At 49.2% G+C, this 215,952-nt stretch overlaps 1 protein-coding gene across 1 annotated transcript; it reads left to right on the top strand.

Annotated features, from left to right (window-relative positions):
- Positions 1-22,938: 22,938 nt before the first annotated feature.
- dvl3b (dishevelled segment polarity protein 3b) lies at positions 22,939-210,296 on the top strand. Its single transcript, XM_085989689.1, has 16 exons — positions 22,939-23,745; positions 77,295-77,364; positions 92,419-92,540; positions 111,144-111,250; positions 166,084-166,219; positions 172,806-172,899; positions 173,786-173,855; positions 177,361-177,500; positions 182,227-182,303; positions 183,570-183,637; positions 191,087-191,236; positions 194,198-194,329; positions 201,801-201,968; positions 204,462-204,680; positions 208,571-208,993; positions 209,487-210,296. The coding sequence occupies exons 1-16, from the start codon at positions 23,585-23,587 to the stop codon at positions 209,516-209,518; spliced, it is 2,169 nt and encodes a 722-aa protein (XP_085845815.1). The 5' UTR covers positions 22,939-23,584; the 3' UTR covers positions 209,519-210,296.
- The last annotated feature ends 5,656 nt before the right edge of the window (positions 210,297-215,952 follow it).

Below are 215,952 nucleotides of genomic sequence, written 5' to 3'. Positions count from 1 at the left end.
TCACCACTTACCTTGTTAAAAGCAGGCCTTGCGCCTCTCCAGCGCACACGTTCCACCTCTGAACCCCTTCTTTCAAGGGAACGGAAGTTCCGATTTCCCGCGCATACGCAGTGCATGCACGAAACCGGCACTTTCATTGGGCCTACGCGTGAGTACTCAGCGTGTGGGGACCCGAATTATCTCAGCCAGGGCACCAATGATCCCTTTAAGCTGCGCGATTGCGCAATGCTCCAGGGGTCTGGCGTGCCCGGTGAGCAGGCTTTTAAATTGACAAAAACACGCATGCGCAGACTTTTAAAGGGGCCACACAGCCCCAAAAAAATTACGGGGAACATTGGCACCTGTGTTGAGAGAGAAAATTCCATGATCAGTTCTCTCTCCTGATTGTTACCTTGGAACCCCGAGTTGGAATTGTCCTTATGTAACCATTGGTTGAGGTCAGTATTGCTCTGTGTGAACAAATCACAGATTAGTACAGCCAGAAGGAGATCATTCAGCCCATCGAGTCTGCGCCAGCTCTTTCGAAGAGCAATCCAGTTCGTCCCACTCCCCCGCTCTTTCCCCACAGCCCTGCAATATTTTCTCTTTCAAGTATTTATACAATTCCCTTTTGAAGGCTACTATTGAATCTGTATCCACCGCCCTATCAGGCAGCGCGTTCCAAATCCTAACCACTTGTTCCATAAAAAACGTTTTTCCTCATGTCGCCTCTGGTTCTTTTGCCAATCACCTTGAATCTGTGCCCTCTGGTTATCGACCCTTCAGCCATTGGAAACAGTGTCTCTTTATTTACTCTATCTAAATCCTTCATGATCTGTTAACATTTACTGTTTAGACTCATACATGAAGGGGAGGACATTGGAATGGAGGCGATCAATGTTTATGGGGGTGGAGGTAGGCGGTCTTTGTGATGGAGAGGATTATGGAGTCGGGAACTCAGCTCGGGGTCAAACAGAATGCTGAGGTTCAGCCTGAGGTATTGGTCAGTGAGGGGAATGGGGTTGGTGACGATAGTAAGATACGGAATTTGTGGCAGGGGCTTTGGTCTTTCCAGTGTTTCTGCTGGAGGAAGTTACAGTCAGGACTGGATATTGGACAAGCAGTCTGATAGCAGAGGCAGTGGAGGGGTCGAGCGAGCTGGTGGATCGGCATACACGTGGAAGCTGACCCCATGACTGCGGATAGTGCCACCAAGGTAGATGAAAGAAAGAAAGAAAGACTTGCATTTATATAGCGCCTTTCATGACCACCGGACGTCTCAAAGTGCTTTACATCCAATTAAGTACTTGTGAAGTGTAGTCACTGTTGTAATGTGGGAAACGCAGCAGCCAATTTGCACACAGCAAAACTCCCACAAACAGCAATGTGATAATGACCAGATAATCTGTTTTTGTTATGTTGGTTGAGGGATAAATATTGGCCCAGGACACCAGGAATAACTCCCCTGCTCTTCTTCGAAATAGTGCCATGGAATCTTTTACGTCCACCTGAGAGAGCAGACGGGGCTTCGGTTTAATGTCTCATCCGAAAGACGGCACCTCCGACAGTACAGCACTCCCTCAGCACTGCACTGGGAGTGTCAGCCTAGCTTTATGTGCTCAAGTCCCTGGAGTGGGACTTGAACCCACAACCTTCCTGACTCAGAAAGCGAGTGTGCTACCCACTGAGCCACAGCTGAAAAGGAGGAGGGCAAGGATGGATTCTTAGAGAACTTCCAAGGTGATGGTGTATGGGTCGAGATGCTTGGGAACATAGGAAGATAGGGTTTGAGTACAGGAACAAGGATGTCTTGCTGCAGTTGTACAGGGCCTTGGTGAGACCACATCTTGAGTATTGTGTGCAGTTTCGGTCGCCTTATCTGAGGAAGGATGTTCTTGCCATGGAAGGAGTTCAGCGAAGATTCACCAGACTGATACCTGGGATGGCAGGAATGACGTATGAGGAGAGATTGGGCTTATACTCACTGGAGTTTAGAAGAATGAGAGGGGATCACATTGAAACTTATAAAATTCTGACAGGACTGGACAGACTAGATGCAGGGAGGATGTTCCCAATGGTCGGGGAGTCCAGAACCAGGGGTCACAGTCTAAGGATAAGGGGTAAGCCATTTAGGACAGAGATGAGCAGGAATTTCTTCACCCAGAGAGTGGTGAACCTGTGGAATTCTCTACCACAGAAGGCAGTGGAGGCCAATTCATTAAATATATTCAAGAAGGAGTTGGATATATTTCTTAAGGCTAAAGGGATCAAGGGAAATGGGGACCGGGTACTGAACTTGGATGATCAGCCATGATCGCATTGAATGGCGGAGCAGGCTCGAGGGGCCGAATGGCCTACTCCTGCTCCTATCTTCTATGTTTCTATGTTAGGAACAAGAATAGGCCATTCAATCGAATCATGGCTGATCTTTACCTCAACTCCATTTACCCACCTTTGCTCCACATCCTTTGATACTCTTATCCAACAAAAATCTACCCACCTCAGTCTTGAAAGTTTTCAATTGACCCCCTAGCATTCACTAGTTTCCACTACCCTTTGTGGAAAAAGTGCTTTCTGAATTCACTCCTAAATGGCTTGGTTCTACTTTTAAGGTTCTGCCCCCTTGTTCTGGGTTTCGTCCACCAGACGAAATCGTTTCTCTTTATCTACCCTGTTGAATCCCTTTATCATTTTAAACACTTCGATTCGATCATCCATCAACCTTCCAAACTCAAAGGAACGCAAGCCAAGTTTATGCATTTGTGTACGCCAGCCCCCTTGATGTAAAGGCCAGCGTGCCATTAGCATTTTTGATTACTCTTTGTACCTGTGCACTAGCTTTTAGTGATGTGTGTGCATGGACGCCTAAATCCCTGTACTCCCCCACAGCTCCGAGTCTCTCAACATAAAGAAAATATTCCGATTTTTGTTTCTTGGATCCGAAGTGGAGGATCTCACACTTTCCCCACATTAAACTCCATCTGCCATAGTTTTGCCCGTTCACTTAGTTTATGTCCCTTTGTAACATCCTGCTTCTATCTACACAACTTACTGTAAACTTGGATACAGAACTCTTTATCCTGGCATACAAATCATTAATAATTACGGTGAAAAGCTGAGGTCCCTGTACAGATCCCTAGGGAACACCACTTGTCATATCACGCCAATCAAAGAACATTCCCTTCAACCCTACTCTCTGTCTCGCACATCCCAACCAATTCCCAACCCATGTCACAAGGTTACCTCCAATTCTGTGTCCTTAATCTCTTGTGTGGAACCTTATCAAATGCATCTGGAAGTCCATATAGACACTCCCTTATCATGTTAGTGACCTCCTCAAAAAATGTAACTAGATTAGTCAGACATGACCTACCCTTCACAAATCCATGCTGACAGTCTGATCAGCTCCTACTTGTCCAAGTGCTCAGTCACTCTCTCTCTCTGATGATAGGCTCCAGTAACTACCTCACAACTGATGTTAAACCCAAGGGTCTGCAGTTACCGTGTTTCTCCCTTCTAATGTTACCAAACAAAACGAATGACTACCAGCATTTATTGCCCATTCCAAATTGCCCTTGAGAAGGTGGTAGGCCTTCTACTTGAACCGCTGCAGTCCGTGAGGTGAAGGTACTCCCATAGTACTGTTAGGTAGGGAGTTCCAGGACTTTGACCCAGCGACAATGAAGGGTCGGTGATATATTTCCAAGTCAGGATGGTGTGTGACTTGGAGGGGAACTTGCAGGTGATGGTGTTCCCAGGCGCCTGCTGTCCTTGTCCTTCTAGGTGGTACAGATCGTGGGTTTGGGAGGTGCTGTCAAAAAAGCCTTGGCGAGTTGCTGCAGTGCATCTTGTAGAGGGTACACACTGCAGCCACGGTACACCGATAGTGGAGGGAGTGAATGTTTAAGGTGGCGACCAAGTGGGCTGCTTTGCCCTGGATGATGTCCAAGGCTTTATGAATATAGAAGCCAAAGCTCAACAAATATCAAGTGATCCTGGCTGATGCTGGAGTACAGTTCCAGGGGTGTTAGCCACTCTCTGATACTTTGCCAATGTGTGAGCTTAGACAGCAAGGGCAACAGTCTATTTGACCATGGCAGGGGACGTGGGCAATCACAGCTGAAACCCATCCTGTTCTCGTGTGTTTCCCACACACCCACTTTCCAGAAGAGATCACTGAAATGAGAACTTTGCCTATGATTCTTCTCTTCCCCCCCCCTTTCCAACCTCGTTGCAATTGTTCCAGTCCCATCACAAGCCCTAGCTGAGAGCGGTGAACTCAGCACAGAACAGGGACAAAATGTGGGAACCTCTGGGTCTATGAGTCACTTCCACACTGGGCTGTGCACATAACAACCAAATCATCAGGGGACCACAAAGTGAGGACGCAGGTGGTGACAGGTAGATTCGCAGCAATGTGATTCCCTGAGAGGAAATGATCCTCTGATGCAATTTGCGCACCTGAACATTGGATGTGGTGTGAGTACTAGCAACGGCCAAAACTGCTGTCATTTATACATCCCCAAGGCATTTACAATGGGGGAAAAAAAATAAAACACAGAGAAGGAAGTAGGAGAGAAGTTCCTGGGCTTTATGGGTGGAGGCGCGGAGTGCAAAAGCCAGGAAGCTGTGCTGAGCCTGTGCGGAGCACTGGTTCGGCCCGAGCTGGAGTGTTGTGTTCAATTCTGGGCACCACACTTTTGGGTGGTGGGGCGGGGTACGTGGGGGCTTTGGAGAGAATACAGAAGAGATTTACTGGAGTGGTTCCAGGGGTGAGGGATTGCAGTTACCTGGAAAGACTAGAGAAGCTGGGGTTGTTCTCCTTGGAGCAGAGAAGGCTAAGAGATTTGATGGAGGTGTTTAAAGTCATGAAGGATTTAGAGAGAGTAAATAAAGAGAAACTGTTTCCAGTGGCTGAAGGGTCGATAACCAGAGGGCCCAGATTTAAGGTGATTGGCAAAAGAACCAGAGGCGACATGAGGAATAACTTTTTTTATGCAACGAATGGTTAGGATCTGGAATGCACTGCCTGATAGGATGGTGGATACAGATTCAATGGTGGCCTTCAGAAGGGAATTTGATGGATGCTTAGGGGAGAAGGGGTTGCAGGGATGGGGGCAAAGAGCGGGGAAGGTGGGACTGGCTGGATTGTTCTTCAGGGGAGCCGGCACGGACTCGATAGGCCAAATGACCTCCTTCTGCACTGTGCTGTTCTGTGATTCCAGGTGACCAGAGGCACGGCAAATGTGGTTGTTTCTCAAGGAAAGGAGAGAGGTGGCAGAGGTTCCAGAGTGCAGAGGCATTGTGGTGGGTTGAAGGAAGGAAGGGTGGGGGCGCGGGGGGGGGGGTGTGCGATGCAACGTACATCAGCATTGGAAGAAGCGGTGAGATTTAGGGTCTCGGGCTGGATAGGGTGGCCATGGAGGGATTCGAAGATAGGGACGAGGCCTTAAAGTTGATGAGTTGGAGAAACAGAGCCCTGGCTGAAGATCAAACAGCATCACAGGGATCCTCAGCAGAGCTCGAAGCGCTGAGCCTGCAAAGATAAAACAATATCAAGCAGAGCAAAACCTTCAAAGAAACATCTGATCACATGAAACGGCAGGCTCAGATTGGTCAGACATGGTTAAAACAAGATGCAAATCCATCCTGGGTGTTGCTCACTGTATAAAAATGGTTACATTTTTCTGGTCTTTTCACACGCTTGGGCGCTCTCCAAGTAACCTTCCTGCCAGAGCTGGAATAACATGCTGTGACAGCTGCTACATGAACCCTAATGACCTGAGTTACATACCCGGAGCAATAATGGTTGCAAATACCTCAAGCTAACCAGAACATCTCACTCCGTGGCTCAGTGGGTAGCACTCTTGCCTCTGGGTCAGAAGGTTGTGCGTTCAAGTCCCAGTCCAGAGACGTGAGCACAAAAATCTTAGCTGACACTCCCAGTGCGGTGCTGAGGGAGTGCTGCACTGTCGGAGGTGCCGTCTTTCAGATGAGACGTTAAACCGAGGCCCCGTCTGCTCTCAGGTGGGTGTAAAAGATCCCATGGCACTATTTCGAAGAAGAGCAGGGGAGTTCTCCCCGGTGTCCTGGGGCCAATATTTGTCCCTCAACCAACATCACTAAAACAGATTATCTGGTCATTATCACCTTGCTGTTTGTGGGATCTTGCTGTGTGCAACTTGGCTGCCGCATTTCCTACATTACAACAGTGACTACACTTCAAAAAGTACATAATTGGCTGTGGGATGTCCGGTGGTCATGAAAGGCGCAAGTCGTTCTTTCTAGAAGGCTGCAGACACAACCCTGCCACCAGTGACCAAACTCTCCTCAATCAGCATCTTGAACGTGGAATTCTTTCCGTGAATCTGTGACACCTACAAGAAGCAGAAGAAACCCTGGCACAGCTTGGCTGGTCCACTCAAGAGCCACTAAACGGAGGGGCTGAAGGGAGCCATGTCACAAGCCCTGCATGTATGTGTTCATTATGGACTCGGCAGTGCTCCGTTCCACAGATGTCAGGAACATGTTTTCATGAGCAAGGATGTCTTATGTTCATTAATAAATAGACATTCTTATTATGAACACAGCTAGCTTTTGCTAGACACTTTTATTGAGCACATGTGGACTAGGTACAGTATCTGTAGAGGCTTCCATTTTGACTGTTGCCTTGTGGGTAGCCTAGTGCCTCATGGGTAATGTAGTCTTAATATACATACAGCTGGGTAGTGTAGTCTTATACATACAGCTATATACAGCTCTACGGCTCCACCTAGTGTCCATTATAGAATGACATGTTATTGATCATTACAGGATGGCCACCAGAATCTCTAAGTCCTCCAATTCAATCTCCCGTACAGGAGGCATGGATGGGAGGAAATCATAGAATCAAAGAAATTTACAGCACAGAAGGAGACCATTTGGCCCATCTTGTCTGTGCCGGCTGAAAAAGAGCTCTCCAGCCTAATCCCACTTTCCAGCTCTTGGTCCGTAGCCCTGTAGGTTACGGCACTTCAAGTGCATATCCAAGTACTGTTTAAATGCGATGAGGGTTTCTGCCTCTCCCACCCTTTCAGGCAGTGAGTTCCAGACCCCCACCACCCTCTGGGTGAAAAAAGTTCTCCTCAACTCCCCTCTAATCCTTCTACCAATTACTTTAAATCTATGCCCCCTGGTTATTGACCTCTCTGCAAAGGGAAATAGGTCCTTCCTATCCACTCTATCTAGGCCCCTCATAATTTTATACACCTCAATTAAATCTCCCGTCAGCATCCTCTGTTCCAAAGAAAACCCCGAATCTTTCCTCATAGCTAAAATTCTCCAGTCCTGGCAACATCCTCGTAAATCTCCTCTGTACCCTCTCTAGTGCAATCGCTTCTTTCCTGTAATGTGGTGACCAGAACTGTACACAGTATTCTAGCTGTGGCCTAACTAGTGTTTCATACAGTTCTAGCATAACCTCCCTGCTCCTATATATTATACCTCAGCTAATAAAGGAAAGTATCCCGTATGCCTTCTTAACTACCCTATCTACCTGTCCTGCTAGAGTCAGGGATCAGTGGACATGCACTCCAAGGTCTCTCTGTTCCTCTACACTTCTCAGTATCCTACCATTTATTGTGTATTCATTGCCTCGTTAGCCTCCCCCCCCCCATCAGCCATGATCGCATTGAATGGTGGAGCAGGCTCGAGGGGCCGAATGGCCTACTCCTGCTCCTATCTTCTATGTTTCTATGTTTCAAATGCATTACCTCACACTCCTGCGGATTGAATTCCATTTGCCACTTTTCTGCCCACCTGACCAGTCCATTGGTATCTTCCTGCAACCTACAGCTTTCTTCCTCACTGTAGTGGCGCTTCGTAATTTCCAAACATGCAGCCACTGAGCTTTGAGGCTTTTAACAACGAGTAGACGCGTGTCGAAATAAAACGTTCCAAAACGTAACATAGAAACATAGAAACTAGGAGCAGGAGTAGGCCATTCGGCCCTTCGAGCCTGCTCCGCCATTCAACGAGATCATGGCTGATCATCCAAACCCTAGCACCCGGTCCCTACACCGACAGCCATCCCACCCAAGCCCCATCCCCATAACCCCACATATTTAATCCCCCCTAACACTAAGGGCCAATTTTTATCATGGCCAATCAACCTAACCCGCACATCTTTGGACTTTGTCTTTAAACTGTTTACTGTAACACCTTACAAACAGAATTACAAAGCAAAACACGTTTAAACGAACACGGTCAAAAACTGTATTGCTTCAGCCCTCAAAAGCCTTTACCTTCTCTCCAGCCTCGTGCAGCTTGAGCTGTAAAATGGCTGGATACCATGTGACAAGCTCAAGGACTGTACCATTGTAGCAAGAATAAAGGGGGTATCTCAGACTATACTACTGGAACAAGAAAATAGGGGGTTTCTCAATACAATAAGTCAGTCAGGTAAATTAACTGTATTATACTATTTAATCAATATTTTAAAGTATTTTCTTTCTTAAACTTTCATGACTCTTACATTCCGGCCTCTAATTGACTAGGCACATGAAGCATATCAATTACTCAAACATTCTTAAGAGTCATAAACTAATGAGTTCAACATATTTACAATATAAATGTCCACTTTTTTTGTTCAGGAACCTTTCACGCTGCTTCTTGTAGCAGGCAGAGCTTTGTGATCGGTCTTTCCAGGGTACTGGTCTTGGTTTGCAAACAAACGCGACGAACAACGCCTCTGGAGTCTGGCATGGTCTTAATTATCTTTCCCATCAACCAAGAATTTCTTGGGGCTGAATCATCCACGATTAAGACGATGTCTCCGACAATGAAGTTCCTCTTTATTTTGGACCATTTTTAATGCTCCTGTAGCAGAGGTAAGTATTCTCTTGTCCATCTGGTCCAGAAAAGGTCTGACATATACTGAACTTGCCTCCACTTCCGACGGGCATACAGATCTTCCTTTTTGAAGACTCCCGGGGGCATGACTGGCTGTGTTTTCAACAACAACAGGTGGTTCGGAGTCAGGGCTTCGAGGTCATTGGGATCATCTGATGTCTTAGTTATCGGTCGGTCATTAATGATGGCTTCAACCTCACACAGAACGGTTTGAAGTCCCTCGTCGTCAAGCACTTGCAGCTTCAGTACAGAACTGAGTAGTTTTCTTACGGTGCGTATCTGTCTTTCCCAGACTCCTCCATGGTGGGATGCAGCCGGTGGATTGAAGATCCACTTAATTCCTGTTTGCATCATGGCTTCCTGTATTTTAAGCTGATTCCAACCTTCAATAGCTTCCCGTAGTTCTCTCTCCGCTCCGACAAAATTAGTGCCATTATCAGAACGCATAATGGACACCTGACCTCTTCTACAGACAAAGCGCCGTGGGGTGTTAATACAGGAATCAGTGTCAAGCGTGTGTGCCACCTCAATATGAACTGCTCTGATGGTCAAACAAGTGAAAAGCACACCATATCTCTTGACAAGGCTCCGTCCTCGCTTTACCTCGAAAGGCCCGAAATAGTCCACCCCTACGTTTGTAAATGGGGGCTTGTCTGGTAACAAACGGTCTTCAGGCAGGTCTGCCATTTTCTGCTCCCCAGCTCTAGCGTGTAACCGTCTGCAAACAATGCATTCAGAGAGTATTTTTCTTATTACAGAATTAGCTCCTGGAATCCAGTATCTTTGTCTTAGCTTCGCAAGCACGTGATTCCTCCCACTGTGTCCAATACTCTGGTGTATATGCTGAAGAATGAGAGTAGCAACCCGGAGGTCCTTAGAAAGGATAGCAGGATGCTTGGCCTCCTCTGGCATAGCAGATTTGTTTAGTCGCCCTCCCACCCTCAGTACTCCATCTTGCAGTGTAGGGTCCAGCTTGTAGATATGACTACCTTTCTTGATTGGAGTATTTCGCTGTAAAGCTTCGATTTCTTCTGGATATCTTTGTCTTTGACTGAAGCAAACTACCTCCATCTCAGCCTTGGCCAAATCCTCCACGGTCAATGAATTCTTACCCAATGTGGTCTTGTGCTGGTGCATATATTGCTGTAGAAGCATTCTCTGCTTATCAGGGTTACTTTCAGACTGATGGATAGTGGCTCGGTACTCTTTTCTCTTACCGCTCAGGTGTAGCAGCAACTTTTTCAACCTTAGAAACCATGCAACTGCTTTCCTCAACTGGTGCCATCCTGAGAAATGGTTAACAAGCTTGTTCACTGTGTCAAAGTTCTCTTTCGTAGTTATGAAATTTGCTGTGACTGATCTCTTGACTTCGACGTCGTCTTCAGCAATCTGACTTGGCATATCTGGTCATTCTGGCCATGATCTCTCTGTTTCCAGCAGATAACTTGGGCCTTGTATCCAAGTTTCACTCCTCATGAAGTTTTCAGCCTTCAATCCCCGTGAGGCTTGATCTGCTGGGTTTAATGAGGTGTTTACATACCTCCATTGAGATGGTTGTGTAGCTTCTCTAATGGATGAGATTCTGTTTGCTACGAAGGTCTTGAAGCGTATCTTCTCATTCTCTATATACTTCAGCACCGTCGTGCTGTCCGTCCAGAGGACAGATTCTTCTAATGGGAGCTGTAACTCTTTCCGCATCACCTGGTCAACTTTAACTGCAACAACCGCTGCCGTCAACTCCAGTCTCGGGATGGTGACCTGCTTCAGCGGAGCCACCCTGGATTTCCCCATGAGGAAGGCACAATGTTTCTGGCCCTGTTGATTTGTCAGCAAGAGGTAAGTAGCCGTGCCATAGCCGTCCTCACTGGCGTCCGAGAAATGATGTAGTTGAGCCGTCTTTGTAACTCCAAAACTCACAGGCTTGATGCATCTACTGACGTTGAAGCTAGAAAGTTGTTGCAAATCTGTCAACCATCTGAGCCATCTCTGAGCTTGACCTTCTGGGATATCTTCATCCCATCCTCTCTTGTCTCTACACAGCTCTCGTAGGATCAGCTTCACCGGCAGAATGAGTGGTGCCAGGAATCCAAGAGGGTCGTAGATGGAACTGACCACAGAGAGAATCCCTCATCTTGTGGATGGTCTTTCGTTCACCATTATTCTGAAGTTGAACGTGTCTGACTCAATGCACCATTGTACACCAAGAGCTCTCTCAATAGGAAGGACGTCGTGACTCAGGTCCAGATCTTTGACTTCGGTGGCTCTTTCCTTTTCTGGGATAGAAGCTAGAACTGCTCTGCTGTTGCTTATCCACTTAGTCAGATGGAATCCTCCATTCGAACACAGAGTCCCAAGGTCTCTTGACAGTGCAATGGCATCGTCTTCTGTTGACACGGACTTCAGACAGTCATCGACATAAAAGTTTCTGAAGATTGTCTCCACAGCCTCTGATAGTGCTTTGCCTTTGCCATCTTCTGCAGTTTTTCTGAGAGCATAGCTTGCACATCTGGGAGATGATGTGGCTCCGAACAAGTGTACAGCCATTCTACATTCCACCATCGCTTGACTAACGTCGCCATCTGGCCACCAAAGGAAACGCAGAAGATCAGCATCTTCATCAGGGATTCTGACTTGGTAGAACATTGATTCTATGTCTGCCATCATGGCAATGAGCTCTTGTCTAAACCTAGTCAAGACGCCAATGAGGGTATTAGTAAGATCAGGACCTTGAAGCAGCTGGTCATTCGGTGAAGTTCCTCTGAATGAGGCGGCGCAGTCAAACACTACACGGATCTTTTTCTTCTTTGGGTGATACACACCGTGATGAGGAATGTACCAGACCCTTCCATCGTCTCTGTTCAACTGTTCCTCGGGCACTTTTACAGCATAGCCTTTCGCTATGATGTTTCTCATGAAGCCTTTGTAGTCTTCGTGAAAGTCGGGGTTCTTGTTCAGCTTTCTCTTTAGACTGATGGCGCGCTGCTCTGCTATGCAGTGATTATTCGGCATCTTCGCAGTCTGTCTTCTCAGTGGCAAACCAATGTGATAGTGGCCATCAATGAACTGTGTAGACCTTGTCATCAAATCCATGAACTGATGGTCTTCTTGTGACATCTCTGTCTTTTCCTCACAGCTGCGTTCTGATAAGTCTGCGTTGAACTGCTGTATCAACAGCTCTTCAATGCTTGCGATAGAGATACAATTAACTGTTACATTTTGTCGTTGCTCCTTGTTCGACTTGTTGCCATCATCTCTCCTTACCGGTCCATTGACTACCCATCCAAGGGCTGTCCTGACTGCGTAGGGTCCGTCATCCTTGCTGTTTATCACCTGCCATGGCTCCATAGTTTTGTAGGCATTGGTTCCAATTAATAGGCCAATTTCTGCTTCAATATATGGGAGACGCACCTTTTCCAGGTAAGGCCATCTCTCCACATCCTTCTGCAGGGCTAAGTTTCCTATTTTAACAGGAATCTCCCTCTGTGTGAAAACATTAGGCAGGTCTATGAAGTCCTTCTCTTCAAGTCCACACATTTCTAAGTCTGACAGGATATAACTTTGCATTGACTTCTCATGACCCATGGTGCGTAATAGGATTTCTGTTCTTCTGCCTCTAACGTTCAGCTGTCGCATGAGTGATTCTGTGCAGAACGTTGCTGAACTACCTGGATCCATGAAGGCGTAAGTCTCCACAAACTTCTCACTCCTCTTAGACTTGATCTTTACAGGTACGATGGCAAGAATACAATCACTGTCACCGGCCCCAGTGAATCCACAAGTCTCTGGTTCTAGCGACACCAGAGCACTTGAAACAACCTTCTCGTCGGTATTGTTTTCTTCACTCTTCTTAGAGACTTGTTCTTCTTTGTGGAAATACAGCAGACTGGGATGTTTCTGAGTGCACTCTCTGCATGTTGTTCTTTGCTTACAGTTTCTACTCAGGTGCCCCTGAGAGAGACATCCAAAACATAGGCCATTGTACTTCAGAAATTCGATTCTGTCCTTATGTGGCTGTGCTTTGATGTCACTGCAGAAATCCAATGTATGATTCTTCTGGCAGAATAAACATGGCTTCTGGAAGGCATTAGCAGGCGTCACTGTGCTGCTTTTTTTGGGAGATGAGTTCTGAGACCTTTCTTCCCCAGCCTGAGTGACGATAGTTGCAAAGCTGCTTCCCCTGGAACCACCTTTCCTGAGAGTCTTTGATTCAGCAGGCTTGGCTTTCACTCTTCCATCAGTAGTCGGGCTGACATCCTGGATGTTTCCAAACAATGGGTCCCTAGCAATTTTAGCCTGTTTGTCTATGAAATTCACTAAGTCTACAAACCTGGCTCTACTTTTCCATCTCTCCATTATCTCAAAGGCTGTTCTTCTGCATTGTTCTCTCATCCTGTAAGGAAGCTTAGAGGTGATGATTCTCATAGTCGTAGGATTGTCCATCTCTTCCATGAATTCAACATCCTCCATGGTATTGCGACATCCTATGAGAAAAAGAACATATGTGTTCAATGCCTCCCCGTCCTCCGATCTGATCTGTGGCCACTTGGTAGCCTTTTCAATATATGCAGTGGCTATCTTCAGCTCGTTACCATAGTGCTCCTGCAGCAACTTCCTGGCTTCTATGTATCCCCGGTCCGGTCTCATGTGTTCACAGCTTCTGACCAGGTCTTGTGGTTTACCACTGGTGTACTGTCCCAGGTAGTACAACTTATCACTGCTGCTCTCTGTTTTGGAGTCAATGGCTTGTTCGAAGGATCTGATGAAGGGCTTATACTTGAGTGGGTCACCTTGGAACACTGGTATGTCTCTTTGAGGGAGTCGAAACAGATTCTGTTGTTTTACAAGCATCTCTGTAATTTCGTTCTGACGTTGCATCACTCGGTATAGGCTTCTCCCTGTGTCTTCAGGCCTCTGGTGGTCATCAGCAGGGTCTAGTCTAGACCGTCTGACACCTGGGGTAGCATCACGTGCTCCTGTTAGTGGAAAGGCCTCTCTTCCACGCTGTAATGCCAGGAGATGGCCTTCAGACTCTCTTTTAACTCTTGAAGGTGCCCTGGATCCAACTCTGTGTGACAACATTGACTGGCAGTATTCGTTCATGCCATCCTGTGAGCCTTCATAATCTTCATACACACTCAACCTGGCATCTGAGACCGCAATAGCTGTTTTTATCTCCAGCTGTTCTTTTTTTGCCTGCACTTGGGCCTGTTGGGCCTGCAGTTGGGCCTGTTGGGCCTGCAGTTGGGCCTCTTGGGCCTGCAGTTGGGCCTCTTCCCATTCAAGAGCTTGCTTCTCCACTAAAGATGCTGCACGCGCCATCAACGCTGCCCGTTCAACCTCCTCTCTCATGCGTCGTGACGAGCGTGTGGTAGAAGCGACTGACCTGTGTCCAGAAACAGAGCTACCTACTTTTCGATTTTTGCTCAGTCTGGCTGAAGTCTCTGAAATGCTTTCATCTGGTCCGACTTCATCGTCATCTTTATCTTTCTCTGCTGTATCAGCATCTTGACGAATCTTTAACATCCACTGTTCTGTGGTCTTGACATAGTCCTTAATGCTGGATGATTTAAGATCAAACCAGTTGTGCTGATCAGCATTTCCCTCTTCTTCAGACAGAAGTGCTAATACATCTTCATTGAGTACATTAAATTCTTCATGCAACTTGGAGAAATCATAATGCATTATGTCTTCAGCTTTCTTAATATTAGCATTATCTTCCATGAGACAATCAATTATCTTCATTTTTCCAGTTATCTGAGCGAATTTAGCCCTCCTTGCACCTATTCTTCTATGTAACTTCTCTTCCATTGCCTTTGGGGTGAGCTTTACTTCCCTCTTTTGGCCAACAATCCTTCTGGCTGGGGGAAGCTCCTCACGGCTCCGTAAGGCCTCGGCCATTTTACCCGCAGCTCTTATTTAGCTTCTCAATAGAATGAACAAGGCAAGTAACAGTCACTGTACCTTCGCTTTCTTATATTGTCGTCTGGCTCCGTGACCATTCATGTATACGTTCGCCGACAATTCCGTCCTTTCCTTCTTAGGGAGCTAGTTTTTGACTAATGTAGTGGCACTTCGTAATTTTCAAACATGCAGCCACTGAGCTTTGAGGCTTTTAACAACGAGTAGACGCGTGTCGAAATAAAACGTTCCGAAACGTAACTTTGTCTTTAAACTGTTTACTGTAACACCTTACAAACAGAATTACAAAGCAAAACACGTTTAAACGAACACGGTCAAAAACTGTATTGCTTCAGCCCTCAAAAGCCTTTACCTTCTCTCCAGCCTCGTGCAGCTTGAGCTGTAAAATGGCTGGATACCATGTGACAAGCTCAGGGACTGTACCATTGTAGCAAGAATAAAGGGGGTATCTCAGACTATACTACTGGAACAAGAAAATAGGGGGTTTCTCAATACAATAAGTCAGTCAGGTAAACTGTATTATACTATTTAACCAATATTTTAAAGTATTTTCTTTCTTAAACTTTCATGACTCTTACACTCACTATCAACCACCCGGCCAATTTTTGTATCATCTGCAAACTTCTTAAACATGCCCCCTACATTGAAGTCTAAATCATTGATATATACCACAAACAGCAAGGGACCTAGTACTGAGCCCTGCAGAACCCCACTGGAAACAGCCTTCCAGTGACAAAAACACCCGTCGATCATTACCTTTTGCTTCCTGCCACTGAGCCAATTTTGGATCCAACTTGCCACTTTCCCTTGGATCCCATGGGCTTTTACTTTTCTGACCAGTCTGCCATGTGGGACCTTGTCAAAACCCTTGCTAAAATCCAGGTAGACTACATCAAATATGCTACCCTCATTGACCCTCCTTGTTACCTCCTCAAAAATTCATTCAAGTTAGTCAAACGTGACCTCCCTTAATAAATCCATGCTGACTGTCCCTGATTAATCCGTGCCTTTCTAAACGGAGATTTATCCTGACCCTCAGATTTTTTTCCATAATTTTCCCACCACCGAGGTTAGGCTGACTGGCCTGTAATTACTCGGTCTATCCTTTTCTCCCTTTTTAAACAATGGTACAACGTTAGCAGTCCTCCAGTCCTCTGGCACTGTGCCTGTAGCCAGGGAGGATTGGAAAATGATGGCCAGAGCCTCCGCTATTTCCTCCCTTGCTTTTAACAGCCTGGGATTCATTTCATCTGGGCCTGATGATTTATCATAGAATCATAGAATGGTTACAGCACAGAAGGAGGCCATTCTGCCCATCGAGCCCATGCCGGCTCTCTGCAGGAGCACTTCAGCTAGTCCCACTCCTCCGCCTTTTCCCCGTAGCCCTGCAATTTTTTTTCCTTCAGGTACTTATCCAATTCCCTTTTGAAAGCCACGATTGACTCTGCAAGATGCTAAACCCCTTAATACTTCCTCTCTCGCTATGTTTATCCCATCTAATATTTCACACGCTTCCTCCTTAACTACAATATCTGCATCGTCCCTCTCTTTTGTGAAGACAGACGCAAAGTATTCATTAAGAAGCCTTTTCGGCATGTCTCCCCGATGTCTCAGCTGGTTAAGGTGCGAGTAGCAGTGACATACAGATAAACACTGTCCCACTTTCAATGTGATTAGCTTCAGTGTTTCTGGGTTTGAGAAAGGAAAATTGATCAGGGTTCCTTGCTCCTGACCACCATCCAGCAACCCATTGATAGGAGTGCACTTGAGTGAATATTGGGTGAAAATGGGATCAAGCTTGACTGTGTTGCCTCTCCCGATAGGGTCACACACGAAGGATAACTGCTTGTGAATGTAGAGTGGAGACCCATAGCTGTGGAAGCATTCCCCCACAATGACTTCATCTCTTCAAGAGACAAGGCGGGGAGAAAAAATGACTTCTCCACCTAGAATGGTAGCAGGGATGAGGGACTTCAGTTACGCGGAGAGACTAGAGAAGCTGGCATTGTTCTCCTTACAGCATAAAATGTTACGGTGAGATTTAGTAGAGGTTTTCAAAATTATGAAAGAGTAGATAGGGAGAAACTGTCTCCACTGGCCGGAGGGTCGGTAGCCAGTGGACACAGATTGAAGATCATTGGAAAAAGAACCAGAGGGGAGATGAGGAGAATTTTTCTTTACACAGCGAGTTGTTGTGATCTGGAATGCGCTGCCTGAAAGGGTATTGGTGGCAGAATCAATAGTAACTTTCAAAGGGAGTTGGATAAATACTTGAAAAGGAGATATTTGCATGGCTATGGGGAAAGGGCAGGGGAGTGGGACTAACTGGAGAGCTCTTTCAAAGAGCCGGCACAGGCACGATGGGCTGAATGGCCTCCTTCTGTGCTGTAAGATTCTATAGGAGACTGAGGCACTGTCCAGCATACAACTGTCCTAGCTCCTGCAGACTATGTTCTGGAAGATCTAAGAGTGCATTCACACCTCCCAAGCCTGCAACCTCCACCACCTAGAAGGACAAGGGCAGCAGGTGCATGGGAACACCACCACCTCCAAGTCACACAACATCCCGACTTGGACATATAGCGCCGATCCTTCATTGTCGCTGGGTCAAAATCCTGGAACTCCCTCCCTAACAGCACTGTGGGAGCACCTGCACCACACGGACTGCAGCGGTTCAAGAAGGCGGCTCACCACCACCTTCTCAAGGGGCAATTAGGGATGGGCAATAAATGCTGGCCTTGCCAGCGACGCCCACATCCCGAGAATGAATTAAATAAAACACAGCTGTAGCGGTGATGTGTCATGATTGTGCCCTGCACCAACGCGAGTTATAACGTAAATGCAGCCCATATATGGAGTGGGAGCCTAACCTGATACTGGAGTGAAAAAGGGTGAGATGTGAGAGTTTCCAGAGTCTGGTCAGATCTGAATTCTAGGCTTACACTGTACAAATTTAAACACACCCTTAATTGTCTCTAGATGTGGTCCAATTGAAGCTAATCCCTCCGCCAGGCATCTGCAGTGACAATCTGTGAGATATTCCGCAGAAGGTCCAGTGAGATTCTGGCCGTGTATTTTCATTGAGTGTGGACTACATAAGAACATAAGAATTAGGGACCCTCGAGCCTGCTCCACCATTAAATAAGATCATGGCTGATCATCGACTTCAACTCCACTTTCCCGCCCGATCCCCATATCCCTTGATTCCCCTAGAGTCCAAAAATCTATTGATCTCAGCCTTGAATATACTCAATGATTCAGCATCCACAGTCCTCTGGGGCAGAGAATTCCGAAGATTCATAACCCTCTGAGTGAAGAAATTCTTCCTCATCTCAGTCCTAAATGGCCGACCCCTTATCCTGAGACTATGCCCCTTGGTTCTAGACACTCCAGCCAGGGGGAAACAACCTCTCAGCATCTACCCTGTCAATCCCCCTCAGAATCTTGTATGTTTCAATGAGATCACCTCTCATTCTTCTAAACTCCAGAGAGTATCGGCCCATTCTACACAATCTCTCCTCATAGGACAGCCCTCTCATCCCAGGAATCAATCTAGTGAACCTTTGTTGCACCGCCTCCAAGGCAAGTATATCCTTCCTTAGATAAGGAGACCAAAACTGTGCACAGTACTCCGGGTGTGGTCTCACCAAGGCCCTGTACAATTGTAGCAAGACTTCCTTACTCTTATACTCCAACCCCCTTGCAATAAAGGCCAACATATCATTTGCCTTCCTAATTGCTTGCTGTACCTGCATGCTAGCTTTCTGTGTTTCCTGTACGAGGACACCTAAATCTCTCTTAAACACCAACATTTAATCATTTCTCACCATTTAAAAAATATTCTGTTTTTCTATTCTTCCTACCAAAGTAAATAACCTCACATTTCCCCACATTAAACTCCATCTGCCACCTTATTGCCCTCTCGCTTAGTCTATCTATATCTCTTTGCAGGCTCTTTGTGTCCTGCTCACAGCTTACTTTCCCAGCTAGCTTTGTATCATCAGCAAACTTGGATACATTACACTCGGTCCCTTTATCTAAGTTATTAATATAGATTGTAAATAGCTGAGGCCCAAGCACTGATCCTTGCGGCACCCCACTAGTTACAGCCTGACAACCCGAAAATAACCCGTTTATCCCTACTCTCTGTTTTCTGTCCGTTAACCAATCCTCTATCCATGCTAATACCCCAACCCCATGAGCCCTTACCTTGCGCAGCAACCTTTTAGCTGGCACCTTATCGAATGCCTTTTGGAAATCTAAATACACTTGATCCACAAAGGTTGGACTCGTCCCTCCTTGCTTGTTTATGGTCTTGGTCTTGCTCCAGATCTGTCATTGACTTGTAGCCACATTGCTTGTAGGTTTGGTGTGCTCTATATACCATGACATGTTGGGTCCACCTCAACTTGGGTTCATGTTCTCTGGAGATTGGCATTCTGTTCTATGAGGGAAGCAGTTACTGGCAGAGAGACAACAAAACAATCTCGCAGCTGCAAGCTGCCTAGCATGTTTCTTCCTCAAGACTGGTGCAGCGGCAGTGCCTCAGGGACTGCTGGTTGGGAACATGTGGATAAAATGGCCTCAATAAGGATCTTGCACCTGGTACCACAAAGAAAGAAAGACTTGCATTTCTATAGCACCTTTCACAACCTCAGTCCCAAAGCGCTTTACAGCCAATGAAATACTTTTTGAAGTGTAGTCACTGTTGTAATATAGGAAATGCAGCAGCCAATTTGCGCACAGCAAGCTCCCGCAAACAGCAATGTGATAATGGCCAGATAATCGGTGTTGGTGATGTTGGTTGAGGACAAACACCAAGGAGAACTCCCCTGCTCTTCTTCAAAATAGTGTCATGAGATCTTTTACGTCCACCTGAGAGAGCAGACAGGGCCTCGGTTTAACGTCTCATCTGAAAGACGGCATCTCCGACAGGGCAGCGCTCCCTCGGTACTGCACTGGGAGTGTCAGCTTAGATTATATGCTCAGGTCTTTGGAGTGGGACTTGAACCCACAACCTTCTGACTCATGGACGAGAGGGCTAACACTAAGCCACCGCTGACACACAATTTGTTAATAAGTTCCTCAGGAGCCCTTTCTTCCCGGTATACTAACGACCTACTGCTGTTGGGTGTTAGAGTGCAGATTCACCAGAATGAGACCGGTGCTTAAAGGGTTAAATTATGAGGACTGGTTGCAGAAACTTAGTTTGCATTCCCCTGTGTTTAGAAAGTTGAGGGGGTGATCTAATCGAGGTATTAAAATGATTAAAGGATTCGATAGGGTAGATACCGGAAACTATTTCCTCTGGTGAAGGAAAACCAGAACAAGAGGGCATAATCTTACAATTAGAGGTAGTCCATTAAGAAGTGAAATCAGGAAGCATTTGTACACACAAAGGTATCTACTGAAATCTAAAGATATTCTGGTTCAACTTCCTTCTCGTGGCATAGGAATAGGAGTGGGCCATTCACCCCTCTCGTCTGCTCTGTCCTTCAGTCAGATCATGGCTGATCTGTACCATAACCCCTGCCTTTGATCCATACCCTTTGATACCCATAGCGATCAAAAATCTATCGATGTCAGTCTTGAAAGTTTCAACTGCTCCCCAGCATCCACAGCCATTTGGGAGACAGAGATCCAGATTTCCATTCTCCTTTTAGTTAACAAGTGCTTCCTTCCATAGATTCCTATGGTTCCCCCATTACAGTATGTAACTGCATCTTCAGATACACCAGATTATTTTGCATCCATCCTTCACTGCAATTTTCCTATTAGAGTTTTAACATTCTTTGGCAGCACCTCCCAAACCCGTGGCTGCTACCGCCTAGAAGGACAAGGGCAGCGGGCGCATGGGATCACCGCCACCTCCAAGCTCCCCTCCGAGTCACACACCATCCCGACTTGGAAATATATCGGCCCTTCTTTCATTGTCGCTGGGTCAAAATCCTGGAACTCCCTCCCTAACAGCACTGTGGGAGCAGCTTCACCACACGGACTGCAGCGATTCAAGAAGGTGGCTCACCACCACCTTCTCAAGGGGCAATTAGGAATGGGCAATAAATGCCAGCGACGCCCATATACTGTGAATGAATAAAAGAAATTCATACGAACAGGCAGACGGGACCTTGGTCCTATTTGGCTTTGATTGAGCATAAGAACATAAGAATTCGGAGCAGGAGTCGGCCATACGGCCCCTTGAGCCTGCTCTGCCATTCAATAAGATCAGGGCTGATCATCGACCTCATCTTCACTTTCCTGCACTATCCCCATATCCCTTGATTCCTCTAGAGTCCAAAACTCTATCGATCTCAGCCTTGAATATACTCAAAGATTCAGCATCCACAGCCCTCTGGGGCAGAGAATTCCAAAGATTCACAACCCTCTGAGTGAAGAAATTTCTCCTCTACTCAGTCCTAAATGGCCGACCCCTTATCCTGAGACTATGCCCCCTGGTTCTAGACACTCCAGCCAGGGGGAAACAACCTCTCAGCATCTACCCTGTCAATCCCCCTCAGAATCTTGTATGTTTCAATGAGATCACCTCTCATTCTTCTCAACTGCAGAGAGTATCAGCCCATTCTACACAATCTCTCCTCATAGTACAAACTTCTCATCCCAGGAATCAATCTAATTGGAATAGGGTGTTTGGGAACACCAAAGATTTTTTTTCATGAATATAATGAGAATATTTTCCCCCAGCTTTGCTTCAGCCTCAGGATGTGGTGGTTTCAGTTATTGAGGCGTCCAGTCACCAGAAACTAAGCAAATATCACAGTGCAATCCTTGAGTAAGCAAAGCATCGGTTTGGCTCTATGGCTGGGGATTGAGTTTGGTTCTGTGGGTGGGGATTGACTTTATGACCTTGGTATGGCTCTGGCTCTAACCCTTATAAAATGAAAACACAGGTGTCATCAGTCGAAATCAAATTAACAAAAGTGCCCCCCTTTGTAAAGGGGCACAAACAATAACCTCCAAATTATAAGTAAAAGAAAAGGAAACTTATCAAATTAAATCCTAATGTGGTTCCTGGTGTCGATTATGCACTCCAGTCCCTCGGGTGCTCACTGGTCGCGGAAGGCCTCAGGCAAACCAGCGGGCACTGCGTGCTCCCTTGCCAGGGACACCCCAGCTGCAGAAGAGAGGCAGGCAGTCGCGCCGGACGAGCCCCCTTGACCGCCCGCTGCCTGGACCTGTTGAAGGCCACCTTGGCCAGGCCCAGGAGCAGTCCCGAGAGGAAGTCCCCTGACTTGCCCCCTGCCCCTCTTCCGTACCGGGTGGCCAAAGATCAGGAACCTGCAGCCAGAAATTGTGGAGGAGCCATTTCAAATAGCGTAAGTGGGGCTGCAACCTCTCACACTCCATGTACACGTGAAACACGGACTCATCCAAGCTGCAAAAATCACAGGCACCCTGGAGGGGTTTCCGTGAATCTGTTTAAAGATCTATTTGATAGAATTGCTCCGTGCAACACTTTCCACGCCAGGTCCCTAATGGTGGCTCTGGCTCGATGGCTTGGGATTGAGTTTGGTTCTTTGGGTGGGGATAGACTTTATGGTCTTGGCTATGGTTGTATGGCTAGAGGTTATCTCTACGGATGGACTCTGGGTCTGTGGTGTGTTGGCACGGTGTGGCAACTTGTGCATTTCTACACTTAGTGTGCCAAGTGCATTTGCTGCCTGAATACTGTAATCTTGCCCCTAGTTGCCGTGCCAGTTTTTGAGCGGGTCCAACAAATCATTTGGACAGGGGCCTTGCCCCATGAAAGAAAGACTTGCATTTCGATAGTGCCTTTCATGACCACTGGACGTCCCAAAGCGCTTTACAATCAATGAAGTACTTTTTGAAGCATAGTCACTGTTGCAATGTAGGAAATACGGCAGCCAATTTGCGCACAGCAAGCTCCCATAAACAGCAATGTGATAATGACCAGATAATCTGTTTTTAGTGATGTTGATTGAGGGATCATTATTGGCCAGGTCACCGGGGAGAACTCCCCTGCTGTTTTACGAAATAGTGGCCGTGGGATCTTTTACATCCACCTGGGAGGGCAGGCGGGGCCTCGGTTTAACATCTCACCCGAAAGACGGCACCTCTGACAGTGCAGCACTCCCTCAGTACTGCACTGGGAGTGTCAGCCTGGAATTTTGTGCTCAAGTCTCTGGAGTGGGGACTTGAACCCACGACCTTCTGACTCAGAGGCGAGAGTGTAGCCCGCTCAGTCACAGGCTGACAGCTGAGCCCCCCGCCACCCCCTCACCCCCCTGGCACCGAGTCCCAGCCGGAGCTCCCAGGGAAACAATCGGTGCCAGCTGTCAGCCAGCCTGCGGGGGCAGCCCTGGGCCGGCCCGGGGACTGACAGCGCGGTGACGGGCGGCCGCTCCCCTCCCCTCCTCTCCCCGTCTGATTGGGGCTGTGTGTCCGCGGCCAGTGCTGGGCGGGCCGGTGCGAAGCCAAGCCAAGCTAAGCTAAGCTCAGGCTCCCCTGCTCCGGGCTTTGGGGGGATCTGGGCCGGGGGACGGGATACAAAGTATCACCGGGAGAAGGGAACAATCGGCCGGGCGGATACAAAGTATCACCGGGAGAAGGGAACAATCGGCTGGGCGGATACAAAGTATCACCGGGAGAAGGGAACAATCGGCTGGGCGGATACAAAGTATCACCGGGAGAAGGAGACAAAGTATCGGCCGGGACTCGGACCGAGCGGATCTGCGGCCAGAGGCGGAGTGCGGGCCGGGGAAGGGAGCCGAGGTGGCGGCCAGCCCCGGGGGTGGGAGCCGCAGCTCCGCCGCCGGCCATGGGGGAGACCAAGATCATTTACCACATCGACGAGCAGGAGACGCCGTACCTGGTGAAGCTGGCGCTGCCGGCCGAGCGGGTCACCCTGGCCCACTTCAAGCAGCTGCTCAACAAACCCAACTACAAGTTCTTCTTCAAATCCATGGACCAGGACTTCGGGTGAGAGCCGGGCCGGACCGGGGGCTGGGGGTGGCATCGACACTGGCATCAGCCCCATGGCCCGGGGGTGGTTGCTGTGCCCAGCGATTGGGCTCGACCCTTGGGCTGGGCACTGGGTCAGTGGCCGGGGAATGGGCTGGTTGCCATGGCCGGGGATTGTCACTATAGCCGGGGACTGGGCTACAATGTTTTTCTGGCCGGGGTTTGGGTCTGTGGCCGGGGATTAGGGTCTCTCTCTCTGGCCGGGGGTTGTCCCTATGGCCGGGGACTGGGCTTGTTTTTCTGGCCGGGGTTTGGGTCTGTGGCCGGGGATTAGGGTCTCTCTCTGGCCGGGGACTGGGTTGTCCCTGTGGCCGGACCTTTGGTCAATGGCCCTGATTGGGGTTGATCCGAAGGCCAGGGTTTGGGTTCTGTCTCTGGCCGCGGATTATGTTTGTTGCCATTGCCGGAGATTGGGTCTGTGGCCGGGGATTGGAGGTTGTGGTTGTCTCTGTCCCTATAGCCGGGGTTTGGGCTTGTTTTTCTGGCCGGGGATTGTCCCTGTGACCGGGGATTTAGATTCTCTCTCTGGCCCGCTGTGTGGCCGGGGATTGGGCTTGTTTTTCTGGCCGGGGTTTGTCCCTGTGCCCGAAGCCCGGGCCTCTCTTTCTCCTCCAACCCGCCCTGAATCCCACCTCGGGGGAAGCCGCCTGGGCTTGGCATCAGCAGCGGCCCCGGCTCCTGCCGACAGTCCCCCCCCGCCCCCGATTCTCTGTCCGGGGACTCATTCCCCGGGACCCGGACCCCGCTCTCCCCCGGCTGCTGGGGGTGAGGCTCGGCCCCTTGGCCTCAGTCCGGCGGTGAAACTCTGGCCCCGGGGCCTCTCCCCAGCCCCCCAGCAGGCCTGGAAAATGGCGGAGCCTCTTTGTGTTGGGCTGTTTTGTTGGAAGTTTAATATATTTTTAATGGCCCGGAATATTCCCCGCGGCTGAAGCCTGGCATTCCCGGGAGAGGAGGTGTTTCCAGGGACTGAGAATCCCATTCCTGCTGCCAGGAGTCTGGCTCAGACCTGCCCCAGCAGCTGGGGCCTGCAGCAGCATCTCAGTCTGACAACTCCAGGCCTTGAGAGCTGCTCAAATCTCAGATTGTCACTCCACTCTCTGCAACACACTAGCAGCTGCACTTTTACCAACATCCAGATTGGAAAAATGCAACACCTTGCATTTATACAGCGCCTTCAACAAAGTAGAACGTCCGGCGTAACTTCGCAGGAGCGCTAGCAAACAAAATTTGACTCCGAGCCACGTAAGGAGAAATTAGGACAAGCAAGGAAGCTTTCAAGGAGCGTCTTAAAGGAGGAGCAAGAGAGGGAGGCGGAGAGGTTTAGGGAGGGAATTCGAGAGCACAGGGCCCAGGCAGCTGAAGGCACGGCCGCCAAAGGTGGAGCGATTAAAATCAGCGATGCAAGAATTGCGGTAGCGCAGAGATCTCGCAGGGTTACAGGCCTGGAGGAGGTTACAGGGATAGGGAGGGGGGGCGAGGAGATGCAGCAAGCTGTTAACGATCTGGGATCAAAGAAAAACAACTTGCACTGGTACACCACCTTTTAATACAGAAAGAAAAACTTCCCCAAGGTACTTTATGCAGGCGGGACGGAATGAAGGGAAAGGAGAGGTTAATAGCCCAGCAAGAGCCCCTCCTCACCACGTGTATCGAAGGGGCTGCACCTCAGGCACTGACACAGCCACTCTCCATTTGTAGCATTTTCTGTTTCTATGATGAGTCATTTTATGTATAGGGGCCTCGCACCTCTGTGTAGCTTCAGTGGTAATTCTGGTAAAAGGGAGAATTTCACAGACTTGGGGGATGTCACTAGGTTTGCACTGACAGGTAAGCGTGAGTGTGTGAAGTTTTCTTTTTCTTACCCTCTCGGACCACAGGAGAGTCATAGAGTCATAATGGCAGAGAAGGAGGCCATTTGGCCCATCAAGATGATGCCGGCTCTCTGTAGAACAATCCAGGCAGTCCCATTCCCCCACTGTAGTGGGGGTGTGAAATTTTCACAGTGCTCACTCACCTACTCCACAATACAATTATACAAACGAGCCTTCCAAACTTAGTTGCGGGAAGAGCAATAGGGTTTTGCTCTATATAACACTGGGGTACAGTACTGGTGGGTACAGGTCTGTCACTGTATAACACTGGTACAGTACTGGTGGGTACAGGTCTGTCACTGTATAACACTGGTGTACAGTACTGGTGGGTACACGTCTGTCACTGTATAACACTGGGTCATAGTACTGGTGGGTACAGGTCTGTCACTGTATAACACTGGGGTACAGTACTGGTGGGTACAAGTCTGTCACTGTATAACACTGGTGTACAGTACTAGTGGGTACAGGTCTGTCACTGTAACACTGGGGTACAGTACTGGTGGGTACAGGTCTGTCACTGTATAACACTGGGGTACAGTACTGGTGGGTACAAGTCTGTCACTGTATAACACTGGTGTACAGTACTGGTGGGTACAAGTCTGTCACTGTATAACACGGGTACAGTACTGGTGGGTACAAGTCTGTCACTATAACATGGGTACAGTACTGGTGGGTACAGGTCTGTCACTAGAACACTGGGGTACAGTACTGGTGGGTACAGGTCTGTCACTATAACTGGGGTACAGTACTGGTGGGTACAGGTCTGTCACTGTATAACACGGGTACAGTACTGGTGGGAACAGGTCTGTCACTGTATAACACTGGGGTACAGTACAGGTGGGTACAGGTCTGTCACTATAACACGAGTACAGTACTGGTGGGTACAGGTCTGTCACTGTATAACACGGGTACAGTACGGGAGGGTACAGGTCTGTCACTGTATAACACTGGGGTACAGAACTGGTGGGTACAGGTCTGTCACTGTATAACACTGGGGTACAGTACTGGTGGGTACAGGTCTGTCACTGTATAACACTGGGGTACAGTACTGGTGGGTACAGGTCTGTCACTGTATAACACTAGGCTACAGTACTGGTGGGTACAGGTCTGTCATTGTATAACACGGGTACAGTACTGGTGGGTACAGGTCTGTCATTGTATAACACTAGGCTACAGTACTGGTGGGTACAGGTCTGTCACTGTATAACACTAGGATACAGTACTGGTGGGTACAGGTCTGTCATTGTATAACACTGGGGTACTGTACTGGTGGGTACAGATCTGTCACTGTATAACACTGGGGTACAGTACTGGTGGGTACAGGTCTGTCGCTGTATAACACTGGGGTACAGTACTGGTGGGTACGGGTCTGTCACTGTATAACACTGGGGTACAGTACTGGTGGGTACAGGTCTGTCACTGTATATAACGGGGGTACAGTACTGGTGGGTACAGGTCTGTCACTGTATAACACTGGTACAGTACTGGTGGGTACAGGTCTGTCACTATAACACGGGTACAGTACTGGTGGGTACAGGTATGTCACTGTATAACACTGGGATACAGTACTGGTGGGTACAGGTCTGTCACTATAACACTGGGGTACAGTACTGGTGGGTACAGGTCAGTCACTGCATAACACTGGGGTATAGTATTGGTGGGTACAGGTCAGTCACTGCATAACACTGGGATACAGTACTGGTGGGTACAGGTCTGTCACTGTATATCACTGGGGTACAGTACTGGTGGGTACAGGTCTGTCACTGTATAACACTGGGGTACAGTACTGGTGGGTACAGGTCTGTCACTGTATAACACTGGGGTACAGTACTGGTGGGTACAGGTCTGTCAATACAATACAATACAAATCGCTTTATTGGCATGATAAGGTACATCTTATGTTGCCAAAGCATCAAAATACATTTATGGTTGAACACATAAACGCGGTTCCATTCATACAGTGTATAAACAGGTATATCCCTGAGTTTATAAATATACATTCGCCTTGTTTATATATACTCTTGTCTTAGTTTACTGGTTGTCCCTCTGTTCATGGCAAGCTGTAACATAGTGTGCCGCCAGTGTTACACAGCTTCTCTCCTCCCCCAGTAGGAATGGGAGTTTTTGGTTGTCAGTCAGATTTCTGAATTCAGGGCATATTTGTGAGAATTTTTGGTAGAAATTCTCTCTGATGCCCTGATATTTTCCACAGGCTGTGAGGAAGTGCATCTCTGTCTCAACTACTCCCTGACTGCAGTGAGAGCACATCCTGTCTTCTCTTGGCAGCCTGGCCTGCCTGTGTCTGCCTTTTTCGATCGCTAGGGTACAGTACTGGTGGGTACAGGTCTGTCCCTGTATATCACTGGGGTACAGTACTGGTGGGTACAGGTCTGTCATTGTATAACACTGGGGTACAGTACTGGTGGGTACAGGTCTGTCACTGTATAACACTGGGGTACAGTACTGGTGGGTACAGGTCTGTCCCTGTATATCACTGGGGTACAGTACTGGTGGGTACAGGTCTGTCATTGTATAACACTGGGGTACAGTACTGGTGGGTACAGGTCTGTCCCTGTATATCACTGGGGTACAGTACTGGTGGGTACAGGTCTGTCCCTGTATATCACTGAGGTACAGTACTGGTGGGTACAGGTCTGTCACTGTATAACACTGGGGTACAGTACTGGTGGGTACAGGTCTGTCCCTGTATAACACTGGGGTACAGTACTGGTGGGTACAGGTCTGTCGCTGTATAACACTGGGGTACAGTACTGGTGGGTACAGGTCTGTCACTGTATAACACTGGGGTACAGTACTGGTGGGTACAGGTCTGTCACTGTATAACACTGGGGTACAGTACTGGTGGGTACAGGTCTGTCGCTGTATAACACTGGGGTACAGTACTGGTGGGTACAGGTCTGTCACTGTATAACACTGGGTACAGTACTGGTGGGTACAGGTCTGTCACTGTATAACACGGGGTACAGTACTGGTGGGTACAGGTCCGTCACTGTATAACACTGGGGTACAGTACTGGTGGGTACAGGTCTGTCACTGTATAACACTGGGGTACAGTACTGGTGGGTATAGGTCTGTCGCTGTATAACACTGGGGTACAGTACTGGTGGGTACAGGTCTGTCACTGTATAACACTGGGGTACAGTACTGGTGGGTACAGGTCTGTCACTGTATAACACTGGGGTACAGTACTGGTGGGTACAGGTCTGTCCCTGTATAACACTGGGGTACAGTACTGGTGGGTACAGGTCTGTCACTGTATAACACTGGGGTACAGTACTGGTGGGTACAGGTCTGTCACTGTGTAACACTGGGGTACAGTACTGGTGGGTACAGGTCTGTCACTGTATAACACTGGGGTACAGTACTGGTGGGTACAGGTCTGTCGCTGTATAACACTGGGGTACAGTACTGGTGGGTACAGGTCTGTCGCTGTATAACACTGGGGTACAGTACTGGTGGGTACAGGTCTGTCCCTGTATATCACTGGGGTACACTACTGGTGGGTACAGGTCTGTCACTGTATAACACTGGGGTACAGTACTGGTGGGTACAGGTCTGTCACTGTATAACACTGGGGTACAGTACTGGTGGGTACAGGTCTGTCCCTGTATATCACTGGGGTACAGTACAGGCGGGTACAGGTCTGTCGCTGTATAACACTGGGGTACAGTACTGGTGGGTACAGGTCTGTCACTGTATAACACTGGGGTACAGTACTGGCGGGTACAGGTCTGTCACTGTATAACACTGGGGTACAGTACTGGTGGGTACAGGTCTGTCACTGTATAACACTGGGGTACAGTACTGGTGGGCACAGGTCTGTCACTGTATAACACTGGGGTACAGTACTGGTGGGGACAGGTCTGTCACTGTATAACACTGGGGTACAGTACTGGTGGGGACAGGTCTGTCACTGTATAACACTGGGGTACAGTACTGGTGGGTACAGGTCTGTCACTGTATAACACTGGGGTACAGTACTGGTGGGTACAGGTCTGTCACTGTATAACACTGGGGTACAGTACTGGTGGGGACAGGTCTGTCACCGTATAACACTGGGGCACAGTACTGGTGGGTACAGGTCTGTCACCGTATAACACTGGGGCACAGTACTGGTGGGTACAGGTCTGTCACTATAACACTGGGGTACAGTACTGGTGGGTACAGGTCTGTCACTGTATAACACGGGGTACAGTACTGGTGGGTACAGGTCTGTCACTGTATAACACTGGGGTACAGTACTGGTGGGCACAGGTCTGTCACTGTATAACACTGGGGTACAGTACTGGTGGGTATAGGTCTGTCACTGTATATCACTGGGGTACAGTACTGGTGGGTATAGGTCTGTCACTGTATAACACTGGGGTACAGTACTGGTGGGTACAGGTCTGTCCCTGTATATCACTGGGGTACAGTACTGGTGGGTACAGGTCTGTCACTGTATAATAATAGAGTTCGTGCAGCGGGATCAGTTTGGGAGGCTATAACTACAACCACTTGCATTTATGCAGCACCTTTAACAGAGTAAACCATTTCAAGGCGCTTCACAGGAGCGATTATCTGACAGCATTTGATATCGAGCCACATAAGGAGATATTGGACAAGTGATCAAAATCATCGTCAAAGATGTAGGTTTTAAGGAGTTTCTTAAAGCAGGAGTGAGAGGTGGAGAGCCAGAGAGGTTTAGCGGGTAAATTGCAAAATTTCGGGCCTCGGCAGCTGAAGGAATTGCTGCTATTGTTGGAGTGATTAAAATCGGGGATGTGCAAAGGCCACAATTGGAGGAGCGCAGAGATCTCGGAGGGTTGCAGGGATGGAGGAGATTACAGAGATAGGGAGGGGCGAGGCCATGGAGGGATTTGAAAAGAAGGATGAGAATTTAAAAATCGAGGTGTTGCTGGACCGGGAGCCAGTGTAGGTCAGCGAGCACATGGGTGATGGGTGAATGAAACTTGGTGCGAGTTAGGACACGGGGCAGCAGAGTTTTGGATGATCTCAAGTTTACGGACAGCGGTAGTTTGAAAAGACAACACTCTCTCTAACCCTTGCTGTACCTGTCCTGGGAGTGTTTGATGGGGACAGTGTAGAGGGAGCTTTACGCTGTATCTAACCCGTGCTGTACCTGCCCCGGGAGTGTTTGATGGGACAGTGCAGAGGGAGCTTTACGCTGTATCTAACCCATGCTGTACCTGCCCCGGGAGTGTTTGATGGGGCAGTGTAGAGGGAGCTTTACTCTGTATCTAACCCGTGCTGTACCTGCCCCGGGAGTGTTTGATGGGGCAGTGTAGAGGGAGCTTTACTCTGTATCTAACCCGTGCTGTACCTGCCCTGGGAGTGTTTGATGGGACAGTGTAGAGGGAGCTTTACTCTGTATCTAACCCGTGCTGTACCTGCCCTGGGAGTGTTTGATGGGACAGTGTAGAGGGAGCTTTACCCTGTATCTAACCTGTGCTGTACCTGCCCTGGGAGTGTTTGATGGGACAGTGTAGAGGGAGCTTTACTCTGTATCTAACCCATGCTGTACTTGATGGGGCAGTGTAGAGGGAGCTTTACTCTGTATCTAACCCGTACAGTACCTGCCCTGGGAGTGTTTGATGGGACAGTGTAGAGGGAGCTTTACTCTGTATCTAACCCGTACTGTACCTGCCCTGGGAGTGTTTGATGGGACAGTGTAGAGGGAGCTTTACTCTGTATCTAACCCGTGCTGTACCTGCCCTGGGAGTGTAATGCCTGCAATGAGAGGATGCTCCAATTCTTGGTACGAACATCTCTGACCTTGATGAGAAAGAAATTGCATTGATTTAGCCCCTTCATCATCCTCAGGATGAGCAGAAAACTCACAAAGAAACAAATGAGGTTTGAGTGAATCTGACACCCCTGAAATCAGATGTCCGTTGTCCGTAGGACGCGTGCAGCAGGAATGGTTTTGGCCGATTGAGTTGGGGAGTTCTGGCCAGGAATTGCTGTCTGGAAAATGTGCGGTGCTGAGCTGGCCGGAGACATATGACAGGCAGCTTCTGGAATCTACTGGTCTCTGGCACTGAATCAAAAACCCTGCCGTTTTAATGTGCAGTTCTGTGTGTGTGTGGAGGAGTGCAGGCCGCAGCCTGGGCCTGATGAGGGCCGTCTCCTGCATTCCTGGCCTGTTTGCGCTGTGCAATTTATAAAGTGGGCACAGCTCGCAGTGGCAACAACAACAGCTTTTATTTATACAGCACCTTTAACATAGTGAAACGTTCCAAGGCGCTTCACGGGAGCGATTATAAAACAAAACTTGACACCGAGCCACGTATAGAGATATTAGGGCAGATGACCAAAAGCTTGGTCCAAGAGGTTGGTTTTAAGGATCGTCTTGAAGGAGGGAGAGGCTTAGGCAGGGAATTCCAGAGCTTAGGGCCCAGGCAGCTGAAGGCACGGCCGCCAATGTTGAACGATTATAATCAGGGATGCTCAAGAGGCCAGAATTGGAGGAGCGCAGAGATCTTGGGGGTGGCGAAGGAGATTACAGAGATAGGAAGGGGACGAGGCCATGGAGGGATTTGAAAACCTGGATGATAATTTAATAATCGAGGCGCTGCTTAACCGGGATCCAATGTAGGTCAGCGAGCCCAGGGGGTGATGGGTGAACGGGACTTGGTGCGAGTTAGGACACGGGGCAGCGGAGTTTTGAATGAGCTCAAGTTTAGGGAGGGTGGGAGGTGGGAGGCCGGCTCAGAGTGTGTTGGAGTTGGCACTGAATGATGAGGGGGTGTAGTGCTGTGCCTCCAGTATCCTCCTACATTACAACACCGACCACACTTCAAAAAGTACTTTGTTGGCCGTAAAGCGCTTTGGGACGTCCCGAGCTGTAGAAATGCAAGTTATTTCTTTCTTTCTACGCAGACCCAGAGCCTCCATAAGCTTTAGAAAGTAGCCAGTGCTAACCCTATCTTAGTTACGGCATGCTCGTGTTGTGCTGTTGCTGGTCTTGCGACCCGCAGGTCGAGAGTTCAAATCCCGACACGGCAAATTGTGAAATTGAATTCGATAAGTCTGACTTTGATTTGTGAGCTGGCACCAGGAATAAAACGGCGTGAAAGCTGTCGGATTGTCACTCGTAAAAAATCTCTTCGCCGGGAGCAAGCGGAAGCCAAGCGCAGGCAGCGCAAGGAGCGCACGTCAACCCAAGCACCCCACCCACCCACCCCTTCAACCACCGTCTGCCCCACCTGTGACAGAGATTGTAGGTCCCGCATTGGACTCATCAGTCACCTGAGAACTCATTTTTAATGTGGAAGCAAGTCATCCTCGGCTCCGAGGGACTGCCTAAGAAGAAGTAAAAAATATAACCGGTTCAGTAACGCCCTTCAACAAAGAGGTCATGCCAGCCCAAGCTATCCAGTCTGGCCTACACCTGATTCCAGTCCCATGCTACGCGGTTGACTCTAATTTTGCTTTTGAGTGGCCTAGCAAGTCTTATAAAAAAAACTCCCTATGAAGCACCATTGGTGGGAACACCAGGATTGCAGCAGTTATAGAAGGAGGCAAACCACCACCTTCTGAGGGCAGCTAGTAACGGGCAATCCTTGTCCTTGTCCCCACATCCCCAGAACACTCGGGAAAGTGAGTCACCTGCAGGCTCCGCGGAGGCCACCTGGCCGAGCTGCTCCCCATTGCCTCATACAGCTGTAGAGCCGTTGGGACATGTCACTCTGATACCCTAAAGTAGACAAACCGCACGCCACACACTCACTCTGCTACCCTAGAACATGTACCATACTCCCACACACACCAGGCACACACATGCACGCACCAAACGTGCACCAGACAAACAGACATTGAACCGCTGTGGTCCTTGTGGTGATGGTGAACCCACAATGGTGTTAGGTACAGAATTCCAGGATATTGATGGAGGAACAGTGATGTGATGTATGTCCAAGTCAGGACCCTGTGTGACTTGGAGGGGACGGGATGCCCACAACATTGTTCCTCTTGTCCTTCTCCGTGGCAGAGATCACAAGGCAGGGAGGTGCTGTCTCAATTGACCTTGGAGGACGTATAGCGCAGATTCACCAGAATGATACCGGGGCTTAAAGTTTTAAATTATGAAAAGGTGCATAAACCTGACATATTTCCTTGAATGTAGACGGCTGAGGGGGGATCTACGTGTGGGGTTTAAAATGGCGACGGTGATTTGATACAATAGATACAGAGAAACTATTTCCTCTGGTGGCAAACTACAGATCACCTTAAAATTACAGTGTTTAGGAGTGAAGTCAGGAAATACTTCTTCACACAAAAGGGTCGTGGAAATCTGGAACTCACTTCTTCACAGGGCTGTGGATTGAAATTTCAAGACAGCGATCAATATATTTCTGTTAGGCAAGGATATCAAGGGATATGAGCTAAGGAGCATAAGTGGAGTTGATCAACCATGATCTCATTGAATGCCGGAACAGGCTCGAGGGGGTGAATGGATTGGAGGAGATTACAGAGGGAGGGGGGGGGGGGGGGGCCATGGAAGGATTTGAAAATAAAGATGAGAATTTTAAATTTGTGGCGTTGCCAGCCAATGAGGGTCAACGAGCACAGGGGTGATGGGTGAACGGGACTTGGTGTGAGTTAGGATACGGGCAGCAGAGCTGATGTTGATGGCGGTGGACTTGGCAGTGGTGATGCCGTTGAAGGTCCTGGGAGATGGCTGGGCTTCCCTTTCTTCAGATGGTCATTGCCCGGCACTTTCATGGTACAAATGATTCCGACCACTTGTCACTTCAAGCCTGGATGTTATCTATTATATATTAATGACCTGGACGAGGGAACTAGATGTAATATCTCCAAGTTTGCAGACGACACAAAGCTGGGTGGGTGTGTGTGCTGTAAGGAGGATGCCGAGAAACTCCAGGATGATTTGGACAGGTTGGGTGATTGGGCAGAAGCATGGCAGATGCAATATAACGTGGATAAATGCAAGGTATCCACTTTGGTGTCAAAAACAAGAAGGCAGATTATTATCTGAATGGCAATAGATTGAGAGAAGGGGAAGTGCAACGAGACCTAGGCATCCTTGTGCACCAGTCGCTGAAGGTAAGCATGCAGGTGCAGCAGGCGGTTAAGAAGGCAAATGGTATGTTGGCCTTCGTAGCGAGAGGGTTCAAGTACAGGAACAAGGATGTCTTGCTGCAGTTGTACAGGGCCTGGGTGAGACCACATCTTTAGTATTGTGTGCAGTGTTGGTCACCTTATCTGAGGAAGGATGTTCTTGCCACGGAACGAGTGCAGCAAAGATTCACCAGACTGATACCTGGGATGGCAGGAATGACGTATGAGGAGAGAGCGGGTCGATTGGGCTTGTACTCGCTGGAGTTTAGAAGAATGAGAGGGGACCTCATTGAAACTTATAAAATTCTAACAGGACCAGACAGACTAGATGCAGGAAGGATGTTCCTGATGGTCGGGAGTCCAGAACCAGGGGTCACAGTCTAAGGATAAGGGGTAAGCCATTTAGGACTGAGATGAGGAGGAATTTCTTCACCCAGAGAGTGGTGAACCTGTGGAATTCTCTACCACAGAAGGCAGTAGAGGCCAATTCATTAAATATATTCAAGAAGGAGTTGGATATATTTCTTAAGGCTAAAGGGATCAAGGGGTATGGGGAGAAAGCAGGGACAGGGTACTGAATTTGAATGATCAGCCATGATTGCATTGAATGGCGGAGCAGGCTCGAGGGGCCGAATGGCCTACTCCTGCTCCTATCTTCTATGTTTCTATCTCGGTACCTGCTGTAGGCTGCTTCACTATCGAAGGAACTGTGAATGTAGCTGAACAAGGTGGAACCGTGAACGTGAACAGCCCCACTCCTGACCTTATGCTGGAGGGAAGGTTATCGATGGAGCAGGTGAAGATGGTTGTGGCCAAGGACACTAGCCTGAGGAACTTTTACTGTGGTGATGTGGGGCTGTGGCGATTGGCCTCCCGCAACCACGGCCATCTTCCTTTTGTGTCGGGCATGGTTGACCATCTGAGGTTTGAATTCACGTGAAGTGAACTCTGTACCAGCCAATGAGGCGAAATTAAACAGACTGGCTGCAACTCTAGATCTTCGAGGCTTGAAATGCTTGGATTTATTACCAGGCTTCGTTGCTTGGGAATGCCTTGCAGCACTTCACAGGCAAGCAGTCACCACAGCTAATGACCACCTTCCTCCTCTGGTAAGGTGCCAAAACCAAAGAAAGGGGAAAAAAAAATCCTTGAACTGGTCATTGCTGGTTACTGGCGATGTCGTCTGATAGCAACGATAGCATCCATCTCGGAGTCAGAAGGTCGTGGGTTCAAGTCCCACTCGGGAGACTTGAACACATAATCCAGGCTGACACTCCCAGCACAGTACTGAGGGAGTGCTGCACTGTCGGAGGTGCCGACTTTCAGATGAGACGTTAAACTGAGGGCCCCGTCTGCTCTCTCGGGTGGATGTAAAAGATCCCGTGGCACTATTCTAAAAAAGGGCAGGGGAGTTCTCACCAGTGTCCTGGCCAATATTTATCCCTCAACCAACATTACTAAAAAAACCAGATCAGCTGGTCATTATTATATTTTGGGAGCTTGCTGTGTGCAAATTGGCTGGCTGCCGCGTTTACTACATTACAAGAGCGACTACATTTCAAAAAGTACTTCATTGGCTGTAAAGCGCTTTGGGACGTCCTGAGGCCGTGAAAGGCGCTGGAGAAATGGGAGTCTTTATTGGTGATGGGTCCTTTTACTGACTATGACACCTGTCATCGGTGATGGTATCTGTTAGCAATGATGAAACATTATAGTGTTGGCTGTAGATGACTCCTGGCTAGTTATGGCTTGTAATTCAGTCGATGGTCACTTCACCCTGAGGTTGATTTACTGATTGGGGACTGTTTGTCATATCTTCTGCAACAAGCATAGTAAATGATTTATATGTTGAGTGCGGTGACATGGGAAAAGAAGCGATTAAGGTCGGGCTACAAGAGCTGAACAAGGCTGGTCCATCAGCAGAGTTATTTCTATCCGAGTGAACTGTGAAACACAGCTTTGTATCTGAGGCTCTGTGTACATTACTCCTGTGCTCCATGTATGATTCCACCTCTAATACTCCTGGACAATGTATATGATGCGCTGTGTGCAATACCCCTGGACAATGTATATGATGCGCTGTGTGCAATACCCCTGGACAATGTATATGATGCGCTGTGTGCAATACCCCTGGACAATATATATGATGCGCTGTGTGCAATACCCCTGGACAATATATATGATGCGCTGTGTGCAATACCCCTGGACAATGTTTATGATGCGCTGTGTGCAATACCCCTGGACAATGTATATGATGCGCTGTGTGCAATACCCCTGGACAATGTATATGATGCGCTGTGTGCAATACCCCTGGACAATATATATGATGCGCTGTGTGCAATACCCCTGGACAATGTATATGATGCGCTGTGTGCAATACTCCTGGACAATGTTTATGATGCGCTGTGTGCAATACCCCTGGACAATGTATATGATGCGCTGTGTGCAATACCCCTGGACAATGTATATGATGCGCTGTGTGCAATACCCCTGGACAATGTATATGATGCGCTGTGTGCAATACCCCTGGACAATGTTTATGATGCGCTGTGTGCAATACCCCTGGACAATGTATATGATGCGCTGTGTGCAATACCCCTGGACAATATATATGATGCGCTGTGTGCAATACCCCTGGACAATGTATATGATGCGCTGTGTGCAATACCCCTGGACAATGTATATGATGCGCTGTGTGCAATACCCCTGGACAATGTTTATGATGCGCTGTGTGCAATACCCCTGGACAATGTATATGATGCGCTGTGTGCAATACCCCTGGACAATGTATATGATGCGCTGTGTGCAATACCCCTGGACAATGTATATGATGCGCTGTGTGCAATACCCCTGGACAATGTTTATGATGCGCTGTGTGCAATACCCCTGGACAATGTATATGATGCGCTGTGTGCAATACCCCTGGACAATGTATATGATGCGCTGTGTGCAATACCCCTGGACAATGTATATGATGCGCTGTGTGCAATACCCCTGGACAATATATATGATGCGCTGTGTGCAATACCCCTGGACAATATATATGATGCGCTGTGTGCAATACCCCTGGACAATGTATATGATGCGCTGTGTGCAATACCCCTGGACAATGTATATGATGCGGTGTGTGCAATACCCCTGGACAATGTATATGATGCGCTGTGTGCAATACCCCTGGACAATGTATATGATGCGCTGTGTGCAATACCCCTGGACAATGTATATGATGCGCTGTGTGCAATACTTCAGCCCTTTGTATAATACTCCCGGGTTCCGTATATCAGGTGCTTTAATACTCCTGGGCTATGTATACGTTGTCCTGTGTATAATACTCTAGGTTTCTGTTGCTCTGGGTATAATATTCCCAGGCTCTGAGCAGGAGAGTGGGATTAGACAGGGTGGGATATTAAAGGGTATGGGGAATGAGGGGAGAGTGGGATTAGACTGGGTGGGATATTAAAGGGTGCGGGGAGTGGGATTAGACTGGGTGGGATATTAAAGGGTACGGGGAGTGAGGGGGAGAGTGGGATTAGACTGGGTGGGATATTAAAGGGTATGGGGAGTGAGGGAGAGAGTGGGATTAGACTGGGTGGGATATTAAAGGGTACGGGGAGTGAGGGGGAGAGTGGGATTAGACTGGGTGGGATATTAAAGGGTACAGGGAGTGAGGGGGAGAGTGGAATTAGACTGGGTGGGATATTAAAGGGTATGGGGAGTGAGGGGGAGAGTGGGATTAGACTGGGTGGGATATTAAAGGGTACGGGGAGTGAGCAGGAGAGTGGGATTAGACTGGGTGGGATATTAAAGGGTACGGGGAGTGAGCAGGAGAGTGGGATTAGACTGGGTGGGATATTAAAGGGTATGGGGAGTGAGGGGGAGAGTGGGATTAGACTGGGTGGGCTATTAAAGGGTACGGGGAGTGAGCAGGAGAGTGGGATTAGACTGGGTGGGATATTAAAGGGTACGGGGAGTGAGGGGGAGAATGGGATTAGACTGGGTGGGATATTAAAGCGTACGGGGAGTGAGGGGGAGAGTGGGATTAGACTGGGTGGGTTATTAAAGGGTGCGGGGAGTGAGGGGGAGAGTGGGATTAGACTGGGTGGGCTATTAAAGGGTATGGGGAGTGAGGGGGAGAGTGGGATTAGACTGGGTGGGATATTAAAGGGTGTGGGGAGTGAGGGGGAGAGTGGGATTAGACTGGGTGAGATATTAAAGGGTGCGGGGAGAGTGGGATTAGACTGGGTGGGATATTAAAGGGTGCGGGGAGTGAGGGGGAGAGTGGGATTAGACTGGGTGGGATATTCAAGGGTGCGGGGAGTGAGGGGGATTAGACTGGGTGGGATATTAAAGGGTACGGGGAGTGAGTGGGATTAGACTGGGTGGGATATTAAAGGGTATGGGGAGTGAGGGGCAGAGTGGGATTAGATTGGGTGGGATAATAAAGGGTACTGGGAGAGTGGGATTAGATTGGGTGGGATATTAAAGTGTATGGGGAGTGAGCAGGAGCGTGGGATTAGACTGGGTGGGATATTAAAGGGTATGGGGAGTGAGGGGCAGAGTGGGATTAGATTGGGTGGGATATTAAAGGGTACGGGGAGTGAGGGGGAGAGTGGGATTAGACTGGGTGGGATATTAAAGGGTACGGGGAGTGAGGGGGAGTGAGTGGGATTAGATTGGGTGGGATATTAAAGGGTATGGGGAGTGAGCAGGAGAGTGGGATTAGACTGGGTGGGATATTAAAGGGTACGGGGAGTGAGGGGGAGTGTGGGATTAGACTGGGTGGGATATTAAAGGGTGCGGGGAGTGAGGGGGAGAGTGGGATTAGACTGGGTGGGATATTAAAGGGTGCGGGGAGTGAGGGGGAGTGTGGGATTAGACTGGGTGGGATATTAAAGGTTGTGGGGAGTGAGCGGGAGAGTGGGATTAGACTGGGTGGGATATTAAAGGGTACGGGGAGTGAGGGGGAGAGTGGGATTAGACTGGGTGGGATATTAAAGGTTGTGGGGAGTGAGCGGGAGAGTGGGATTAGACTGGGTGGGATATTAAAGGGTACGGGGAGTGAGGGGGAGAGTGGGATTAGATTGGGTGGGATATTAAAGGTTGTGGGGAGTGAGGGGGAGAGTGGGATTAGACTGGGTGGGATATTAAAGGTTGTGGGGAGTGAGCGGGAGAGTGGAATTAGACTGGGTTGGCTATTAAAGGGTACGGGGAGTGAGGGGGAGAGTGGAATTAGACTGGGTTGGCTATTAAAGGGTACAGGGAGTGAGGGGGAGAGTGGGATTAGACTGGGTGGGATATTAAAGGGTACGGGGAGTGAGGGGGAGAGTGGGATTAGATTGGGTGGGATATTAAAGGGTACGGGGAGTGAGGGGGAGTGTGGGATTAGACTGGGTGGGATATTAAAGGGTACGGGGAGTGAGCGGGAGAGTGGGATTGGACTGGGTGGGATATTAAAGGGTACGGGGAGTGAGGGGGGGCGATGGATTACATTAGGGACCCCATGGAGAATAACACCAGCACAGACTTGATGGGCTTGATTATGTGCTGGAACGTTCTATGGTTCCAGTAACCTTTTGTCAATAAGACCACGACGGCACAAGGGACCCATAACCAATAGTTGTGACATGAGGACCAGTCCTGGCCCTGAGCTGTAAATGCCCACCGTACACAGGAAGCTCTCACTTTCCTATTTAAGCCTTGTTTACTTTTGTAATTGCTCCATTGCTCTGGTTTTGTGTCTGCGTCTCTCTCTCTAATTGATTTAGACATCTGCTTAGTGACAGGCTGGGACCCGTCGTGTTCTCGCTGTGTGCTCTCTCACCCTTTGAGGACTGGAAGCGCGGATATTGTAGATTGGTTTCCAGTTCATTTCAACTCATTGGCTTTAATTCAGTGTGTCGATCGACGCCTGGATATTATCGGAGAATTTAAGCTGAAAGTTTTAACCCTGAAACATTAGCAAAATACTGCGGATGCTGTAAATCTGAATTATAAACAGAAAAATGCTGGAAATACTCAGCAGGTCAGTCTGCATCTGTGGAGAGAGAGAAACAGAGCTAACGTTTCGTCATCATAATAACATAAGAACTAGGAGCAGGAATAGACCACTTGGTCCCTCGAGCCTGCTCCGCCATTCAATAAGATCATGGCTGATCTTGGGCTCAAAGCCACTTCCCCGCCCACTCCCCATAACCCTTCACTCCCTTATCTTGTAAAAATCTGTCTATCTCCACCTTAAATATATTTAATGACCCAGCCTCCACGGCTCTCTGGGGCAGAGAATTCCACAGATTTACGACCCTCTGAGAGAAGAAATTCCTCCTCGTCTCGGTTCTAAAAGGGCGACCCTTTATTCTGAAACTACGCCCCCGTGTTCTAGATTTCCCCACGAGGGGAAACATCCTCTCTGCATCTACCCTGTCGAGCCCCCTCAGTATCTTATATGTTTCAATAAGGTCACCTCTCATTCTTCTAAATTCCAATGAGTATAGGCCCAACCTGCTCAACCTTTCCTCATAAGTCAACCCCCTCATCTCTGGAATTAACCGAGTGAATCGTCTCTGAACTGCCTCCAATGCAAGTATATCCTTCCTTAAATAAGGAGACCAACACTGTACGCAGTACTCCAGGTGTGGTCTCACCAACGCCCTGTACAGTTGTAGCAGGACTTCCCTGCTTTTATACTCCAACCCCCTTGCAATAAAGGCCAACATTCCATTTGCACGGCAGCACGGTGGCATAGTGGTTAGCACTGTTGCCTCACAGCGCCAGGGATCCGGGTTCAAATCTGGCCTCGGGTGACTGTCTGTGTGGAGTTTGCACATTCTCCCCGTGTTTGCGTGGGTTTCCTCCGGGCGCTCCGGTTTCCTTCCACAGTCCAAAGATGTGCGGGTTAGGTTGATTGGCCATGATAAAAATTGGCCCTTAGTGTTAGGGGGGATTAAATACGTGGGGTTACGGGGATAGGGCTTGGGTGGGATGGCTGTTGGTATAGGGACCGGGTGCTAGGGTTTGGATGATCAGCCATGATCTCGTTGAATGGCGGAGCAGGCTCGAAGGGCCGAATGGCCTACTCCTGCTCCTATCTTCTATGTTTCTATGTTTCTATTACTTGCTGTACGACCTGGGACGTCGGCTCTGTTTCTCTCTCCACAAAGTTTTAACCCTCCCCTGTCGTGGGTGCTTGACGGTGTCCGTGTCACACGCAGTCAGGGGTAGACCATTCAACCCTCTCGTCCACTCACCCAGCTTTCCGCAAGATCATCTCGATACATTTCTAAATCGGTAGTAAGCAGCTTTGAGGCAGGAGCAGTTTCTTATTTCATCAACAACAACTTGCATTTATATAGCGCCTTTAACGTAGTAAAACGTTCCAAGGAGCTTCACTGGAGCGATTATCAGGCAAAATTTGACACCGAGCCACATAAGGAGATATTAGGACAGGTGGCCAAAAGCTTGGTCAAAGAGGTAGGTTTTAAGGAGCGTCTGAAAGGAGGAGAGAGAGGCGGAGAGGTTTAGGGAGGGAATTCTAGAGCTCGGGGCCCAGGCAGCTGAAGGCACGGCCGCTAATCATAGGGTGAAAGAAGATGGGAATGCGCAAGAGGCCAGAATTGTAGGAACGCAGAGATCTCAGAGGGTTGGAAGGCTGGCGGGGGTTACAGAGATGTGGAGGGATTTGAAAACAAGGATGAGAATTTTAAAATAGATGCGTTGCCGGACTGGGAGCCAATGTAGGTCAGCGAGCACAGGGAGTGATGAGTTGGTTGCGCCTCCTGATAGCGCCTTAAGAGGGCATCAAGTGGGGCGCAAAACAACTAGCGCCCGGGCGCGGCGATATCTGCACCTCTTGTGAAATTGACCGGACATTTTGTGGCGGCGCTAAACACTACCGCCACGATCTCCTGCGCCGGCAGATCGTGACGTCAGTCGAGTGCGCAACGCCCTGGTAGCGCCCCGGACCGGATATTGAGTGGCGCCCCCTGCCTTACCGCCTGCCGCTAGCAACGACAGGTTGAGGGGAGCGTTATGCTGTCAGAAAGGGACTAGGGGAGCGCTATTTAAAGGCGACCGCTTCCTGCCTTTTTTTGTTGGTGACATTTTTGCACCACGCATTCTGAGAGAGAGAGAGAGAGACTTCTGGAGAGATTCAACGCTGTGTGAAGGAGTTTTGAGTACTGAGCAGCACTTTGCAGGTTCATTTTGATTTGCCCTTGTATCGATTTAGAAGAGACTGTGGGGGCTGCACTCTGAGCTCTTTCCCTGGGCCTCTCCATTGTTCTTTCCAGCAGATTTGATGTACAGGTCTCTCCAGGCCGAGATTCAAGGCTGCAATGAGCAGGGTGTGGATGGAGAGCAAGATCGACCCTCCCCTTTAAGAACTGGCCAGCGCCATTGTGTCATCACATGAGCTTCGCCCGCGCCCTGAGGTAGCGCCTCGCTCCTCAGCGTTAGTGCATTAAGAGAGGCGTGTAGCGCCTGATTTAGTGCTCCAATCACCTCCAGGGGCAATAAAAGCCAAGTTTGCTGTTGGAGGCGATAATTAGTGCCAGGCGCTAAACTTTGCGCATGGCCAATAATGGCGCTCCAAACGGGGCGATACCAAATTTTTCCCCCATAGAGTTACACAGCACAGAAAGAGGCCCTTCGGCCCATCGTGTCCGCGCCGGCCATCATGCCCTATCTATTCTAATCCCATATTCCAGCACTTGGTCCGTAGCCTTGTATGCTATGGCGTTTCAAGTGCTGATCTAAATGCTTCTTGAATGTTGTGAGGGTTCCTGCCTCTACCACCCTTTCAGGCAGAGAGTTCCAGATTCCAACCACCCTCTGGGTGAAAAAGTTTTTCCTCAAATCCCCTCTAAACCTTCTGCCCCTTACCTTGAAACTATGCCCCCTGGTTATTGACCCCTCTACTAAGGGGAAAAGTTCCTTTCCATCTACCCTATCTATGCCCCTCATAATTTTGTACACCTCAATCAGGTCCCCCCTCAGCCTTCTCTGCTCTAAGGAAAACAACCTCAGCCTGTCCAGTCTCTCTTCATAGCTGAAGTGCTCCAGCCCAGGTAACATCCTGGTGAATCTCCCCTGCACCCTCTCCAATGCAATCACATCCTTCCTATAGTGTGGTGACCAGAACTGCACACAGTATTCCAGCTGTGGCCGAACTAGCGTTTTGTACAGCTCCATCATAACCTCCCTGCTCTTATATTCTATGCCTCGGCTAATGAAGGCAAGTATCCCATATGCCTTCTTAACCACCTTATCTACCTGTCCTGCTGCCTTCGGGGATCTATGTACATGCACACCAAGGTCCCTCTGACCCTCTGTCCTTCCTAGGGTCCTACCATTCATTGTGTATTCCCTTGCCTTGTTAGTCCACCCAAAATGCATCACCTCACACTTTTCAGGGTTAAATTCCATTTGCCACATTCTGCCCATCTGACCAACCCATCTATATCATCCTGTAGTCTGAGACTTCCCTCCTCGCTATTTACCACTCCACCAATTTTCGTGTCATCTGCGAACTTACTGATCATACCTCCTACATTCATATCTAAATCATTAATGTACACTACAAACAGCAAAGGACCCAGCACCGATCCCTGTGGTACACCACTGGACACAGGCTTCCAGTCACAAAAACAAGCTGTAGCGTAACTGAGAGAACTGGAGAGGAGGCAGGAGTGAGGGAGAGAAAGAGAAGGGGGGGGAAATGGTGGAGAGCTGGAGAGGAGTGTGACAGGACAGTGGGCTGAAATGATTTGTACTGCTGTATGTTAGCAATACAGATCTGCTGCTGTGTAAACATTAGACCTGTCGGCTATTACACTGTGCAGAAATCCAGCGACAAAACCGCAGCTCCCAGCAAGTGTTTCCAACATTTACCATTCTTTCGATTTATTTTACTCCACAAACGCTCTCCTCAATGTGTCTTTCTCTGATTTTTGTTTCGCTCTCTTGCTGTCACTTATGCTCTCACTCTCTTTCCCTCTGTTCTTTTCTCTGTCTGTCATTGTCTCTCTCTGCCTATTCTTGTCTCTTCTACTCTGCCTCTTGAGTTTCTCGCACTCTATCTCTTTCCCTCAAACTCCCAGTCTCTTGCTCTGTCTGTTTTGCCTTCACACTCTTGTCTCTCCCTCTCTCTTTCTCGCTCTCTGTCTCTTTCTGTCTCTCACAGTCTAGTCGCTTTCTCTCACTCTTCCCTGTCTGTCTCACTGTCTCTTACTTTGTCCATTGAATCCATCACTTCCTTCCTCTGGCCCCTGACTCAGTGACTCTCTTGTGAATTACCCACAGAGCAGTGTTGGATGTAGAGAAGAGTAGATTCCAGATCCTACCCAAAGGTACCAAGGTGCTTGGGTTGGGAGAGATTCTCTGTATTTATATGTGCGTTACGAGGGGTTGTCTGCATTGTGAGCAGACACTCTGCCTGTGTAGAAACAATAGACGGGCAGATGGACAGATGTAGCAGACTTGAGTACTTTACATACATGACTACGTGTGCTCAATGGAAAGTGGCAGCTTCCAGACATCACTGGTCTCCGTCACAGACGGCCCTCTGCAGTGATTTAAATAACATGCACTGCTTGGGGTGGGGTGACATTTTCACGTGAAAAACAACCAGCAAGATACTTATACATTCTGCGCAAACAATCTTGTATAATGTAGAGTGAGCATTAACATCTGTAAATACTGGGTACTGGTGGGTACAGGTCTGTCACTGTATAACACTGGGGTACAGAACTGGTGGGTATAGGTCTGTCACTGTATAACACGGGTACAGTACTGGTGGGTGCAGGTCTGTCACTGTATAACACTGGGGTACAGTACTGGTGGGCACAGGTCTGTTACTGTTTTACACTAGGGTACAGTACTGGTGGATACAGTTCTGTCACTATAACACGGGTACAGTACTGGTGGGTACAGGTCTGTCACTGTATAACACTGGGGTACAGTACTGGTGGGTACAGGTCTGTCACTGTATAACACTGGGGTACAGTACTGGTGGGCACAGGTCTGTCAATATAACACTAGGGTACAGTACTGGTGGATACAGTTCTGTCACTATAACACGGGTACAGTACTGGTGGGTACAGGTCTGTCACTGTATAACATGGGTACAGTACTGGTGGGTACAGGTCTGTCACTGTATAACACTGGGGTACAGTACTGGTGGGTACAGGTCTGTCAATATAACACTAGGGTACAGTACTAGTGGATACAGGTCTGTCACTGTATAACACGGGTACACTACTGGTGGGTACAGGTCTGTTACTATCACACTGGGGTACAGTACTTGTGGGCACAGGTCTGTCAATGTATAACACTTGGGTACAGTACTGGTGGGTACAGGTCTGTCACTAGAACACTGGGGTACAGTACGGGTGGGTACAGGTCTGTTACTATCAAACTGGGGTACAACACTGGTGGGTACAGCTCTGTCACTAACACTTGGGTACAGTACTGGTGGGTACAGGTCTGTCACTGTATAACACTGCGGTGCAGTACTGGTGGGGACAGGTCTTTCACTGTATAACAGCTACAGTACTGGTGGGTACAGGTCAGTCACTGTATAACACTGCGGTGCAGTACTGGTGGGGACAGGTCTGTCACTGTATAACACTAGGGTACAGTACTGGTGGATACAGGTCTGTCCCTGTATAACACGGGTACGGTACTGGTGCGCACAGGTCTGTCACTGTATAACACTGGGGTACAGTACTGGTGGGTGCAGGCTGCTACTATCACATTGGGGTACAGTACTGGTGGGCACAGGTCTGTCACTGTATAACATGGATACAGTACTGGTGGGTACAGGTCTGTCACTGTATAACACGGGTATAGTATTGGTGGATACAGGTCTGTCACTATAACACTGGGGTACAGTGCTGGTGGGTACAGGTCTGTCACTGTATAATACTGGGGTACAGTACTGGTGGGTACAGGTCTCACTGTATAAAACTGGGGTACAGTACTGGTGGGTACAGGTCTGTCACTGTATAACACTGGGGTACAGTACTGGTGGGTACAGGTCTGTCACTGTATAACACTGGGGTACAGTACTGGTGGGTATAGGTCTGTCACTGTATAACACGGGTACAATACTGGTGGGTACAGGTCTGTCACTGTATAACACTGGTGTACATTACTGGTGGGTACAGGTCTGTCATTGTATAACACTAGGGTACAGTACTGGTGGGTACAGGTCTGTCACTGTATAACACGGGTACAGTACTGCTGGGTACAGGTCTGTCACTGTATAACACGGGTACAGTACTGGTGGGTACAGGTCTGTCACTGTATAACACTAGGGTACAGTACTGGTGGCTACAGGTCTGTCACTATAACACTGGGGTACAGTACTGCTGGGTACAGGTCTGTCACTGTATAACACTGGGTTACAGTACTGGTGGGTGCGGGTCTGTCACTGTATAACACTGGGGTACAGTACTGCTGGGTACAGGTCTGTCACTATAACACTGGGGTACAGTACTGGTGGGTACAGGTCTGTCACTATAACACTGGGGTACAGTACAGGTGGGAACAGGTCTGTCACTGTATAACACTGGGGTACAGTACAGGTGGATACAGTTCTGTCACTATAACACGGGTACAGTACTGGTGGATACAGGTCTGTCACTGTATAACACGGGTACAGTACTGGTGGGTACAGGTCTGTTACGATCACACTGGGGTACAGTACTGGTGGGTACAGCTCTGTCACTGTATAACACCAGGGTACAGTACTAGTGGATACAGGTCTGTCACTGTATAACACTGGGGTACAGTACTGGTGGGTACAGGTTGCTACTATCACATTGGGGTACAGTACTGCTGGGTACAGGTCTGTCACTGTATAACACTGGGGTACAGTACTGGTGGGTACAGGTCTGTCACTGTATAACACTAGGGTACAGTACTGGTGGGTGCGGGTCTGTCACTGTATAACACTGGGGTACAGTACTGCTGGGTACAGGTCTGTCACTATAACACTGGGGTACAGTACTGGTGGGTACAGGTCTGTCACTATAACACTGGGGTACAGTACAGGTGGGAACAGGTCTGTCACTGTATAACACTGGGGTACAGTACAGGTGGATACAGTTCTGTCACTATAACACTGGGGTACAGTACTGGTGGGTACAGGTCTTCACTATAACACTGGGGTACAGTACAGGTGGGAACAGGTCTGTCACTGTATAACACTGGGGTACAGTACTGGTGGGTACAGGTCTGTCACTGTATAACACTGGGGTACTGTACTGGTGGGTACAGGTCTGTCACTATAACACTAGGGTACAGTACTGGTGGGTACAGGTCTCTCACTGTATAACACTGGGGTACAGTACTGGTGGGTACAGGTCTGTTACTATCACACTGGGGTACAGTACTGGTGGGTACAGGTCTGTCACTGTATCACACTAGGGTACAGTACTGGTGGGTACAGGTCTGTCACTATAACACGGGTACAGTACTGGTGGGTACAGGTCTCTCACTGTATAACACGGGTACAGTACTGGTGGGTACAGGTCTGTTACTATCACACTGGGGTACAGTACTGGTGGGTACAGGTCTGTCACTGTATTACACTTGGGTACAGTACTGGTGGGTACAGGTCTGTTACTATCACACTGGGGTACAGTACAGGTGGGAGTAGGTCTGTCACTGTATAACACTGGGGTACAGTAAAGTTGGGAAAGGTCTGTCACTTTATAACACTGGGGTACAGTACAGGTGGATACAGTTCTGTCACTGTATAACACGGGTACAGTACTGGTTGGTACAGGTCTGTCACTATAACACGGGTACAGTACTGGTGGGTACAGGTCTGTCACTGTATAACATACGTACAGTACTGGTGGGTACAGGTCTGTCACTGTACAACTCTGGGGTACAGTACTAGTGGGTACAGGTCTGTCACTATAACACTAGGGTACAGTACTGGTGGATACAGGTCTGTCACTGTATAACACGGGTACAGGACTGGTGGGTACAGGTCTGTCACTGTATAACACGGGTACAGTACTGGTGGGTACAGGTCTGTCACTGTATAACATACGTACAGTACTGGTGGGTACAGGTCTGTCACTGTACAACTCTGGGGTACAGTACTAGTGGGTACAGGTCTGTCACTAACACTAGGGTACAGTACTGGTGGATACAGGTCTGTCACTGTATAACACGGGTACAGGACTGGTGGGTACAGGTCTGTAACTATAACACTCGGGTACAGTACTGGTGGATACAGGTCTGTCACTATAATACGGGTACAGTGCTGGTGGGTACAGGTCTGTCACTATAATACGGGTACAGTACTGGTGGGTACAGGTCTGTTACTATCACACTGGGGTACAGTACTGGTGGGCACAGGTCTGTCACTGTATAACACGAGTACAGTACTGGTGGTTACAGGTCTGTCACTTTCTAACACTGGTAGAGTACTGGTGGGTACAGGTCTGTTACTATCACACGGGTACAGTACTGGTGGGCACAGGTCTGTCACTGTATAACATGGGTACAGTACTGGTGGGTACAGGTCTGTCACTGTATAACGGGTATAATATTTGTGGGTACAGGTCTGTCACTATAACACGGGTACAGTGCTGGTGGGTACAGGTCTGTCACTGTATAACAGTGGGGTACAGTACTGGTGGGTACAGGTCTGTCACTGTATAACACGGGTACAGTACTGGTGGGTAGAGGTCTGTCACTGTATAACACTGGGGTACAGTACTGGTGGGTACAGGTCTGTCACTGTATAACACTGGGGTACAGTACTGGTGGGTACAGGTCTGTCACTATAACATGGGTACAGTACTGGTGGGTACAGGTCTGTCACTGTATAGCACTGGGGTACAGTACTGGTGGGCACAGGTCTGTCACTATATCACTAGGGTACAGTACTGGTGGATACAGGTCTGTCACTGTATAACACGGGTACAGTACTGGTGGGTGCAGGTCTGTCACTGTGTAACACTGGGGTACAGTACTGGTGGGTACAGGTCTGTTACAATCACACTGGGGTACAGTACTGGTGGGTACAGGTCTGTCACTGTATAACACCAGGGTACAGTACTGGTGGGTACAGGTCTGTCAATTCAATTCAAATCGCTTTATTGGCATGATAAGGTACATCTTATGTTGACAAAGCATCGAAAAACATTTATGGTTGAACAGATAAACGCAGATCTATCCATACAGTGTACAAACAGACATATCCCTGAGTGTATAAATATACATTCGTATAATTTGTATATATTCTTTCCTTAGGTATAATGGTTGTCCCTCTGTTTATGGCAAGCTGTAACATAGTGTGCCGCTAAGGTTACACAATTTCTCTGTTCCCCCAGTAGGTATGTGAGTTTTTGGTCGTCATTCAAATTTCTGAATTCAGGGCATATTTTTGTGAATTTTGGGTAGAAATTCTCACTGATGCCCTGATATTTTCCACAAGCTGTGAGGAAGTGCAACTCTGTCTCCACCACTCCCTGACTGCAGTGAGAGCATATCCTGTCTTCTCTTGGCAGCTGGGTCTGTCTGTCTCTGCCTTTTTCGATGGCCAGGCTATGTTCACTAAGTCTGTACCTTGTCAAGGTTTTTCTCAGTTTGCTGTCCTTTACCATAATCAGGTATTCAGCCATGTTGTATTATCTGTTTAGGGCCAAGTAGCAAATGAGTTTGTTTAACTCTATAACACTGTATAACACAGGTACAGTACTGGTGGGTACAGGTCTATCACTGTATAACACTGCGGTACGGTACTGGTGAGTACGGGTCTGTCACTGTATAACACTGGGGTACAGTACTGGTGGGTACAGGTCTGTCACTGCATAACACTGGGGTACAGTACTGGTGGGTACAGGTCTGTCACTGTATAACACGGGTACAGTACTGGTGGGTACAGGTCTATCACTGTATAACACTGGGGTACAGTACTGGTGGGTACGGGTCTGTCACTGTATAACACTGGGGTACAGTACTGGTGGATACAGGTCTGTCACTGTATAACACTGGGGTACAGTACTGGTGGGTACAGGTCTGTCACTGTATAACACGGGTACAGTACTGGTGGGTACAGGTCTGTCACAAACACTAGCGTACAGTACTGGTGGGTACAGGTCTGTCACTGTATAACACGGGTACAGTACTGGTGGGTACAGGTCTGTCACTGTATCAAACTGGGGGACAGTACTGGTGGGTACAGGTCTGTCACTGTATAACACTGGGGTCCAGTACTGGTGGGTGCAGGTCTGTCACTGTATAACACGGGTACAGTACTGTTGGGTACAGGTCTGTCACTGTATAACACTGGGGTACAGTACTGGTGGGTACAGGTCTATCACTGTATAACACTAGGGTACAGTACTGGTGGATACAGGTCTGTCACTGTATAACACTGGGGTACAGTACTGGTGGGTACAGGTCTATCACTGTATAACACTAGGGTACAGTACTGGTGGATACAGGTCTGTCACTGTATAACACGGGTATAGTACTGGTGGGTACAGATCTGTTACTGTAACACGGGTACAGTACTGGTGGGTACAGGTCTATCTCTATAACACTGGGTACAGTGTTGGTGGGTACAGGTCTGTCACTATAACACTGGGGTACAGTACTGGTGGATACAGGTCTGTCACTGTATAACACAGGTACAGTACTGTTGGGTACAGGTCTGTCACTGTATAACACTAGGGTACAGTACTGGTGGATACAGGTCTGTCACTGTATAACACAGGTACAGTACTGTTGGGTACAGGTCTGTCACTGTATAACACTAGGGTACAGTACTAGTGGATACAGGTCTGTCACTATAACACAGGTACAGTACTGTTGGGTACAGGTCTGTCACTGTATAACACTAGGGTACAGTACTGGTGGGCAAAGGTCTGTCACTGTATAACACAGGTACAGTACTGTTGGGTACAGGTCTGTCACTGTATAACACTAGGGTACAGTACTGGTGGGCAAAGGTCTGTCACTGTATAACACAGGTACAGTACTGTTGGGTACAGGTCTGTCACTGTATAACACTAGGGTACAGTACTGGTGGATACAGGTCTGTCACTGTATAACACGGGTACAGTACTGGAGGGTACAGGTCTGTTACTATCACACTGGGGTACAGTACTGCTGGGTACAGGTCTGTCACTGTAACACGGGTATCACAGAATCACAGAATCACAGAAACCCCACAGTGCAGATAGAGGCCATTTCGGCCCATCGAGCCTGCACCGACACATATCCCACCCGATCCCTGTAACCCCTGCACCAACACATATCCCACCCTATCCCCGTAACCCCACGGATTTAATCCCCCTAACACTAAGGGTCAATTTATCATAGCCAATCAACCTAACCCGCACATCTTTGGACTGTGGGAGGAAACCGGAGCACCTGGAGAAAACCCACGCAAACACGGGGAGAATGTGCAAACTCCACACAGACAGTCACCCGAGGCCGGATTCGAACCCGGGTCCCTGGCGCTGTGAGGCAACAGTGCTAACCACTATGCCACCGTGCCGGGTATAGTACTGGTGGGTATAGGTCTGTCACTGTATAACACTGGGGACAGTACTGGTGGGTACAGGTCTATCTCTGTATAACACTGGGGTACAGTACTGGTGGGTACAGGTCTGTCACTGTATAACACTGGGGAACAGTACTGGTGGGTACAGGTCTATCACTGTATAACACTGGGGTACAGTACTGGTGGGTACAGGTCTGTCACTGTATAACACTGGGGTACAGTACTGGTGGGTACAGGTCTATCACTGTATGACACTGGGGTACAGCACTGGTGGGTACAGGTCTATCACTGTATAACACTGGGGTACAGCACTGGTAGGTACAGGTCTGTCACTGTATAACACGGGTACAGTACTGGTGGGTACAGGCCTGTCACTGTATAACACTGGGGTACAGTACTGGTGGGTACAGGTCTGTCTCTATAACACGGGTACAGTGCTAGTGGGTACAGGTCTGCCACTATAACACTGGGGTACAGTACTGGTGGGTACAGGTCTGTCACTGTGTAAAGCTGGGTTACAGTACTGGTGGGTACAGGTCTGTCACTGTGTAATACTGGGGTACAGTACTGGTGGGTACAGGTCTGTCACTGTAACACTGGGGTACAGTACTGGTGGGCACAGGTTTGTCACTATAAAACTGGGGTACAGTACTGGTGGGCACAGGTCTGTCACTGTATAACACAGGTACAGTACTGTTGGGTACAGGTCTGTCACTGTATAACACTAGGGTACAGTACTGGAGGGTACAGGTCTGTTACTATCACACTGGGGTACAATACTGCTGGGTACAGGTCTGTCACTGTAACACGGGTATAGTACTGGTGGGTATAGGTCTGTCACTGTATAGCACTGGGGACAGTACTGGTGGGTACAGGTCTATCTCTGTATAACACTGGGGTACAGTACTGGTGGGTACAGGTCTGTCACTAACACTGAGGTACAGTACTTGTGGGTACAGGTCTGCCACTGTGTAACACTGGGGTACAGTACTGGTGGGTACAGGTCTGTCACTGTATAACACTGGGGTACAGTACTGGTGGGTACAGGTCTATCACTGTATAACACTGGGTACAGTACTGGTGGGTACAGGTCTATCACTGTATAACACTGGGGTACAGTACTGGTGGGTACAGGTCTATCACTGTATAACACGGGTACAGTACTGGTGGGTACAGGTCTATCACTGTATAACACGGGTACAGTACTGGTGGGTACAGGTCTATCACTGTATAACACTGGGGTACAGTACTGGTGGGTACAGGTCTGTCTCTATAACACGGGTACAGTGCTGGTGGGTACAGGTCTGCCACTATATCACTGGGGTACAGTACTGGCGGGTAAAGGTCTGTCACTATAACACTGCGGAACAGTACTGGTGGGCACAGGTCTGTCACTGTATAACACTGGGGTACAGTACTGGTGGGTACAGGTCTGTCACTGTATAACACGGGTACAGTACTGGTGGGTACAGGTCTGTCACTGTATAACACTGGGGTACAGTACTGGTGGGTACAGGTCTGTCACTGTATAACGGGTACAGTACTGGTGGGTATAGGTCTGTCACTGTATAACACTGGTGTACAGTACTGGTGGGTACAGGCCGCTCACTGTATAACACTGGGGTACAGTACTGGTGGGTACAGGTCTGTCACTGTATAACACTGGGGTACAATACTGGTGGGTACAGGTCTGTCACTATAACACTAGGGTACAGTACTGGTGGGTACAGGTCTGTCACTAACACTGGGGTACAGTACTGGTGGGTACAGGTCTGTCACTGTGTAACACTGGGGTACAGTACTGGTGGGTACAGGTCTGTCACTGTATAACACTGGCGTACAGTACTGGTGGGTACAGGTCTGTCACTGTATAACACTGGGGTACTGTACTGGTGGGTACCAGTCTGTCCCTGTATAACACTGGGGTACAGTACTGGTGGGTACAGGTCTGTCACTAACACTGGGGTACAGTACTGGTGGGTACAGGTCTGTCACTGTATAACACTGGGGTACAGTACAGGTGGGAACAGGTCTGTCACTGTATAACACTGGGCTACAGTACAGGTGGGAACAGGTCTGTCAGTGTATAACACTGGGTTACAGTACTGGTGGGTACAGGTCTGTCACTGTTTAACACTGGGGTACAGTACTGGTGGGTATACGTCTGTCAGTGTATAACACTGGGGTACAGTACTGGTGGGTACAGGTCTGTCACTGTATAATACTGGGTACAGTACTGGTGGGTACAGGTCTGTCACTAACACTGGGGTACAGTACTGGTGGGGACAGGTTTGTCACTGTATAACACTGGGATACAGTACTGGTGGGTACAGGTCTATCACTGTATAACGGGTACAGTACTGGTGGGTACAGGTCTATCACTATAACACTGGGGTACAGTACTGGTGGGTACAGGTCTGTCACTGTATAACACTGGGATACAGTACTGGTGGGTACAGGTCTATCACTGTAAACACTGGGGTACAGTACTGGTGGGTACAGGTCTATCACTGTATAACACTGGGGTACAGTACTGGTGGGTACAGGTCTGTCACTGTATAACACTGGGGTACAGTACTGGTGGGTACAGGTCTATCACTGTATAACACTGGGGTACAGTACTGGTGGGTACAGGTCTATCACTGTATAACACTGGGGTACAGTACTGTTGGGTACAGGTCTGTCACTGTATAACACTGGGGTACAGTACTGGTGGGCACAGGTCTGTCACTGTATAACACTGGGGTACAGTACTGGTGGGTACAGGTCTCTCACTGTATAACACTGGGGTACAGTACTGGTGGGGACAGATTTGTCACTATAACACTGGGGTACAGTACTGTTGGGTACAGGTCTGTCACTGTATAGCACTAGGGTACAGTACTGGTGGATACAGGTCTGTCACTGTATAACACTGGGGTACAGTACTGGAGGGTACAGGTCTGTTACTATCACACTGGGGCACAGGTCTGTCACTGTATAACATGGGTACAGTACTGGTGGGTACAGGTCTGGCACTGTAACATGGGTATAGTACTGGTGGGTATAGGTCTGTCACTGTATAACACTGGGGACAGTACTGGTGGGTACAGGTCTATCTCTGTATAACACTGGGGTACAGTACTTGTGGGTACAGGTCTGTCACTGTAATACTGGGGTACAGTACTGGTGGGGGACAGGTCTGTCACTGTATAACACTGGGGTACAGTACTGGTGGGTACAGGTCTATCACTGTATAACACGGGTACAGTACTGGTGGGTACAGGTCTATCACTATAACACTGGGGTACAGTACTGGTGGGTACAGGTCTATCACTATAACACTGGGGTACAGTACCGGTGGGTACAGGTCTATCACTATTACACTGGGGTACAGTACTGGTGGGTACAGGTCTATCACTATAACACGGGTACAGTACTGGTGGGTACAGGTCTATCACTGTACAACACTGGTGTACAGTACTGGTGGGTACAGGTCTATCACTGTAAACACTGGGGTACAGTACTGGTGGTGTAGTGTATGTACCCGTCTACCCTTAAGGAAATTATTGTATGTAACCGTTCACCTTTAAGGGAACTCCTTTAAGTGTGGCACTACTTGTTTGGCTTCTGTATACTGTAATACCGACAGTGACCACACCAGTATATAAGTGTTGTGACAGGATAACTGGGGCAGATTCGCCCGGACCTTCGAATAGTAAAGACCTGTTTTGTTTGTTACTTCTGAAGTCTGTGTATTTATTAACTGCACAACCCACAGACTTTACAGTGGCGACGAGTCCGATCGTACCTTGCGGCAAGATTACCAAAGCAAGAAGAGCGTCGAAGAGAGGCAACCGCCCTCGTCGTGCTGCTGGAAGAAAACACGAGGCTGCAGCAGGAGAAAGGTGGAAGACTTTAGCAACAAAAGCTTCCGTCTGCAACAGGCACTGACTACCCTTCTACCACGGTACAGAGTGAGCCGATCAGCAGGCAACAAGGCGGCCGAAGAGACTGTGAGTAGGGGAAGGGGTAGAGAATATCCGGAGGATAAGGGCAGAGCACTCGACCTCGGTCGAGGGGGAGCTGAGCCGGTCAAAAGTCGGGTCCAACGGCGTCTGGTGACAGCCGGACCGCGATCGGCGGGAAAAATCCGGGCAGCGACCGCAGCCACGAAGCGCTGAGCCTGCGAGTAGGCGTGGGAGGAGAAACCCAGCCGCAGCCGGGGAGGGAAACACCGGTCTGCGAGAGGGCTGGGGAGGCGAACGGGAACCGTGCGGGTGAGAGCCGGGTGCGGAGTGAGAGACTGCGAGGAGCCAGTCCAGCGGCTGAGCTGTTCTCCACCAACGGGGTGTACCCAGAGCCGGTAGAACCGAACGTGCGGGAGAGGGAGAGACAGAGCAGAGCACGGGGAGAGAGAGACTGCGCGAGAGCCAGTCCAGCGGCTGAACTGTCCTCCGTTAACGGGGTGTACCCAGCGCCGGTAGAGCCGTGCGGGCGGGAGGAGAAGACAGAGCCGAGTAGGGGGAGCTGTGCGAGAGCCAGCCCAGCGGCTGAACCTGTCCGCTGCGGGGAAAGCGTACCCCTTCCACCAGGAAGAAACGCGGGAAGCCGCCATTAGGCGGAGGAGCCGACAGAAGCGGGAAACCGCCATTGAAGTGGGCGGGGAGAGAAAGGAAGAGCGGGAAACCGCCAAATTCGCGGGAAAAGCCGCCATCTTAAAAAAAAAAAAAAATACATAAGAATTTAAAGAAATATTTGTGTTGTACCCAAAGAAAGGAAGATGCCTAAGCGTGGGGACAGCAACGATTTTAACTCCGAAATAGAAGACTGGCCCACGTACGTGGAACGTATTGAGATACATTGTAAGGCTAACAAAATAGCTAAGGAGGAAAAAGCTGTAACCTTACTTAACATGATGGGTGCGAAAACATTCGGGTTGTTGAAACACCTTCTCTCTCCAGCTAAACCGGCGGATCAGACTTTCGAGGATATAGTAGCGGTGCTGAAGGATCACTTGAACCCCACACCGTTGAAGCTGGCTGAACGATTCAGATTCTATGCGAGAACGCAGAAGAAAGACGAAAGCAACGCGGAATACTTGGTCGAACTGCGGAGGCTAGCGAAACACTGCCAGTTCGGAGGGAATCTGACAGAGGCACTGCGAGACAAGTTCATATGTGGATTGTCCAAAGAAGGGACACAAAAGCGACTACTGGAAGAGAACAACCTCACACTTGACAGGGCTGTCCTTATAGCCGCATCATACGAAGCCGCAGCAAAAGGAACGGCGGTAATGCAGCGGAAGACGGTGGCACTAGGGGTGGACCACATCACCTCGAGGACTACGAAATGCTATCGTTGTGGGAAGACAACACACGACCAGAAGCGTTGCTGGGGTAAAAACCAAGAATGCCGGAAATGTGGCAAGATCGGGCACATAGCTAAAGTGTGCCGGTCAGGAACGACGTACAACAATGACGAGTCCTCACAAAAATGGTACAGAAAGGTACAAGAGGCGACTAGGAAGAGTCTGAAGGAACAGAAGTCGGACTCACACTCCAAACACAAAGGACTGGACAGTCTGAGAATCCACAACGTGAGCAATGAAGCCGACCGACAAACTATTTGGATAACGTTACAGATTGAGAAGGTCCAAGTAAAAATGGAAGTAGACACCGGATCGGCGTTGACTGTCATGAATAAGCATGACTATAAAAAGTTTTTCAAGCATATTCCACTACGGAATACGGATCTAGTGCTGCAGACATACACCGGGCACAAAGTATTCCCCATCGGAAAACTAGAGGTTAAGGTGAGATACCAGGATAAAGTTCACCACCGGTTAGATCTGTAGGTGTTGCCTGAGGGAGGTCCACCACTTCTGGGACGAGAGTGGATCCGAAAAATAAAGATGGACTGGCATGCACTAAACACCATGACGGTGGAGTCCGAAAAAGAGGATGTCAAACCTGAACGGTTGTCCAGAATATTAGACGAAGCTAAAGAGGTATTCCAGCAAGGACTGGGAACGCTGCGAGGTATTAAAGCAAAGGTCAAGATTGCAGAACATGCAAGCCCAAAGTTTTTTAAGGCCAGATCGGTACCGTACGCAATACGACCAGCAGTAGAGGCAGAACTAGAAGAACTTGAACGATCAGGGGTTCTGTCAAAAGTAGACTGGAGTGAGTGGGCCACGCCCATTGTTCCCGTCATGAAATCCTCACCAAGTAATAAGCCAGGGGGACCGGGGAAGGTCCGTATCTGCGGAGATTTCAAGATCACAGTGAATCCGGTACTTCACACGGTACAATACCCGCTTCCGCGGATTGAAGATATTTTGGCTTCATTGGCTGGAGGGAAGCACTTCACGAAGATAGACTTGGCTCAGGCATATTTACAGATGGAGGTTGAGGAAGAGTCACGCCAATACCTCACCATCAACACTCACAGAGGCTTGTATCGCTATAATAGACTGGTCTTTGGAGTAGCTTCGGCGCCAGCAATTTGGCAGAGGGCCATGGAACAGGTGTTACAAGGAATTCCAAGCACGCAGTGCTACTTAGATGATATTCTAATCACGGGAAAAGATGAGGAAGAACACCTCACGAATTTGAAACTGGTACTCACCAGGTTGAAGGAGTATGGCCTTCGGGTTAATCGCAAGAAGTGTGAGTTTTTCCAAAAACGGATCTCATACTGCGGTCATGTCATTGACCGAGAGGGACTACATAAGTCACCGGAAAAGATAGAAGGTCGTGAAGGCCCCCGCTCCAGGAAACGTGTCACAGCTAAGGTCATTCTTGGGGTTGATTAATTATTATCACAAGTTTCTGCCAAATTTATCTACGGTGCTGCATCCGCTAAATGAGCTGTTGCGGAAAGAAACACCATGGAGGTGGAGTGGAGAATGCAAAAAGGCTTTTCGCAGGAGCAAGGAGTTGATTACCTCTGAAGAAGTGTTGGCTCATTTCAACCCAGCATTACCCCTTCGGCTAGCTTGTGATGCTTCCCCGTACGGAATTGGGGCAGTACTTTCGCACAGACTACCAAATGGCTCGGAAAGGCCGGTGGCATTCGCGTCCCGATCATTGACACCAGCGGAACGAAATTACGCCCAGATAGATAGGGAGGCCCTCAGTCTTGTGTGGGGCGTGAAGAAATTCAACCATTACCTGCAGTGTAAGAGGTTCACATTGCTGACGGACCACCAGCCGTCGGTGTCCATATTCAACCCAAACAAGGCCGTTTCTACCATGACGGCACAAAGGTTACAAAGATGGTCAGTTTTACTTTGGGCACACCAGTATGATATTGAATACAAACGGTCCAAACAGCATGGAAACGCTGATGGGCTATCACGCTTGCCATTGCCGATGGTAGAAGAAGCGAGGACAGTGGACCCAGTAGAGTTGTTCCACTCATCAAAAGTGGAGTGTCTGCCGATAACAAACTCAATGATTGAGAATGAGACAAGGAATGACCCGACTCTTTCACGAGTCTATGATTTAACGGTGGAGGGATGGCCAGCACAGTGCGAACCAACACTGCAAGCATTCTCACAGAGGAAAGAACAACTGTCAGTGTGTCGAGGAACACTGATGTGTGGGTCTAGAGTGGTGATTCCACCCAAACTCCAAAAGAGGGTACTCAAGGAGCTGCACGAAGGACACCTGGGTGGCGTAAAGATGAAGAATCTAGCAAGGGCGTTTGTGTGGTGGCCAGGCATCGATGGGGACATAGAGGAGATCACGAAGAATTGCCTAGGATGTCAGCGGGTTCAGAATGCGCCACCACAGGCTCCTCTGCACCCATGGGAGTGGCCCTCATCTCCCTGGCAAAGAGTACACATCGACTTTGCTGGTCCATTTATGGACTCGATGTTCCTAATAGCGGTAGATGCCCACTCCAAGTGGCCAGAAGTAATTAAGATGACCACCACCACGACGGAAAAAACCATCACGGTGTTAAGGACTATGTTTGCTCGGAATGGCCTGCCAGAACAGATCTGTTCTGACAATGGACCGCAATTTGTATCTGAGGAATTTAAGAAATTCTTAAAGAGCAATGGAGTTAAACATTACACGTCAGCCCCATACCATCCCGCCTCCAATGGATTGGCTGAAAGGTTTGTCCAGACCTTCAAGAAGGCCGTAAAGGCCATGAGTAATGAAGACATAAGTTTACAGCATAAGGTGGATAGTTTTTTGTTGGCATACCGAAATGCAACCCATGCGGTCACAAATCAAACTCCCGCGATGATGTTTTGTAATAGACGCCTACGATGTCGGCTGGATTTACTCAAACCAAACGTCAGAAGGGACGTAGAGAACCGGCAATTCCAGGGCATGAACGAAAGGGCCACTAGATCCTTCCAGACCGGTCAACGAGTTTTGGCCCGGGACTATCGTACTGAGAAATGGCAGCCTGGAACGATTGGAAAAAGGCTAGGCCCGTTGATGTACACTGTGGACATTGGAGACAATATAATAAGGCGCCATGTTGACCAGATCATAGGGTCCGCCACAAATGGGCCCCCGACTTCACCACCTTACCCGGATAAGGTTGAGACTGAGTTACCCAGAACACCTACGTCCGATCTGGTAGTTCTGGAGTCAGAGGAACCTGACACTGTGCTTCGAGCCGATTCAACTTTACCAGAAACACCTACTAGCCCGCTTGGAATGACGACACCACTGCGGCGTTACCCGGACAGAATCCGGAAACCTCCCGAAAGACTGAATCTATGAACTGTTAAATAAATCTGTATATATATATGTGATAATGTATGTCCACTATGGACTCAGTATGTTGAAAGCTAAAAAGGGAGGATTGTAGTGTATGTACCCGTCTACCCTTAAGGAAATTATTGTATGTAACCGTTCACCTTTAAGGGAACTACTTTAAGTGTGGCACTACTTGTTTGGCTTCTGTATACTGTAATACCGACAGTGACCACACCAGTATATAAGTGTTGTGACAGGATAACTGGGGCAGATTCGCCCGGACCTTCGAATAGTAAAGACCTGATTTGTTTGTTACTTCTGAAGTCTGTGTATTTATTAACTGCACAACCCACAGACTTTACAGGTGGGTACAGGTCTATCACTGTATAACACTGGGGTACAGTACTGGTGGGTACAGGTCTGTCACTGTATAACACTGGGGTACAGTACTGGTGGGTACAGGTCTATCACTGTATAACACTGGGGTACAGTACTGGTGGGTACAGGTCTATCACTGTATAACACTGGGGTACAGTACTGGTGGGCACAGGTCTGTCACTGTATAACACTGGGGTACAGTACTGGTGGGTACAGGTCTGTCACTGTATAACACTGGGGTACAGTACTGGTGGGTACGGGCCTGATATTGTATAACTCTGGTGTACAGTACTGGTGGGTACAGGTCTGTCACTGTATAACACTGGGGTACAGTACTGGTGGGTACAGGTCTGTCGCTGTATAACACTGGGGTACAGTACTGGTGGGTACAGGTCTGTCGCTGTATAACACTGGGGTACAGTACTGGTGGGTACAGGTCTGTCATAGTATAACACTGGGGTACAGTACTGTTGGGTACAGATCTATCACTGTATAACACTGGGGTACAGTCCTGGCATTGTAGTCCACACACTTGGTGATGGAGCGCAGAAAGCAAAACTGTGATTGTATATCAAGCAGTAAAAGTGAGTTAAATATGATGAGCCTCTGTGGCAAATTTCCCCACAATTTTGTCACAGTTGCTCACATTCTAATCACATCGTCTTGAAGTTGGGATGTGGGTAGAAAGCAGTGTAGCCGAGCCTGACCCCATCCTCACCTGACCCCTACACAGGAGTCGCTGGAGTGGGATCCGGAGTGGGAACCCCGGCTGTTCGCTTTTTTGTCTCTCCTTCAGAGACCAGCGGCAGTGTCGGAGTTGCCATCTTTCTGATGAGGCGATAAACCGAGGCCCCGTCCGCTCCCTCGGGTGGACGTAAAATATTCCGCAGCACTATTTAGTAGAAGAGCGGGGGAATTCTCCCCGGCGTCCTGGGGCCAATAGTTATCCCTCAACCAACACCACTTAAAAACAGATTATCTGGTCATTTATCTCATTGCTGTTTGTGGGAGCTTGCTGTGCGCAAATTGGCTGCTGAGTTTCCTATATTACAACAGTGACTACACTTCAAAAGTAATTAATAGCATTGGGACGCCCTGAATGGCACTATATAAATGCAAGTCAGTCTTAAAAACAGAAAATGTCGGACGCACTCCGCAGGTCAGGCAGTATCTGTGGAGAGAGAAACAGAGTTAACATTTCAGGTCGATGACCTTTCGTCAGAACTGGAAGATGTTCGAGATGTCACAGGTTTCCCTGCCTCTGCACTTGCTTAAAACCTGCTGTTTCCATCTTGAAAGCTGCACTTGTTCCCCAGCATGCACAGCCTTTTAAGGAGAGAGAATTCTGGATAACTAATTCGCAGCACTGCCTGAAATAAAAACAGAGCATGTCGGAAATACAAATAATCCCCCCCCCCCAGGTCCATCAGTTATCTGGTGAGGGAAAGGGAGTGCTTGGGTTGACGTTTATGGTCTGGACGCTTCTGTAGAACTGGTTGGAGCAGCTCCAGATTAGCAGTCTGCTGCGGTGATGAAACGTTTCCAGGGAGACCCTTCATAGCGACATTCCCCACTCTTCTCTCTTCACCCCCTCCACCCCCACCCCGAGCGATGACTTCAATGGCCGGGAGCTGTCGGACAGCTGCGGTGTAGCACAGTTGACCCAGGAGAGTGACGCGGGCTGAAGTGTGTGTCGGGGTGGGGAGTGATTTTCTTTGGCTCTGAGGCTCTCCATTGATACACTTGACAGAACTGTAATGATTTAACTGACTTATGTTGCCAGATGGTATGGGGACACTACAGTGCTCCGCACACTGACAATCGAATGCTGCTCCACAGGAGGCGATGGCCGCCCCTGCTCTCGTTAAGCACGGTGACTGAGAAGGGTTGTGTTCATCAGCAGAGCACCACGTCTGTACAGGCTGGGCCCCGCCCTGTGAATTAATAAGAATATAAGAATTAGGAGCAGGAGTCGGCCATTCGGCCCCTCGAGCCTGCTCCACCATTCAATAAGATCCTGGCTGGTCCTCGACCTCAACTCCACTTTCCTGCACTATCCCTTCTTCCCTTGATTCCAAAAATCTATCGATCTCTGTCTTGAATATACTCAAAGACTCAGCCTCCACAGCCCTCTGGGGTAGAGAATTCCAAAGATTCACAACCCGCAGTGAAGAAATTCCTCCTCATCTTAGTCTTAAATGGCCGACCCCTTTATCCTGAGACTATGCCCCCTAGTTCTAGACTCTCCAGCCAGGGGGAAACTACCTCTTAGCATCTACCCTGTCAATCCCTCTAAGAGTTTTATATGTTTCAATGAGATCACCTCATTCTTCTAAACGCCAGAGAGTGTCGGTCCATACTATTCAATCTCTCCTCATAAGACAACCCTCTAATCCCAGGAATCAATCTGGTGAACCTTCGTTGTACCCCCTCCAAGGCAAGTATATCCTTCCTTAGGTAAGGAAACCAAAACTGTGCACAGTACTCCAGGTGTGGTCTCACAGCAAGACTTGCTTACTCTTGCTCTCCAACCCCCTTGCAATAAAGGCTAACATACCATTTGCCTTCCTACTTACTTACTGCACCTGCATGTTAACTTTCTGTGATTCGTGTACGAGGACACCCAAATCCCTCTTTGTGGGAGCTTGCTGTGTGCAAATTATCTGCTGTGTTTCCTACATTACAACAGTGACTATACTTCAAAAGTACTTGGCTGTAAAGCGCTTTGGGACGTCGTGAAAGGCGCTATAGAAATGCAAGTCTTTTTCTTTCTTAGAATCTTGAAGACCTCAGTAAGAATTTCCCCCGAGCTTTCTGTTATCCAGTTTAAGTTAGATGGCGCAATAGCTGACATTTTATCTTTATCCTGAAGAGGACTCTGGACTTATTCAAATCAGACCTTATGATCCAGATAAGAGGTGCTGACTATTGTTCTTTCTTTGCTGACGGGTTCAAGTCTCTGGAGTGGAGCTCAAACCCACACAACCTACTGACCCAGAGGTGAGCGTACGATTAAAAAGAAAGACTTGCATTTCTATTGCCCCTTTCACGAACACTGGACGTCCCAAAGCACTTTACAGCCAATGAAGTACTTTAGAAGTGTAGTCACTGTTGTAATATAGGAAACGTGACAGCCAATTTGCGCACAGCAAGCTCCCACAAACAGCGATGTGATAATGACCAGATAATCTGTTTTAGTGATGTTGACTGAGTGATAAATATTGGCCCCAGGACACCGGGGATTACTCCCCTGCTCTGCTTCGAAATAGTGCACCTGAGAGAGCAGACGGAGCCTCGGTTTAACGTCTCATCCAAAAGACAGTGCGGCACTCGCTCAGCACTGCAGTGGGGGTGTCAGCCAAGACTTTCGTGCTCAAGTCTCTGGAGTGGGACGAGAACCCACAACCTTCTGACTCGGAGGCAACCAGCTTAGCTGAGCTGACACAGCCTAGGTGTTTGGGTACACAGTTCAGTTGGGTGTGGCGCAGCCAGCACTCAGTGCTGCCCTTTATCTACGCTGCACAGGTAGAGCTGCAGTGAGCTCATTTGGTGGGCGCTGGACACACGGGGGGAAAATTGAGTCGCGCCCCCTTTGGGACGTTAACTTTGCCGAAGAAATTAGCGCCCCTGCGGCCGAAATTCATCGGTAGCGCCCCAAGAGGGAAGCGGGGCGCTACTGGAAGTGCCCCGCCTCCCTCTTGGGGCGCTGCGAGTGAATATCGCGGCACTACGCAGGCCTTCCTCCCGTCAGTAAAGGGAGGGGCCTGGTGCAGCACGACCCGGGGCCCAGCTGGGCCACCAGGGATCAGAGTGCCGGCAAAAGAGCCCGGCACTCGAGAGAAGTGCCAGGCTCACGGAGCGCAGCCGGCACTCTGCAGGGGGGCTGCTCAGGAGGCCGGGGATGGCAACAGGGGCAGGTGCTGGCAGGAGGCCAGCAACAAAAATGGCCGCCCGGCACCTCACCTTTAATTAGCGCCGCCCTGGCCGCAGGTAGGCCCCTCTGACCCCGTCGGACATAGCGTCTGGCGGTAAGTCAGGGGGCGCTACCGAAGATCGGCACGAGCGGTACGCTGCGCACGGCGATGACATCATCACTGGCGCACAGCGCCGCGGGGCGCTAACGGTTACTGCAGCCGCTAACATCCTGCTAAATTTCGTGGTCTTAGGGCGTGAATGGGAGGCGCAAAGCAACCGAATTTTTAGGCCACAGAGGGTTAGGTTTTCCAATCAGCATTAATTTAGGACCGACACTAACCCATTAGGAATGAATTGCATAACACCAATCAGTAAATGCAGCCTAGCCTGTTTACCTCTTCCTCTATTTTACATAAGATAAGAAATAGGAGCAGGAGTCGGCCATTCGGCCCTTCGAGCCTGCTCCGCCATTCAATGAGATCATGGCTGATCTTCTGCCTCAACTCCATTCACCGGCCCTATCGCCATATCCCTTGATGCCCTTACTAGTCAGAAATCTATCGACTTCTGTTTTGAATATACCCAATGACTGAGCCTCCACAGCCCTCTGGGGTAGAGAATTCCAAAGATTCACCACCCTCTGTGTGAAGAAATTTCTTCTCATCTCAGTCCTGAATGACCTACCCTTTATCCTGAGGCTGTGGCCCCGGGTTCTAGACTCCCCAGTCAAGGGAAACATTCTCCCAGCATCCACCCTATCAAGCCCTGTAATAATTTTGTATGCTTCAATGAGATCCCCTCTCATTCTTCTGAATTCAAAAGAAATACAGGCCTAGTTTACTCAATCTCTTCTCATACGACAGTCCCCCATCTCAGGAACCAGTCTGGTGAACCTTCGTTGCACTCCCTCTATGGCAAGTATATCCTTCCTTAGGTAAGGAGACCAAAATTGTACACAGTACTCCAGGTGTGGTCTCACCAAGGCCCTATATAATTGGAATAAGACTTCTTCACTCCTGTACTCAAATCCTTGACGCAGTCCTCCACACTATTTGGTATACCTCAGAATTTGGTATCATCTGCAAACTTTATCATATTTCTAATTTCTGAGTCCAAATCATTTATGAACAAGTGGTCCCAGCACTGATCCCTGTGGGACACCACTTCCCACCAGTCCAAGAAACTTCCCTTAACTCCTACCCTCTGTTTTCTGTTTTGTAGCTGTCTTTCAATCCATTCTGTTGCCTCAACCCTGACTCCACACACCCTGACTGTTGTCACAAGTCTTTTATGTGACACCTTATCGAAGACCTTCTGAATGTCTTGGATGAGCAGAAATTTCTTCCGTTTAAATATTGGGAAGACTGAAGCCATTATCTTCAGTTCCCACCACAAACTCCGTTCCCTAGCCACCGGCTCCATCCCTCTCCCTGGCCACCGACAGAGGCCGAACCAGACTGTTGGCAACCTTGGCGTCCTATTTGACGTTGAGCCGAGCTTCCGACCCCATATTCTCTCCATCACCAAGACCGCCTACTTCCACCTCCGTAACATCACCCAACTCCGCCCCTGTCTCAGCACAACTGCTGCTGAATCCCTCATCCATGCCTTTGTTACATCCAAACTCGACTATTCCAAAGCTCTCCTGGTGGACCTCCAATCTTGCACCCCCCATAACCTTGAGCTCATCCAAAACTCTCCTGCCTATATACTAACTCGCACCAAGTCCCATTCACCCATCACCCCTGTGCTCGCTGACCTCCATTGGCTCCTGGTCCTGCAACGCTTCGATTTAAAAATCCTCATCCTTGTTTCAAATCCCTCCATGGCTTTGCCCATCCCCATCTCTGTAACCTCCTCCAGCCCTACAAGCCTCCAAGATCTCTGCGCTCCTCCAATTCTGAACTCTTGCACATCCCCAATTTTAAGCACAACATCATTGGCGGCTGTGCCTTCAGCTGCCTGGGCCCTAAGCTCTTGAAATCCTTCCCTAAACCTCTCTACCTCTCTCCTTCTTTAAGATTGCTTAAAACCTACCTCTTCAACCAAGCTTTTGGTCAAAGAGGTAGGTTTTAATATCTCCTTATGTGGCCCAGTGACAAGTTTTTTATGGTAAAGCTCCTATGAAGCACCTTGGGACATTTTACTATTTTAAAAGCGCTATATAAATGTAAGCTGTTGTTGTTATTGTCTATGAGTACCATATCTACTACACTGCCCTTGTCTATTCCTTCTGTTACTTCTTCAAAGAAGGTTGGTTAAACACGACCTTTTAGAAATCCAGGCAGATTATTTTCATTGTATTCTCCATCTGCAGATGTTTTGGTATCTGATGTCTAGTATCTTTCCTACGTCTATCGTTCCCCAGGTTAGCTCTATCCCCCTATTTGAAGATAGGAATTACATTTGCCATTTGCCAGTCTTGATCCGATGCTGAGAGGGGTGGGACGCCAGGTCAGGATTTCTGCACATCTCCGATTTAAGAAGAGAAAAAAATAAGTCTCCCTCATTAAATCTAATGCAAAAATGGAAGAGGGAAGTGATAGGGGAAACACGATAGCAAAATACTGCGGATGCTGGAAATCCGAAATAACAACAGAAAACGCTGGAAAAACTCAGCAGGCCAGGCAACATCCGTGGAGAGAGAAATAGAGTCAACGTTTCAGGTCGAAGTAGAGTTTTGACCTGAAACGTTAACTCTGTTTCTCTCTCCACGGATGTTGCCTGGCCTGCTGAGTTTCTCCAGCGTTTTCTGTTGATAGGGGAAACACCCGTGTGTCACAGTTTAAATGTCCTGACCCCCACCTCACGCTCTGGACTGTCAGTCAAGCATCAGCCGAAGCCAACAGATGCACAGCACTGGCTGTGTTATTCAGATAAAGACCGTCTTGCAGGAAGGGGAAAAAACCCTCCTCAGATTGCCTAGCAACATACAGGAGACAGGAAGTGGTAGAGGCTGAGATGCCAAGGCAGGAAACTGTGGTTAAAAATCACAGGCCTAATCAAGGCCTCACCACAGACCACAGCTCGCTGTAATCTGACACCCTCTGACTTTGAACGGGTTGTTAGAGACCAAACATTTGTTTGCAGCGTTTTATTTTCATCTTTAGCCCGAGAATTTAACCCCTCTTTCGCACATGATCTGGGCCAACACTCAGTACTGAGGGGAGCGCTGCACTGTCGGGGGGTGCCGTCTATAGAAACATAGAAACATAGAAGATAGGAGCAGGAGTAGGCCATTCGGCCCTTCGAGCCTGCTCCGCCATTTAATGAGATCATGGCTGATCATCCAAATTCAGTACCCTGTCCCTGCTTTCTCCCCATACCCCTTGATCCTTTTAGCCTCAAGAAATATATCCAACTCTTTCTTGAATATATTTAATGAATTGGCCTCTACTGCCTTCTGTGGCAGAGAATTCCACAGGTTCACCACTCTCTGGGTGAAGAAATTCCTCCTCATTTCAGTCCTAAATGGCTTACCCTTATCCTTAGACTATGACCCCTGGTTCTGGACTCCCGGCCATCAGAAACATCCTTCCTGCATCTAGTCTGTCCAGACCTGACAGAATTTTATAGGTTTCGATGAGATCCCCTCTCAATCTTCTAAACTCCAGTGAGTATAAGCCCAATCGACACAATCTCTCCTCGTACGTCATTCCTGCCATCCCAGGTATCAGCCTGGTGAATCTTCGCTGCACTCCCTCCATGGCAAGAACGTCCTTCCTCAGGTAAGGTGACCAAAACTGCACACAATACTCAAGGTGCGGTCTCACCAAGGCCCTGTACAACTGCAGCAAGACATCCTTGTTCTTGTACTCTTGCTACGAAGGCCAACATACCATTTGCCACCTTAACCGCCTGCTGCACCTGCATGCTTACCTTCAGCGACTGGTGCACAAGAACACCCAGGTCTCTTTGCACTCCCCTTCTCCCAATCTATTGCCATTCAAATAATAATCTGCCTTCCTGTTTTTGCCACCAAAGTGGATAACCTCTCATTTATCCACATTATAGTGCATTTGCCATGTTTCTGCCCAATCACCCAACCTGTCCGAATCGTACTGGAGTTTCACGACATCCTCCTCACAGCATACCCTCCCACCCAGCTTTGTGTCGTCTGCAAATTTGGAGATATTACATCCAATTCCCTCGTCCAGATCATTAATATATATTGTGAACAGCTGGGGTCCTAGGACCGATCCTTGCGGTACCCCACTAGTCACTGCCTGCCACTCGGAAAACGACCCATTTATTCCAACTCTTTGCTTTCTGTCCGCCAACCAGTTCTCTATCCAAGTCAATACCTTGCCCCCAATCCCATGTGCCTTAATTTTGCACGCTAACCTCTTATGCGGGACCTTATCGAAAGCCTTCTGAAAGTCCAAATACACCACATCCACTGGTTCTCCCTTATCTATTTTACCAGTTACATCCTCAAAAAATTCCAGTAGATTAGTCAAGCATGATTTACCTTTTGTAAATCCATGTTGACTTTGTCTGATCCTGTCACTGCTTTCCAAGTGCTCTGCTATTACATCTGAGGCAACGTTAAACCCAGGCCCCACCTGCCCCCTCAGGTGGATGTAAACAGTCCCTTGCTACTGTTAAAGGAGGAGCAGGGGAGATCTCCAGGTTTCCTGACCAACATTTATCCTTCAACCAACATCACCAAAAACAGATCAGCTGGTCATTTATCTCGTTGACTGATGCGTGGGACCCTCTTGGGCACAAATTAGCTTCACACTTGCCTACAATACAACACAGGCTGTATTTTAAAATGAATTTATTGGTCGTGAAGTGCTTTGAATGCCTTGAACACATGAAAGGTGAAAGAAGTCTTGCATTTATACAGCGCCTTTCATGACCTCAGGATGTCCCAAGGCACTTTACAGCTAATGAAGTGTTTGACAAATCTGTTCGAGGTTTTTGAGGTTATAACTAACAGAATAGATAAGGGGGAACCAGTGGATGTGGTCTACTTAGATTTTCAGAAGGCATTCGATAAGGTGCCACACAAGAGGTTATTAAACAAAATTAGGGCTCATGGGATTGGGGGTAATATACTAGCATGGATTGAGGATGGTTTGACAGACAGAAAAGAGAGTGGGAATAAGCGGGTCATTTTCGGGTTGGCAGGCTGTAACTAGTGGGGTACCGCAAGAATCAGTGCTTGGGCCTCAGCTATTCACAATCTATATCAATGATTTGGATGAGGGGACCAAATGTAATATAACCAAGTCTGCTGCTGACACAAGGCTGGGTGGGAATGTAAGTTGTGAGGAGGATGCAAGGAGGCTTCAAGGGGATATAGACAGGCTAAGTGAGTGGGCAAGAACATGGCAAATGGAATATAATGTGGAGAAATGTGAAGTTATCCACTTTGGTAGGAAAAAGAGAAAAGCAAAGTATTTTTTAAATGGTGAGAGATTGAGAAATGTTGGTGTTCAGAGGGACCTGGGTGTCCTTGTACACGAATCACTGAAAGTTAACATGCAGGTACAGCAAGCAATTAAGAAAGCAAATGGTATGTTGGCCTTTATTAAAAGAGGATGAGAATATAAGAGCAAAGACATCTTATTGCAATTATATAGGGCCCTGGTGAGACCACACCTGGTCTCCTTACCTAATAAAGGATATACTTGCCAAAGAGGGAGTGCAACGAAGGTTCACCAGACTGGTTCCTGGGATGGGGGAATTGTCCTATGAGGAGAGATTGAGTAGATTGGGCCTATATTCTCTAGAGTTTAGAAACATAGAAGATAGGAGCAGGAGTAGGCCATTCGGCCCCTCGAGCCTGTTCCGCCATTCAACAAGATCATGGCTGATCATCCAAATTCAGTATCCTGTCCCTGCTTTCTCTCCATATCCCTTGATCTCTTTAGCCTCAAGAAATATATCTAACTCCTTCTTGAATATATTTAATGAATTGACGTCAACTGCCTTCTGTGGTAGAGAATTCCACAGGTTCACCATTCCTCTGGGTGAAGAAATTCCTCCTCATCTCTGTCCTAAATGGCTTACCCCTTATCCTTAGACTGTGACCCCTGGTTCTGGACTCCCCCGCCATCGGGAACATCCTTCCTGCATCTAGTCTGTCTAGTCCTGTTAGAATTTTATAAGTTTCAATGAGATCCCCTCTCATTCTTCTAAACTCTAGTGAATACAAGCCCAATCGACCCAATCTCTCCTCATACATCATTCCTGCCATCCCAGGTATCAGTCTGGTGAATCTTCACTGCACTCTTTCCATGGCAAGAACATCCTACCTCAGATAAGGTGACCAAAACTGCACACAATACTCAAGGTGTGGTCTCACCAAGGACCTGTACAACTACAGCAAGACATCTTTGCTCCTGTACTCGAATCCTCTCGCTGTGAAGCCCAACATACCATTTGCCTTCTTAACCGCCTGCTGCACCTGCATGCTTACTTTCAGCGACTGGTGCACAAGGACACCCAGGTCTCGTTGCACTTCCCCTTTTCCCAACCTATTGCCATTCAGATAATAATCTGCCTTCCTGTTTTTGCCACCAAAGTGGATAACCTCACATTTATCCACATTGGGCAGATGCATGGCAGATGCAGTATAATCACCCAACCTGTCCAAATCATACTGGAGTTTCTCTGCATCCTCCTCACAGCACACACGCCCACCCAGCTTTGTGTCGTCTGCAAACTTGGAGATATTACATCTAGTTCCCTTGTCTAGATCATTAATATATAATGTGAATAACTGGGGTCCTAGCACCGATCCCTGCGGTACCCCACTAGTCACTGCCTGCCACTTGGAAAAAGACCATTTATTCCAACTCTTTGCTTCCTGTCTGCCAACCAGTTCTCTATCCAAGTCAGTACCTTACCCCCAATCCCATGTGTTTTAACTTTACAAGCTAATCTCTTATGCGGGACCTTATCGAAAGCCTTCTTAAAGTCCAAATACACCACATCCACTGGTTCTCCCTTATTTATTCTACCAGTTACATCCTCAAAAAATTCCAGTAGATTAGTCAAGTATGATTTACCTTTTGTAAATCCATGCTGACTTTGTCTGATCCTGTCACTGTTTTCCAAGTGCTCTGCTATTACATCTTTTATAATGGACTCTTGCATTTTCTCCACTACCGATGTCCGGCTTACTGGTCAATAATTCCCCGTTTTCTCTCTACCACCTTTTTTAAATAGTGGGGTAACATTAGCTACCCTCCAATCCATGGGAACTGTTCCAGAGTCTATAGAATTTTGGAAGATGACCAGCAATGCATCTACTATTTCTAGGGCCATTTCCTTAAGTACCCTAGGGTGTAGATTATCAGGCCCTGGGGATTTATCGGCCTTCAATCCCGTCAATTTTCCTAACACTATTTCCCTACAAATACTGATTTCATTCAGTTCCTCCCTCTCATTAGACCCTATGTTCCCCGACATCTCTGGGAGGTTATTTGTGTCCTCCTTTGTGAAGACAGAACCAAAGTATGTATTCAGTTGGTCAGCCATTTCTTTGTTCCCCAATTGAAGTTCCCCTGGTCTGACTGCAAGGGACCTATGCTTGACTTCACCAATCTTTTTCTCTTCACATATCTATAGAAGCTTTTATAGTCCGTTTTTATGTTCCCTGCAAGCTTACTCTCATACTCTATTTTCCCCCTCTTAATTAATCCCTTTGTCCTCCTTTGCTGAATCCTAAACTGCTCCCAATCCTCAGGTTTGCTGCTTTTTCTGGCCAATTTATATGTCCTCTCCTTGGATCTTATGCTGTCCCTAATTTCCCTTGTTAGCCACGGTTGAGTCACCTTTTTTGTTTTATTTTTATGCCAAACAGGGATGAACAAATTCTGTAGTTCATCCATGCGACCTTTAAATGTTTGCCATTGCCTATCCACCGTCAACCCTTGAAGTAACATTCCCCAATCCATCCTAGCCAAATTGCGCCTCATCCCATCGTAGTTTCCTTTATTTAAATTAAGGACCCTTGTCTCTGAGTCAACTACTTCACTCTCCATCTCAGTGAAGAATTCGATCATACTATGATCGCTCCACCCCAAGGGGCCTCGCACAACAAGATTGTTAATTAATCCTTTCTCATTACATAATACCCAGTCTAAGATGGCCTGATCTCTAGTTGGTTCCTCGACATATTGGAAACATCCCGTATACACTCTAGGAATTCCTCCTCCACAGTATTGTTACTAATTTGGTTAGCCCAATCTATATGTAGATTAAAGTCACCCATGATAACTGCTGTGCCCTTATTGCACGCATCTCTAATTTTCCGTTTAATGCCATCCCCAACCTCAGCATTACTGTTTGGGGGTCTGTATACACCTCCCACCAACGTTTTCTGCCCCATGGTATTTCTCAGCTCTACCCATACAGATTCCACATCATCAGCGCTAATATCCTTCCTTACTATTGTGTTAATCTCCCCCTTAACCAGCAATGCTACCCCACCTCCTTTTCTTTTTTGCCTGTCTTTCCTGAATATTGAATACCCCTGGATGTTGGATTCCCAGCCTTGGTCACCCTGGAGCCATGTCTCCGTAATCCCAATTATATCATATCCATTTACATCTATTTGTGCAGCTAATTCATCCACCTTATTACGAATGCTCCTCGCATTAAGACACAAAACATTCAGGCTTGTTTTTTAACACTCTTAGACCTTTTTGAATTATTATTTACTGTGGCCATGTTTGATTTACACCCTTGATTTCTCTGACTGCCACTTTTGCTTTTCTCCTTCCTGTCTTTTGCTTCTATCCTTGCTTTCCTTTCCTCTGTCTCCCTGCACAGGTTCCCAACCCCCTGCCATTTTAGTTTAAACCCTCCCTAACAGTACTAGCAAACTCTCCCCCTAGGACATCGGTCCCGGTCCTGCCCAGATGCAAACCATCCAGTTTGTACTGGTCCTACCTCCCCCAGAACTGGTTGCATTGTCCCAGGAATTTGAATCCCTCCCCCTTGCACCATTCCTCTAGCCACGTATTCATCTGAAAGATCCTTCTATTTCTACTCTGACTAGCACGTGGCACTGGTAGCAATCCTGAGATTACTACCTTTGAGGTCCTATTTTTTAATTTACCTCCTAACTCCCTATATTCAGCTTTTAGGACCTCATCCCGCTTTTTACCTATATTGTTGGTACCTATATGTACCACGACAATTTAGAAGAATGAGAGGTGATCTCATTGAAACATACAAAATTCTTACAGGGCTTGACAGGGTAGATGCAGGGAGGATGTTTCCCCTGGCTGGTGAGTCAAGAACCAGGGGTCACAGTCTCAGAATAAGGGGTCGGCCATTTAAGACTGAGATGAGGAGCAATTTTTTCACTCAGTGGGTGATGAATCTTTGGAATTCTCTACCCCAGAGGGCTGTGGATGCTCAGTCGTTGAGTATATTCAAGACAGAGATCGATAGGTTTTTGGATATTAAGGGAATCAAGGGATATGGGGATTGGGCAGGAAGGTGGAGTTGAGGTAGAAGATCAGCCCTGATCTTATTGAATGGCGGAGCCATGTAACGAGATGTTGGAACAGATGACCAAAAGTTTGGTCAAAGAGGTAGGTTTTAAGGAGCGCCTTAAAAGAGGAGAGAGAAGTAGAGAGGTGGCGAGGTTTAGGAAGGGAATTCCAGAGCTTAGGACCTAGACAGCTGAAGGCACGACCACCAATGGTGAAGCATTTAGAATTGGGGATGGTCAAAAGGCCAGACTAGGCGGATAGCAGAGGTCTAGGAGGGATTATAGGGCTGGAGGAGATTTCAGAGATAATGCTCGGATTGCTCTGCTGGTCTCTGCACAGAAAAAGAGTTGTTCGAGTCGGTGTGCAGAGGGATGAGAGAGAGTGAGGATGAGTGTGTGAGACGGAGAAAACCACCGATATAGGAGCACCAAAGCATGCAGAGAGAAAGACGGTATTAATGCTGTTAGACCATGATGCAGATGGATTTTTGTGACTCAAAACTCTACCCATTCTATCCCAACCCGGCTCCATCTATTCTAATCCATACCCCTCACCCTGCATCCATTCTAACTTTCCTGCCCCTAGTCTGATTGAAAGGACACGTCAAGTATCAAGACAGCTTGGTGAGAGTTCAGGTAATCCCAAAACTCATCCTATTACATAGAATTTACAACACTGAAACAGACTATTCAGCCCAACAGGTCTATGCAGGGTTTATGCTCCACATGAGCCTCCTCCCACCCCTCTTGATCTCACCCTATCCGCATATCCTGCCATTCCTTTCTCCCTCATATGCTTATCTAGCTTCCAACAACAACAACTTGTATTTATATAGCTCCTTTAATGTAGTAAAACGTCCCAAGGCGCTGCACAGGACAATTTTAAGACAAAAATTTGACACCGATCCACATAAGGATAAATTAGGGCAGGTGACCAAAAGCTTGGTCAATGAGGTATGTTTTAAGGAGAGTCTTAAAAGGAGGAAAGAGAGGTAGCGAGGCGGAGAGGTTTAGGCAGGGAATTCCAGAGCTTAGGGCCCAGGCAACAGAAGGCACGGCCACCAAAGGTTGAGTGATTATAATCAGGGATCTTCAAGAGGGCAGAATTAGAGGAACGCAGATATCTCGGGGGTGGGGGGGGCGGGCATTGTGGGGCTGAAGGAGATTCCCCTTAAAAGATATCTACGTTATTCGCCTCAACCACTCCATGTTGTAGCAAGTTCCACATTCCGAGTAGAATGGGTCTAAATTCCCTGGCATTTAGAAGACTGAGGGCTGATCTCATTGAAACATATAAAATTCTTAGCGGGCTTGACAGGGTAGATGCTGAGAGATTGTTTCCCCTGGCTGGAGAGTCTAGAACCAGGGGTCACAGTCTCAGAATAAGGGGTCGGCCATTTAAGACTGAGATGAGGAGGAATTTCTTTACTCAGAGGGTTGTGAATCTTTGGAATTCTCTACCGTGACTGTGAATGCTGAGTCGTTGAGTGTTTGCAAGGCTGAGATCGATAGATTTTTGGACTCTAGGGGAATCAAGGGATATGGAGATCGGGCGGGAAAGTGGAGTTGAGGTCGATGATCAGCCGTGATCCTATTGAATGGTGGAGCAGGCTCGAGGGGGTGTATGGCCGACTCCTGCTCCTATTTCTTATGCTCTTAAACAGCAATGTGATAATGACCAGATAATCTGTTTTTAGAATTTGGTTGAAAAAGAAAGAAGAAAGACTTGCATTTCTCCAGCGCCTTTCATGACCACCGGACGTCCCAAAGCGCTTTACAGCCAATGAAGTACTTTTGAAGTGTAGTCACTGTTGTAATGTAGGAAACACAGCAGCCAATTTGCGCACAGCAAGCTCCCACAAACAGCAACGTGGTAATGACCAGATAATCTGTTTCAGTGATGTCGGTCGAGGGATAAATGTTGACCAGGACACCAGGGATAACTCCCCTGTTCTTCTTCGAAATAGTTCCACGGGATCTTTTACGCCCACCTGAGAGGGTTGACGGGGCCTCGGTTTAATGTCTCATCTGAAAGACAGCCCCTCCGACATTGTAGCTCTCCCTCAGCACTGCACTGGGAGTATCGGCCTGTATTATGTGCTTAATGCCCTGGAGTAGGACTTGAACCCACGACCTTCTGATTCAGAGGTGGGAGTGTTACCCACTGAGCCATGGCTGACATGCAATTGAACAGTAGACCAGGGTGACATCCCGGAGTATCCCACTCTGTGGGGTGGGGGTGGGGGGGGTGGGTTGGGGGGGGGGGTGGGGGTGGGGGGGGTGGGGGAATCCCTTTCCTGCTGCCATGGACAAGATAGGGAATTGACCTGGCAGGGAATGATAAGAGCAGACACAGCGTAGACATTTGGTGTTGGGTTTTCCAGGGATAACACTCCCTTTGGTATTCCTGATCAGGTGTTCCAGTGGGAGTGTCTAATACTGTGCTGCTAACTGCTTGTGATGCATCTTGCAAACCCTTCTGCTTCCGATAAGATGATTGTGGTGGGTGATTCAGTAAAACTAAATCTGTCTTCTTGTCTCTGTAGGGTTGTAAAGGAAGAGATATCAGATGACAATGCCAAGTTGCCCTGCTTCAACGGTCGAGTGGTATCATGGGTGAGTAGTTCTTATTTTTCAGTTGAGTTGGCTTGCGATCTCGACAACAACGTACATAGAATGGCACAGAAACAGGCCATTCAGTCCAACTGGTCTATGCTGGTGTTTACGCTCCACGCGAGCCTCCTCCCGCCTTATTTCATCGCACCCAATCAACATATCCTTCTGTTCCTTTTACCCTCATGTACTTGTATAAAAACAGAAAATGCTGGAAACACTCAGCAGGTCAGGAGAGAGAAACGGAGTTAACGCTGCAGGCCGATGACCTTTCGTCAGAACTGTCATCGACAGTACGTTATACGTACATAATGGGCCAGAAATTCGGGTCGGGGGCTTCCCGCGGGTGTAAGCCCCCAACCTGCACTTACCTAGCGTGCCGGCCGTTGAGCTGTGGGCCCCCGTGGGATTCCGATCCTGGGCCTCCTCGAACTGCCGGCGCGCAGTGCTCGAGTATCCCAGGGACGCAGTTAGTTCGAAGCGTCCCCTGGGATCACGTGGGCCATGGAGAGCCAATGGTAGCAGGGAATGCCCATTCATAAATTTGACAGGAAGAGCTGTCAAAACTATAAATACTATAAGCCCCAAAACATCACTAAAACTTCAAATAAATAAAAAAAAAATCACATTTTTAAAATAACTATAAATTACATGAAATAACTATTTTAAACAATAATTTAAATTTTTGAAAAATTAATTACATTTTCTAACGGGGCTAAAAATAAACTTACCTTTCTTTAAAGTATTTTTAAAAAATAAACCTGTGGGGAAAAAAAGGTTTTAATTTTAATTAATTCACCACTTACCTTGTTAAAAGCGGGCCTTGCGTCTGCTTTTTAAAAATGTAACTGCTGGAGACTTAACCTCCCGGAGAAACCTGCAAAAAAAAACGTAAGTTCGATGCGCACACGCCGCCGCTCCGGCGCACGCGTTCCACCTGTCAACCCCCTTCTTTCAAGGGAACGGAAGTTCCAGTTTCCCGCGCACGCGCAGTGCTTGCACGAAACCGGCACTTTCGTTGGGCCTACGCGTGAGTACCCAGCGCGTACTCACCCGTGGGGACCCGAATTTCTGGGCCATTAAGTACATTATCCCTCATGTACTTATCCAGCTTCTCCTTAAATGCATCTCTGCTATTCGCCTCACTGACTCCCTGTGGCAGCGAGTTCCACATTCTCACCACTCTCTGGGTAAAGAGGTTTCTCCTGAATCCCTTATTGGATTTATTAGTGACTCTCTTGGATTAATGACCCCTAGTTTTAGATTCCCCCACAAGTGGAATCAACTTCTCTATTTGATTTAAACAGCGCCGTTAACATAGAAAGACAGCCCAAGGAGCTTGGACAGGAGCGTAGTTAGACAAAAGTGGACGCTGGGGCAAGGAGGGACGACCAAAAGCTTTGCCTAAGAGGTGGGGTGACGTAAGAAAACTACTAGGCACTTGGTCTAAGCGTTAAACAAAGCTTTAATCAACTGTTTTACAACATGGAGGTCTAGTTGTGTCCTTCACTAGTTCCTGTTAAGAATGTCCTGCACAAGCTGGGCCCATGCCCGAGTATTTATACTCTCCCTGGACAGCGCCACCCGCAGGCTGCTCAGTATTATTTCATAAGTCTTTCTTTCATGAATGACTGATTCATGTCATGGGGTTTTAAGGAGGCTGTTTAAAGGAGGAGACTGAGGTGGAGAGGGTTAGCAACAGAATTGCAGACAAATTGGGGCCGAAATGGCTGATGGCACAGCCGCCAATATTAGGTGTTCAGGTCCATCGTACAGGGTGTGCTTTTTCTTTGCATTTTTGTTCTGCTTTGATATTGACTGTTTGCAACCTTGGTGTCATATTTGACCTTGAACTGAGCTTCTGACCACATATCCACGCCATCACCAAGCCCGCCTATTTCCACCTCCGTAACATCACTCACCTCTAACACCGCCTGCCTCAGCTCATCTGCTGCTGAAACCCTCATCCATGCCTTTGTTACCTCTAAACTTGACTAATCCAACACACTCCTGGCTGGCCTCCCATATTCTACACTCCGTAAACTTGAGGTCATCCAAAACTCAGCTGCCCGTGTCCTAACTCGCATCAAGTTCCGTTCACCCATCACCCCTGTGCTCGCTGACCTACACTGGCTCCCGGTTAAGCAACGCTTCGATTTAAAAAATCTCATCCTAGTTTCCAAATCCCTCCATGGCCTTGCCCCTCCCTATCTCTGTAATCTTCTCCAGCCTCACAACCCTCCGAGATCTCTGCGCTCCTCGAATTCTGCCCTCTTGAGCATTCCTGATTTTAATTGCTCCACAATTGGCGGCCGTGCCTTCAGCTATCAAAGCCCCTAAGCTCTGGAATTCCCTCCCTAAACCTCTCTCCTTCTTTACTGCTCCCTCCTCCTTTAAGACGCTCCTTAAAACCTACCTCTTTGATCAAGCTCTTGGCCATCTGCCCTAATATCTCCTTACGTGGCTCGGTGTCAAATTTTGTCTGATAACACTTCAGTGAAGCGCCTTGGGATGTTTTACTACATTAAAGGTGCTATATAAATACAAGTTGTTGCTGTTGCCTTGGTACAGAGACACTTCTCTCTATAACCAGGTGCGTGACCTGGACTGTAGCCACACATAGCAGGCACTGCACTTTAAAGTAATTCATTGTGTGACGTTTTTGTTGGGCAAGGTTATTGCGGGTTACGGAACCAAGGCAGGCAGATCGAGTTAAGCTACAGATCAGCCATGATCTAATTGAATGGCGGAATAGACTCGAGGGGCTGAATGGCCTCCTCTTCCTGTGTAAGCATTTGACCATACAATCATACAGTGCAGAAAGAGCTACCCAATTAGTCCCACTCCCCTGGCTCTTTCCTCCATAGCCCTATAATTTTTTCCTTTTCAAGTATTTATCCAATTCCCTTTTGAAAGTTACTGAATCTGCTTCTGCCGCCCTTTCAGGCAGCGCATTCCAGATCACAACAACTCACTGTGTAAAAAAAATTCTCTACATCTCCCCCCTCTACTTATTTTGCCAATTATTCTAAATCTGTGTCCTCTGCTCACCGACCCTCCTGCCAGTGGAACCAGTTTTTCCTTTTTTACTGATTCAAACCCATACATAATTTTCAACATCTCTATTATCCTGACCATGCTGCGTTATTTAAGCGTTACCTGTCTGAGTTGAGGTCGATGATCAGCCATGATCTTATTGATTGGCGGAGCAGGCTCGAGGGGCCGAATGGCCGACTCCTGCTCCTATTTCTTATGTTCTCAACAGGCGCAGAGGCAGGGAAAGGGGGAGGGGAGGAAAGAACAAAAGGGAAGGTCTGTGATAGGGTGGAAGGCAGGAGAGATTGAATGACACAAGGGATGATGGTGCGAGGCAAAAGGAGATAGTAATGGGACAAGTAAAGAAACAAAAGATGGGTCTAGAGGAGGTGTAAATGGGAATAGCAAAATCAGCAGCAGCTGCCATTGGAAAAAATGGGAGCAGAGGTTATGATCTGAAATTATTGAAGTCAGTGTTGAGTCCAGAGGGCTGTAAGGTGCCAAATCGAAAGATGAGGTGCTGTTCCTCGAGCTTACGTTGAGCTTCATTGGAACAGTGCAAGAGGCCGAGGACAGAGAGAGCAGAGTGGGAGTGGAGCGGAGAATTAAAGTGACAGGCGACCAGAAGCTAGGTGTTCCGCAAAGTGGTCACCCAATCTGCGTTTAGTCTCCCCAATGTAGAGGAGACCGCATTCGTGAGCAGCGTGTACAGTATACTAAATTGCAAGAAGTACAAGTAAATCGCTGTTTCACTTGGAAGGGGTGTTTGGGGCCCTGGACAGTGGGAAGGGAGGAGGTAAAAGGGCAGGTGTTGCATCTGCTGCACTTGCACAGGAAGGTGCCGTGGGAAAGATTGGGGGTGATTGAGGAGTGGACCAGGGTGTCTCGGAAGGAACAGTCCCTTCGAAATGCTGAAAGGGGAGGGGAAGATGTGTTTGGTGGTGGGAACACGCTGGAGGTGGCGGAAATGGCAGAGGATGATCCGTTGAATGTGGAGGCTGGTGGGGTGAAAGGTGAGGAGAAGGGGAACCCTATTGGGGTTCTGGGAGGGAGGGGAAGGGGTGAGAGCAGAAGTGCGGGAAATGGAACAGACACGGTCGAGTGCCATGCCAACCACGGTGGAGGGGAATCCTTGGTTGAGGAAAAAGGAAGATATATTGGAAGATGGCGTTCTCAGAATAGATGCGACAAAGAAACTGGGAGAATGGAATAGAGTCCTTGCAGGAAGCGGGGTGGGAGGAAGTGTAGTCCAGGTAGCTGTGGGAGTCAGTGGGCTTATAGTGAATGTTTGTCAATAGCTTATCCCCAGAAATGGAGACAGAGATGTCGAGGAAGGGAAGGGAAGAGTTGGAGATGGACCATGTGAAGGTGAGGGAAGGGTGGAAATTGGAAGCAAGGTGAATTCAATTTTCTAGTTCAGGGCAAGAGCAGGAAACGGCACCGATACAGTCATCAATGTACCGGAAAAAGAGGTGAGGGAGGGGACCTGAGTAGGACTGGAACCAAGAATGTTCCACATATCCCACGAAAAGGTAGGCATAGCTAGGGCCCATGTGGGTACCCATAGCAACACTTTTAATTTGGAGGAAACATAGAAACATAGAAACATGGAAGATAGGAGTAGGCCATTCGGCCCTTCGAGCCTGCTCCGCCATTCAATGAGATCATGGCTGATCATCCAAATTCAGTACCCTGTCCCTGCCTTCTCCCCATATTACTTGATCCCTTTAGCCTTAAGAAATATATCCAACTCTTTCTGGAATATACTTAATGAACTGGCCTCCACCGCCCTCTGTGGCAGAGAATTCCACAGGTTCACCACTCTCTGGGTGAAGAAATTCCTCCTCATTTTAGTCCTAAATGGCTTACCCCTTATCCTTAGACTGTGACCCCTGGTTCTGGACTCCCGGCCATCAGAGACATCCTTCCTGCATCTAGTCTGTCCAGTCCTGACAGAATTTTATAGGTTTCGATGAGATCCCCTCTCAATCTTCTAAACTCCAGTGAGTATAAGCCCAATTGACACAATCTCTCCTCATACGTCATTCCTGCCATCCCAGGTATCAGCCTGGTGAATCTTCGCTGCACTCCTTCCATGGCAAGAACATCCTTCCTCAGGTAAGGCGACCAAAACTGCACACAATACTCAAGGTGTGGTCTCACCAAGGCCCTGTACAACTGTAGCAAGACATCCTTGTTCTTGTACTCGAACCCTCTTGCTACGAAGGCCAACACACCATTTGCCTTCTTAACTGCCTGCTGCACCTGCATGCTTACCTTCAGCGACTGGTGCACAAGAACACCCAGGTCACTTTGCACTTCCCCTTCTCCCAATCTATTGCCATTCAAATAATAATCTGCCTTCCTGTTTTTGCCACCAAAGTGGATAACCTCACATTTATCCACATTATAGTGCATTTGCCATGTTTCTGCCCAATCACCCAACCTGTCCAAATCGTACTGGAGTTTCACGACATCCTCCTCACAGCATACCCTCCCACCCAGCTTTGTGTCGTCTGCAGATTTGGAGATATTACATCCAATTCCCTCGTCCAGATCATTAATATATATTGTGAACAGCTGGGGTCCTAGGACCGATCCTTGCGGTACCCCACTAGTCACTGCCTGCCACTTGGAAAACGACCCGTTTATTCCAACTCTTTGCTTTCTGTCCGCCAACCAGTTCTCTATCCAAGTCAATACCTTGCCCCCATCCCATGTGCCTTAATTTTGCACGCTAATCTTTTATGCGGGACCTTATCGAAAGCCTTCTGAAAGTCCAAATACACCACATCCACTGGTTCTCCCTTATCTATTTTACCAGTTACATCCTCAAAAAATTCCAGTAGATTAGTCAAGCATGATTTACCTTTTGTAAATCCATGTTGACTTTGTCCGATCCAGTCACTGCTTTCCAAGTGCTCTGCTATTACATCTTTTATAATGGACTCTAGCATTTTCCCCACTACCGATGTCAAGCTTATCGGTCTATAATTCCCCGCCTTTTCTCTACCACCTTTTTTGAATAGTGGGGTAACATTAGCTACCCGCCAATCCATGGGTACCGTTCCAGAGTCTATCGAGTTCTGGAAGATGACCAGCAATGCATCTACTATTTCTAGGGCCACTTCCTTAAGTACCCTGGGATGTAGATTATCAGGCCCTAGGGATTTATCGGCCTTCAGTCCCATCAATTTTCCTAACACCATTTCCCTACAAATACTGATTTCTTTCAGTTCCACCCTTTCATCAGACCCTATGTTCCCCGGCATCTCTGGGAGGTTATTTGTGTCCTCCTTTGTGAAGACAGAACCAAAATATGTATTTAGTTGGTCTGCCATTTCTTTGTTCCCCATTATAAATTCCCCCGATTCTGACTGCAAGGGACCTATGCTTGACTTCACCAATCTTTTTCTCTTCACATATCTATAAAAGCTTTTACAGTCAGTTTTTATGTTCCCTGCAGGCTTACTCTCATATTCTATTTTCCCTTTCTTAATTATTCCCTTTGTCCTCCTTTGTTGAATCCTAAACTGCTCCCAATCCTCAGGATTATTGCTTTTTCTGGCCAATTTATATGCCCTCTCCTTGGACCTTATGCTATCCCTAATTTCCCTTGTTAGCCACGGTTGAGTCACCTTTTTTGTTTTATTTTTATGCCAAACTGGGATGAACAAATTCTGTAGTTCATCCATTCGGTCTTTGAATGTTTGCCATTGCCTATCCACCGTCAACCCTTTGAGTGCCATTCCCCAATCAATCCTACCCAACTCGCTCCTCAGACCATCGTAGTTTCCTTTATTTAAATTGAGGACCCTAGTCTCCGAGTCAACTACTTCATTCTCCATCTTAATGAAGAATTCGATCATATTATGATCGCTCCGACCCAAGGGGCCTCGTACAACAAGATTGCTAATTAATCCTTTCTCGTTACATAATACCCAGTCTAAGATGGCCTGATCTCTGGTTGGTTCCTCGACATATTGGTCCAGGAAACCATCCCGTAAACACTCCAGGAATTCCTCCTCCACAGTATTGTTACTAATTTGGTTGGCCCAATCTATGTGTAGATTAAAGTCACCCATGATGACTGCTGTGCCCTTATTGCACGCTTCTTTAATTTCCCTTTTAATGCCATCCCCAACCTCCGCCTTACTGTTTGGAGGTCGATAAACCACTCCCACTAACGTTTTTTTCCCCTTAGTATTTCTCAATTCTACCCATACAGATTCCACCTCATCAGAGCTAATATCCTTCATTACAATTGTGTTAATCCCTTCTTTAACCAGTAATGCTACCCCACCTCCCTTTCCTTTTTGCCTATCTTTCCTGAATATCGAATACCCCTGGATGTTGAGTTCCCAGTCCTGGCCTTCCTTGAGCCACGTTTCCGTAATGCCAACCAAATCGTATTTGTTTACTTCTATTTGCGCAGCCAATTCATCCACCTTATTACAAATGCTCCTCGCATTAAGACACAAAGCCTTCAGGCTTGTTTTTTTAACGCTCTTAGACCTATTAGAATTATTATTTACTGTGGCCATGTTTGATTTAAACCGTTGATTTCTCTGACTGCCACTTTTGTTTTTCTCCTTCCTATCTTTTGCTTTTATCCTTGTTTCCCTTTCCTCTGTCTCCCTGCTCAGGTTCCCAACCCCCTGCCATTTTAGTTTAAACCCTCCCCCACAGCACTAGCAAACACTCCCCCTAGGACATCGGTTCCAGCCCTGCCCAGGTTTGAACTGGTCCCACCTCCCCCAGAACCGGTTCCAATGTCCCAGGAACTTGAATCCCTCCCCCTGGCACCATTCCTCTAGCCACGTATTCATCTGAAGTATCCTTCTATTTCTACTCTGACTAGCACGTGGCGTCAAACGAGTGGAGTCAAATGCACTGTGGGAGTACCTTCACCACACGGACTGCAGCGGTTCAAGAAGGTGGCTCACCACCACCACCTTCCCAGTGGTAATTAGAGATGGGCAATAAATGCTGGTCTTGCCAGCGACACCCACACCCCCAGAATTAATTTTTTTCAAAGTTCATCCCACGTGGCACTGGGAGGCGTGGGGACTGGGAGAGAGTTTGCAGGTTGATGTGAATTGCACAGCGGGGAGTCACGGTGGCAAAGGTTACGATCGACCTTTTCACCTTGTGAGACTCGTGGAGCCAAAGGTTACGACCTTTTCACCACTCAAGACTTCACTTTGTTTAGAGTTGGTTGCAGTGTGTGTGTGCGAGAGAGAGAGAGAGAGAGAGTGCGCGAGGAGAGCGGGTCAGACAAACAGTGGTGCAGTGTCCCGAGCAGCTCGTTAATTATCCTCGGTCAATTTGACCAGTTTTTCGAGGTGGGCTGAGGGGAACTGTTTAAACAGGCAGCAAAGGGCTAGCAGATTCCTGGTGTCAGGTCAAAGTTTGCTCAGCGTGACCGACCACAGCTCGTGACCGACTGTTAAAATCTGGAACAAACAACACTCTTCCATTGCACTTTGCCCACAGCCGATTTTTAATTTTTACCCAAAGAGAGAGTTTGCACAACAAACAGCGACTTCGCAGACGAGACAGCCTGTGAATCATGAGGTTAGACAGGCTGAAGTCTCCCTATCTCTGTAATCTCCTCCAGCCCCGCAACCCTTGGAGATCTCTGCGCTCTTCCAATTCTGGCCTCTTGAAAATCCCTGATTTTAATCACTCAACAATTGGCGGCCGTGTCTTCAGCTGCCAAGGCCCTAAGATCTGGAATTCCCTCCCTAAACCGCTCCGCCTCTCTACCTACCTCCTCCTTTAAGACGCTCCTTAAAACCTACCTGTTTGATTTGTCCTAATATCTCGGTGTCAAATTTTGCCTGATAATCGCTCCTGTGCAGCGCCTTGGGACGTTTTACTACGTTAAGGGCGCTATATAAATACAAGTTGTTGTTGTACCAGTGGAACAAATATCCTCTTTTTATCCCGGGAGGGCATGAGTGATCCACGGGCAACTTCCGAGATTTTAAAAACGCCAGGTATCCGAAACAAAAAGAGGATGAGTGAAGACCCATCATCCGCTATTTAAAAATGGTGAGCAAGGGATAGCAGGGAATTATAGACCAGTTAGCCTAACATCTGTTGTCAGGAAATTGCTAGAGTCTATAACTAAGGATAGGGTGACTGAACACCTCAAAAATCTTCAGTTGATCAGAGAGAGCCAGCACGGATTTGTGAAAGGCAGGTCATGCCTGACAAAGCTGATTGAATTTTTTGAAGAGGTGATTAAAGTAGTGGACAGGGGAATGTCTATGGATGTTATTTATATGGACTTCTAGCAGGCATTTGATAAAGTCCCACATAAGGTAAAAGCCCATGGAAATGAGCGCAAATTAATGACCTGGTTAGGAAATTGGCTGAGCGGCAGGAGACAGGCAGTAGGGATAATGGGTAGGTATTCAAATAGGCATCAGGTGAATAGTGGTGTCCCGCAGGGATCTGTGTTGGGGTCTCAACTATTCACAGTATTTATTAACGACTTAAATGATGGGATAGAAAGTCATATAGCCAAATTTGCCGATGACACAAAGATATTGCATTGTAGGCAGTGTAGATGAAAGCACAAAATTACAAAGGGATATCGATAGTTTAAGTGAATGGACAAAACTGTGGCAAATGGATTTCAGTGTAGGCAAATGTGAGGTCATCCACTTTGGACCTAAAAAGGATAGAACAGGGTACTTTCTAAATGGTGAAAGGCTAAAAACAGTGGAGGTCCAAAGAGACTTGGGGGTCCAGGTACATAGATCATTAAAATGTCATGAACAGATACAGAAAATAATCAAAAAGGCTAATGGAATGCTGGCCTTTATATCTAGAGGACTAGAGTACAAGGGGGTAGAAGTTATGCTGCAGCTGTACAAAACCCTGGTTAGACCACACCTGGAGCACTGGGAGCAGTTCTGGGCACCACACCTTAGGAAGGTTATATTGGCCTTGGAGCGAGTGCAGCGTAGGTTTACCAGAATGATACCCAGACTTCAAGGGTTAAATTACGAGGAGAGATTACACAAATTGGGGTTGTATTCCCTAGAATTTGGAAGGCTAAGGGGTGATCTGATCAAAGATTTCAAAATATTAAGGGGAACAGCGGGTAGAGAGAAACTATTTCCGCTGGTTGGGGAATCTAGGACTAGGGGACATAGTCTAAAAATTAGAGCCAGACCTTTCAGGAGTGAAATTAGGAAACACTTCTACACACAAAGGGTGGTAGAAGTTTGGAACTCTCTTCTGCAAATGGCAATTGATGCTCGATCAATTGTTAATTTTAAATCCAAGATTGATAGCTTTGTGTTAACCAAAGGTATTAAGGGATATGGGCCAAAGGCGGGTATATGGAGTTAGGTCGCAGACCAGCCATGATCTCGTTGAGTGGCAGAACAGGCTCGAGCGGCTGAATGGCCTCCTCCTGTTCCGATGTTCCTATCCGTTCCGATGTTCCTATCCATTCCAATGTGAAATGGTCACTTTTTTTCCTCAGATGCTGGAGTGTTTCTTGTTTTTTTTTTAAAAACCTTTAAAAATCATTGGTTGGGCCTCAGCTGGAGTATTGTGTCCAATTCTGGGCACCGCACTTTAGGAAGGATGTCACGGCCTTGGAGAGGGTGCGGAGGAGATTTACTAGAATGGTACCAGGAATGAGGGACTTCAGTTATGTGGAGAGACTGGAGAAGCTGAGATTGTTCTCCTTAGAGCAGAGCAGGTTAAGGGGAGATTAGTTAGAGGTGTTCAAAATCATGAAGGGTTTTAATAGAGTAAATAAGGAGAAACTGTTTCCACTGGCAGAAGGGTCAGTAACCAGAGGACACAGATTTAAGGTTAATAGCAAAAGAATCGAGGGGGAGGTGAGGAGAATTTTTTTTTACACAGCGAGCTGTTGTGATCTGGAATGATCTGCCTGAAGGGGCGGTGGAAACAGATTCAATAGTAACTTTCAAAAGGGAATTAATTATAAACTTGAACAGGAAAAAATTGCAGGGCTATGGGGAAAAACATAAGAAATAGGAGCAGGAGTAGGCCAATCGGCCCCTCGAGCCTGCTCCACCATTCAATAAGATCATGGCTGATCTGATCCTAACCTCAAATCTTCTATCACTCTGCATCCACCCGAACCCATGTGATCTCCCGGGAGAGGCGAAAAACCAGATAAAGACCCAATGGCCAATTTGGGAGAAAGAAATCTGGGAAATTCCTCTCCGACCCATCTAGGCGATCGAAATTCTTCCAGGAGATCACTCTGTCCCTATATTTTCTACAGTACTTACCTTCTCTAAAGGCGATCTCCACCCCAGCCAGGAACAGGAATAAACCCATCTCCTGAAATCTAACACAGAATTAGAACACAGTAGGAGCAGAACCAGGCTACACAGCCCCTGGGCCCACTCCACTACCCACAGGGCCATGACCATTCCGAACCTAGACTCATGTCCAATTTCCTGCCCGCTCCCCGTAACCCTTAATTCCCTTTACTTCTAGGAAACTATCTATTTCTGTTTTAAATTTATTTAATGATGTAGCTTCCACAGCTTTCTGGGGCAGCAAATTCCACAAACCTACCACCCTCTGAGTGAAGAAGTTTCTCCTCATCTCAGTTTTGAAAGAGCAGCCCCTTATTTTAAGATTATGCCCCCTAGTTCTAGTTTCACCCATCATTGGGAACATCCTCACCGCATCCACCCGATCAAGCCCCTTCACAATCTTATATGTTTCAATAAGATCGCCTCATTCTTCTGAACTCCAATGAGTAGAGTCCCAATCTACTCAACCTCTCCTCATATGACCACCCCCTCATCCCCGGGATTAACCGAGTGAACCTTCTTTGTACTGACTCGAGAGCAAGTATGTCTTTTCTTAAGTATGGACACCAAAACGGTATGCAATATTCCAGGTGCGGTCTCACCAATACCTTGTACAACTGCAGCAATACCTCCCTGTTTTTATATTCCATCCCCCTAGCAATAAAAGCCAACATTCCATTGGCCTTCTTGATCACTTGCTGCACCTGCATACTAACTTTTTGAGTTTCGTGCACCAGGACCCCCAGATCCCTTTGTACTACAGTACTTTCCAGTTTCTTGCCATTAAGATAATAACTTGCTCTAAGATTTTTCCTGCCAAAGTGCATAACCTCACACTTTCCAGTATTGTATTCCATCTGCCAAATCTCTGCCCACTTACTTAGCCTGTCTATGTCCCTTTGCAGGTTTTTTATGTCCTCCTCACTCACTACTTTCCATCCCATCTTTGTATCATCTGCAAACTTTGATATGTTACACTCGGTCCCCTCCTCCAAATCGTTAATATAGATTGTAAAGAGTTGGGGACCCAGCACTGACCCCTGCGTCACCACTAGTTACTGGTTGCCAATCTGAGAACGAACCATTTATCCCAACTCTCTGCTTTCTGTTAGAGAGCCAATCCTCCACCCACGCCAGAATATTACCCCCAATCCTGTGATTTTTTATCTTGAGCAATAATCTTTTGTGTGGCACCTTGTCAAATGCCTTTTGGAAGTCTAAATACACTACGTCCACTGGTTCCCCTTTATCCACCCTATATGTTACTTCCTCAAAAAACTCAGCAAATTTGTCAAACATGACTTCCCCTTCATGAAACCATGCTGAGTTTGTCCTATTAAATTATGTTTATCCAAATGTCCCGTTACTGTCTCCTTAATAATGGACTCTAACATTTTACCAACCACAGATGTTAGGCTAACAGGTCTATAGTTTCCAGCCTTCTGCCTACTACCCTTTTTAAATAAGGGTGTTACATTAGCAGTTTTCCAATCTGCCGGGACCTTTGCTGAGTCCAGTGAGTTTTGGAAAATTATTACCAATGCATCCACAATCCCTACTGCTACTTCCCTCAAGACCCTAGGATGCAAGCCATCAGGTCCAGGGGATTTATCCGCCTTGAGTCCCATTATTTTACCAAGTACCACTTCCTTAGTGATTTTAATCGTATTTAGTTCCTTCACCCCTAGAGCCCCCTGTTTGTCCAGTGTTGGGATATTCTTAGTGTCCTCTACTGTAAAGACTGATACAAAATAATTGTTCAGTGTTTTTGCCATCTCCATGTTTCCCACCATTAATTTCCCGGTCTCATCCTCTAAGGGACCAACATTTACTTTAGCCACCCTTTTTCTTTTTATATAACTATAGAAATGTTTACTGTCTGTTTTTATATTTTTTGCTAATTTACTTTCATAATCTATCTTCCCTTTCTTAATCAATCTTTTAGTTATTTTTTGCTGTCTTTTAAAGACTTCCCAATCTTCCATCCTCCCACTAGATTTGGCTACCTTATAGGCCCTTGTTTTTAGTCGGATACTATCCTTAATTACTTTACTTAGCCACGGATGGCTATCTTTTCTTTTACACCCTTTTTTCCTCAGTGGAATATATTTTTTTGGGAAGTTGTAAAATAACTCCTTAAATGTACACCACTGATCATGTACCGTCTTACCCTTTAATCTATTTTCCCAGTCCACTCTAATTAATTCCGCTCTCATACCTTCATAGTCTCCTTTATTCAAGCTCAGCACGCTTGTTTGAGATCCAACCTTCTCACCCTCTAATTGAATATGGAACTCAACCATGTTATGGTCACTCATTCCAAGGGGATCCTTTACTAGGACATTTTTAATTAATCCTGTCTCATTACACAGGACCAAATCTAAGGTTGCTTGCCCCCGGTCGGTTCAGTTACATACTGCTCAAGAAACCCATCCCTAATACACTCAATGAACACATCCTCAAGGCTGCTCTGCCCAATTTGATTTGTCCAGTTAATATGATAATTAAAATCCCCCATAATTATAGCTGTTCCCTTATTACAAGCCTCAACTATTTCCTGATTAATACTCCGTCCAACAGAGTTGCAACTGTTCGGAGGCCTATAGACTACACCCACTAGTGTTTTTTTCCCCTTATTATTCCTTATCTCCACCCAAACTGTTTCACTATCCTGCTCCTTTGACCCAATATCATTTCTCTGTATTATAGTGATTCCTTCCTTTATTAACAGAAAGAGCAGAGGAGTGGGACTAATTGGTGAGCTCTTTCAGAGAGCCGGCACAGGCATGATGGGCTGATTGGCCACTTTCTGTGCTGTGAGATTCTATGATTTATAATGTTGCTGCTTTCTGCCGAACATCTGCTGATAACTTGTTCCTGTTCAAATGTGCTCGCTGGCCTACATTGGCTCCCGGCCCAGCAACACCTCAAATTTAAAATTCTCATCCTTGCTTTCAAATCCCTCTATTGCCTTGCCCCTTCCTATCTCTGTAACCTCCTCCAGCCCCACAACCCTCCGAGATCTCTGCGCTCCTCCACATCTGGCCTCTTGTGCATCCCCGATTTCAATCGTTCCACCGTTGGCGGCCGTGCCTTCAGCTGCCTGGGCCCTAAGCTCTGGAATTCCCTCCCTAAACCTCTCCGCCTCTCTCTCCTCCTTTCAGACGCTCTTTAAAACCGACCTCTTTGACCAAGCTTTTGGTCACCTGCCCTAATATCTCCTTACGTGGCTCGGTGTCAAAGTTTGTCTGATGATGCCTCTGTGAAGCACCTTGGGACGTTTTATTATGTTAAAGAAAGACTTGCATTTATATAGCGCCTTTCAGGAGCATTGGACGCCCCAAAGTGCTTTACAGCCAATCAAGTACTTTTTGAAATAAAAACAGAAAATGCTGGAAACACTCAGCAGGTCAGGCAGCATCTGTGGAGAGAGAAACAGAGTTAACGTTTCAGGTCAAAGACCCAAAGTACTTTTTGATGTATAGTCACTGTTGTAATGCAGGAAAAGGCGCTATATAAATGCAAGTCATTTATTTGCTTCCTTTCCTAACTCTTTCTATGCAGCTGTGTGTTCACCTCTGTTCTATGAAGCACCTCGGGGTGGTTACCGTGTTAAAGGAGCTGCGCGAAAGTGCAAGCCGCTGCTGTTTTAAGCTGCTGCGCTCCGTGGTTTAATGCCGATTGTCTTCCTCTGTTCCAGCTGGTCTCCGCGGAGGGTTCCCACTCGGACACTGGATCCACGTGCGCGGACAGCCAGTCGGATCTGCCTCCCCCCATCGAGCGGACGGGAGGGATCGGAGACTCGCGGCCGCCCTCCTTCCAGTAAGTATTTGCGGGCGGGCCTGCATTAAGAACCCGGACTCCACCGCTGCTTAAGTTTCCCTTCAGGAAGCGTCCAGAGTGTTGTGTGCGGGCGGAGCTGTGCCCCTGTTTGGGGACGCGGTGGGCGGGGATTAGAATCATAGAATCTTACAGCACGGAAGGAGGCAATTCGGCCCGCTGCGCACGTCCAGCTTTTTGAAAGAGCTGTCCAATTCGTCCCATTCCCCAGCTTTCTCCCCATAACTGCAAATTAGTTTTCTTCAACTACATGTCCAATTGCCTTTTGAAAGTTCCTATGGAATCTGATCCCACCACACTTTCAGTTAGTGTGTTTCAGATCCTAACAACCCTCCGTGTGAAGAAATTTCTCCTCATTTCCCTTCTAGTTCTTTTGCCAATTATATTAAATCTGTGACCTCTGGTTACCGACCCACTTGCCAGAGGAAATAGTTTTTCCTTATTTACTTTATCATAACCCCTCATAATTTTGAACGCCTCTATTAAATCTCCCCTTAACCTTCTCTGCTCTAAGGAGAACAGTCCCAGCTTCTCCACAGAGCTGAAGGCCCTTATCCCTGGCATCATCCTGGCAAACCTCCTCTGTCTGCACCCTCTCCCAGGCCTTGACATCCTTCCTAAAGTGTGGTGCCCAGAATTGGACACAATACTCCAGCTGAGACCTAACCAGTGATTTGTAAAGGTTTAGCATGACTTTGCATTTGTGCTCACTGCCCCTATTTACAAAGCCAAGTATCCCATATGCTTTCTTATCCGCCTTATCAACTTGCCCTGATACCTTCAAAGATTTGTGAATATGCCCCCTGATGTAAGAAAACTACTAGGCACTTGGTCTAAGCGTTAAACAAAGCTTTAATCATGGAGGTCCATTTGTGTCCTTCACTAATTCCTGTTAAGAATGTCCTGCGCAAGCTGGGCCCGTGCCCGAGTATTTATACTCTCCCTGGACAGCGCCACCCGCAGGCTGTGCAGTATTATTTCATAAATCTTTCTTTCATGAATGACTGATTCATGTCACCCCCCAGGTCCATCTGCTCTTGCACTCCCTCAAAACAGTACCATTTAGATTCTACTGCCTCTCCATCTTGTTTCTCCCAAAGTGCATCACTTCACATTTAACCGCATTAAATTGCATCTGCCATGTGTCTGCCCATTTCACCAGTCTGTCTACCTCCTCCTGAAGCCTGCTACAATCATGCTCACCCTTTACTACTTTGCCAAGTTTTGTATCATCCCCTATACTCAAGTCCAGACCATTTATATGTAACAAGAAAAGCAATGGTCCTAATACCGACCCTGGGGACCCCACTGCATACTTCTCTCCAGTCAGAAAAACATCCGTTCACCACCACTCTCTGCCTCCCATCCCTTAGCCAACGGCGTCCCCAAGTTACCACCGACTCTTTGATGCCACGTGTTTCTATTTTCTGAGTAAGTCTGTTATGTGTTTTTTTTTTAATCAAATACCTTTTGGAAGTCCATATATTACATAGGATATACGGCACAGAAACAGGCCATTCGGCCCAACCAGTCTATGCCAGCGTTTATGCTCCACTCGAGCCTCCTCCTGTCTTTTCTCATCTAAATCTATCAGCATAACCCTCTATTCCCTTCTCCCTCATATATTTATCCAGCCTCCCCTTAAATGCATCGATACTATTCGCTTCAACCACTCCCTGTGGTAGCGAGTTCCACATTCTCACCACTCTCTGGGTAAAGAAGTTTCTCCTGAATTCCCTGTTGGATTACTTGGTGACTGTCTTATATTGATGGTCTCTAGTTATCCTCCTCCCCACGAGTGGAAACATTCTCTCTGTATCCACTCTTATCAAAACCTTTCATAATTTTAAAGACCTCTATTTCGTCACCCCTCAGCCTTTTTTCAAGAGAAAAGAGACCCAGCCTGTTCATCCTTTCCTGATATGTATACCCTCGCATTTCTGGTATCATCCTTGTAACTCTTCTCTGCACCCTCTCCAGTGCCTCTATATCCTTTTTATAATATGGCGACCAGAACTGTACGCAGTACTCCAGGTGTGGTCTAACCAAGGTTCGATACAGATTTAGCATAACTTCCCTACTTTTCAATTCTATCCCTCTAGAAATAAACCCTAGTGCCTGGTTTGCATTTTTTATGGCCTTGCTAACCTGTGTCGCAACTTTTAGTGATTTGTGTATTTGTTCTCCGAGATCCCTTTGTTCCTCTACCCCACCCAGACTCGCACCCTCCAAGTGATAAGTGACCTCCCTATTCTTTCTACCAAAATGTAATACCTCACATTTGTCTGTGTTGAACTTTATTTGCCCATTCTTCAAGTTTATTAATGTCCTCCTGTAATTTGTTGCAGTCCTCCTCGGTATTGACTATCCCCCCAATTTGGTATCGTATATACAACATCTACTGCACTATCTTCATCAACCCTCCCTGTTACTTCATCAAAGAACTCAATCAGGTTAGTCAGACACAATTTGTCTTGAACAAATCTGTGCTGGATGTCCCTTATTAACCCATACATCTCCAAGTGAGAATCAATTTTGGCCTTGACAGTGGTCTCTAGTAGTTTTCCCACCACTGACGTTAGGCTGATTGACCTGCAGTTACCAGGCTTATCCCTCTCCCCTTTTTTGAACAGAGGTGTAACATTTGCACTCCTCCAGTCCTCTGGCACCACTCCCATGTCCAAGGAGGATTGAAAGATTGTGGTCAGAGCTTTTGCTATCTCCACTCTAGCTTCCCTCAGCAACCTAGGATGCATCCCATCTGGGCCAACGAGCCTCTAAGCAGCTGTCTGAACCGGCTTTACCAATGTTAAATTTCGCGCATGCGGCGTAACTGTGAATGGGCCGTGGACCCAATAAAGATTAGGGGGAACATTGATCTGGACCGGGTGACTTGTTAACTGTGAGTGATGCCAACCTATTTAGCACCTCCGTTCATTCCATTTTTATCCTATCCAATATCTCTACTCCCCCTCCTCTACTGCAACACTAACTTCATGCTCTTCTTTTGTGAAGACAGAAACAAATTACTCACTCAGTACAGGAAACTCTCGTTTAAACGGCACCTAAATATCCGGAATTCTCTATTGACCGGCAAAATTCATACTCCGAAAACAACACCTCAATAACCAGCAATGTTGCCGAGTCCGAGTCTCCCGCGGTGGCCGAGTTAGTCAGTGGGGGGTAGTTCTCCAAACTGCCACTACTCGGCTTCTTGGCGCTGTCGGCAGTCGGAACACCTCAATACCCCTGCAACAGGAGTCTGATTCTCCCGCGTTGCCGGTAGTCTCTTCTGATCCGCCATTTTACAGGGGTACTGTGTGTCTCCCACGCTGCTGGTAGTCATTGCATTGCATTACCCTCAACTGGCAGTACTGTACTTAATCAAGCACCTTCCACCATCCATTTAACACAACATTCTGTAGGCGAGTACCCAATTACTGTATACTGCACATTTCTTGATTTTTTAAATTTTCTTTGTTAAAAATAGCCTCGGTCGATAACCTTCTCCGTCATCTGGAATTTTTGATCAACCGGCAACACGCCGGTCCCGTCGGTGCCGGATACCAAAGAGTTTCCTGCACCTCAGTTATGCCCTCTGCGTCCACAAGAAGATTTCCTCCTTTACCCTGAATGGGCTCCACCCTTCCTTTAACTATTACTCTCGACCAATGCTCCCACTAATTTATTTTGGGTGCGCGTCCCCTTTAACAGGCTGTGCGGCCCACTCACAATTCCGCACATACGTGGTTTTTTCCCACTGGAAACTCGTTGAGCGGCCTGCACGGGACCACTTGGAGCCCTGTGCGGCCGCGCAACTTTGCTCTCGACCCGTTGTGAGTTGGGCGACTTGGCTGGGTGCAGTGGCGATTCAGTCCGTCCCCCCGTGGAGTCAGAATTCAGTTAGAAAATATCAGCTAAACGCACAGATTGAAACAATCTCAACGACGGAGATAAATGACCGCGGACTCTGAAACCTGCACACACTGTGAGGCCCTGATCCCAACCTCCTGACACCGACCAAGTCACTGCGACCACCTGCGGTATATCTCCCTGACCCTCCCTCCATCTCAGTTTTCTACTCATTGTAATTTGCCAGCGGACATCAGCGCGTGAATTGATTATTACACAGGTCCCGGAGTAACACCACAGTTAAATAGCTTGTGGGCGACGACAAGCTGTAACGTAGATGCAACCTAGTCACGCACGTACCGTGGAGTCAGTCATGCCTGCTGCATAACTCTGGTATCGGGGCCTGCGTGGTGTACCCTCCATAGCTCCTCTCTTACACCGCCACCCCCAGATCTGTACAGTTATTTGGGTTTTGTTGCGCCACTTCCCTCCCCCCTGCATGATGTACACTATTGCTGGGGTTCACCTTCCGATACCTCCTGAACTTGCCGATGTGTGACTCTGGCTGTTGAACTGTGGAGGGCATCACACACAAACTCACTCCTGCCCTCACCTGACATTCACCTGCAAGGTACGGTAGCGTAACGGTTATGGAACATCAGTATTTGTAATCTCGCCTCGTAATTTGACCCTTGAAGCCTGGGTAGCATTCTGGTAAACCGACACGGCACAAGGTCAGTAGATCCTTCCTAAGGTGTGGTGCCCAGAACTGCTCACAGTACTCCAGGTGTGGCCTAACCAGGGATTTGTATACATAGAAACATAGAAGATAGGAGCAGGAGTAGGCCATTCGGCCCCTCGAGCCTGTTCCGCCATTTAATGAGATCATGGCTGATCATCCAAACTCAGTACCCTGTCCCTGCTTTCTCCCCATATCCCTTGATCCCTTTAGCCTTAAGAAATATATCTAACTCCTTCTTGAATATATTTAATGAATTGGCCTCAACTGCATTCTGTGGTAGAGAATTCCATAGGTTCACCACTCTCTGGGTGAAGAAATTCCCCCTCATCTCTGTCCTAAATGGCTTGCCCCTTATCCTTAGACTGTGACCCCTGGTTCTGGACTCCCCCACCATCGGGAACATCCTTCCTGCATCTAGTCTGTCTAGTCCTGTTAGAATTTTATAAGTTTCAATGAGATCCCCTCTCATTCTTCTAAACTCCAGCGACTATAAGCCCAATCGACCCAATCTCTCTTCATACGTCATTCCTGCCATCCCAGGTATCAGTCTGGTGAATCTTTGCTGCACTCCCTCCATGGCAAGAACATCCTTCCTCAGCTAAGGTGACCAAAACTGCACACAATACTCAAGATGTGGTCTCACCAAGGCCCTGTGCAACTGCAGCAAGACATCCTTGCTCCTGTACTCGAATCCTCTCGCTATGAAGGCCAACATACCATTTGCCTTCTTAACTGCCTGCTGCACCTGCATGCTTACCTTCAGCGACTGGTGCACAAGGACACCCAGGTCTCATTGCACTTCCCCTTTTCCCAATCTGCTGCCGTTCAGATAATAATCTGCCTTCCTGTTTTTGCCACCAAAGTGGATAACCTCGCATTTATCCACATTATACTGCATCTGCCATGCTTCTGCCCAATCACCCAACCTGTCCAAATCATACTGGAGTTTCTCGGCATCCTCCTCACAGCACACACGCCCACCCAGCTTTGTGTCGTCTGCAAACTTGGAGATGTTACATCTAGTTCCCTTGTCTAGATCACTAATATATATTGTGAATAGCTGGGGTCCTAGGACCGATCCCTGCGGTACCCCACTAGTCACTGCCACTCGGAAAAAGAGCCGTTTATTCCAACTCTTTGCTTTCTGTCTGCCAGCCAGTTCTCTATCCAAGTCAATACCTTGCCCCCAATCCCATGTGTCTTAACTTTACACGCTAATCTCTTATGCAAGCTGCAGCATGACTTGTGCTGATAACTGCCAATTACTGTTTGCACCACACAAGTGCCAGGCAATGACCATCTCCAACAAGCGAAAGTCTAACCATCTCCCCTTGACATTCAATGGATTCACCATCGCCGAATCCCCCACCATCAACATCCTGGGGGGTCACCATTGACCAGAAACTTAACTGGACCAGCCACATAAATGACGTGGCTACAAGAGCAGGTCAGAGGCTGGGTATTCTGTGGCAAGTGTCTCACCTCTTGACTCCCCAAAGCCTTTCCACCATCTACAAGGCACAAGTCAGGAGTGTGAGGGAATACTCTCCACTTGCCTGGGTGAGTGCAGCTCCAACAACACTCAAGAAGCTCGACACCATTCAGGATAAAGCAGCCCGCTTGATTGGCACCCCATCAACCACCTTAAACATTCACTCCCTCCACCACCGGCGCACTGTGGCTGCAGTGTGTACCATCTACAAGATGCACTGCAGCAACTCGCCAAGGCTTCTTCAGCAGCACCTCCCAAACCCGCGACCTCTTCCACCTAAAAGGACAAGGGCAGCAGGCGCATGGGAACACCACCACCTCCAAGTTCCCCTCCAAGTCACACACCGTCCTGACTTGGAAGTATATTGGCCGATCCTTCATCCTCGCTGGGTCAAAATCCTGGAACTCCCTCCCTAACAGCACTGCGGGAGTACCTTCATCACACGGACTGCAGCGGTTCAAGAAGGTGGCTCACCTCCACCTTCTCAAGGGCAATTAGGGATGGGCAATAAATTCTGGCCTTGCCAGTGACGCCCACATCCCAGGAACTAATAAAACAAAAGAGGAGAGTTGAAAGGTGCGAGGGCTTGACAGGGTAGATGCTGAGAGGTTGTTTCCCCTGGCTGGGGAGTCTAGAACCAGGGGTCACAGTCTCAGAATAAGGGGTCGGCCATTTAGGACTGAGATGAGGAGAAATTTCTTCACTCAGAGGGTGGTGAATGTTTGGAATTCTCTACCCCAGAGGGCTGTGGATGCTGAGTAATTGAGTATATTCAAGACTGAGATCGATAGGTTTTTGGACTCTCGGGGAATCGAGGGATATGGGGATCAGGCGGGAAAGTGGAGTTGAGGTCGAAGATCAGCCATGATCTTATTGAATGGCGGAGCAGGCTCGAGGGGCCGTATGGCCGACTCCTGCTCCTAATTCTTATGTTCCTAACCCTCCGAGATCTCTGCGCTCCTCCAATTCTGGCCTCTTGAGCATCCCCGATTTTAATCGCTCCACCATTGGCGGCCGTGCCTTCAGCTGCCGAGGCCCTAAGCTCTGGAATTCCCTCCCTAAACCTCCCCGCCTCTCTCTCCTCCTTTAAGACACTCCTTAAAAAACAACCTATTTTGGTCACCTGCCCTAATTTATCCTTATGTGGCTCGGTGTCAATTTTTGTCTGATAATCGCTCCTCCTGTTCCTGTGTGATCTGAAGCTTGCGTGAGAGGGGCAGCGATCGCACCGACACTCAGTCAAACTGGGACGAGTCAAATCCGACCCGTCCTGGCATTGTTCGCAAGGCTTTGCTTTTGGTGCACGATCAATGATACAGCATCACTTTTTTATAAATAAGGGATAGGAACTTTCAAATGGGAATTGGATAACTACTTGAAGGAGAAGAAATTACAGGGCTTTGGTGAAAGAGCAGGGGCGAGTGGGACTAATTGGATCGCACTTTCAAAGAGCCGGCACAGGCACGATGGGCCGAATGGTCTCCTTCTGTGCGGTATGATTCAGTGACCTGTGCACTTTCCCGTGACCCGGCATTGCGAGGCGCAGCGAGATGCGAACCCACTGCCACCCGGATTTCCCCGACGCGGCCCCCAGCTCCTCCCCCGAGCGTGTGGGGTGAGTTTACCTGGAGTTGGCGGGATGGGATCCCCTGAAGCGATTGGGGGAAAGGTCAGCGAGCCCAGGCCTGCCGTTACGTGACTCTGGACCGCGGAGTTGGCGAGCAGCCTAGGGACGAATCCAGCGGCTTAATAATTTGTACAAAAAAAATGCAATAAAAAAAATTGGGAATGCAGCCTTTTACTCTTGTTTGTGTTGCTATGGTAACTCCTACCCCCTTCCCCCTGCCTCTGCTGTAATTATGGGCTGAGCTCGAGCAATTCCTTGCCCTGTTGCCTGGCCCGTTTATACCAGTCATTATCAGATTAGGGAGTTTACAGTTTTACTGCGGAAGATGCATTGTGCCTGAGTTTCAAACCCTACATTTATCTTATTACATTACTGACGGAACTGCCTCACTTGACTGTTGGGGGATGGTAAGTTTTGACTTTAAGAAAGTAACTCCTAAGTCAGAGACAGGACATAAGAACATAAGAAATAGGAGCTGGAGTCGACCATTTGGCCTCTTGAGCCTTCTCCGCCATTCAGTAAGATCATGGCTGATCTTCTACCTCATCTCCTCTTTCCTTCACTATCCCCATATCCCCTTGATTCCCTTAATATCCAAAAACCTATCGATCTCTGTCTTGAATATACTCAATGACTGAGCCTTCACAGCCCTCTGGGGTAGAGAATTCCTAAGATTCACCACCCTCTGAGTGAAGAAATTTCTCCTCATCTTAGTTTTAAATGGCTGACCCCTTATTCTCAGACTATGACCCCTGGTTCATCAAGGGTTGCTGCTCCCGAACGTTGACCTGTGGAACCTGCTGGAACCTACGGTCCTATGGATCACAGGATGAGGACAGGGTTTGATTTGACTGAGGTGCCTCACATGGTTAAGTAGCCTGGAGGTTACCCTCTAGTTCAGCTGAACCATCAAACACTCCCAGGGCAGGTACAGCATGGGTTAGATACAGAGTAAAGCTCCCTCTGCACTGTCCCATCAAACACTTCCAGGGCAGGTACAGCACGGGTTAGATACAGAGTAAAGCTCCCTCTACACTGTCCCATCAAACACTCCCAGGGCAGGCACAGCACGGGGTTAGATACAGAGTAAAGCTCCCTCTACACTGTCCCATCAATCACTCCCAGGGCAGGTACAGCACAGGTTAGATACAGAGTAAAGCTCCCTCTACACTGTCCCATCAATCACTCCCAGGGCAGGTACAGCACGGGTTAGATACAGCGTAAATCTCCCTCTACACTGTCCCAATTTGTTTTGACATACGGCAGTAATGTTACTGAAATGTTGGCTGCTTCCACAAGGGGGCAGTGAGCTGACACAGTTAAAGAATGAAGAGACTTCTTTGTGATGGTTACCAGGGCTATAGTATCGTGGCTTTGGTTGAAACCAGTCAGTGTTTATTTTGTTTGCCCTTAAAAACACAGGTTTTGCATCAACCGGACCTGATTCAACAGACAAATGTTCCTACACTTTCAACAGTTGCTTCAAAATGAGTCCAGGCATTGTGGGTTCGGATTAAACTTTCAGGGGAAGAGAGTTTCAGATTTCCTCTGCCCTTTGTGTAAAAAAAATGCTTCCTGATTTTGCCCCTGAACAGCCTAGCTTTAATTGAACGGGTCATCGCACCTGGCAGCTCCCCATGTGCTTCACTACCAGAGCATAGGTTAACCGTCTAATGCCATTCGCTGAGCTCGTGGGTCTGAGCTGGAGCAGTGGTCAGGGTATTAGACTTGGTCCCAGTGCTCTCGACTCGGGAGAGGGGGAATCAGCCTGAGAATCGGATCTGGTGACCGCGACTTGAACCTGTGTGAATGCCAGGTGCGGGCAGGAACTGGTTTGGCTGTGATGCTTTCACAGTTGCATAGCCTGTTGATCTTTGCTCACTCGCGAGGAATGGCCATTTGGACAAGGTAGCAGAGGTCTCATGACGCCTGAGAAACGCATTGTTTTGTGCACTCCATCACGGACTGCCATCCCAGAGCAGTATAGGAAGCAATCCGTGCTCGCACGCAACATGACCTGGATAACATTCAGGCTTGGGCTGATAACTGCACCACACAAGTGCCAGGCAATGACCATCTCCAACAAGTGAAAGTCTAACCATCTCCCCTTGACATTCAATGGATTCACCATCGCCGACTCCCCCACCATCAACATCCTGGGGGTCACCATTGACCAGAAACTTAACTGGACCAGCCACATAAATGACGTGGCTACAAGAGCAGGTCAGAGGCTGGGTATTCTGCGGTGAGTGTCTCACCTCCTGACTCCCCAAAGCCTTTCCACCATCTACAAGGCACAAGTCAGGAGTGTGATGGAATACTCTCCGCTTGCCTGGATGAGTGCAGCTCCAACAATACTCGAGAAGCTCAACACCATCCAGGACAAAGCAGCACGTTTGATTGGCACCCCATCCACCACCTTAAACATTAACTCCCTCCACCACTGGCGTGCCGTGGATGCAGTGTGTACCATCGACGGGATGCACTGCAGCACCTCCCAAACCCACATCTCCACCACCTAGAAGGACAAGTGCAGCAGGTGCATGGGAACACCACCACCTCCAAGTTCGCCTCCAAGTCACATCACCGTCCTGACTTGGAAATATATCGCCGATCCTTCACCGTCGCTGGGTCAAAATCCTGGAACTAACAGCACTGTGGGAGCACCTTCACCACACGGACTGCAGCAGTTCAAGAAGGCAGCTCACCACCACCTTCTCAAGGAAAACTAGTGATGGGTAATAAATGCTGGCCTTCCCAGCAACGCCCAGATTCCGAGAATGAATTTTAAAACATAATTTAGTCTGACTAGGTCCCTTTGTAGCTTCCTGCTCCCATCTACACACTCACTGTGCCTCCTAACGCAGTGCCATCTGCAACCGTGGCTATAAAGCTCTTTATTCCTACTGAGGGAGCGCTACACTGTCTGAGGTGCCGTCGTTCGGGTGAGATGTTAAACCGAGGCCCCATCTGCTCTCTCAGGCGGACGTAATAGATCCCATGGCACTATTTCTAAGAGCAGGAGAGTTGTCCTGGGGCCAATATTTATCCCTCAATCAACATCACTAAAACAGATTATCTGGTCCTTCTCTCATTGCTGGTAGTGGGAGCTTGCTGTGTGCAAATTGTCTGCTGCGTTTCCTGCATTACACTTCAAAAGTACTTCGTTGGCTGTAAAGCGCTGTGAGATGTCCAGTGGTCGTGAAAGGCACTATAGAAATGCAATCCTTTTTTTCTTTCTTTCTTGCTTTCTTCCTTCTAAGTCATTTCTTCCAAAATTGATAGACTCTGGAACAGTTCCCATGGATTGGCAGGTAGCTAATGTTACCCCACTGTTCAAAAAGGGTGGTAGAGAGAAAATGGGGAATTACAGACCGGTAAGCCTGACATCGGTAGTGGGGAAAATGCTAGAGTCCATTATAAAGGATGTAATAGCAGAGCACTTGGGAAAAAAGTGACCGGATCGGACAAAGTCAACATGGCTTTACAAAAGGTAAATCATGCTTGACTAATCTACTGGAATTTTTTGAGGATGTAACTGGTAAAATAGCTAAGGGAGAACCAGTGGATGTGGTGTACTTGGATTTTCAAAAGGCTTTCGATAAGGTCCTGCATAAGAGATTAGCGTGTAAAGTTAAGGCACATGGGATTGCGGGCAAGGTATTGACTTGGATAGAGAACTGGTTGGCAGACAGAAAGCAAAGAGTTGGAATAAACAGCTCTTTTTCCAAGTGGCAGGCAGTGACTAGTGGGGTACCGCAGGGATCGGTCCTTGGACCCCAGCTATTCACAATATATAATGGGCCAGAAATTCGTGAGCAAATGCGTGAGTACGGTCTGGGTACTCACGCATCTGGCCGTTGGAAATGCCGGCGTTCAGCATGCACAGCGCATGCGGGGAACGCCGGCATTTCCAGACCTCGGAACGAAGGGGTTCATAGGCACAGCGCGTGCGACTGCACAGGCAGCGCTTGCGCAGTGAACTTCGTCGATTTCATTCATGGATTCAGTGAGGGTAAGTCCTTACAAGTTACACTTGAAAAAAGCATGTGTAAAGTTGTTCCAAGGCTGTGGAGGAAGATATATTTTATCGTGGAGCTTCTGAAAGGCAATATTTTTGTTTGGGAAAGGGAGGGAAGTTATTTTAAGAAATTTTAAGTAAGTTTTAAAGTTTAAATTTTTTTTTTTAAACAGGTTTTCAGAACGGTAGGTAGAAGGAGCAATTGTGGCTGTGTGAATTGAATGTGAAAATGAGTGTTCTAAAATGAGTAATGTAACATTTCCAGCACTTTTAAGAAAGAAACTTTTCATCAGTAATAAGTAATTATGTATGTATGTCCGCATATATTCCTTTACGTATATGTATGTATGTTTTATATTCCTTTACTTATGTGTATGAATGTATGTTTTTAATTATGATTTTCCAATAAGTTACTTTCTCTGAAAGTCATAATTAAATAATACATTCATACACATAAGTAAAGGAATATATACATAACACGCAAAGGAATATATACAGACATACATACTTTCAGAAGCTCCACGATAAGAAATATCTTCCTCCGCAGCCTCTGGAGCAACTGTACCCATGCTTTTTTCATGTGTAAGTTGTAAGGACTTGACCTCACTGAAAGCATGAATGAAAGCGGCGAATTTTACTGCGCACGCGCTGCCTGTGCAGTCGCACGCGTTCTGCCTCTGAACCCCTTCGTTCAGAGGACAGGAAATGCCGGTTTTCCCCACATGCACTGTGCATGCTGAAAACCGGCATTTCCTCCGGCCAGACGCGTAAGTACCCCGACCGTACTCGCGCATTTGGAAGGGAATTACTGGGCCAACATTTTACATGTCAATAAAATGAAAAATTTAACAATTGCACGATTTGCCCCCTCGCATCTGCGACTGAGGGTCCAAGGAGGTGCATTGCGCAAGAGGTCATTGTCGTACGTATCCTCACACTGTTCCCTTTCGGGAACTGTATGAAGTGGTGGAAGGATTTATGGCCGTGATTAACGCTCATTCCGTGACCGTAACCATCTTTGAACCAGCCATTAGGGTGGTTAGTCCTATGGCGTGAGGGTTTTATGGGCTCCCACAACCCATCTGAGTGGGGGGGGGGCCACCCACACCCACGGACGCAAGTATCCCGCTGGATGTCCACCCAGAATTTATAGTTGGAGCTCCGACTCCACTTGCCGGGACTGTCTGGAGCGGGGTTCGAAACCCTACTCCTTCTGGCCCAGCGGCGGGGATGCTTACTGCTACGCAAAAGGCCCACTCCGCACAAAAGGTGACACCCATACGTTTCCTGCGCCTTTTCCCTCCCCGTGACTGGAGCCCTATGCTGCCACTTGAAAGACCAAGCTATCATCTGCCCTTTTTGCGGCGCCTTTGACTTCTCATTACCAATGATGAGCAGGCGCTGCGCCTCCATCTCCTTGAGGAGATTGCTGAGGTCATCATCAGTTCAATTGTGAGTTCTTTTAATGCCGTGAATTGTGCTCATTCCAGCCATTTCATGTTGCTAATCGGATTGGGCCTTTGGCATAGCGGTAGGATCCCCGCCGCTGGGCCAGATCAGGGTAGGGTTTCGAACCCCGCTCCAGACAGTCCCGGCAAGTGGAGTCGGAGCTCCGGCTCTAAATTCTGGGTTGACATCCAGTGGGATATTTGCGTCCGTGGGTGTGGGTGGCCCCCCCTCCTTGTATAGCTTGTGGGAGCCCGTAAAACCCTCTCGCCATAGGACTCACCGCCCTAATGGCTGGTTCAAAGATGGTTACGGTCACGGAATGAGCGTTAATCATGGCCATAAATCCTTCCACCACTTCATACAGTTCCCCAAAGGGAACAGTGTGAAGACACGTATGACGACAACATTGCTAAATAAATAAATGGAATTAAAAAAAATCTTTTAGGGCTTTTAAAAGTCTTTAAATTGCTTTAATTCTGTTTAAAACTACTTCAGATTCTTCAAAATAATGTAAACGTTTTTAAAAGTTTATAAAAGTTACCAAAATCTTCAAAAAACTTCCAAAAACCTATTTAAACTGCTGCTTTGCATGTAAAAATGCTTAGCAGCTTGGCAGAAACATTGGGGGCGTGTCCTGTTAAACTGAGACCTCAAGGGGCGTGTCTCAGTTGCACAGCGCGCTCCAGGCTTCGCGCTGGCTGCACTCCTGGGTGGCGTGACGTCAAACGCTGCCCGGGATTCTTCAGATTCAAAATGGAATTCCAGGCGTCCCTGGAGGTGATCGGCAGGCGCGTCGGGTAAGTGCAAATCGGGACCTTGCACGCGCGGCAAGCCCCGTTCACGAATTTCTGGCCCATTAATGATCTGGACGAGGGAACTAGATGTAATATCTCCAAGTTTGCAGACGACACAAAGCTGGGTGGGCGTGTGCGCTGTGAGGAGGATGCCAAGAAACTCCAGTATGATTGGGACAGGTTGGGTGATTGGGCAGAAGCATGGCAGATGCAATATAATGTGGACAAATGTGAGGTTATCCACTTTGGTGTCAAAAACAGGAAGGCAGATTATTATCTGAATGGCAATAGATTGGGAGAAGGGGAAGTGCAATGAGATCTGGGCGTCCTTGTGCACCAGTCGCTGAAAGTAAGCATGCAGGTGCAGCAAGCGGTTAAGAAGGCAAATGGTATGTTGGCCTTCGTAGCGAGAGAGTTTGAGTACAGGAACAAGGATGTCTTGCTGCAGTTGTACAGGGCCTTGGTGAGGCCACATCTTGAGTATTGTGTGCAGTTTTGGTCGCCTTATCTGAGGAAGGATGTTCTTGCCATGGAAGGAGTGCAGCGAAGATCCACCAGACTGATACCTGGGATGGCAGGAATGACATATGAGGAGAGATTGGGTCGATTAGGCTTGTACTCGCTGGAGTTTAGAAGAATGAGAGGGGATCTCATCGAAACTTATAAAATTCTAACAAGACTAGACAGACTAGATGCTGGAAGGATGTTCCCGATGGTTGGGGAGTCCAGAACCAGGGGTCACAGTCTAAGGATAAGGGGTAAGCCATTTAGGACAGAGATGAGGAGGAATTTCTTCACCCAGAGAGTGGTGAACCTGTGGAATTCTCTACCACAGAAGGCAGTAGAGGCCAATTCATTAAATATATTCAAGAAGGAGTTGGATATATTTCTTAAGGCTAAAGGTATCAAGGGATATGGGGAGAAAGCAGGGACCGGGTACTGAATTTGGATGATCAGCCATGATCTCATTGAATGGCAGAGCAGGCTCGAGGGACCGAATGGCCTACTCCTGCTCCTATCTTCTATGTTTCTATGTTTATATTAATATATATGGTATAAAGCCCAGTACAGATCCCTGGGGAACACCACTCGTCACATCCTGCCAATATACAGGGCTACAGTAATGTTGCTGGACTAACAATCCAGGGAACACAGGATTCTTTGGTATGGTGGTTTGAGAATTTGAATTCAGTTAAAAAAAATCTGGATCTAAAAAGCTGGTATTTGTGTTTGGGGATGAAGGAATGAGGAAGATTCCCTGATTACCTTCAGTTGGGTCTGCCTCATTCCGCACATTGCGGAGATCCCCTGAGATGCATAAAACAAGCACTGAATAGGAGGGCAAAATCTCTTTGTCCTTCCCAAATCAGACCTCGTTCCTTCCAATACAATTGGAGGACATCCCATAAAGTTAAATGTCTCGCCCCAGGTAACTATCGTCAGGTTTCATTGAGTCTGACCTATCTGTCAGGAACATAGGAGCAGGAGGTGGCCATTCAGCCTCTGGAGCCTGTTCCGCCATTCAATCAGATCAACATAAGAGACTGTTAACTAAGGTAGAAGCCCACGGAACTGAGGGCAAATTATTGACCTGGTTAGGAGACTGGCTGAGCAGCAGGAGACAGAGAGTAGGGATAATGGGCAGGTACTCTAATTGGCAGGATGTGACGAGTGGTGTCCCACAGGGATCTGTGTGGGAACCTCAACTATTCACAATATTTATTAACGAGTTAGATGATGGCATAGAAAGTCATATATCCAAATTTGCCGATGACGCAAAGATAGGCGGCATTGTAGGCAGTGTAGATGAAAGCACAACATTACAAAGAGATATCGACAGATTAAGTGAATGGGCAAAACTGTGGCAAATGGATATCAATGTCGGCAAATGTGAGGTCATCCACTTTGGACCTAAAAAAGATAGAACAGGGAACTTTCTAAATGGTGAATAGCTAAAAACAGTGGAGGTCCAAAGAGACTCGGGGGGGTTCAGGTACATCGATCATCAAAATGTCATGAACAGGTACAGAAAATAATCAAAAGGGCTAATGGAATGCTGGCCTTTATATCTAGAGGACTAGAATACAAGGGGGTAGAAGTTATGCTGTAGCTGTACAAAACCCTGGTTAGACCACACCTGGAGCACTGGGAGCAGTTCTGGGCACCACACCTTAGGAAGGATATATTGGCCTTGGAGGGAGTGCAGCGTAGGTTTACCAGAATGAGACCCGGACTCCAAGGGTTAAGTTACGAGGAGAGATTACGCACACTAGGATTGTATTCCCTGGAACTTAGAAGGTTAAGGGGTGATTTGAGCAAAGTTTTCCGGATATTAAAAGGAACAGATAGGGTAGAGAGAGAGAAACTATTACCGCTAGTTGGGGATTCTAGGACTAGGGGGCAGAGTCTAAAAGTTAGAGCCAGACCTTTCAGGAGTGAAATTAGGAAACACTTCTACACACAAAGGGTGGTAGAAGTTTGGAATTCTCTTCTGCAAATGGCAATTAATGCTAGATCAATTGTTAATTTTAAATCCGAGATTGTTAGATTTTTGTTAACCAAAGGTATTAAGGTATATGGGCCAAAGGCGGGTATATGGAGTTAGGTCGAATGGTGGAACAGGCTCGAGGGGCTAAATGGTCTACTCCTGTTCCTATGTTCCTATAACTGATTTGTACCTCAACTCCATTTACCTGCTGTTGATGCTGTTACCTTTATCCTCGGTGTAGAATCATACAGCACAGGAGGAGGCCATTCGGCCCATCACGCCTGTGCCGGCTCTTTGAAAGAACTATCCAATTAGTCCCACTCCCCTGCTCTTTCCTTCATATCCCTGCTAAATATTTATTTTTGAATTATATGTCGAATTCTGCGCTGTATGATCCTGACTTCATCTGACAGTACAGTTGCTTTGCTGGCGTGTAACGGGTGTTACGGGTCACGCCGTGACTCAGTTGCTGATACCCTGAGCTTTACGCGATGCATTGTGACGATCTGCGATCTCTGACTCCCGGTTAAGCAACACCTCGATTTCAAAATTCTCATCCTTGTTTTCAAATCCCTCCCTATCTCTGTAACCTCATCCAGCTCTACAACCCTCCGCGATCTCTGCGCTCCTCCAATTCTGCCCATTTGAGCATCCCCGATTTTAATCGCTCCACCATTGGCGGCCGTGCCTTCAGCTGCCTGGGCCCCGAGCTCTGGGATTCCCTCCCTAAACCTCTCCACCTCTCCCTCTTCATTTAAGACGCTCCTTAAAACCGACCTCTTTGACCCAGCTTTTGGTCACCTGTCCTAATGGCCCAGAAATTCGGGTCGGAGGCTTCCCGCGGGTACAAGCCTTCGACCTGCACTTACCTAGCGCGCCGGCCGTTGTGCTGTGGGCCCGCGTGGGATTCCGATCCTGGGCCTCCACCAGTTGCCGGCGCGCAGTGCTTGCGTATCCCAGGGACGCAGTTAGTTCGGAGCGTCCCCTGGGATCACGTGGGCCATGGGGAGCCAATCGTAGCAGGGAATCTCCATTCATAAATTTGACAGGAAGACCTGTATGAATAGATATCGGCCCCAAAACCTAACTAAAACTTCAAATAAGTTTTTTTTTAAATCACATTTTTAAAATAACTATATAAATTACATAAATTAACTATTTTAAACAAAAATTTAAATTTTTGAAAAAATTCATTACAGTTTTTAACGGGGCTAAAAATAAACTTACGTTTCTTTAAAGTATTTTAAAATGATAAACCTGTGGAAAAAAGTTTAAATTTTGCTTAATTAACCTCTTATCTTGTTAAAAGCAGGCCTTGCGCCTGCTTTTTTCATGCGCAGCTGCTGGAGACTTACCCGCCTGGAGAAACCTGTTTAAAAAAAAAAAAAAAAAAAAAAAATCGGAAGTTCCAGGCGTACGCGCTGCCTCTCCGGCGCACACGTTCGACCTCCGAACTCCTTCCTTCAAGGGAATGCAAGTTCCGGTTTCCCGCGCGTGCGCAGTGCATGCACGAAACCAGCACTTTCGTTGGGCCTACGTGTGAGTACCCAGCGCGTACTCATAGAAACATAGAAGATAGGAGCAGGAGTAGGCCATTCGGCCCCTCGAGCCTGCTCCGCCATTCAACGAGATCATGGCTGAGCATCCAAACCCTAGCACCCGGTCCCTACACCGACAGCCATCCCACCCAAGCCCTATCCCCGTAACCCCACGTATTTAATCCCCCCTAACACTAAGGGTCAATTTTTTTATCATGGCCAATCAACCTAACCCGCACATCTTTTGGACTGTGGGAGGAAACCGGAGCACCCGGAGGAAACCCACGCAAACACGGGGAGAATGTGCAAACTCCACACAGACAGTCACCCGAGGCCAGATTTGAACCCGGGTCCCTGGCGCTGTGAGGCAACAGTGCTAACCACTATGCCACCGTGCTGCCCCTGCGTGGGGACCCGAAGTTCTGGCCTGATTTCTCCTTCTGTAGCTCGGTGTCTAATTTTGTTTGAAAGCCGCTGCTGTGGAGCGTCTTGGGACGTTTTATTATGTTAAAGGCGCTGTATAAATGCAAGTTGTTGATGTTGTTGTCCTGTGGTGTTTATTTTTTTATTTTTTTGGTGCAGCGCGAACGCAGCCGGCAGTCAGGACAACCTGGACAACGAGACGGAGAGCGAGTCAGCGGTCCCCTCGCGAAAGGAGCGGCAACGGCGGAAAGAAGGTCACGAGCAGGGTGAGTGGTCCCGATCGAGCCCGCAACGCGTGACGAAGAGAAGGGAAGGAGGACCTCCCCCCTCCGCCCCCCCCCCCCCCACCGCCACCCGGAGATGCCCGTGAGGTACATCGTATCTACAGCACAGAAACAGGCCGTTCGGCCCAACAGGTCCCGTGCCGGTGTTTGTGTTCCACACCAGCCTCCTCCCACCCCCTCTTCATCTCACCCCATCAACATATCTCATAACATAATGGAGGTCTTTAAAATTACAAAAAGTAGTAAACACAGACTGGGGGCAAAATTCGGTTGCTTTGCGCCTCCCGTTAGCGCCCAGGCGCGGTGCCGCTGACGCCTCCCGCGAAATTCAGCGGGAGGTTAGTGGCAGAGGTAGCCTGTAACGCCCCGCGGCACTGCACTTCCGGCAATGACATCATCGCCACGTGCAGCGCCCCGGCCGCAAACTTGGGTCGCGCCCCCTGACCTACCACCAGACGTCCGACAGGGTCGGGGTGGGGGGGGGCTATATTTAAAGAGCAGGTGCTGGGTGGCCATTTTTTTTTTTGTGGGCCGCCTGCCGGCACCTGCCCCCTCTGCCGTCCCCCCCGTGAGGTGCCGGCCGCGACCCGTCAGCCCAGCACTCCTCTTGAGTGCCGGCCTCTCTTGCCGGCACCCCCGCTCCCTGGTGGCCCAGCGGGGCCCCGGTGCGCACTGGGGAGGGAGGCCTGCAGTACCGCGGCGCTACATGCCGGCCCGCGTGGCGCTGTTGCACGTAGCGCCGCAATATTGGGCTGGAGCGCGCCAAGAGGGAGGGGGAGCGCTTCCAGTAGCTTGGGGCACTTCCATTCAATTTTGGCCGCGGGGATGATAACTTTTCTGGGGTGCTAAAAGTAGCGCCCCGGCGAAGTTAGTGGCCCAAAGGCGGGTGCGAGCCAATTTTTGCCCCAGAGTTTTTCCACTTGGGGGAAAGAGCAAAACTAGAGGCCATCAATATAAGAAATCAAATACGGAATTCAGAAGAAACTTCTCTGGTGAGAATGTGGACCTCGCTACCACAGGGAGTGGTTGAAGTGAATAGTATAGATGCATTTAAGGGGAGACTAGAGAAACATATGAGGGAGAAGGGAATAGAGGGTTACGCTGATAGATTTAGATGAGGAAAGACGGGAGGAGGCTCGAGTGGAGCATAAACGCCGGCATGGACTGGTTGGGCCGAGTGGCCTGTTTCTGTGCCGGATATTCTATATAATCTTCCTCTATTCCTTTCTCCCTCATGTGTTTATCTAGTTTCCCCTTAACTGCATCAATGCTATTTGCCTCAACCACTCCCTGTGGTAGCGAGTTCCACATTCTATGACATGGCATCACACCCGGCCATTTGTTGCTACCGTGATGACTCGAGACCTGAGGAAGCGTCCCCTAGTCGGGGCTGCCCTCACCCTAAGGTCCCACTCACAGGGGTAAAGCCGGGTAGAGACCAGGAGAAGGAACCATAGCCCACACCAGCTGAGCCAATGAGACCAACTGAGCCAATGAGACCAACTCCTGCTCCAGTTCACATAGCTACCTCCGCACAGACTGGGAACCAGAATGATAGCGGGGCTAAAAGGGTTAAATTACAAGGACAGTTTGCATAGACGAGACTTTTATTCGCTTGAGTATAGAAGATTAAGGGGTGATCTAATTGAGGTGTTTAAGCTGTAAAGGAGTTGGCAGGGTCGAGAGAGAGAGAAACGATTTCCTCTGGTGGGGGGAGTCCAGAACAAGGGGGCGTAACCTTAAAATTAGAGCCAGGCCGTTCAGGGGTGATGTCAGGAAGCACTTCTTCACACAAAGGGTGGTGGAAATCTGGAACTCTCTCCCCCAAAAGACTGTTGGGGCTGGGGGTCAATTGAAAATTTCAAACCTGAGATTGATAGATCTTTGTTAGGCAAGGGTGTTAAGGGATACAGAACCAAGGAGGGTGGATAGAGTTAAGATACAGGTCAGCCGTGATCTAATTGAATGACAGAACAGGGGCGAGGGGCTGAATGGCCTCCTCCTGTTCCTATGATCTGACTTGCCAGTTTGCTGTGGGAGCTTGCTGTGCGCAAATTGGCTGCCGCGTTTCCTACATTACAACAGTGACCACACTTCAAAAGTACTTCAGTGGTTGTGAAGCGCTTTGGGACGTCCTGAGGTCATGAAGGGTGCTGTATAAAGGCAAGTCTTTCTTTCAGTTTATAACTAGGGAATTCAGGAGAATGTTCTTTACCCAGAGACTGGCTGTGATTTGGAACCTGCTACCACAGGTAGCTGATGTGAACTGGAGCAGGAGTTGGTCTCATTGGCTCAGTTTAGAAGAATGAGAGGGGATCTCATTGAAACTTATAAAATTCTAACAGGACTAGACAGACTAGATGCTGGAAGGATGTTCCCGGTGGTCGGGGAGTCCAGAACCAGGGGTCACAGCCTAAGGATAAGGGGTAAGCCATTTAGGACTGAGATGAGGAATTTCTTCACCCAGAGAGTGGTGAACCTGTGGAATTCTCTACCACACAAGGCAGTTGAGGCCAATTCATTAAATATATTCAAGAAGGAGTTAGATATATTTCTTGAGGCTAAAGGGATCAAGGGATATGGGGAGAAGGCAGGGACAGGGTACTGAATTTGGATGATCAGCCATGATCTCATTAAATGGCAGAGCGGGCTCGAGGGGCTGAATGGCCTACTCCTGCTCCTATCTTCTATGTTGAGGCGAATAGCAAAGATGAATTGAATGGGAAGCTAGATAGACACGTGAGGGTTAAAGGAATAGAAGTATATGTTGATGGGGTGAGATGCAGAAGGGTGGGAGGAGGCTCGTGTGGAGCATAAACCCCGGCATTAATCTGTTGGGCCGAATGGCCTGTTTCTGTGCTGTACACTCTGTGTAATGAAGGGAGGTTGATGACAGGTTCTAACTACATACTGTGCGCGGGTGCAGCGGTTTTCAAAGTAGTCAGGTGGCGGAATCCACTGCCAGTATCACAGCATTCTCGTGAGATTCCAAATTAGTTACGGATGAGAGAGGTCACACTTGGGTCAACCATCCAGCGGGAGCTGACAGTTTCCCCTACCTCGCCACATTGCAGCTTCCAATTGGTTCTGAAATGAACATTACACCAGTGACCAGACGTCAAAAGTACTTCATTGGCTCGGTGAAGCGCTTTGGGACGGCCTGAGGTTGTGAAAGGCGCTATATAAATACAAGTCCTTTCTGACTTTCTAATCCAGGGGCACTGAGAACTCTCAAAGCTTTCCAAGTGCTGTCATAGCTGAGATAGAATCATAGAATAGAACAGCACAGGAGGAGGCCATTCGGCCCATCGAGTCTGCGCCGGCTCTTTCGAAGAGCAATCCAGTCAGTCCCACTCCCCTGCTCTTTCCCCATATCCCTGCAATTTTTCTCCTTCAAGTATTTATCCAACTCCCTTTTGAAGGCGACTATTGAGTCTGTATCCACCGCCCTATCAGGCTTCGCATTCCAAATCCTTGCTACGTAAAAAGTTTTTCCTCATGTTCCCTCTGCTTCTTTTGCCAATCGCCTTAAATCTGTGCCCTCTGGTTATCGACCCTTCGGCCATTGGAAACAGTTTCTCTTTATTTACTCTATTTAAACCCTTCATCAAATCTCTTCAGCACAAACTGAGGATATTTCTTGATCTGTCTGGTACCTCCTGGCCTGTACAGCACTGCTGCTCGCTGAGTTTGTGTGGATCAAGTTAATAATACTGACAGCGAATCGCACAAACACTGACCCCCCCCCCCCCCGCTCCAATGTATTCCAGTCTGTAACAAGGCAGATGACCTCTCCCATGTACCTTGTTTTCCATTCTCTGGTGTTTGTGCAGTTGCCGGGGAGGGAGCTGAGTCTATGTGACATGTTTATTGGCCCTGATTGCTGTTCTGTGACCTCCGCTGGCTTGTGTGAGCACAGCACCAGAGAAGGGGTCAATGTCGCTGGCTCCACTTACACCTCAGAGCAAAGAGACTTGTTCTCAGGTTAATAACTGAGGGGGAGGAGGGCCAGCTCCAGCCTCTCGTCTCTCACTAACATGGTTTCACAATAGATGTAACGAGTTAGTTCTTCGCCCCTCGCTTAACCCCTTTAACCCTCTTGCTTATCCTCTTTACCCCCTCGCTTATCTCGTGCACCACTTTGCTTATCCCCTTTCCACGGTGCGCCACTAAATAGTGATCAGGAGCAGGAACCCTGGCTCTTTTGTACCCCCCCCTGAGGTTGTGTATAATTCCTGCTATCACTGCGCCTGCCGGGATTACCTATCCCAGATCTCCCTAGCTCAGTGCAGCCTGACTTAAATATTAGGGGAGAGGCGGGAGGTGCTTCAGTTTATTTTAAAAGAAAGAAAGCATTTCTATCGCGCCTTCCACAACCTCAGGACATCCCAATGCACTTTACAGCCAATGAAGTACTGTTGAAGTGTAGTCACTGTTGTAATGCAGGAAATGCGGCAGCCAATGTGCGCACAGCAAGCTCCCACAAACAGCAATGTGATAATGACCAGATAATCTGTTTTTAGTGATGTTGGTTGAGGGATAAATATTGAGCAGGACACCGGGGAGAACTCCCCTGCTCTTCTTCAAAATAGTGGCCATGGGATCTTTTCCGTCCACCTGAGAGGGCAGACCGGGGCCACGGTTAAATGTCTCATCCGAAAGACGGCACCTCCGATAGTGCGGCACTCCCTCAGTTACTGCAGTAGGAGTGTCGGCCTGGATTTTGTGCTCGAGTCCCTGCACTGGGGACTTGAACCCACCTGCTACCCACTGAGCCAGGGCTGGTAAGTTTGCCGGTGTAGTCAGAGTGACTGACGATGCCTAGAACTGTGACGTTTTCAAATTGCTTCTGCTGTGGTGTTTCGAGCCCAAGTACTGGCGTCTCTTCATTATCACGAGGGTTCACCTGGAACACAGCTACTTTTGGCCCTGACCACTTTACCAGCCAGCTGCTTAGCAACAACAGGGGTCGGAGGTCAGGCTAGAGAGACCGCTGCACCATTCGGCATAAAGCTGGTTGAGGTATTGGGGACCTGGCCAAAGGGAGTCAGGTTCTCCAATGACATTTCCTGTTGTGTCTACTTTAGGCTTCCCAGGAACACTTAACTAAAATAACACGCCTCTCTCGTGAGAACTCGTCAATGTTGGCTGCCCAGATTGTTCCTGCTCGTAATAAACACCCAATAAAATTGTAACTGCCTTAGCATGCAAAATTCTAATTGGATAATAGTCTTCCCAGCCCTACCTCATAGAATGACATCGAATTCACAGCAGAGAAACGGGCCATTCAGCCCAAATGGTCCGTGCCGGTGTTTATGCTCCACACGAGCCTCCTCCCACCCCTCTTCATCTATCAACATATCTTTCAGTTTCTTTCTCCCTCATGTGTTTATCCAGCTTCCCCTTAAATGCATCTACGCTATTCGCCTCAACCACTCCCTGTGGGAGCGAGTTCCACATTCTCACCACTCTCTGGGTAAAGAAGTTTCTCCTGAATTCCCCATTGGATTTATTAGTGACTATCTTATATTGATGGCCCCTAGTTCTGGTCTCCCCCACAAGTGGAAACATCTTTCCTACGTCTACCCTATCAAACCCCTTCATAATTTCAAAGACCTCTGTCTTCCACCAGTGATTTTTGCCTTCTCTGATAGCTATAGCCTCTCTGTTCTGGTATCCTCCTTGTAAATCTTTTTTTCACCTTCCCCAGTGCCTCTATATCCGTTTTGTAATATGGAGGCTAAAACTGTGCACAGTACTCTGAGTGTGGTATCGGCGATCTCTTGCAGCTGTGTACCCCGCCTTGCACCTTCAGTTTACCGACACTGGATTAATTGTCCATCAGCCTGCGGTCGTTCGGCCACTGATGCAGGGTTTCCATATAAATGAAAGACCATTGCAGATGTTCCCTGCCCTGTGGAGTCCCCCCCCATCGCTCTATTCCCTCCGCCTTACCCCCTAAAACATCATCTCTTTGACTGTGCATTTTGGTTTCCTGTTGTCTTTCTACCCTCTCCCCTTCCCCAACTATGTCTGTTTGTCCCTTTTCCTCCGTTGTTCAGTGTCGCTGCCTTCTCTCTGCTACCTGACCTCTCACCATTCCATCCCCTGCTCGTAAATCGCTCGGGGAGGCCTTTCTGTGCACAAGGACTGCTGTGGAGGTGTAAGTTATTTATTGAGAAAGGAAAATGAGGGGGGGAAGTGAGTTTGTCTGCTGAACCAGGAAGGGGTCTACGGGTTCATAGAATCTTACAGCTCAGAAGGAGGCTATTCGGCCCATCGTGCCTGTGGCAGGTTAAACCTAATGCAACAAGTAATGGATTCAACAACAACAACTTGCATTTATATAGCACCTTTAACATCTCAAGGAGATTCACAGGTGCGATTATCAAACAAAATCTGACACCGAGCCACATGAGGTATTGGGACAGGTGATGAAAAGCTTGGTCAAAGAGGTAGGTTTTAAGCAGAGTCTTAAGGGAGGAGAGAGAGGCGGAGAGGTTTAGGGAGGGAATTCCAGAGCTTGGGACCCAGGCAGCTGAAGGCACGGCCGCCACTGGTGGAGCGATGGAAATCGGGGATGTGAAAGAGGCCGAAATTGGAGGAGTGCAGATATCTTGGAGGGTTGGAGGGTTGGAGGAGGTTACATCATCTGGAAACATCAGGCGTTTTTTATGATTCTAGTGAGTGTGAAAGGTTCAGCTAATCATTTCGACTGAATGACCGACTGACATGGCTCCTACATGACTGTCCTTTTTCAGCTGGGTTGAGTGTTCCGGCTTCACACTTAATTGCAAGGTTTAGTCAATAATGACAGTGAGTCAAGCATAATCTGTCCTTCAGCCACAAGCAAAGGAGCAGGCCAGCTCAGAGCGAGTCCCAACTGTTGGCAGCGTTTGTGTGTTTTTAACTAGTTGCGTTCACATTATCCTGTAATCTAATTTTTTTGGGTGGGGCGGGTGGTACGCGGCCCATTCAAATTCCCGCGCATGCGCGGTGACATGAATCATTCATGAAAGAAAGACTTATGAAATAATACTGAGCAGCCTGCGGGTGGCGTTGTCCAGGGAGAGTATAAATACTTGGGCACGAGCCCAGCTTCCGCAGGACATTCTTAACAGGAACTAGTGAAGGACACAACTAGACCTCCATGTTGTAAAACAGTTGATTAAAGCTTTGTTTAACGCTTAGACCAAGTGCCGAGTAGTTTTCTTACGTCACGTGGTTTTTCCATTGTGAAGCCGGCAAGCGGCCTGCGCGAGACCACCAGAGTGAAGGGTGGCCACGCGGTCACGCAGCTTAACAGGAGCGTTGGAACCCTAGGCTTCAACAACAACAACGACTTGTATTTATATAGCGCCTTTAACGTAGCAAAACGTCCCAAGGCGCCTCACAGGAGTGTTAAAAGACAATACAATTTACACCAAGCCACATAAGGCTAAATTAGGACAGGTGACAAAAAGCTTGGTCAAAGAGGTTGGTTTTGAGGAGCGTCTTAAAGGAGGAGAGAGAGTTAGAGAGACGGAGAGGTTTTGTGAGGGAATTCCAGAGTTCGAGGCCCAGGCATCTGAAGGCACGGCCGCCAATGGTGGAGCGAGTAAAATCAGGGATGCTCAAGAGGGCAGAATTAGAGGAGTGCAGATATCTCGGGGGGGGGGGGTGGTGTTTGTGCGGCTGGAGGAGATTACAGAGATAGGGAGGGGCGAGGCCATGGAGGGATTTGAAAACAAGGATGAGAATTTTGAAATCGAGGCGCTGCTTAACCGGGAGCCAATGTAGGTCAGCGAGCACGGAGGTGATTTGAGCCTTCTATCTTGCTCAAACTAATTGGAGACAGTTAGGATCAGGTTGGATTGTAAACGGCAGCCTGGGCACGCGCTGGTCCTCCAGTGTTTGTCTGTCGCTTTTCTTTTAAGCGCAGGAAACAGGAGTCGTAATTGGGACTGACCAGCTCGCCTCCCGGGTGAGACACGGATAATCTCTGAACAAACAAGAGACGGACTCTGAACTGAAGTCTGCTGCTGACACGCAGGCGATCTAATAGCTCACTGCATGTGGCGGGCAGGCTCCCTGAGCTAACGTAGGTCTCTAATTACTGTAATTGTTCATTAAATGTGGATTTAGCCGTTTGCGAGCAAATCATGGTGATGACAGAGTCCCGAGCGAAGCTTCTGACTTGTATAGAATTACCTTATTTCTGCGATGAACACAAAGGGTTGCTGCTTTTTGTGAACGGATTAGATTTAAGTGATTGCACGACCCGATGTAAGGACCAGGGTTCGTAGCATCATACAGCTCAGAAGGAGGCCATTCGGCCCATCGTGCCTGTGCCGGCTCTTTGAAAGAGCTCTCCAATTAGTCCCACTCCCCCTGCTCTTTCCCCAAAGCTCTGCAAACTTTTTCTCTTATCCAATTCCATTTTGAAAGTTACTATTGAATCTGCTTCCACCGCCCTTTCAGGCAGCGCATTCCAGATCACAACAACTCGCTGCGTAAAAAAAATTCTCCGCATCTCCCCTCTGCTTCTTTTGCCAATTATCTTAAATCTTAGTCCTCTGGTCACTGACCCTCCCACCAGTGGAAACAGTTTCTCCCTCTTTACTCTTTCAAAACCCTTCATGATTTTGAACCTCTATTAAATCTTCCAATTAACCTTCTCTGCTCCAAGGCAACATAGAAACATAGAAGATAGGAGCAGGAGTAGGCCATTCGGCCCCTCGAGCCTGCTCCGCCACTCAATGAGATCATGGCTGATCATCCAAATTCAGTACCCTGTCCCTGCCTTCTCCCCATATCCCTTGATCCCTTTAGCCTTAAGAAATATATCCAACTCTTTTTTGAATATATTTAATGAACTGGCCTCCACCGCCCTCTGTGGCAGAGAATTCCACAGGTTCACCACTCCCTGGGTGAAGAAACTCCTCCTCATTTCAGTCCTAAATGGCTTACCCCTTATCCTTAGGCTATGACCCCTGGTTCTGGACTCCCCCGCCATCGGGAACATCCTTCCTGCATCTAGTCTGTCCAGGCCTGACAGAATTTTATAGGTTTCGATGAGATCCCCTCTCAATCTTCTAAACTCCCGCGAGTATAAGCCCAATCGACACAATCTCTCCTCATACGTCATTCCTGCCATCCCAGGTATCAGCCTGGTGAATCTTCGCTGCACTCCTTCCATGTCAAGAACGTCCTTCCTCAGGTAAGGCGACCAAAACTGCACACAATACTCAAGGTGCGGTCTCACCAAGGCCCTGTACAACTGCAGCAAGACATCCTTGTTCCTGTACTCGAACCCTCTTGCTACGAAGGCCAACATACCATTTGCCTTCTTAACCGCCTGCTGCACCTGCATGCTTACCTTCAGCGACTGGTGCACAAGAACACCCAGGTCTCTTTGCACTTCCCCTTCTCCCAATCTATTGCCATTCAAATAATAATCTGCCTTCCTGTTTTTGCCACATTATAGTGCATTTGCCATGTTTCTGCCCAATCACCCAATCTGTCCAAATCGTACTGGAGTTTCACGACATCCTCCTCACAGCATACCCTCCCGCCCAGCTTTGTGTCGTCTGCAAATTTGGAGATATTACATCCAATTCCCTCGTCCAGATCATTAATATATATTGTGAACAGCTGGGGTCCTAGGACCGATCCTTGCGGTACCCCACTAGTCACTGCCTGCCACTCGGAAAACGACCCGTTTATTCCAACTCTTTGCTTTCTGTCCGCCAACCAGTTCTCTATCCAAGTCAATACCTTGCCCCCAATCCCATGTGCCTTAATTTTGCACGCTAATCTCTTATGTGGGACCTTATCGAAAGCCTTCTGAAAGTCCAAATACACCACATCCACTGGTTCTCCCTTATCTATTTTACCAGTTACATCCTCAAAAAATTCCAGTAGATTAGTCAAGCATGATTTACCTTTTGTAAATCCATGTTGACTTTGTCCGATCCAGTCACTGCTTTCCAAGTGCTCTGCTATTACATCTTTTATAATAGATTCTAGCATTTTCCCCACTACCGATGTCAGGCTTACCGGTCTATAATTCCCCGCTTTTTCTCTACCACCTTTTTTGAATAGTGGGGTAACATTAGCTACCCTCCAATCCATGGGTACTGTTCCAGAGTCTATCGAGTTCTGGAAGATGACCAGCAATGCATCTACTATTTCTAGGGCCACTTCCTTAAGTACCCTGGGATGTAGATTATCAGGCCCTGGGGATTTATCGGCCTTCAGTCCCATCAATTTTCCTAACACCATTTCCCTACAAATACTGATTTCTTTCAGTTCCACCCTTTCATCAGGCCCTATGTTCCCCGGCATCCCTGGGAGGTTATTTGTGTCCTCTTTTGTGAAGACAGAATCAAAGTATGAATTTAGTTGGTCTGCCATTTCTTTGTTTCCCATTATAAATTCCCCCGATTCTGACTGTAAGGGACCTACGCTTGACTTCACCAATCTTTTTCTCTTCACATATCTATAAAAGCTTTTACAGTCAGTTTTTATGTTCCCTGCTAGCTTACTCTCATATTCTATTTTCCCTTTCTTAATTAATCCCTTTGTCCTCCTTTGTTGAATCCTAAACTGCTCCCAATCCTCAGGATTATTGCTTTTTCTGGCCAATTTATATGTCCTCTCCTTGGATCTTATGCTATCCCTAATTTCCCTTGTTAGCCACGGTTGAGTCACCTTTTTTGTTTTATTTTTATGCCAAACTGGGATGAACAAATTCTGTAGTTCATCCATTTGGTCTTTGAATGTTTGCCATTGCCTATCCACCGTCAACCCTTTGAGCGCCATTCCCCAAGCAATCCTACCCAACTCGCTCCTCAGACCATCGTAGTTTCCTTTATTTAAATTGAGAACAATCCCAGCTTCTCCAGTCTCTCCACATGACTAAAGTGCCTCATCCCTGGTACCATCCTGGTCAATCTCCCCCGCACCCTTGTGGAAGAATCTTTGATTCCCTCGGGTGCCGAAGCATTCAATGATTCTACATTAAGCGGTTATTGCAAAGAAGCAGCTACAGATTAAAACTCCTTTAAACAGACTTTCAAATGCTGGAAATATGTGAAAGTAATGGATGGTCAACAAAGTTCATCTCAGTCAGACTCGCATCTATATAACATCTTTCATCATGACCTCAGGATGTCCCAAAGTGTTTTACAACCAATGAAGTACTTTTTGAAGTGTAGTCACTGGTGTAATTTAGGAAACGGGGCGGCCAATTTGCGCACAGCAAGTTCCCACAAACAGCAGTGAAATGCGTGACCAGATAATCTGTTTTTAGGTGTTAATTGAGGGATAAATATTGGCCAGGACACCGGGGAGAACTCCCCTGCTCTTTTTTGATTAGTGTCATGAAATTGTTTATGTCCACCTGTGAGGGCAGACGGGGCCTCGGTTTAACGTCTCATCCGAAAGACGGCACCTCCGACAGTGCGGCGCTTCCTCGGTATTGCACTGGGAGTGTCGGCCTGGATTATTGGCTCAAGTCTCTGGAGTGGGCCTTGAACCCACATGAAAAGGCATTAGAAAGTCAAGAGGGGAGCAAGGCAGCTCCAAAATGAAAGGTAGCAAGGTGGAAGATGATGGGCAGATTGTGTCAGGAATATTCTCAGAAAGCGGGAGCCAAGCAACAGGCAGCACTGTGACAGAGCAGCTTCAGAGGTAGTCTGGGAGCAGCTAGCTGGAGCCACTTGGAGAGAGAGAGAAAGACTTGATTTGATACAGCACCTTTCACAACCACCGGACGTCCCAAAGCGCTCTACAGCCAATGAAGTACTTTTTGAAGTGTAGTCACTGTTGTAATGTAGGAAACGTGGCAGCCAATTTGCACACAGCAAGCTCCCACAAACAGCAATGTGATAATGACCAGATAATCTGATTTAGTGACGTTGGTCGAGGGATAAGTATTGGCCTAGGACACCGGGGAGAACTCCCCCTGCTCTTCTTCGAAGTAGCGCCCTGGGATCTTTTACATCCACCGAAGAGGGCAGACGGGGCCTCGGTTTAAACGCCTCATTCGAAAGTCAGCACCTCTGACAGTGCAGCACTCCCTCAGCACTGCACTGGGAGTGTCAGACTGGATTTTTGTGCTCGAGTCTCTGGAGTGGGACTTGAACTCAGAGTGGAGGGTGCTACCCACTGAGATACGGCTGACAGAGCTGAAATAAAAACAGAAAATGCTGGAAACACTCAGCAGGCCAGGCAGCATCTGTGGAGAGAGAAACAGAGTCAACGGTTCAGGTCGATGACCCTTCGTCAGAAGTGGAAAAAGTTGGAGATGGAACAGGTTTTTGAGCAAGTGTAGGGGGCAGGGAAAGGGGGGAGGGGAGGAAAGAACAAAAGGGAAGGTCTGTGATAGGATGGAGCTGAATTGGCTCCAATTTCTCCTCTTGATTCTAGTTCAGAGATAAGTGCTGGAATTTCCCAAACATGAGAGCCATTCAGTCTTTGGAGGACGTCACGTTGGGGATAAGTCTTTAGGTTTCGCAGCAGAAGCATTCGGCTACCAGCATTGTTTAATCGCCTATTAACAATCAATTAACAAGCCTTTTGCCGTGTAATATTCCATACGTGTTTTCCCTGGCAGTGAATATCCCTGTGTGATCATCCGTAGACGCTCCCAATTGGCAGGCCAGATGTTTCCGAGTGTTTGAAATGGTATCTCGTGCCAGTGGACTACCGAACCTCATCTGATGATGATTTGCTCATGGCCAGGTTTAACCCTTTCAATACAGAAATTTGTTTGAGGTATTAGATTTTTTTTTGCGCCAGATTTCTCCCCGCCTCTGGGTGTTGCCTGTTGCTCGGTCGGCGCTCTGCGATACCTCAATGAAGGTTTTTCCCTTTGGGCACTGGGCTCCCGTTGGACACTGGTGGATTTGGTATCCGGAATATGATTGATGATGTCGGCCCGACACTATTACTGAATTGGGATGTGCCCGCCCTCGCAGCCCCAGGGTTTCCGTGTGAAACCCGAATGTTCATCTCCTCCCAAAACTGAACGTCTCTCACCTGGGAAATTGCAGCACGTCTCTGTGAACAGGAGGCAAAAACAAGTCAGAGCCCCAGTAGCTCGCTCTCCATTTGTCTCTCTGTGTGCTTCACGCTCTCTCCCCCCGCTCTCTCCCCTTGCTCGCTTCCTCTCTCTCTCCCCTCGCGCTCTCTCCCCCGGCTCTCTCTCTCCCTTGCTCTCCCCTCACTCTCCCTCTCTCTCTCTCTCCCTCGCTCTCTCTCCCCCTCGCTCTCTCTCCCCCTCGCTCTCTCTCCCCCTCGCTCTCTCTCCCCCTCGCTCTCTCTCCCCCTCGCTCTCTCTCCCCTTGCTCTCTCTCCCCTCGCTGTCTCTCTTGCTTTCACCCCTGCACGCTCTCCTCTCTCCCCCCTCACTCTCGCTCCCCTCGCGCTCTCTCTCTTGCTCTCTCTCCCCCCGGCTCTCTCTTCCCCGGCGCGCTCTCCCCTCACTCTCTCTCTCTCTCCCTTGCTCCCTCTCCCTCACTCTCTCTCTCTCTCCCCTCGCTCTCTCTCCCCTGTTCTCTCCCCTCGCGCACTCTCTCTCTCTCTCTCTCTCTCTCTCTCCGCCCCCCCCCGGCTCTCTTTCCCCCCCCCCCCGGCTCTCTCCCCCCCCCGGCTCTCCCCCCCACCCCCGGCCCTCTCCCCCCCCACCCCCGGCCCTCTCCCCCCCCACCCCCCGGCCCTCTCCCCCCCAACCCCCGGCCCTCTCCCCCCCCACCCCCGGCCCTCTCCCCCCCCGGCCCTCTCCCCCCCCGGCCCTCTCCCCCCCCGGCCTCTCCCCCCCCGGCCCTCTCCCCCCCAGGCCCTCTCCCCCCCCGGGCCTCTCCCCCCCCCGGCCCTCTCCCCCCCCGGCCCTCTCCCCCCCCGGCCCTCTCCCCCCCCGGCCCTCTCCCCCCCCGGCCCTCTCCCCCCCCGGCCCTCTCCCCCCCGCGCTCTCTCCCCCCCGCGCTCTCTCCCCCCCGCGCTCTCTCCCCCCCGCGCTCTCTCCCCCCCGCGCTCTCTCCCCCCCGCGCTCTCTCCCCCCGCGCTCTCTCCCCCGCGCTCTCTCCCCCCCGCGCTCTCTCCCCCCCGCGCTCTCTCCCCCCCCGCGCTCTCTCCCCCCCGCGCTCTCTCCCCTCGCGCTCTCTCCCCCCCGCGCTCTCTCCCCCCCCGCGCTCTCTCCCCCCCCGCGCTCTCTCCCCCCCCGCGCTCTCTCCCCCCCCGCGCTCTCTCCCCCCCCGCGCTCTCTCCCCCCCCGCGCTCTCTCCCCCCCGCGCTCTCTCCCCCCCGCGCTCTCTCCCCCCCCGCGCTCTCTCCCCCCCCGCGCTCTCTCCCCCCCCGCGCTCTCTCCCCCCGCGCTCTCTCCCCCCCGCGCTCTCTCCCCCCCGCGCTCTCTCCCCCCGCGCTCTCTCCCCCGCGCTCTCTCCCCCCGCGCTCTCTCCCCCCCGCGCTCTCTCCCCCCGCCGCTCTCTCCCCCCCGCGCTCTCTCCCCCCGCGCTCTCTCCCCCCGCGCTCTCTCCCCCCGCGCTCTCTCCCCCCGCGCTCTCTCCCCCCCGCGCTCTCTCCCCCCCGCGCTCTCTCCCCCCCGCGCTCTCTCCCCCCCGCGCTCTCTCCCCCCCGCGCTCTCTCCCCCCCGCCCCCCCCGCGCCCCCGCCCCCCCGCGCCCGCGCCCCCCGCGCCCTCGCCCCCCGCGCCCTCGCCCCCCCCGCGCCCTCGCCCCCCCCGCGCCCTCGCCCCCCGCGCCCTCGCCCCCCCGCGCCCTCGCCCCCCCCGCCCCCTCGCCCCCCCGCATCCTCGCCCCCCCCGCGCCCTCGCCCCCCGCGCCCTCCCCCCCCGCGCCCTCGCCCCCCCGCGCCCTCGCCCCCCCGCGCCCTCGCCCCCCCGCGCCCTCGCCCCCCCCGCGCCCTCGCCCCCCCCCGCGCCCTCGCCCCCCCCGCGCGCTCCCCCCCCGCGCGCTCCCCCCCCGCGAGCTCCCCCTCCGCGCGCTCCCCCCCCCGCGCGCTCCCCCCCCCCGCGCGCTCTCTCCCCCCCGCGCTCTCTCCCCCCCGCGCTCTCTCCCCCTCGCGCGCTCTCTCGCTCCCTCGCTCTCTCTCTCTCTTTCTCCCCTCGCTCTTTCTCCCCTCGCGCTCTCTCCCCTCGCGCTCTCTCCCCCGCTCTCTCTCTCCCCTCGCCCTTGCTCTATCCGCCGGACACCCCCAGCCCTGCTCTCTGCCCCCCCCGCCCCCCACACACAAGGTGTGATGAAATATTCCATTCATCATTCATCAGTATTTCTCTGCCTGTGACTGTGGTTGGTTTCAGTTTCATTTCCATTGTATTGTACTATGTGTAGGGCTCTGCCCATACCTGGCTCCTATGTAAGCTGGCCCAGCCTGCAGCACATCCAGTACGGCAGACCTCTGGATGGAAGATACATTCTCCTCTGTGTGTTACCTTCTAAGTCAATAAAAGCCTTGTTTTGTTTCGCTAACATCGAGTCTCGGATTTATTGAGGCACATCACAAGGGTATTGGGATAGTGATCAGGAGCAGGGACACTCGTTGACTCACCCAACTCCGATAACTCAACACAGACTGGGAATCAAAGCTGGAGTTTGTAGGACGAGCGTTGTATTTACTGACACCCTATCAGGAGAGTTATCACCAGTTGGCGCGGGACGTGTGACGCAGGCTGTTGAACTGCGGGTGGGTGGGGGACTTGTCCCATTTACTTGTCACCGTCCCAGACCGCGTTTTTTGCTGCTCCTAACCAAGTATCTCTTGCTCATGCTGCCGTGCGCCACTGTTGCCGCCTTTGTTTGTGTCTTCGTTTAGATTCAGGTTGCTTCATGTTTTGCTGGTGACAGGCGTCCCCACGAGCTCAAACGAGCTTCATTGACAAGGCAATTGAAGTTGCAGCCTTGGGGAGGACATGATTCCCAGACAAACCGTCAAGCTTGGGAGAGCACTGCCCGGGCTGGGCTGCTCCACTTACACTTCAAAGCTCTCATACTCCTTAATAACGGAGGATTGATTTTTGTCCAGGCAGAGTTAAGATGAAGCGTCTCACTGTAACCTAATAGTTGGCTAACCACCTATCGTCAGTGTTCCTCTATATCTGGTCTTTTGTACATCCTTCCTTCACCCCACCATCGGTGGTCGTGCCTTCAGCTGCCTGGTCCCTAATCTCTGGAATTCCCTCCCTACACCTCTCCGCCTCGCCCCCTCTCTCTCCTAAACCTCTCCGCCTCGCTCCCTCTCTCTCCTAAACCTCTCCGCCTCGCTCCCTCTCTCTCCTAAACCTCTCCGCCTCTCTCCCTCTCTCTCCTAAACCTCTCCGCCTCTCTCCCTCTCTCTCCTAAACCTCTCCGCCTCTCTCCCTCTCTCTCCTAAACCTCTCCGCCTCTCTATCTCTCTCTCCTAAACCTCTCCGCCTCTCTCCCTCTCTCTCCTAAACCTCTCCGCCTCTCTATCTCTCTCTCCTACACCTCTCCGCCTCGCTCCCTCTCTCTCCTAAACCTCTCCGCCTCTCTACCTCTCTCTCCTAAACCTCTCTGCCTCTCTACCTCTCTCTCCTAAACCTCTCCGCCTCGCTCCCTCTCTCTCCTAAACCTCTCCGCCTCGCTCCCTCTCTCTCCTAAACTTCTCCGCCTCTCTCCCTCTCTCTCCTAAACCTCTCCGCCTCTCTCCCTCTCTCTCCTAAACCTCTCCGCCTCTCTCCCTCTCTCTCCTAAACCTCTCCGCCTCTCTCCCTCTCTCTCCTAAACCTCTCCGCCTCTCTATCTCTCTCTCCTAAACCTCTCCGCCTCTCTCCCTCTCTCTCCTAAACCTCTCCGCCTCTCTATCTCTCTCTCCTAAACCTCTCCGCCTCTCTCCCTCTCTCTCCTAAACCTCTCCGCCTCTCTCCCTCTCCTAAACCTCTCCGCCTCTCTCCCTCTCTCTCCTAAACCTCTCCGCCTCGCTCCCTCTCTCTCCTAAACCTCTCCGCCTCTCTACCTCTCTCTCCTAAACCTCTCCGCCTCGCTCCCTCTCTCTCCTAAACCTCTCCGCCTCTCTACCTCTCTCTCCATTCCTTTAAGACACTCATTAAAAACTATCTCTTTGACCAAGCTTTTGGTCACCTGACCTAATGTCGCCGCCTTTGGCTTGGTTTCAATTTTCGTCTGATTAACATATTTGCGGCATAACTAAAACTGCCTATTTCCATCTCCGTAACGTTGCCTGTCTCCGCTCATCCGCTGCTGAAACCCTCATCCATGCCTTTGTTACCTCTGGACTTGACTATTCCAACGCACTCCTGGCTGGCCTCCCACATTCCACCCTACGTAAACTTGAAGTCATCCAAAACTCGGCTGCCCGTGTCCTAACTCGCACCAAGTCCCGTTCGCCCATCTCCCCTGTGCTCGCTGACCTCCATTGGCTCCGGGTTAAGCAATGCATCAATTTCAAAATTCTCATCCTTGTTTTCAAATCCCTCCATGGCCTCACCCCTCCCTATCTCTGTAATCTCCTCCAGCCCCACAACCCCCCCCCCCCCCGCCGAGATATCTGCGCTCCTCGAATTCTGCCCTCTTGAGCATCCCTGATTATAATCGCTCCACCATTGGTGGCCGTGCCTTCTGTTGCCTGGGCCCTAAGCTCCGGAATTCCCTGCCTAAACCTCTCCACCTCTCTCCTCCTTTAAGTCGCTCCTTAAAACCTCCCTCTTTGACCCAGCTGTTGGTCGCCTGCCCTAATTTCGTATGTGGCTCGGTGTCAATTTTTTGTCTTACAATCCTCCTGTGAAACGCCTCGGGACGTTTTACTGCGATAAAGGCGCTGTATAAATACAAGTAGCTGTTGAAGACACTGTTGGATGTTGCACTTTAGTTGGCGGTACTCATCTTGATGTAAGTATGAGGCCCCAGTCCAGGACTAGGCGGACTCTGCGGAGCAGCACCGAGGGAGTGCCGCCTTGCTGAAGGTGCTGTCCTTCAGACGAGACATTAAGTTGAGGTCCGTCTAGCTGTTAAAGATCCCACAGCATTATTTCAAAGATGAGCAGGGCTGACTGCCTCCTTCTGTGCAGAGATTTCTTTGACATTGCTCTTTCACACATGGTTGTACTGGATACACTCAGGCATTAAGGATTGAGTTACATGGCCCACGATTGGCGGGTTTATTGTGTGAAAGAGTCGGTGCTTGACTGAGTCCAGTTTACACAGGGCCAGATACACGATTAAAAAGAAGGGAAAGATTTACAGAGTTCAACTCCAGGGTCATCGCGGCATCTCAGTACCGGCTCCTGACAATTACTTGCTGTTCACAGCCCCTGTCACACTGCTGATTCCGGCTTGGGGAGTGGCTGTTTTACTTTGGAGCGACTGATTTGAAAACAAATGCTACAGATGTTTGTCTGAGTAGAACGTACGATCTGTTCAATTTAGACTCTCTCTTAATAGCAGAGACTTGAGCACCAAATCTAGGTTGACACTCTCAGTGCCAGTACTTAGGGAGTGCTGCACTGTCGGAGGTGCCGTCTTTCAGATGAGACTTTAAACCGAGGCCCCGTCTATCCAGTGAACCTTCGTTGCACCACCTCCAAGGCAAGTATATCCTTCCTTAGATAAGGAGACCAAAACTGTGCACGGTACTCCAGGTGTGGTCTCACCAAGGCCCTGTACAATTGTAACAAGACTTCCTTACTCTTATACTCCAACCCCCTTGCAATAAAGGCCAACATACCATTTGCCTTCCTTATTGCTTGCTGTACCTGCATGCTAACTTTCTGTGTTTCTTGCACGAGGACACCCAAATCTCTCTGAACACCAACACTTGAAAGGCGCTGTACAAATGCAAGTCTTTCTGTCTTTCACTTAATGTAGGCATGTAGCGAGCCACGCGGACTAGAAGGTCACAGGTCCAATCCCTGGTCTGTCCTGGGTTAGCTGACCTCATTTGGGATGGTGATGAGGGGATGTTGAAGTTGACTGCAGTATCCCTGGATTAGGAGAAGGGGAATATCAGTCAAGAGTTCCAGCTCTTAATGGTTAGAAAGCAGGGACAGGGTACTGAACTTGGATGATCAGCCATGATCGCATTGAATGGCGGAGCAGGCTCGAGGGGCTGAATGGCCTACTCCTGCTCCTATCTTCTATGTTTCTATATTTCTATTTATCCAGTGATCCCTGATGTGCATGTATTTGTGTGAGGATGTCTGGTGAGAACACGACTGGGCTCAGCTCTAATGTCTCCCACAATGGGATATCCTGTTGATATTCAATTTATAGGCTCATACATGAAGTATGCTGTAAGGAGGATGTCATGAAACTCCAGTACGATTTGGACAGGTTGGGTGATTGGGCAGAAACATGGCAGATGCACTATAATGTGGATAAATGTGAGGTTATCCACTTTGGTGGCAAAAACAGGAAGGCAGATTATTATTTGAATGGCAATAGATTGGGAGAAGGGGAAGTGCAAAGAGACCTGGGTGTTCTTGTGCACCAGTCGCTGAAGGTAAGCATGCAGGTGCAGCAGGCAGTTAAGAAGGCAAATGGTATGTTGGCCTTCGTAGCAAGAGGGTTCGAGTACAAGAACAAGGAAGTCTTGCTGCAGTTGTACAGGGCCTTGGTGAGACCGCACCTTGAGTATTGTGTGCAGTTTTGGTCACCTTACCTGAGGAAGGACGTTCTTGCCATGGAGGGAGTGCAGCGAACATTCACCAGACTGATACCTGGGATGGCAGGAATGACGTACGAGGAGAGATTGGGTCAATTGGGCTTATACTCACTGGAGTTTAGAAGATTGAGAGGGGATCTCATCGAAACCTATAAAATTCTGTCAGGTCTGGACAGACTAGATGCAGAAAGGATGTTTCTGATGACCGGGGGGTCCAGAACCAGGAGTCATAGTATAAGGATAAGTGGTAAGCCATTTAGGACTGAAATGAGGAGGAGTTTCTTCACCCAGAGAGTGGTGAACCTGTGGAATTCTCTACCACAGAAGGCAGTTGAGGCCAGTTCATTAAATATATTCAAGAAAGAGTTGGATATATTTCTTAAGGCTAAAGGGATCAAGGGATATGGGGAGAAGGCAGGGACAGGGTACTGAATTTGAATGATCAGCCATGATCTCATTGAATGGCGGAGCAGGCTCGAAGGGCCGAATGGCCTACTCCTGCTCCTATCTTCTATGTTTCTATGAATGACCACCTGAGGTATCGGAGAGTGGGCGGGCCAAGAATTTCCTGATCACGTCCACTGCCCGCTGTGTTCCATGGAGTGTGTTGTACGTCACAAGCCCGGGGTGACCGGGCAGCATGGGATTGGACTTGACCATCCAATAATTTACACATCCAAAAATCGCTGCCTGAAAGGGCGGTGGAAGCAGATTCAATAGTAACTTTCAACAAGGAATTGGATAAATACTTGAAAAGGAAACATTTGTGAGGCTATGGGGAAAGAGCAGAGGCGAGTGGGATTAATTGGAGAGCTCTTTCAAAGAGCCGGCACAGGCACATAAGAACATAAGAAATAGGAGCAGGAGTCGGCCATACGGCCCCTCGAGCCTGCTCCGCCATTCAATCAGATCATGGCTGATCTTCGACCTCAACTCCACTTTCCTGCCCGATCCCCCATATCCCTTGATTCCTCTAGAATTCAAAAATCTACCGATCTGGCCTTGAATGTACTCAACGACTGAGCAACCAAAGTCCTCTGGGGTAGAGAATTCCAAAGATTTTGGCATGATGGGCCAAATGGTCTCCTGTGCTGTATGATTCTCTGAAAGCCTGGTTTTCGAACCATGGATTTTAAACCCCTCTCTGTCACCTGGCGGCCCACCTCGTGACCTGTTTTGGATTGTCAGAAAGTGAGAACTGTATCTGATGTGATGTGGCACTAATGTGCATTAAGAGTGGACAGAACTGAGGAGCGCCCAGGACTGATTGTCTCTAGAACACTGCGCTCTCATTGTTTGCCAGATACACTTCATTTATAACATCTCAAACTTAGCAGGCAAATAGTAGAATCTGCTATACCCTGAAGGAGTGTTTAAAGTTGAGTCTCCAAGAGGGGAAATGTTGGGGTGGGCAGGGAGGGGGAGGTGGGGAGTGTGAGTTGTGATTGGCTCAGTGGCAGAGTGAGAGAGCTGTGATTGGTTCTGTGTGTGCAGAGAGGGAGCTGTGATTGGTTCAGTGTGTGCCAAGGGGGAGAGCTGTGATTGGTTTAGTGTCTGCAGAGAGGAAGCTGTGATTGGTTTAGTGTCTGCAGAGAGGAGCTGTGATTGGTTCTGTGTGCAGAGAGGGAGCTGTGATTGGTTCAGTGTCTGCAGAGAGGGAGCTGTGATTGGTTCAGTGTGTGCCGAGGGGGAGAGCTGTGATTGGATTGGTGTCTGCATAGAGGGAACTGTGATTGGGTCAGTGTCTGCAGAGAGGGAGCTGTGATTGGTTCTGTGTGTGCAGAGGGGGGAGCTGTGATTGGTTCTGTATGTGCATAGAGGGAACTGTGACTGGGTCAGTGTCTGCAGAGAGGGAGCTGTGATTGGTTCTGTGTGTGCAGAGGGGGGGAGCTGTGATTGGTTCGATGTCTGCAGAGCCTGATGAGACAGTAGCATCAGCTCCTGTTTCTGTCAGAGGTCTCTGTCTCCGGGGCTGGTTAATGCCTGTTGGGAGAGCTCCAGTGGGACGGGAAGACTCCTCTTTGTGGGGCCCACTGTCAGTGATATCCCCAGAGGATGAGGAACAAGCTGTGAAGTGGGAGCGAGAGGGCAGTGCACAGGGCTCTCGATATCCAGGGATTAACTTTTCACCTCAGCTGCACCGACTGTCACACTGAAAAGGATTACGCACCACAAGCGACGTCAGATACTTGAATAACCCAGCTTGTGTCCTGCTGCTGGATTGCCAGACCTACCCTCCATTGGAAGTCCCACCTTGGAGCACTGCAATGACCAGGGTCCAGTGACGGGCATTGGCTTCATGACCAGGGAGGGCAGCATTGGAGTTGGACATCACGCCCTGCGCCAACTCGCCATCCAAGGCTCGAGCTGCTCAACGATTAGTGTTTGCCTACATGTAGCTGCACCTCAGTAAGATTTGGCCGAGAGGGCGACAGAAGAATACATTTTAATTTGATCTTCGAAACATTTACTGGAACTCAGGATTAAACTGCACGGTTCTTTCACTCTTCTAACCGCAGCCTTGGAAAATGTCACCAGTAACTGGATCAAAGTTTTTGCCCTGAACGCTTACCTGTGTTGGGAGGTTTCTGTGCCGAGGATACCTCCCAAGGAGGAGCCGGACTTCCCCAGCAGGAGCCAGACTGTAGCTGCTGTGGAACTTTGAAAGCCTGTTAAATGCAGCACCGGGCAGGGTGCTGAGTGCTGTTGCTTGGAGCTGTGACCGTGTTGGTTTAAACTGTTTGCACCAAAGCTCCAACGGAAGACAGAGAAGGTTTCCACCTACCTGACGACCAGCTCGGACTCGTCGCCCCACATCTGGCTCTGGCCCTAGCCGACCGTGGGAACCACCCTCCACCACATCCACTTCACACCTTCCCAAAAGAAGGTCTCGACGTCGACAACTTGCCGTTCACCTGGATGAACATTCCCCCCCTCCCCATCCCAAAGCGCTTCACCGAAGTGTAGCCGGAGCTTAAATGTGAAGTAAGAGGGGGAGAGACGAGAGGCCGAGGATGGTGTTTCTGTGTTTTGGGGTGAGGGGAAGGGGCCGATCTCTGCCAGCGCCCTGCTCCCGAAGTCGGAGGGATGTCCTGCTGGGCTGCTGGAATCTGCCGTCACTCCGCCGAGTCCGCTGTTTTCCCGAGTCGCAGCCTCGCGCTCGTCACTGTAAGTCGCCTCCTCCCAATCATAAGAACATAAGAATTAGGAGCAGGAGTCGGCCACACGGCCCCTCGAGCCTGCTCCACCATTCAATAAGATCATGGCCGATCTTCAACCTCAACTCCACTTTCCCGCCCAATCCCCATATCCCTTGATTCCCCTAGAGTCCAAAAATCTATCGATCTCAGCCTTGAATATACTCAACGATTCAGCATTCACAGCCCTCTGGGATAGAGAATTCCAAAGATTCACAACCCTCTGAGTGAAGAAATTCCTCCTCATCTCAGTCTTAAATGGCTGACCCCTTATCCTGAGACTATGCCCCCTAGTTCTAGACACTCCAGCCAGGGGAAACAACCTCTCAGCATCTACCCTGTCAGTCCCCCTCAGAATCTAACATGTTTCAATGCGATCACCTCTCATTCTTCTAAATTCCAGAGAGTATAGGCCCAAACTACTCAATAGATAGGACAACCCTCTCATCCCAGGGATTAGTCGAGTGAATCCTCCTGCCTAGCTGCCAGCCTCGGAGAGAGGATTAGACACACACACAGATTTATGTCAACTTGCAGCCATCCTTTCCGCAGATTATCTGTGTTTCTCTTGCACTCCCTTTTCCTTTTACCGCGGGAGATTTCTGTAATTGTTTGGAAGTTCGCAGACTTGTAGAATTAGAAACCTGCTCTGCCAGATAGCACTGTACAACCACAGGCTCCTGAACCACTTCCCCATCACGCGGTTGTACAGAACTGCCCGGTGCTTGTCTCTCTGCTGTCACTAGGATTTCAGTGAAGTTTCCCGTGTGTCTGTGAAATACTCAGTGTCCACTTAATCTGTGAGTTAGAGCGAGCGATACAGTTATAGATTCTGTCCTTCCAATCATCAGTTATATCTGGAGAGAGCACTTTTGAGGTGTATAACACTGAGGTACAGTACTGGTGGGGACAGGTCTGTCAGTGTATAACACTGGGGTACAGTACTGGTGGGTACAGGTCTGTCACTGTGTAACACTGGGGTACAGCACTGGTAGGTACAGGTCTGTCACTGTATAACACTGGGGTACAGTACTGGTGGGTACAGATCTGTCACTGTATAACACTGGGGTACAGTACTGGTGGGTACAGGTCTGTCACTGTATAACACTGGGGTACAGTACTGGTGGGTACAGGTCTATCACTGTATAACACTGGGGTACAGTACTGGTGAGTACAGGTCTGTCACTGTATAACACTGGGGTACAGTACTGGTGGGTACAGGTCTGTCACTGTATAACACTGGGGGACAGTACTGGTGGGCACAGGTCTGTCACTGTATAACACTGGGGTACAGTACTGGTGGGTACAGGTCTGTCACTGTATAACACTGGGGTACAGTACTGGTGAGTACAGGTCTGTCACTGTATAACACTGGGGTACAGTACTGGTGGGTACGGGTCTGTCACTGTATAACACTGGGGTACAGTACTGGTGAGTACAGGTCTGTCACTGTATAACACTGGGGTACAGTACTGGTGGGTACAGGTCTGTCACTGTATAACACTGGGGTACAGTACGGGAGGGTACAGGTCTGTCACTGTATAACACTGGGGTACAGTACTGGTGGGTACAGGTCTGTCACTGTATAACACGGGTACAGTACTGGTGGGTACAGGTCTGTCACTGTATAACACTGGGGTACAGTACTGGTGGGTACAGGTCTGTCACTGTATAACACTGGGGTACAGTACTGGTGGGTACAGGTCTGTCGCTGTATAACACTGGGGTACAGTACTGGTGGGTACAGGTCTGTCACTGTATAACACTGGGGTACAGTACTGGTGGGTACAGGTCTGTCACTGTATAACACTGGGGTACAGTACTGGTGGGTACAGGTCTGTCACTGTATAACACTGGGGTACAGTACTGGTGGGTACAGGTCTGTCACTGTGTAACACTGGGGTACAGTACTGGTGGGTACAGGTCTGCCACAGTATAACACTGGGGTATGGTACTGGTGGGTACAGGTCTGCCACAGTATAACACTGGGGTACTTTACTGGTGGGTACAGGTCTGTCACTGTATAACACTGAGGTACAGTACTGGTGGGTACAGGTCTCTCACTATATAATACTGGGGTACGGTACTGGTGGGTACAGGTCTGTCACTGTATAACACGGGGGTACAGTACTGGTGGGTTCAGGTCTGTCACTGTATAACACTGGGGTACAGTACTGGTGGGTACAGGTCTGTCACTGTATAACACGGGGGTACAGTACTGGTGGGTTCAGGTCTGTCACTGTATAACACTGGGGTACAGTACTGGTGGGTACAGGTCTGTCACTGTATAACACGGGTACAGTACTGGTGGGTACAGGTCTGTCACTGTATAATACTGGGTTACAGTACTGGTGGGTACAGGTCTGTCACTAACACTGGGGTACAGTACTGGTGGGCAGAGGTCTGTCACTGTATAAAACTGGGGTACAGTACTGGTGGGTACAGGTCTGTCGCTGTATAACACGGGTACAGTACTGGTGGGTACAGGTCTGTCACTGTATAACACTGGGGTACAGTACTGGTGGGTACAGGTCTGTCACTGTATAACACTGGGGTACAGTACTGGTGGGTACAGGTTTGGGTGGAGGTAAGGAATGATAAGGGGAAAAAAACACTAGTGGGCATAGTCTATAGGCCTCCGAACAGTTGCAACTCTGTTGGACGGAGTATCAATCAGGAAATAGTTGAGGCTTGTAATAAGGGAACATCTATAATTATGGGGGATTTTAACTATCATATTAATTGGACAAATCAAATTGGGCAGGGCTGCCTTGAGGATGAGTTCATTGAATGTATTAGGGATGGGTTTCTTGAGCAGTATGTAACTGAACCGACCAGGGGGCAAGCAACCTTAGATCTGGTCCTGCATAACGAGACAGGATTAATTAAAAATGCCCTAGTAAAGGATCCCCTTGGAATGAGTGACCATAACATGGTTGAATTCCATATTCAATTAGAGGGTGAGAAGGTTGGATCTCAAACAAGCGTGCTAAGCTTGAATAAAGGAGACTATGAAGGTATGAGAGTGGAATTGAGTAGAGTGGATTGGGAAAATAGATTAAAGGGTAAGACAATACATGATCAGTGGTGTACATTTAAGGAGTTATTTTGCAACTTCCAAAAAAAATATATTCCACTGAGAAGAAAAGGGTGTAAAAGAAAAGACAGCCATCCGTGGCTAAGTAAAGAAATTAAGGATAGTATTCGAGTAAAAACAAGGGCATATAAGGTAGTCAAATCTAGTGGGAGGATAGAGGATTGGGAAAACTTTAAAAGACAGCAAAAAATAACAAAAAGATTGATTAAGAAAGGGAAGATAGATTATGAAAGTAAATTAGCAAAAAATATAAAAACAGATAGTAAGAGTTTTTATAGTTATATAAAAAGAAAAAGGGTGGCTAAAGTAAATGTTGGTCCCTTAGAGGATGAGACCGGGAAATTAATGGTGGGAAATATGGAGATGGCAAAAACACTGAATGAATATTTTGTATCAGTCTTTACAGTAGAGGACACTAAGAATATCCCAACACTGGACAAACAGGGGGCTCTAGGGGGGGAGGAGCTAAACACGATCAAAATCACTAAGGAAGTGGTACTCGGTAAAATAATGGGACTCAAGGCGGATAAATCACCTGGACCTGATGGCTTACATCCTAGGGTCTTGAGGGAAGTGGCGGTAGGGATTGTGGATGCATTGGTAATAATTTTCCAAAACTCCCTGGACTCAGCAAAGGTCCCGGCAGACTGGAAAACTGCTAATGTAACACCCTTATTTAAAAAGGGCAGTAGACAGAAGGCTGGAAACTATAGACCGGTTAGCCTAACATCTGTGGTAGGTAAAATTTTGGAGTCCATTATTAAGGAGACAGTAACAGGACATTTGGATAATCATAATTTAATGGGACAAAGTCAGCATGGTTTTATGAAGGGGAAGTCATGTTTGACAAATTTGCTGGAGTACTTTGAGGAAGTAACATATAGGGTGGATAAAGGGGAACCAGTGGACGTAGTGTATTTAGACTTCCAAAAGGCATTTGACAAGGTGCCATACAAAAGATTATTGATTAAGATAAAAAATCACGGGATTGGGGGTAATATTCTGGCATGGATAGAGGATTGGCTATCTAACAGAAGGCAGAGAGTTGGGATAAATGGTTCATTCTCAGACTGGCAATCAGTAACTAGTGGTGTTCCGCAGGGGTCAGTGCTGGGTCCCCAACTCTTTACAATCTATATTAACGATTTGGAGGAGGGGACCGAGTGTAACACATCAAAGTTTGCAGATGATACTAAGATGGGAGGGAAAGTAGTGAGTGAGGAGGACATAAAAAACCTGCAAGGGGACATAGACAGGCTAAGCAAGTGGGCAGAGATTTGGCAGATGGAATACAATACTGGAAAGTGTGAGGTTATGCACTTTGGCAGGAAAAATCGTAGAGCAAGTTATTATCTTAATGGCAAGAAACTGGAAAGTACTGAAGTACAAAGGGATCTGGGGGTCCTGGTACACGAAACTCAAAAGGTTAGTATGCAGGTGCAGCAAGTGATTAAGAAGGCCAATGGAATGTTGGCTTTCATTGCTAGGGGGATAGAATATAAAAATAGGGAGGTATTGCTTCAGTTGTACAAGGTATTGGAGAGACCGCACCTGGAATATTGCATACAGTTTTGGTGTCCATACTTAAGAAAAGACATACTTGCTCTCGAGTGAGTACAAAGAAGGTTCACTCGGTTAATCCCGGGGATGAGGGGATGGTCATATGAGGAGAGGTTGAGTAGATTGGGACTCTACTCATTGGAGTTCAGAAGAATGAGAGGCGATCTTATTGAAACATATAAGATTGTGAAGGGGTTGGATCGGGTGGATGCGGGGAGGATGTTCCCGATGATGGGTGAAACTAGAACTAGGGGGCATAGTCTTAGAATAAGGGGCTGCTCTTTCAAAACTGAGATGAGGAGGAACTACTTCACTCAGAGGGTGGTAGGTCCATGGAATATGCTGCCCCAAAAAGCTGTAGAAGCTACATCATTACATAAATTTAAAACAGAAATAGACAGTTTCCTAGAAGTAAAGGGAATTAAGGGTTACGGGGAGCAGGCAGGAATTTGGACATGAGTCTAGGTTCGGATCGGACATGGCCCTGTGGGTAGCGGAGCGGGCCCAGGGGCCGTGTAGCCTGATCCTGCTCCTATTTCGTGTGTCTAATTCTGTTAGATTCAGGAGATGGTTCTGTGATAGTAGATTGGCGGTTAGGATCAGATCAGCCATGAATTTATTGAATGGCGGAGCAGGCTCGAGGGGCCAATTGGCCTACTCCTGCTCCTATTTCTTATGTTCTTATGTTTTACTATATCACTGATGTTGGTAGCATTGGGAGTAATTTGAGGAACTTAATAAAAGTCACACGATAAAGTGTATAGTTTTGAATACAATTTATAGTGAGAGCATCGCACTAATTAATCCCGGTCACAACACGGTCGGGTTAAATTGGATCTGAGCTTTTCTATTTTCAGTTTCCCTGTCTATTGGCCTGCGAGCTGTCCGTTGTGTGCGCCGTTCCTTGATTTGACAGGGCAGATGTTACCCTGTTCTCAGGCCTGGGACAATGCTGTCCTACTGGCAGCATGCAGGAGGTTGCAGAGTGGTGCCCGAGCGCCTCTCTCTTGATTTTCACTGCCTCCCTGTGGTGGGACGGTTGAGTTAGAAACCGTGCGCAAGCCTTGCACTAACCTGCATTGGCAACTCCCTCCCCGCCCCCCACCACCCACTCCCACCATGAGTTCAGAATTCTCATCCTTGTTTTCAAATCCCTCCATGGCCTCGTCCCTTCCTATCTCTGTAACCTCCTCCAGCCCCACAAACCCCCGAGATATCTGCGCTCCTCCAATTCTGCCCTCTTGAGCATCCCTGATTATAATCGCTCCACCATTGGCGGCCGTGCCTTCTGTTGCCTCGGCCCTAAGCTCTGGAATTCCCTCCCTAAACCTCTCCACCTCGCTACCTCTCTCTCCTTTAAGACGCTTCTTGAAACCTACCTCTTTGACCAAGCTTTTGGTCACCGGCCCTGATATCTCCTTATATTACAACATATATTCCCACATTACAACAGTGACTCCACTTCAAAAGTACTTCATTGGCTGGAAAGCGTTTTGAGGCGTCCGGTGGTCGTGAAAGGTGCTATATAAATGAAAGCCTTTCTTTTTTCTTTGTTCTTTATGTGGCTCAGTGTTAAATGTTTTGTTTTATAATACTCCTGTGAAGCGCCTTGGGATGTTTTACTACGTTAAAGGCGCTATATAAATACAAGTTGTTGTTGATTCTTTCTGGTTTTTCAACGTCATGCTGCTCTCAGTACCTGAAGACAAAGGATGGACTCAGTATTTACCTTTGCAATCTACTCCAACCCTGTGTCTCGGGTCGTACCATCTGCTGTTCCTTCCCCTCCCTTCGCTGCACCATCGGGGACACGGCCTTCTGCTGCCACTCCCCAGCACTCTGGAATTCACCTCCGCCTCATTATCTCCTTCCTCTGCCCCCCCAACTACAGCCCGGTTAAAAGCTCCTCAGAATTGATGCATTCAAGCGGGAAGCTGGATATGCACGTGAGGGAGAAAGGAACAGAAGGATATGCTGATGGGATGAAATGAAGTTGGGTGGGAGGAGGCTCGTGTGGAGCATAAATCCTGGCACGGACCAAAAGGACATATTGGCCTCGGCGGGGGTGCAGGGCAGATTCACCAACGTGATACCGAGGCTCAATGGGTTAAATTGTGAGGACAAGATGCATAAACTTGGCTTGTGTTCCCTTGAGTATCGAATAATAAAATTAGAGCCAGGCCGTTCGGGGGTGATGTCAGGAGGCACTGCTTCAGACAAAGGGTAGTGGAAATCTGGAACTCTCTCCCCCAGGGAGCTGTACATGCTGGGGGTCAATTGGAGCTTTCAAGGCTGAGTTCGACAGATTTTTATTAGGTAAGGGTATCAAAGAATACGGATCGAGGGTGGGTAGGTGGAGTTGGGGTACAGATCGGCCGTGATCTAGCTGAATGGTGGAACAGGCTCGAGTGAAAGCCCTCCATGACTCCCTTAGGAAAGCAAGCTGCACAATGCTTGGGTTGCGTGGGTTTCCTCCGGGTGCTCCGGTTTCCTCCCACAGTCCAAAGATGTGCGGGTTAGGTTGATTGTCTATGATAAATTGACCCTTAGTGTTAGGGGGATTAAATACGTGGGGTTACGGGGATAGGGTGGGATATGTGTTGGTGTAGGGGTTACGGGGATCGGGTGGGACATGTGTCGGTGCAGGCTCGATGGGCCGAAATGGCCTCTATCTGCACTGTGTGATTCTGTGATTCTGTGTGATTCTGTGAATGCTGTCGTTACCCATCACATATAACTAGGTGGATTTAACAAACCCGTGTGATCCCAGTATGGTGGAACGTGATGGAGTGATCCAGGTGTGTGGAATCCTCGAGCGGTGCCCAATGGAATGGGCGCGCCGGACTGGCAGAGGGCACAGGGGCCTCTCCCAGAAAAGGGCACTGACGTCTTTCTCCGTTGTGTGTCAGCCGCGGCCCAATGGGCAGCACTCTCGCCCCTGAATCAGAAGGTTGTGGGTTCATAGTCCCACTTCAGGCACCCGAGCCCATAATCCAGGCTGACGCTCCCAGTGCAGTACCGGGGGAGCGCTGCACTGTCTGAGGTGCCGTCTTTCAGATGAGACGTTAAACCGAGGCCCGCCTCCAATGTTCCCGTTTAGCTGCAAAGTCGCGAGCTGTCTGAAGCCCCCGCGCAGGCCGCTTGTCGGTTTCTCAATGGAAAGGGGCCATGCACCCAAAAAAAACAAGAGGGAACACCGGCCTTGTCTGCCCTCTCGGGTGGATGCAGAAGATCCCATGGCCACTATTTCGAAGAAGAACAGGAGAGTTCTCCCCGGCGTCCTGATCAATATTTACCCCTCAGCCAACACCACTAAAAATCAGATTATCTGGTCATTATCACATTGCTGTTTGTGGGATCTTGCTGTGTGCAAATTGGCTGCTGCGTTTCCTACATTACAACAGTGACCACACTTCAAAAGTACTTCATTGGCTGTAAAGCGCTTTGGGAAGTCCTGAGGCTGTGAAAGGTGCTGTCGAAATGCAAGTCTTTTTTTACTCTATTGCGTGTTACTATCGCTGTGTGAAGATTCCCTCTGGTAGGTGAGTCACTGGGCTTGTATTGCCTCGAGTATAGAAGATTAAGGGTTGGTCTAATCGAGGTGTTTAAGATGATTAAAGGAGTTGATGGGGTCGAGAGAGAGAAACTATTTCCTCTGGTGGGGGGAGTCCAGAACAAGGGGGCAGAACACCTTCAAATTAGAGCCAGGCCGTTCAGGGGTGATGTCAGGAAGCACTTCTTCACACAAAGGGTGGTGGAAATCTGGAACTCCCTCCCCACAAAAAGCTGTTGAGGCTGGGGGGTCAATTGAAAATTTCAAAACTGAGATTGATAGATTTTTGTTAGGTAAGGGTGTTGAGGGTTACGGAACCAAGGTGGATGGATGGAGTTGAGGTACAGATCAGCCATGATCTGATTGAATGGCGGAGCATGCTCGATGGGCTGAATGGCCTCCTCCTGTTCCGATGTTTCACGCCGAAGAATGGGCACAGGAGGCATTAGGTGTTGGGATGTCTCTGTGGGAGAGCAGAGGGGCCCAGGTGGAAGTGTGAAGGAGTCTTTTCCCATCATGTATATAAACAGGTTTTAATCAGTCGGGATACCGTTGAGCGGAACGCAGGGTTTTCTCAGGGTTCCTTGGTGCTCCTTCCCTGGGTGTGCGATGCAGTGTGTCCGCTCTGGCCTTTGATCAGCCCTGCGGAGAGAGGAGACCGACTCATTACTCAGCCTTCAGTCCTCTCTTTCAGGAGCTTCTGAGGCCGGTGCCGCGCATGTCGGATTTTTTTTTTAAATGTAAACACCTGACCACTTTCTAATGGGATGCTTGACCTCGAGAACAAAGCATTTCCCCAGTCAGTGGGAAGGAAGGGCCTGTAAAATAAACGACAAGGAGTCGCAGGTCACAGCAAGTAGGTGCATTTACGTTGCTGCCCAAGGCTCCATTAATCTTCAATCTCCCGGAGCTGCCATGATTCCAGTTACTCTTGCGCTGAGACATAAAATATGCGTGTCCTCACTCGCATCCAGTCCCGTTCACCCATCACCCTCTGTGCTCACTGCCCCGTGTCCTCACTCGCATCAAGTCCCGTTCACCCATCACCCTCTGTGCTCACTGCCCCGTGTCCTCACTCGCATCCAGTCCCGTTCACCCATCACCCCCTGTGTTCACTGCCCCGTGTCCTCACTCGCATCCAGTCCCGTTCACCCATCACCCTCTGTGCTCACTGCCCCGTGTCCTCACTCGCATCCAGTCCCGTTCACCCATCACCCTCTGTGCTCACTGCCCCGTGTCCTCACTCGCATCCAGTCCCGTTCACCCATCACCCTCTGTGCTCGCTGCCCCGTGTCCTCACTCGCATCCAGTCCCGTTCGCCCATCACCCTCTGTGCTCACTGCCCCGTGTCCTCACTCGCATCAAGTCCCGTTCACCCATCACCCTCTGTGCTCACTGCCCCGTGTCCTCACTCGCATCAAGTCCCGTTCACCCATCACCCCCTGTGCTCGCTGACCTACACTGGCTCCCGGTCCGGCAACGCCTCGATTTTTAAAGTTCTCATCCTTGTTTTCAAATCCCTCCATGGCCTCGCGACTCCCTATCTCTGTAACCTCCTCCAGCTCTACAACCCTCCGAGATCTCTGCGCTCCTCCAATTCTGGCCTCTTGACCATCCCCGATTTTAATCGCTCCACCATTGGCGGCCGTGCCTTCAGCTGCCTGGGCCCTGAGCTCTGGACTTCACTCCCTAAACCTCTCTGCCTCTCTCTCCTCAAGATGCTCCTTAAAACCGACCTCTCTGACCAAGCTTCTGGTCACCTCTCCTAATATATTATGTTGCTCGCTCTGATTTACGCTCCTGTGAAGCGCCCTGGGACAATTGACTACGTTAAAGGCACTATATGAATGCAAGGTGTTGTTGTGTGTGGGTAATGCATTGGGCTGGTGTACAGCCTGTTTGCAGCAAGTGTAATGTGGATTTCTTTTTAAACTAAAATGTTTTTAAATTGAACTGTTTATGTAGAAGAAAGACTTGTATTCCTATAGAGCCTTTCACAACCTCAGGACGCCCCAAAGCACTTTACAGCCAATGAAGTACCTTTTGAAGTGTAGTCGCTGTTGTAATGTAGGAAATGCGGCATCCGATTGTGCACAGCAAGCTCCCACAAACAGCAGTGTGATAAATTACCAAATCATCTGTTTTAGCGGCACCTTCCCGTGCAAGCGCAGGAGATGCAACACCTGCCCTTATACCCCCCCCTTCCCACTGTCCAGGGCCCCAAACACCCCTTCCAGGTGAAACAGTGATTTACTTGTACTTCTTGCAATCTAGTATACTGTATTCGCTGCTCACGATGTGGTCTCCTCTACATTGGGGAGACCAAACGCAGATTGGGTGACCGCTTTGCGGAACACCTCCGTTCAGTCTGTAAGGGTGACCCTGAGCTTCCGGTCGGCTGTCATTTTAATTCTCCGCCCCATTCCCACTCAGACCTCACCGTACTCGGCCTCTTGCATTGTTCCACGGAAACCCAGCGTAAGCTCGAGGAACAGCACCACATCTTCCGATTAGGCACTTTACAGCCTTCCGGACTCAATATCGAGTTCAACAATTTCAGATCATAACCTCGGCCCCCCATTACATTTTTATATATATTTTTTATCCACACCTTTGTTTTGGCTCCCCCCACTTTTTCTCTCTCCCACATGGCAGCTGTCTCCCATTCTGCCAGCGTATTTCACACCTAATCTAGAGTCGTCTGTTGTCTCCACTAGTCCTATCAGCATCTCGTCTGGTTTTGAATACCTCTTAATGTCTCTTCACTTCTCTCTTGTTCTTTCATCCCCATTTCCCAGCCCCCAAACTGGCCTTTTAATCTGTTTCATTTCCTGTGTTTTTTCAGTCCTGACGAAGGGTTTCGACCCGAAACGTTGACTCTATTTCTCTCTCCACGGATGTTGCCTGGCCTGCTGAGTTTTTCCAGCATTTTCTGTTGTTTTTTCTGTTTTACTGATGTTGGTTGAGGGATAAATATTGGCCCCAGGACACTGGGGAGAACTCCCCTACTCTTGTTCGAAATAGTGGCCGTGGGATCTTTTACATCCACCTGAGAGAGCAGACGGGGCCTCGGGTAAACGTCTCATCCAAAAGATGTAGCGTGCTAGGCCCCCCTCTCTCAGTCTCCCGCTCGGGTACGACAGTGCGTGTCAGCAGAGTGGAGTATAAACCACAGTTACAGCAGCTGGGTACAGTGTTGGAATCCCGGAGAGGTAAAGCAGATCTCCGCCAGAGACCCCATTCTCCGTGCTCCACTCACCCCAATATCCCTTTACTCCTTCCTGCGGCTCGAAATTAGGGCGGAGGCCAAAGGTCCTCATGAGAACCCACAGGAATCTGCAGGTGTCCAGACCATGGAGCTCCCTTTCTTTCTTGATGTATGCCGTGCACACCCCAGTCTTCTTTCTTCTTTCGTATGGTAGGAGCAAAGCAAATCTAATGTCAATATCGAAGTCGGATATCCAGGCCAAAGCCGCTGGTGTAACAGTGTGGTTATCTTGTAGGCTGCCTGTGAATTTCCTCTGAGGGCAGTGCTCAATGATGTGCTCCAGGGTCTCATCAGGAGCTCCACAGTCACATGATGGGGATGCTTTAATCTTCCATCTATGGAGAAGGTGGCAGCATCTACCATGACCTGTTCTGAGGCGGTTGATGGTTGTCCACTGTTTGCGAGGAAGGTTTGATCCTTCAGGTTGTCCTGTGGGGTCCTCTATAAGGAATCCATTCCGTATGTCGCAGTTCTTTCAAGCATTTCGCCATCGGACATCAAAGCTATGGGGAGATCGCTGAAGGGCATCAGCGACGGTCCAAAATGGCCTTCTAGACCCAGTGGACAGCAGTCCTTCAAGGCAATGAGTGCCTTAAATCATTAAAATGTGGCAGTGTTGCCAATAATTTGATAACAACATCCATCCAAGCATCAGGTGTCAGCCATGGCTCAGTTGGTAGCCCACTCACCTCTGAGTCAGAAGGTTGTGGGTTCAAGTCCCACTCCAGAGACTGGAGCCCATAATCCAGGCTGGCACTCCCAGTGCAGTGCTGAGGGAGTGCAGCACTGTCGGAGGTACCGTCTTTCGGATGAGACGTTAAACCGAGGCCCCGTCTGTTCTCTCAGGTGGACATAGAAGATCCCGCGGCACTATTCCGAAGAAGAGCAGGGGAGTTCTCCCCAGTGTCCTGACCAATATTTATCCCTTAACCAACCTCGTTAAAACAGATTATCTGTTCATTATCTCATTGTTGGTTGTGGGATCTTGCTGTGTGCAAATTTGTTTCCTACATTACAACAGTGACTACCATTCAAAATGTACTTCATTGGTTGTAAAGTGCTTTGGGATGTCCTGAGGTTGTGAAAGGCTCTGCGGGTCCTGGGCGCGGAGCCCGGGAGCGGAGCCTGGGAGCGGAGCCTGGTAGTAGGGCCCGGGAGTGGAGTGCAGGTACAGAGTCCAGGTGTAGGTGCGGAGCCCGGGAGCGGAGCCTGGGAGTGGGACCTGGGAGCGGAGTGCAGGTACAGAGTCCAGGTGTAGGTGCGGAGCCCGGGAGCGGAGCCTGGGAGTGGGACCTGGGAGCGGAGTGCAGGTACAGAGCCCGGGTGTAGGTGCGGAGCCTGGGAGCGGAGTGCAGGTACAGAGCCCAGGTGTAGGTGCGGAGCCCGGGAGTGGAGCCTGGGAGTGGGACCTGGGAGCGGAGTGCAGGTACAGAGCCCGGGTGTGGGGAGCCTGGGAGCGGAGCCTGGGAGTGGGGCTCGGGAGCGGAGTGCAGGTACAGAGCCCAGGTGTAGGTGCGGAGCCCGGGAGCGGAGCCTGGGAGTGGGGCCCGGGAGCGGAGTGCAGGTACAGAGCCCAGGTGTAGGTGCGGAGCCCGGGAGCGGAGCCTGGGAGTGGGGCTCGGGAGCGGAGTGCAGGTACAGAGCCCAGGTGTAGGTGCGGAGCCCGGGAGCGGAGCCTGGGAGTGGGGCCCGGGAGCGGAGTGCAGGTACAGAGCCCGGGTGTGGGGAGCCTGGGAGTGGAGTGTAGGTACAGAGCCCAGGTGTAGGTGCGGAGCCCGGGAGCGGAGCCTGGGAGTGGGACCTGGGAGCGGAGTGCAGGTACAGAGCCTGGGTGTGGGGAGCCTGGGAGTGGGGCCCGGGTGCGGAGCCTGGGAGCGGAGTGCAGGTACAGAGCCCAGGTGCAGGTGCGCAGCCTGGGAGTGGGGCCCGGGAGCGGAACCTGGGAGCAGAGTGCAGGTGCGGAGCCCGGGTGTGGGTGCGGAGCCCGGGTGTGGGTGCGGAGCCCGGGTGTGGGTGCGGAGCCCGGGTGTGGGTGCGGCGCCTGGGAGTGGGGCCCGGGAGCGGAGTGCAGGTACAGAGCCCGGGTGTGGGTGTGTGGTAAACCACTTTTATCGTTCACTATCGTTACACTATGGTTATCACTGTTATATCGTTACACTATGGTTATCACTGTTTGCACTGTTGTATCACTACACGAGGTCGCCTCTTGTCACGCTGTTATACCTGGGCTGACCACTGCTGACTCCGCCCATGGCTCCACCTACCTGCCCAGGTGTAAAGGTGGTCGACTGGCTGGTATTCCTCCTTGTTGGACCCGATCACCCACGAGGGTGGGCTCTGTTATTTAGCCAATAAAAACCTATAGTTACTTTCTTAACTCGTCGCTTTTCATTGGATGAATTGATAGGTATATCAATTTTATTGGCTAAATTTTTTAAATGTCGTTACCTGAGCAGCCAAACGACCAGTCGACGGAGTAGCCAAACGACCAGTCAGACGCCCAGCTACAACAGCCACAGCAGCCGGCCTGGCTGCGAGCCCTCCGACCACCGTACCTGGATCTAAACCCACAGGCAGCAAACTCGGCCCTCGACTTCAAACACTGGCTGAGCTGCTTCGAATCCTACCTGGGAGAATCCGGCGTGCCTCAGAGATCCAAGCTAAGAGTTCTGACCGCCCAAGTGAGCCCTAAAGTATTCGCACTCATCCAGGACCTTACTACATACGAGGCCGCCATCAACCTGCTGAAACAACAGTACCGGAGCCTGGTAAATTCCATGTATGCCAGACATCTCCTAAGATCCCGCCCGCAACAGCCAGGAGAGTCCGTAGATGAATTTTTACGGGCGCTACAAACACTCGGCAGGGACTGTGACTTTAAAGCGGTAACGGCGGCAGAAAATACTGAAGATAATATCCGAGACGCCTTCGTGAAAGGCCTGCGGTCCGACTACTCATGGCAAAGACTGCTTGAATCAAAGGACCTCGACCTGAACACAGCTGCAGCCCTCGCCCGCTCTCTAGAAGTGGCCCATCGGGACCTCGAGGCGTACTCCAGGTACTGTAATCCGCGACCCTGGGACTCGGGACCGACCCCGACCGCAATACCCCTCGCAGCGCCGCCTCCAGGACCTACCTCAGCGTCGGCGTCCCGGACCCGATCGGGACTGCCACCCCCGGTACCGGCTGCGACATCGGAGCCCTGCGATCGGGCCGCCGGCTGCTTCTTCTGCGCCCATGGCGAAACACCCGAGGTCGCGCTGCCCTGCGAGAAACGCGACTTGCTCCAGTTGCCAGAAGAAAGGCCACTTCGCTAAGGCCTGCAGAGGGAGAGCCACAGACACCAGCAGTGCCTCATGCGAGCTGTGGGGGCGGCCATCTTTCATCAAGGCCACCGATGCCAGTATCCCCTCGTGTGAGTCGTGGGGGCGGCCATCTTTGATCAAGGCCACCGACACCAGCAGTGCCACATGTGAGTTGCGGGGGCAGCCATCTTCTCCGCCATTTTACTCCACCTCGTGGGCGCCGCCATTTTGCTCACCACACTCGACCGCCACCTTGCCTCCAGACCCGACCACCGCCTCACCCGCAGACTACAGCAGCTCGCTCAGCCATACACTAGCCTCCGTCACACTGGAACAAGCTCGCCCGCATCACCTGTCCAAGTCCATGATGGACATCAAAGTAAACGGCCACGCCACGACCTGCCTGTTCGACAGTGGAAGCACGGAGAGCTTCATCCATCCAGACACGGTGAGCCACTACTCCCTCACTGTCCGGCCAACGCGCAACCGGATCTCGATGGCGTCTAGGTCCCACTCTACAGACATCAGCGGCTACTGTGTTGTGACCCTGTCGGTTAGGGGCACGGAGTATAAAAATTTTAAACTTCTCGTCCTGCCCCAACTCTGCGCTGCCGTCCTACTAGGGCTGGATTTCCAATCCCACCTTCAAAGTGTCACTCTAGCATACGGTGGACCCCTCCCCCCACTCACAGTCGACAACCAGCATCCCTTAAACCGCCCACCGCGTACCACCTGCGGCCTATCCACCCTCAGGGTCCCGCCTCCCTCCCTGTTCGCCAACCTCACCCGCGACTGTAAACCCGTCGCTACCAAGAGCAGGCGGTACAGCGCCGGGGACAGAGCTTTTATTAGCTCTGAAGTGCAGCGCCTCCTGAAGGAGGGCATCATCGAGAGGAGCAACAGCCCCTGGCGCGCCCAGGTCGTAGTTGTCATGACCGGCGATAAAAACCGCCTAGTCATCGACTACAGCCAAACCATAAACCGGTACACCCAGCTGGACGCATACCCCCTTCCCCGCATATCTGATATGGTCAATCAGATTACACAGTACCGTGTATTCTCTACCATCGACCTTAAGTCGGCCTATCACCAACTCCCTATCCGCCCTGAGGACCGCCAGTATACCGCCTTCGAGGCGAATGGCCACCTCTACCACTTCCTGAGGGTTCCCTTCGGCGTCACCAACGGGGTTTCGGTCTTCCAAAGGGAGATGGACCAGATGGTTGACCAGAACGGGCTGCAAGCCACGTTCCCCTATCTAGATAACGTCACCATCTGCGGCCGCGACCGGCAGGACCATGATGTTAATCTGGAGAGATTCCTCCGTACGGCCCAGCGGCTGAACCTCACCTACAATAAGGAGAAATGTGTGTTTAACACCTCGCGCCTTGCCATCCTCGGCTGCGTAGTAGAGAACGGAGTCATCGGCCCCGACCCCGAAAGAATGCGCCCCCTCATGGAGCTCCCCCTCCCCCACTGTCCAAAGGCGCTGAAGAGAACACTGGGGCTCTTCGCCTACTATGCCCAATGGGTGCCCAATTATGCGGACAAAGCTAGACCCCTCATGAAGTCCACCTCCTTCCCCCTGACGGCAGAAGCGTGCGCAGCCTTCTCCCTCATTAAGGGAGACATTGCTAAGGCCACAATGCACGCGGTGAATGAGTCTATCCCTTTCCAAGTGGAGAGCGATGCATCCGACTTCGCCCTGGCCGCAACCCTTAACCAGGAGGGGAGACCGGTGGCCTTCTTCTCAAGGACCCTCCAGGGCCCTGAGATCCGACACTCCTCGGTCGAGAAGGAGGCCCAGGCGACCGTGGAGGCTGTACGACGCTGGAGGCACTACCTGGCAGGCAAACGATTTACCCTCCTCACCGACCAACGTTCGGTCGCTTTTATGTTTAATAACAAGCTGAGGGGCAAAATCAAGAACGACAAGATCTTGAGGTGGAGAATCGAACTCTCCACCTATGATTATGATATCTTGTACCGGCCTGGTAAACTGAACGAACCCCCAGATGCTCTATCACGAAGTACATGCGCCAGCGTGCAAAGTGATAGACTGCATACCCTCCACAACGACCTCTGCCACCCCGGGGTCACCAGACTTTACCACTTCATTAAGGCCCGCAACCTGCCCTACTCCATCGAGGAGGTCAGGACCATGACCAGGAACTGCCAAACCTGTGCCGAGTGCAAACCGCATTTCTTTAGACCGGACAGAGCAAGCCTGATCAAGGCCACCCGCCCCTTCGAGCGTTTGAGCATCGATTTTAAGGGGCCTCTCCCGTCCTCTGACCGTAATGTGTACTTCCTCAACATTATCGATGAGTACTCCCGTTTCCCCTTTGCCTTCCCCTGCCCAGACATGACCAGTACCACGGTCATCAGATGCCTGAACGACCTCTTCGCCTTGTTCGGGTTCCCGAACTATATACATAGCGACCGGGGCTCCTCCTTCATGAGCGAGGAACTTCGCCAGTTCCTACTAGCGAGAGGTATTGCTGCAAGCAGGACCACCAGCTACAACCCCCGGGGGAACGGCCAGGTGGAAAGAGAGAACGCGACTGTCTGGAAGGCCGTTCTCTTAGCCTTAAAGTCTAAGGGCCTCCCAACCTCCCGCTGGCAGGAAGTCCTCCCGGCAGCGCTGCACTCCATCCGGTCACTGCTTTGCACTGCCATTAACGCCACCCCCCATGAACAAATGTTTGTTTTCCCCAGGAAGTCGACTACGGGAACCACGCTACCAACTTGGCTGACCTCTCCGGGGCCCGTCTTGCTGCGAAAGCACATGAGGGCCCATAAAATGGACCCTCTGGTCGAGAGGGTGGTCCTCCTGCACGCCAACCCCCAGTACGCCTATGTGGCATACCCAGACGGGCGGGAGGACACAGTCTCCTTACGAGACCTCGCACCCTCGGGCATCCCTGAGACACCACCGTTACCCCCCACCACCCCCCCAAATCCAGCCCAGGTAGACGGCATGCCGGAACCCCATGAGCCTTCGCCGACCACGCAGACACCAGCATTAACGTCGGATACTGCATCACCGCCGCCGCTGCTGCGACGATCAGAAAGGCTTACGAGGCCTCCGGACAGACTGACATACCCGAACTGGTAGTACACTTCACCCCGCCGGACTCAAATCTAAACAAGGGGTGAATGTGGTAAACCACTTTTATCGTTCACTATCGTTACACTATGGTTATCACTGTTATATCGTTACACTATGGTTATCACTGTTTGCACTGTTGTATCACTACACGAGGTCGCCTCTTGTCACGCTGTTATACCTGGGCTGACCACTGCTGACTCCGCCCATGGCTCCACCTACCTGCCCAGGTATAAAGGTGGTCGACTGGCTGGTATTCCTCCTTGTTGGATCCGATCACCCACGAGGGTGGGCTCTGTTATTTAGCCAATAAAAACCTATAGTTACTTTCTTAACTCATCGCTTTTCATTGGATGAATTGATAGGTATATCAGGGTGCAGAGCCCGGGTGTGTGGGTGTGGAGCCTGGGAGTGGGGCCCGGGAGCGGAGTGCAGGTACGGAGCCCGGGTGTGGGTGCGGAGCCCGGGTGTGGGTGCGGAGCCCGGGTGTGGGTGCGGAGCTCGGGTGTGGGTGCGGAGCCCGGGTGTGGGTGCGGAGCCCGGGTGTGGGTGCGGAGCACGGGTGTGGGTGCGGAGCCCGGGTGTGGGTGCACAGGCAGAGCAGGAGGATGAGTTACTGTTTCCAGTTCAAACTGAGCGAGGAATTTTTGTCAGACAGAACTATTAGAGACTGAGTAAATTGTAGATGTTTCAAAGTGTGATTAAGCAGGGATAATGGGGGCTGTATGTGCTTCTAACCAAATTAAGGAGAGGCTGAAAGATTGATGGTCCGGCCTGTCATCTCCTCCTTGATTTGTTCACCTGATCGTACCTTTGGCGGAAGATGCGTGTGTGTGTGATCCTCAGTTACTGATTCAAAGGAGCGGCACGCTTATTGTTGGGCGGCGGGTTTCGTCCGAGAATGGGAATCAAATGCCTCGCTCGGCTTTTAACACTGAACCGATTTTAACCGGAGCTCATTGCACCAGGTTGCGGCAGTAGACTCGGACTCCAGAACACTTGGTTGGTCGGAGGATTTTGATCCTTGGACCATGAAAAAGAAAAAAGTAATAACTCCCATTGCTACAGCGCCTTTCACAAACTCAGAATGTCTCAAAAAGTGCTTTACAGCCAATGAAGTACTTTTGAAGTGTAGTCGCTGTTGTAATGTAGGAAATGCAAAAGCCAATTTTCGCACAGCAAGCTCCCACAAACAGCATTGTGATAATGACCAGATAAGCTGTTTTAGTGATGTTGGTTGAAGGATAAATATTGGACCCGGGACACCAGGGAGAACTCCCCAGCTCTTCTTCAAAATAGTACTGATGTAAGAAAACTACAAAACTTGGTCTAAGTATTAAACAAGGCTTTAATCAACTGTTTTTCAACATGGAGATCTAGTTGTGTCCTTCACTAGTTCCTGTTAAAGAATGTCCTGAGCGAGCTGGGCCCATGCCCAAGTATTTATACTCTCCCTGGACAGCGCCACCAGCAGGCCGCCCAGTATCATTTCATAAGTCATTTCCACATAAATGACAAGATTGATGTCAAGTACCACTGGATCTTCTATGTCCACCTGAGAGGGCAGACGGGGCCTCGGTTTCATGTCTCATCCAAAAGACAGCACCTCCGACAGTGCAGCACTCCCTCAGCACTGCACTGGAATGTCAGCCAAGATTATGGGTTCAGGTTTCTGGAGTGAGACTCGAACTCTTTCTCAGGAGTGAAAGTATAACCCCTGCTCTTCATGATCCATCACACTGTTGGCAATGAAAACCTATTCATACCCAGGATCTCAAAACCATGGCAACCACCACCTCCCTCCACCTGCCCTACCCGCTACTATCAGCAACGGTGAAACCAGTGGCAGAGAAGATGGGAAGTAGAGTCTAGCGATCACCGAGCTTGAGTTTCTGAAATCTGTAGGATGAAATACGGCTGAGGGAGCGGAGAAGTTCCACAGTATTGAGGTCCTGGGACGGTAATGAGTCAGAAGCGGGGATAGCGTACCATGACATTGGTGGTCGTGCCTTCAGCTGCCTGGGCCCTGAGCTCTGGAATTCCCTCCCTAAACCTCTCCACCTCTCCTCCTTTAAGACGCTCCTTAAAACCCAACCTACCTCTTTGACCAAGCTTTTGGCCACTTGCTCTAATTTCTTGTTACGTGGCTTGGTGTCAAATTGTGTTTGATAACCGCTCCTGTGAGGCGCCTTGGGATGTTTTATTACAGTAATGGCACTATATAAATACAAGTTGTTGTTGTTGCCGCCTTCATTTCAACACGGGACGCAGGGAAGAGGAGGGATGTGTCGGGAGCAGTGTCGTTGGAGCTTAGAAGGAACAAGAAAGGAAACTTCAAAATAACAACAGAAAATGCTGGAAAAACTCGGCAGGCCAGGCAACATCCGTGGAGAGAGAAATAAAGTCAACGTTTCAGGTCGAAACCCTTTGTCAAGACTGGAAAGGCACAGGAAATGAAACAGATTAAAAGGCCAGGTTGGGGGCTGGGAGAGAACAAAAGAGAAGTGAAGAGACATTAAGAGGTATTCAAAACCAGACGAGATGGTGATAGGACTAGTGGAGACAAAAGACGGCTCGAGATTAGGTGTGAAATGCGCTGGCAGAATGGGAGACAGCTGCCATGTGGGAGAGAAAAAAAGGGGGGGGGGAAGGGCCAAAACAAAGATGTGGATAAAAAATAAGTAAAAATGTACTGGGGGCCGAGGTTATGATCTGAAATTGTTGAACTCGATATTGAGTCCGGAAGGCTGTAAAGTGCCTAATCGGAAGATGAGGTGCTGTTCCTCGAGTTTACGCTGAGCTTCCGTGGAACAATGCAAGAGCCCGAGTACAGTGAGGTCTGAGTGGGAATGGGGCGGTGAATTAAAATGACAGGCGACCAGAAGCTCGGGGTCATCCTCACGGACTGAACGGAGGTGTTCCGCAAAGCGGTCACCCAATCTGCGTTTGGTCTCCCCAATGTAGAGGAGACCGCATCGTGAGCAGCGAAGGAAACTTCAAAGCTGTACCGATTATAATGAAATAGAGACCGGGGGTGGGGGTAATTTTAGCCAAACTCACTAGGCGGGAAACCTATGGGATCGGGTGAACTTGGATGGAGGGTAAAATCGATCGGGCGGAGGTGTAAAACCAGCGTTGCACCCGAGCAAACCAGCAGTTCCCTGAGGGGTGGGTTAGGCTAGAATTGCACCCCCCCCCCCTCAATAAATCTGGCAGAGGGAGAGTGGGCGAGCGAGGGATCACCTATCAAATGAAGTGAAAGGGCTTTTCTTGCAAGTGACATAACGATGTACTTAACATCATCGTGCATATGTAAACGTACAAGGAAAGGTTTGCCAATCGCATCAAGGTGGTGGCCCCTCCTTAGAAGTTTCAGTTGTTCTGTGGTTGGAGGGTAGGTTTTTTCTTAGGTTTGGTTCCAAGAACAATCCGGAACACCCTGAGCTCGAACATGAGCCTTCGTGGTTGCTAGGGGACAGCTCGAACTTTCTGAGGTAACCAGGCAAGTCTGGAACCACTCAGAGTGTCGATAAAATACTGGCCAGTAGCGATTGGGACTGCACAAAGTGCCTGAGGTGGGATATTTGCAGCTGTTTTGGTTAATGTGACTGGGTAGCTGTTCTGAAGTAATGCCCCCCGTCCCGCACCCCCGTCAACATGTGGTGGGGCAGAATCGGTGTGAATTCAGGCCAACGTTTATCTGGAATTCAGCTCGCCAGTTGCCCTTTGGGTCTCCATAGTTGAGGTCAGGGTGTCCATCGATGGCGAGTTTCCCGCATGGCAGATTAGATTCCTCATCAAGGTCCCTCTACTCTGCCCCACCTCTAAGCAAGATTCCCAACTGGTGCCAAATTCGGGGCAGTTTTGTGCTGTGAGGTCTCGTGCCCACGAGGAGCTGGTTGAGGAAGACCCAAGCTCAACTCACGTGGGGCTCCTACAGAAAAATAAACTCTGGTCCCATCGGCCTGGGCGGGATTTAAACCCAGGTTCAGAATGAGGGAGCGTGGTCTGCATCATCCAGTCATGTGTGTCTGTGTGTGTGTCTGTGTGGCTCTGTGTGTGCCTGTGTGGCTCTGTGTGTGCCTGTGTGGTTCTGTGTGTGTCTGTGTGGTTCTGTATGTGCCTGTGTGGCTGTGTGTGTGCCTGTGTGGCTCTGTGTGTGTCTGTGTGGTTCTGTGTGTGCCTGTGTGGCTGTGTGTGTGCCTGTGTGGTTGTGTGTGTGCCTGTGTGGTTGTGTGTGTGCCTGTGTGGTTCTGTGTGTGCCTGTGTGGTTCTGTGTGTGCCTGTGTGGCTGTGTGTGTGCCTGTGTGGTTGTGTGTATGCCTGTGTGGTTGTGTGTGTCTGTGCGCGCGTGTGTTCATTTACAGTGGTGGAGTTGAGTTGTTATTTATTTGTGGCTAATTGTTTTCCCTCCTCCAGTCTTGATCAGGGACCGTGTGGTGCTTTCTCCCTTTAACCCTTACAACCAAGCTGGAATACAAAAGGGCTTAGAGAGTTAAATTATGAGGCCAGGTTGCATAAACCTGGGGTTTGTGTTCCCTTGAGTATAGAAGATGCAGGGAGGGGTGATCTGATCGAGGTGTTTAAAATTATTAAGGGATTTGTTAGGGTAGACACAGAGAAACTATTTCCTGTGGTGGGGGGAGTCCAGAACAAGGAGGCACAACCTTAAAATTAGAGCCCGGCCGTTCAACCAGCGCACGCACACACATGCAAACACACACACACACACACACACACACACACACACACACACACACACACACACACACACACACGCGCGCAGTGATCGACATATGAAGGAGGACTTATAGGCGGGGCGGGATGTGATGGAGGGCTGGTGGGTCCCACTAAATGGGTGAGCTAGTCAGGATCGAGTGACCTCCCTCATCCTTATCTATCTTGTGAGAAGGGGCAGGTGGTTTCAAGATTCAGCAAAACAAGGGGTGTCCTTGGTCCCTGATGCGCTTTCGTGTTGTTAAATATGCGATGGTAGGTTATACTCGGAGAAGTCTGGATTTCCAGCACTGCTCTAAGGGATACCCTCTAACATGGATAGATTACAGTGAAAGCTGTGAATTACAGGCGCCTTAGGGGCTGGCATCAGCTGTCGTTTTTATTTTGCGAGTGTCCTTATTTTCAAAATGGTCATTGTTTATGTGCTGTTATAAATTTACAGTAGAATGGGGAGCTCTTTGCTCAGAATCCACAGGGGCGGAGAAACAGCTCAATCCCTGGGACAGAGCCGTGCCAGCATTCAATCCCTGGGACAGAGCCGTGCCAGCATTCAATCCCTGGGACAGAGCCGTGCCAGCATTCAATCCCTGGGACAGAGCCGTGCCAGCATTCAATCCCTGGGACAGAGCCGTGCCAGCATTCAATCCCTGGGACAGAGCCGTGCCAGCATTCAATCCCTGGGACAGAGCCGTGCCAGCATTCAATCCCTGGGGCAGAGCCGTGCCAGCATTCAATCCCTGGGGCAGAGCCGTGCCAGCATTCAATCCCTGGGACAGAGCCGTGCCAGCATTCAATCCCTGGGATAGAGCCGTGCCAGCATTCAATCCCTGGGACAGAGCCGTGCCAGCATTCAATCCCTGGGATAGAGCCGTTTCTCTGCTGCTGTGGATGCTGGGTACAGTGATCGCCATTCCGCAAAGCCCGCTGCCGCCTCGCGCTGCCTGGTATGCAGTGACCTCACACTGACCTCACGAGAATTGGTGTTTGGGGGAGGGGTGTGATGGTGGCGGAAAGGAAGCGAGCTGCAAGGGGAAGCGCCAGGGATCCCGACTCTGTGAAAGTTCCAGGCACAGCAGCTTTGCAACAGTCTGTCTCGGTGTTTTAAGTTTCAATGGGGTCTTGGTGCATTGCAGGCTGCCCGTAGTCAGTAATTTGTGAGTGTCCATGGTTTCAGATCGCGTCTTGTATGTTTTACCAACTAAGCTCTTTGGGTCGACGAGCAAACGATATTGACGGGCTGGTCCATCAAACCTGCCCCCACACTATGGTGGCCAGCGCATCATGGATAAACACATCTTCACTCCCGCGACCACCAGCTCTCCCTCCCCCCACCTCACACCCTCCCCCCCACAGCCATGTAATCTCCTGGGAGAGAGATCTCTGCGCTCCTCCGATTCTGCCCTCTTGCACATCCCCGATTTCCAGCGCTCCACCATTGGCGGCCGTGCCTTCAGCTGCCTGGGCCCCAAGCTCTGGAATTCCCTCCCTAAACCTCTCCGCCTCTCTACCTCTCCTCTAAGACGCTCCTTAAAGCCTACCTCTTTAACCAAGCACCTGTCCTAATATCTCCTTCTGTGGCTCGGTGTCAAATTTTGTTTGATAATCGCTCCTGTGGAGCGCCTTGGGACGTTTTACTATGTTAGAGGCGCTATATAAATGCAAGTTGTTGTAGGGGCAGACATCACAGATACGGTCGATACAGACATCACTGTACATTTCATCCCTTTGATGTCCCAAATGCTTCAAGTCTCTGGTTTCCAGTTGGTCTAATCATTGGCCAGTAGTGCGGAGACTCCTCCTTTCTTCCACCCCGCCACCGGCTTAATTTATATCAGACACGGGGGGAGATGACAGTGAACTTGATGGCTCGTGAGACCGAGCAATACTGAGGGAGAGGTCTGCGAGAGGATAGATTTCCCTTCTCTGTGAAGGAGATAAGAAATGTTGAAAGACGTTTTAAATTAAAAGCGCTCAAATTAACGTTGAACTGGATTCTCAGAAGTAGTGCCGTTAGTGCTGGCCCAATCTAATTTATAGTCTGGGTGTCCTGAATAATATATTGTGGGAAAACACTGGGAGACGTACATTATTAAAGAGGAAAAAAAGGCTTTCATCCTTGAAATAAAGAATAGATTTGCCTTTCTAATCTAGGCTTTATTAACTTTAAAAACCCAGTAGCACATCTTTCAACACCAGTCTCCAACAATGACTAGAGAGAACTGAATTTAAGATGGCCACCACAAATCACCTGACATCCACTACCAATGAGTTTACAACATATATCTCAAGGTAGAAACAAACAACCAATTACAATACTTCTTACTAATACAGAGAACAACCACCCCATTCACCAATCACAATACTTCTTATTAAACATAGGAAATAATCACCACAATCCTTACCTTGAATTTTACAGCATAGAAACAGGCCATTCAGCTCAACTGGTCTGTGCCGGTTTTTCTGCTCCACACGAGCCTCCTCCCACCCCTCTTCATCTCACCCCATCAACATATCCTTCTGTTCCTTTCTCCCCCATGTACTTATCTCGCTTCCCCTTAAATGCATCTCTGCTATTCGCCTGAACTATTACTTGTAGTAGCGAGTTCCACATTCTCACCACACTCTGGGTAAAGAAGTTTCTCCTGAATTCCTTATTGGGTTTATTAGTGACTATCTTATATTTATGGCCCCTAGTTATGGACTTCCCCACCCACCCCCACAAGTGGAAACATCTTCTCCACGTCTACCCTATCGAACCCTTTCATAATCTTAAAGACTCTCAGAAATGTCTCAGAATGCTTCGCCTACACTGAGCTACTTTGAAATGCGGCAGGCGGTAATGTAGGCACACACAGTGGGCCATTTTGTGCAGAGCAAGATCCCACACACAGCTACAAGGTAAACGACCAGTAAATGTGCCTTTGGTGCTGCTGGCTGCGTGGGGTCTGTTGTCCAGGACACCAGGTGAACTCCCTGTTTCACCCACAGAGAGGTTCCCAAAAAGAAAAAAAGACTTGCATTTATATCGCGCCTTTCACTTCTGAAGTGCAGTCACTGTTGTAATGTAGGAAACGCGGCAGCCAATTTGCACACAGCAAGCTCCCACAAACAGCAATGTGATAATGACCAGATAAACTCTTTTTTTTCAGTGATGTTGGTTGAGGGATAAATATTGGGCTGGACACCGGGGAGAACTCCCCTGCTATTCTTCGAAATAGCGCCCGTGGGATCTTTTACGTCCACCTGAGAGAGTAGACGGGGCCTCGGTTTAACATCTCATCCGAAAGACGGCCCCTCTGACAGTGCGGCACTCCCTCAGCACTGCACTGGGAGTGTCAGCCTGGATTTTGTGCTCAAGTCTCTGGAGTGGGACTTGAACCCACAACCTTCTGACCCAGAAGCGAGGGTGCTGCCCACTGAGCCACAGCTGACACACAAAGACATAGAACATATTGCTGAGTTTTTATTTTTTCCTTCATGTTTGTAGTGAGGCCAAAGCAGTGTGAAGTTTATACTTGCATTGGAGGCAGTTCAGAGACGATTCACTCGGTTAATTCCAGAGATGAAGGGGTTGACTTATGAGGAAAGGTTGAGCAGGCTGGGCCTATACTCATTGGAATTTAGAAGAATGAGAGGTGATCTTATTGAAACATATAAGATACTGAGGGGGCTCGACAGGGTAGACGCAGAGAGGATGTTTCCCCTTCTGGGGAAATCTAGAACACGGGGGCACAGTCTCAGAATAAAGGGTCGCCCTTTTAGAACTGAGATGAGGAGGAATTTCTTCTCTCAGAGGGTCGTAAATCTGTGGAATTCTCTGCCCCAGAGAGCCGTGGAGGCTGGGTCATTAAATACATTTAAGGTGGCGATAGACAGATTTTTGCAAGATAAGGGAGTGAAGGGTTATGGGGAGCGGGCAGGGAAGTGGCTTTGAGCCCAAGATCAGCCATGATCTTATTGAATGGCGGAGCAGGCTCGAGGGGCCAAGTGACCTATTCCTGCTCCTATTTCTTATGTTAAATTGGAGCTATGGCAGCAAACTGCATTCGTAGCAGAATTAATTAATTGGCTCCCGCGTCATAAACAAAAGAAAGAACTTGTATTTCTATAGCGCCTTTCACAACCTCAGGACATCCCAAAGCCACAGAATACCCAGCCTCTGACCTGCTCTCGTTGCCACAGTCAATGAAGCAGGTTTGAAGTGTAGTCACTGTTGTAATGTAGGAAACTGGGAACTTTATGGTTAGACATGACCTCAGTTTAACATCTCATCCAAAGGACGGGAACTCGGACAATGCAGCATTTCTTTCAGTACTGCATTGCAGTGTCACCTTGCACCATGAGCTAGGAAAGAGATTAAAAAAACAGGACCTCAAAGGTCATAATCTCCGGATTACTCCCGGTGCCACGAGCTGGTCAGTATAGAAACAGGAGGATAGAGCAGATGAATGCGTGGTTGGAGAGATGGTGCAGGAGGGAGGGCTTCAGATTCCTGGGACATTGGGACTGGTTCTGGAGGAGGTGGGCCCTGTACAGGCCAGGCGGGTCGCACCTCAACAGAGCCGGGACCAATGTCCTCGCGGTGGGAGGGGGTATTGCTAGTGCTGTTGGGGAGGGTTTAAACTAATTTGGCAGGGGGATGGGTACCAGGATGTGGCATTAGAAAGGAGAAACAAGGTGCACAAAGGATTGGGAGAGACAGATAGCACTAGAGTAAGAAATAGTACGGTATTGGGTGGGTTTTTCAAAAATTCGTTTTTATGCGATGTGGGCGTCGTTGGCAAGGCCAGCACTTATTGTCTATCCCTAATTGCCCTTGAGAAGGTGGTGGTGAGCCACCTTCTTGAACTGCTGCAGTCCGTGTGGTGAAGGTGCTCCCACAGTGCTGTTAGGGAGGGAGTTCCAGGATTTTGACCCAGCGACGTTGAAGTATCGGCCGATATATTTCCAAGTCAGGATGGTGTGTGACTTGGAGGGGAACTTGGAGGTGGTGGTGTTCCCATGCGCCTGCTGCCCTTGTCCTTCTAGGTGGAAGAGGTCGCGGGTTTGGGAGGTGCTGCCGAAGAAGCCTTGGCAAGTTGCTGCAGTGCATCTTGTAGATGGTACACCCTGCAGCCACGGTACGCTGGTGGTGGAGGGAGTGAATGTTTAAGATGGTGGATGGGGTGCCAATCACGCGGGCTGCTTTTCCTGGATGGTGTCGAGCTTCTTGAGTGTTGTTGGAAATACACTCATCCAGGCAAGTGGAGAGTATTCCATCACACTCCTGACTTGTGCCTTGTAGATGGTGGAAAGGCTTTGGGGAGTCAGGAGGTGAGACACTCACCGCAGAATACCCAGCCTCTGACCTGCTCTTGTTGCCGCAGTATTTATGTGGCTGGTCCAGTTAAGTTTCTGGTCAATGGTGACCCCCCCAGGATGTTGATGGTGGGGGATTTGGCGATGGTAATGCGTTGAATGTCATGGGGCAGTGGTTAGACTCTCGCTTGTTGGAGATAGTCATTGCCGAGCACTTCTGTGGCACGAATGTTACCTGCCACTTATCAGCCCAAGCCTGAACATCGTCCAGGTCTTGTTGCATGAGGGCATGGACTGCTTCATTATCTGAGGAGTTGTGAATGGCACTGAACACTGTGCAGTCATCAGCGGACATCCCCATTTCTGACCTTATGTTGGAGGGAAGGTCATTGATGAAGCAGCTGAAGATGGTTGGGCCTAGGACACTGCCCTGAGGAACTCCTGCAGCGATGTCCTGGAGCTGTGATGATTGACCTTCAACCACCACAGCTATCTTCCTTTGTGCTAGGTATGACTCCAGCCAGTGGAGAGTTTCCCCCCCCCCCATTCCCATTGACTTCAGTTTCACTAGGTCTCCTTGATGCCACACTCGGTCAAACGCTGCCTTGATGTCATCTCATCTCTGGAATTCAGCCCCTTTGTCCATGTTTGGACCAAGACTGTAATGAGGTCGGGAGCTGAGTGGTCTTGGCGGAAACCAAACTGGGCATCAGTGAGCAGGTTATTAGTGAGTAATTGCCGCTTGATAGCACTGTCGATCACACCTTCCATCACTTTGCTGAGTAGACTGATGGGGCGGTAATTGGCTGGATTGGATTTGTCCTGCTTTTTGTGAACAGGACATACCTGGGCAGTTTTCCACATTGTTGGATAGATGCCAGTGTTGTAGCTGTACTGGAACAGCTTGACTAGAGGCGCGGCTAGTTCTGGAGCACAAGTCTTCAGCATGATAGCCGGGATGTTGTTGGGGCCCATAGCCTTTGCTGTATCCAGTACGCTCAGCCGTTTCTTGATATCACGTGGAGTGAATTGAATCGGCTGAAGACTGGCTTCTGTGACGGTGGGGACCTCAGGAGGAGGCCGATATAGATCATCCACTCGGCACTTCTGGCTGACGATGGTTGCAAACGCTTCAGCCTTGTCTTTTGCACTCGCGTGCTGGGCTCCACCATCATTGAGGATGGGGATATTCCTGGAGCCTCCTCCTCCCGTTAGTTGTTTAATGGTCCACCGCCACTCACAACTGGATGTGGCAGGACTGCAGAGCTTTGATCTGATCCGTTGATTGTGGGATCACTTAGCCCTGTCTATAGCATGCAGCTTCCGCTTTTTAGCATGCGGTCAGACTAAGAGAGAACACAAGAAGGTCTAAGATAGGTTTACAGTGCATGTGTGTGAATGCAGGAAGTGTGGTAAACAAGGTTGGTGAGTTGAAGGCGCAAATAGACACACGGGAATATGATGTTGTGGCGATAACGGAGACCTGGCTTAAAAAAGCACGGGATTGGGTATTAAATATTCCTGGATAGAAGGTGTTCAGGAAAGATAGGGAAGGAAAGAAAGGAGGTGGGGTGGCAGTATCGATTAAAGAGAATCTTACAGTGCTGGAGAGAGAGGATGTCCTGGAGGGGTCAAGGACAGAATCTATTTGGTTAGAGTTGAGAAACAATAGAGGTGCCATTACACTACTAGGTGTATTCTATAGACCACCAACTAGTGGGAAGGATATAGAGGAGCAAATTTACAGGGAAATTACAGAGAGGTGCAAGAACTATATATTTCTAACGAAGGGTCATCGACCTGAAACGTTAACTCTGTTTCTCGCTCCACAGATGCTGCCTGACCTGCTGAGTATCTCCAGCATTTTCTATTTTTATTTCAGATTTCCAGCATCTGCAGTATTTTGCTTTTGTATTGGTGATAATGGGGGACTTCAACTATCCTAATATAGACTGGGATCATAATAGTGTAAAGGGCAGAGAGGGGGAAGAATTTCTGAAGTGTGTTCAGGAGAATTTTCTTGATCAGTACATTTCCGGCTCAACGAGGGAGGAGGCATTGCTGGATCTGGTTCTGCAGAATGAGGTGGGTCAAATGGAGCAAGTGTCAGTTGGAGAACATTTAGGGAACAGTGATCACAGTATCATAAGGTTTAGATTAGCTATGAAAAAGGACAAGGAGCAATCTTCAGTAAAAATACATAACTGGAGGAAGGCCAATTTCAGTGGGCTGAGAACGGATCTGGCCCGGGTAAATTGGAATCTAAGATTGGCAGGCAAAACTGTAATCGAACAATGGGCTGCCTTTAAAGAGGAGATGGTTTGGGTACAGTCGAGGTACATTCCCACGAGGGGGAAAGGCAGGGCAACTAAAGCCAGAGCTCCCTGGATGACAAAAGAGATAGAGTAAGGTGAAGCAGAAAAAGGGGGTGTATGACAGATATCAGGTCGCGAATACAAGTGAGAACCAGGCTGAATATAGAAAGTTCAGAAGGGAAGTGTAAAAGTAGATAGGAGGGACAAAGAGAGAGTATGAGAATAGATTGGCAGCTAACATAAAAGGGAATCCAAAAGTCTTCTATTGGCATATAAATAGTAAACGGGTAGTAAGAGGAGGGGTGGGGTCGATTCGGGACCAAAATGGAGACCTATGCATGGAGGCAGAGGGCTTGGCTGAGGTACTAAATGAGAACTTTGCATCTGTCTTCACCAAGGAAGAAGATGCTGCCAAAGAAAGAGGAGGTAGTTGTGATACTGGATGGGATAAAAATTGGTAAAGAAGAGGTACTAGAAAGGTTGGCTGTACTTAAAGTAGGTAAGTCACCAGGACCGGATGGGATGCATCCGAGGATGCTGAGTGAAGTAAAGGTGGAAATTGCAGAGGTACTGGCCATAATCTTCCAATCTTCCTTAGATACGGGGGTGGTGCCAGAGGGCTGGAGAATTGCAAATGTTACACCCTTGTTCAAAAAGGGTGTAAAGATAAACCCAGCAACTACAGGCCAGTCAGTTTAACCTCGGTAGTGGGGAAGCTTTTAGAAACGATAATCTGGCACAAAATTAACAGTCACTTGGACAAGTGTGGATTAATTAAGGAAAGCCAGCACGGATTTGTTAAAGGCAAATCGTGTTTAACTAACTTGAGTTTTTTTATGAGGTAACAGAAAGGGTTGATGAGGGCAATAGTGATGGTGATTGAGGGATAAATATTTGCCAGGACACCAGAGAGAACTCCCCTGCTCTTTTTGGAAATAGTCTTCCTCGAAACGATTTATGTCTAAAGCAATTGGATTGGAAAGAATTGAAAGACCCAAAAAATAGCTCCATAAATTTGTGAGGAAGTGTGCCACCACCTGTTGTATTGGAGTGCAGCGAAGATTCACCAGGCTGATACCTGGGATGGCAGGAATGACGTATGAGGAGAGATTGTGTCGATTGGGCTTGTACTCGCTGGAGTTCAGAAGAATGAGAGGGGATCTCATTGAAACTTATAAAATTCTAACAGGACTAGACAGACTAGATGCAGGAAGGATGTTCCCGATGGCGGGGGAGTCCAGAACCAGGGGTCACAGTCTAAGGATAAGGGGTAAGCCATTTAGGACAGAGATGAGGAGGAATTTCTTCACCCAGAGAGTGGTGAACCTGTGGAATTCTCTACCACAGAAGGCAGTAGAGGCCAATTCATTAAATATATTCAAGAAGGAGTTGGATATATTTCTTAAGGCTAAAGGGATCAAGGGATATGGGGAGAAGGCAGGGACAGGGTACTGAATTTGGATGATCAGCCATGATCTCATTAAATGGCGGAGCAGGCTCGAGGGGCCGAATGGCCTACTCCTGCTCCTATCTTCTATGTTTCTATGTTTCTATTGTTGTGCTGGTGGAGCGAGAGAGCCTGTTACTGCCAGTCTCGGGAGAGGTTCTGGGCAGCTCTTCAGTACATCTGTGTGCCTGGGAATATTTCCGATCGCTTAACGCTTGGGTATTTCCCCCCCCCCCCCCCCCACTGTGCCGCGGTGAGTTTTAACCTCTGACCTTTGGCCTCTTGCTCGCAGTTCCCCGAGTCAACGGCCACACGAAGCTGGAGCGGCGCCACGAGACTGGCGGCTACGAGAGCTCCTCCACCCTGATGAGCAGCGAGCTGGAGTCCACGAGCTTCTTCGACTCGGATGAGGATGATTCGACCAGCAGGTACGAGAGTCTTCCAGCCAAAGGCCGGTCGGGTTTGTGGAAAATAACCATTGACGCAGGGCCGTGTAAGTGGGGCCAAGGGGCAATCGGGTACATTCGGGGTGAGGCAAAGGGACTGAGGGATATGGTGGCGGGGGGCGGGCTAGAGATTCCTCAAGCAGTGTGGCTATAATTCACCGTCTTATCTTTCAGTAACTGGTTCAGCCCGAGACAGAGGTTGAGGAGGGAGGGGGAGACAATGGAAAGAGTACGGGATTGGTGGCGGGGGACAACAACAACAACAACAACGTGTATTTATATAGCGCCTTTAACAAAGTAAAACGTCCCAAGCTGCTTCACAGGAGCATTATCAGATCAAATTTGACACCGAACTACATGAGATATTAGGACAGGTGACCAAAAGCTTGGTCAAAGAGGTCGGTTTTAAGGAGCGTCTTAAGGGTGGAGAGAGAGGCGGAGAGGTTTAGGGAGGGAATTCCAGAGTTTGGGGCCCAGGCAGCTGAAGGCACAGCCACCAATGGTGGAGCGATGGAAATCGGGGATGCTCAAGAGGCCAGAATTGGAGGAGCGCAGAGATCTCGGAGGGTTGTGGGACTGGAGGAGATGAGAGATAGGGAGGGGGCGAGTTCACGGAGGGATTTGAACACAAGGATGAGAATTTTGAAATCGAGGTGTTGCTGGACTGGGAGCCAATGTAGGTCAGTGAGCTCAGCGGGTGATGGGTGAACGGGACTCGGTGCGAGTTAGGACACGGGTCAGTGAGCTCAGTGGGTGATGGGTGAATGGTACTCGGTGCGAGTTAGGACACGGGTCAGTGAGCTCAGCGGGTGATGGGTGAACGGGACTCGGTGCGAGTTAGGACACGGGTCAGTGAGCTCAGCGGGTGATGGGTGAACGGTACTCGGTGCGAGTTAGGACACGGGTCAGTGAGCTCAGCGGGTGATGGGTGAACGGTACTCGGTGCGAGTTAGGACACGGGTCAGTGAGCTCAGCGGGTGATGGGTGAACGGGACTCGGTGCGAGTTAGGACACGGGAGCAGCAGAGCTTGGGATGAGCTGAGTTTTATGGAGAGTGGATGGTGGGAGGCCGGCCAGGCAATGGTTTTGATCTTCCCAGCGTTCAGCTGGAGGAAATTACGGACCTTTGAAGCCTAGGTGCTGGACGAGCAGCGTACTTGTGGAATCTGAGCTCCCGTGTCTGCACGTGATGCCAGCGGGCAGCATGTGGATGAAGTAGTGGTGGGGGCCAAGGGTGCATCTTGAAGGAATCTGACGCTAATGGAGCGGGCGTGCGAAGGGAAGCCATCGGTGGAGATCCGCCAGAAACGGTCTAATCCGACAGAAGCACGCGGTTCGATTGACAAGCAGCCTCGCGTAATGCTTCACAAGAAGTGGTTGATGCGAGCGGAGGTGCATTTAAGGGGGAGCTGGATTAACACATGAGGGAGAAAGGAATAGAAGGATATGCTGATAGGGTGAGATGAAGTAAATAGTGGGAGGAGGCTCGTGTGGAGCATAAACACCGGCACGGCACGGTAGCATGGTGGTTATGTTACTGGACGAGTAATCTGGACAAATGATCCGGCAAAATGAGTTCAAATCCCACCATGGAAGCTGGGGAAGTAATATTCAGTTAATTAAATAAATCTAGAATTAAAAAGCTCGTGTCAGTAATGGTGACCACGAAACTGTCGTAAAAACCCATCTGGTTCACTAATGGGAAGGAAATCTGCTGTCTTTACCCGGTCTGGCCTATGTGTGACTCCAGACCCACAGCAATGTGGTTGACTCTTAACTGCCCTCTGAAATGGCCGAGCGAGACACTCGGTTACAGGGACGGGCAATAAATGCTGGCATTGCCAGCGACACCCACATCCCATGAACGAATAAGAAAAAAACCAGGTGGGCGGAATGGCCTGTTTCTGTGCTGTACATTCTCTGTAATCTATACGAAATGGAGACTAGATTAGAAAGGAGCGATGGTGTGGGAGCTCAACAACTTATCTCGATGAATGTGCCTGTCTGCAGGTGATACCAGGTAGTGTGGGAGGGCAGCATGTTCAGAGAGAAGGGATCAAATTCAATGACATCTACAGAGATGCAAAAGCTACACAAATTAATTGCAAGTGACATTTAACATTGAACAATGCAAGGGAAGCTGTGACCCGTACATAAGGGCAGAACCCAACATGATACAGAGACCAGAAGGCCCAGGTATTATCCCTGGCCTGGCCTGGCCTGAGTATCTAATCTTAGTTGGTCTACTACAATCAGCTCAATGCCCTGAAAGACTTGCATTTATATAGCGCCTTTTACAACCTCAGGACGTCCCAAAACGCTTTACAGCCAATTAAGTACTTTTGAAGTGCAGTCGCTGTTGTAATGTGGGAAACGCGACGGCCAATTGCGCACAGCAAGCTCCCACAAACAGCAATGAGATAATGACCAGATAATCAGTTTTAGTGATGTTGATTGAGGGATAAATATTATAGAAACATAGAAACATAGAAGATAGGAGCAGGAGTAGGCCATTCGGCCCTTCGAGCCTGCTCCGCCATTCAACGAGACCATGGCTGATCATCCAAACCCTAGCATGCCCAGGACACCGGGAAAAACTCCCCTGCTCTTCTTCGAAACTTTTACGTCCACCTGAGAGAGCAGACGGGGCCTCAGTTTAATGTCTCATCTGAAAGACGGCACCTCCAACAGTGCAGCACTCCCTCAGTACTGCACTGGGAGTGTCAGCCTAGATTTTTGTGCTGAAGTCTCTGGAGTGGGACTTGAACCCACAACCTTCTGACTCAGAGGTGAGAGAGTGCTGCCCACTGAGCCAGGGCTGTCGCTGTCCAGTCACATGTTGGAAAGTGCGTGCTTGTGGATGTGGACAGGGTTGAGCTTGTCTGTATCGGCGGGTGACTGGAACCGTACTCCAGTGAGAGTCGGCCCCTTCGGGGAGAAAACTTGCCAAGGAACAGGTACTGGCCATGTAAGGATGCTCAGCACAACGCAGTTGGACGAATGTTCCCGTGGAGCTGCGCGGCCGCGCAGCGGCTTGGAGGTCCGCTTGCCGGCTTTTCAACGGGAAAAACCGCGCGTGCGCGGAAATTTGAATGGGCCGCGCAACCCGTTAAAGGGACCGGCACCCCAAAAAAACTAGAGGGAACATTGAGTGGGACCAAGTGCAGATGTTCTCCATCTCTCTGGAAAATGATTCTTTGTCTTGTAAAAGGACAGTAAACAAGCTAGCAAGCAGCACCATCACCAGTCCTTATTTAATTACATGGCGGCCTTTAATTCTGGCCTCTTGCGCATCCCCCACTTAATCGCTCCACCATTGGCGGCCGTGCCTTCAGCTGCCTGGGCCCTAAGCTCTGGAATTCCCTCCCTAAACCTCTCAGTCTCTCTACCTCTCTCCTCCTTTAAGACACTCCTTAAAACCTACCTCTGATCGAGCTCCCTGTCCTAATAGCACCTTACGTGGCTCAGAGTCAAATTTTGTCTGATATCGCTCCAGTGAAGGGCCTTGGGACATTTTACTGCATTAAAGGCGCTGAATAAATGTAAGCTGTTGTTCCTGTGCGGGAACCTTTGAATAAAATGTCATTGAATTTTAACATTCCATGTAAATCTTATCAAGCACTTTTGCTAGTTTCTGTGATGTCTTCTGCCCTCTTGTGCCGGATACAGTTTATAGCAGCTCCCTGATGGAGGTAACGGCCCAACATTTGCGATCGGAGGCTTCCCCGCGGGGCGCACACCTCCGCCCTGTAAAATATCGACGCATTTACTTGGTGTTCCGGGAGATACGGAGGCCTCCGGGTCCGCGCGGGCAGAGGCCCACGTATCCCAGGGACATACGCAGTTTGCCAGCGCCCCTGGGATCACGTGGGCCGGGCCAACCAATAAAAGAAGGGAATCCCCCCTCGTACTTGTGTTCGTGTACGTACGGAACTCCCACATGAAATTTAAAAAAAATTAAATTACCTATTTAAAATTCATTAAAGTGTCGTTTAATTAAATACTTTAAACAAAAATTTAATTTTTTGATTTAAAAAATAATGCTTTATATGTATTGACCGGTCGCAAGTTCCGGGTTTTAGCGCGTGCGCTTTGCATGCCTAAACCGGAACTTGCGCGGCCCCTAAGGACGTGTGCACACCTCGTACGCACCCATTGGGGTCGCAAAATACAACCCCTTGTGTTCAGATTGTCAAATTTTCTTTTTCATTTGCCTAATTTTTCCCCCTGATTTTCTTTGCTCCTCAAGTCACTAACTCTTGCTGGGGTACAGTCCATGAACCCCGGACACGCTCCGAATGCCTCACCAATGTGTGTGAGCGCAGATGGTCACTCTCTAAATTATCTGCTTACAGGAGTCACTGCATAACAGTCAGGAGCAGGAGCCCTGGCTGATTTCCCCGCCCCCCCCCCCCCCCCCTTTCCACAGTTCCCCAAGGGCCTCAGGTTTGATTCTGTGTTGGGTTAGGTGATCTCTCGGTCAAGCTGGCAGCCGTGGCTCAGTCTCGCCGCTGAGTCAGAAGGTTGTGGGTTCGAGTCCCACTCCAGAGACTTGAGCACATAATCCAGGCTGACGCTCCCAGTGCGGTGCTGTCGGAGGTGCCGTCTTTCGGATGAGACGTTAAACCGAGGCCCCGTCTGCTCTCTCAGGTGAATGTAAAAGATCCCACGGCCACTGTTGGAAGAAGAGATGGGGAGTCCTCCCCGGTGTCCTGGCCAATATTTATCCATCAATAGCTGATTATCTGGTCATTATCACATTGCTGGTTGTGGGAGCTTGCTGTGTGCAATTTGGCTGCCATATTTCCTAAATTACAACAGTGATTACACTTCAAAAAAGAAGCACTTCATTGACTGTGAAACGCTTTGGGACGTCCTGAGGTGGTGAAAGGCGCTGGAGAAATGCACGTTCTTTTTAAGGGGTGCTGTAAATGAGTGCTGTTGCAGCTTGAAGTGATAGCTTCAGTCAAACACGTGTCCCTTGTACAGCACTCAAACAGAAAGTCCCAACTTTGATCGCCAGTCTATCTTAACCTCAGCTGTGATAGCAGGAGGGACATAAGAATAAGAACATATTAGGAGCAGGAGTCGGCCACGCGGCCCCTCGAGCCTGCTCCGCCATTCAATAAGATCATGGCTGATCATCGACCACAACTCCACTTTCCCGCCCGATCCCCATATCACGATTTCCTTCGTGTCCAAAATCTATCGATCTCTGTCCTGAATGTACTCAACGACTCAGCATTCACAGGGCAGAGAATTCCAAAGATTCACCACCCTCTGAGTGAAGACATTCTTCCTCATCTCAGTCCTAAATGGCCGACCCCTTATTCTGAGACGGTGACCCCAAGTTCTAGACTCTCCAGCCAGGGGGAAACATCCTCCCAGCATCTACCCTGTCAAGCCTCTGGAGAATTTTATGTGTTTCAATGTGATCACCTCTCATTCTTCTAAACTCCAGCGAGTACCGGCCTAGTCTACTCAAGAGACCCTGAACGTGAACTCAGTGCCTGGAGTAGGCAGGGGCTCCTGCTGCAGATTGCCAGTGACTCCTGCCTGTCTGTGAGAGTTAATTATGAACATAGGAACAGGAGGAGGCCATTCAGCCCCTCGAGAATGTTCCTCATTCAATCAGATCACGGCTGATCTGTATCTTAACTCCATTTACCCCCCTTGGCTCTGTAACCCTTAATATTTTGTTTGATTATGCTCCTATGAAACGCCTTAGGATGTTTTACTACATTTTAGGTGCTATATAAATACAAGTTGTTGTTGTAATATCCTTGCCTAACAAAAATCTATCAGCCTCAGTTTTGACATTTTCAATTGACCCCCCCCCAGCCTCAACAGTTTTTCGGGGGAGAGAGTTCCAGATTTCCACTGCCCTTTGTGTGAAGAAGTGTTTCCTGACATCACCCCTGAACGGCCTGGCTCTAATTTTAAGGTTACGCCCCCTTGTTCTGGACTCCCCCCACCAGAGGAAATAGTTTCTCTCGATCCACCCGATCAACTCCTTTAATCATCTTAAACACCTCGATTAAATCACCCCTTAATCTTCTATACTCGAGGGATTACAAGCCCAGTCTGTGCAAACTGTCCTCAGAATTTAACCGTTTTAGCCCCGGTATCGTTCTGGTGAATCTACGCTGCTCCCCCTCCGAGGCCGATATATCCTTCCCGAGGGGCGGGGCCCGGAACTGAACCCAGTCACTCCGGATGGGGTCTGACCGAGGCTCCGTACAACTGAAGCATCACTGCCACCGCTTGGTATTCCAGCCGCCTTGAGATAAAGGCCAACATTTCATTAGCCTTGAGTGTGGATGTTGATTAAGGACAGGATGGGGGCTGGGTTGTCAAACGCTGTCCGTGGTCTGAGCATCCAGCCCACGCTTGCTGTCTAGTGTGGGCCACTGAGGAGCGGTAAGGAGAGGGCGGCGGGTGCCCAGGGGGCTGTAACTCCAGCTGGACCCAGCGTCTCGGGCAAGGAGGCGGAGGAAAATTAGAGATTGCGTTTGGAGACGGAGCCCCTGTGACCTCATGGTCTCTCTGTGACTCGCTCCCGTTACAGGTTCAGCAGCTCCACGGAGCAGAGCAACTCGTCCAAACTCATGCGGCGGCACAAACGGCGGCGGCGGAAACCCCGGATCCCTCGCATCGAAAGGGTGGGTGCATTCCTCGTCTCCTTCTAACCTACTGTTACAGCCTCTGAAACACCGCTGTCTCTGATCCACTTGTTTGTACTGATCAAGGTGTTGCCATCTAACATTCTCAGCACAGGTTAGAGTAAAGCTCCCGCTACACTGTCCCATCAAACACTCCCAGGGCAGGTAATGCACGGGTTAGATACAGAGTAAAGCTCCCTCTACACTGTCCCATCAAACACTCCCAGGGCAGGTACATCACTGGTTAGATACAGAGTAAAGCTCCCTCTACACTGTCCCATCAAGCACTCCCAGGGCAGGTAATGCACGGGCTAGATACAGAGTAAAGCTCCCTCTACACTGTCCCATCAAGCACTCCCAGGGCAGGTACAGCATGGGATTAGATACAGAGTAAAGCTCCCTCTACACTGTCCCATCAAACACTCCCAGGGCAGGTACAGCACGGGTTAGACACAGAGTAAAACTTCCGATACACTTATGGTTGTCTGTTGATGTCCTGTTGGAAAGTGTATACTGGGAACGTTGGGTGAGGACAGGATCTGGCTGGGCTGCAGGTTTGCTGTGGTGGAATTGCCTGCTGATACTCACTGAGCACCGACGTACAGCATGGTGACGCCTTGAGGCCGCCTGGCACACATTGAATGTGTGTCTAACGTGGGTGTCTTTGAGAGTGAGCCAGTGAAATAACCTGCAGAGGAACAATGGTCTGAGCTCTTGTGCTACTGCCCATCTGTGGAGGAACTGTGCAGCCCTTCTCATTCAGAGTGTGGTCCAGTTATCCAGTACGGTATGGAGACCCTCTGGAGGGTCCGTGTCGGCCCCCTGCTGTCGGCAGCATTGCTGGAAGGTGATGGATTTACCGGCTTATGTTTCTGCTCTCTTTCAGTCCTCCTCGTTTAGCAGCATCACAGACTCCACCATGTCCCTCAACATCATCACCGTCACTTTAAACATGGGTAAGTGCCCAGTTCCCGAGCTCGGGAGTGGTGGAGAGGATGTGTAGGGGGAATGAAAAAACTGACGGGAGCTTAAGAATCGTCTGTTAGGTAGTTAACCGCTGAGGGATGCGTAGTAATCTTTTGTAGCACGGGTTACAGAATGAGGGAGCGCGGCAAGGCTTGGGCTTTGGAGCCAATACACGCTACATAAAATCATACAGCACAGAAGGATGCCATTCGGCCCATCGTGATCTTTGAAAGTGTTATCCAGTTAGTCCCATTCCTCTCACTCTTCCCCATAGCCCTGAGAAATATTCCTTTTAAAAACATGAGAATTAGGAGCAGGAGTCGGCCACACGGCCCCTCGAGCCTGCTCCACCATTCAATAAGATCATGGCTGATCTTTGACCTCACCTCCACTTTCCCGCCCGATCTCCATATCCCTTGATTCCCCTCGAGTCCAAAAATCTATCGATCTCAGCCTTGAATATACTCGACAATTCAGCATCCACAGCCCTCTGGGGCAGAGAATTCCAAAGATTCACAACGCTCTGAGTGAAGAAATTCCTCCTCATCTCAGTCTTAAATGGCCGACCCCTTATCCTGAGACTGTGCCCCCTAGTTCTAGACTCTCCAGCCAGGGGGAATCAACCTCTCAGCATCTACCCTGTCAATCCCCCTCAGAATCTTGTATGTTTCAATGAGATCACCTCTCATTCTTCTAAACCCCAGAGAGTATAGGCTCAATCTAATCAATCTCTCCTCGTAGGACAATCCCCCTATCCCAGGGATCAATCTAGGGAACTTTTGTTGCGCCGCCTCTAAGGCAAGTGTTCCTTTTCTCTTTTGAAAGTTACTATTGGATCTGCCTCCACCGCCCTTTCAGGCAGCGCATTCCAGATCATAACAACTCACTGCGTAAAAACATGTTGCCTTATTTTCCCCCAGGGTCTGTTGCCAATCTATCACTTCGGGTTTTATTTTATTTCTCTTCCCACCCCCCTCACACCCACTTTAATATTGAATAGTTACTTTGCCTCGGTATTTACCAGGGAGACTAACAGGGTTGGCACGAAATTAGGAGAGAACAAAAAAGATATCAAGACATTTAAGATAGAAAGGGCAGAAATAATTGATAAACTGATCAAACTCAGAGAGGATAAAACCCCTGGTCTGGATGGATTGCATCGCACATATAAAAGAAGTTAGGGAAGAGATAGCAGAGGCACTATTAGGGAATAGTGCCAGAGGACTGACAGGCAGCCAATGTGATTCCTATATTAAAAAATGGAGAATAAACAAGCCCAGGGAACTAAAGACCAATTAGCTTAATGTCGGTAGTAGGAAAGACAATGGAATCCTTACTCAAAGATGTAATAGAAAACAGCTAGAAACTGAAAATATAATAAAGAATTCAGCACAGATTCCTAAAGGGAAGGTCACGCTTGACCGACCTCATTGAATTCTTCGAAAAAGTAACAGAAAAGGTAGACAAGGGTAATGCAGTAGACATAATATATTTGGATTTTTCAAAAGGCTTTTGATAAGGTACCACATAGTAGACTCAGGACTAAGGGCAGAACATGTGGAGTCAGGGGACAAGTAGCAGAATGGAGAGCGAGCTGGCGACAAAACAGAGAGAAGGGGTTAAAGGTAGTTACTCAGATTGACAAATGGTGGGAAGTGGCGTTCCACAGGGATCGGTGCTGGGACCATCATTGCTCACCATTTACAAAAACGATTTGGACTCGGGAATCAGAAATACAATTTCAAAATTTGCAGACGACACCAAATTGGGGGTGGTGTGGTGTGGTGTGGTGTAGTTAGTATAGAGGAGGACTGTGGAAAAATACAAAGGAAGACATCAATAAACTTACAGAATGGATGTGTAATTGGCAAATGAACTTCATTATAGACAAGTGTGAGGTGGTACATTTTGGTAGGAAGAATAAGGCGGCCACATTCTAGTTGGAAACTAGGGGCTAGAATTTCCCAGGGCCGTGGAGGCGGGAATGGAGGCGTGTGGGGTGTTAAAATCGCGAAATCGGGGGGCACGAACCCATCCTGCCCCCAACCCGCCTCCATGCCCGTTTCCCAGGAGGCGGGTACCCGACCTGTGCTGGGAGCCGCCTCCCCGAGGCGGGAAGGGGATTAGTGCCAATTAAGTACCTGTTAACAGGTAGTTATCAGGCAGTTGTTAGCCTAATCCTTATTTTCATTCTTGAAGTGTGGGCTGCCCGACGGCTCCAAACCACGCCAAGTTAGCAAGGCGGACCGTCGGGCTGAAGGACTTGGAGGGGTCGAGATGTCCGGTGTTCAGGTGAGTGATGGGTGCATGAGTGCAGAGGTAAGTGTGTTTGGTGTGTGTAAAGTGTTTAAAGAAGTTTTACTTACCTTTACAGCCTTCCTTCCTTCAGGTCTCGGGAGTCCCTCATCTCACCGGCACAGAAAGCAGAATGGCCGCGAGCTGTCAAAAGTTGCAGCATTCAGCTTTCTGTTCTGGAGAGATCTCTAAATCAGCCTGAGAGGAAGGAATTAACTTGGAGTACAGATTGTCAGAAACAGCTGTCAAACGCTGATATTTCATCTGTCAAAAGGTCTTGATAGATGAAATGTCAATCTGTGACGTCACCTGTTGCTGGGTGGCCCTTAATTGGTCTGCTGAGCTCGCTGGGTGGGCTCAACAAGGTCAATCAAGGGAAAATCGAGTGGGTTGGCCACAACTCGATGGAGGCGGGACTACAACCCCGAAAGTGGGAGTCTCGCCTCCATTGATAAAATCCAGCCCGTCAGTGTCCAATTAGGGTAGAGGAACAGAGGGATCTGGGGCACAGATACACAAATCACTAAAAGAAGCGATGCAGGTTAATAAGGCCATAAAAACGTAAACAGAGCCCTGGGGTTCATTTCGAGAGGGATGGAATTGAAAATCAGAGAAATTATGTTAAACTTGTATGGAACCTTGGTTAGACCACACTTGGATATAGAGGCACTGGAGAACGTAAAAAAAAAAGATTTACTAGATACGTACCAGAACTGAGAGGTTATACCCATCAGGAAAGATTGAAGAGGCTGGGGCTCTTTTCCTGAGAAAAGACAAAACTGAGGGGGTGACCTGATGGAGGTCTTTAAGATTATGAAGGAGTTTGATCAGGTAGATGTAGGGAAGATGTTTCCAATTGTATGGGGAAGACTAAAACTAGGGGTCATAAATATAAGACAGTCACCAATAAATCCAATAGGGAATTCAAGAGAAGCTTCTTTACCCAGAGAGTGGTGAGAATGTGGAACTCGCTACCACAGGGAGTGGTTGAGGCGACTAGTATAGATGCCTTTAAGGGGAAGCTGGATAAACACATGAGGGAGAAAGGAATAGAAGGATATGCTGATAGGGTGAGATGAAGTAGGGTGGGAGGAGGCTCGTGTGGAGCATAAACACCGGCACGGACCAGTTGGTCTGAATGGCCTGTTTCTGAGCTGCAGATTCTGTGTAATACTTTGACGTTCACACTCTTCCCTTCAGAGAAATACAACTTCCTGGGAATCAGCATCGTGGGGCAGAGCAACGAGAGAGGCGACGGGGGGATTTACATCGGCTCGATCATGAAGGGAGGGGCCGTGGCGGCGGACGGCCGAATCGAGCCCGGAGACATGCTGCTACAGGTGGGTCCTCAGCTCACGTTCGCTCGATCCATCGGAGTGCGACCTGCCGATTGGCCACCTCACCCCAGGCGGGGGGGTCGACGGCAGAACATGGGCCCGAAATTGGAGAGAGCTGGGGTTTCATAGAATGTACAGCACAGAAACAGGCCATTCGGCCCAACTGGTCCATGCTGGTTCATGCTCCACACGAGCCTCCCCCCACTCGACTTTATCTCTCCCTCTCAGCATATCCTTCTATTCCTTTCTCCCTCATGCTTATCTAGCTTCCCCTTAAATCCATCTATACTAATCACCTCAACCACTCCCTGTGGTAGCATAGAAACATAGGAGCAGGAGTAGGCCATTCGGCCCCTCGAGCCTGTACTGCCATTTAATGAGATCATGGCTGATCATCCAAATTCAGTACCCTGTGACATGAATCGGTTATTCATGGAAGAATGACATGTGAAGTGATGCTGAGCGGCCTGCGGGTGGCGCTGTCCAGGGAGACTATAAATACTCGGGCACGAGTCCAGCTTGCGGAGGGACATTCTTAACAGGAACTAGTGAAGGACACAACTAGACCTCCATGTTGTAAAACAGTTGATTAAAGCTTTGTTTAACGCTTAGACCAAGTGCCTAGTAGTTTTCTTACGTCACCCGGTCCCTGCTTTCTCCCCATATCCCTTGATCCCTTTAGCCTCAAGAAATATATCCAACTCCTTCTTGAATATATTTAATGAATTGGCCTCAACTGCCTTCTGTGGTAGAGAATTCCACAGGTTCACCACTCTCTGGGTGAAGAAATTCCTCCTCATCTCAATCCTAAATGGCTTACCCCTTATCCTTAGACTGTGACCCCTGGTTCTGGAGTTCCATATTCTCACCACTCTCTGGATAAAGAAGTTTCTCCTGAATTCCCTATTGGATTTATTAGTGACTATCTGATATTTATGGCCCTTAGTTCTGGTCTCCCCCACAAGTGTAAATATCTTCTCTACGTCTACCCAATGAAACCCTTTCATAATCTTAAAGATCTCTATCAGGTCACCTCTCAACCTTCTCTTTTTCTAGAGAAAAGGGCCCCAGCCTGTTCAGTCTTTCCTGATAGTTGTAACCTCCCAGTTCTGGTTTCATTCTTGTAAATCTTTTTGGCAGTTTCTCCGGTGTTTCTGCATCCTTTTTTCCGTAGCCTCACACACTCCTCGTACTGAGCTTTTCCAGACTGGTGCCGCGCCTAAATGTTCCTCGGTTCACATCCAGAAGCAGCGAGCTGACGTTAGCAAGACAACCCAGCAATCATGCTCGGCTGCCTGTGTGACTGGGGGCAGACAAAGGTCCCCTTTGGAGTCTCCCGCTCCTCTCCGTTAGATTAAAGTCCCTTGGCAGCGCAGAGGTGCCTCTACAGGTGTCAGCTGTGGCTCAGTGGGTCGCACACACGCCTCTGTGTCAGAAGGTTGTGGATTCAAATCCCACTCCAAATACAGGAAACTCTCGATTTACCGACACCCAAACAACCGGAAATCTCGGTTAACTGGCAAAATTCAGGAGTTGGTTCAGGTAAGTTTTTCTTCATATTAGTGGCCGTTTCTTGATTCTTGGCTGTGTAATCGGGGGTTCCTGCACTTGTTGCTAAGCAACAGGGACGCTTGGTCTGTGGCCGGGGTTCCTGCAGCTGTTGCTAAGCAACAGGGAAGCCTGGATTTGTTGCTGTGTACGGAGCTCTCATACCTTTTAAACTATAACTCTCTGTAATCCGGACTTGTTGATAAACCGGCACCACGCCGGGCCCGTTGGTGCCGGATAAAAAAGAGTTTCCTGTACTTGAGCACAAAATCCCAGCTGACACTCCCAATGCGGTACTGAGGGAGTGCTGCACTGTTGAAGGTGCCGCCTTTCAGATGAGACGTTAAACCGAGGTCCCGTCTGCCCTCTCAGGTGGATGTAAAAGACCCCATGGCACTGTTTTGAAGAAAACGTGGGGATTTCTCCCTGGTGTCCTGGCTAATACTTCTCCCTCAAAAACTAGAGATCATAAATATAAGATAGTTATTAATAAATCCAATAGAATTATGTGGAATTCGCTACCACAGGGAGTAGTTGAGGCAAATAACATAGATGCATTTAAGGGGAAGCTAGATAAACACATGAGGGGGAAAGGAATAGAAGGATATGCTGATGGGGCGAGATGAAGAGGGGTGGGAGGAGGCTCATGTGGAGCATAAACACCACACGGACCAGTTGGGCCGAATAGCCTGTTTCTGTGCCGTAGACTCGATGCAACTCAACCAACATCACAAAAACAGATTATCTGGTAATTAGCTCATTGCTGTTAGCGGGATCTTGCTGTGTGTAAATTGGCTGCCGCATTTCCCACAGTGACTACACGTCAAAAGTACTTCATTGGCTGTGAAGTGCTTTGGGACGTCCTGAGGTTGTTAACAGCGTTGTATAAATGCAAGTCTTTCTTTCTTTACACTCCCTGAACAATGTAACTCGGCCCCAACCCTCAGCTCGATGCTCCCATTGCACCTACACACTGGCCCAGAAATTCAGGTCGGGGGCTTCCCGCGGGTGCAAGCCCCCGACCTGCACTTACCTAGTGCGCCGGCCGTTGAGCTGTGGGCCCGCGTGGAATTCCGATCCTGGGCCTCCTCCAACTGCCGGCGCGCGGTGCTTGTGTATCCCAGGGGCGCAGTTAGTTCGATGCGTCCCCTGGGATCACGTGGGCCATGGGAAGCCAATCGGAGCAGGGAATGCTCCATTCATAAGTCTGACAGGAAGAGCTGTCAAACTTAGAAATACTACGGGCCCCAAAACGTCACTGAATCTTCAAATAATTTTTTTTTTTAAATAAACTATAAATTACATGAAATAACTATTTTAAACAATAATTTAAATTTTTGAAAAAAATAATTTTATTTTCTAACGGGGCTAAAAATAAACTTACCTTTCTTTAAAGGATTTTAAAATAATAAACCTGTGGAAAAAATGTTTTAATTTAACTTAATTCACCACTTACCTTGTAAAAAGCAGGCCTTGCGACTGCTTTTTACATGTCTAACTTCTGGAGACTTACCCTCCCGGGAAAACCTGCAAAAAAAACTGAAGTTCGATGCGCACGCGCAGCCTCTCCTGCGCACGCGTTCGACCTCTGTAACCCTTCTTTCAGGGGAACGGAAGTGCCGGTTTCCCGCGCATGCGCAGTGCATGCAGGAAACCGGCACTTCCATTGGGCCCACGGGTGAGTGCCCCATGCGTACTCACCCCGTGGAGGCCCGAATTTCTGGAATATGTTTGCCTTTAGCGTGACAGGTATGCATTTCCTACATCAGTGTTACTGTTCTTTTCCAGACAGGAGGCTGCACTTTCAGGAAAAGAGAGCCGAAAATTGGGAAGAGGGGAATGACTAGGGTTGCCAACTATGATTGGACATATTCCTGGAGGAGTCACATGGTCTCCTGCCTCCTATCGCCCCGCCCCCAGACTCCCACCATTGGTCGCCCGACACGTTAACCCTCGCGGCGCCCCGCCTTCCCACGGCCAATCGGAAAGTGAACAGGCTCTTCGTTACCGGATTGGATGATTCTTAACTCTCAATCAAGCAGGTTTTTCCCATCGCCAATACTTTTCTAACTAATTAATGAACAAAATGTTCAACAGAAAGTTTAAAAACACCCAATTTTTTAAGAATTAACCTGTGATTTTTCTCCTGGGTTTTCGCTCACAGCTGTGTCCTGGTGACTAGCCCTTTAATTCCTGGAGACTAGCCCTTTAATTCCTGGAGACTCCAGGGCAATCCTGGAGGGTTGGCGACCCCCTAGGAACGACTGGTAGGTGGCTCAGTGTCTGAGTGGGTAAACTCACCTCACGGTGTGGCACTGCAGCGTACAAGGCAGTAAGGCCCCAGATTCGATCCGGCTTGGTGTTGAGTTTGCTGATCAGAGCCTCAACTTTGCTCCACCAGGATACTGGGAGACAATTCCTGGTTGTCCCTTACCTAAGGAAGGACATACTTGCCTTAGAGCGGATGCAACGAAGGTTCACTAGCTTGATTCCTGGGCTTAGAGGGCTGACCTGTGATGAGAGATTGTGTAGATTGGGCCTATACTCTCTGGCGTTTAGAAGAATGAGAGGTGATCTCATTGAAACGTATAAAAAGGCTTGACAGGGTAGATGCTGAGAGGTTGTTTCCCCTGGCTGGTGAGCCTAGAACGAGGGGGCATAGTCTCAGGATAAGGGGTCGGCCATTTAGGACTGAGATGAGGAGGAATTTCTTCACTCAGAGGGCGGTGAATCTTTGGAATTCCCTGCCTCAAAGGGCTGTGGAGGCTCAGTCGTTGAGTATATTCAAGGCTGAGATCGAGAGATTTTTGGACTCTAGGGGAATCGAGAGATTATGAGGATCGGGCGGGAAAGTGGAGTTGAGGTCGAAGACCGGCCATGATCTTATTGAATGGCGGAGCAGGCTCGAGGGGCTGCATGGCCGACTCCTGCTCCTGTTTATTGTGTTCTTATGTTCTCTGGTCTGTGTGGAGTTAGCTGACCTGAGAGGGGGGATGCACTTGGGGGCCTGCAAGGTCTGGGCATCGCTGAGCCTGGCCGAATCAGCCAGCGTTCTTGCTTCTGGTCCTTGCTGAAAAGTTGCACACGTGAATGTCGGGTTCAGCTTGGCTGTGGTGCCCTCCATGAGTGACTTGCTTATGTCCTTTTGATGAATAAATTCCCGTCTTTTCCTTCCTCTCAGGTTAACGACATAAACTTTGAGAACATGAGCAATGACGACGCAGTGCGAGTTCTGAGAGAAATCGTCCACAAACCAGGGTAAGAGAGCAACTCCTCACGGTGCTGTCTCCGACCTGATCAAGGTGTCAGCCTTGGCTCAGTGGGTCGCACTCTCACCTCTGAGGCAGAAAGTCGTGGGTTCAAGTCCCCACTCCAGAGACTTCAGCACCACATCCAGGCCGACACTCCCAGTGCCAGTGCTGAGGGAGTGCTGCACTGTCGGAGGTGCCGGCTTTCAGATGAGACGTTAGACCGAGGCCCCGTCTGCTCCCTCAGGTGGACGTAAAAGATCCCATGGCCACTATTTCAAAGAAGTGCAGGGGAGTTCTCCCCGATGTTCCTCAACCAACATCACTAAAATAGATCTTCTAGTCATTATCTCATTGCTGTTTGTGGGAGCTTACAGTGCACAAATTGGCTGCCGCGTTTCCTACATTACAACAGTGACTACGCTCCAAAAGTCCTTCATTGGCTGTAAAGAGTTTTGGGATGTCCTGAGGTTGTGGAAGGCGCTATAGAAATGCAAGTTCTTTCATTTCTTTTGGTCCAAATGCAGTTGTCAGGAAATGACCAATAAACAACAGTCCGAGGGAGTGGACGGGAGTGAGCTGGGGTCTGACGCAGAAAGTGGATGCAGCTCATCTGGTTTTTAAGATCTTTCTGATACCTGTGTCCTAACTCGCACCAAGTCCCGTTTACCTATCACCCCTGTGCTCGCTGACCTACATTGGCTCCCGGTTAAGCAATGCCTCGATTTCAGCATTCTCATCCTTGTTTTCAAATCCCTCCATGGTCTCGCCCCTCCTTATCTCTGTAACCTCCTCCAGCCCTACAACCCCTCCGAGAACTCTGTGCTCCTCTAATTCTGGCCTCTTGAACATCCCCGATTTTAATCGCTCCACCATTGGCGGCCGTGCCTTCTGTTGCCTGGGCCCTAAGCTCTGGAATTCCCTGCCTAAACTTCTCCGCCTCTCTCTACCTCTCTCTCCTCCTTTAAGACACCCCTTAAAACCTACCTCTTTGACCAAACTGCCCTAATATCTCCTTGTGTGGCTCGGTGTCAAATTTTGTCTTATAAACGCTCCTGTGAAGCGCCTTGGGATGTTTTACTACATTAAAGGTGCTATATAAATACAAGTTGTTGTTGCTAAACCAACCTGTCCCACAACACACATCAGTTTTCACGGAGGAACAGATTGCTGACATCCTGTTACTTCATTTAACTGTTTAGTTTCTGGAGTCTTGAATAATGTTTTATTAACTTGTGCGCGGAAGTTCTAAGTTCTCTTGTGTTGTTTCCTCCAGGCCCATCACGCTGACCGTTGCCAAATGTTGGGACCCAACACCTCGCGCCTGTTTCACACTCCCCAGAAGTAAGTAGCTTCCACAGTGCATTGGTCTCGAATAAGGATAAGGAGCTTGAAAGAAGCTAACGAGAAAAGGAATGGGGTTAAATATCTGTATTAATAAGATTAAAAATCTCCTGTCTGTGGGCACTTTTTGTCAACATTTTTCCAAAATAAATTCCTACGTCCTGTGGGAACTGGCTATGTAAACTTGTCACGCGGTAATTACATCCTCCCGCCAGTGGGTGGGGCTGCAGCATCACCACTGCTGGGAGGGTACAGTTACAGCATGACTAGTTTTCATAGGTGGTTTCCTTCATATATGTGGATGTCGGAAATTATAATGGAAAAATAAAAAATGGACAGAATATATGACTTTAAAATGGCAAGCTTAATTATATCTGCACGTCCTGGTTTAACTATCCCTTGGCCTCTAACCTCTTGTCCTTAACTCCCCATGTGCAAAGCCACTGGAGATCGACTGGTATTCTTTTAAAATGTTCCCTGAAATTTATGACAGAGAAATGTAGGGGTACGTTAGTGTAATGGTTATGTTACTGGACTGATGATCCAGAGACCGTGAGCCCGAATCCCACCAAGACCTTGCTGTGTGCAATGTGGCTGCCGCGTTTCCTACATTACGACAGTGACTACACTTCAAAATAGTTCTTCGTTAGCTGTGACGCACTTCGAGATGTCCTGAGGTCGTGGAAGGCGCCGTATAAATGCAAGTCTTTCTTTTTTTCCCCCTCACAATTCAGCTTTAAAAAATTAGAGATAAAAAGCTGGTACAAAAAGTGACCATGAAGCTGGCGGATTGTTGTAAAATCCCAACTGGTTCACTCATGTCCTTTAGGGAAGAAAACCTGCCGTCCTTACCCGGTCTGGCCCAATGTTCCCTGTAATTTTTTGGGGGGGCTGCGCGGCCCCTTCAGTGGGCTGCCTGACTCATTCAAAGGTCCGCGCAGTCCCGTTTTGTTCGATTAAAAAACCAGCTCAGCGACTGCACGGGACCCACTGGAGCGCTGCGCGGCTCGAAGGGAACATCGGTCCAGCCTATGTGCGACACCAGTCCCACACCAATGTGGTTGACTCTTAGCTGCCCACTGAAGTGGCCGAGCGAGACACTCAGTTGTAACCAAACTGCTACAAGAAACTGGTTGAAGATGAAGACCCACCACAACTTTCTCAGGATGGTCAGAGATGGGCAGTAAATGCCAACCTTGCCACATCGCGAAAATTAATAATTGAGGAACGTAATGTCTCGTCTCAACTCCAAGTTGCTTAATTGAACTTGTTGGACACAAAAAACGCTTTGGATTATCAAGAGTTGATTGTATGCTGTCCATCTGTGCAGCTACAGTGTTGGTTTATGGCAGTCTCCTAGGATTGCACAGCACACAGATGCCATGGCACCTGTATGCTCAGTGTCAGCTGTGGCTCATTGGGCAGCACTCTCGCGCCTGAGTCAGAAGGTTGTGGGTTCAAGTCCCCACTCCAGAGACTTGAGCACAAAAATCTAGGCTGACACTCCCAGTGCAGTGCTGAGGGAGAGCAGCACTGTCGGAGGTGCCGTCTTTCGGATGAGACGTTAAACCGAGGCCCCGTCTGCCCTCTGAGGTGGACTCAAAAGATCCCACGGCCACTATTTCGAAGAAGAGCGGTGGAGTTCTCCCGGGTGTCCTGGGGCCAATATTTATCCCTCAATCAACATCACTAAAAACAGATTATCTGGTCATTGCCACATTGTTGTTTGTGGGAGCTTGCTGTGCGCAAATTGGCTGCCGCATTTCCTACATTACCACAGTGACAACACTTCAAAAAGTACTTCATTGGCTGTAAAGCACTTTGGGACATCCTGAAGTCGTGAAAGGCGCTATAGAAATGCAAGTCTTTTCTTTCAAATATCCATACACACCTACGGCCATTCGGAGTGCTGTAACAGCTGTTGCTAACACAACAGCTGCAGTTGTTCATCGGAAATCACTTCGCAGCAGTGCAGAAGTATCAGTATAATGGTCTACTGCATGTGCATTTGTGTCTATGCTGCTCAACCATGGGGAGCCTCACAGCATAGTCCTATCCCATCTTCACCTGAAGTGTTCAGTTTCTCTCCCACTCAATCACACTCTTACTTTCTAACAAGGGCTCACTGGATAGCGATCAGGAGCAGACGCCACCTGATTTACTTTCTGTTGAAGTTATGGGAAAAGAATATTGGGTGGGGTTGTACAACGGCCGGCCGATCCACTCCCACCTGTTTGGTGCCCCTGTCAGACTTGGGTTTCAACCTCCCCTCCCCGTGTCTCTTGCAGTAGTGAAGGTGTGGGACAGGAGACTCGGTGAAGGTGGGACAGGAGACTCGGTGAAGGTGGGACAGGAGACTCGGTGAAGGTGGGACAGGAGACTCGGTGAAGGTGGGACAGGAGACTCGGTGAAGGTGTGGGACTGGAGACTCGGTGAAGGTGGGACAGGAGACTCGGTGAAGGTGGGACAGGAGACTCGGTGAAGGTGGGACAGGAGACTCGGTGAAGGTGGGACAGGAGACTCGGTGAAGGTGGGACAGGAGACTCGGTGAAGGTGGGACAGGAGACTCGGTGAAGGTGGGACAGGAGACTCGGTAAAGGTGGGGCAGGAGACTCGGTGAAGGTGGGACAGGAGACTCGGTGAAGGTGGGACAGGAGACTCGGTGAAGGTGGGACAGGAGACTCGGTGAAGGTGGGACAGGAGACTCGGTGAAGGTGTGGGACTGGAGACTCGGTGAAGGTGTGGGACTGGAGACTCGGTGAAGGTGGGACAGGAGACTCGGTGAAGGTGGGACAGGAGACTCGGTGAAGGTGTGGGACAGGAGACTCGGTGAAGGTCGGACAGGAGACTCGGTGAAGGTGGGACAGGAGACTCGGTGAAGGTGTGGGACAGGAGACTCGGTGAAGGTGGGACAGGAGACTCGGTGAAGGTGTGGGACAGGAGACTCGGTGAAGGTGGGACAGGAGACTCGGTGAAGGTGTGGGACAGGAGACTCGGTGAAGGTGTGGGACAGGAGACTCGGTGAAGGTGGGACAGGAGACTCGGTGAAGGTGGGACTGGTGACTCGGTGAAGGTGGGACAGGAGACTCGGTGAAGGTGGGACAGGAGACTCGGTGAAGGTGGGACAGGAGACTCGGTGAAGGTGGGACTGGAGACTCGGTGAAGGTGGGACAGGAGACTCGGTGAAGGTGGGGCAGGAGACTCGGTGAAGGTGGGACAGGAGACTCGGTGAAGGTGGGACAGGAGACTCGGTGAAGGTGGGACAGGAGACTCGGTGAAGGTGTGGGACAGGAGACTCGGTGAAGGTGGGACTGGAGACTCGGTGAAGGTGGGACTGGAGACTCGGTGAAGGTGGGACTGGAGACTCGGTGAAGGTGGGACAGGAGACTCGGTGAAGGTGTGGGACAGGAGACTCGGTGAAGGTGGGACTGGAGACTCGGTGAAGGTGGGACAGGAGACTCGGTGAAGGTGTGGGACTGGAGACTCGGTGAAGGTGTGGGACTGGAGACTCGGTGAAGGTGGGGCAGGAGACTCGGTAAAGGTGGGACTGGAGACTCGGTGAAGGTGGGACAGGAGACTCGGTGAAGGTGTGGGACAGGAGACTCGGTGAAGGTGGGACAGGAGACTCGGTGAAGGTGTGGGACTGGAGACTCGGTGAAGGTGTGGGACAGGAGACTCGGTGAAGGTGGGACAGGAGACTCGGTGAAGGTGGGACAGGAGACTCGGTGAAGGTGTGGGACTGGAGACTCGGTGAAGGTGGGACTGGAGACTCGGTGAAGGTGGGACAGGAGACTCGGTGAAGGTGGGACAGGAGACTCGGTGAAGGTGGGACAGGAGACTCGGTGAAGGTGGGACAGGAGACTGGGTGAAGGTGTGGGACAGGTGACTCAGTGAAGGTGGGACAGGAGACTCGGTGAAGGTGGGACAGGAGACTCGGTGAAGGTGGGACAGGAGACTCGGTGAAGGTGGGACAGGTGACTCGGTGAAGGTGGGACAGAGACTCAGTGAAGGTGTGGGACAGGAGACTCGGTGAAGGTCGGACAGGAGACTCGGTGAAGGTGGGACAGGAGACTCGGTGAAGGTGGGACTGGAGACTCGGTGAAGGTGGGACAGGAGACTCGGTGAAGGTGGGACAGGAGACTCGGTGAAGGTGGGACAGGAGACTCGGTGAAGGTGGGACAGAGACTCGGTGAAGGTGTGGGACTGGAGACTCGGTGAAGGTGGGACTGGAGACTCGGTGAAGGTGGGACAGGAGACTCGGTGAAGGTGGGACAGGAGACTCGGTGAAGGTGGGACAGAGACTCGGTGAAGGTGGGACTGGAGACTCGGTGAAGGTGGGACAGGAGACTCGGTAAAGGTGGGACAGGAGACTCGGTGAAGGTGTGGGACTGGAGACTCGGTGAAGGTGGGACAGGAGACTCGGTGAAGGTGGGACTGGAGACTGGGTGAAGGTGTGGGACAGGAGACTCAGTGAAGGTGTGGGTCAGGTAACTCAGTGAAGGTGGAACAGGACACTCGGTGAAGGTGTGGGGCAGGTGACTCAATGAAGATGTGGGACAGGAGACTCGGCGAAGATGTGGGACTGGAGACGTGAGGAGTACAAATCACCTTTTGTGCATTATTAGACGGTACCTCTACCTTGAACCCTCTTCTCCCCCCCCCCCCCCCTGCCCTTTCCCCCTCATGCCCTCTCTGAGGTGGCCCAGTGGAGGACCCCTGGAACGGTGGTCATCGAATGTGAAGTGCAATCCTGAAATTGTACATTGGCCCCACCCTTGGAGAAGTTAGCAAGTGTTCGGCACTGTGCTGGTAAAGCTAAGGACAGGTGGACGGATGGGGTAACAGTGAGGGAAAGAGCAGCAGGACCTCCAAAAATACCAACTGTGGTGACAAGAAGGGTGTCCCCAAGAGATCTGAAGAGGATAAGACCTAAGTAACTGACCCCTCAGACTGTGGCACATTAGTGTGGACCACATCACATGCTGCATGCAAATTACCTGCCGGTGAACTTGATATAACGACAGCGTGACGTTATACAGTGTACTGTAAGATATAAGCACTGTTTTTATTTATTTATTCATTCTTGGGATGTGGACGTCGCTGGAAAGGCCCGCATTTATTGCCCATCCCTCATTGACCTTTGAGAAGGTGGTGGTGAGCCGCCACCTTGAACCGCTGCAGTCCGTGTGGTGAGGGTGCTCCCACAGCGCTGTTAGGGAGGGAGTTCCAAGATTTTGACCCAGCGACGATGAAGGATCGGACGATATATTTCCAAGTCAAGATGGTGTATAACTCGGAGGGGAACTTGGAGGTGGTGGTGTTCCCAGGCACCTGCTGCCCTTGTCCTTTGGTAGAGGTCGTGGGTTTGTGAGGTGCTGTCGAAGAAGCCTTGGCGAGTTGCTGCAGTGCATCTTGTAGATGGTACACACTGCAGCCACGGCGCGCCGGTGGTGGAGGGAGTGGATGTTTAAGCCAGTGTCCTTGTTGTCCCTGGTGAAATCCTGTGCGTGTTATTCCCTTTGGATCTCGGTTATCTGCCTGTGACAAATTCTGTCTCTGCCTCTTTCTCCAAACTCGTCTTGAGTGGTTGGCCTCTCCTCAGGCCGTTACTAGTTCATTCTTCTGACCCGTTGAAGTGCCGAATACAAATGATGAGCTGATGACTTTGTTCTGGGCATTGCGAAGTGGGCGGTACTTTCTTGGGTCACTGGATCAGATGCCGAACTCTGTTCCAACAATTTTCTGGGATGCTAATACGATAGAGCTGTGATTGTCAGCCATAATGAGACTTGAGCAAAACATCCAGGCCGACAATCCCAGTGCAGTACTGAGGGAGCGCCGCACTGTCGGAGGGGCAGTACTGAGGGAGCACTGCACCGTTGGAGGGGCAGTACTGAGGGAGCGCTGCACTGTCGGAGGGGCAGTACTGAGGGAGCGCCGCACTGTCGGAGGGGCAGTACTGAGGGAGCACTGCACCGTCGGAGGGGCAGTACTGAGGGAGCACTGCACTGTCGGAGGGGCAGTACTGAGGGAGCGCTGCACTGTCAGAGGGTCAGTACTGAGGGAGCGCTGCACTGTCGGAGGGGCAGTACTGAGGGAGCACTGCACCGTCGGAGGGGCAGTACTGAGGGAGCACTGCACTGTCGGAGGGGCAGTACTGAGGGAGCGCTGCACTGTCAGAGGGTCAGTACTGAGGGAGCGCTGCACTGTCGGAGGGGCAGTACTGAGGGAGCACTGCACTGTCGGAGGGGCAGTACTGAGGGAGCACTGCACTGTCGGAGGGGCAGTACTGAGGGAGCGCCGCACTGTCGGAGCTGCATTCTTTCAGATGAGATGTTAAACCGAGGTCTCCTTCTGTACTGTAGGATTCTATGTGGTAACAGCTGTTGATCCTGTGGAGTTGAGTACCCAGAGAAACATCAATTGAAAAGGCTTACTTGCAATTTAGCTGGTGTATGCAAAACTAAGCCCCGCCTCCCCTGAAAGTCCTTGGGGATAATTGAGATGGCAGATGCTGGGGCCGGTGGGTAACGGGGAATGTGAATAATCAAGGTTCCACTACTTAACAGGAGAAAAGAGAGTGCCTGGGTTACAGTGCACTGTGTAACCTGACCCTGCCGTGTGTATCACGTTAGTCTGCAGGTTGAGTGACGTGGCACAACTTTTTCTTCAATTCATTCACCACAGTCCGAGGTGTCAGTTGGAGTCTTGTCCTCCGTCAGATTCTAGTCTGTTCGGGCCTCCCCGGTGCTGCAGTCGGTATGGTTTTGGGGAGTCCTGCAGCTCTTTCCCTCACTGTCACCGTCCACCGTCTTAGCTACCTTCAATCCATCGAGTCCTCTTCCTGGTAACTTTTGCTAAGAGCAGCTTCAGGTTTGTGCGTCACCTTAATGACCAGCAAAAACCAAGCCTGGCTCAGTAGTAGAAGTTAACAGCTTCATTTCCCAATATTAAGGTGGTTAATCGATGTGAATTCATTGGGTGAGGATGATGAATCACTCGCACACAGATTCATACACATAGACACTCGCATGCATACATATACACACGCACATACACGCCCGCACACACACACAATCGCATGTACACATATATAGGCACACACACACATACATGTACACACATGCACACACATACATGCACACACAAACATGCGCACACATACACGAACACATACATGCACACACATACGCGCACACACGTACACATACGCACATGCATAGGCTCACACACACACATTGCATACGCTCATACACACATTCGTACACTCACACATGCGCACACACACATTTGCAGCTGTATACGCATGCACACACACATACTCACACACACACACATGCACTAAATGATTCACCCGTAACCATTTAAAATCCTAGTAAGACTCCAGATCCCATAAAGAGGCTGCCACGGGTTAGCATTAATGCCTCCTTGTTTCTTCCCCTCCCTCAGGTGAGCCCATTCGTCCCATCGACCCAGCGGCCTGGGTGTCGCACACAGCGGCCATGACAGGAGTTTATCAGCCTTATGGTATGAGCCCCTCCATGAGCACCATTACTTCCACCAGCTCCTCCATCACCAGCTCCATCCCAGAAACCGAACGTAAGTTCCACCCGCACGTGACCATTGGCTACGCCTGGCGTTGCACCGCATGGCTTCCCAATCACCGAGCTGCTTTTCTCTCCGTTTGTGTCTTTATTGTGCCATTTCTACCTTGTTTCACCTGTGTTGTGTGTGTGTGTTGTGTGTGTTGTGTTGTGTGTTGTGTGTGTGTGTCCAGAATGGTGCAGTGGTTGTAACACCAGAAATACAAAGAGAATTCTACCCGGTAACATCTCACCATTCAACTGATACTTTGCACCTTGGATAGGGAAAGCACACCACACCACAGCGCAAAGTAAGAGAATAGATTGTTTCAAAGTTCGGTGCAACAGGCGCGATATTTTTGATTGAAGGTGAAGCTGAAACTTATAAAATTCTGACAGGACTAGACAGACTAGATGCAGGAAGGATGTTCCTGATGGTCGGGGAGTCCAGAACCAGGGGTCACAGTCTAAAGATAACGGGTAAGCCATTTAGGACAGAAATGAGGTGAAATTTCTTCACCCAGAGAGTGGTGAACCTGTGGAATTCTCTACCACAGAAGGCGGTGGAGGCCAGTTCATTAAATATATTCAAGAAGGAGTTGGATATATTTCTTAAGACTAAAGGGATCAAGGGGTATGGGGAGAAAGCAGGGACAGGGTACTGAATTTGGATGATCAGGCCATGATCTCATTAAATGGCAGAGCAGGCTCGAGGGGCCGAATGGTTTGTGTTTCTATGTTTCTAAGGGTCAAGGAGAATAGTGCTGGGCACCACTGAGATTGACCAGAGTTAAATGGAAGGTGAGGTAAATGATGAAGCCGGGATCAGTTGGCCCCAAACTTCAGCCTAAAAATTGTGGAAGGAAGGGAAGACCGAGGAAGGTGATGAGTTCCACAGGTTTGAGGTCCTGGGCATGGAAGCGTTAGAGCTGGAGATGGGGCAACAAGTCTTGATTTCAACACAGAGAAGATAACAGGGACGATAGCAAAATACTGCAGATGCTGGAAATCCGAAATAACAACAGAAAATGCTGGAAAAACTCAGCAGGCCAGGCAACATCCGTGGAGAGAAATTAGAGTCGACGTTTCGAGTCTAACCCTTTTTCAAACTGGAAAGGAAATAATAAAGATCGAAGGCAGGGCTGCGATAGAACAAAAGAAGTAAAAGAGACATTAAGAGGTATTCAAAACCAGACGAGATGGTAATAGGACAGTGAAGACAAAAGACGGCAAGATTAGGTGTGAAGTGTACTGGCAGGATGGGAGACAGCTGCCGTGTGGGAGAGAGAAAAAAAAGGAAAGGGGGGGGGTGGGAAATACAGGGTATTTGCATCAAGGAAAAAAGAATGGGAAGTGGACAGAAGCGCTGACCATACCTGTATTGATCAAATAAGAGAGACAAATGCCACAATAGAGGCAGAGAGGTTGACAGTGAGAAATGAGACAGGGAAGGGAAGTGGAAATCTGGAATTTTCTCCTCCAAAAAGCTGTTGAGGCTGGGGGTCTATTGAAAATTCCAAAACTGAGATTGATAGGTTTTTGTTCGGCAAGGATTTAAGGTTTTGGGCAAGAGATACAGGGGGGATGTGAGGAAAAACATTTTTACGCAGCGAGTGGTGAGGACCTGGAACTCGCTGCCGACGGAAGTGGTGGAAGCGGAGACACTCAATGTTTTCAAGGGGAGACTGGATAGGCACTTGAGGGAAATAAACTTGCAGGGCTATGGGGATAGAGCGGGGGAATGGGACTGACTGGATTGCTCTACAGAGAGCCGGCACGGACTCGATGGGCCGAATGGCCTCCTTCTGTGCCGTTATGACTCTATGATATTAAGGGTTATGGAACCAAGGCGAGTAGGTGGAGTTAAGATACAGATCAACCATGATCTCATTGAATGGTGGAACAGGCTCGAGGGGCTGAATGGCCTCCTCCTGTGTTCCTATGTTCTTCTGTTTGTCTGTTAGCAATATAGTTCCTGCATCTTGTCCAGGAGCGTGACAGGTGTTAACAGAGCCTCCCCACATACTGATGGTTTTGAGTTTTAAAAAGTGTTACAAGTTGTTGAGAGGAAACAAAAAAAGAAAGAGGCAGCAAAGATGAGCCCCAACTTCTTAGAGGCAGCTTTAGTGGTGGAGATGTGGGAGCTTATTTGAGGTCCAAGGAGATGGTCAGGCCAAGAATGTTGCTTGTCGCAATGGATTCAAGTGATCTGGGGTTTATTACCTTTAGGCTTGATGGGCCTTCAATAACCACAAAACTAGAAGTTATAGACTTAAACAAGTTGGCTTTTAATCACTAAGATCAGAGCTAACATCTCAACACGCCGACTGGTTCACAGGAATGAGTCATACAGATCCTGGGATGTTTATGTAAGAGAAGTCAGGGGCGGAGCCAAGAGCCAAGACCTGGAACCTCCGAGGTTAGTCGGGAAAGAGGAAGTGAAACTATACACAGTGGGGGAGGGTAATATACATGAGTGCAAAACGAATACAGGATCAGGACAAACAGATTTCATTACAAGGCTGTTCATTCTTCATTTAGCAACATTCTTGGCTTCACCATCTCCTTGGACCTCAAATAAGCTCCCACACCACATCTCCACCGCTAAAACTGCCCTCCATAGTAAGACCAATGATCCAGAGACCTGAGGTCAAATCAACTGAATTTAAATTCAGTTAATTGAATAAATCTGGAATAAAAAGCTGGCAACAGTTAGAATTGTATCAAGTTCCTCTCAGCTATGAGCCCAATACTGTTAGGGTTAGTGAAGTTAAACAGTGTCAGTTCAAGTGAGCCCCAAATTAAAATCCTTAAGAGTGCCATGGTGTGCTGAAATGAATAATTCTTACTATAAACGGAATAAATTAGTCCACTTGAGGATGGCCTGTTCTCCCCACCCCCACCCCCGGACTCCACTGCACTGCTCTGCATCTTTGCCTGTTTGAAGCGAGATCTATTTGTGTTCTTTTCTTCCCAGGGTTCGACGATTTTCATTTATCGATCCACAGTGACATAGTCACCATCGTCAAGGCCATGGCGTCACCGGAATCGGGCCTGGAGGTCCGCGACCGCATGTGGCTTAAAATAACGATCCCCAATGCTTTCATAGGTATGTAGGACCCACCCAGGGAGCGAGCCTGCTCGCTGGGTTAGGGCCAGTTCTGCAAACCGTGCCCTTGATGATCAAGAGATATGTAATGTATACAACATTGAAGGGACTACTTTGTATTGTGGATGTACATCCTTAGTTGCGAGCGTATATAACAGACGCGTATCGATTTGTACAGTCAGTGCCGAAGTTCCAGTTACCCAGTAAAGATCACTTGAAGTTACTCTCAGTCTCTGCTGCTTTATTATTTTATGTAGTTGTGTATAGCGGTACAAACAACAAATTGGCGACAAGAATTATGAACCTACGTCTTCCTATTCTGGCATCGCATCCAGAGGACACCAAAATTTGGAAGAAAGGAGCGAGAAGGTAGAGAAAACGGAGCACGCTTGCTAAGCTAGGCAGGGGATACGTAAGTCAAGTGAAAAGTGCACAGGACTTGCATGATGCTAGCTAACTAGTAAAGAAAGAAAAACGGGTTTGGAAAAAAAAAATGGCGATGATTGGCACGATTGCAGCATTTGATAGCAGCATTGAAGACTGGGCAACTTACATTGAAAGAGTGGAGTTGTACTGTGAGGCTAACGGAGTGGAGGTAGAAAAGAAAGCCACTGTTTTGCTGAGTGTTATGGGCGCAAAGACATATGGGCTGCTACGTAGTTTATTAACCCCTGAAAAGCCAGCAAACAAAACATTCAAACAAATAGTGGACACACTCCAAGACCATTTAAGCCCCAAACCACTGCTCATAGCTGAAAGATTAATAAATTCCATAAACGGAACCAGAGCAAAAATGAAAGCATTTCTGAATATTTGGCAAAGTTGCGCAAATTATCAGAACATTGCCAATTTGGAGTGGGCTTATCAGACGCATTGAGGGACAGATTTGTGTGTGGCATGCAAAGTGAAAGCACACAAAAGAAGCTCCTGTCTGAAAAAGACCTCACATTGGAGAAGGCTCTGAGTATTGCAATATCAATGGAAGCAGCAGCACGTGGCGCTTTAGAAATTCAACAAAAATCCCTGGAATATTCAACTAATAAAATGTCACTGAAACAAGAAAAGAAGTGCTATCGCTGTGGCAAAATGTCACATGACCACAATGACTGTTGGTTTAAAGACAAAGACTGCAGACAATGTGGCAGACGAGGGCACATTGAAAGGGTCTGCAAAGCAAATAAGAAGCCGAAAAGTGATACAATACAGAGTAACAAAAAGGTACATCAAGTGACTGAAAACAAGAAACCTTTCAAAGATAGATACAAGAAGGTACACTACGTGACTGGAGACAGTTCAGATAAAGAAAAAAGTGATACAGACTCAGGAAGAGGATCTGGCTTGTCTAAAACTACACAGTGTGAAAGAGACAGGGGACCACAGAATAATATGGGTTACTCCAGAAGTGGCAGGAGTTAGGCTGAAAATGGAGTTGGACACAGGCTCAGCTTTAACAGTGATCTCTGTACATGACTACAAACGACTGTTTTCACACATACCGCTAAGGCCAACTAAAGTACTGTTAAAGACATACACGGGACAAAGAGTGTGCCCCAAAGGTAAAATAAAAGTGACAGTGACATACGAAGAAAAAAAAATACTGCAATTGAACCTCTATGTAGTGGAAAATGGAGGACCACCATTGCTGGGACGCAAATGGCTCAGGAAAATACAGTTGGATTGGCACACCATCCAAGCACTGTTTGTGTCAGCAAAGGAGGACAGCAATGCCACTCCTGAGAGACTGTCACAAATACTCTCTGACTCTCAGGAAGTGTTCAAGAAGGGAATAGGAACACTTAAGGGCATGAAAGCAAAAATTAAGATTGAGAAGAACGCAAATCCAAAGTTCCACAAGGCCAGACCAGTGCCTTATGCAATTCGCCCTTCAGTAGAAGCAGAGCTGGAGAACTTGGAGCAGTTCGGGGTCCTGTCCAAGGTGGATTGGAGTGAATGGGCCACACCTATAGTTCCAGTGATGAAGAAAACCTCCAGCACAAAACCAGGAAAGCCAAGAAAAGTGCGCATCTGTGGAGACTTTAAAGTGACTGTTAACCCAGTCCTCCACACAGTACAGTACCCATTGCCTCGCATTGAGGACATCTTTGCTTCCCTGTCAAGAGGGGAATGCTTCACAAAGATTGACTTGGCCCAGGCCTATCTCCAAATGGAAATTGGTGATGCATCAAAGAAGTACCTGACAATAAATACGCACAAAGGCCTTTACCAGTACAATCGGCTGGTATTCGGAATAGCATCAGCTCCTGCAATCTGGCAAAGGGCAATGGACCAAGTCCTGCAGGGGATCTCAGGTACTCAGTGTTATCTTGATGACATCATCATTACTGGCAAGAATGACAACGACCACCTTTCCAACCTTGAACAGGTGCTCATCAGGTTATGGGAGTATGGGCTCCGAGCGAACCGAGACAAGTGTGAGTTTTTCAAAAAGGAAATCTCATACTGTGGACATGTGATTGACAAGGACGGTTTACACAAGTCTCCAGACAAGATTGAAGCTGTGATTAATGCACCAACACCTGAAAATGTGTCTCAGTTGAGATCATATCTTGGACTGGTGAACTACTATCACAAGTTCTTGCCCAACCTATCCACAGTGTTACATCCACTAAATGCACTGCTACAGACAGGGTCACAATGGAAGTGGAGTGACAGCTGTGAACAAGCTTTTCAAGAGAGTAAAAGACTCATTACTTCAGAAGAGGTGCTAGCTCACTTTGACCCATCCTTACCTATTCGACTGGCATGTGATGCTTCACCCCATGGCATTGGTGCCGTGTTGTCACATAAGTTCCCAGACAGCTCAGAAAGACCAATAGCCTTTGCCTCAAGATCATTGACTACAGCTGAACGCAATTATGCACAGATTGACCGAGAGGCCCTCAGCCTTGTGTGGGGAGTCAAGAAATTCCACCACTACTTGTATGGTCAACAGTTTACACTGTTAACTGACCACCAGCCTCTCATTTCAATCTTCAACCCAAGGAAGGGCGTTTCAGTGATGACGGCACAACGGCTGCAACAATGGCCACTGTTCCTAGTGGCTCACCTGTTATCTCTCTGCCGAGGTGTGATAAATGGCAGTTGGAAACATTACCTGTAAACATCTGACATGATTCTCTGACTATATAAGCTGTGTCTTTATGCATTTCTCCACTTCACCTGACGAAGGAGCAGCGCTCCGAAAGCTTGTGATTTCAAATAAAGCTGTTGGACTATAACCTGGTGTTGTGTGACTTCTTACATTTGCTCACCTGTATGACATTGAATACAAGGGGACCAAGCAACATGGTAACGGCGATGGTTTGTCACGTTTACCACTGCCGACTTCAGAGAGAACTACAACAGTTGACTCAGCAGAGGTATTTCACACAACAATAGTTGAGCAGCTACCAGTGACAAACTCCCTCATTGAAAGAGAAACACGCAATGACCCTACATTGTCAAAAGTTTATGACATCACTGTGAAGGGATGGCCAGCGCATGGTGACTCATTGTTTCCAGCATTCTCAGCTAGGAGGGAGCAGTTATCAGCGTGTCGGGGAACACTGATGTGCGGCTCACGAGTTGTGATTCCTCCCAAGCTTCGTAACCGAGTGCTAGATGAACTGCATGAAGGCCACTTAGGTACGGTAAAGATGAAAAGCCTTGCCCGTGGTTACGTGTGGTGGCCGGGAATTGACAAACAGATCGAGGACCTGACAAAGAGCTGCTCAGGATGTCAAAAGGTCCAGAACGCACCACCACAAGCCCCTCTCCATCCATGGGAATGGCCCTCATCACCATGGCAACGTGTGCACATCGACTTTGCTGGACCGTTCATGGACTCCATGTTCTTGATTGCAGTCGATGCACATTCCAAATGGCCCGAGGTCATTAAAATGAAATTAACCACATCTGAAAAGACCATTTCAGTTCTGAGGACCATGTTTGCTAGAAATGGCCTACCAGAACAAATCTGCACAGACAATGGACAACAATTTGTCTCTGACGAATTCTAAGGTTTCATGAAGAAAAATGGAATCAAGCACTACACATCTGCCCTGTACCATCCAGCTACAAATGGCTTGGCAGAAAGATTCGTACAGACTTTCAAGAAGGCCATCAAAGCAATGTACAGTGAGAATCTACCACTGCAACACAAGATAGACAATTTCCTCTTTGCTTATCGGAACGCAGTACACGCAGCCACTAATCAGACTCCAGCGATGATGTTTCTGAACAGGAACCTGAGATCTCACATGGACCTTCTTAAACCGAATGTACGTCGTGGTGTAGAGAACAAACAGTTCAAACATTTGAATGCTAAGCCAACAAGAAGCTTCAGTGTGGGACAGTCAGTTCTTGCTCGTGATTTCCGGATGGAAAAGTGGCAACCAGGGACAATATCCACAAGAGAGGGACCACTGATGTATACAGTGGATGTGGGAGAGAATGTTTTGAGACGTCATGTGGACCAAATTCTGGATGTTCAGGTGGAACACACCCCTATACCTCGCCCAGACTCACCTGACATGGAAACAGACACTCCTGATTCATCAGCATCAGCACCAGCCTCATCCACAGCTGAGAGCTCTACCTGTGCTGATAGCTCACCTGATGGACCTGTACCTGTACAGTTTCATTCCCCAAAGCAAAAGAGTCTGGAGAGACATTACCCAGAGAGGCAGAGGAGGCCTCCCCAGAGACTTGACTTGTAAAAGGGCTGTTGACAAAATAAAATATTATGTTGGAATTTGAATTTTGTTACTTTTAAGAAAACAAAAAGGTTACTGTAAAGACAGGCTCTGTATGTTAATTATAGAAATTTTGCGTTAATATACTATTAAACTAAAGGGGGAGGAAGTGTAATGTATACAACATTGAAGGGACTACTTTGTTTTGCGGAGGAACATCCTTAGTTGCGAGCGTATATAACAGACGCGTATCGATTTGTACAGTCAGTGCCGAAGTTCCAGTTACCCAGTAAAGATCACTTGAGGTTACTCTCAGTCTCTGCTGCTTTATTATTTTAATGTAGTTGTGGATAGCGGTACAAACACAACAAGATAAATACGGAAGAGGGAGATAGGCCCATCTTAGCTCATCCTTTTGGAAAAGCCTGTAGGTCCCTCCCATCACCACCCCAATCACTGTGCCCCCACCCCAATCACTGTGCCCCCACCTCAATCACTGTGCCCCCACCCCAGTCACTGTGCCCCCACCCCAGTCACTGTGCCCCCACCCCAGTCACTGTGCCCCCACCCCAGTCACTGTGCCCCCACCCCAGTCACTGTGCCCCCACCCCAATCACTGTGCCCCCACCTCAATCACTGTGCCCCCACCCCAGTCACTGTGCCCCCACCCCAATCACTGTGCCCCCACCCCAGTCACTGTGCCCCCACCCCAGTCACTGTGCCCCCACCCCAGTCACTGTGCCCCCACCCCAGTCACTGTGCCCCCACCTCAATCACTGTGCCCCCACCTCAATCACTGTGCCCCCACCCCAGTCACTGTGCCCCCACCCCAATCACTGTGCCCCCACCCCAGTCACTGTGCCCCCACCCCAGTCACTGTGCCCCCACCCCAGTCACTGTGCCCCCACCCCAGTCACTGTGCCCCCACCTCAATCACTGTGCCCCCACCCCAATCACTGTGCCCCCACCCCAATCACTGTGCCCCCACCTCAATCACTGTGCCCCCACCCCAGTCACTGTGCCCCCACCCCAGTCACTGTGCCCCCACCCCAATCACTGTGCCCCCACCTCAATCACTGTGCCCCCACCCCAATCGCTGTGCCCCCACCCCAATCGCTGTGCCCCCACCCCAATCGCTGTGCCCCCACCCCAATCACTGTGCCCCCACCCCAGTCACTGTGCCCCCACCCCAGTCACTGTGCCCCCACCCCAGTCACTGTGCCCCCACCCCAGTCACTGTGCCCCCACCCCAGTCACTGTGCCCCCACCCCAGTCACTGTGCCCCCACCCCAGTCACTGTGCCCCCACCCCAGTCACTGTGCCCCCACCCCAGTCGCTGTGCCCCCACCCCAATCGCTGTGCCCCCACCCCAATCGCTGTGCCCCCACCCCAATCGCTGTGCCCCAACCCAGTCGCTGTGCCCCCACCCCAGTCGCTGTGCCCCCACCCCAGTCGCTGTGCCCCCACCCCAGTCGCTGTGCCCCCACCCCAGTCGCTGTGCCCCCACCCCAATCGCTGTGCCCCCACCCCATCGCTGTGCCCCCACCCCATCGCTGTGCCCCCACCCCAATCACCGTGCCCCCACCCCAATCACCGTGCCCCCACCCCAATCACCGTGCCGCCACCCCAATCACCGTGCCCCCACCCCAATCACCGTGCCCCCACCCCAATCACCGTGCCCCCACCCCAATCACCGTGCCCCCACCCCAATCACCGTGCCCTCACCCCAATCACCGTGCCCCCACCCCAATCACCGTGCCCTCACCCCAATCACCGTGCCCCCACCCCAATCACCGTGCCCCCACCCCAATCACCGTGCCCCCACCCCATCGCTGTGCCCCCAACAAATAGTACTGGAATGACACCAGGGCTAAGTTATAGGGACAGGTTGCACAGACTGGGCTTGTATTCCCTCGAGTGTAGAAGATTAAGGGGTGATCTAATCGAGGTGTTTAAGATGATTAAAGGAGTTGATGGGGTCGAGAGAGAGAAACTCTTTCCTCTGGTGGGGGGAGTCCAGAACAAGGGGGCAGAACCTTAGAATTAGAGCCAGGCCGTTCAGGGGTGATGTCAGGAAGCACTTCTTCACACAAAGGGCAGTGGAAATCTGGAACTCTCTCCCCCGAAAAGCTGTTCAGGCTGGGGGGGGGGACCAATTGAAAATTTCAAAACTGAGATCGATAGATTTTTGTTAGGCAAGGGTGTTAATGATTACAGAACCAAGGCGGGTGGATGGAGTTAAGATACAGATGAGTCATGATCTCATTGAATGGCAGAACAGGGTCTTGGGGCTGAATGGCCTCCTCCTGTTCCTATGTATGTGAGGCTTCAAAGCTTGAGTAGGGCCACTGGTGCCAGTGGAACTGTACCCCAGAAAAGTGTCAGTGCCTTTGTGGGGGGGAGGGAGGAACAATCTGAAATTAACATTATAGTTTTTAAAAAGCCCCTTTGTGTTATACGGTGCTTTGTGTTCTCTCCGGACTATGTTGTGTCCCATTCAACGGTACACTTGAATCAGTTTCCTTTTTAATTAACTTGTAAATTAATTCATTAACAGCAAGTTGTGATCTGGAATGCGCTGCCTGAAAGGCGATGGAAGCCGATTCAATAATAACTTTCAAAAGGGAATTAGATATATACTTGAAAAGTAATTTGCAGGGCTGTGGGGAAAGAGCAGGGGGAGTGGGACTAATTGGAGAGCTCTTTCAAAGAGCCGGCACAGGCACGATGGGCCGAATGGTGCTGTATCATTCTATGTCTCTATGTTGTTTCCCCAGGTTCTGACGTCGTTGACTGGCTTTACAATCACGTCGAAGGTTTTCCAGACAGGCGCGAAGCCCGAAAATACGCTAGCAATCTCCTCAAAGCCGGTTACATCCGACACACAGTCAACAAAATCACTTTCTCGGAACAGTGCTACTACATCTTCGGGGACCTCTGTGGCAGTGAGTCGCTAATTCTGTCTTGGGGCGTGGCGGCTTCTCAAACCTGCGGTGCCTCATCCTCCCCCTGCAGTACCCCAGACCCGTCACTGAGCTAACTGGTACACAGGGCAATGCGGTACACACTGAGTGAGCTGCTCTGGGTACACACACTGTGCACTGTCACTGACTGAGCTGCTCTGGGTACACACACTGTGCTCTGTCACTGAGTGCGCTGCTCTGGGTACACACACTGTGCTCTGTCACTGAGTGCGCTGCCCTGGGTACACACACTGTGCTCTGTCACTGAGTGCGCTGCCCTGGGTACACACACTGTGCACTGTCACTGACTGAGCTGCTCTGGGTACACACACTGTGCTCTGTCACTGAGTGCGCTGCTCTGGGTACACACACTGTGCTCTGTCACTGAGTGCGCTGCCCTGGGTACACACACTGTGCTCTGTCACTGATTGAGCTGCCCTGGGTACACACACTGTGCTCTGTCACTGAGTGCGCTGCCCTGGGTACACACACTGTGCACTGTCACTGAGTGAGCTGCCCTGGGTACACACACTGTGCACTGTCACTGAGTGCGCTGCCCTGGGTACACACACTGTGCTCTGTCACTGAGTGAGCTGCCCTGAGTACACACACTGTGCTCTGTCACTGAGTGAGCTGCCCTGGGTACACACACTGTGCACTGTCACTGAGTGCGCTGCCCTGGGTACACTGTGCTCTGTCACTGACTGAGCTGTCCTGGGTACACACACTGTGCTCTGTCACTGAGTGTGCTGCCCTGGGTACACACACTGTGCGCTGTCACTGAGTGCGCTGCCCTGGGTACACACACTGTGCTCTGTCACTGAGTGCGCTGCTCTGGGTACACACACTGTGCACTGTCACTGAGTGCGCTGCCCTGGGTACACACACTGTGCTCTGTCACTGAGTGCGCTGCCCTGGGTACACACACTGTGCTCTGTCACTGACTGAGCTGTCCTGGGTACACACACTGTGCTCTGTCACTGAGTGCGCTGCCCTGGGTACACACACTGTGCTCTGTCACTGACTGAGCTGCCCTGGGTACACACACTGTGCTCTGTCACTGAGTGCGCTGCCCTGGGTACACACACTGTGCGCTGTCACTGAGTGAGCTGCCCTGGGTACACACACTGTGCGCTGTCACTGAGTGCGCTGCCCTGGGTACACACACTGTGCGCTGTCACTGAGTGCGCTGCCCTGGGTACACACACTGTGCACTGTCACTGAGTGCGCTGCCCTGGGTACACACACTGTGCTCTGTCACTGAGTGCACTGCCCTGGGTACACACACTGTGTTGTCTTCAGGAGAAAAGGGTAAATTAGATTGGGAGTGTGCGGAATGGGGAGGTGAAAGTCGGCAAACTTTGGACTTTACACACCAGCTCCCCTTGACCAGACATGAGGCAGTGCGTCAGGACCTGCGGTAAGACAGTGTGTCACGGGATTACCAGACATTTGGGCCGGAGTTTTAATTTGGAGGCGGGTAGGGAGTGTGGGGGCTGGAGTGCGGTTGGGAAAATCCGGGAGAACGGGCTTCCGACAGGGCCTGCCCAATTTAACGGCAGGGCCGGATTAGCATTTTGAAGCAGCGATTCCCGCCCGCAGCCAGCCAGGCGGAGAGGCTGGCTGTCGGGTAGGCAGGCCCGCGGCACCAGGCCGCAGAGAGGATGGAGGGAGGGAATGGTGGGGGGGAGATTGGAGGCCGGAGGGGGATCGGAGGCCTCGTTTGGGGGGTGGGGGAGATTGGACCACTTGGGTGGCCTCGGAGGGCAGAACGGAGGCCTCGGGGGGTGGCGGGGGGTGTTCAAAAGGGTCGGCGGGGATGTCCGATCGCGGGGGGTTGGCAAGGCAGGGACACTGGATCCAGCAGATAAGTGGAAAGGCACTTACCTCCTGGATCCAGCCGTCCTCATCTTCCTTTAGCTGGTAGGTTCCTCGAGGCCTGCGAAACCCGACCAGCCAGAGCTAAATTTGTAATGGTGGTTGACGTAAGAAAACTACTAAGCACTTGGTCTAAGCTTTAATCGACTGTTTTACAACATGGAGGTCTGGTTGTGTCCTTCACTAGTTCCTGTTAAGAATGTCCTGCGCAAGCTGGGCCCGTGCCCGAGTATTTATACTCTCCCTGGACAGCGCCACCCACAGGCCGCTCAGTATTATTTCATAAGTCTTTCTTTCATGAATGACTGATTCATGTCACTGGTTAAATCTGAGGCACGGCAAACTCATTATAATATGTAAATGAGCGACTCGTCTCCTGGGAGCCGGTTGGCTTCTCGTCCCCCCGGTCCCGCCTCCATTAAAACCGGAAGTGGGCGGGTTGGGGTCGGGATTCAGATTTTTTTAAACTCTCTAACCTCCCACCCGACCCCAACCTGCTCGTTTTTTGGAGGGAGGGGTTAAAATTCACCCCCTTGGTGTCTGCGATTTCACTGATATTGACAGAATTAACAGCCAGTATTACCTTCACTCCCGCAGACATGGCTAATCTAACCCTGAATGACCACGAAGGATCGAGCGGCGCCTCGGATCAGGACACGTTGGCACCCCTCCCCCACCCGGGGGCGGCACCGTGGCCCCTTGCCTTCCCGTACCAGTACCCGCCGCAGCACCCGTACAACCCACACCCACCGGGCTACCACGACGTCGCCGGATTCACTTACGGAGGGGGGAGCGCCGGCAGCCAGCCCAGCGAAGGTGAGAGGCCAGTACAACCATGAGGGCCATCACACTGCAGTGTGTCCAGTTCTGGGCACCAAACTTTAGCAGGTTCATCAAGGTCCCAAATAACAACAGAAAGTGCTGGAGAAACTCAGCAGGCCAGGCAACATCCATGGAGAGGGAAACAGAGTCAATGTTTCAGGTCGACTCAATATTGAGTGGCGCCCCCTGCCTTACCGCCTGCCGCTAGCAACGACAGGTAGAGGGGAGCGTTTTGCTGTCGGGAAGGGGCTGGGGGAGCGCTATTTAAAGGCGGCCGCTTCCTGCCTTTTCTTGTCGGCAAAATTTTTGGTACACGCAGGTTGAGAGGCAGAGAGACGTCTGGAAACATTTAACGCTGTCCTAAAGAGTTTTGGCCCTCAGCTCCACTTTTGACGTTCCTAAACGCCGAGCTCTTTCCAGAGAACATGTAACCCCGGGCAGTCTGACACATCTCCAGTCTCCAGATGATCCACTTTTTAGCTTCTTGTCCTTTGTTGTCTGTCTGCAATAATTCACGGTCCCGCCTGGCCCGCGAGGACTGCCTGAATCGGACTATTTCGCAGAGATGAGGTCCTTGACTTAGCTCCTGAATAACAACAGGACGCACTTTTTATGAGAGGCTCAAATTTCCCACGAAGCAGGTCCAGCACAATTGATGTACAGGTCTCTCCAGGCCGAGATTCAAGGTTGCAATGAGCAGGGTGTGGCTGGACAGCAACATTGACCCTCCCCTTTAAGAACTGGCCGGTGCCAGTGTGTCTGTGTTCCATTGCTGACTGACATCACCTGAGCTTCGCCAGCGCCCTGAGGTAGCGCCTCGCTCCTCGGCGTTAGCGCCTGATTTAGCGCTCCAATCACCTCCAGGGAGCGATAGAGGCCAAGTTTGCAGTTGGAGGCGATAATTAGCGCCGGGCGCTAAACTTTGCGCCCAGCCGATAATAGCGCGCCAAACGGGGCGATACTGAATTTCTCCCCCTAAGGGTTCAAAGCCCACCAGTTGGTCATTTCTGGGCTGGCACCAGAAAAAAGTGACCATGAAAACTGTCGGGTTGTTGGAAGAACCCAACTGGTTAAATAATGTCCTTCTCAGTCTGGCCTCCAGGTGACTCTAACCCAGGAGTGGGCAAAATACTGCCCGCCTGCCAGTTGATTCAATCCGGCAGTTTGAATCGGGTATATTCTCCACGCATGCGCAAATCGGGGGGGGCAGGAGCTCGGGCGTCGAGATTTAGGCGAGTTGAAGTTTCTGGGAGCTGTGGTTAAAAACCAGTGCAGTAAGTGGATGATGGCCAAGTGTTTTATGACCTGCTTCGTGGGAAATTTGAGCCTCTCATAAAAAGTGTGTCCTGTTGTTATTCAGGAGCTAAGTCAAGGACCTCATCTCTGCGAAAATAGTCCGATTCAGGCAGTCCTCATGGGCCAGGCGGGACCGTGAATTATTGCAGACCGACAACAAAGGACAAAAAGCTAAAAAGTGGATCATCTGGAGACTGGAGATGTGTCAGACTGCTCGGGGGTTACATGTAGTCCGTGTTGTAGTTGCTGCACGCAGTATTTGGGTTGTTATTGTATCCAGTTGAAGCTACAACAACAACTTGTATTTATATAGCGCTGATAACGTAGCAAAACGTCCCGAGGCGCTTGTGAATATCGCAAGTGTCCCTCTGGGTCCAGTGTAATTCTGCCATTTGGGCCTAGTTGGGGGTTCGTTAAGTTTTGGGTAAACCTGTTACATGTTTGTTAGCCTGTTAATAAGTGTTCTTATTTTTGTTAAGCGTGGAAACGACATGAAGGGTTCTTTACGCAATAAATGCCGTAACAAATTTGAATGGCAGCTGTTGTTAACACAGTTCATTGCATGTGTGCGGCCCTCAACAGCTCACCAAAAGTTGTTAAGTGGCCCTCTAGCCCAAATAATTGCCCAGCCCTGTTCTAGCCCCATATTACATCATAATGCTCTCTGAAGTGGCCCAGCAGTAATGGAATAAGACCATTAATGCGGCCTTGTCATCACCACCTACATCGCGAATACCAAAGAGCATAGGTTCATAGAACTTTTTTCCCAGTTCTGACGAAAGGTCTTCGACCTGAAACATTAACTCCGTTTCTCTCTCCACCGATGCTGCCTGGCCTGCTGAGTTTTTCCAGCGTTTTCTGTTGTTATTTCAGATTTCCAGCATCCGCAGTATTTTGCTATAGCATAGGTTCAGAGTTGTGAAGGGCTAATTGAGAACAGGGATCAGAAAGTACTTAACACACAGGATCAACAGCTGAAACGGGTTTGTTTGAGGCCAGGACATTGGCTCGATACTAATGGAAATCTGGAAGAATGAGAGAAGGGTCTTCCCTTGTGATTTTTTTCACTTTCTTCCCTTTGCTCCCCTCTGTTGAAGGGGCTGACTACGGCTGAACTACAACTGAGATTCTTACCTTCTCATCTGTGTGACTTTGTGCTACATTGGCCGATGGCGGTATGTTGGGTGTCAGCTGTGGCTCAGTGGGTAGAATCCTCGCCTCTGAGTCAGAATGTTGTGGGTTCATAGTCTCGCCACAAAATCCAGGCTGACACTCCCAGTGCAGTGCCGCGTCGGAGGTGCCGTCTTTCGGATGAGACATAAAAGTTCCCAGGGCACTATTCCGAAGAAGAGCAGGGGAGTTCTCCCGGTTTGCTGGCCAACGTTTGTCCCTCATCATTAAAAAACGGATTATTTGGTCGTTTATCTCATTGCTGTTGTTGGGATCTTGCTATGCGCAAATCTGCTGGCGTGTTTCCTAAATGACAACAGTGACTACACTTCAAAAGTAATTTATGGGCCCAGAAATTCGGGTCGGAGGCTTCCCGCGGGTGCAAGCCTCCGACCTGCACTTACCTAGCGCGCCGGCCGTTGAGCTGTGGGCCCGCGTGGGATTCCGATCCTGGGCCTCCTCCAACTGCCGGCGCGCAGTGCTTGAGTATCCCAGGGGCGCAGTTAGTTCGAAGCGTCCCCTGGGACCACGTGGGCCATGGAGAGCCAATCGTAGCAGGGAATCTCCATTCGTAGATTTTTCAGGAAGAGCTGTCAAATCTATGAAATAGAGATCACCCCAAAACATAACTAAAACTTCAAATAATTTTTTTTTTTTAAATCACATTTTTAAAATAACTATAAATTGCATAAAATAACTATTTTAAACAATAATTTAATTTTTTGAAAAAATGAATTACAGTTTCTAACGGGGCTAAAAATAAACTTACCCTTTAAAGTATTTAAAAATAATAAACCTGTGGAAAAAATATTTTAATTTTACTTAATTCACTACTTACCTTGTTAAAAGCAGGCCTTGTGACTGCTTTTTAAAAGTGTAGCTCCTGGAGACTTGCCCTCCCGGAGAAACCTGCAAAAAAATCAGAAGTTCCAGGCGTACGCGCTGCCTCTCCGGCGCACGCGTTCCACCTGTGAACCCCTTCCTTTAAGGGAACGGAAGTTCCGGTTTCCCGCGCATGCGCAGTGCATGCACGAAACCGACACTTTTGTTGGGCCTACGCGTGAGTACCCAGCGCGTACTCACCCGTGGGGACCCAAATTTCTGGCCCATTGTCTATAAGTCACCCCCCAGTCCGGGATCTGGCCACGGTGCCCCCAGAGCAGACAGATGGGACACCCCAGTGAGATCTTGGTGGATATCATGTGACTGTTTTTAATTTTCGTCAAGAAAACATCAAAACTGGACTGAGGTCCTGTGTGTGATGCAGCAGCCCATTTGGACATCCTGAGGTCATGAAAGGCGCTATATGAATGCAAGTTCTTTCTCCATTTGTTGTGTAGCCATCAGGGGGTGACCTCCTTGCTCCCACCGTTCTAATGATTTTATTTTTGGTGGGGGGGGGGTTTTCTCTGCCGCAGGAAGCCGAAGCAGTGGATCCAATCGCAGCGGGAGTGAAAGGAGAGGAGGGAAGGAGAAGGATCCCAAAGCGGGAGAGGCCAAGTCCGGGGGCAGCGGCAGCGAGTCGGATCACACCACGCGGAGCGGCGCCCGGCGCGAGCGAGCGGGCAGCGAGCGCTCGGCCCCCGCCAGCGAGCACAGTCACCACAGCAACCTCAGCCACCGGAGCCACCATTCCATGGCCGCCAGCATCCGCAGCCATCACACGCACCAGTCCTACGGGGCCCCCGGCCTGCCGCCCCTTTACGCCCCGCCCCTCATGATGATGCCCCCGCAGTCTGCGATGGCGCCACCGGGGGCGCCGCCAGTCCGTGACCTAGCTTCGGTGCCCCCAGAACTAACGGCGAGCAGACAGTCCTTCAGAATGGCGATGGGAAACCCCAGTGAGTTCTTTGTGGATGTCATGTGACTGTTTTTAATTTTTGTAAAGAAAGCATCCTCGATTGTGTCTTGTTACTAAAACAGAACAACTAAAACCTGGACTGAGGCCCGGTGTGTGATGGAGTAGCACATTTGGAGTGTGAACAGGACTGTATTTATTCAGCACTAATCTTGCAAGATTTATAGACAAAAACCTTTTGTTTTGTTTCCCCCACCCCACCCCACCCCAGTCCCGCTTCCCTCCGTCCCTCCCTCCCCCCCGCCCCTTCACAAGACTGGACTGTGTGTGAGCGCGGACAAAAGCCTGTCTGTCTGCCTCTTTTAATACCCTTTCCATTGTAAGTTTTCCTTTTTTTTTAAAGAAACAAACTACTGCATCTAATGAGAGTGTGTTGTAAAAACAAAACAAAAATCAAACTGTAATCGTTTCCCATCTTGTTTTCTTTTTGAACTAATTTCTTAAACCTCTTGTGTGTTTCTTTCCTTGTCATACAGCAAAGAATTCTGGGGTGTTTGACTTCCTCTGACGTCAACTGGTAGGCAGTTGGTGCAGAGAGATGAAAGGTCATCTACCGGATTGTGTCACTTCCTGTGTGGTTGGCATGATGACAGCCATTGTTTAATAGTCTGGACACCAGACTGAAGGAGAAAATGAGTAGTCCTAGACAGTCCAAGGAGGAGAGTGGAAGATTTGATTTATTTTTTTATGTTAAAACGCAGTCATTAAAGTACATGGTTTTGAATTGCAACACCCGCCAAGTCTCGAGGAAACACCGCAAGCCTTATATTTCACGTAGAAACAAAAAAAAAACTGTCCCAGCAATGAATTCATGTTGTAGAGCTTCTGAAATCTGTGTTTTGTGTAACCCTTCCTTTTACGAGTAGCGTTACATGGCTTGAGTTTGCGGGAAATTGAAACAGAGCACAAATACCGACATCCCAGACCCCCGCCCCCCCCTCTCCCCCCTCTGCCCCCACCCCACCCCGCCATCCTTTCCGAGAACAAACAAGAAGGTAGCTAACGATGGAGGAAGCCTCACGACAGTCAGAGCAACAAGCGGAAAGATCGTAGCGACAGATCCTTCAGGAACAACCCATCGGAGTCTCAGTGTGGGGAACGAAGACTCCCATCAGAGAACAGAGGCCAGCTGCACTAATAACTCACAATCTGTAAACCTCTCCATTCGCTTACTGAATCCGGAATTGAATAAGAGAAATATATCATTTGGAGACAAGATGTGACTCTGAATGATGGTTTTGTAGCTGAAAGTGTATTGTATACTTTAATAAAATCGTTCTAGATGATTTCTTTACATCATCAACTCATTTGATAGAATCATAGAAAGTTACTGCACGGAAGGAGGACATTTCGGCCCATCGTGTCCGCGCCGGCCAACAAAGACCTATCCAGCCTAATCCCACTTCCCAACTCTTGATCCGTAGCCCTGCAGGTTAGAGCATCCTAAGTGCACATCCAAGTACTTTTTAAATGTGGTTAGGGTTCCTGCCTCTACCACCCTTTCAGGCAGTGAGTTCCAGACCCCCACAACCCTCTGGGTGAAGACATTTCCCCTCAAATCCCCTCTAAACCTTCCACCAATTACTTTAAATCTGTGCCCCCTGGTTTTTGACCCCTCTGCTAAGGGAAATAGGTCCTTTCTATCCACTCTATCTTGGCCCCTCATAATTTTCTACACCTCAATAAGGTCTCCCCTCAGCTTCCTCTGTTCCAAGGAAAACAGACGCAGCCTATTTAGTCTTTCCTCATAGCTAAGATTCTCTACTCCCAGCAACATCCTTGTAAATCTCCTCTGTACCCTCTCTAGTGCAATCACATCTTTCCTGTAATGTGGTGACCAGAACTGCACCCAGTACTCTAGCTGAGGCCTAACTAGTGTTTTATACAGTTGAAGCATAACCCCCCTGCTCTTGTATTCTATGCCACGGCTAATAAAGGCAAGCATTCCCAGAGCCTTCTTAACCACCTTATCTACCTGGCCTGCTACCTTCAGGGATCTGTGGACATGCACTTCAAGGTCCCTTTGTTCCTCTACACTACTCAGTGTCCTACCATTTAATGTTTATTCCCTTTCCTCCCCAAATGCATTAACTCACACTTCTCCGGATTGAATTCCATTTGCCACTGTTCTGCCCACCTGACCAATTTATTGATATCTTCCTGCAGTCTACAGCTTCCTTCTTCAGTATCAACCACACGGCCAATTTTAGTATCATCTGCAAACTTCTTAATCATACCCCCTATATTCAAGTCTAGATCGTTGATATATACCACAAAAAGCAAGGGACCTAGTACTGAGCCCTGCAGAACCCCACTGGAAACAGCCTTCCAGTCACACAAACACCCATCAACCATTACCCTCTGCTTCCTGTCTCCGAGCCAGTTTTGAATCCAACTTGACACTTTGCCCTGGATCCCATTGGCTTTTAACTCCGTGACCAGTCTGCCATGTGGAACCCTATCAAAAGCCTTGCAAAAGTCCATATACACTACGTCAAACACACTACCCTCATCTACCCTCCTTGTTACCTCCTCAAAAAATTCAATCAAGTTTGTCAGACATGACCTTCCCTTAACAAATCCATGCTGACTATCCTTGACTAATCCATGTCTTTCTAAATGAAGATATATCCTGTGCTTCAGAATTCTTTCCAATAATTTTCCCACCACCGAGGTTCGGCTGACTGGCCTGTAATTACTCGGTCTATCCTTTTCTCCCTTTTTAAATAAGGGTACCACATTAGCAGTCCTCCGGCTCCACACCTGAAGCCAGAGAGGATTGGAAAATGATGGTCAGGGCCTCTGCTATTTCCTCTTTTGCTTCGCTTAACAGCCGGGGATACATTTCATCCAGGCCTGGGGATTTATTCACTTTTAAAGCTGCTAAACCCCTTAATACTTCCTCTCTGACTATGTTTATTTCATCTAATATTTCACACTCCTCCCCGATAGCAATGTCTGCTTCACTCCTCTCCTTTGTGAAAACAGACGCAAAGTATTCATTAAGAACCCTACCAACGTCTCCCGCCTCCACACACATTACCCTCATGATCTCTAATAGGCCCCACCCTTTCTTTAGTTATCCTCTTACTCTTAATATATTTATAAAACACCTTTGGGTTTTCCTTGATTTTACATGCCAAGATTTTTTCATGCTCTTTGCTTTCCTAATATTTTTAATAAATCAGTTGAAAGACTTGAGGTTTGCTGATTCATGGTCCATTTTCTTGTCTTGTATCACCATCGGTGGTCTCTGGCATTGTAGTAGGCAGTGAAAGTCCATATACTCGAATTTGCTGTTAAAACTGAATTTGTGTCTTCCTGTCAAAATTTGCTCCAAATACTCTAAACTCAGACTATACTGTTCCTTCCACGTGTGCACATTGTAATCAAGGAGACTTTACTCAGACTGCTTTATTAATGAACGTTGTGCTGATCAGGGTAAGAGATACTGAGGAACAGACACTCTCCGTTTCAAGATCTGGCATCGGCATCGGCATCAAACACTCCCAGGGCAGGTACAGCACGGGTTAGATACAGAGTAAAGCTCCCTCTACACTGTCCCATCAAACACTCCCAGGGCAGGTACAGCACAGGTTAGATACAGAGTAATGCTCCCTCTACACTGTCCCATCAAACACTCCCAGGGCAGGTACAGCACAGGTTAGATACAGAGTAATGCTCCCTCTACACTGTCCCATCAAACACTCCCAGGGCAGGTACAGCACGGGTTGGATACAGAGTAAAGCTCCCTCTACACTGTCCCACCAAACACTCCCAGGGCAGGTACAGCACGGGTTAGATACAGAGTAAAGCTCCCTCTACACTGTCCCATCAAACACTCCCAGGGCAGGTACAGCACGGGTTAGATACAGAGTAAAGCTCCCTCTACACTGTCCCATCAAACACTCCCAGGGCAGGTACAGCACAGGTTAGATACAGAGTAATGCTCCCTCTACACTGTCCCACCAAACACTCCCAGGGCAGGTACAGCACGGGTTAGATACAGAGTAAAGCTCCCTCTACACTGTCCCATCAAACACTCCCAGGGCAGGTACAGCACGGGTTAGATACAGAGTAAAGCTCCCTCTACACTGTCCCATCAAACACTCCCGGGGCAGGTACAGCACAGGTTAGATACAGAGTAAAGCTCCCTCTACACTGTCCCCATCAAACACTCCCGGGGCAGGTACAGCACGGGTTAGATACAGAGTAAAGCTCCCTCTACACTGTCCCATCAAACACTCCCAGGGCAGGTACAGCACGGATTAGATACAGAGTAAAGCTCCCTCTACACTGTCCCATCAAACACTCCCAGGGCAGGTACAGCACGGGTTAGATACAGAGTAAATCTCCCTCTACACTGTCCCATCAAACACTCCCAGGGCAGGTACAGCACGGGTTAGATACAGAGTAAATCTCCCGCTACACTGTCCCATCAAACACTCCCCGGGCAGGTACAGCATGGGCTAGATACAGAGTAAAGCTCCCTCTACACTGTTCCCATCAAACACTCCCAGGGCAGGTACATCACTGGTTAGATACAGAGTAAATCTCCCGCTACACTGTCCCATCAAACACTCCCCGGGCAGGTACAGCATGGGCTAGATACAGAGTAAAGCTCCCTCTACACTGTTCCCATCAAACACTCCCAGGGCAGGTACATCACTGGTTAGATACAGAGTAAAGCTCCCTCTACACTGTCCCATCAAACACTCCCAGGGCAGGTACAGCACGGGTTAGATACAGAGTAAAGCTCCCTCTACACTGTCCCATCAAACACTCCCAGGGCAGGTACATCACTGGTTAGATACAGAGTAAATCTCCCGCTACACTGTCCCATCAAACACTCCCCGGGCAGGTACAGCATGGGCTAGATACAGAGTAAAGCTCCCTCTACACTGTTCCCATCAAACACTCCCAGGGCAGGTACATCACTGGTTAGATACAGAGTAAAGCTCCCTCTACACTGTCCCATCAAACACTCCCAGGGCAGGTACAGCACGGGTTAGATACAGAGTAAAGCTCCCTCTACACTGTCCCATCAAACACTCCCAGTGCAGGTACAGCACAGGTTAATTACAAAGTCTCTGCCAAGCATTGAAAAATAGATTTTTTATCAGTTTAGATGTATTGATACTGGTATTTGGTAAGGAAGTTAGTATGGGAACTGGTTCAAACATTAAGGGCAGTCTAATGCCATAGATTCATCTGATACACCTCTTGACATCACCTATGCCCTACCCTTTGACCTCAGGCTACTGCTCCAGTGTGCTGCTGATCATTGAGAGAATCACTAAATTGCTGGACCATGTGACTGAGACCAGTAGGAGCCGGCCAGTTTGCTCCGAATCCGAATTAGTGAGCAGACTGTTCCAACTGAGATTTCCCAGCCGCTTCTCGTTCAATGTGATATCCAGGAGCGTTGACACAACTGCCCAAACTTGTTATAACATCAAAAAATGCTGGAAATACTCAGCAGGCCAGGCAGCATCGAGGAGAGAGAAACAGGGTTAACGTTTCAGGTCTGGGACCCTTCATCAGAACTGGAAAAAGCTGGAAATGTAGAGACAGGGGGTTGGGGGGGTGGCGGGGGGGAGAGTTTAGGAGGGGAGGATGGAATTGAAAGAACATACTGTGAAAATGTTGCAAATGGGAATGGCAAAATCATACTGCATGAAAAATGGGGGCAGGGAAATTGTTGAACTCGATGTTGAGTCCGGCAGGCTGCAAAGTGCCGAATCGAAAGATGAGGTGCTGTTCCTCGAGCTTACGTTGAGCTTCATGGCAATGTATTAGGCCGAGGACAGAGAGATCAGAGTGGGAGTGAAGCGGAGAATTAAAGTGACAGGCGACCGGAAGCTCAGGGACCCCCTTACGGACTGAACGGAGGTGTTCCGCAAAGTGGTCGCCCAATCTGCGTTTGGTCTCCCCAATGTAGAGGAGACCGCATCGTGAGCAGCGAATACAGTATATTAAATTGCAAGAAGTACAAGTAAATCGCTGTTTCGCCTGGAAGGGGTGTTTGGGGCCCTGGACAGTGGGAAGGGAGGAGGTAAAAGGGCATGTGTTGCATCTCCTGTGTTTGCACGGGAAGGTGCCAGGTGAAGGAGAAGGGCTGTTGGGGGTGATTGAGGAGTGGACCAGGGTGTCGCGGAGGGAGCGGTCCCTTCGGAATGCTGAAAGGGGAGGTGTGGGGAAGATGTGTTTGGTGGTGGGATCACACTGGAGTTGGCGGAAATGGCAGAGGATGATTCGTTGAATGTGGAGGCTGGTGGGGTGAAAGGTGAGGACAAGGGGAACCCTATCATGGATCTAGGAGGGAGGGGAAGGGGTGAAGGCAGAAGTGTGGGAAATGGAACGGACACGGTCAAGGGCCGTGTCAACCACAGTAGAGGGGAATCCTCAGTTGAGGAAAAAGGAAGACACGTCAGAAGCACTGGTATGGAAGGTGGCATCGTCAGAACAGACGCGGCGGAGACGGAGAAACTGGGAGAATGGAATAGAGTCCTTACAGAAAGCGGGGTTGGAGGAAGTTTAGTCCAGGTAGCTGTGGGAGTCGGTGGGCTTGTAGTGGATGTTTGTCGAAAGCCAATCGCCAGAAATGGATACAGAGAAGTCAAGGAAGGGAAGGGAAGAGTCGGAGATGGACCATGTGAAGGTAAGGGAAGGGTGGAAATTGGAAGTAAAGTGAATGAACTTATCTAGTTCAGGGCGAGAGCAGGAGACGGCACCAATACAGTCATCAATGTACTGGAAAAAGAGGTGAGGGAGGGGACCTGAGTAGGACTGGAACAAAGAATGTTCCACATATCCCATGAACAGGCAGACATAGCTAGGGCCCATGCGGGTTCCCATAGCAACACCTTTAATTTGGAGGAAGTGAGTGGAGTCAAAGGAGAAGTTGTTCAATGTGAGAACAAGGTCAGCCATGCGGAGGAG

The sequence above is a fragment of the Somniosus microcephalus genome, chromosome 6 (genome assembly GCF_052327205.1).
Source record: "Somniosus microcephalus isolate GS21.2 chromosome 6, FLI_Smic_1.0, whole genome shotgun sequence".
Lineage (NCBI taxonomy): Eukaryota > Metazoa > Chordata > Chondrichthyes > Squaliformes > Somniosidae > Somniosus > Somniosus microcephalus.
This window is presented reverse-complemented; position numbering and strand designations above follow the sequence as displayed.

What these genes read in the sequence shown, in the direction of transcription:
- dvl3b (XM_085989689.1), top strand. Translation starts at nt 23,585, where the DNA reads ATGGGGGAGACCAAGATCATTTACCACATCGACGAGCAGGAGACGCCG. An exon ending in GAGGATGATTCGACCAGCAG is followed by an intron (nt 166,220 to 172,805) that starts GTACGAGAGTCT and finishes CTCCCGTTACAG; the next exon opens with GTTCAGCAGCTCCACGGAGC. An exon ending in CTCCATCCCAGAAACCGAAC is followed by an intron (nt 191,237 to 194,197) that starts GTAAGTTCCACC and finishes TTTTCTTCCCAG; the next exon opens with GGTTCGACGATTTTCATTTA.